The sequence below is a fragment of the Eublepharis macularius genome, chromosome 8 (genome assembly GCF_028583425.1).
Source record: "Eublepharis macularius isolate TG4126 chromosome 8, MPM_Emac_v1.0, whole genome shotgun sequence".
NCBI classification, from domain to species: domain Eukaryota; kingdom Metazoa; phylum Chordata; class Lepidosauria; order Squamata; family Eublepharidae; genus Eublepharis; species Eublepharis macularius.
Genome location: NC_072797.1, coordinates 22,392,802 through 22,681,159, shown reverse-complemented (window position 1 = coordinate 22,681,159; position 288,358 = coordinate 22,392,802). Strand labels below are relative to the sequence as shown.

Here is a 288,358-nt window from a genome sequence, read left to right as displayed (position 1 = left end):
TTTTGTTGAAACTATCTGGGAACTCTACCTATTACTATCATCATTTCCTGGCTAAAAAGCCATCAGACCTGAACGTCATCAACGCAAGGGAAGAAGGATGATTAGAGCATAATGATAAAAAGGGAAATGCAATGCAGATAAGTATATTTTCTCAGAACATGGCTACGTTAGGTGGATGAATAAGATAGTAGATAATGGCTGTACAAGACTACTTGATTCAAAACGGGTCTTTTTAAATAAATATGTTTAGAATAGATAATATTATGTTGCCTTCTTATGTTGTACAGATTAATTCAACAAATAAACTAGCTCGGGAAAAAGCAGTACATATGAGAAAGGCACACTGAATTCAAGGAATTTGTCTGTCTTTGCTGCAAAAATTGCCCCCGCCCCCACAACACACTGTAGCTTCAGCTTTGTCTGTACTTCAGTGTAGCCTAGCTTAATGATGTGTTTGTGGTTTGCATAGGCGCTCATATTCTGCCTCAAGTACTGAAAGTACAGGAACATGACACAGAGGATCCATTAGAGTCAAACAGGGTGATTTCAATAATCCATGTCCTGAAATTACATGTTTTAAAAATCCTGTTAAAGTGAGGCTTTAACGTTTGAATGGGTTATAATGATCTTCTTTTGGGGCTGCCATTGAAGACAACCCAGATCTATCGCTACTTCCCTTTATTTATTCATTATTTAATTCATTTATAGATAAAAGGTAGGTGCAAGCACTGAGTCATTACTGACCCGTGGGGGGATGTCGCATCACAACATTTTCTTGGCAGACTTTTTGTTATGGGGTGGTTTGCCATTGCCTTCTCCAGTCATTTACACTTTACCCCCAGGAAACTGAGTACTCATTTTACTGACCTCGGAAGGATGGAAGGCTGAGTCAACCTTGAGCCGGCTACCTGAACTCAAACTCAGGTCGTAGGCAGATCTTGGGCTGCAGTACTGCAGCTTACCACTCTGCACCACGGGGCCAGTATTTCATTTATACCCTGCCTTTTTCTCCAGTGGGAACCCTTTCTCTATTTTCTCCAATGGGAACCCATTCTCTATTCCTCCATTTTATTCTCAAAAGTGTCTCAGGTGAATTGAAGCTAATTTCTGTAGATATAGCAATAAATCAATGGAGAGAGGTTGATCTTTTGAAACACATGGTAAGTATTTACAACATGCAATTGTCATAGCGTCTTTCAAAAACTAATCATACTCAGAAATCTTATCTGTATATAATTGACTTTTAATTTTTTAAGGATTTCTTTTACTGCCTTCCATTTTTAGATCATGCCCACATCATACTTGGAAGGCAAGTATGTAGAAATTCTAGTTTACATTTACTTGCACATATGAATTTTGTAATCAGTGGAAAACATAGTACTCTATATTTTAGTATGTCCCCAGTATGTATCTTCTAAGAAAAGTTTTATTTCAGATGCTGTTGTTAGAAAAACAACCAGGAAATTATTTGAGAAACTCTGTTGTTTTCTACTGGATAATATTAAGGTTCTCACATGCTGTGTATGCATCTTCTGTGCAGAAAATTATTTATACAGTGAAATGTGATACCATGTGCTGGAATCTATTTATTTTCAGCTCCTGCTTTTTGTGCTGTTAAGATTTTAAAGTTGATGTGTTGGAATGTGATACATTTATACAGGGCTTTTTTCTGGGAAAAGAGGTGGTGTAATTCTCTGTTAACACACATGTGCGTGCAAAGTGCATGCGCTCCCAGAAATGTGTGATGACATCACTTCCAGAAGTTACATCATTCCTGAAAGTGACACTGCTTCCCAGAACCCAGCACAATGCATTATGACAAGATAAATGTTAGTAAGCCTAGAAAATTACACTATTATGAGAAAGCGTTTTTTTCCCTTTCTGTATCCTCTACAAAAAGTGAAATCTTCCATTCCCTTTCCCAAACATTTCATTTTTTTGGAATCATATTTTAAAATATGCAAGAAGGAGGGGGCCTCTAAAACTCCAAAACCCATCTCACAAATCTAAATTCTAACAGATTCCCTCTTGCCAGTGTAGAAAAAAAATCCAAAATTCTTTCTCAAAATTCCACAGAGTCTGAAATTCATAATCTAATGAATACTGAATTTTCAAATTTTCAAGGAGGGTTGCTTTACTGGAGCAATTCAAAATTAGATACTCAACTTTAGCTGCATTAGATTTATACTTAGTTTAAAATGGCTTTTTTTTGTTGCCTGCCAACTCTACCTTTCCAATGGCTAAGCCGTTGTGACATTGTGAAATGCTCACAAATATTCCAGTGTCCCAGACAAACAATATTCATAAAAACTTCCTTAACACTAATATGTCCACAGCAATTTCAGTGATGTTAATCAGCTGAGGGTGGGGAGAACCATTTGAGTTACAGCTATTAAGACATAAGAACACCTATATGCTGATGAATATATTGATGAAAGCCTTCTGTGACTTGGACACAGCTATCCATTCCTAGCATAAAACTGGAATAACCATATCTGATATTTTAACTAATACAAATAACTATAACTGATATATTTAACTAACACAGAACCAATCTGAATTCAAAAGCTTTGGGAACCATAACAATGTCAACTTCAGTCAACAAAAGAATGAAAACAACACACACACACACACACACATGTACAGCCCCACCCACTCCCATGAAAAGAAAGCAGAATGAACTCAAAGCAGCACATACACACAGCCCCCCATGAAAAGAAAGCAGAATGAACTCAAAGCAGCATACATACACCCACAGCCCCACCCACCCACTCCCCCAATGAAAATAAAACAGAATGAACTCAAAGCAGCACACACATACACAGAAAACCCTGAATGAAATGAAAGCAGAGTGAAAAAGCAGTTTAACCTCCTATGGAGAGCTGGCCCCAGCAGCTCTGCTTGCACTCTTTTCCTCTCTCTCTCTCTGACTCACAGAGGAATGGAAAAAAAGTATAATGAACTCAAAGCAGCTAAGACTCCTCTGGAGAGCCGGCCCCAGCAGCTCTGCTTGTTCTCTCTCTCTCTCTCCCTCTCTCTCACTCACGAATGAAAGAAAAGCAGAATGAACTCAAAGCAGTTAAACCTCCTCTGCAGAGCTCGTGTCGGGCCCCAGCTCTCTCTCTCTCTCTCTCTCTCTCTCTCTCTCTCTCTCTCTCTGTCTCTCTCACTCACTCACTCACTCACAGAGGAATGGGAAAAAAGCAGAATGAATTTAAAGCAGCTAAACCTCCTCTACAGAACCCATGTGGGGCCCCAGCTCGCTCGCTCTATCACTCACAGAGGAATGGAAATAAAAGCAGAATGAACTCAAAACAGCTAAGCCTCTTCTGGAGAGCTGGCCCCAGAAGCTCTGCTTGCATGCTCTCTCTCTCTCACACACACACACACACACAGAGGAATGGAAAAAAAGCAGAATGAATTCAAAGCAGTTAAACCTCCTCTGCAGAGCCCGTGCCAGGCCCCAGCTTTCTCTCTCACTCACTCACAGAGGAATGGAAAAAAAGCAGAATGAACGCAAAGTAGCTAAACCTGCTCTGCAGAGCTGGTGCCAAGCCACACCTTGCTCTCTCACTCACAGAGAAATGGGAAAAAAGCTGAATGAACTCAAAGCAGCTAAACGTGCTCTGCAGAGCTGATGCCAGGCCACAGCTCGCTTGCTCTCTCACTCACAGAGAAATGGAAAAAAGCAGAATGAACTCAAAGCAGCTAAACCTCTTCTGCAGAGCCCTCAGGGCTGAAGGAGGAAGGAATCACATGGGCAGATTCTAGAGCTGCTGGAACGGCGTTCCAGAGCGCTACCCCTCAAAAAAAGCCCTACATTTATATCTATTTGATTCTTAACCTGGCCTCAGGGTGTGGATCAAAATAAAATCCACACATACAGAAACAGGAGATGTTTACACAAATCTGGGAGGACATTTCCCCCCTCCCCAGGTGGGCAGAAAATCCTTAAATTTAAAAAAGAAAGAGATAAAATACCAAGTTTTAAGGCTTAATTTTTAATGCTTGAGGTAGCCATTTTTTGATCTTCCTTTTGATTTTCCTTCCTTTTGACCGTCATTCTTTTGTGATGTTACTTTAATGAAATGGTTGATACTTCCCTCACTGTTCAAAGTAACATGTGGAACCGAGAGACCATGTTGGAGACAGAGGTTTATGAAATAGTTACTTATCTGCACAAGACTTGCTGAATTTATGTAAGTCACCTTAAGCTTTTAAAGCAAAACAGCAAATTTCTCCTTTCCGTTAGAATTAATTGAAATGGCATCAAAACAAACATTTGGACCTAGTTTGTGAATGGAGGTATTCTTCCTCGAGGAAAAAGTTTGAGTGATTTCACGGAGTTTCAGTCGTTTCCCAGGCATTTATACCAGCTTGAGGGCATATAGAAACAACACAAGGTATTGTTGCTTGCTGCTTGAGTTCTGATCATGAGGTATTTCCTAAGGCATCAAATTAATGCGACCTTTGTGTTCTTAGCTGTGGAGCCAGACATTTAACTGCTTTAGCCCAGAATTTATATTAACCAAACTCATGTTGTTCAGATTTTATTATACGCTGCATGACTGTCTCTCCTTTCTGCACATAATGTCTGTAGCCATCTAGAGCACAAATGTAATGAATCTGACTAAACATGGTGTCATGTCTGTGTATAGCCATGCCAAGTTTGTTTGTTTGTTGTATCACTGATGCCACAGTATACTGAAGTTATAATGCATTAATGCCTTAACGCTAACCTGTTGTAATCTATCCTCTAGCCATATTAACCATGTTCTCTCCAGTGTATAATTATTGCTCTCCAGGCCCCAAGAAAGAGCCCCTCACCTTATCTCTCCAAAAGTATGTGTCTCCTAGTTAGACATGACCTTGAATGTCTAAATGCCAGTGTTGCTACTTTGCCAGATGCTGAGAATGTACTGATTGTTTATTCATAACCAGGGCCTTTTTTCAGCGGGAACGCGGTGGAACGGAGTTCCGGAACCTCTTGAAAATGGTCATATGGCTGGTGGCCCCGCCCCCCTGATCTCCAGACAGCGGTGCGGAGGGCAATCTAAACTCCCCTCTGTCTGGAGATCAGGGGGCAGGGCCACTAGCCATGTGACTATTTTCGCTGAGGGTGATTTATAATTTTAAAAACTCCCCCTTGTTCCAGCTGACCCAAAGTGACATCATTGTGCGGTCCTGAGTTCCACCACTGAGATCCACCACCCCTTTTCCTAGAAAAAAAGCCCTGTTCATAACTATAAGAGGTTCTCACAGAACACGTGTAATCTTGCATGTCAAAACCTAACCGTTCCTGGAGCGTGGGAGTTTTCAAGTATATCATAGCCAATATGTTTTGATTCCTCACTTCTACCAAGCTCTGTGATGGAGTGCAGACCTGAACTGTAAAATCCTCAATAAAGCCTGTTCTATTGGAACCAATGTGTGTTCACTGGAGAAGAACTAAGGGATCTACCTGCCAGGGACTGACACATGGTGTGGTCGTGACAATGATCATGACAAACCATTTACTCATCTTTGCTGGCATTGTGCCAGCACATAGCCATCTCTGGAGCCATTTCAATCAGGTTTCAGGTCTTGTTATGGGACAGGACCTGCATTGGTCATCCCAACTGAAAAGCTAAGAAATGCAGAGACAGTGACCCTACCAGTTTTTCTGCACATCTCAGAAGTTTTTGATACTTTTAACCACGATGTCATTCTGGGTCTGTTGGTAGGGATGGTATTGGGAAACTTTTAGGTGGGTGGCTCTGCTGGTCTGCAGTAGAACAGCAAGTTATGAGTCCAGTGGCACCTTAGAGACCAACAAGATTTTCAGGGTGAAAGCTTTCAGGGTGTATGCTTTTGAGACTCTTGAAAGCTTATACCCTGAAAATCTTGTTGGCTTCTAAGGTGCTACTGGACTCATATCCTATTGGGAAACTGTGGTTGATTGGTTCCAGAAGGCAATACTAGAGGATGAGTGCTTGACCCTTTAGTTTTGATGGCAGGTCCCATCTTGTCTGCCACACTGTTTAATGTCTACTTTAAACCATTGAAAATGGTCATCTGGAAGTCTGGGCTGAGGTGTTGTCAGCATGCAGAGGATAACCTGCTCTACTTCTGTTTTTGATCTGGGCTATCCTGAACTGATCTTTTGGCATGACATGGGCTGGATGAGGGCTAATGAACTGAAGCTCAGTCTAGAAAAGACTGAGATGCTGTCAGTTGTTATTAAGGTACAGAACTACAAACTGATGCTTAAGTTGTCGCATAAATACTGCAAGTCAGTTCTAAACATGCATTAAATATGTATTAAACTATTTATTATTAAACTATCAGCACAATCCTCAGCAGAATTACTCCAGTCTAAGCCCATTGATTTCAATGGGCTTAGACTGGAGTAATTCTGCTGAGGATTGCATCAAATGAATATTATTATTACTGTTGTTTATAGCCTGCCTTTCTCACTGATATCCAAGGAGGTTTGTGCAGGACAAATGAAAATACAATATAATCAACAGCTAGGACATTCATCAGCAAAGACTCTAGTGGTAGAGTTCCACTGGTAGAGTTCTGTCCTTTTCTCCTAATCTATGAGGTGAATAGGCTGTGAGTTCTGAGCTAAAATAGTGCCACTCTTCTCAGAGTTAGTTGAAGTCTTGCTCTGCTAGCCTTTGAAAGGAACAGAATTTAAAGTCTCCTGCAAAGAAGCTCCAAAGCTATGATTAAGCTGGTCAAGTTGAGCAGAGATACTATTCAGCCGTTGAAAGATTTCAATAACCATTTGTGCAGTCAGTAGACAGTGATCTCCAACAAACTTCAGCAGGTAGTCTTTTAAACTAGGACATTCACTGAGCAAAGTACAGTAATGAACAGCAGTTAGGACATTCAGTGAGAGAGATAAAAGAGGGTATGGTAGCAGAAATTTGGAAAGCAAGCATAAAGCCAAGTGCAGAGATGAAATCTTTCTGAAACAAAGCATAACTAATTTACATGGCATATTTAGCAATGTGGAAACTCCCAAGAAGACATACGTCTACATCAGCTGACAGTACTCAATAGTGTATAGTCCCTGTCCCTACCAAGTCATCTGAGCTACTTCTTAAAACACCCTATAACCTGAGTAGAAAGCCTTCCTGAATAATAAAAGAGGGTATGGTAGCAGAAATTTGGAAAGCAAGCATAAAGCCAAGTGCAGAGATGAAATCTTTCTGAAACAAAGCATAACTAATTTACATGGCATATTTAGCAATGTGGAAACTCCCAAGAAGACATACGTCTACATCAGCTGACAGTACTCAATAGTGTATAGTCCCTGTCCCTACCAAGTCATCTGAGCTACTTCTTAAAACACCCTATAACCTGAGTAGAAAGCCTTCCTGAATAATGGTTGTTGTGGATTTTCCAGGCTGTATAGCTGTGGTCTTGGCGTTGTAGTTCCTGACGTTTCGTCAGCAGCTGTGGCTGGCATCTTCAGAAGTGTAGCACCAAAAGACAGAGATCTCTCAGTGTCACAGTGTGGAAAAGAAGTTGGCAGGTAATTTATATCTACTCGAGAAGGTAGGGTTGGGCTGAGTCATCCTTCCTGAATAATTCAGTTTTGCTGAGAGCAGAACCACAAGTGACAAAAGGCACAGATTGGCCACTTGTCTGCTTCCCTCAAGTTTTGATGGGAAATGTAGGCAGCTTGGCGGAATGTTGGACAAGTGACAGTTGAAAAGTCCATTGGACAGCAATCAGAGAGCAAAGCTGCGAGACCAGGATGCCTACATTTCCCATCAAAACTTGAGGGAAGCAGACAAGTGTCCAATCTGCCTTTTGTCACTTGTGGTTCAGCTCATAGTTTGTGTAAAGCCAGGAGAATGGGAGCTGACCTCCTCCGTTCCATAAGGTGGAGGCTACCACAGAGAAAGCACGTGAGCGGGCAGCTGTTGATTTTGCCTAACTGCAGGGTGGTATATGCAGAAGGCCTTGAAGAGATGAGTGAAACTGCTGGGGCGAAATGTAGGGGGAAAGGGGGTTGCCCAGGTAGGAGGGGACAAGGCCATGAAGAGCTTTAAATGTGATTAGTTCTTGGATTGAGCCTGACAGCTGATGGGGAACCAATGGAGTGACTGCAGAATGGAAGTGATAGGCATGCGCCAACTAGCTACTGGGAGTAAACAAGCTGCAGCATTCTTCACCAGTGGGAGTCTCCAAGTCAGTTTTGAAGGGTGATCTACGTAGAGTGAATCACAGTAGTCCAGTTTCAGTGTTACTGTGCTGTGAATCCAGATGGCAGATCAGCTGTGTCAAGGTAGGGAGCCATCTTCTAGGCTAGTCTGAGTTGTAAAAAGGCTTTTCCCTGTATTTGCTTATTTCTCTAGCAGCAGTGCTGGATTCAGTGTAACCCTTAGGCTCTTTACTGAGTCAGCCAGAATCAACTGAACCCTATCAAAGGTCAGAGGCACAATGTCCTTCAAGATCTCACTTTTCCAATCAGCATCACTTCTACCTTGCCTGGGTTCAATTTCAATTTTTTTTGCTTTCAGCTAGGTGACAGCTGTCAAGCAGTGCCTCTTCTGCATCACCAGGAGATTTAGGTAACAAGATACAGAGCCGGGTGTCTCTGTGTATTGATGGCATCCAATTCCATATCTGTGAGTGAGTTCTCCAAGTTACACATAGGTTGAAACAACAACAGCAGCAACAACAATAAACTGTTTACTTTAGGTTTGCCTAGTTCCCCAGGAGCCAAATTAGGGGGCCTGAGGTCCAAAAAGGCAATTTTTAATGAATTGAGCTTTGGTGTGACCCACAGCTTCTGTGTCACACTGGAAAATGATGCCATTTTTTTCTGACATGACGGGAGAGCTGTGGATCACGCTGAAGCCAGCTCCTCTGTCATGATGAAAAATGACATCATTTTCTGGCATGACGGGAGCGTGGGAGCGTAGACACTGCATTCTCCCTTCCAAGTTTCCCCACCAGCCAGGTGAATGGGGCCAGGGAATGACAACCCTAGTTTACCACAAAATATCAAGAAACCAAGGTAATGAGTCTGCAATCCTAACATATCCGTATCTCAGAAGAGTCTTGTGAACACTCTTTGATACTTGTGTTGTAGACGGAATGGACTTAATGTAACTCAGTGTATTTATAAAGTATCCTACTCTGACCTCAAGAAGACAACTTTCTCTCAAGGCCAGCTGCAGCTCCAGAAGCAAAATGTTTGCCTTTCTTACAACGCATGGCTTATTTGGTAACATTAACTTGGATGTCAGCTTAGCTTTATTTGTCCTTCTATTTCTGGCTTTTTTAATATCTAAAGAGATCAGGTTTCATTTTTTTCTTTCTTTCTTTTTAACCAGTTTCTTGAGAGCTGCCATTCTTTAAATGAAGTCTTCAAAAGAATATGAGAAATGGGAGTTCCAAGGAGGTAAGTATGTTGTATTCTGTGGAGCTTTATGAAACTAGGGATGTTACACACACATGATCCTATAACATCCCTAGTTTCATGCATATCAATGAATCTTCCTCTGTCATAGGCATGAGCCAGCTGTGGTTCACAAGCCACATGTAGACCTCCTAATGTCAAAGTGCAGACTATGGAGAAATGGTGGGATTTGCAGCTCTTGAAGCGGTAGCTCTTCCTCACAGAGATGCCAGTGGACAGGCTGTGCCCACCAGCAGCCACTGAGAGCCAAGCTACAAGTGACGCCTGACACAGGTTGGACACGTGTCAGCTTCCCTCAAGTTTTGATGGGAAATGTAGGCCTCCTGGTCTTGCAGCTGTAATGGAGAGCCAAGCTGTAAAACCAGGATGCCTACATTTCCCATCAAAACTTGAGGGAAGCTGACAAGTGTCCAACCTGTGTCAGGCGTCACTTGTAGCTTGGCTCTGAGATAAGGGAAACTGAGGAGGGCAGGACTTCTACCAGGGTGGGATAGGGTCATGAGCTTTTTTGAACAGCCCACCACTTTTCTTCTTAGGGAGTTTAGGATTGAAAATAGTCCTCCTCAGCCACCCATTTTTCTCTCTCCCCTCACACACACCAGTAAGCTTCCTACAGACATTAATATCCACCTTACTACAGCTTATTTATCTCATCCCCTTTGTTATCTGTATGTTGATCTTGTGGTTCTCAAACTTCTGAAGATGATTATGTGTGTCCGAGTTTGGCCACTTTGCTGAGATCACCCTGGTAGACCAAGTTTGTCCTTAATGGACCCTTAGAAGGAAGTCAGGTTCTCTATTTGAGCTTTTGGTTGTAAACACACATTAAAGTCAGGATTGTGACAAGTCCAGTTCTTCCCCACCCTAGACAGATCTGTGTTGTTCCTAGAAGTTTCCTTCATACCCTTTTTCATTCTGGCACCTTTTAAGATTGCCAGTTAGGTAACCAGAAACTGTCGTTCATTGTGAAGGAGTAAGGAAGCAGAATAAGTTTGTTTTCTAGGCATTTCGAACAGTTTGATCAAAGAGTTCTTGAGGAAATAGTCTAGCTTTTATTTTATTTCCTCCCAGAATTTCTAAATTCTCAAAGTAAAGTGATCCTTATCTGTTCTTCAGAAGTAAACAGGTGATTAAAATGAAATTTTGTTAAGCCCAGTCTCCAAAGGGCTTTGGCTAATACAGCTCAGTTAAGCCCTTCAGCAAAAATAGTGAACATTGTACAATGGGTACATTATGATCCGAATTCTGTGAAATAAAAGTGCAAGGAAACCAGTTACATTTGGGGTTCACAAGGCTCTCCTCCTGACCCCCAGCACCGACGTTTCAACACTCAGGGTGCTGTGGGCAGAAGGAGAGGTAAGAAACATCTACCAATGCCTTCTGCTTGGGGTGCATTGGATTCACTGTATCTTTAGATATTATAGTTCACTTTTTTCTACCACTGAAACAATACTTCCCTCATAAGCCTATATTATACCATCATTGCATGGTGGTAGCAGTTGCCATTACATTGCCTAAAGTTGTGCTTTATATATTTTAAAGAAAGAGCCCAAATTGTAACTGTGCAGTACAAACTGAAACCAATTTTGAGTGCCGATGATTGCTGTCTTTTATGATGAACAATTAACTTAAGAGACGCTGGAAGGGATCTGGGATAGATTTTTGTATGACGCTATGATTTTATTTGGGGAACAAATCATGAGGTAGTGATGGCACCATTATAATAATGGTGCCATCACTACCTTCAAGAAAAGTGCCAGAATACTTTCCCTGCCTACCTATATACCAACCCTGCCTGTTTAATAAATCTGCTGTTTCCTTTTGAACTTTACGCAGCCTCTACTGCCATTTCTTTTAAAGAAGATATGGGCTGTTGCTTCTCTCCTACCAAATATTTGGGCTGGGATAAGCCAAAAATATATGTTTTAAAGTGTGGGACAAAAATACCTTTAAATTATACCCAGACACACACTACCAGTGGTTGCCCAGCCACAGCAAGCAATTTTGACCATTTTGGAGGGAAAATCTGCCTCACAGTGGGGGTATGAGTAGGGCTTACATCATAGCCATCAAGTCACAGCTGACTTATAGCAAATCCCTGGTGGGGTTTTCAAAGCAAGAGAATAACAGGGGTGGTTTGCCGTTGCCTGCCTCTCAACCCTGGTCTTCCTTGGAGGTCTCCCATCCCATTACTAATCAACGCCAACCCTGCTTAGCATCCAAGATCTGATGAGATCAGGCTTGCCTGTTGTTTATTATGTCATGCCAAATTGCTTATGTTTTGTTTCAAAACTGTTTCAGCTCTATATCAGATTTCTGCTTGTTTTAAAATTCTGCAATCTATACTTTATTGTGTTGTTTGGCTGCTTCCACACACGTTGGATAATCCACTTTCAATCTGCTTTAGTGAACATTTATAACTGATTTTCCATGTGTGGAACAAAAAATCCACTTCTAAAGGATAACTAAAGTGCATTGAAAGTGCATTATTCAACGTGTGTGGAAACGGCCCTTATCTCTTTCCCTCACAGGCAGATACGGGGGTATACCGTATAGGGATAGGCTGTGTGACTGTACTCTGAGGGAACCCGATTCAATCTCACATATTCTTTTTCGCTGCCCCAAATATTTCGCTGCAGTTTATTGATTCGTCCTCTTTTTCCTGTGCAGAGGGATTTTTTGGATAAGGATCTAAAATTTTTCTTAGCTGACAAGAGTCCAGCAATAACCCTATCCGTTGCTGAATTCCTGGCTTATGTGTGGAAGTCAAGGGTAACATTTTATAAATCCCCCTATGACTGTGCTGTATCCTGAGATAATTTTGCTGTCTGGGGACACGATTGTGCTGCCCTATGAATTTATTTCACAACATTTTTCCTGTTTTGTCGGTATTATTTATGCCAATAAAGGTTGCTGTGTGTGTGTGTTGTTTATTGGATATCCCAGTTATTGGTTGTATTGCTTTACACTGCGTAATCAGCCTTGAGTCTCAATGAGAAAGGTGGACTATAAATAAGCCAAATTAATTAATTAGTTAAAAATAGTAACCAAGAGTCTGCCAACCATCCAATGATTAGAAGAACTTACAGCGTGTAGTTGTGTCTTGGCATTCTATGCACCCCACCATTGCTTTCAATAGTTTAGTAGGAGATGATAAATAAATGCTATGACATCATATCACAGGGCTAGTTTGACTAGATGTTACAGAGGTAGTTGGGGGGACTAGGTGCACGGCTGCTGTTGTAGTGGAGCCCCTTGTGTATTACCCTAGGTTGGCCCTCAATCAGTATATCCTGTTTGCATCCCTATGCACACTTGTTTGAAAATAAAATACTTTGAAATAAACGAGCAGTCCTTTCTGAGCAATTGAGTGTACTGTTGGACAACCACCACTTTCTTACGTATGTGTTCTCTATTTACTAAGCTTGTAATGTATTGCACGTGCAAACGAGATACAAATAACTTCCAGAGTTGGAAAGAGCCTGCAGGAAATAAGCAAAGAGTAGTAGATTTGTTATGTTGACATCAAACCTTGACATCACAGGTGGCCGAGGATGCCGTAGCAACTGCAACTGCGTTGTCAAGGAAACAGCCTTAAGCTCAGCTGCGAGACCAATGAGGATTAAGTATTGCTAGATTCTGGCTAAGCCTCCCTGACCTTATCAGAGAGCAACAGTCTCCGTGATCTCTACTGTGCAGGTATCCCTCTACGGGAAGGAAGATATGGGCAGACTAAGCAAGCACCTTTTCGTTGTGAATCTGACCAAAATGTTGCAGGTGGATTATTCAAACAACTGACTGCTTTTCCCAAAGAGATGGATTACAGGGCACACTTTTGGTAAGTAAAACAGTACTATAAATATCTGGTTCTTTGGGGGAAAAATTAAAATGTGCAGCATGTTTTCATCAAATTGTATTAATGACTGGGGAAAACATCTTTGAGAAAACTGGAGATGGGGATGATGTTTTGAAATGGCAAATTTTAAAAATCACCTTCTTGCCAACTTCTTAGAACAAAAGTTGAATTAGTCATAGTAAGCTTGGGGATCTGCTGTGACATCATGCAAACTTGTAAAGGTGTTTTACTTAGAACAGAGTCAAGTATTGAGAACTCAGAAACGCAGCTGAGTAAGCTAGCTTTGATTTTTGTTCTTAAATATTCATTTCATCTTAAAATCTGAACTAGAGACTTAGACTGTGCGTGTGCCGTGCTGAAATAGACTTGAATAAGTTGACTTCATCATGATGCTGAGGTTTCTTGTAGGGTGAAAGACTGTAAGATTCTAATAACTACAAAAGAAATGTACATCTTTCTGAGCTGAGATACACTGAGAGTTGTTTAAAATGCTTCTGATATTGCTTGGTCTGCCTAGGCATTGATTTTCCCTGCTGTAATTATTTTTGTTTTCTTTTGTGTTTCAAGTGGAAATAAGCAGTTCTGTTTTGCTTAGACAAGCTCTCAGTATTTTTATTTGACTTACTTTGTTCGTAGCTTTGCATTGCGTGCTGGTGAGGGTTATGGAGCGTTGAAATTAATAGTGTGCCGCAGATATTCTGAGATTCCTACTCTGCAATCTAAAACAGCGTTACACTCTTCTTCAAGTCATAGATCTGGAGGAGTTAGCCGTGTTAGTCTGTAGTAGCAAAATAGTAAAGTCTCTTAAAAGTGCTACTGGACTCTTTACTACTCTTCTTCAATGAGTTTTAGAAGGGTGTAACTGTTTAAGATTGCACTGTTCATACAACAGAGAGATCTGTACCTGTTGAAATAATCCCTTTCCCCCAATATATTCAAGTTTTCTGTAAGCAAAACAAAGCAAAGCATACATTTCTGGGCTATTACTATCCCTTTGATAATTCTTTCTCTTTGTGAATGCTTAATATTGACGAGTATTAAGGACCGGCTGCAAGCCAATTAAAATCCCACTATTTATGATGTGGACATACTGATGTGATCTAGTCGGAGTTCAGCACTTTCATCCTATTGACTTCACTGGGAGAGTTAAGCCATGCTGAATTTGATGGGAGAGTAATTGGCAGGGCTTATAGCCATAGCGATCCCTCTGCCCAAATGCTTGTTACTCTCTGGTTAATACCAAAAGGAAACATATCCTCACTTCAATGATCATTGAGAAAAATAGGTTGTTAGAGTAGTTATGGCAAGTTACGTTCATGGACTTCCCCTCTTTAATTTGAAGATCACCTCTTGTATTAGAAAACCATTTGTATGACCCTCTGGTATCTCCGGGTTCTTTCCTTTCCTTTCAATGCTTAATACATATTAACTAGCCTCATGTCAGAAACGTGACCTGGAAATTTCCTTCCCAGCTATCCTGTAATCATCAGTAGTTCAGAACGTCATTTGAAGTTCCTAAGCTGGGTATATAAAAGTTCTCCTCCCTTCCAGAAAATATACCTTCACAACCTTTCCTGGACCACAGGGCCTCCCAGGCCTTCCACGGAACACTCCATCTTCACTTCTTACCAATAGCACTTAAGTTTTTCCTGTTTTCAGACAAAATCACCATGACTTGGGGGGGAAAGAAGGTCTATTTATCTTCTTTCTATTGTACCTTTCTGATAAAATGGTCATGGTTCCCTTCTGTTCTTGTAATTAAAAATATATTTTTCAAAAACTTTAAGAATACCTCTGATGTTACACAATAGGTGCCCATGACACTGGATTGACAGTTTTGCCTTTCATGAACTCCTGTGATGTGCTAAGTTCTGTACATAGAAATGACATAGCCTTGACATTACTCTTGTGACTATCAGCCTGTCTATTTTTTAATTCTGTTCATATTTGCATTTGGAGGAGGAAGGGGAAGAGAAGGAAGAAAGAGGAGAAGATCTTTGCTTTGTGGACTTGGATAGACTTTTTTTTACCAATAAAAAAACAAAGCCCTTAACCAAAAAGGGATTTTTAGATGCTTAGAACCTTCATTTTATGATAGTGGCAATGTTTTACTTGATATTGATTGATCTGGAAGGCTGTCTGTCCTGCCTTGTTTTTTTGCTAGTAAAGGATAAGTCATTTTCTATGCAGCGTAGAATGCATTTCGAATGCTGTGGTACAAGATCGAGTGGCTACGAATTGTCTAAAATTAGAACATGCAAAAAGCCTGTCTTCTTTTTGCAACTATATAGAATATTTGGCTTTCACAGAGGAAAACTGCATTTTAAAGACATCCACAAATACCAAGAACATTACGCTTGAGCTTTTCATTTAGTTTGGCACACATGCTTATTCTTCTACAGTATTCTGCCGCATTTGGGCTTAGATGACATTTAATTGACAGTGCTTACTTCAAAGTAAGTGTATTTAGGATCTGCATGCCAGACTCTACCTTTGAATCCTGTCTTAATATTGGTCCTGTTTTGTTGGGATAAGTAATATATTTTCATGAGATTCCCTTAGCGCAGCATTAGATTTCCATGCACAAACATTTCCAGGGAGAAAGGAGAGTTTTGCTGGGGCGACAGTCTTCACAAATGTTCTTGTTTACTATTTTTGCATCATTTGTCTCTGGCTCACACCTGCTTTGTTTCTTTATATGCAGCTTTCGTGCCCTTTAAAACAAAAACAGGGGCATCTTTCTGAGGCAATCCCAGCTAATTAGGAACTGGCTAGGCAATCTCATGTGGACATGTCATTACACAGCCAATCATACTTGGCTATGTGTCAACATCATGAAGCCCAATTACAGTAAGTAACAGAAAGCATTACTCTTATGCTTACTAGGCTTAGCTAGTGAGATATGACTACACAATGCCTTGCCAACAACAGTGAGGAAAAAGAGGGCTGCACAAGAAAGACCCAGCACAGCTAAGTGCAATAGGAGTAGGGTTGCCAGGTCCCGGTTGGGAAATTCCTGGAGATTTGGGGGGTGGAGCCTGGAGAGGGTGGGGTTTGGGAAGAGGAGAGGCCTCAGAGGTGTATAATGCCATAGAGTTCACTCTTCAAAACAACCATTTTCTCCAGGGGAACTGATCTCTTTTGCCTAGAGACCAGTTGTAATTCCAGGAGATCTCCAGCTACCACCTGGAGGCACAATTAAGGATTACGTGACACCGCTCCCTAGCACTGAGTGGGAATGAATTGCATTGTTATAAATTGAATGGAGTTAGGTTCCTTGCCCTTGAGGAAGTCGTCCGACGAAAACTGAGAGAAGCAAGCCAGCCCCGGTTTGGGCAGGGCACAGACGGGCTTGGACTGTCCCTCTTTGTTCATTCCATGTGGTTTTTCCTGCAGAAAGAAAACAGCATTTGAAATTGACATTTTTTTTCATGTGGAGCTTTCATGTGAAATTGACATTTGTTTCATGTTGAGCTTTTCTCCCTGAGTTGGTTATAAGGAATATTTTGGATCTTTTACTGGAAAAGATAGACATTTATGGTCAGGTTAATCTTTGTATGTTGCGTATCCTGCAGTTGAACTTGTATATGAACGTGTGTATTCATGAATTGATAAACTGTATATTTTTCTATGAAGTTGTATTTATTGTATTTATAAGTCCACAGAGCACTTTGTATTAGTCACTTTAAGAGTAAAGTTTACTGTATGGGCAAAGGCATATTCTCTGTACTCCTGACTGATCTTCTTTAGTAACCACCTGGAGGTTGGCAACCCTAAATAGAAGAGATGTCGATTAATCCATTTAGATCCCAACACGTTTTGCAAATGGCTTCATCAGGGAACCTTAACCAGAAACTTCTCCATCTGGTTAAGATCCCCTGATGAAGCCATTTGTGAAATGCATTGGGAACTAAATAGATTAATCAACATCTCTCCTATTGCACCTTGTTCTTTTTTCCCTCTTACTACACCAGGCCCTGACAAATTTTCTGTAGCTCTAGGAGCCAGTCCAAACATTCAGGAGCCAAATTCGTTTTTCAGGGTTTTGTATTTTAATGACCAATTCTACAACAGACTTAACCCTAATCTCTACTGTCTTTTGCTGATCGTAGCATCTGTTGTATTTTTCGGGTGGGTCTGAAAAACAGTCTCCTACAGGAAAAGTGTTTTTGCCATATATCAAAGGAATTACTGATCAGATGGGAAAGCTTATGAAAAAGCATAACCTTCAAGCAGTATTCAGACCCACCCGAAAAATACAACAGATGCTACAATCAGCAAAAGACAGTAGAGACCCCCTCACCTCTGCAGGAGTATACCGTATACCCTGCAGCTGTGGACAAGTTTACATCGGGACCACAAAGCATAGCATCCAGACAAGAATAAAAGAACATGAAAGACACTGCAGACTTGGACAACCTGAAAAATCAGCAGTGGCTGAACATAGCCTAATGCAAACAGGGCACAGTATCTTATTCCAGGACACGAAAATACTGGACAACACTTCCAACTACTTTGTCAGACTGCACAGGGAAGCCATTGAAATTCACAAGCATAAGCAAAACTTCAACAGGAAAGAAGAAACCTTAAGAATGAACAGAGCATGGTTTCCAGTTCTGAAAAACACCAGGCTAACAAAACATTCTATCCCCGACAATAGCCCTGCAGAGAAGATTAGCACATCAAGTACCAATCCATATGCAAAAGAACCTCCTCAGGACACAATGAAGCCTCCCGCCATTAGCATTCCACACCCTGGGAAACTCTTACAGGATGACTCAGCTCAACCCCACCCCTCCTGAGTAGATACAAATGACCTACATCTTTTCCACACTGTGACACTGAGAGATCTCTGTCTTTTGGTGCTACACCTCTGAAGATGCCAGCCACAGCTGCTGGCGAAACGTCAGGAACTACAATGCCAAGACCACGGCAATACAGCCCGGAAAACCCACAACAACCACCTATGCCACTTTGGATCGTCTTTGTGGGGAAAGGGCAGGATATAAATGAAGTTAATAAAATAAAAAATAAATAAATAAATAAAACAAAACTTACAGCCTATCAAACATTTTACTAATCAGTGCAATACTTCAATCACACAGCTCTGCTAGCTCCGGGTTGGGAAATGCCTGGAGATTCTGGGGGTGGAGCTTGGGGAGGAGAGAGACCTCAACAAGGTATAATGCCATAGAATCCACCCTCCAAAGCAACCATTTTCTCCAGGGGAAATTATCTCTATCATCTGGGGCTCAGGTGTAATTCTGGAATATCTCCTGCCACCACCTAGAGACCAGCAACCCCAGATCTGAGTGATTTATGGGCTTAAAAGAAAAATAAGAGCCACTGTGGGTAGAAAGAATCACCTACTCGTCATTAGACATGGGCACGAACAGGAAAAAAATTACAAACACCCTGTTCGTTGTTCATTGCCATCCATGAACAACGAACAGAAGTGAACATGTCCCCTTAATGAACATGTTCAATGTTTGTGTTAGTGGCCCTTTAAAGATCCCTTTAAACTATCAGCTGGCAGGTAGCAGGGGGGATTCCCCATTACTGCCTGCCAGCTGATAGTTTAAAGGGCCCTTTCCTGCCACCTGCAAGGGGCAGGGCCCTTTAAACACCCCACAACCCCCCCCTGCCCCACCCCAGTGCCGCCAGGCTGCTGCTGCCGGGTAAAAGAGGGAAGGAGAGATTCTCTTTGTCCCTCTGACAGCGGGCAGAGCCGGCACTGCGGGACCATTTCTGTCCGCTGTCAGAGGGACAAGGAGGCTCGCCTCGTCCCTCTGACAGTGGGTAGAGCCAGTGTCGCCATGGGGCCACTTCTGCCTGCTGTCAGAGGGACGAGGAGAATCTTCTCATCCCTCTGACAGCAGGCATAGCCGCCACCACCGCGGGGCCGCTTCTGCCTGCTGTCAGAAGGACGAGGAGAGACTCCCCTCATCCCTCTGACAGCGGGCGGAGCTGGCGCTGTCGTGGAGCTCCTTCTGCCCGCTGTCAGAGAGATGAGGAGAATCTTTGAGGGGTTACAAAACTGACCTTCCCAATGTCCAATACCCACCAAATTTGCAGGGGACATAGTCCTCACTGTCCTCTGAAGACCCCCCCCCCCAAGTTTCAGAGAGATTGCATCCTGGGAAAGGTGTGATCCATGCCCCCCCTTTGCTATCTATTTCTCTTCTGAGTGGCAAAACCTGGACAGTCTGCTGGAAGCTGAAGGGTTAAAGCCAGAAGGAAAGCCAGAAGGAGTTCAGACAGAGTTCAGTCCCTGCCATTGCCAGGGGAATTGACTGAATGGTGCCAGACTGTCTGGCTTGACGAATGGCTGCCGAACGCAACGAACAAGGCTTGCGGCGACCACCTGTTCATTTTGAATGGGGACTCACGAACGGCTTGTTCGCAAACAGACAAACGGGCTGTTCGTGGTTTTTTTTCATCCATATTGCTGTTCGTGCCCATGTCTACTCGTCATCTGGAGGAAATTATTTCTCACTACACACAATGCTGCTGTCAGAAGGACGAGGAGAGACTCCCCTCATCCCCTCAGTTTGCTATTTACATGCCTGGCCTACATTCAAATGCATAATTAACTAAAGTACCTCTAATCCCAGATATAGTTCAACGTGTTCTAGCTTTTTTTTTAAAAAAAAAAATCTGCAACCTCTGCCTTCCTTGTGTTCCAGTATACTCTCCATTTGCTAGTATGTCTTTGGTTTCTATGGCACTTGTAGCTGCCTGATCTCCGCACAAAAGCCTAAGCAGGTGATTCAATTACCACCCTTTTATTGCAAAGTTATTTTAAAGTCTGTAAGAGTATGCCATTTGAAGTGGTCTCCCACTGATTATAGATGAAAACCCACACAATGCAGTCGACCACTATGTAGCATCACCTTGCATGCCACAACATCACAAAGTGATGAAATAGATATTAATTTGCTGCATCCTGTTAATTTGTAAGAAAAAAAAACATTCTTGATGCTGGCAACATCACTGGGCTCTGTACAGAGATGGCAGCTTGACTTATGAAGAGAGAAAACTATGGCAGCACTGCAGGACCGAAATAGCACAAGTCGCTGAGGTGACTAAATGGGAGATAAAATTAGTGGCTGAACTACATGACAGGGTCTGTGGTTTCAGTTGCTGCTGCAAGATGGCACTACACTAACTGGTGCTGCTGTGAAGCGAATTCAGCAAGGCCTGGCTTTTGACATACCACAGCAAATTCTCAAAAACCTGTTTGCGTAATCTCAGGGCATTTTTTCTGGGAAAAGAGGTGGTGGAACTCAGTGGGTTGCCCTCAGAGAAAATGGTCACATGGCTGGTGGAGTGGCACGGAGGGCAATCTAAACTCCCCTCTGTCTGGAGATCAGGGGGCGGGGCCACCAGCCATGTGACCATTTTCAGGAGGTTCCGGAACTCTGTTCCACCGCGTTCCTGCGGAAAAAAAGCCCTGTGTAATCTACTGGGCAGTTCTCCTGCAAAGAGAATGGAAGCTGTGAAAGAGTGTCAGCTTGCTGTTCTTTATCTCCCTCTTTAGTACGATTGCCAGCTGCAGCTTGGGAAATACCTGGGTTTAGCGGGGAGGGCAGGGTTTGGGGAGGAGCTGGAGCTCAGCAGGTTATGATGTCACAGAGTCCAGACTCTAAAACAGCCATTTTCTCTGGGGAATTTATCTCTGTATTCTGGGAATCAGTTGTAATTACAGGATATCGCTAGGCCTTACCTAGGGTTACCAGGTCCCCCTTACCCTCCCAGTGGGAGGGGGGAACTTGGCACTTAGCTTCAGAGTGGTCCCATTGCAGGTGAGCACCCTCGCACCTGTCCAAAACTGAATTATTCAAAAAGGCTTTTGTATTGTAGGGAGGGGGTCTCAGATGCTCCGCTAATGAGTTAGAGACCATAGACTTCACCACTAAGTTGTCTTATATGTTGCTTTAAATATGGGCTCCTACGTCAGCCCTAGAATTGCTTATATTCTGTTTCAGCATTTCTTCAACTCTGTATTGGATCCTTGCTAATGTTGTGTCTTTGTAAACTTGCGTTTATTTACCCTATGACATTGTTTATGAAATTGTCCTTGATACTGACTGTACTACTCTCACACTGTGTAATCCGCCTTGAGTCTCAATGAGAAAGGCAGACCATGAATGACATAAATAAATAAAATCGGCCTGCTGCGAAGCAGGGGTGCTCTCTTGGGGTGATGTGTTGATATCACGCCCAGGAAGTGGCGTTGCGCCGCCCAGGGAGCATGCCTGTGAGGCCTGTTCCCGCACCTTTCCCCCCCAGCCAGTCAGATAAGGGGGGGTGAAGGGTGAAAGCAAGGGATCCCTTGCCCCCACTGGGGGAATGGGATCCCTAGCCCTTCCTGGATGTTGGCAAACTATTTGAGTATTAACTGTCTCAGAACAAATAGTCCAATTGAGTGGCTAGGCCAGAATCTAAGGTTTTAATGTACTATTAATTCTCATGCGTTGTTTGACAATTGCTGAGCTAAAAGCTGCCAGTACTGTTCTCTGAGTAAGTATCTTAGTAGTGCCTAATGCTGCGGAGAGTAGGCCAGTAACTCCCTCTTCCAATTAGCCTGCGTCTCTATTTGTCAGACTCCTTTGTCTGATTTCAGTGGAGCATACTGGGAAGTTTTTTGATGTGTTGAATTGTTCCCTAAGCTCACAGCAATGTCTAAGAGCAGATTTGACATGGCAGCAGCCTCCCCAAAACTTGCTTCTACACCAGGGGATGGAAATGAGCATGAAGCCAGTTGATAAATACAGTTGCTACTCGATGCCAATAAATCCTTTAAGTGTCAAACTGTCCCACTGGCAGTTCCAGTAGGGGGTATCAGACTGATGGCTGAGGTCAGTGCCAGGTTTTAGGGGGCCATGGGCAGAGAGTTCCCAGGGTCCCTCCCTATCTTCTACCCACTACTGGCCCCCCAACTCATGCTCTCCTTCCCTCTTATTCACCCACATGCTTCCCACCTGTCTGTGTGTTCATCCCTTACCTGCTCACAAGCCCTCCCACCACCCATGCTCATAGCTCTTTCTCCATTGTCACTGGGTAGTACATGCAGCAGGGAGCTGGTGGAACGCTAATAAATGGGTAGTGGACGGGGTGCAATGTAAAGTGGGGCAGATTTGGACTTGTCTCCAAAATCTGTGGTGCCTTTAAAGGACCTGATCCTCTTCTTCATGTAGTGAGGGGAGGCTTAATGAAAGCTTCAGGATTTCCTACGTGTTGCCCGCTGCTCCAGAAGCAGGCAAACTAGACTAGTTTGCATAAAGGCTTGCCAGCCGCTATTTTGTTTGGAGACATAAATTATTTGGGGGAAAAAACGTGTTTCATCTTATTCACTGTTCAGCAACAAGCCTAGCTATGGGATGGGGTTGCATACATAACAAAAGGCAAGACCCAGCTAAATTGCATAGAAACAAGAGAGGGGAAAAAAACCCGCCAAGTCTAAAGTGTATCCAAAATTTACTAGAACAATTTAAAGTGGCAAGTGCTCAATTTCTCATGTGCAACAACAATTCATAGTCAATACATATTGTGTAATAAACACAGGTAAAGACTCCAAGGTACAAGGTAAGTCAGTTCAGCAAACATCCTTGAAATATATCCAAGGTACAAGGTAAGTCAGTTCAGCAAAAAGCCTTGAGATATAAACTTTTCTTTCTTTCTTCTTTCATTTGCAATGTGACCAGTGGATTGATGGTGATTGAATCCAGACACCCAAAACCGGGGCCGGCTCTTTCTCACGCAGATTTTCGTCCCCACGGACTTCCTCAGGGGCGTGTCAGTATTGCACTATAACAGTCACACAAATCATAAGACATTGCACATTCCCATATACAATAAAAATATTGTTACATAACAACAACTTACCAGTGTCTTTTACCTGGAGAGTGACACCGGTAGTAGCTCCCTGGCGTGCTCCCTCACAGTTTGTGTGGCTTTTTTATGCTGACTCACTGCATACATTGTTCACAAATTAAAGGCACAGTCCCCCTTTCCTGGGTCATTAGCCCAAAAAACAATTTAGCATCAGTTCATTATTTTTTTATTTTTTTTATTTTTTAATTACTAGAACTACAAAAAGGAAAAAGTGGGAACAGGGAGAAGGGGAAGAAACAACACATAACAACACAAACACTACATCTACAAGTAATGCATTCCCTTAATACTGGAATTATTTAACATTAGAACTTTGTAAAATGCTGTTAGATTGGTAGATATTATAAAATACAAACTACAATCAGGATTAGGTCTTCTTCCCCCCTCTGGGTCTCGGTCGCAATTCTCTCTGAACAGCTACAGTCACTGTGCTTGTTCCCTCCTCCCCTCCCCCTTCAGGCTTGAAATCCTCTTCTTCTTGCTGAAAATCTTGGTGTTTACACACAAAGTCCCTTAGCTGATCTTCTGATGTTATCTTGTGAGCTTGATCTTTATAGATAAACCAAATACCTTCCGGAAATAACCATTTGTACTTTATTTCACGTTTCCTCAGAGGAGCTGCAAACCTTTTATATTTAAATCTTCTGTTCCGAGCTAAAAATGGAACGTCCTTCAATATCTTGACCTTATTGCCCAGAAAGTCCAAGTCCGCATTGTATGAATTATATAGGATGGTGTCCCGGATCTTCTTAGATGAAAAGTCAATAATAATCTCGCAAGGCAGCTGACGCTTTGTTGCATATTTTGAAGAAGCCCGACGGACTTCAAAAATGGCGCTTTTTAACTCTTCTTTAGTTGCCTTCGCGGGTATCGCCAAAAGTTCCGACACCAGATCCTTTAAATTCCCATTTTCCTCCTCCTTCACATTCTGGAGACGCAATATTGTCTGAGCACGATCCACTTGCAACCCGATCAGTTGGTTCTCCAACAGCTTTAGGTCTTTGTTTGTTGCCCTCATGAGTGCTGCGTTTTCCCGAGCAGACTTTTCCGCCCCCCCCCGCTGCTTCCTTAATGGTTTTCACTTCACTCTCAATTAAGCCAACCCTTTGATCAGTTTCATTTAACTTGTCAACAAAGGGCTTTATGGCTTCGACGACCGACCACTTTACTAGCTCCTCCAGAGACTCCTTTCCCCTGCAAAGCAGCCGAGATAGATTTGCCCATAGCAGGGCTCTGCTTTTTCGTCGCCATCTTAGGGGGGGGAATCCGCCAGCCAAGTTTCGATACTCAGTGAGGGGGAAGAAATCCGAGCCTTCTTAGCTTCAAATCCCACCAATCCTTCGCATACGCTTGTAGTAACAGAAGGGATTCGCTACTTACAGGTTTTCACCTTAGATCTGCTTTTTGCCGTTCTCCATGGCCCGGCAGCATGCGAAGTGCTGCGCAGGTCTGCCGGCCTCCATAGGAGCAAATGGACAATTTACCCCCCACATCGATTTTGGGGGGTTCTTCTCGTCGCGCTCCGGACCCTGACACCCTCACTGGAAGTCTTGGGGGCTAACCTTTGCAGGTCAGCTGCCCGGTCAGGCTGCTCGGGCGCTTCCTCCCGGACCTGTGGAGAGGAGCGTCCGACATGGCCGAGAAAACGAAACTGAATGCATCAGTTCATTATTAAGACCACGTGGCTTTAAACATTTTAATTCATGAATCCACCTCGCCTCCTTACGTAATAACACCTTCTGTATCTGTTGGTTGCTCCCTTTCAGTGCTACAAACAAACTGCCACTTTGAAATCAGTTTCCTAGTGCTTCTACTGCAGGAAATGCTGTGTGAGAGGAGCCTCTACTACCTTATTCCTGATACGAGAAATATGTTCTAGTACTCGTGTCCGAAGGGGTCTAATTGTGCTCCCAACATAGAGTTTCGGGCCTGAGCACATCAAAAGATAAACCACCCCTTTAGTCTGGCATGTGGCAAAATGATAACACCTCACATCTCTGTCGATGTTAGGGATGTTCAAACAATCCCCCTCCCAGATTAGGTGACATATAGAACGATGCCCACATTTGTAATTGCCACGGGGCATAGCCGACACAGAGATGCCAGTGCCCAAGTCTGAATGTACCAATAAATCTTTCACACTGCTAGTGCGCCTATATCCTGTAAGGGGAGGACGTTCACAGCCCTTTATGTCTGATATCAATGGCCAATGCTGATGGATAATGCGATTTAAAGGTCTGGCTAAAGGGGTGTAGTCTAACGCCCAATGTATTCTGTCCAGCGTTTGCCTCTCTCTTGATGCAAACAAATTTCTCTTGAGGTGTTTTCAGCTCTTATTAGTGCCTTCTGCACCACTCGTGTTGGGTAGCCCCTATCTAAAAATGCTCCACACATCTCCTGGCTCCCTAGCTGGTAATCACCTGTGTAGGAGGAGTTCTGTTTCAATCGCAGTAATTGCCCATATGGTATATTCTCCCTTAAGTGGACCGGATGGAACGGGTTAAACCTCAGATAAGAATTCCGATCAGTGACCTTTTTGTATGGGCGGATCAAGAGTGTATCATTCACATCTCTGAAAATGGTAACGTCCAAATAATTAATTTATTGTTTACTCCACTGCCACGTGAACTGGATGTTGTCATCCCTAGAATTAAGCCATTCGCAAAAGTTAATCGCCTGTGTGGATCCTTTAAATAAAAGGAATAAATCGTCAATATACCAACGAAATACACAGATATTATGGTAATAGGGGTTTGTCTCATTGGTGATATATTGTGCTTCCCATCGCGCCATAAAGAGATTAGCAATACTTGGTGTGGTTGCACACCCCATCGCCACCCCCTTTACTTGAAAATAAAAGGTATCCAAAAATCTAAAGTAATTTTTCTCAAGGATTAAGTCCACTAGTTGTAATAAGAACTCAGTAGAGGGTTCCTTGTTCTCTCTTCCTCGTAAAGCCTGTTCCACCACCTCCCTTGCTGACTCATGGGGGATAGAGGTGTATAGGGAACTGACATCCATGGTGATAAGGACGTGATCCTGCTCTACTTTGGTACCTTCAATGAGTTTTATGAAGTCCTGGGTGTCTTTCACATAGGATGGGACTGTGCCTTTAATTTGTGAACAATGTACGCAGTGAGTCAGCATACAAACTGTGAGGGGGCACGCCAGGTAGCTGCTACCGGCATCGCTCTCCAGGTACTATGAAAGAATTGTAAAAGACACTGGTAAGTTGTTGTTATGTAACAATATTTTTAATGTATATGGGAATGTGCAATGTCTTATGATTTGTGTGAATGTTATAGTGCAATACTGACATGCCCCTGAGGAAGTCCATGGGGATGAAAATCTGCGTGAGAAAGAGCCGGCCCCGGTTTTGGGCATCTGGATTCAATCACCATCAATCCACTGGTCACACTGCAAATGAAAGAAGAAAGAAAGAAAAGTTTATATCTCAAGGCTTTTTGCTGAACTGACTTACCTTGTACCTTGGAGTCTTTACCTGTGGAGTTTATTACATAATATGTATTGACTATGAATTGTTGTTGCACATGAGAAATTGAGCACTTGCCACTTTAAATTGTTCTAGTAAATTTTGGATACACTTTAGACATCGGATGGGGTTGAGCAACGGTGATCCATTAGCTGTCCGAGTCTGTTGCTCTTTCCTCCTCATCCCACTGCTTGTGCACATCTGTCTTGTTACATCTCCTCCCACCTGCGTCTTGCCAACCTCCTTTGGGCTGTTTCCTGCCTTCTTACATTATAGTCCTGCACAGTGTTATCCGTGACTCCCCTCGCCCCACATCATGAATATTTGGCAAGGCCTGCCTTCGTTTTGAGTAAGTCGCAGTAGGTGCCTGAAAATGTAAATATTCTGGGTTTTTCTCCCTGCTCTCCAGTATTTCACTTTCAACAGAGGTCTCTTGCTGAAGGTAAATTGATGTGCCAGAAGCAAGCAAACATGGTGTTTTGGTTTGATGTCACTTCCATTTAAAGGAAGCTCGCAGACGACGGCAGGCTGTGTTGTCACCTATGTGCTATGTCAGACTGTGTTCCGGCTAATTAATTCACACCAGACACCTTTTTGGGTTAGAAATGGCCACAACTTTATTGATTACAGCTGGATAGAGCATTGGCCTGGCATCTGGGCGCGGATCCCCGTTGGCATCGGAGGCCTGGTTGCCGACCGATGCATCTCCCGCCAGCCTCCTGCTGGCACACCTTGGCACAAATTATTCCATCACCGGCCCTGCCTGGTGACCCTTGCTTCCAGATCCGTCAAAGTGAGCAGTCCTGAAGGCCCACTCACCCTGTTGGAATCTGGCCCAATGCCTCAAAACTGCCAAACCCATAAAGTTGTGACAGTGCCCCCCATCAGTCCATAATCAGCAGAGGGTAGGAAGGGAACTTGCTGCTCCTGCAGATGCTCAGCTGGAATGGCGCTGACCGTGTGGCTGACTCAGAGTAGGATGAACGCTCCTCTTCTTCACGGCTGGCCTCACCTCCACTGCGACCTGCACCTGGTGCCAACCCAACCTGCCAGTGAGTCTTCAAGCTTCCCTTTGGCACCAAATGCCAGGCTGGAGTGCAGGCAGGGATCCAACAGGAAGAGGAGGGGTGGAGAGGCCCTCCTGCTGACCAGTAGCGTGGTCAGCGTCATTGCAGCAGAACCCTCGGCATCACTTCCATTAACATCAGAATGGCCTTGCCATTTGGGATGAAAGGTCCATCATCCCTAATATTTGCATTAAGCTACCTTATGCCAGACATGGTGGCTTTCCAGGGTTTCAGATGAGAGAGGTTTTTCCTAGTGCTTGCAACCCTGTAACTGAAGGTGCCAGCAACTGAATGTGGGACGTTTTGCATACAAATCACGTGCTCAGCCATTGAGCCGCTATTTCCAGCAGCAATCAAACCAATGCCTCTGGAGCAAGACATGCAAAGCTTGCCTTTCTCCTGTAGATGGTCCCCCCCCCCAGCAAGACAAATCAGAATTATACTGCCTCTGGACATAGCTAACAATCACTGATAGAAGTATCAATGCGTCAAATAAGTTTTTAAAAAATCGGAGCTAGTGATGATAAGTTGATTTGTGCATCGTGTGAAGAAAATACTTCCTTTCATCGTACCGGTGACCAACACGATTTAGAGTTCCAGAATTCTGAACAACTAAATGTTTCACTTGAATTCTCCAAATGAATCCTTTCAATGTACCCCCTGCACCCTCACCTTAGACATAATGTGATTGCTACCTAAGCTGGCTGGCTATTCTCACCTGCCATGATTATCAACCCCTTTTGTTTCAAATTATTCCAGTTCTCTTCTTTTCCCATCATGCACCTTTCCTTTTCACATATTTTTTTCCCTCTAACTGGCAGCTCCTACCCCCCAACTCTTCATGTTTTTCTGATATTTCCCAGAACAGTATTTTCCCCCAAGGGTGGGTGTGGGTGAGAGACCTTCCAAATTACTTTGAAAGTGCTTTATTTAAAAAATATATGTTTTATCACCTCTTGGTAGTTGGTGAGTCATACTTGGAGTGAGGATTCACATCTAATTATGTTTGTTCATGGCTATATTACTATCCCAGATAAAAATCTTGCAAGAAGCCTTGTTTGTTTTTCCCACTTACGATGCTCTGGTTGCTGTAAGGTTGCTAGGGCATTTTCTGGAGGGTGGGACCTAACAAGTAACTCGTTGGTTAATGTCACTGTAGCAAGTGTTGTGGGGGACGGGAATCCGTAACTAGAAATTTGAAGAAAGGGAGAAACTGAAAATGTTGTGGTTACCTGGGCTGCTCTATAATGCTCAGAGTAAATCCCTGTATTGTGATTCTCATAGAAACAAAGGGGCGTGGGACAAAGGAGGGGCTCATGTCCAAATGTATATTTGTTGTCACCTGTGTGCTATGTCAGACTACATGGAGGCTAAGAATCACACCAGACACTTGTTTGGGTTAAAAATGGCCACAACTTTATTGATTACAGCTGGATGGAGCATTGGCCTGGCATCTGGGAACGGATCTCGGTTGGCATCGTAGGCCTGGCTGCCGACCGATGCATCACCCGCCAGCCTCCCACTGGCACCACGGTGCACATTGTTCCGTCACCGGCCCTGCCTGGCGACCTTTGCTTCCAGATCCATCAGGGTGAGCAGTCCTGAAGGCCAACTCACCCTTTTGGGATCCAGCTCAATGCCTCAAAAACCGCCAACCCATAAAGTTGTGACAGTGTCCCCCCCCATAGTCCTTAGAGGGTGGGAGGGTGACAAGCTGCTCCTGCAGATGCTCAGGTATAATGGCACTGAGCATGCAGCTGGGCCAGCGCAGGATGGACGCTCCTCCCCCTTCAATTGATCCCTCCTCCACTCCGTCTTGCACCCGGCGCCAACTCAGCTTGCCGGTAAGTCATCAACTTCCTTTTATATCTGATGGCCTGGATCTACAGGCATTCCCAAGCCATGAATCTTCTCCCTTAAAGACATGTGCAACCATATTCAAAACAGGTCATCTATGTAATCTTCCATTGTTTCTGTTACTGACCAATAGTCCAGTCAGGGACGGCGGCAGAGGTTCTGGCGCCCGCGGCGGCATGTGCCAGACTGCGTGTTGATGTCATCGCAGACATCATTACATGCCGCAGGGGGGCTGGCCGGCGCGCAGAGGACCGCTGAGCACAGAAGCTGCGAGGTGCTGCTGGGGCGGCGCACGGAGGCTGCGCCTGGCTGGGGCGTGTGGCGGCGGCGGCAGAAGCACAGGGCTTCACTGTGCACTGTGCACAGCTCCACTGTGCGCTCCTCCACCCCAACACCCCCTCCTGCGCCCCCTAGTGCCCTTGCTCCCGAGGCCAGTGCCTACCTGGCCTCAATGGGCACATCAGCCCTGAGCCCAGTCCTGTCAGGGTTGAGCCTCAGTTTATTACTCCTCATTGGTCATCCTCATTATCATCTCAGATCTTGCCTTACCAAATTAAGAAGGAGAAATGTTGGAAAGAGAACATAACTTTACAATTATCAGGCTGTCCTCGTTTCATAAGTTTACATATCACAAGCGGAGATACAATCTGTCCTTGGAGTTTCTTCAATTGTTCTGAAGTAAATAAATAAGTATACTACTTTGGAGTCCTTGAAAGAACTGGGATAAAAATGTGACCTTCCAACATAGCTAGTTGGAAGTTTATATACCGCAGTCTTCCCTCTCAAAAGGGCTATATAAGTGACCCATTCTCATAACTCACAAGGCAAGAGTTATGAGAGTCTGCCCATCACACAAGATCTGAGTCCACCTTCCGCTTCAGTTGCTGGAGTGGGGTGCCGAATTCTTATTCTTCATTATGAAATCTTTCTTTTAAAACATTCTTCTGAACCACAAATGGAATTTTGTAAATATTGGAAAAGAAAGTTCAGGCTGAAAGGAAAACTTTAAAGGCTAAGTGATAAAATCTCGGCACTGCTTTTCATTAACAACATATGTCCAATTACAGCTTGAGAGCTCTTCTGAAGCGAAAGAACTGTGGAACGTGTAATTGCATGCACTGACTAAATAATGTATAATTGTTACCATAATGAAGACGCCATCATTTCTTTTCTACATCTATGGACGGTCCGTAATTAACCTGGCTAGACACTTACATTTCAAAGAAAATTCTATATGGAGCTCAATAAGGAAATTATGATTTTAAAACTACCTTTTGTGGATTTCTTAATAGACAACGGAAGTCATTTTTTTCTTGTTCAAAGGAACTGAAATCTATAAATGATTTCAGAAATCAAAACAAACTTTGGTCATTTATGTTGTATCCAATTACATGTATCTTATTTAGCATTTTAATTTTGCATTTTTCCAAACCATGTCTTTTTAAAAATAGGTATTTACATCATTTGATGCTACTTCTTCCACTCAGGCCGTAGGCTGTAAGAGTACTTAAAATTTAAAAAAAATCCTCCAAGACAGCCATCATTAAATGAAATATAATAATACTGTAAAATTACTGAATCGTGTGAAATTTTAGCTATTCTTTTGTATTGCACAAATATTTTTCAATTCAAAATATGTCCTTGCACACACATTTCTCACCTGGAATATCAAAGCCATGAACAAACTCCCAACAGAAAACAGAAGATACTGTATGCTGTAAGGTGTTAGGAGAACCTAGTGGAGAAGCAGTGAATGGCTTAGAGCCAAGCTACAAGTGATGCCTGACACAGATTGGACACTTGTCAGCTTCCCTCAAGTTTTGATGGGAAATGTAGGCATCTTGGTCTTTGCAGCTGTAAGGGAGAGCCAAGCTGTAAAACCAGGATGCCTACATTTCCCATCAAAACTTGAGGGAAGCTGACAAGTGTCCACCCTGTATCAGGCGTCACTTGTAGCTTGGCTCTTAGTTGCCTGGCTGTTACAAAGAAGCAGAGTCATTCAAGGGGCCAGAGGGGTCGGTAGGGGAGTTCTGATCCAAAGAGCCAAAATACACAATATTCCTGGCACATGCTGGTCATGACTCACTTCCTGGCTTGCAGTGAGGCATATAAACAGGGGAACTCACCTTAAAAAGCATTTGTTTATTCACCAGTGCAAAGGAACTCTGGGAGGGCAGATGAGTTGCTATTTTCTTTCCCATCCCCACTTTCACCAGCAGAAATGATGGGTGGGGGGGGGGACTTTTCACACCTTTCTCTGGCTCCACATGACCTTCCTAGGATGTTTTTTCACTGCTCAGTTGTTCGCTTTTCTTAATCAGCCATAAAAAACTGTGTTTCTCATTAAAAAATCTAGGAGAGCTAGGAAGGCCAGGCCCTCCTAGCATCTTGCTCCTTTGCCCGTTGTAGCCTGAAGCGCCAGAGGGAGTAAATGGACAGTAGGTACGGAGTGTGTGCGGGCATTGCGCCAGCATGCTAAGAGTGAAAACCAAAAGTGATGCCATGGATACTTTAAAATGTACAAAAACTCTTTGGTTGTACCAGAGTGTTTTTGTGAACCCTGGAGTGTCTAATGATGTCACTTCTGGTTTTTACTGGAAGTGACCCCTGTGCACTGGTGCAATGCCAGCACACCACGCCCCACTCCCAATTTCTCCTGGGTGTTGCTGGCTGTGGCCTGGCGAACTTAAGTGATGTCCATCCTTATAGGCAATGTATATGCTTAGTAGTTGTCCATGTTCTGTAAAGGTCCTGCTTTCCCCTGCAATTTTCCTTTTGTTAATTACTTCAGGTTGTCTCCCAGTCTGGCAATAGCCTTCAGGAATCAATGGGTGAGAAGAATTAAGAATGTTTTTCAATTTGTGGGCAGAACTACTCTCGTATTATAAAAAGTTCATAATAGCACTATAAATAATTAGTAGTTTTTTTAAAAGTAGCTTTGTCAATAGGTGAAAAGCTTGCAGAATCTCACCTTCCTGCCCACCAAAAACTGATAAATTAATTTATTTATGGCTAGCTAGCTGTTGGAACTGGAAGTAGATGCTTTAGTTAGATATCTTTTCCTTTTGCGTCTGTCTGTCTGTCCTGAAAAAATACAAGACAGTGGGAGAAACAGTGGAATCCAACAAGCTACTGCTGATATCTTTTGAGTATCCTTAAAACATGAATGAATGAATGAATGAATGAATGAATGAATGAATGAATGAATGAATGAATGAATGAATGTCATGGCAATTTCAGATCAACATCTTGGGAAGTATCTTCTCATTGCCATTGGCTGAGTTACTTTGGTCCTAGAGTGGGATGGTGCAGTAAAAAAGTGAAAGGAAAGGTTGGAATTCATAAGGAAGAGGAGAAAACCCGAAGGAGGGCTGAGAAGGGGAAGAAAAACTGGAGGCAAGAATGGGCAAAGAGAACTGCACATGCAGCAGTTCCCTGGTGGTTGTATTGCACTACATCTATTGGGTGGCCAAGAGGAGAAGGAAAAGCAGGCCACTTGGCAATCATTAGGAGGTGGTAGTAAAAGCAGGGGGTGGCTCACTCAAATATACGGCTGCCGGCTGCCTAGCAGCCTTGTGTGCAGATAGATGCAGGCTGCCAACATCAACAGGGTCTGCCAATATATTGCCTCTGCTGCTGCCATACCTTGACAAGGGCATGCTTTCCTCTGCCTCTTTGAATACCATACAGCCACCGCAGACGATACCTGTTGGTGATATACATAACTAGCCCCCAGTCCCCCTGTGGTCAAGAAAGGCATCTTCTCATAGTCATTCATACATTGGTCTGAAAATCAGCCATTTCTTTAGGCATATGCTAGTTTCATGGTATCTGTCTATAAAAGCAACATGGCAGGGGACACAACCACCAAAGAGAGGAACTGTCAAAGATATGAGACACAGCCATAGATGCTTCATCCTTGGGGCTCCTGCTTACCTGCTAATAACAATGAAAAAATGACCAGTTTCCATGTTTGTGACCTCGTTTGAAAGGGGAAAGGTGTCGTAGTTGCAAAAACAGATTTTGTTTGCCTGTGTTGTGATTGTATAGGGGGCTGAATCACACAGTATGGCTCCCATTATGCAGCAGGTGCACAGGAACATTGTGGATGGGGCGTGCACACCTGTGCCCTGTATCCACTGGCCATAGCAACCAGCCTTCTGAATAGGAGTTATTCATCATATATTTGTATGTTTGTTCTGTACTCCAGTGTTCTGACTCAGAGTTTACAACCTCAAGGGTTGTAACTCCCATAGTCATTCTGAACTGCAGGCACAACAGTGGGCTGCCATGTACTTGATTGTTCATTGCATTGTTCCTCAGCGTTTGAATGACTAATGGTGGGATATGTAAAACTGCTCCATTAAACGTGACAGGTGAGCTCTGTCTGCTGTGACTTTTTCACCCATGCAAAACACAATTTAACAAGGAATGAACTTGATGTCTGTTGTTAACCAGCCTTAAGGTTATGTTCTTTCCCTGTAAGTTGAGATTAAGAGTTTTGTAGCACATGGCCACACAAGACTCTGGTCTCCAAGTCACTGTGCCAGTATTGTTGTGTAGTGATACATAGGAACAGGGCTTTTTTCCTGGGAAAAGAGGTGGTGGAACTCAGTGGGTTGCCCTAGGAGAAAATGGTCACATGGCTGGTGGCCCCGCCCCCTGATTAGAAATGGGCACAAACCGCATTACAAACTTCAAAACCCCACGAAAATGGCGATCGCGCGATTGCGCGATCGCGATCCAGCGGTTCGTGATTGTCCATGGCCAACGAACCAGCATTCGGGAGATGCCTAGTTCAGTGCGTTCGGCTGCGGTTTGGGAAGCCAGACACTCAGGCGCCAGCAATCAATTCCCCTGGCAACGGAGCCAGGGGAATGCCTGAACTCTGTCTGCGCTCCTTCTGTTGCCCTGGAAACCCAAATGGAAGCCCAGCTTACCTTGATCGCCAGGTCTTCTTTCCAACCACGGAGCTGCAAAGTGGTTACAAGTTGGGAGAAGACACCCAGGGGAGGGAGGGGGAAGGGAGTGTTCTGTAGCCATGGGGACTCCAATCTCATCCCTGCAAACCCTGATAGGCAGCTCTGATGGCCAAACGCAGAAAGCCTGCGTTGCTCAATGGGACCTGTGCTTATAAATAGCTGTGGGCTGGGTTTCGCTTTCAGCGAGCAGTGGAGTGGGACAGAGCTCTTGCTTGCCACTTGCTAGCCTTTGGGGAGAGAGACTGAGAGTATAATTCAGCTTGGATTTTTGTGGCAGTTTCCTGGGGGGCTTGGATTGGAGAAGTTATAACTCCAAGATCCCTTTTGCAATCTTGTCCAAACTTGGGTGATGTATGCTTCAACTAACCAAATTGTCCAAAGAGTTATGTAATCAATATTTCACATACACAATTCTCACGCAAAATTCCACACAAGGATAATAATCAGAACATACAATCCATTACAAAACATTTTTCACAATTTACAAATTCCCACATGAATGGTCATATCCAGTCTGCAAAATCCATATATCACTCTTGTATAAGCAGTGCACTCTCTCCCCGCTGATATGCACTTCTGTATTTAATCATATGTGCTTCAAAGTCAAAAGGAGAACCTCCACTGGTAAGTCTCCCTGTTCAGTATCCGAGTTAATATCCACAATGGTAGACTAAATGAAGATATGTCCTCAATGAAAACAGATGTTTTAAATTCCTTTCAGGTGGTGCAGAAGACCCTGTCAGACGCCACGAGGGCGTCCCTCACCCAACAATCAGGGCCGGCGTCTCTAGCCTGTTGTTTCATCCTGCAACCTCTTCCGGGGCGATAATCACTTCAAAATAATACTGTCAATAAACACCACAATATTCAATGGTCATATATATTGCCCATACAATAAATAAATTTCTGAAACTCAGTCATCCAAACATACCTGTGTATTCTCTGCTAGTGTCTCAGTGAGCCATTCTCTAACCTGCCGTAATCAACAATGACAGCTGGGGATCATTACAACCCCCAATACACATGCTCTTAAGAGGCTGCCAGTTTGTCAAAGAGTCCCTCTTAAAGGGACCCTGCACTATTTTATGCACTCACGACAGAAAGCAAGATGAATTTATCGTGCTTTCTGTAGTGAGTGCATAAAATAGTGCAGGGTCCCTTTAAGAGGGACTCTGACAAACTGGAATATGGGCTCTCTAAGCGCCACAGGATCGTCGTCAGCACCGAACCGCAAACCACTGGTTCGTTAAATTTTTTTGGTTCGTGCCCATGTCTACCCCTGATCTCCAGACAGAGGGGAGGTTAGATTGCCCTCCGAGCCGCCATCTTAACTCCCCTCTGTCTGGAGATCAGGGGGTGGGGCCACCAGCCATGTGACCATTTTCAAGAGGTTCCGGAACTCCGTTCCACCACATTCCCGCTGAAAAAAAGCCCTGTGTAGGAAACAGGATGGATTGTGTGTGCTGAGCAGGCATGTGAAGGATTCCGACTTTAAGCTGAGAGTTGGATGTGGAGGTCTTCCATTAACTTCTGGTCACATCACTTCATGGGTCTTTGATTCGAAACAGCTAATGATGAGCTTCACCCCTACTCAGCAGCACATTTAGTTGTTCTTTGTGAATCACTCTAAAAATGGCTTCCGGGGCCTGATTGCTGTTCCTTCTTGGGAGCATTTGCAATACAGGCTTGTATCTGTTGACATTCCCACCCCCCACTTCTCTCCAACTTCTCCAAAGGCTTTCCTTCACTGCTGCTCTCACTTCCTCTGCTGCTAGCACTTCTGTATGCATAAGAGATCCTTGAAAAACATGGATCCTGCCCATGCCTAACTGCTAGTGACAGAGGAAGGAAATGCTGCCGCAGAGGAGCACATTTGCAGCATTGAAGAACTACAAGGGAGACAATATCATAGCTGTAGTATTTTGGAATGTGAACATCAACCATCTCCCCTAACTACTATTTTTTTTTACAACTTCTGTTTCCATTGGTATCTTTCTGTTTCCACCCTGCAGCCATTCAGTGGCTAGATACTGGAACATTGTGGTTATAAGCATGAGTTGAGAAGCACCCAAGCCCTTTTCTTAAGTATTAACCCTGTCCACTTGCTTGCTTACGCTGGTGATTGGCGAATCCAATTTTTTAAAGGGTTTTCTTCCCCTCCCAGGTGTCATTCCAGGTTTTTAAATTCTTCTTTTGTCGTCATTTCCAAAATGTTCTCCAAAACTGTAGCACTTTTTTTTTTAGGTCTGACCTGTTGCAAAGCTATCTACTCCTAAAGAAGGCTATCTCATGGGGGCACCATGCATAGTGATCAGAGCAAATGCCATTCTTCTTGGCAAAATAATCCAGCTCTCTCCATTCTGCCCTGTACTACATTACCAAGATAACAGATCCAGTGCTGGGCTTCTGATAGAAGCTGGCACAGTTCTCAGTTACACCCACTGGATTTAGTGGCATAAAGTATTGCTATATCTGAGCCACTGGTTTCAATATGGGTGGAGTAATGTCAAGGAATGGCAAATGTAATTAGGACATGGTATAGAAAACAGACTAGAATTCTCTATCCCAGCCACCTGTCATCGACGGGCTTCTAGCTAGTGAATGAGTTCAGAAGGTCCTAATTGGGAACTTGCTGGCTTAGTAAGTATTCTTGAAGGTCTAGAGTGAGTTTTGAAATTCCCAATTCCATTTGGAGTTTTACCTCAGGAGAGCCGTGGTCATAACCAACTCTCCTTTTATTCTCCACACACAGTTTCTCCACTCCCAATTCCATTGTAAGCAGTGTATGTTAACCAGTGGCTGTCTTCTCTGTTCCAAGAAACCACTTGACCAAAAAAGTCTCAAGTGTATCTAGTTCAAAGGCTGGTGAAGTTAGAAGCCACTTTCTTACTAGTATACCAGCCTGTACCAGCTTCATTTTGGCTGTTGTTTTCATGTCCTGCTTGTGGATTTCTTGAAAGCATCTGTCTCATTCTGGTTTGGGGGGGAAATAGAATGCTATGCTAGATGAACCTTTGGTCTGGTCCAAAGAATTCCTGTTTTGTGATTCTTACAGCATGTGATATACACCATGGCTTGGACCCCACAACCGCCAGTGGAAAGGGCTGGAAGCCTCATATCTTTCCCACCTTCTCTCTCCTGGAGCTATATCTGACCTCCCAAAAGTTTACCACTGGGGTTGAGGGATCCACACGTAGTACCTTGTAATGTTTTGCCATGCAAATAAGTGTGTGTATTTTATTCCTGTGTATTAATATGAGATTCAAAATATCTGTTACTGTTTAAATGCAAGTCTCTGATATGAAAAGGAGGGGGTGGATGGAGTGTGTGGTAATTGAACTGGGGACAGTTTTGTGAGAGTGCAGAGGGAAAGATTTTCTAGACAGTATGTATTTCAGAGAGAGGTGATTCTGTCTAGTTTAGTGATTCTGTCTAGTTCAGTCAATATGTGTGGAAGTCTAAGTGTTCTTCCTTGTGGATGAACACAGCCTAAGTGGCAACAAAGGGAAAGTCTAGTTCTGTCAGGTGGAAACCTGAGAGGGTCTGTTTTTGTACAGGTGAGAGGAGAGAATTATTCTGTGATGGAGAAACTGTGTGGAAAATTAGTCTTTGCAACTGGTTCTGTGAATATAGTGTTAAGAGCACATACCTATTTTGAAACCACCAAACTTATGAACCTATTCTGAAACCAATCCGCTTATGAATAGACTGCAACCATCATGCATATGTATTTATAAATAAATTTTATTTCCGGTTAAGCAAAACGCCTGTTTCTTCTGGAATATAGGATCTTTTTTTACCTCACAGTCCATCCTACATACTGACCATTCTGTCTTGCTCCTAGCTATAACTAAACCTTCCTTTAAACTGAAGAGATCTAAGGCAAAAGCCTTTGGTGGCAGCGAAAACCTTTTGGGAACACTGAGGAAGTCAGGGAAGCAGCTATATATAGGTCACACAGAGGCAGCCAAACAACACAGGTAGTGTTAATTCTGGGATCCAAACCCCAAAGGGAAACTGTTCTCGAAATTTAAAAAGCCTGGGTAAAGTAGAGAACACCTGAAGCTCTCTCTGTGTGGGGAATAAAAAGATTGTTGGTTATGACTATGGCTCTCCTGAGGTAAAGGTTTAAGGTAACATAAGGGGGAACTGTAATAGAGGTCCAAGGAAGCTTAAACAAAAATGCTACCTACCTTAAGGACTGCCTTCTCCCATATGAACTTATCTGTCCACTCCGATCATCTTTGGAAGGCTTTCTTTGGGCGCCCCTACCATCTGAAACTAGGTAGGTGACTACCCAAGAAAGCGCCTTCTTGCTCATGGCGCCAGAACTATGGAACTCCCTCCCCAGGGGCATTTGCCAGTCTCCTTCTGTCATTGTCTTCTGCCAGTTGGTTACGACTTTTCTGTTTCGTTTGGTATATCCCCAATAAACTTTTATTGGCCCTTCTCCCTTGTTGTGTTTGTTTGCATGTTTCTAAATATTGATAAATATTTATCTATACATTTCAAAGTTTGTTTTAATGTTTTAAGGCCTTGATGTTCACCACCTTGGAGACCCTGTTTGGATGGAGAGGCAGCATATGAGTCTTTTAAATAAATAAATGCTAAATAGCCATACTGGTGGGATGGCTGTGGCAGGGAGGGGGAAAGCAACAAGCTTGCTCTTTCTGCCTCTTCCATGAGCAGAGCTCCTCTCATGGAAGGGAAAGGATGGGGCGATTTTGCCCTATTTCTCCTCCCCATTGCAACCAACTGACTTGCTTGGCTTTTAGTGCATACAAGTCCCTCAACCCTGGCAATAAATTTTTCTGGGGTCAGAAAGGGCTGGGGGGGGGGCAGATGAGGAGGATCCACAATCCTTTCTCCCATGCAATGTAGAATCCAACCCCACAATATTATTTACCTTTCTGGCTACTGTAAAAACACAGTGGATCTGTTCAGAGGGCATGGTAAGCAGCTGGTATATTGAAATCAGGCATGAATTCATCTTGTTGTTGTACTCATGGATTTCTCCTGCTTCCCTTTGTGGTTACAGCTAGATTCAAAGCTGGGGTTAACCCAAAGTTTAAAAGTCCAGTTTGTTGGAAATAAATGAACTTCAGTTTGTTAGAAATTGCAATGCCTGGTGTACTGCAGCAGCCAGAAGGGAAGATGAGCCTTCTATGCAAGGGGCAGCAAGGATCACTGAGAGCCAAGCTACAAGTGACGCCTGACACAGGTTGGACACATGTCAGCTTCCCTCAAGTTTTGATGGGAAATGTAGGCATCCTGGTCTTGCAGCTGTAATGGAGAGCCAAGCTGTAAAACCAGGACATCTATATTTCCCATCAAAACTTGAGGTAAGCTGACAAGTGTCCAACCTGTGTAAGGCATCACTTGTAGCTTGGCTCTCAGTTAGGACAGTGAGAGCAGCATCTCTCTTGTTTCCTGGGGGTCATTTCTTTGTCTTGTCTCCTAGTGGGCTAAACAGGGAAATATCCTGCTTCTTCTCTCTCCTGCCTTATTCTCTTCTACAAGATGTAGTCAGATAGCAAGGACACTATCTCTATCTCTCCTCCTTCACTCTCAAGTATGTATTTCTTAAATAAACTTTTTGCCTCTTTAATCAGCACAGCGTAACTTCTCTGCTCTGTTTACACTCCACTAACACAACAGTTAGCTGAGGGACCTGCATTTGGGCATCATGGCAAATTGGAATTTGATTGAATCAAGCAAGTTTTGATTCAAATTGCATAGGCATACAAGAGGAGGAGTGAGGAGAGAGTAGAGCGCAAGCATAGGAAACAGCTCCGTTTGTTCCCAATCTCCGTTTGATTGCAGTGTCTGAATGCAGACATTCTCCCCACAAAAAAAAAATCTTCCATTTGCAAATACAGTATTACTGTCCCAAGCTAGGACTAGCGGGTGTGGATTATGGGCAGATTTCTGACCAGAGCTGTTACAAAGGCAATTTGTCACCTATGGTGAAGAGGAAAAAGTATGCCCCATGACACCAGGAGCATGATGTCATTTTTCTATGTGTTCCCAGCCTCTCAGGCTGGGGAAAAAAAAACCCAACACTGTGCCAGAAACTTTTGCAACCAGAAAAGTTGTCTGCTAAATACATTAGTGTCTCTTTTTTTAAGCAACCACAAGAGCTTAAAGTAAATCAATAAAATAAAGCAGAAAATACTGAATTGAAATCAATATGTAATTGCAAAAAACACTGTGGAAATTATGAGTAATTGTGAAACGGTTCATAGTGTGTCTTGCTCCTTGGAGAGCCTGGAGAAAAAGAGAGAGAACAATGGACACAGAAGGAGAAGGAGGGAAGCGTTCCCACTTTAGACGGAGAATCATCCTGCTCTCAGAAAGATTACACATACGCACAAAGAGAACATGTAGAGCTGCCCAAACCAATATCCATACATGCAGAGTTGCTTCTATTCCAACGTGCGGCAGGGCAGATGGGAGGAAAATATCCAAATACAAGGAGACTATGTACTATGTACTTACTGTGTCTACGGGACACAGTAAATTTGCCTTGGAAATGAGTTGCCCGTGAGCTTTGCTCAAAGGGAAATTCTCAGGTCCATTTGGATGTTTCACTTTAACAAAACATCTATGGAAGTTTGAGGAAAGTTTTTGAATTTCTGTAAAATTAGCGAAACTCCTCAGCATTCTTTGACATCTAACGAAATGCTACAGAAAGCGCACTTTGAGTTAAATATATAGCATCCTTCAGCAAATTGCCTGGGCCATTTTGAGGAAGACTAAAGAATTTTGTTTGCAGTATGTGTTGTGTGTGTCTAATACTGCATATCCTTACTGTGGAAAATGAACTGCAACTAGTTTAACCATCCTGGACACATTTGCCTTTGCTCAGGCTATTGGAAACCTAGAGCCCGAGGGAACACAGCAGCCAAGGTTGTTCCTCCCAAGCCTGATATAACAGATGAGGATGAAAAGTGAGTTTTGGTACAAAGCAGTTTGCTTCTGGAAAGTGGTGGGGTGGAAGAGAGTTTCAGGAGAACTTCACCCACAAATGATAGAGAGCAGGTTTTATGATTCAGCTTGAGAAAGTGGAAACAGAAGTAAGGGAGTAAGTGAGTAAGCAATGTCTTGGGTACAAAAAAGAAGAGAAAAAGATCCTGTAGGGGTTAGTAAGCTCTTGCTAGACAGGTATGTAGGGGAAGTATCTTCTTTCTAAAGGGGCTTTAGAATGCTATTTTTGGTTTTTTTCTTCTAGAACTCTGCAAACTCTCTCACATAGTAAGGCAGTTAATTTATCTCCCCTCTTTCCTATCCAGTTTGTTGGTTCTGTAAGTAAAGCTTTTGTTACTCTACTTAGGCACTCTGTCAACACTGAAAACCACCTTTTAAAAATAAGGTATATTGACACAAAATATCCTTAAAGCATAAACATGACTATAGTTAGAAAATTATTCCATGGAAAACTAACCACCCCAAACAATGGTAGCAGTAGAGAGAGATCATAGCTTGTAAGAACATATGTTTTGCCTCCACAAGTTCCCAGGTTCATACCCGTGTGCCTAAAAGACAAAGAAAGACATGGGACATCGTGCAAAACTCATGTGAGAAGATGTTATCTTCCGCGGTTTTTTCGCGACATTCCACAGTGTTCTGAATGAAGGTGAGTAGTGTGGAAACGGCCATGATCTTTTCTGTTACTGTTCATTCAACCCACTGGTCTCAAACAGCCAAGAAAGACATGATGACAGTCTCGGACCTCTGTAAAAGTCAGATTGTGTCCTTCTATTTGTTTGGTCACATCTCTTTGTGATTTGAGAGCAGAACTAGAAAATAAGAAACCCTGAGACCTTGCAGAGTGGCTGTCAGTTTGAGAAGGCAGGATGAGATGAAAATATGCTCCAATTCAGTGAACAGGCAGCTTCATGTGCTTAGATGTTCCACTTGTCATTTAACTGGATTCAGGAAGGATGGGAACAACAAAAACAATGTTCCTGGTTTACAGGATTGACTTTTGGAAACTGAATTCATTGCCTATAAAAAAATCCTACAGCTTAGTCAAAGACGGTTAATGGACCATTAACATCTGACAGATATGGAAATTGATGGTTGTTCTCTCTTTTTAAGTGCAACAGGGAGCAGAGTTTTGGAGACTATGTCAACAATAGAGTTCATCTGTTACTGGAAAAATAGATGATACAGACCGAAAGCCTCAGGAGCAAAATTCACAGGAAATTGATGTGCAAGTTTCCTTTCTTCCCCCTTTCCAGAAGGCAAAATTAGACATGAATGTATATATCCTGCAGCCAGTGAGGCATGCATAAATAAACTTGAAGAAAAGCAAATCAACTGAAATAATATAAAGCTGTTATCCGTTTTAGAAGGTGTTTTATATCGTATACCAGTTACTAACATCCACCACAGTGGTAGAGATCCTTGTGTGTGCATGTGTTGGTGGAAGAGGTATGGGCATAATATAAGCTTTTATTACTTACTGCATTTAAGACCACCTTTGTCCACATTTGGGATTAGGGGTGTGCAATTCAGTTCAGGATATATATTGGGAAAAAATAACTATTCAGAATTACTCAGGTATATCCAGATGTAAACAGCATATTCAGATACATTCAGATAAACCAGTATTTACATTACCAAATTATCTGGATATATTTGGGAATATCAGAGAATCACATTCTAAAGGTTGAAGCACCTTGATTCATCCCCTTTGCAGGCTTTCCTGGCAACAGGAGGAGGAGGGAGGCAGGCAGAATTGCTGTGTGTGTGTGTGTCTGTGTCAATGTTGCTTGCTTACCATATGCTACTGCCAAGTATGGTGCTGCCTTGGTATCACTGGCTTGCTAGGTTGGATTCTGGGATTCTCTGGTTTGACGTTGGTTCTGATGAGATTCTCTGGTTGACGTTTGTTCTGTTGGTCTTTGTTGGTTCTGGGTTTGGTTTTTTGCTGTTGTATATTTCCTGTGTCCTGGATAAAGCCTATGTCCCCCACCCACCCCCGCCCTGTGGGAAAAAATGGAGAGTGCCTGGGTCAGCTTGTTCAGCAGCCTATAGAATTCTCTTAAATTTCCCTTAAAACTTGGGGAGTCATTAGTGGACAGGTAGAACTAGGTTCTTTGCAATTTTGGTGTAGTTTGCATGATAAATGGCCCCTCCACTCCCCTAGAAAGATTTCTCCATAGGGAATAATGGCGCCAAATATATTCGGAATTCTGAATACAATAGTGGTATTTTTGGACCTGAATATCAGGAATACTGAATATTTTGCTGCATGCTCGTAATGGGAACCCAAAGTGGCTTACATTGTTCTCCTTTCTTCCATGTTATCATCACAACAGCTCTGTGGAGTAGGATAGGTCTAAGATAGTGTGACTGGCCCAAGGTCACCCAGCAAGCCTCTGTGGCAGAGTGGGGATTTGAACCTGGGTCTCCTAGATTCTACTCTGACACTCTAACCACTACACCATGCTGGCTATCAAATCTGGACTTCAAAGGAATACTTTGAAATAACTACTTCACAGGGTTGTTGTAAAGGCTGGGGTAGTGTATGTGACATGTTTTGAAGCCTGCAAAGTGCTATAAAACCACAAAGAGGCAACTTAGTTTATGCATGGTGGTGGCCCAGAGTAGTCATATTGGCAGCCACTGTGATTGACCAGCCAGCTTTCCATGGTATATAATTTGTATTGTCCCTTTGCACCAATTTCCTGTAATATGTGATTCTAGTTTGTGGGTGGGGTGGCCCTAAAACCATCTTGACATAATTGTATGGCTCTTCCCCTTATCCTGCTATAATACATTTTAGGACAGGTTCCATTTCCACCCTGCCTTGTTAATTAGCAATATAGCGTGAGAATGTTGGCAAATTGCAACTTCTATGTCACTCTTACATATCCAAAAATACAGATGGCTCTTTGTTCCTTACCATATGCAATATGCGAAGCATCTTTGGTTGTCCTAATTTCTATATACATATTTATGGAAACTTTTATAGACTTGAGAACATAGAAGAGAAAAATCAAACATTTGCAATATTATAAAGAACATTTTAGAGTCCTTCTTCCTACTTTATTCAAATTGGAATGTCATCCCGTTTAGTTGTTGTGGGTTTTCCGGGCTGTATTGCCGTGGTCTTGGCATTGTAGTTCCTGACGTTTCGCCAGCAGCTGTGGCTGGCATCTTCAGAGGTGTAGCACCAAAAGACAGAGATCTCTCAGTGTCACAGTGTGGAAAAGATGTTGGCAGGTCATTTGCCAACAGGTCATTTGCCATCTTTTCCACACTGTGACACTGAGAGATCTCTGTCTTTTGGTGCTACACCTCTGAAGATGCCAGCCACAGCTGCTGGCGAAACGTCAGGAACTACAATGCCAAGACCACGGCAATACAGCCCGGAAAACCCACAACAACCATCGTTCTCCGGCCGTGAAAGCCTTCGACAATACATCATCCTGTTTAGTTTTGTAAAATGGATAAATAAATATTAATGTGAATTCTCACTTGTTGAAACCTTTTGGTAAATATTTGCTGATTTTAATATTTGCTCATTTTAGTCATTGCCGTACTGGGCAATTGGAAATGTGTTTGTGTTCTTGTTTCTTTCTAGAATCTTGACACAGACAGTAGTATGGTTCAAATATAAATCAAAGGAGTCTGCTCACAAACACTAGATAAAAAGTGCTGGCAATATATATATGTGTGTGTGTGTGCATGTGTGCGTGCATATATGTGTGTGTGTGTGTGCATGTGCGTATATATGTGTGTGTATATATATTTGTGTGCGCGCGCGCGCGCGCGCGCATGCATGTGTGTTTGTAACTGCATCCAATGCACTTTACATGGTAGGAATGTTTAGCATACTTACTCCCAAGCAAGCATGCATAGGATTGAATGCAAACCTAGAAGCTACATGGAGAGTATGTGCAAGTTGTTTCCATAACCACCAGTGCTCCTTGTTGTCTAATGTTAGTTTTAGAATTGATTATGATCTGCTTCAGTATTTTTTCTCCTCTGTATTGGATTCGTGCTAATACTATGTCTTTTAAACTTGTATCTATTTACCCTATGGCATTGTTTATGGAAATGTCCTTGATATTGTATTGAAATGTACTTGTCATTGATTGTATTAATCTCATACTGTGTAATCCGCCTGGAGTCTCAGTGAGAAAGGCAGACTATAAATGACATAAATAAACAAACACACAAACAAATAAATAAATAAATAAATTACTAGTGCTTTCATGTTTTATAGTGAAAAAACAGGAAGCTTCGTGTGCATATGTATGGGTGGGGACTCCAAATGCATGCATTCAATATGAAAATGAGTGCTGTGCTCAATTTGTACTTATTGTACACCTGACCCTGGGTGAATCACAGCTTCTAAGAGCTCTCTCAGCCCACCCACCTCACAGGGTGATTATTGTTGTGAGGATAATAATAACATACGTTGTAAACCGCTCTGAGTGGGTGTTAAGTTGTCCTGAAGGGCGGTATATAAATCGAATGTTGTATTTATTTACTTGATTTATAGTCAGTCTTTCTTACTGAGGCTCAAGGAGGGTTACAAAATTTAGCAATGCTATAGGAACATTATAAAACATATAATAAACACTGAAGTAAGACTGAATCTTTGCTAACTTTCTCTATTCCTTGGTTAGCCTTATTCCATAGACCTCCAAGGTGGTTCTACATAGACACTTAGAATCGGGTTGCTCAGGTGCCTTTTGTCCAACATTTCAAAAATGAGCATTGTCATGTCACACAAGGTACTGGGGCACTTATTTTTTAAAATTTGTAACCCACTTTTCTCCTCAAGTGTGGACCCAAAGTGGGTCTTTCGCCTCTTTACTTCCATTTTATTCTTGAAACAAACACCTTGTAAGGTAGTTTAGGTTGAGAGAGTGTGACTGGCCCAAAGTCACCACTCACCAGCATGCTTCCATGGCAGAATACTTAAACTTGAGTTTCCCGAATTCTAGTGAGTCCCTCTAATCAATATACCACACTGGCTGTCTTACGAAGCATTTTTTTAATGCCTTCATTTTCCTATACACTTTTTAAATGTTTCCTTGAAAGTGTTGGTAGGACTCTTGTAATGTAATTAGATATCATTATAGAAGTACAGTTGTTAAATTGGCACAATCCACCAGGAAAATCTCTTGCACAAATCTCATTCCTCTGAAGATGCCCCAATCTGGAAATGACACTATTCTTCAACTACTATGGGCAAGCCCTGGATCTCATGAGGAGTCGATAGGGGCATGAACCAAAATACAAACCAAAATTCATGACGAACCAGGCCAGTTCGTGGTTCGTGAACCAGCGGTTCATCAGATCCCATTTCTGATGAACCGCCATGAACTTAAGGCTAGTTCGTTTGGTTCGTTTTTCAGTTCATCACTGGAGACAGCCTGGTGCTGATCAATCAGTTTCCTAGGCAAGAGGAGATGGACTTCCTGCAGACCTTCTGCTGACCCGGAAGTGACCTTCTGCTGACCCAGAAGTGGTGATTTGCTGGCCTGGAAGTGATATTTTCACGAACCAAAATGAACCAATTCGTGAACGAGGGCAGGTTCGTGAAAGTTCGTGGTTCGTGAAACATGACGAACCATGAACCACATGGTTCTTTTTTTTCTGATTTGTGCCCATCTCTAATGAGGACCTGTCATGACCAGGTATCTCCTACCTATGGTATTTCTTCTTTCTTTCCTCCCTGTCCATGCTGAGCCTTAGTTGAAGGAATGCTTTTGAATTTCTCCTCGGTTGCAATTCAATTTGTACCAAAGCTGAACAATCATAATGAAAACTATTTCCTTCCCCACACTTTGTATTCACTTGTGAATATTTTACATCAGCAAACACGTGTCTTATCAATAGCATTAACCATTTCTCACTGTCAATATCTATATTTATGCAAATGGGTATAACATAAAAGCAAACAGAGGATAAAAGGAAATACTAACAAATCAATGAATGAGTGAAAAACCATTTTATAATTTCATTTCAGTGAAATCCTAATTTCATTTCAGACACAACCCCATTTTACATTATAATTTCCCCATTTTACATTATAATTTCATTTCAATGAAATCCTAATTTCATTTCAATGAAATCCTAATTTCATTTCAGGCACAACCCCATCCTTTCTGTTTCCTCCTTGCTTTTGTCCATTAGAAGTTTGTACAGTCTAGAGCAGTTTTGGAGTAAACTGGCAATGCCAAAAACTTCAAATGATTGTTCAATCAGCTCATAAGCTCACAATCAGCTTTCGAACTCTCCACGGTATTCTCACTATGTTTTAGCAAATGTTCACTTTAGTATTTGCTGTGCATTGCAAGACATCAGGTATGTATACCTTGTGATTGAATACTGCCTACCCATCCTTGGTCACATCCTGATAGATGTTTGGCAAAGTCTCCTGGTATAGCAAGAGACCTCGCACCTCCTGCTAGGCAGCAGGAGGAAAATCCCTGATAAAATCCCTGACAGCCACTTTGGTGTAGTGGTTAAGAGTGCGGGACTCTAATCTGGAGAGCCAGGTTTGATTCCCCTCTCTTCCACTTGAAGCCAGCTGGGTTATCTTGGGTCAGTCACAGGCTCTTGGAGCTCTCTCAGCCCCACCCACCTCACAGGGTGTTTGCTGTTGGGGGGATAATGATAACATACTTTGTAAACCACTCTGAGTGGGTGTTAAGTCATCCTGGAGGGCAGTATATAAATCGAATGTTGTTGTTATAATAAAATGGAGGGGGACAATTGGAGTCCCCAGCATGATGATATCACTTCCAGCACAACCCGGAAGTGATGTCATAATGTCAGGTGATGCTCTAGCATCCACCAAAAACTCTCTGGTTAAACCAGAGAGGCGATAAAGTCTCACTTCTCTGTCAGGATGATGACGTCCAGGTCATGCTGGAAGTGAGGCCATTACATGGAATGCTGATCATCCCCCAAGTGTAAGTCCCTGTCTGCCTCATCTCCCACCAGTTGCCAGGACATACCTGGCTACCCTATTGACAATCCCCATTTTTGCAGTCATTGTCAGTACAGATGGGCACGATCTGCATTACGATCGAAAAACCCCCACGATAATGGCGATCGCATGATTGTGACCCGGCGGATCGTGATCGTCCACGGCCAATGATCCAGCGATCGGGAGGGGCCTGGATCAGGGCATCCGGGCTCAGATCGGGAAGCCAGACACTCAGGCGCCAGCAATCTATTCCCCTGGCAACGGAGCCAGGGGAATGCCTGAGCTCTGTTTGCCCTCCTTCTGTCGCCCTGGAAACCCGAATGGAAGCCCAGCTTTCCTTGATCAGCAGGGCTTCCTTCCAACCAAGGAGCAGCAAAGCAGTCACAAGTTGGGAGAAGACAGCTAGAGGAGGGAGGGGGAAGGGGGTGTTCTGTAGCCATGGGCACTCCAATCTCATCCCTGCAAACCCTGATAGGCAGCTCTGATGGCCAAACACAGACAGCCAAACACAAACACAGATGCCGCCGGCATCACCCACCATTCCTGTATCGCTGGAAACAGCGGGGCGCCCCTCCGCTTTTGCCTCCACGATCCACGATCCACGGATCGGGAACGGGAGATGCTCGGTGTGGGTCGTTAATTCGGGATTGTTGCTGGCGCTGATCCACGATCAGCTGGATCTTTAATTTTTTTGGATCATGCCCATCTCTAATTGTCAGGCAGCAAAAATAAGGAGGCATATTGATGCCTTTTGCAGGCTTCTGCCTCTGACACAAATGTTTATCTTGCCCTTTCCCAACAGAGTTCAGGGCCATATTCATGGCTGTCTCCTCTCCATTTTATTCTCCCAACAATCCTGTGAAGTAGGTTAGGGCACATGATCACCTACTGAGCTTCATGGCAGAGTTCATGAATAAGCTTGGACCAAGTTCAGGGTCCATCAGCACCAGAAATATCACTTATGATCTGTTTGTGAGTGGAGAACCATCTGAGATGTGGTCTGTTTGGCTTTAAGGACAGTAGTTAAGCCACTCCCTAATGAGCCTTGGGAAAGGTGACTCAAAGACTCATTTAGAAGTTCAGTTCCAAGTATTTTAATGGATAACAGGGAAGCCAAAGAGGGCAACATGACCTAGCATTCAAAGCAGTAAGATGCTGAATTAGGGGAGTTTACACTGAATTTGCATATTTCCCTTTAATACTTAAATGTGCAAGCCAAGAGCTATGGCCAAATCTTAAGAGTTTACGAGGTGGACATCTTATTATTTCTAATGGTAAGATCCTAGGCTGAATGACTTTAAGTACTTGAAAAAACTCAACAATGAGCTGATAAAAATCTAGAACTAGTTGTATAACAAATTTGGCCAGAAAGGTTGTTTTTGACATTTCTTTGTCAAGTGAGCCCATAGTAGTAGTAGGAGGAGACCTTGAAAAGAACATAAAAGCCAGGGTTGCAACTCGCTCTGAGCCTGCTTGCGGGGAGGGTGGGCTAGAAGCCTAATTAATAAAATAAATAAATAATAAAGGGTGGCATAGGTGGTAGAGTTTCAGACTAGAGACCCAGGTTTAAATCTGCCATTGCAGCTTGTTGGGTGACTTTGGACCCTCTTAGCCTAACCTACCTCACAGGGTTGTTGTAAGGACAAAATTGAGGAGAGAAGAACGATGTAAGCCACTTTGGGTTCCCACGGGAGAGAAAGGTAGGGTATAAATTAAGCAAATACATTTTTTAAAAAGGATTAGACCTCAGACCTCCCCCCAGTCCTAATTCCCCCCCCAAATATTTTCTCATTATTTGCATAAAAGCACCTTTCCCCCAGTATTTAGTCTCACAATTATTGGTAGCACAGAGAATTTTAATAGCTAAGGACGTACACTGCCAAGTCATGAGATACAGTTTGTGGTAATTATGGACAAAAATTCCATGTTAAAACACAATGATACAAGGAAGGAAAACACACAAAAGACTTTTGTTCAGTGATGGAGTCTATTTATTGAAAATTGGAACAAGCAGTTCCCCACAGAAACAGCAAAAAAGAGAATTATTGAATTTGGTGTGATTTCTATATTTTACTCCATAAGTATGAGAAGAATGGTAGCATAGTAACAATAAAATTATACTATCCAGTGAGATGTATTGTTGTATTTTATGAGCAATGTCTGTGTGTACTTTTGTAAATTTATAATTTTATATATTGTGAAAAGAGATGTTTGGAAATGGTGTTTACAGGACAAATTAGGAGAAGGGGCTCAGAACACAAACACAAAGTGCTGGCCTCCAAATACAAACAGGGACTGCATTTCACAACACTCTCTTCCCTCCTGGCATCCACATATTTGGACATTACCAGGGGTCATTTCGTAGAAAAAGAGCTGGAGGAACTCATTAGCATAACTCATTAGCATAACTCTTTAGCACATGCCATGCCCCCTGACATCGCCAGAAATGCGTCATTGGCATAACTGATTTGCATATGCACACCCCCTGACATCACCTATCCTGGCTGTTTTGGACCCAAGCCTGGCCATTCAGGACCGAAATTGGGCCCAAAATGGCAAAAAGGGGCCCAAAATGGTCAGGATCAGGCCACTGCTGAACAGGAGAGTGATCCATCACCCGTCAGGGGAGCAATCCAGGCTGTTTCAGCCCCAATCCAGGACAAAACAGGCCCAAAATGGCCAAGAGTCAGGTGGGCGGGGCCACCTGACATGTGACCTCTTTGGGGAACTGCCGGAACTGCATTCCTGTGCGTTCTCCCTCGAAATGAGCCCTGGACATTACAATGTCGTTGCACTATAGGAGCCATTTGTAACTGGATTGTCTTGTCCACACAGGAAAACCCAGCTTTGAATGATTGCTGTAGTACAGCGACAGCGTATTATCCAACGACGTATGGATGCAGCTGGATACCTTAAGATGGCACATCAGTCAGCTTGGTTTGCAAATCCCATGGCCCGCACAAACATCATGCTCTAGAGTAGCCAACCTCCAGGTGGAGCCTGGAGTTCTTAAGGAATTACAAACAATCTCCAGACTGGAGATCAGTTTCCCTAGAGCAAATGACAGCTTCCAAGGGTGGACTACACAGCTTTGGCTTCCTCTCCCTAAACTCTGCTTCTGCGTGAGAAGCATACAGATGTATGAACTTTATCCACATGTATAGTCTTTCTCACCTGCTTTTTCATGTCTTCAGTGGAGATTCATTCCTCGACTTGGTCTTGACAGATTTAAAGAGACAGCGTTTGTGAAGATTTATATGCTGCCAGTCGGGTGGACAAGTACTTGTTACGTGTTTTCATGGTTATTTATTATTGTATATGTATTTGTGAGTGGATGTTTTACAGTTTTGTATATAGGTCTATTTTTCTATGAATTTTCTATGAATTGATATTGTATTTATATTTTCTTGGCACTTTGCATGAGCACATAGTCACTTTACAAGTAAATATTTATTAACATTTTCATAGAGGTTAATTTACTCCTGATTGTTCTTTTTTTGGATTTTTGCATAGTCAGAGGGCTGGCTCAACAGAGTTTTTAAATTGTGCAACACCCACCTTTTTCCTTGTTAGAGAGAAGCCACTTCTTGTGAAAAATAATCTGGAAGTTCAAGGTAAAACCTCTGACATAATGTGATCAGCAAGGCTCATAGGAGTAACAACAGCAATAGAACTGGTGAACTTGTGAATGAATGATGGTTAAGCCTCTCTGCAAATAGGACAAAGAGTCATTCCTCTGTTTTTTCCCCATGTTGGCCAAAACGTCTTGTATATTCTAGCTTGGATGAGGCTGTTTGTTCTACTGCAATTCTAGCACAGTTATGCCCTTCTAAGTGAATTGGAGTCAACCTGCTTAGAAGGGTGTAACTATTTAGGACTAGAGATGAGCACGAATCGGAATATGAACCAAAATTGAGCACAAACCAGACCAGTACGTGGTTCGCGAACCAGTGATTCGTCAGATCCCATTTCTGGTGAACCACCATGAACTTTTGTTCATGGTTCGTTTGGTTCGTTTTTTGGTTCATCACTGCAGACAGCCTGGTGCCAATCAATCAATTTCCTAGGCAATAGGGGATAGACTTCCTGCAGACCTTCTGATGACCCGGAAATGAACTTCTGCTGACCCGGAGGTGATGATTTTCTGATCTGGATGTGACGTTTTCACGAACCAAATGAACCGGTTCACAAACCAGGGGCAGGTTCATGAAAGTTTGTGGTTTGTGAAATTTGATGAACCACGAACCACATGGTTCCATTTTTTCCTGGTTCGTGCCCATCTCTATTTAGGACTACTCTGTTACTTCCCTGGCACATTTTAAAATATTGTCATTGATTACTATGACACCAACCCCCAGATATGTTATTTGATTCCCCCCACCAAAAAAAGACTATTGTGGATTGTATTTTTTCCCTGAGTTCAATTGTAGGGCAGCCAGCCACAGCAGGAGGCCTCTTATTGGCAGCCCTATTTGTCTACAGCTGCTCCAAGTGGCAACAAAATAAAAAAGGTGACACCAGCTGTGTCACTCCATCACTTCCAAAGAAAACCCAGAAGTGATGTAGGGAAGCTCTAGGAATCACCAGGAGTTTCCTACAATTCCTAGAGCTACCTTATGTCAGTTCTGGGTTTCCCCAGAAGTCATATAGCAACATCGTGTCCCTCGTGTCCGTGCCCCCAGCCCTCCTGCTGGATTTGTGACATGGAAGTGGTCAGTGACAATACATACAATACATGCAATACAATACATTCTTTGTGGGGTGTTACTTGTTTTAAACAGATGGGAAACTGCAATGCTCTATCTTTTTTGCTTCTCAGAAAAGGTTTCATAAGGCTACATTTCCAAACAATATCTTCTGCTGCTGGAACCTGGAGTAAAAAAAACGTGCCAAGTAATTAGTGGTTGTGTCTCTGGACAAGCTGTGATAGAGGATATTGTCCATTACCTTCTCCGTTGTGGATGGTATAATCAACCAAGTATTAGATTCCTGTCTCTCACTTTGAATAATGATGTAGCTATGAATGGTAGGGAGGAAATGGTGCTATTAGCGACTGAGATAAATTCACAATTTACAGTGCAGTCCTCTTCATAAATACTCCAGTGTGAAATACACGGGCTTAGACTGGAGTAACTCTGCATAAGGTTGCACTGTTGTAGACTTAGCATTTGTAGTTGCAACTGAAAACAATTGCCCAAAAATTGTTCTAAAGATTGCACTATCTGAGCACCAGATGTGTAACCAGTGTGAGGAAGCACTGCATGCCGGCAAATGAGGGAAACGGGGAAGATTGGTGTCTGTATCTGCTATGAACTACATGCTCTCTAAACAGGGGGATGCACATTATGAAATTTCTTTTGCCCTTTTCTGACATTACATTTCTGGCACTCCAACCTTGTGTAGTCTTCTTGTTCCGTGCAATCCTCATTTTGTGTGACTAGGACAACACACACCTTTTTGAGCTTCAGCCCATGTAGTTGGGGACCTGGTTTTGTTGCGGGCATGCGTTTGCACATATGTGCAACACATTCTCCTGGTACACAAGGTCGGAGCACCAAAAACATTAATGTCAGAAAAGGAGGGCTTATGAACAATATTATTTCCATATGGCTACCATCCCTTCTGTACATGGGTAGGACTGGACTGAGCCAGATATGTACAAGTGTAAACCCCATGAGCTAGTTGGTTTAGCCCAGTAGGGTGGAGCCAGTGTCTGGAGCTGAACAGCCAAGGAGAATACTGGTTGCTGGGGAGCTGAATAAGGAAACCTTGAAAGGGTAACTGGAAAGATGTTGTATGTGAAAACTAATGAGTAAATGTGTGTGTGTGCATGTGGGTAAATTTTAATTAATTAAATAATCAATCAATCCATTAACCGATGTCATTTATAATCCTCCCTTTTCACTGAAACTCAAGGTGGATTACATAGTGTGAGATAAGTACAATATCAAGGACATTTCAATAAACAATGCTGTAGGGTATTTGTGATTTTGCAAAGACGTGACGTCAGCCAAAATCCAATACAGAGTTTAGGAAAGGCTGAAACAGAGCATAAGCAAGTCTAAGACTGACATTAAACAACATAGAACTACTCAGTAGGATCATACTTAAAGCAACAGATAGGACATAAGGCAATAGACAGGACATAGTAGTGAAGTCTAAGGATCCTATCTCTTTAGTGAAGCATCTTTTTGAGACCACCTCCCTACAGTACAGCCTTGCACAGCTGTAATTTCTAAACTGAATACTGAAGCCTGAGTTCCAATTTGTTGCCTTAATCAAGGGGACTGTATCAAAATACTCTGGCACTTGGTGAACCAGAAGAGTTGGACTTTACTTAGCCCAAAGTGGTATCAAGCAACAACCAGTCATTTAACTGAATTCAAAGACATTATTCGCTGTAAGTTTCTGTTCTCTGTTACACCTATGTGTTTAGTTATAAAAACTTATTGTTCTGTCTGTTGAAAGGCCTTGACTTAAAGAAATTTCTTAATTTATGCTTGTCTTGCAAATTTGGTTCCTAATTTAGCCCCAGAGAACCCATACAGAAAGAGGTTATACAAATGCCATTTTTTTCCTCCTGACATTTAACTGAGAGCGGGACCACAAGTGACAAAAGGCACAGGTTGGACACTAGTCAGCTTCCCTCAAGTTTTGATGGGAAATGTAGGCATCCTGGTCTTGCAGCTTGGCTCTCCGACTGCTGTCCAATGGGCTTTTCAACTGTCACTTGTCCAACATTCCGCCAAGCTGCCTACATTTCCCATCAAAACTTGAGGGAAGCTGGCAAGTGTCCAACCTGTGTCAGGCGTCACTTGTGGTCCCGCTCTAAGAGGATGCCTGCAGTTGCAGTCTTCCTTCCCATTTTTCAGAAATTTTCTGTGTTGCCAATACCATCTCACACAGCACATTCACCATGTTACATCTCATGCATGCTATGGCTGGCCACATGTCAAGGGACTAAATACATGCTCAGATCCAGTGCAATGCCAGTGACTTAACAGCGAGACTTTCCCCCATTGTATTGGTGTTTTGCTTAGTTTCAGTGGCAGCTGCCTTCTGCCAGCCAGCCAGTGGGAGGAATTTTAATGTCACTTTGCTCCATTTTGCATCCCAGCTGTTCCGATGCGCGTCCGCATACCTCCACACTGACCTTCCTTTCGTACAGTATAAGTGTGTTCCCAGCCTGTGATATTAGCCTTCACATCATCTTCTCTGCGACAAACCTTAGGGCTGAAAAATACACAGGAGTTCTATAGGAATGTGCTGCCATAGAGTCTGCCCTCTGAAATTACCATTTCCTTCAAGGGAACTGATTTCTGTGGTCTGGAGATCAATTTTAATGCCATGACATCTCCAGGCCCAGCCTAGAAGTGGGCAACTCTACATGCATGAAAGTTATCCCTGTGCGGCATATAGTACCCTCAGCACTATTTGAGGTCAGGTAAATGGTGGTAGGGAGTATTAAGCCCCCTCTCCTGATGAGCCATGGTCCTGTCTGAATTGGGCCTCCATGCTCTTGGGAGACATAGAACACATCGGCAGTGTGCCCTGCAAAAGCATCAGGGAAAACTGTATCATGTAGTGAGCCTCGTAGGCAGAAAAAGGGCCTGCTCACTGAGATCATCTTAACTGGAAATGTTGGAGATGGAAGCTCTCAGTGCATGGGAAATATGTGCTGTCTTGGGCATGATGCAAAGGTGTGGTGTTTCTAGCACGTGTTTCTAGAACCCAGCATGGTTGAAAGAAAATATAACCAGAGGGGAGGCTAAGATTAAGGTTCCCAGACAGCAACTTGGCATTTATCCCCTCTACCTTTCACAGTTCCAAGGCAGCTGAAGAGGTGGCAGCCAAAGGATTTCATGTGGTGATCCTTCAGCAATCTTGTAACCCTTGTAACACAATCTTGAAATTTGACGAACCACGAACCGCATGGTTAGGTTTTTTCCAGTTCGTGCTCATCTCTAATTGTATATGGAGGAGGAAATGGGAATGATGGAGACCATGCGCAGGAAATCCAGTGTTCGTCCTTTCTGGTATAATTAACATCCCCGTGTAGTGATCTCCCTGCATTCATGCGCTTACACTTATGCCCCATATCCAGCTTACCCATGTTCCTATTGTGCATGAATCCCCATTTAAATTAATGGAAACTGAGCATCAGCAATGACAATCTGTGTGTGTGTGTGTGTGTCTCTCTCTCTCTCATGTGTATATTCTTCTAAAAGTATATAATATATATAGAACTCCAGCAGCTCATTATAATTATAAATAAACATTACCATTCAGCATTTTTAAATGAGCTATTTAAAAAGATTAAAGCAACTGTCTTAGCTTTCGGGCATGAAAACAAAGAGTATCACCTTTTCCAGTGACTCCAGAACTTGTGTGTGTAATTACTAAAGGCACATTTTTTGATGGTTGCTTTATGCTTTCAGAACATGAGTAATTGGTGTTCTTCAGCACCCATATGGCACACTAGTGGAAAGCGCAAAAGGGCTTTTGCCATTCGATATACCACTGTGTCTAATCTGCCAAATTGTGCAGTCCCCAAAAAATCATATCCTGAACGTGCTTATTACTTTCCACAACAATTTTCCACAAGGGCACTTTTTAATTCTGTTCAATAAATGCCAGAAACTCTTTCTAGAGCTGAAGAACCACAAAGGATAGAAAACCTGCACTGTGTTGTACAATATAACAAAACTCTTACTTTTTTTTTCATCTGAAGTTCTTTATGCATAATTTAAATTATTAAGACGGGCATATTTGTCATTATATATTCAGTTATTAATATGAACAATGAAAATGGTTTAAAGATGATTTAAATGGTTTCACTCTTCAAAAGCTTGAGATGTTTTTCAGGGTAAGTCTATCTGATATGTTAAGTTTTTAGAATAGGAGAGCACATCACATCCAAATTTAAGACTAGTGAAGGAAGGTGAATAGAAAACACACTCTTTCATATAGAAATTTGATCTGTGGTAGGTTAAGGACAAACAGTTGGCAGGAGTTGTCCATCCCAATCTGATACAACATCTGTATGGCTATTCTCTGTTGGTTATCACTCATGGTTGGTAGTCAGAGGTATACTGTCTCCATTGAGGGCAGTTCCATTTTGCTGTCATAACTAACAGCTGTTGATTAGAGATGGGCATGAACAGCAATACGAACAAAAAAAAGCCATGAACAGCCCAATCTATTGTTCGCAAACAAGCTGTTCGTGAGGCCCCATTCTGAACAAACAAGTGGTCATTGCAAGCCTTGTCTGTTGCTGTTCATTGCTGTTCGTCAAGCCAGACAGTCTGGCACCTGCAATCAATTCCCTTGGCAACTTAGGCAGGGATTGTCTGAACTCTGTCTGAACTCCTGATGTTGCCCTGGAACCCCCAATCTAAGCCCAATCTAGCTTGATAGGCAGGTCTTCCTTTCAAGTGTGGAGCTCCAAATTTGTTACAAGGGAACAAAGAGCAGGGGGGAGGGGGCTCCCAGCTCTGACTTTGGAGAGGGAGAGACAGCTGCTGTTGGCATTTGGATAGAGAGAGTGTATTGGAGCTTGAATTTTCTTTGTGTGTAGTGGAATAAGGATCTACCCCTTCAAGTTCCAGGGCTGTTGCCAGGCTCTGGGGCCAAGCTATTATTTATTATTGGTACCTTTCCAGCTGCCTGCTCAGGTTGTTTCTGGGAGTGGTGTGGTAGGGATCTACCCCTTCAAGTTCCAGGGCTGCTGCCAGGCTCTGGAGCCAAGCTATTATTTATTATTGGTACCTTTCCTGGTGCCTGCTTAGGTCAGGTTTCTGAGAGTGGTGTAGTAGGGATCTTGACTTGGATGATGGCTGGAGGAGAGCCTGCTGGCCCCCACGAACAGCCAACCATGAACATATTCGTGAACAGGGCCATGTTCGTGGATGGCAATGAACAATGAACATCATATTCGGGTTTTTTTTTCTGTTCGTGCCCATCTCTACTGTTGATAGACTTATTCTTTATGCTGTAATCCTCTTAAAGCTGGTGGCCATCAGCACTGCTTAATTATAACTTTTATCCCTTGTCTTTGTTTGCAGTTCCTAAATTAAGGTACCTCCCCGACCTATAGGGCATGGATTTTTTTCTTTTAGGAGCTAGCTATATGGCAACTTTCTTGGCAAATCCATAATGGGAAATAGCTTTTAATTATAGCTGCCTTCGTAATAAACGTGTGCAACTACAAAGACTTGTACAGCCTTTTTAACAACCTGTGCCTGCTGTTGCGGATAAATGTTTTTAATACATTGGAGAAGGGAAGATAAATAGTTCCCCCACCCTGCCCTGGCGCAGACTCCACATCCTCAGAGCCAAGCTACAAATGATGAATGACACTTGAACGGCAAGTAACCAGACTCATGTGTATTCCTCCCTGTTCACTTGTGCTCCACTTGTGCGCCAGTGATCAAGTGGAGCACAAGTGGAGCACAAGTGAACAGGGAGGAATACAGGTGAGTCTGTTCACTTGCCGTTCAAGTGTCATTCGTCACTTGTAGCTTGGCCCTCAGTCGTACTGAGATACTTTATATCCTAATGTCATTTTTGGGGAAGTATTCTATGATAGTGAGGAAATTTTTAAAATATCTGTATTACAATTTGTTCGCATCTCCTGCTTAGCTTGCTGATAAAGGAACTAACAGTGCCATCCCATGCAGAGTTACATCTTTCCAAGTCCATTGAAGTCAATGGGCTCAGAAGTGTGTAACTTTGCAATGGATGGCACGCCATTGAGCAAGTGGCCATTGTGCATGGAAACTTTCGTGTGACTTGCCTTGATTGGTTTTTTTGTAACTGTCAGGAAGAAGGGGATACCAGAAACGAGATTCCTCGCTAGCAAACCCGTTGTGGTTACTACTCATTGGAATATGGGATAATTAAATCCTTGCAAGCTTGTAGCTGCTGTGAATATATTTTGGTCTGTCACTCATTAAGTCTAATGTTTATTGCAAGCTTGTAGCTGCCTTTGATACATTTTTTGGTTTACTACTTACTGAGATTGTACTCTCCATATTGTACTCTGTGGTATATGAGGGTACAGTTGTTTGTTGCGAGCATTTGCACTTCAAATTGTATACTGTGTAGCACTGTAGCACTTTGTAAATTTGTATATTGTATGACGTTGCTAGCTCGTCGTGACTGCACTGTACTTCCTATGAACTCTTTGTAGCCAGCATAACCACTTAGTCTTTGTTGAATTGCAATTAACTTTCTGATAAAAAAGTATTTTTGAATATATTAGATAGACTGTATCTTTAAATTGCTTTAGTTAGTAGGTCATGGTTTGATATCTGTATATTGGTTAGGACGGCAGTCTTGCAGGGGCAGCTGCAGAGTACTTTCAGTCTGGAGTTTGTTCTAATTCAGGCTCCTGCAAACTCAGCTTTGGCCTGCCAGTTTTTGCAGGGTTATTAATCTTCAGAGGCATTGTCTTGCCCGAGGTTTTCATGCTGGACAAATGTTCAGATTATGGAGACTTTAATTTAGGAACACTCAGCGAAACAAGACTAATTGCAGCACTTTGTACAAACCTGACTGCAACAAAAAAGAATAGCTGGTTATCACTTCATCAAAAGGGAGAGGGGAAGGGATTTTTTTCAGCAGGAACGCAGGGGAATGGAGTTCCGGAATCTCTTGAAAATGGTCACATGGCTGGTGGCCCCGCCCCCTGATCTCCAGACAGAGGGGAGTTTAGATTGCCCTCCACGCCACTGAGAGGCATGGAGGGCAATCTAAACTCCCCTCTGTCTGGAGATCAGGGGGCGGGGCCACCAGCCATGTGACCATTTTCTCTGAGGGCAACCCACTGAGTTCCACCACCTCTTTTCCCTGAAAAAAAGCCCTGAGGAGGGGGGAATTAAATTCAGTTTTAGAATCTTCCTTTGCAGTGGAGGGTTTTTCTCCAAAGGAGAAGAGGTACCGCATATTAAAGAAATGTTTGAGTTATTATCCCTTACATCACACACTGTGACCTAAAAGCCTAAAATCTTGTGCAATAGAGACCCCAGTACGTTGAAACAGTTGTACTTGTACAATGCAACATTGTTACATTTTCTGAGGACAGAAGGGAGATGGCAGAAATAGTGAGGTTAGCTGTGTTGTACTCAAATTGTGTGTGTCTGGTTATCTTAGCCTTAAGAGAAATGAATACACAAACAGAATGAAGTCTAATGAAGGCTGTTGTAAAGAAAAACCAGATATATTTGCAAATATAGGACACACACACAGCTACTAGGTGAGCTCTGAGTGTGCCACTGGAACAAAGGCACATTACATCACATTGGAAGTCACACTCAAGGCAAAGCATCTGACCTCTTTCACATCTTTGGATTGGCCGTTGTCCATTTCTCAAACTATGGCTAATTCCGCAAACGTTGGATAATGCACTTTCAATGCACTTTATCAATCGTTTGAGGTGGATTTTTTGTTCCGCACACAAAAAAATCTGTTCCAAATGATCTATAAAGAGGATTGGAAGTGCATTATCCAACGTGTGCGGAATCACTATTAGTCTGGTGACAACATCTGCAATTCTATCCCTGTTCATACCTTCTTCTTATCAGTTTCCTCTTATATGGTCATTTCACATTTCCTTCAGACTCCATAATCCTTTAATTGTGCTGCACGTATCCTATTCCAGGGGGAGGGAGACCCTCAGTCTTGTCTTATCTCTGTTTGTCCAGATGTGTCTAAGGAATGTCTATGTCTCCTATGTTTCCTAGGCAGTAGGAAGAGAATGGAGGCCAAGAGTTCTCCTTTCTGGCCTGCAACCTCAAGTTTTTAGCCTTCTCATACAAGGAGAGAAAGGCCAAGGCTGAACAGTTACTTTAAAATATGCACAAAGAACACATTTCATGTATTGTCTCTTTTTCTATACTAGCGAGATTACATTGTGATCTAAAAGTTACTACTAAAATTTGCTAATCCCACAGCTGCTTTTTTAGCATCTGCTAAAACTGGTGTTTAACACATTGAATATCTGTGGCCTTACGACAAGGTTCCTCAATATGGTGCTCATGGGCACCATGGCACCTGCTAACACCTTTCCTGGTGTCAAAGAGTTTTTTATAAAGTGGTTAGGGTCAGGTAGGGCTTCTGCTCAACAGGGTTTCCAACTAGAGCCCTGGTTGGGTGTGCAGAGTTTTAAAAAGTTGTGTTGGCAGCAGTTGCCACCACAGCACATGCATAATTGTAATAGTAACTCTTCCAGTTTCCGGAAGAAGCTTTGTTTAACAGGATGCCTTTAAAAATGAATATATTGTTTAAAAATAGTTTCTTGCATACACACAGCTTACCTTCTGTCATGCAGTAAAGATCCTTGTGCTGTTTTGGTAGCTGCTGCAGAAGCAAAGTTCTAAAAATCTGCAGGGCCAATCTGATCTCTAGTAGCCAATCAGAAGCCCTGCTGGGCAAAAGCCCCACATGGCCCCACCCACTTTCCAAAAACACTTGGAAGGCGCTAGGAAAGGTGTTGGTGGGCACTATGTTGGGGCCCCCTACCTTAGGCACATCCTCTTAACTATCCTGGGGGCCAGGATAATATGCAACAATGGACTTTTCATATAATCATGGACATAACCCATAGTGAAGTTGAAACAAAGGAGGCGATAATGTGAGGTTCCCTTGGCTCCCAGTGCTGACATGTTAGGGGCATTAAGGGGCTGGTGGGAAAGAGGAAGGTGTGGAAAGATCCACCTTCATGCCCCAACCACTCACAGTTTGTAGACTTCAACTCCATGCATTTTGGATGGCGATTGTATGCAAACTGCACATCTAAATGTACATTTGTTCTATCCGAGCCAGGGGCTGCAATCATGGAAACCTACTTCTTCCTAGACAGGGGTGCAGAAATCTAATACTAATGTAGATCTTTGGATAAAAGTACATAATTTGTGTCTGAAGCTGAGTTGCTATGTAACAACAAATGTGTTTGCTAAAATGTGACAGTACTGAACCTGTATGAATTGATAGAGAATAATAAACTGCATGTTCAAAAATAATGGTATAGTCAAAAATGCCTTTGCCAAAGTACTATACATTAAAAAACTGTAATGTATCCCAGTGTATGCCTGAGGCAGATGGTTGCGGCCGCACCATTTTTTAAAACAATTATTAAGGAACTATTTCTTCCTCTGGAATGTTTTTTTATCTTTATTGTTTCTTTTCTTATCTCTTTCTTTTTTAAAACTGTTCCATGGAAAATCTAAGAGCCTACATTAATCAAAGACAATTGTCATCTGGAAAGATGACCTCATTAAGAAATGGAGGCGTAGGTGCCCCAGCTAGGAGAGAATCAAGAAAATAATGTCTGTGTTGACTCATCTTACAGCAGCGCTACTTATAGTTTGAGAAAATGAACAAGGTCTGGCAGGTTGATCCCAAGCTTTGGTACTGCAATATAAAAGGCTAAGCTGGTTGCTGGCAAGAAGAATGGGAGTCCAAGTGTCATTCTTTCCCTTTTCTTTTTAAATAAAAGACTCAACTTAACTATTGACAGTAGATCACCCAGATATGTCACATAGATAGATAGCAAGTTATTAGCAGCAGCAAACTGTCTGGCAGAGTGCATCTGCAATTCTCAGGCTCCAAAACCAAGCACTAGAGAATAGGGGGAATGATAACCATCAAAATGATATCCAGCAAAAGACAAGGATGACTATAAAAGGTGCAGGTCTGAAAGGTAAATAACACTCCACCAACAAATGTTAACAAACTATCTCAACATTATGGATGTCCCACTTCAGATCTGGCCCCATTTGCCCCATTCTAGGTCTCTGTGTGCACTGACTATGGCATGTGGAGGCCCTGAGTGGCAAGCATCCCCTCCCACACAGCCGTGTGGGCTAGAGAATACAGTGCAGGGTGGATGATTGAAGCTCCTCCTCCTCCGGCCTGCACCGTGCTTGCAAGCAGAAACTGGCCCCACAGTGCTTGGAAACAATACTTCCAGGATGTTGCATGTACAGTTGGGTCAGGTCACCCATAACATTTAGCAGAGGCCTGATACAGTATTCTGTATTACATCTGCAAATAATAATGTAGAATAGACTGCTATCAATGGTAAAAAGCAACAGAATGTGCAAAGTATTATGTGAATATATATACATATATATGTATGCGCACACATATTAGCTAACATGCTACACTAGTACATTATAATGTACATTAAATTATAATATAGAAGGTATATTATAATATTGAAAGAGGCTGAAATACATCCACTTGGTGTTTCAGAAAGTGTCATAATTAGACATGGGCACGAACAGCATTACGAACGAAAAACCCCCGTGAACAGCCCATTCTTCTGTTCGTGAACAAGCCGTTCGTGAAGCCATTCTAAATGAACAAGCAGTCATTGCAAGCCTCCTTCGTTGCCTTCGTCAGCCGTTCATCAAGCCAGACAGCCTGGCACCTGCAATCAATTCCTTTGGCAACCAGAGGCAGGGACTGAACTCTGTCTGAAATCCTTCTGGCTTTCCTTCTGACTTTAACCCTTCAAAGTACTTCCAGCAGAAAGTCCCGTTTTTGCCACTGTGGAGAGAAAATGACAGCAAATGGGGGAACCCATGGATCATGCCTTTCCCAGGGTGCAATCTCTCTGAAACTTTGGGGTTCTTCGGAGGACAGTGAGGACTATGTCCCCTGCAAATTTGGTGGGTATTGGACATTGGGAAGGTCAGTTTGTGGGGTGTTTAAAGGGCCCTGCCCCTTGCACATGGCAGGAAAGGGCCCTTTAAAGTATCAGCTGGCCAGCTGCAGGGGGGAATTCCTCCTGCCACCTGCCAGCTGATAGTTTAAAGGAATCTTTAAAGGGCCACAAACAAAGAACATGTTTGTGAACAGGGTCATGTTCGTTACTGTTCATTGTTTGTGGATGGCAACGAACAACAAACAGCTTGTTCGGGGGGGGGTCTGTTCGTGCCCATGTCTAGTGATAATAAAAAGGGAGGAGGGACTTCTGGGAAGAAGCAGGAAGTAGCCTAAGAATACCAATCTGGAGACAGTCAAGAAGGACAGAAGAGAGAAAGAAAGAAGGATCCCACTCTGCCATCTATCTAACTGTCAGACCTGCTGCCCCTTGCAGGTATTCTCTGTCTTCTGCCTTCTCTGTACACAAGACATTGTATTTCCAACAATAATTCCATTATTCATCAGCTCCCAAAACATCATATGCTTATAAAAACATTTACTCAGTTGTGTACTTGCCAACTTTTCCACTCCAGTGGCAACCAACAGTGCCTGGTAAGTGGCAGGTTGAGTTATATGCAGTGCAGAGGGCTTGCATAAAGGACACAGAAGGTTGTGCAGGCATGAACCCATGACATAAGAACAGAAGAGCCCTTCTAGACCAAACAATTTGTCCATCTTGTCTAGAATCCTATATCACACATTTGCAAACCAGTTAGCCTGGAGGGTTTTTATTTATTTAATAGCAACAAAGCCCATTGTATGAAAAAATACAACAGGCTCTAGAAAACTCTTGTTGGTCATTTTTTTTATTATTCGTGAAACATAACAAGCAGTCATCAACTTTGCAAGATTTCTTTGTATACAATGTGTTTTGTAAAGATTTTGTTGAATTGGGAAGTAACTTGCCATGCTCTGGTCCATGGACAATTTGGACATGGCATTTGTTATGATTCCAAGTAAATGTGTGCATGTGTCTTTAAATGCTTGGTTTGAGCTAGGTGAAGAAGTAAACTAATGTGTCTCTCACTTATGTACATGTATGTTGAGAGCAAGAGAGAAGAAAAGAAAGCAGTGAAGTGAGAGGATCCCTAAGAAGGTCTCCTTGGACGTAAAGCCCATGCTATTCAATAGAGCTTACTCCAAGGAAACCACCTTCAGGATTGCAACCAGGCTTATTTATTGATTGATTGATTTGATTTATACCCCACCCTCCCCACAGATGGGCTCAGGGTGGCTAACAACATTCAAAAAATACATTAAAAGTCACAAAACCATAAAATCAATAATAATTTTTTTAAAGTCATGAAAATAGTCCAGGAGCAGGCTATTTAAACAAATATTGGGAGTCCGTGGTTGCAATTTCACCATGATGGCGCTATTTTGTTCGGATACTGGGGCTACTGAGTCCCATAGCCTACTAAAAAGACTATTACACTCTAAAATCCTTAGGATTTCTGAGGCTTGCTCTTCCTCCTCCCAAGCTTTAACATTCCCGCATAATGCTGTCCTCTGAAACCATTCTATAACTCCCCCTTGAATGACCTGATTGTTTATACACTTGAGTATTGGGTCTTTTGGTGGGATGGTTGTGGTAACGAGGACATGTACTCTTGCTTTACATGGGCTTTCCAGATTAAAGGTGGTTGTATTATACATGCCAATGTTGTCATAACAAACGTCTTGTTTGCATATACTCGGTCCTGATTTCTTTAGAGTTGGGATTGGAGTTCCAAAGTGTCCTGCATCTAAATCAATTATTTGGGCACATTTGTCTGGGTTTAGGTTCCCTACCTTCATTCCCCTAAAATTATTATTTCGAATACATAAGGGGTATACACAATTCTCAGGGGTAATACATGGTTCTGGTACTATATCTCGTTGCCATACCATAGCCCATCTTGGCCCTGGATTGTGCCAAGATACTTCAGGGGGTTTCTGAATCCTACCTACTTCTTCTTTGTCGTATGTATTGATTACCTTTACTAGATTCTGGGTTTCCCAAATTGCAAAATTTGCTGGTACTGCAAAGAGGGTGCTCTCTTGCTGAATTTTGAGAGCCCTTTCACAAATCCAACAATCCTTTAAACTTGTTACATCAGCTATTTTCTGTAAAACCTTATGGTATGGATGGTTTAGACAGTAAACAGTGGTTACAATACATGCAAAGCTTAGCAATATGCCCCCGCAGCAACCTCGGTTCGGATCCGAGTCACGGCACCAAGTTGTTGTGGAAATGGTCTCTCTGCAACCAGGGGTCAGTCCATTAGTTGCTGTCGGTTTGCTGCTTGGGTTTTGCCTCTTACCATAGGCATGTAAAGAGTGCAACCTCCCTTGATCTTTCCCTAGTACTAAGCTGATATTTCTGCTAAGAATAACGTGCCAGCAGCAAGAAGATCTTTAAGCAAAGCTGGAAGTTTTTATTTATAAAGGTAAAACAAAACAAGAAAAACAGTTGAGCAAGGCACCAGATATGGGCCCAGCTCACTGGCCGCGAGAGCACTATAGAGATAGATACAGAACACGTTAGCATGCAAGATACAATAATACTATAAGATGACTACAGAAAAACAACCTTCCCTCCTTCTCCCATTCCAGAGCTCTGGGACCACTCCGTTGCACAACCACAAGCTCAATCTGGCCTTTGCGTGTTGGCAAGTGAGGGGTACCGAGTTCTTGTTCCATCCCTCTTTTATAGGGAAATATCAAAGACTTGCCTCATTAATATCTTAATCAATCGCATTGTCTTTGTTCTTGAAAGACAGTTCCGTCGAAAGTCCTTCATGTAAACACAAGTCTACACATCCTTTACCTCTGTGATAGACTGCATCTTTGATATGTATTTGACTACATTGTAAATTACACATGAATGTTCACACTTCACTGGCTGAGGATTTTAGACACCTTGTTTTCCCAAAGATAAGCTGTTTGTTGTTTACCCTTTTGGTGATTTATATGTAGAAGGCCAGGGGACCCTTAAAGAGGTCTCAAACAATTAACTTTTATGGTCTTATCTGTTCCCTGTGCGGGGTCGAGACCTTCCCAGGAACTGCGACTTAATTCTGCAGTGAGGGAGGGAGAGTCTTCGGAAGATTTCTTTCTTTCTTCCCTTTTTTTTTTCTTTCAGACTGTAGCTGGCTCCCTATTTCTAACATGAGCCAAAAAAGGCCTGGTTCCGACCCACCAACAAATTCTGACAACAGGGCCCAGGGCAGAAAAAGCCCTTTAGGGAGGAGAGAATAAGCTCCACAGGATTCAGTGGAGACCCCTCCCAGGCAAGTGCAGGCAGCTGTCCAGCGCCATCGGATCTTCCGCCTTTTCCTCAGTGACCCTCAGATGAGGCATGAGGAGGAGTACTTAGGCTGTTGATTTGGCAGGCCCCCTCCTGGCAATGCGCCTGCACGGAGATTAATTTGTATCCTGCTCTTCTTCCCCTCAGTGCCCTCCCACTCTGGCCTGGGGGCTGCTGTGAAGTGCCTGCTTGCCACCGCAAGGGGGTGCTTCACAGTGATCTGGAGGCCAGAGCAGGACAGTGCTGAGAGCAAGTGTGGGGAGGAGTGTTTAGGCTGTCGATTTGATGAGCCCCCTCCTGGTGGCAAGTGGACCCTTCACAGAGTGTGCCTGTACGAGGATAAAAAGTGAGTCATCACCAATACGGCTTGCCTTTTTATATAGTAGGATTTATTGATTTATTGATTTATTTAACTTTATTAATACCCTGCCTTGCTTTCCAGTGGGGACTCAAAATGGCTTACATTGTTCTCTCCTCCATTTTATCCTCACAACAACTCTGGGAGGTAGGTAAGGCAATGGCTTCCCCTGATGTTGCATTCTACCACTGGCCTACATGGTTGAAGCACGGTTCACTTTATGGGATCCATTCGGAAGAAGTGGGTAGTTAATGCACAGATCTTCCCTCTCCTTTCCAGCCACTGTTTGATTGTGGCCTCTGGGAACAATGGGCAACTATTAGACAGGGCTTCTTGATTTGCGGTGTCCAGAATTTTAATTTCAAAATCCCACCCTGTCCTTAATGTCATCGTTACATCAAAACGTGATTCGTTCACAGTAACTGAAAATTTGGTTTAGAATTGTGCCCATGTGGAAGATGTGGTATGTATATGTGGTAGCGTATACAGGTTCTGCTTCTGATGAAGGAAGCAGATAATAAATTGGACACGATTTAGAAGCTGCCACAGTTGGCATAGAAAATAAACCACCACCTCTACCACAAGCAGTACATGTCTAGACCATGCGTCTTTAATCTTTATTGGGTGGTTGGCATGTCCTGGGAGATCACAGATTAAAAGAAAGCCAGGTCTGCCCCATCTGACCTACTTTGGTTGCCAGCAAGCTTAGCTTTAATAATCTTCCCATGCCTTTCCCGCAGAATTGTCTGAAATGGTGCCTCTTCTTGTTTCACTTACGTTGGTGTATTGAAAATGATCTGGAGAGGTCAGATACATTTCAGTTCTATCTATCTGCATCCATCCCAGAGATCCAGGTCATGTAACTTTGTGTTTTTATTGCTATTATTGCATCATGGATGAAAAATATTACACTCTATTTATCTATTTCTGAACCTGGCCACAAAGTGGGGATTTTAAAAACTGACTCAATTGGGGCCGGTCTAGAGGAGGAGCCATTATTACAGTTCTTGGGAAATCCCTAGGCTTGCAGGAAAATGTTACCTTTAAACAGGGCTTTTTTTCTGGGAAAAGAGATGGTGGAACTCAGTGGGTTGCCAGCACAAGGGGCGACTCCTGGCAGGAGGTGGTGCCCCTGGTACCGCATGCGCATGCGCAAAGTGCATGCACGTTCCCCAGACTGCACAATGACGTCACTTTGCGTCAGCTGGAACAAAGGGGGAGTTTTTAAAAGTTTAAATCACCCTCGGTGAAAATGGTCACATGGCCGGTGGCCCTGCCCCCTGATCTCAGACAGAGGAGAGTTTAGACCGCCCTCCGTGCCGCAAGCGGTGTGATCTAAACTACCCTCTGTCAGGAGTTCGGGGCAGGGCCACCAGCCATGTGACCATTTTCATGAGGTGCCAGAACTCTGTTCCACCGCGTTCCACCTGAAAAAAAAGCCCTGCCTTTAAATAAGGAGGGGAAGCATGAGAGGGGAAGCAAACAGCAAATGAATTAATGAACACAAAAGATTCGTGAAAAGGCAGGGCAAGGTGTATGTGTGAGTAGTGAGATAAATAGTAACCCGGGGGCATTTTGTTCCTTAAAAAGAAACCTATATTTATTATTTATGTATTTTACATTTTTATATCTTGCCCTCTCAACCCTTCCAGATTCCCAAGGTATCTCACAATCATAAAAACATAAAAATGCAATACTGTAACAAGACTGAAAATATATTTTTTAAAATTGTTAAAATAAAAGAACAGCTCCAACAACAGAAATCCCCCCCCCCCAAATCCCAGTTTATGGCCATAATTAAACTTACAAAAGAAAACAAACATCTTAGTGAAAAGGCTGGACGAAAAGGCAGGGTGCCTAACCACCGGTAAGGTTACTTGCCAATCCAGTCTCCACTGGGAGGAGTCCTTTAAGTGGGCCGCTTCTTTTCCATTCTGGTACCCCCTTTGATCAAGCAGGTGGGGTCACATGGAGAAGGGTCTGTCTAAAAGATTTTATTTGTAGGGTAGAAAATATGGGAAAAGGCCATCCTTTAATGCTCTTCTTTTAGGATTTGCTCAGTGATTGATTGATTGATTGGATTTTTAGCCCGCCTTCCCCACAAGCAGGCTCAGGGCAGGTTACAATCATAAATAAATTACAATAGATAAAACCAATAAAATACATCTCAGTGCAAACATAGATTTTGGCATTCCAGATGGGGCACCTGTCCCCTTCCCCTGCCCACTATACACAAGGGAAGAAAAGGGTGGAAGTGTGGGTTGATGAAACTCTGAGCCAAGCTACAAGTGATGCCTGACATGAGTTGGACACTTGTCAGCTTCCCTCAAGTTTTGACGGGAAATGAAGGCATCCTGGTCTTACAGCTTTGCTCTCCATTTAATTGAAGTTTACAGAACACCCCCCCACACACACACACCCAGTGGAGGGGAAGGGGGGGCACCCAGCGAGAGCCCGACGCCTACACTTCCCTCCCGACCGCATGTTCTCCCTCCCATAGACTTCTGCTGTGTAAACTTCAATTAAATGGAGAGCCAAGCTGCAAGACCAGGACGCCTACATTTCCCATCAAAACTTGAGGGAAGCTGACAACTGTCCAACTCATGTCAGGCATCACTTGTAGCTTGGCTCTCTAATTCCTCAAGCATGGGGGCAGATGGACCATAGTGAGAGACAGTTCAAACTCTGGGGTGGGGGGATAGCTAGTAAGTTTAGTAAACGTTCACAAAAGCAACAGTTGCATCACAGGAAATATCCCATACCCTTGACCTTTTCGTAGCCTCATTCCAGGTAGCAAAATCAACAGTAATGAATGTATTCTAGTAGGTGGTTAAGTAGAAGCTTAGTTTCAAACATGGGCAAAAGCTCGTTACATAGGGAGACGCAATGTTAGCTTGCATAGTTTTAAAAGACAGAGTCGAGATCACTCCTCAGGGGGTTTGTTAATTTCATCTTCACCTCCAAGCTCTGTCAATTTCACCTCTCCAGTCTAAACCTGCTTAGGATCACAACCAGAAGGCCAGGAGGAATGGAAAAGGGCTGGAGCTGCCTTCCAGAGCCGGGCTTGGACTTGGAAAGGTTATAATGGGCTGAAGTTTCCCTTCTGGCATTTCACAGCCCCTTCACACAACTCCAGTGTGTAGCAAAGACTTTGCCCTGTCACTGGCTCTGTCTTTTTAAACTACCCTTCCTGGCTAACATTGCCATCTCCAGACATGTGTTCTTCACATGTCAGATGTCTTGTGTAGAGAGACTCTTAGTGTGGCCTGCATTTGGCCAGATCTCTGTGGTGCTGCAGAGCTGAACCCCAACGCAAGATCCCTCTCCAGTTGAAGTCCTGCTACAACAGCCTCCAGAGTCACTAGAGCAAGTTAAGCAAGACAAGAGTTGGAAAGGCTGGGAAAAGGGGAGATGTGGAAGGAGTCTTTTTCTGAGAACATTTTAGGGAAATTTGGGGGAGCATTGAGAAAAGCTCCTATGAAACATTATACACAGGATTTTCAAGGATATATTTGTTGTTTAAATAGAATTGATTTTGTTCACAGTTCGCACGCTATAATATGTAAGATGGTAGTGTTTTTGAAGAGTTTAGTGTTACAAAGTTCAACTCGATATCCACATATGCCCTGCTGTGACTGTATGAGATTTTTTCCATCTAAATAATAAGCTTTCTTGTAACTTGAAAATTTGTTTTTCTATTTTCTATTTTCGATGTTTATTTGTTCCTACTGCTCTGATGCCAAAAACTATACATGTGCTAAGGTAATGTAGGGTACAGCAGTTTGTAACTCTGTTTACAGTTGCATGTTATTTACAGTTTTACTTGGACAAAATTAAGGAACTTATACTTTGAAATGCCGTAACTATGGGCCAAGCTACACATGACGAATGACACTTGAACGGCAAGTGTATTCCTCCCTGTTCACTTGCCCTCCACTTGCTCACCACTCAATCCACTTGCCATTCAAGTGTCATTTGTCACTTGTAGCTTGGCCCTACGTCAAACACTATAATTTCATGTTAACCATGGTATAAATTATGCATTTTATGTTAAAGCAGTAAAAGAAGTTTAGGCTAGACTTAATTTTATGTTAAAGCATTAAAAGAAGTTTAGGCTAGGCAATACATAACTATTGTCTTTTTTCAGTTTTTCTCAAAAATTCTGTTTTTCTGGGAAACATTTTTTCCCAGTGGCTTCAAATTTCCAGAAATGTTACCTCTCTAAGCAAGACTTCAGTGTGGGTAAGTGAAGTTTCTACACCTTAACCTGGTGTAAAGAAACTGGTCTGCTTGGCCAAGAAAAAGTTAGGCCTGCTGGCAAGAGTCTGGATGCATTATGGGTAAGCGTTGCTAGGGAGAGGGTGACTCCACAGTTTTTCAACATAGGTGCTGTTACCAAAGTCTTCAAACATAGAGGGAAGCAAGGCCGAAGCACCCCAGCCAGTTAAGCTTATCTAACCCAGTTGTGGTTCTCGAGGGATGGTGGTATGTGCTCCTAGCTGCATAGTGAGGAGGGCTTGATGTAATAACAACATCAACAACAACATCTGATTTATATACCACTCTTCAGGACAACTTAATGCCCACTCAAAGTATGTTACTATTATCCCCACAACAAAACACTCTGTGAGGTAGGTGGGGCTGAGAGAGCTCCAGAGAGCTGTGACTAGCCCAAGATAACCCAGCTGGCTTCAAGTGGAGGAGTGGGGAATCAAATCTGGCTCTCCAGATTAGAGTCCCGCGCTCTTAACCACTACATCAAACTGGCTCTCTGCAGAACGTCAAGTCTCACATGTCATTGCTTCTGGCTTAGCTTTTGACTGTGGCCCTTGGCTTTTGCCATTAGCCTTTGTATTCTCTGTTTTGTGGTTCTCTTTGTGAGCCCTTATGGATTACAGCTAGATTTGATGCCTTGGACGCTGAACTTGATTGCTGACGAAGAATGCTGTGTTATACCTGCAAGTTACCGTCATGACTTAGAATGGCTAAAGACACTGCTGGTATGTGCAGTTTAGGTTTTAATTAGCTTTATAGTTTTACATATCCTTTTTCATACTTTCTAAAATACAATCTTTTATGCACAACTTTAATGAAAAAAATGTGTCTTCATAACTGTGTAGTGTTCCTTTGATTCCTGGCTTCAAATTAAACCAGTGCCCAGCCTCTTTTTGTCAGCACAACTGACTACCACGTAATGTCCGGTCAGGCCAGAGGCTTGTTTTCCTTGGTCTTTGTGCTAGGATTATTTGGGGGAAATGGTGGCATCTCTGCCCCTGCTGCGTTCGAGGATGCTTTGCTAAGACTGGGGCTTTACCCTCCAGTTCTGCTGACCTCCCCTGACCAGCGCATCCCCTTTAGTGCTTGCCTGATTATTTCCTGATTATTTCTTTTTTTTTAAAATAGTTTATTTAATGCAAAGCTTGATAGAGAAAGCATAAAGTTTAAGTAACAAAACTATTGTTGTAAACTATATACAAAGGTTTGGCATCAATTATACAATACATTATTGCATCAAACTAGAGCATACCTCAAACAGCCATAGAAAGTAACAATTCTTTCTTTAGTCTTACAGTATACCATCAAAACCTGGTAAGAAGTGTGAAGTAATCTTTGGGAGGAATGTTCTTGATAATTGGGTCTTCTTCTAAAACAGGAAACCATTGTTCCACAAAGTTTAATTTAAAATTTGGTATTTCTGATTGTTTTATTTGGTCTGTGAGTTTTGCCATGATGAAGTGATCCCGTACACGAATTAGCCCGTTTGAGACTGTAGGAGGTCTCTTGTCTCCTGAAAGCTCCACTTAAAGGATTTAGCAAGAATAGGGAAAGACCTTTTTCTGCTTGAGAATGGGTGTTGGTGCAACAGTGAGCTGGCTTGGTATAAGGCATATGAGGCTCTCCCCTTTTTACTTCCATTGGTTGGCCTTTAGCTGCCTTGCTGGGTGCTAGAGTTGCCAACTTCCAGGGGGTGGCTGCAGATCTCCCAGAATTCCAACTGATCTCCAAGTGACAGAGCTCGGTTCCCCTGGAGAAAAAGGCGGCTTTGGAAGGTGGACTGTATGGAATTATATCAAGCTGAGGCCTCTCCCCTCTCTAAACCCCACCCTCCTTAAGCTCCACCCCCCCAAATCTCCAGGAATTTCCCAACTCAGAGCTGACAGCTCTACTAGACACTGCAGGCAGGTTTCCCCAGGCCTGTTTGGGGCCCAAATCAGCCTGGCACAAAACGCAGAAGCGCTCCCACAGCCTTTGTGATGACATCACTCTTGGAAGTGGCATTGTGGTGCTGCGCTGGGAGCGTGCTCTGGAAGGCCCATTCCCATGCCTCCCCCCCCCCCGCCAGCCAGATGAATTGGGGGGGCAGAACAGGGGATCTCTGCTTCCACTGGGGGGCCAAAAACCCTAATCAGTTCCTCTGGAGAAAATGAATGCTTTGGAGGGTGGGCTTTGTAGCATTATACTTCGCTGATGTCCTCCCCTCCCCAAGCCCCGCCCTCCCCCAAGCTCCACCCCCAAATCTCCAGGAATTTTCCAACCCAGAGCTAGTAACTCTACTGGACACTCCACATATCTAGGGGCCTGCTTTGTGAGCTGCCCATCATGGCAGTGTCTGCTCGTCTCATCGCCACATATTAGATAATGCCCCTGGGATCACTCCTGGGAGATTGTTCTTTTCTCCATTACTTTGAACATTTTGCCATTGAGAAAACCTCTACCCTTGTGGAGTCTGAGGGGAGGGTGAAGCTATGCACTCATCTACTCCAGTGAGGAGGCTGCAATTAAAAAAAACCCTGCTTCCTTCCAGCTCTCTATTCCTCTGTAGGATGGAGAAACTGAAGAATGGCTCATAAACCTGTTCTCTGCCTTGCATTTGTGAAAGGTATTGTTTTCCAAAACTGTTCCCTAAACTATTTCAGAAAATGCTTCTTGCACATTGGAAAAAGGGCCAATAAAACAAGTATGTCTTTTTTCTATTGCATTTGTAATAAATGAAAACAGAAAACGATATGCCCTTTATTATTATGTAAAGAATTGTCAAGCCCCATGAGAATACTGCTAGGATTATACAACTTGTTTTCTTCATGACAGGTTTTTGAAAAAAGATTTTTAGTGTGGAAACTGGGTAAAGAGCAGAAAGCAAAATATCACTGTAACTATTTCAACACTGAAGTTATATGTGGTATAGAGCCAGTGTGGTGCAGTGTGAACTAGGATCTAAGAGACCTAGGTTGGAATCCCTGCTCTGTCATGGAAGCTGACTGGGTGATCTTGGACAAGTCACACACTCTCAGCCTAACCTACCTCAGAGGGTTGTTGTGATGATAAAATGGAGGATGAGAATGATATAAGCCACTTTGGGTCCCCATTGGGAAGAAAGGCAGGATATGAGTGAGGTAAATAAACAAATAAAAATTTGATCACTAAGAAAAAAGAGCTTGCTTTCTTATGCTGCTCAGACAAAAGTAGGGACAGCCAGATCTGCCATGTTTTGCTCCAGGGAGATAGGAAGTTTTGCCAGATCCCACTCAGCCTTCCAAGTCACATTCTGGAATTCAGTGGATTCTTGACCAACTTCCTGTCCATAATTACAAGCGTGTAAATGTTACTGATATAGCATGCCATGACAGAGTGTGGTGATCTCATTCTGCCATGTGATATGCTGGCATCCTCTTCCACATGCATGCAAAGGCCTTTAGCATAGCCCAAGAACTTACCAGCATCTGTCAAAAGTCATACCCTGGAAATCTAGTTGGTCTTTAAGGTGCTACTGGACATGAATCTTGCTCAGGTACCCTTTTGGAAAATTCTATTGATGCCAGAATATGCATTCCAGAATGAATTGGCTGGAACAATGTTTGCCAAAATGTTTATCCCATACCTAAGCCACAAAATACAATATTGTAAACATTAGATTAAACATTCACACCGCATTACACACCTGTCTTTTTATTTATATGGCATATGCATGATTTATGCAAATGATGATTAATACAAAATAGATTTGCAATTTCCCAAGAAGACTAAACATTGAATTACTTTTCCTTCCTCCCTCCCTCCCTTCCTTCCGTCCACTTATTGCTTCTATTAGTTTGGTCCCCTGCTACGCTTTCTTAATGTAAAGATTCAGTACTGAATTCTTTACTATTTTGCAGCTATAGACTAACACGGCTAACTTCTCTGGATCTATTTCCTAAATATGAGTTACTTGGTTTCAGGTTAGCAACAAAATAGGATTTCATCCCTTCATTAGATACAATAAAGTTCTTACACAGAAACTTGAGATATTACCTTTCTCTTTGATTAAAAGGGGAAGTTTGTTTCAGAGCACCCCGTTTCCTCATCTTCTAGAAGTCCATGCTAGGCTACGAATTATCTTCACAGCAGTTTACGATAGCAGTTGCAATGCTGGTGTGTTGTTGTTCCATTAGAGTGCCTGTCACATACTGCAGGGTTCCTTCTAGCAATGAGAGGGGAACTGAGAGGTTTGGATCAAAACGGGAAATGAAGATTGCATTTTGAAAGCCAAAAACCACTGGAAGCAGGTGGGTATGCTGACGAGGAAAATAGGCAGTTGGGATTGAGACAAGCAGGGAAGCTCGAGAAGCTTGCAAGGCCAAGAAGAGGAGCAAGAACAGGAAAGACGGGCAGCTTGTATAAGCAGCATGCCCACAAATCGGTTTAGTGAACAGACAAGGAATTCACAGGAAGGGGGAACTGATGTAGCAATCAAATGAATGGGGCAACTGATTGGCAGAGGTCAAGAAATGAGAAGAACCAGGAAATCTTCTGGAGTCCAGAAAGTCCACCAAGGCTGCTTCCACACACGTTGGATATCCACTTTCAAAACGCTTTAGTGAACATTTATAACTGATTTTCCATGTGTGGAACAAAAAATCCACTTCTAAAGGATAACTAAAGTGCATTGAAAGTGCATTATTCAACGTGTGTGGAAACGGCCCAAGAGTGCTTTGCTGTGCTCTGTAGTCACTGCTGCCTTTTTTTCTTGAGGACTTCTCTCAAACTTAGGTTTAATGCTGAAGAATTGGGAGTAGTAACGGTACAGATGCATACCAAGTCTGCCCACTTTGTACTCTGATAAGTGGTACTATTAAACAACCTTAGGGATTGCTACAGGAGCTAGAATGGAGAAGGCAGATCTCACTCGAGCAGCATATAGTTCATTGTCAGTAGATATGGCAAAAATCAACAAAGGTGGTAATCCCCCCCCCCACCTCTTTTGACCATTTAGCTCCTTCATGGTGTTTTAATATGTGACTAACAGTGCCATAATACATAAATTGTTCTAAGCCCTTTGACTTTAACTGACTTAGTATGGGGAAATATTTGTTAGCTGTTATAGCAAAGTTGCACAGTTAGGAAAGTGTGGAATCATATGTGGTGAAACACTCTCCAAGGCAGTATGTTGCAATGAGATGAAACTTACTTTTATTGAATCTGATTCACATTAACTGGCACACTTGTAGTAGCAGAAGAAAACATAGAAACCTAAACAACACTATTCCCTATTACAAGTGGCCAGCTAATCTGGCTGCACATGAGTGGGGGTGTGCATCTTGGCATGTTTGCAAGACCAAGAGGAGAGAGAGAACAAAAGGCACAGAAAGAGAATGAGGAGTCAGATAGAAGTTTCCAGATCAGACAGAGGCATCAGAGAAATAATCTGCTTCTAATGTAAAGGAGAAATTAGCAATACCCCTCCCCAATGTCCAGACATGCTGAGTCGCTTCTATTCCAAAACTTAGAAAGCTGTAATTCTTCTTAGGACTGCACTTTCAGAGACCATGTAATTGGAATTATGTGTTTGGTAAACAAAAGAGCATGTTCTTTAGAAACTGCAGCTAAAGAAGAGAAATATTACTGTGGTGTGGGAAGTGTAGCTGTTGGCTGTATGTTTTGTCAGGAATAAGTGTTGTGAGACATGGTGAGCTGATTTTCCTGTCCCCTGTGATGTTCCTTCTATTGCAACTACTGCTAATCCCTTCTTCTGCACAGACAACATTGCAAGCGCTATTATTTGAAGTCACTGTTCAGAAGCAGATGCAGAGCTAATTGAAGTTGCTAGAAAAATGAGATTTGTTCTCCTTTCAAGAACAATAATCCATCATACGTATATATTCACTGCTGTGAATTATGGCTTGCCTGAAAAAATAAGTCCTCAGTGCCCCAGTGTATATGGATAGGGCTGCTTATAGCTTTGTGAGCTGCAGGTCATGGTGGTGTATGCTTGTCTCGTTGCCACATATTGGATGGTACTTCTGGGAAATCACACAACCTTTCTGCATCATTTTGAACATTCTGCCATTGGGAAAACCTCTCCCCTCTTAGGGTTTGAGGGGTGGGTGAGGCTGTGCACTCATCTATTCCAGTGATGGGGCGGCAATTAAAAATGAACCCAGCTTCCATCCAGCTGTCCTTCCATGGTAGAGCCCTACATAATTCTCTTGTTTTGGAATGGGATGTTAATACAAGTGGTTGGTGCTAGTACAGTCCCTATGTATTTAAGAGATGGCATGAAAATGAAATTTACATTGCTCTCATCTAAAGCGAAATTGTTCTCCCTTGTCCTGGTCTGGTGAAATAGGCAAGGACAATGAAGAAAGAGAATGGCTATGTGGAAACATGGTGAGTTTTAAGGTTTGTCTGGATGATGGCCATGCTGCCTAGGGTAACCAAGTTTAGGTTTCAAAAATACTGCCTCTCCCCCTTGCACATGACCAGGAAGACAGAGTAATAGTCCGTGAAGAGCAAAACACAATCTAGTACGCCACAGCCAGAATCTGAAGGAATCTGATGAGTATCTGACAGAATACCACTTTAGTGGCCAGACCAGTAGAAGACTGATAGTTGACAACTTGAATGATTCTTCCTCACCTAAACAAGTTCATGTGCTCTCTTTACCCTCCCAAGCGGGAGGAACCTGGCACTCATCTTGTGTTCACTCCTCATGCACGTTCTTTGCAGTTGGTGGATTTGGGCCCCAAACAGACCCAATTTGGCCCATGGTGAGTGGTGGCAGAGGGTGGAGGGTGAAAGGGGGGATCCGCCACCTCCACCAGGGGACCTGGGATTGCTATATCCTCCACAGTTGTCTTCTGGGAATTTCCCAGCTGGGACCTTAATTCCTAAGTGTGTGGGGAGCCATGGCATGCAAGAAGAACGGGCTTCAGCCTTCCACCTTCACCATTTTATGAGCATACATAGCTCAGGAAATCTGCTGTTTGCTTATTGGTTTTTTTAACAAAATTTTTTTTATTGGATGGGTTCACAAACATACACAAAAATCATTAACATTTTCTACCCCATAACAATTTCCCCATCCTTTCCCCCTCCTTTTCTAGTGACTCCCAGCAGTTTTCCATACCCAACTTAATCTAAAAAGTATATCATATAAATTCTTAAAGTCTATAATGTATATCTATATTATACATACTAATCAAATCTCTTTACTTATATTAACTATCTACACTTATTGTCGAATGCTTTCACGGCCGGAGAACGATGGTTGTTGTGGGTTTTCCGGGCTGTATTGCCATGGTCTTGGTATTGTAGTTCCTGACGTTTCGCCAGCAGCTGTGGCTGGCATCTTCAGAGGTGTAGCACCAAAAGAACTACAATACCAAGACCACGGCAATACAGCCCGGAAAACCCACAACAACTATCTACACTTATTATATTACTTATCTTAATTAAAAATATAAAAGTTATATAAGAATATAATAAGTACTACTAAGTATACTAACTTAAAAAAAGAAGAAAAAGATACATATATATGTGTAACATACTATTCCTTAAATACCTACTACTATAATACTATAACTCCATACTAATCCAATAAGATACAATAAAATATACCCCTTTTTGACCTTAAGTAAGTTTCTATCTCCCCTTTAATTCTCCAAAGACCACAATTTCCCCTTCATGTCCCACTTTTTCTCCACATATTTCTTGCATTTTTCCCAGCTTAATGTATAGTCCAATTCTTCTTGTTCTTTCAATTTCCTTGTTAATTTGTCCGTTTCTACCATATTTGCTGTTTGCTTATTGGGAGTCAAATTTGGCATGCAGGTTTTTAATGAGTTGGGTCTGGGGGCCAAGCTACAAGTGACAAATGACACTTGAACAGCAAGTGGATTGAGTGGAGGGCAAGTGAACAGGGAGAAATTCACTTGCTGTTCAAGTGTCATTTGTCACTTGTAGCTTGGCCCTGGGTTTCCTATACCCGACACGGGTTCCCCGCAGCCATACAGCAACTGTGGGGAATGGCTGTTAAAAAATAAAAAAGATCCCAAACAGCCTCAGAATGCTACCATGAGGGGAGGAAGGGCTCCTGCCTCCCTCCTCAAGCCATTTTGCAAAATAATGAGCGGCGGGGGGGGGGGGGGGTCCTTGGTTTCTGCTGCTCCAGATGGCGTATTCCGTGCACATGAAACAGCAAAAACAGCGAGATACATTCTTCCTGTGCTATTTTGACATGGGGAAACAGTTTGGAGGGGAAGGCAGGAACTTTTCCTTCCCCCGCGGTGGCATTCTGAGGCCATTATTTTATAACCGCCATTCTTCACAGCTGCTGTGTGGCTGTGGGGAACTTGAGTTGGGTATGGGACACCCATACCCAGCTCTTTAAAAACTTGCACTCGTAGTTTGACCCTAAGTATATAGCAGATTTCCTGAGCCATGCCTAGTCGTAAAATGGTGCAGGTGGGTCTGTGGAACCCTTGTGGGCTGAGGTCCTGATCACATTCACTTGCGAATTGAATTTCCAATATAGGACACCAGGAAGATGTTTGACTCAAAGTCTTTGTGGCAGGTACGTGGACTTTGGAACAGTTTCTTAAAATAGGGGGTGTAAGGGGCAGTCTGACACTCCATCTTCATGAACCACCAAAATGAACCGCATGTCTAGATGGTGATGGAGCAATGAAAGACCTCGTGCCTAACCTGATAACTTTCTGTGCCTCTCTAGAGAGGTGCATTACTTTGCCAATCTTCTACATTCCTTAGCTAGAGCAAACGATAGCCGAAACTCAAGTTTCCATCTCCTGCAAGGTGATGACTTTTGTAGCTAACAGCCCAATCCTGTGCATGTTTTCTTAGGAATATGTTACACTGAATTCAGTAATTAAGCTGCACAGCATTGTTGCCTGAAAAGTGAACACTTACAATAGCTTACCATAGTTCACAGAGACTTGGAGCTAAAATATACAGCCAGCATTTTCATGTCATATATCTCTCGCTGGATTGTACCAATGGAGGGGTGGAATTAAACATCAGATTTCTGTGTTCCTTTACATAGAAAAGTGGCATTCTATCTTAGCCTTTCCCCAGACAGGCTACCTTGCAGATCCAAGGAGGGCTTTTAAAAACTTCAAAATGTATGGCACATTCAAACGTTTGATAACCTGTTTGCAAACTGAAACAGTACAATCAACAACAGACGAGTCTGCTGTTTGTATCCCTCATCTCTTAGCTTGAGGGAATTTTATTTAAGCAGAAGCTGGCACCACAGCAAATTAGGCTTCTTCCATACTTTCAATGTTTTCCATTTCCCCCCCTGGCATTTTGCTCTTGGATCATTTTCCTTCTTGTGGGTGGTTTAAAAAAAACACTTACAACAAGCTACTGTGTTGGCAACTATGGTTTCTCTCCAGTTTGATGGGAGAGGCTCTTGGGGAGATAAATTGGGAGTGACAATGGACGTCTTGAATGAGGCTGAGAAAATCTCCAGCTGCTCTTCCGTCCAGCGTCTCAGCCATTTATGAAAGCGCCTGTCATTTTTCTTGCTGCTGCCTGCACTTGGAGGAAGCTAAATAAGGTGGTTCTCAAGTGCATCCTCCTACACATCTTGGTGGGTTCTGCTCTGTCAGTTTGGCAGTGGATCTGCAGAGTGGCTTTGCTTGGTGTAAATAGCAGATGGACAAGTAAAGCATTCTGCTTTCTGTTGCATATTGTAATGTGTAATTTTTTTAAAAAAAGAACGTCACTTTGCTCCTGTCGGGGCAATGCATGTGATGCAAAAGCATATGACAATGCAAGTATGAAGCTGCTTCATAGAGTCAGACCATTGGACCCTGTAACTTAATAGCATCTACGCTGACTAGCAACAACTCACCATAGTCTCAGAGAAGGGTGTTTCACAACAACTGCTAGCCAAGATCCTTCAGCTGCAGACACCAGGGATTCGAGCATTACTTCTGCATGCAAAGCAGATGCTCTCCTGTTAGTCAACGGCCCAACTTCCTAGGACAGAGGCCCTCCAAATGGGCATTGTTCCCACTGACACATTTTCTGACTCCCGCCAAGTATTGTTAGAAAGTGGGTAGGCGGCTATATGGAACTTTTTGTCCAGCAGAGCTTCTGACTGGCCATTGGAAATCTGACTGGATGGGCAGATCTTTTAAAATGTTGCTTTGGCAGCTGCTGCCCCCTCAGCACAAGGATCTTGATTGCATGATTGATGGTAAGCTGTGTGTATGCAAGAAAATGATTTTTAAAGGCATTCTGTTTAACAGAGCTTCTGCATGAAATGTTGAAGTTACTACGCTCCCTCTTGTGGCAGCCATTTTGTATTTGGCACCACCTCTTGTGGCAGCTGTTTTGTTGTTAGCTCCGCCTTTTGTGGCATACATTTTGTGGTGGGGCCCACCATCCTGTATCAGAATTCCAAAGGTGTTTGTAACCTTTAAAAGGTTGGAGATTTTGTCTCTGACGCTATTCACTCTTATTTATTTATACCCACCTTCTTCAAAAGAATTCATAATAAATATCTGGTAGCCTCTCATACAGGCAGTTTACAGGGCCAGATTTCCTGAGCTTTTGCAGCAGACCTGCTTCACTTACTTGCAGGCCATAAGTAGGGGTGCCAGACCCCCAGTGGGGATGGGGGATCCCCCGCCCTCACCCCCCACACTCCGCCCCCACTTACCTGGCCAGTGGGGGGGCGCACCCTCTGTGTGCACTCCCCAGCAGAGCTGCACAAGCACGCAGATTGGGCCCATTTTGAGGTGCTGCTGAGTGCAGGAGTGCTGCGGAGCGCAGGAGCGCTCCTGTGCTCCACAGCACCTCAAAATGGGCCCAATCCAGTCTAAAATGGGCCCATTTTGAGCCACTGTGGAGCGAGCGCTCCTACGTGCTGCAGCACCTCAAAATGGGCCTGATCTGTGCCAAAATGGCCGTGGATCGGGCCCGTTTTGGCATGGATCGGGCCTGTTTTGGGATGCTGCAGCATGCAGGAGCGCTCCCGCGCTCCACAGCAGCTCAAAATGGGCCCAATCCAGTCTAAAATGGGCCCATTTTGAGCCACTGTGGAGCGAGCGCTCCTACGTGCTGCAGCACCTCAAAATGGGCCTGATCTGTGCCAAAATGGCCGTGGATCGGGCCCGTTTTGGCATGGATCGGGCCTGTTTTGGGATGCTGCAGCATGCAGGAGCGCTCCCGCGCTCCACAGCAGCTCAAAATGGGCCCAATCCAGGCCAAAATGGGCCCGTTTTGAGGCACTGCAGAGTGCAGGAGCGCTCCTGCACTCTGCAGCACCTCAAAACGGGCCCGATCCGCGGGCACATTTTTGGCTGCTGTGGAGTGCAGGAGCATTCCTGTGCTCCATAGCAGCCCCCAATGCAAGCCCCCACGGAGCGTAGGCGCGCTGGGGGGTGGCGGTATGATGTCACTTCCCAGAAGTGGTATCATTGCGCTTTGCGGGACCGTGCATCTCCCATCAAAAAAGAGGTAAGAGCCAGGCCCCAATCCCCCGCTGGGAGATTGAGGGGGCCTGGCAACCCTAGCCATAAGGTTTCCCCAGTGCATTAATGTAACAAAAATGAAATGGAAGCTAGGGTCATTGTTGTCAAAGTCAGTGGCTGTTGTTAGCCAAGTGTTCATTTGGGCCCCTTGAGATGAAAATGGGCATTTGACTTCCCTTAATATGGACTGAAGAGTGAGGAATATCACACATGGTCAGTTTAAGCAAAGACTTTTAGGGTATACAGCTTTGAAATATGTCATAACTGGAGGGCACAATGCAATGGCCCATAAGCCACTTTGTTTGTTTGTTTGTTTACATGTTTTAACCTTGCTTTTCTCCCCAGTGCAGGGACTAAGAGCCAAGCTACAAGTGATGCCTGACACAGGTTGGACACTTGTCAGCTTCCCTCAAGTTTTGATGGGAAATATAGGCATCCTGGTCTTGCAGCTGTAATTGAGAGCCAAGCTGTAAAACCAGGATGCCTACATTTCCCATCAACACTTGAGGTAAACTGACAAGTGTCCAACCTGTATAAGGCATCACTTGTAGCTTGGCTCTAAGATTGCCAGCAAGCATGGAGAAAAATGTCTTGTGCCTTGAACAGAGGTTTAATGGGATGTTCTTTACCAAGTGATGCTATTTACCTCCATGACATAGAAGCTGCCCCTTTCCACACATTAATAGTGAAATCCTAAGCAGAGTTACTCCAGTCTAAGCCCAATGAAATCAATGGGCTTCGACTGGTGTAACTCTGCTTAGGATTTCACTGTAAGTCTCTGTTAAAGGGACAAGTATGCAAAAATCTAACATAAATAAACAAACGGGAAAAAGAATACATTCAGCTGCATCCTGGGCTGATCTTTAATCCACTTGACGTCTTCACTCAAGACTGTGAGCTGTTTCCAAAAGGCTTGTGATTCTGGCCACACCTGGGCATAAATACCTGCAAACCGGCAGGGAAACAGGAGATCAGCTAGTCAGCTTAGAGGTTATGCAGCTAGCAGAGATGTTCCCCAACTCCCTCCCCTGCTTCCTACCCATGCTACTTTTTTCTCTGGATTGTTGTTTATCTTGAGGAAATTATTCTTGAGTTAGCTGCCTACATCTGGCAGAACCATGTGAATGTAACTCTCCGGTGATTTCTCTGCAATTGAATACTGCTGCCTGCTGTAACTTTTCCCTTTGCTGTTTGGCAGAGATCTCTGCTGAGATAGAGACATATTTTCACAATAGATCTTCTGAGAGCACGTTCGCCAGCTGAGGCCAGGCTTCTAAATGCAACGTTGCTCATAGGAGGAAAACAAAAACAGAATTCCCACATATTCCCACATATTCCATCGGAGCTTTTGGGTGCACTTTTGAGGATATGTGGAGTTTTAAGTGCCTTTCTATTGCTTTGGAAGATCTCGTTTGTGTCTGTTCGCTACTGGTTCTTATTGTATGTGCATGCCATCCGCTTGCACAGATGTCCAAGTCTTTTTAACAAGTTTTTAAATGGAATGCCTGGATTAGATGGCTTCACTTCACTGCTGCACTGACCTCTCTTTTACCTAAATGTTTTCTTCTCTCCATAATAAATTTTGTGAGGCAGAGAAACATTTCTATATATTTTCCTTGATTAAAAGTGTAGTCAGCATGGTAACAAAACTTTTGTTCCACAAACATGTCTCAAGAGATTAAGATAGAATAGAGTGGTGAATATAAATGGACTCAGGGGAGGGGTGGTTCTAAGGACCACATGGCGTGAATCAGTACATTCAACATACACCAGCCGTGCAGTAAAACAGCCTTGTACACATTGCTACTCATCAAGTAACAAAGGGAATGGAAAATATGGAAAATATTCAAAATACATGCAAAACAAGGATTAGAGGTATATGTGAGACGGTATGCTCATAAGAACATACCCATTGTCCTATTGGGTCAGTTGAAGGTCAGCCTAGTCCAGCAGTCTGTTTCCAGCTGTGACCAGCTAAACGGATAGTTTCTAGTCCTCATAGAGCCAAAACATGGAGACATTGGCTGTAGAAACCTTAACTGTTATGGAAGACCCTGGAAGCATTTGTCCTAGCACAGTGAGCTTGAGATCTACTCATGACAAAATCCTGTTAAGAGACTGATTGGCTTCTAAATCTGTTTTTGGTCTTAAGGAAGAGGCTGTGGGTCTTACTTTCTCATGGGAAGAAGTACCTGAAGAAAATGAGTACAAGGGCCAAAACCAGGCTTGCCAATCTCCAGGTGGGGCTTGGATATCTTCTGGTATTACAACTGATCTCCACACTACAGAGATCAGTTCCTCTGGAGAATATGGCAGCTTTGGAGGATGGACTCTATGGCATTATACCCCACTGAGGTCCCTTCCCAAATTTTGCCCTCCCCAGACTTCACCCGCAAATCTCCATAGATTACCAGAGAATTGGCAATCCTACCCAAATCAGATGTGACCAAGATCATGGATTTCCACTTATCAATAAAAGTCAAGAACAGAAGGGATTTTATGGTTGGTAAAATGACTGCCCAGAGCCAAGCTACAAGTGAGGAATTACACTTGCCTGGCAAGTGAACAGATTCACGTATATTCCTCCCTGTTCACTTGCCATTCACTTGTTCTCCACTTGATCAAGTGGAGCACAAGTGAATGGCAAGTGAACAGGGAGGAATACACGTGAGTCTGTTTACTTGCCAGGAAAGTATAATTCCTCACTTGTAGCTTGGCTCCCAATTTCCTGGGGGTAAAGGGTAGATGACTGGGGAAGGCAATGGCAAACGACCCATAACAAAAGTCTGCCAAGAAAATGTTGTGATGTGACGTCTCCCCGTGGGTTAGTAATAACTCGGTGCTTGCATAGGAGACTACCTTTACCTACCTATCTCTGTGCTTAAATTTGCCAGTAGGCAGCACAGTTATTTTCCAATGTCAGTGCATACAAATGAATACCCTCAAAAATATGGGTTTCTGATAATGTATACCGTAGCTGGAAAATATCTGCACTACCCTATTCACACAAAATGGCGAGCATGTGGTAGAGAGAATCACACATAGTACGCTTCCCCAGTGCATAGAGCAGGCAACCGAAATCATAACAACTGGAAAAGGCTACAGACTAATTGAGATCTGTGATCTTCATCAAATCTTTTTTGGCCTAAAGTCTTATGAAAAGAAGCAATTCTGCTGCTAGGGGAAAAAAAAGAGTCCTCTGTATAGGAAGGAGGGGGAATTACATAAAACCGTAATTTATGTAATTATGGGAACTATCTGATCTGCCTTGATTGGCTACAAGCCCTTATACGATAAGCCAGACTTAGTCCTAGTGGTTCTGTCTGTGGTCTGCAGCCACCAAAGATCATACTTTCTTATTTGTTATAAATATTCTTCCCTTTCTTTAACAACAACAACAGCTGCATTTCTATATTCTTCTAGATAGACGAATGCCACACGCAGAGCGGTGAACAAAGTCGGTGTTAGTATACAGCTGGGGAGCTGGGGCTGAGAGGAGTGGCTTACCCAAGGCCACCTGCAGAGTTCATGACAGTAGTGGGATTCGAACTAGCAGAATGCTGATTCACAGTTCAACCAGTGAACCATTATGGTACAGCTTGGGTGTTGAGGAGCAGCATTGGGGTTGAGGAGCCATGTGTTTTCCCAAGCCACCCTGTGAATTTCATGTCTCAGCAGGGATTCGAACCTGGATTTCCTACAGTACCAGCTATTGCCATCTCCCCACACGCTAGTTCGCCTGACCTCCACATGAGTGCACTGCCTCATCCCCCTTTACCCTTCTCCAGAATGTTATTGTTTTACTATTGTCATCCCTGTCAAAAGGCCTATCAGACTTCATCAAGAAGCAATTCTAGACCTTGTCCAGCCCCTATCGTGGAGTTGCCAACCTCAAGTCGTGGCCTGGAGTTCTGGAATTAGAGATCAGTTCCCCTGGAAGAAGTGGCAGCTTCAGAGGCAAACTCTATGATGCACCATAGGGTCCAACAGAAAAGGAAGTCCCAGAGTGACATTACATCCCCGCAGAACTCCATCCCTTCAGATTCTGCCCTTCCCAGACATTACCCCCAAATATCCAGAAATGTCTCAAGCTGGAGTTAGCAACCCTGCGTAGGGTTCCTATATGCCCGTCGGTGGTGGGCAAACTCCTGGGGATTTGACCCCTTGCCTGGCAATCATCCAGCGATCAGCAGAAGGCGGCAAGCCCCCCAGAGGTTGCCTGCCACCGGCAGGCACCCAGGGAACGAGGGCCAAGTACACGCTCCCTGGGGGCATGATGATGTCATTTCTGGAAGTGACGTCGTCATGCTGGCTGCATTCTCGCACTTCATTTGGGGACAATTGGGGCTCCAAATGGGCTGAATTGGCCTTGTGCAGAGCGCAGGTGCACTTGTGTGGCCGGCACAGTGACGCCACTTCTGGAAGTGATGTCACCATGAAGAAGGTGCCTGACATAAGTTCCAGGTTCCTAACTCTCCTAGAAGGAGGGGAGAGGGACATGGCAACCCTACATGAATGCCCTACCTGAGCATGGGCTAGTCACCTGTTGCCATTCTTCAGTGTTCTTCACCTGTACCAATGCAATCTAGGGCTTATATGTGCATTATGCTTTTTGACTTACTTTGGTACATTTCGATCTGGAACCATCTCTGAATTTGGACAGCGCCGGCCTCGCTGTTGACTGCCGGGTCATGCTTCTGGAATGCTGCCTTTCTGCTTTAGCCACACTTACTTATCTACGAGAGTCATTGTGTTCATCAGTGAAGTGTTTGTGGAGGTGTCAGTTGTGGAAGGGGCAATGTGAAACTCCCCCTTCCCATGTGCTGTGGTCCCAATCTCGTCCTACAGGAGAGCTAATCACAGTTCTCTCTAGCCCTAATTTTTTTAGGAGAGGAGGAAGAGGAAAAAGTGACTAGGATAAATGTGAGACAAGGCACTCACGCTGACTTAGGTTTTACTGGTTTTGTCTTCCACAGAGGAGCTTTCCTGCACACTGACCTTGGCTTTTGCCTACATGGTCACAGAACTTATTTGACACCAACGACTGAGGGCCAAGCTACAAGTGACGAATGACACTTGAACGGCAAGTGTATTTCTCCCTGTTCACTTGCCCTCCACTCAATCCACTTGCCGTTCAAGTGTCATTCGTCACTTGTAGCTTGGCCCTGATTTAACTGTTTAATACTCTGCCGTCATGTTCTGCCCCCACCCCACCCCTGCCCAATCTCTGCCTCTGTCCTGTAAAACCGACATGTGCTGGGAGTTCTGAGCTTAGAACTTTATTCTTAGGCACACATAAATTCAATTCAGATCATGACCAGGAGGCACAAGGAGAAGTAGGCTTGCCAATCTCCAGGTGATGGCTGGAGATCTCCCTGGATTGCAACTAATCTCTAGGCCGCAGAGATCAGTTCTCCTGGAGAAAATGACTGCTTCAGTGAGTGACTCTGGCATGATACCCCACCCCTCCTAAAACCCACCCTCTCTAGGCTCCACCCTCAAAATCTACAGGAATTTAATAACCGAGAGCTGGCAACCTAGAGAGAAGAGCTTAGGCTTCCCTCTACCTCTGCCATTTTCCCAACCTGAAACTGTCCCCCGGAGCTGCTGAACTACTTAAGTGTACTGATGGGCTACATGTCAGCTTCCCCAGCGAGGCCAGTAGCAGCTTCTTGGGTCTCTTTCAGGTCAGGAAAAGAGCATGGGCAGAGCAAGGCGTAAGCCTTTTCCCCCTGTGCACCGTGATCCTGATCCAGATCAAGCTTGTATATGCCTGAGGCACACACAATGCCTTTGGCACATGGATAGTTGAGAAACTGGACTGGTTGCATCAAATGATTATTCTAGGAAATATTCAGTCCCTGTATCGACAACTGCGGCCATTCTCTCGCTGGCAGAGAGAAGTTTATCTTCTTTTGCATGAGTTTAACAGAAGACAAGGTTGCTGTCCCCTTTTTGACTTTAAAAATCCATGCCTTTTCTGCCTGCTTTGAAACAGAACGTATTTGACATTCGGCTGCGCCAAGGGAGGTCTTTAAGTCAATCCTTTTTTAATAGAAGTACAATGCGTTGACTTTAAAAGCGTGCACACAGCTCGCTTATCCACTTGAATGTAAACATGTGCATCTCAAGAATGTAAATCTGAGGCTTAAAAATACATCTTCATTGCTCCGTCCATATAATCTGTACCTTTTGCAACCTTGTAAAGCTGTCAGTCCCCGGACATTTTGCATGGTGAAGAAAAATCACTGTTTTGCCTGGAGCAAGGAACATGAATGTTGCAATCCTGGCTCCTCCTCCAATGAGAAGAGAGTAGGCATAGATAGAGCTCGATTCCCACACAGCTGAGAGGCTGAACGTCTGAGACTCCGAGCTCCATAAAGTACGGGTTTCCCTTTCTGCTTCTGGCTGTGTTCATTTCCCCCGGGGACTCATTTCCCCTCTGGATTTACTGAATTAATTGGAAACTGCCTTACCGACTCTGGGTTTTCATTTCCTTGACCAGGAAGCTCGCCTGAGCCGACATGGATCCAGCCAGACTTCTTCACTTCAGAAAAGTAAGTGCTTTGGTTCCACCTTATTCTTACAGCAGTTTGTCCTTCGGTTGCCTTCACACACGCACACACCTGTAACATAGCATTATATGGGCTTTTGTTTTACGCACAAAAGGGGACAAAGTCTTTGTGTTTATAAAATTAATATCAGAGCACAATTACTAATGGATTTGCTCTCCCAGAGAGGGCTAAAAATATCCCAAGTCGAGACCTGTCATTCGGATCGTTCACATAAAAATTTAAAAGCTGTGTGAACTCACAGAGGGAGTTGAAGATGTTTTTTTTTAAAGCACATGTCAAAGTGTACCTTGGTCGAATTTACTAAAGTTGCGTTCTTGTTATCAGACTGGTTGTGTGATGTAAAGAAGGTGGGTGTGAAAAAACCTATCTCTTCCAAAGGTAAACATCGGCATTAGCAATGCACTCCTGTGGAACCAAGTCAGAAGCCTTCTGTGGTGTGTCTTATTTTCAGACATTTGAATAGGTGCACAAAAGCACATAGATATGTGATGTATTTGTTTCCCCGCAATGTAAATGATTGATTGGGACTGCAAGCCAGGGTTGCTGTCTTCAGAACCTAACACGCTTCTGAAGAGGAGGTATGAATAAAGATAAATAAATAAGAGAAAGCAAAGAGGAGTGAAAATCAGGGACATTTAAAAGCTTTCTGTGATTGACACAATTCACTGTTCCCAGATCCAGCCCAGGACCTGTCAAGCAGGCATATGTTGGGACTCCGGAGTTCCTGGTTGAAACTTGATTCCCACCTGTGGGAATCAGTTCAGATGACGACTTGCAGCTCCTCCCCCCCCCCCCCATGCCATTTTCCTGACCAGAGCCAGAGCCAAGCGACTCTCTTTTGCCGATTGGCACTACAGGTGTACTTGATGGGCTCCCAATGTGCCACGGTCCCCATCAGAATTAGGCCTTGGGATCAAATTTCATGCAGTAGCTCCCAGCACAACCTGCTCAACAGAACCGAGGAACAATTTACTGTGTAGTTTCGCCCTTATTCTTCAGACCTCCTTCCACGTTCCAAGATGTTTCACCTGAGGAAGAACTCCCAAACTTGCTTGGAATTTTGCTTTCAGTGAAAACTAACACGAGTGGCAATTCTAAGCAGAACTATTGTGCCTTACAGATCTTTCAGTGCTAAGGTTGCTTTCACCTGTACAGGTATGCATGACTATACATGACTAAACCTTGCCATGAGGTGTATAGATGGCTTGCATGCCTGTTTCCACTCATGTACTTGTTCTGGAAGGGCACTAGCTGGCATGGAAGCCTTTTGCTATGTTTCACTGACCACAGGTCCACATTTAAGTTGTAGTCAGTGCTTCTTCTAAAGCATTTTATGAGCACATTATTAAAATGAGGTAAAGGTAGTCCCCCTGTGCAAGCACCAAGTCGTTACTGACCTATGGGGGGACGTTGCATCATGATGTTTTCTTTTGTTACGGGGTGGTTTGCCATTCCTTCCCCAGTCATCTGCACTTTACGTGGGGCGCAGAGTGGTAAGCTGCAGTACTGCAGCCCAAGCTCTGCTCACGATTCTGAGTTCGATCCTGGCGGAAGCCACATTCAGGTCGCCGGCTCAAGGTTGACTTGGCCTTCCATCCATCCGAGGTTGGTAAAACGAGTACCCAGTTTCCTGGGTTTGACTGGGGAAGGCAATGGCAAACCACCCTGTAAAAAGTCTGCCAAGAAAACGTCGTGATGTGACGTCCCTCCCCATGGGTCAGTAATGACTCGGGGCTTGCATCTTTACCTTTTACCTATTAAAATGGAAGCTAAACCATGCATAGCTCATCCCAAATAAGGCAAATGTTCCACATATTTTTATATGTGCTAGAAATCTTCAGACCTCAGTGACTTGTAGTTAAAATTTCAGACGGGAGATAATGACTCTGAAGGGAGATAATGAGTCAGCAGATCCCTTCCTTTGCTAACATTATTCCAGGTGGATGACTTTTTTTTATTTGGTGTTTTTGTGAGTTCATTTGGCAGGACAGTTTTTAAGCAGTAACTGTGTGTCTAAATGGATGGCAGTCCTAGCTATCTGGACGCTTAGAGCCAAACTACAAGTGACGTCTTACACAGGTTGGACACTAGTCGGCTTCCCTCAAGTTTTGATGGGAAATGTAGGCATCCTGGTCTTGCAGCTGTAATGGAGAGCCAAGCTGTAAAACCAGGACGCCTACATTTCCCATCAAAACTTGAGGGAAGCCGACTAGTGTCCAACCTGTGTAAGACGTCACTTGTAGTTTGGCTCTGAGTGGACACAAACTGAACACCTGGCATTCAAGCAGTGACTGGAAAAAACTGACATTGAGATTGGAAACCACTGAAAGAGTGAACATTGGAACTGTGAGATGTGAATGGAATTACATAGAAAAGGTAGAACCCAGAGGCATATTCCATAATGATTTTTGGGTTCTTACAAAACACCAGTCTTTCTGCACAACTTCTGAACAAAATCTTTCTTTTTCTTTGTGTGCTGTGATGCCTGGTTCTCAGTGTGCTGAAGTGGTATATGCCATCCGTGCATGAATAACACATGCATAAATAGCACATGCACCCCCCCTTCCACTTATAGATAGCCCCACTGATTCCAAAATTCACCAGCTGCCGTTGCTGGAGTTTTGAAAGAGTGACAGCGGCAGGAAAAAAACTCATATTAGCACAAGAGTCATTACATTGCTTTCCACCCTTTTTCGTGAGGATGGGATATCCCTTGTTTCCCTACTAGAGGAGTCTCCCTCTACATATAGAAGATTTTTTTTTAACTTATAGCCATGCATACCAGATGAAAGATGAGACGTTTCAGCTTGGAAATGGACACCCAGTTAGAAATTCTTTCAAAAATGCTGTAATGTGGGATGATTCTCCTGTGGTTAAAACCTTCCATGTTGAATGAACTTCTGCATCCAAGGATGGTTCCTTGCTTGTTAATTTATTATTCTATCAGAAACATTAAACAAGTTTGATTCTGTGAGCGTGTTTGTAATGCCATGTGGTTGCATTGATAGCAAATCTGTGATTCTGACAGTGGAATATATTACTAACGACGTGGTGTGATGAATCCATTTTCATCTGAGATTTAGAAGGCCATTCAGTTTTCTCTCGTATGACTTCCTGCCGTGTCTGAGAGCTGTTGTTGCTGGGCGGAATGTTTTAGACCAGTAAAATAAAATAAGATGCATGCTCTAGGCAATGTAGGCTTTATAATTAAATTAGAGACCAGTATGCACTGAAAGCAGTTTAAGGCTCACCTGCCAAAAATGCTCCAAAAGCACATCAGCAAAGTGTAACAAATCACTCCTTTCCCTCATCAGAGTTCCCAGGTGCAGGTTTCCCTCCTTGTGAGCAAGAGTGGCTGTTGGGGGGGCACGGCTAAGGCTGGGTTGAATCCCCCCCCCTCTCCTACCCACTGCTCTCCCTCTGCAAACAACTTTCTCAGCCGCACTTTGCAGCTGTCCTCAGACCAGCGCCTGCCAATGAATGGTCTAGTTTTGCCCTTGCGAAACTGGTGTTTGAACATACATGTCTCAAATACATGTATTTGACAGAGAGCTGGGATTGCCTGCAGCTCCCGTGGAAAAGGTGCTCTCAGTGGCAGATGTGGATCTGTGGCTGTGTAATGTGGCAACACCGTAACCCATGTGCTCTAATGGTTCTGTGCTTGTGCCAGTGCCTTGTTGTTCTCTGGGGATGACCTGGAAGCCCACAGAAGTTGGGTGGTCTGTGCAACCAGATTTTTATTTACTGTCTCTGCTGCAGTATTCCACAGGGAGAAAAAAATGCATTAGTTCTCCACATATGGGTGTGTGATGTGCCTTTGAGTCACCTCCAACCTATGGTGACCGTATGAATGAAAGACCTCCAAAACATCCAATCATTAACAGATTTGCTCAGATCTTGCAAACTGGAGGATGTGGCTTCTTTTATTGAATAAAGCCGTCATGTTTTAGGTCTTCCTCTTTACCTACTGCGTTCCATTTTTCTTAGCATTATTGACTTTTCAAGAGAGTCTTGATTCTCATGGTGTGACCAAAGTACAATAGCTTCAGTTTTGTCATTTTAGCTTCTAGGGAGAATTCAGACTTGATTTGATCTAGAACCCACTTATTTGTCTTTTTGGCTGTCCATGATATCCACAAAACTCTCCTCCAGCACCACATTTCAAAGGAATCGGTTTTCTTCCTGTCAGCTTTCTTCATTGTCAAACTTTCACATCCAGGCTAGACATGGGCACGAACGGGAAAAAAATTCCGAATACCCTGTTTATTGTTCGTTGCCATCCACGAACAATGAACAACGAACAGAACAGAACATGTCCCCTTAACGAACATGTTCGGTGTTCGTGTTCATGGCCCTTTAAAGATCCCTTTAAACTATCAGCTGGCAGGTGGCAGGCGGGATTCCCCCTTGCTGCCTGTCAGCTGATAAAGGGCCCTTTCCTGCCACGTGCAATGGGCAAGGCCTGTTAAACACCCCAAAAAACCCCGCCCCCGCCCCACTGCCCCACCCCAGCGCCGCCGGGCTGCTGCTGCCAGGTGCGACGGACAGAGAGAATCTCCTTGTCCCTCTGACAGCGGGCAGAACTGGTGCCACTGCGGGGCTGCTTCTGCCCGCTGTCAGAGAGACGAGGAGAATCTCCTCGTCCCTCTGACAGCGGGCAGAGCCAGTGCCATGCGGCTGCTCCTCCCCAGTGCGGGTGCCGTGCGGCTGCTCCTCCCCGTGCGGCTGCTCCTCCCCAGTGCCTCCCCTATCGCACTGGGAGAGCCAGCACCGCCCCCTTTGCTGTCATTTTCTCTTCACAGTGGCAAAAACTGTACTGCCTGTTGGAAGCTACTTTGAGGGGTTACAAAACTGACCTTCCCAATGTTCAATACCCACCAAATTTGCAGGGGACATAGTCCTCACTGTCCTCGGAAGACCCCCCACGTTTCAGAGAGATTGCAGCCTGGGAAAGGTATGATCCATGAGTCCCCCCTCCTTTGCTGTCAATTTCTCTTCTGAGTGGCAAAAACTGGACTGTCTGCTGGAAGCTGAAGGGTTAAAGCCAGAAGGAGTTCAGACAGAGTTCAGTCCTTGCCGTTGCCAGGGGAATTGATTGAAGGTACCTGAGTGTCTGGCTTCCCGAACAGTGACCAAACACAATGAACGAGGCTTTCGACGACCATCTGTTCGTTTGGAATGGGGACTCACGAATGGCCCGTTCGCAAACAGATGAACGGGCTGTTCGTGGGATTTTTTCGTTCGTATTGCTGTTCGTGCCCATGTCTAATCCATACCTAGTAATGGGGAATAATATTGTTTGGATTACCTTGAATTTGGTCCCCAGGGAGACATCTTTATATTTAAGGATATTTTCTATCCCCGTCATAACTGCTCTTCCATGTCTCAGTCTTCTTCTGATTCCTTCATTGTAGTCTCCCATTTGGTTGATGATTGAGCCAAAGAATAGAAAATCTTGAACAATTTCAATATCCTTGTTGTCAGCATTACAATTGTGTAATTCCTCAATAGTCATTACTTTTGTCTTCTTGACATTCAGCTGTAATCCTGCTTTGGTGCTTAACCTTCATCAGTTGTTGTTTCAAGTCTTCACTATTTTCTGTCAGTAACATGGTGTCATCTGCATATCTCAAATTGTTAATGCTTCTTCCACCAATTTTCACTCCACTTTCTTCTAGATCTAATCCAGCTTTCCTTATGATATACTCTGCATAGAGGTTGAACAGGTAGGGAGATAATATGCATCCTTGTCTGTCACCCTTGCCAACTGGAAACCATTCTTTCCTCCCATATTCTGTCCTTACAGTAGCTTCTTGTCCAGAGTATAGGTTGTGCATCAAAACAATCAGATGTTGTGGCACCCCCATTTCTTTTAACCCTATCCATAGCTTTCATAATTCGCATATGGGCAGACCTTTAATGTGAGATTCTGTACAGAAGGTTATTTTAAAAAACAACAACAATAAAAATGCTAGCTTCCCTTGTACTGCTGCTGTCACACTAATTTTGATCCTGTAGCCACAGAGTATCTACAAACATCAGGACTCCATTCTATTTCTACTTGTGCTTTTGAAAGTTATTTGATGTGACTAGTTAACACCAGAAGGTAGTTGGAGAAAGAGGTTTCCAGTGAAACTACCTAGCTACCTTTCAGTTGCTCTATGAGTACTGGATGACATGACTGAGGGAAAAGACTATGAATTTCCTACACTTAAAGATTGGGAAATTGTTGGGAAAGACCTTTTTCGGCTTGAGGCCCTGAAGAACAACCTGCTGCCAGTCAGAGTAGATCATACTGATCATACTGAATTGGATGGACCAAGAATCTGAGGGTCAGACTTAGAGAGAAATGTCTTGCCCCTTTAATGGATACTTAATGTGTAGAAAAGGGCATTCGCTTGATAAATAACATACGATTAAGTCTCTAGTAAAGGGACAGGACTAGAGATGGGCACATACCAAAATACGAACCAAAGTTCATATGAACCGGGCCAGTTTTTGGTTCACTAACAAGCAGTTTGTTGAAGCTCATTTCTGACAAACCGCTAAGATTTTTAGAGCAGTTCGTATGTTTCGTTTTTCAGTTTGTCACTGCAGACAGCCTCGTGCCGATCAATCTGTTATTTAGGCAACAGGGGAATGGGCTTTCTGCAGACCTTCTACAGCCCTGGAAGTGACGAACTAACGAACCAAATGAGCCAATTCGTGAACTGGGCAAGTTCATGGCAGTTGATGGTTCGTGGTTTGTGAAATGACAAACTATGAACGGCAACAAACCACCATTTTCCCAGTTCATGCCTGCCTCTAGACAGGATATTTTTCTCCAGGCCTGTTGTTAATTATAATGAGGACTCAACTACACATCTTTTTAAAATTTATTTTGTTTCCCCTCCATATTTATTTTGAATGTCAACTTTTTCCATTTGCAAATGAAATGAAAGCCACAGTTGTATAGTGGTTAGAATATTGGCCTGGGAAATGGGGCCCCAGGTTCAAATTCTCACTCTACTATGGAAGTTTACTGGAAGCTGAGCTCTACATCACTGGGTTGTTGTGGGGATAAAATAAAGGGGAGAGAACGATGTAAGCTGCTTTGATTCCCCTGTGGAGAGAAAGGTGAGGTATAAATATATAAGTTAAAATTAATGTGTTCTTCAGGAGAGTTTGAACAAGGAGGAAATCAGTGTGGAGGAGAGAGGGGCACTTCTCCACCTGCTGTTTTCTTGCTGGAAAGAGCCATTCCCAAGCATCTTTCATCCTTGCTATGGAAAACTTACAGGCATGTGAGTAAAAACAGTTCATAGAAGGCTTACCAACCTCCAGGTGGTGGCTGGAGATCTCCTGAAATTACAACTGATCTCCAGATAACAGAGATCATTTCCCTGGATAAAACGGCTGCTTTGGATGGCTGCCCTCTATGGCATTATACCCAGCTAAGGTCTCTCCCCTTCCCAAACCATGAAGGTGTCATGATGGTTTGACATGTGAAATTTTTCAAGTTTTTCTTGGTAAGTATTATGTTTTATGGGTATAGTGTGATTGATTAATGTTTATGGGCTTTCTATGTGGCTTCACATGCTATGCATTTTTATGGTGATACAGAGATTATTAACTACATTGCTACAACACTTGAAAAAGACTTTGGTGGAAATGGGTGCTTTTTAGCCGCCGTGCCCCTCCCCCCTCTGTCATGGGGGGAGCAGAGTACAACCACCTACAAATTGTTCTGTATATACATTGCATGCAGCCTATGGGATTTGTATAGCTTTTATGAACTGAATATTTAAGCTATGGTCTATTTATGAATATGTTAGTTGATGTTTCATGTAAATAATGCACACACAATGATATTTTTTGTAACACTTTGATTACTATTTGATTACATTTTGTTGCTTTTTGTATTTAGTTAGCTTATTGCAATGGATGATTTCCTGATTATATAGTTTCTTTCCATTATTCTTTCTTATTTATCCTCAACCCTAGCTCAGGCAACTTTTTTCACATGAGAAAATGGCTGGGGAGGAAATTGCTAAAATTCCATCCCCACACCATTTTCCTGCTTGATTAAACAAGCTTGGAGGCTGTATTTTCAGAAGAAAAACTTGCTGTTTTAAAATGAACACAAAGTAGGGGAGAATGAATACGTGGCTGAGTCCAGACTTAGCACTCAAGCAGAGGAGGCTAAGTTATAAAATCTTGGTCTGAGTATAAAATATACACTGCAGGCTAATGCTGCCTCAATTTGCCTTGTAGCAATGCAGAGAAAGGAAAAGGGTATATCTCTTCAGCTTCCACTCAGTTTTTGCTATTCCAAAACCAGCTTCCTTGCTCTACTATCTGGATTTTAAATGAAAATATGCAGCCCTGACCTGGATAGCCTGTACTAGCCTGATCTCATCAGATCTCAGATACTAAGCAGGGTTGGTTCGTTGGTCCTGGTTAGTAATCGGATGGGAGACCTCCAAAAAGGCAAGGTTTGCTATGTAGAGGCAGGCAATGGCAAACCACCTCTGAATATTTCTTGCCTTGAAAACCCTCTAGGGTTTCCATAAGTCTGTTGTGACTTGACACCACTTTCCACTACCATGCAGTATAGTAAAACTGAGTGCTGGCTTGAAGGATTAAACTCCCTCTCCATTCTCTGCACAGCTCTGAGGCAAATTGAGGCAGAATGAGCTTGCAAGTTTCATTTTATAGTCATGCCAGGATTCAGGATTTTTGTCTTGCCTGTTTAAGCCCATAGTATGGCAGCATCATATGCTCATTCGGAAGAATTATCAGTATACAGCCCTAAGCACTCTTGCTCTACAATGGCTGCAACACCAAGACTGCATTCAGACATCGTGGAGAATATAAGTTTAAAAGATGGTTTGTGGAAACCAGCAATAGACTGAAACTAGCCAGAATCTGCTTGAAAATCTTGGTTTGTCTACTCCTAGCAAGAATCAATAGGAGCAGTGGCATTTATTGTTGTTCTGAAGTTGTACTTCTGTGTCCTGGGGCAATCCTACCATAAGCCGATAGCAAGTCAGGATTCCTGCATTTAGATATAATCACTATCCAGAGCTTTGACAAACCAGAAGTCACAGGTTGGGATATGACTGTGGTTATGAATAGAAATGAGCACGAACAGCAATACAAACCAAAAAAAGGCACGAACAGCCCAATCTGCTGTTCGCGAACAAGCTGTTTGTGAGGCCCCATTCTAAACGAACAGGTGGTCGATGCAAGCCTCCTTCGTTGTTGTTCGCTGCTGTTCGTCAAGCCAGACAGTCTGGCACCTGCAATCAATTCCTTTGGCAGGGATTGTCTGAACTCTGTCTGAACTCCTGCTGTTGCCCTGGAAACTCCAATCTAAGCCCAATTTAGCTTGATAGGCAGGTCTCCCTTTCAAGTGTGAAGCTCCAAATTTGTTACAAAGGAGCAAAGGCCAGTGGGGACGGGGCTCCCAGCTCTGGCTTAGTTTGCAGACAGTGGAGAGGGAGAGAGTTGCTGTTGGCATTTTGATAGAGAGAGTGCATTGGAGCTTGAATTTTCTTTGTGTGTGGTGGGATAGGGATCTACCCCTTCAAATTCCAGGGCTGCTGCCAGGTTCTGGGCCAAGCTATTATTTATTATTGGTACCTTTCCTGTTGCTTGTTCAGGTAAGGTTTCTTGGAGTGGTGCAGTAGGGATCTACCTCTTCAACTTCCAGGGCTGCTGCCAGGCTCTGGAGCCAAGCTATTATTTATTATTGGTACCTTTCCTGGTGCCTGCTCAGGTCAGGTTTCTGGGATTGGTGCAGTAGGGATCTTCTTGACCAAAGTTGGATGATGGCTGGAGGAAAGCCTGCTGGCCCCCACGAACAGCCAACCATGAACATGTTTGTGAACAGGGCCATGTTCGTGGTTGTTCGTGAGTCCCTGTTTGTGCACAGCAATGAACAACGAACATCATGTTCAGGGTTTTTTTCTGTGCACCCTCCCTCTCCCCCGCAACTGCATCTTCTCTCTCCTCCCCTCCTCCCCCCTCCTCTTCTATATTTGACCAGTTTCTGTACCATGCATCTGACAAAGAGAACTTGATTCTTGAAAGCTTATGCTACAATAAAATTGGTTAGTCTTAAAGGTGCTACTGGACTCTTTTTGATTTTGCTACTACAGACTAACTCCTCTAGATCTACTTACGTTCTTATGTTCTCGTAATCAAAATGTGATAGCTAAATGTCACCTAAGTGATTATTTGTATATGTAAATAGGTCACCTTGCATCTTCTTTCTCAAAAAACGTCAAAGTGGGATAAAAATTAGTATTAGATGCATAAAACAACCCAAGGAGAGCTCTTGTATCTCGCTGTCCCCCAGACAAAAAATTCATCCATGGAGGCAGTTCGCATATTCTGCTGCAAGTCAACAAGTGAGAGAGTAACGGTGATAATTAGCATTTATACAGGCTCTAGAAAGTGCTTGGCAGAGAGCCAGTTTGGTGTAGAGGTTAAGAGAGCAGGACTGTAATCTGGAGAACCGGGTTTGATTCCCCACTCCTCCACTTGAAGCCAGCTGGGTGACCTTGGGCTAATCACGGCTCTCTGGAGCTCTCTCAGCCCCACCCACCTCACAGGGTGTTTTGTTGTGGGGATAATAATGGCATACTTCATAAACCACTCTGAGTGGGCATTAAGTTGTCCTGAAGGGCGGTATATAAATCGAATGTTGTTGTTGTTATAGTTATTCGCTCGGTAAGCAAGTCAATCTTATTATCTCCCTTTTGCAGATTTGAGGAAGGTGGGTAAGGCTGGCTGGGAGAGAATGACTTACTCTCACAGTGCAATTCAAAGCAGAGGTAGCCCCTTGAAACCCACTGGCATGAACGGATTTAGAAGGGTGTCTGTTTAGGATTGCATTGGAAATTACCTCTGCTGATTTCAATGGATTTAAGGAGGGTGTAACCACACTTAGGATGGCCCCACTAATGAGTTTGTGGCTGAGGCCAGATTTGCAGTGGGAATTTTCTGGCTTGCTGTTTAATCACTGACTCACCTTGCTGCACTTGACATTCTTGTATGAGCTTCCAAGCAGATGTGGGTGATTCAGCCCTTACTTTTTCAGCTCATGCATGTTCCCATGATGAAGCTCAAGCAACTCTTTTTCCTTGCCTAGTCTGCACACACAGGCTTCCCAGTTGCAGAATGCCACTAGCTTCTCTCTCTGCCTTATTTGAAGAGGCGGGGCCTTTAGTGTCTGAACAGGGTTAAGGCACACCTTTGCCCCAGGGCAGATGAGTGGCCTGCTACAAAACACAAACAAGTCTAAGCAGTAAGCAGTGTCTGGCATGTGTGCGTGTATATGAGTGCTGTGTGTCCTCTACCGTGTGTTTAGTGCTGGCACCAGTGCCTGATCAAACCGATACCTTGTTGCACCATGGGGCGTCCCAGCTCTGATGGAACACACCCTCTGAAAAGCTAGTTGCTATGAGTCTTAGCAGCAGCTGTTGCCTTATAGGTCCCAAAGCACAAAGGGAGCCAGAAAAGAAGAGCAGATTGAATGGACTAAAACCTGCACATAGAGAGAAGGGAAAATCAGGTTAAAAGTCTGTTTTGTCATATGAACTTAATGGGACTGGAAATGTCTGTTTTGATTTTCGATGGGTAGATGGGTAACCATGTTAGTCTGTCTGTAGCAGCAGAAAAGAGCAAGAGTCCAGTAGCACCTATAAGACTAACAAAATTTGTGGTAGGGTATGAGCTTTCATGATTTTGTTTTGATTTTGTAAGCATGATATCTTGACAAGACAGTCTTGTCTAGTGGGTGCAGAGCTGGTGCATGGAAGAAAAGTCCATTTCAGACTCCTGAGCGATAGTGGAATTCGGTATAACCTCAGTTTCCTAAGTACCAATGGAAATCAGACTGTAGTTGACTTGGGAGGTATCCCAAAGAGTAGATACATTTTTAAAAGTGATGCCTTCAGTATCTAACGTCTGTGGTTTATTCTAATGGAGACACTGCATAAAAACCATTAATGTCACTGCCTGAAGGAAAATCCTTGGCCAGCAACTAGTTTTGCCATATGGCTGTTTGGAGAAGGGAAACACAATTTACTCTAATTTGTCAACACAGCCCATTGTCACAGCTGCTGCTCCCATCCTCTGTATTCTTCCTATGCTTCTGTGCTGGCAACAGAGAACAGGAGACAGACTTGGCTTACAGCCTGCAATTACAGACTAATTCTCACAAAACCTAAAGCAGTAGGTGAATAAACTGAGGGAGCTGGCCCCATATGGCAGCCATTTTGTGACTGGTCCCCCCTAAGGCAGCAATTGTGTGGTGTCCACTCATTTTTCTCAAAATTCTAGATGTGCCCCCAGGTTCAAACAAGTCTGGGAACCTCTGTGTGAAAAGTAACAGGTTTTATGTTTCGTTATAAGGTTGGAATTTGTTTAAGGGCTTGAGAGACCACGAATGATACTTTTCCTAATTTTGAAAAAAAAAAAACCAACCAGCAATTATTTGAAATCCCTCCCACATTGCTGGAGAAATACATCCATCCCTGTACTGACCTCTCCAGCCTAGCCTAACCTGAGGCAGTTTTCATTTCAACCCCCTGAGTGGAAGAAAGTCTTGTCAATTTCACTAATTTTTAAAAATAAAATGGACAAAGCTGTTCTTTGTCAGTTTCATTGGAGAGGAGGTAATATGAAGAGGAGGTGTCTGCACATTGTCAGAATGTTTCTTTGGATCTGTATTGCAGGGCAACAACGTAAGATATAAACACACACACACACACAAGCTGTGGGGGATAATGGCGACATTTAAAGCAGGAAAAAACATACCTTGTTAAAGCTGGTAATGTGAAATAACTGAAGGGGGGAAGATTCCAAACTGATCATTAAAGTGCTTGAAAATGCATCTGTGGTTTTGGCTGTACTATTACTTAACATCAGTTTATCAGTGCAGCTGTAGTTTAGCAGCTCTTTAGAATGAGAAACTCTATAGGAGATGATAAGGGTCAAGGAGTGGGTGGGGGGGAATGACCTCTTCCCACTCCACCATTTCCCAGCTCCAAATAATCCCTCCCCCCACCCTCGCCAAGTGACTTTTTCTCCTATATAGTTTCAAGTGCTTGTTTGCACATCTGCTAAACTTAGCAGGTAGGGAGGACATTAGTTTAAACAGCAGTGTAGACAAGGCCAGAAACATAAAACTCAGCAGATAAGATTTCTGCCAAAATGCCATGGGGACAAATACCCAGCTATTGTCTAGTTCCATGATCACAAAAGTATCAATAAATGTTGAAATAATTTCCTATCAATTAATATACAGGAGTTTTCCAGGAAGAAATAAAAAACAAGGATAAATTATAACCCAGGTATGTTTCTTTCACACTCACTAGTCAGTTAGTTGGTATGCTATCACTACTCACCCACCCCCAAACGCTGGAAGCCAAGCAACTGCACGAGAAAGAAAATTGCTCTGTACATTTGCTACCCTGCTGGAAAGAGCAAATGATCTTCAACTGGGAGGGGAAAGGCACAGTGCACATTATACAAAGAGAGGAGAATTCATTTTACCCTCCAGAATCCTTTATATATAACATGTCAGTAAACATGTATTTCCCACTGTTTATAGATGTAGTGGGCAATAGAGATGGGCATGAACCAGAAAAAAACCGAACCACACAGTTCATGGCTCGTCAAATTTCACGAACCACGAACTTTCACGAACCTGCCCCTGGTTCACGAACTGGTTCGTTTGGTTCGTGAAACCATCACTTCCGGGTCAGAAAACCATCACTTCCAGGTCAGAAGGTTTTGGTTCGTATTTCGGTTCATGCCTATCCCTAGTGGGCAATCCCAAATCCATGGAAGGTGTATTTGTCTAATTTGCTCCATTTAAAAATGTGCATATGTTATGTGCACACATTACAGCTTTAAGATGTATTTCTAACATGTTTTATGGGGATGCCTTCAAAACTTAACATAGAGGGATGAGTGTGTGAATATGAGTGTTTGATGCTTCTTTAACATGAAGCTGGTCCCCTTGTAGATCCTGAATTATTCTTCTCTCAACCCTTCCTAATTTGATCATTTGTTATTGGATGGAATTTTCAAGTACTATTCTTTAAAAAATGCTGTCCCAGTTTTCTCTTCCTACTGAAATTTTTACTTGTTTGTCAGTGCAAGACTTTCATGTGCAGCTCTTTCAAATATATACAGAAAAATCTGGTACTGAAATGTATGAAATTCTAAGGGCCATGACTTGATTTTTTGTGTACTATCCCAGTGTCCCACATTTCTCTACACCTTTAATTTTTTTTTAAAAAAAATACACATTTGTATTCTTTACTAAAAGACCACATCAGAATTTATTTATTTAGAAGAATTTTATGCTGCCTTTCCAAGGAACCTGTTCAGAGCATCTTACAAAATAAAACATCATAAAAACAAAACATTAAAATCCAGATTAAAAACCCAGCTGTCGAATAAAAACACAGACCATAAAAATATAGAGCAGTGAGTGGCTTAAAATAACATTTTTTTTCCAGACTAAAATTACACACAAATGGTGTTAAAAGATCAGCCCCTTAATCTCTTGTCCAACTGTTTATTTAACAGGACTTTAATTCTTTGCAGCATGCAATTCCTCATTTTTATCAGGGCAATTTCTGTTCTGTGTTTGCAGATGGATAAATTTGCCTATATTACAGGGGTTTTGTTGGAATGAATCCAGCTGACAGAATGAGCCAGATTACTCTGGGTCTGACCAGCCTGTCTTCATCATTATTTACCAACCCTTGAGTTTGCGTATTATCTGTAAACACGGATCAGCAAAGGAATTACTGCAATCTTCCACCTGATTACTGATCGTATTGAGTTGGATTGGCAAAATAATAAGCTGAAGTTTTCCATAGCCAGAACTGTATATGCCTTTGGTTTTAAGGATAACAGGTATTCCATGGATTGGTTTCAGGATCCATACTATTCATTTCTGAGGGCTGGCCTGCCTGATCGTTCATCATGAATACATGAAGTTGGTCTATCAAGATCTGTTTGATTAACAGCAGCTTTCCAGGGTCTCAGGTGGAGGACTTTCATATCACTCATCACCTGATCATTTTAGCTGGAGATACTGGAACTGGGGACTTTCTGCTTGCCAAGTAGATTCTCTGCCATTCAGACCCTCCCAAAATACTCACATGAAGCTACCTTATGCACTGGGTACCATTGGTCTATGAAGGTCTACTCAGTCTACTCAGTCTACTCAGTCTACTCAGTCTGGCATTGTCTACTCAGTCTACTCAGACTGGCATTGGCTCTTCAAGGTTTCAGGCAGAGGTCTTTCACATCGCCCACCACCTGAACCTTTTAACTGCCATGGATTAAATTTGGGAACCTCTGCAGTCATTCCTCATTCGTTTATTTTTATTTATTTAAACCCACCTTTTAAATTTTTTTATTTGATTAAATTTATAGCCCACTCTCCGAACAATCAGGCTCAGAGCGGATTCTTCCCAAAGGGAACCCAAAGGAGTTTACCAACATTGGCCCTTTTCACACTGCTTACCTTCACTCGCAATGATGCGGAACATCGTGTAAAAAACACGTAAGATTGCGTTTTCTTGCACAAGATTTGCGCGACATCACGCAAATTTTGTGCGAGAAAACGCGCTCTTCTGCGTTTTTTGCGCGATGTTCCGCGTCGTTGCGAGTGAAGGCAAGCAGTGTGAAAAGGGCCATTGTTCTTTCCCCCTCCATTTTATCCTCACAACAACCCTGTGAGGTTGGTGAAGCCAAGATCACTCGGTGAGCTCCCCTGGCAGAGTGGGGAACAACAGAGTGGTAACTCTCTTCAGGAAGAGATGTTATTATTTTGTCACAAACTTTTTTCATTTGCCTGTGGCTATGTTTGGTACTGATCGTAATAGCTTTGAATTATAACTGCAGTGGAAACAAAAGGAGATCAGGAAGATTTTAACAGACACACCACACACAACCTAGCTTTTGACTGCACGGAGGCTAGAAGTCAGGAAGGGAAGGATGAACTGTACTGCAATGGAGGAACTGTGAGATTTGCACACATACATCACAAACATGAAACTTTCCCAAAGAACTGTTGGAATACAGGAAGACATTTTATTACAGAATCGTGCTACCTCACCAACTTGGCTGCTAATTTTTGGGCAGTCCAGACTGCTTAACCTGACCAAACAGTCTAAAAGTACATTCAAGCACTCTGGACCAAACTGGACAATATATGGGAGAGACACTAGTGGTGTCCTTACTTTTTATCAACACACTGGCAAACAATTACCGGAGGTTGTCACTTTAAGGTGGAAGAACAATTGGGGAGAGCCTACTGCCACTCTGAGTGGCAGCGGAAGAATTTTTTTAAAAACCCATGCTATGATGTCACTTCCAGGAAGACCTAGAAGTGATGTCACAGCACTTGCAACATGGTTCCCCCAAATCCCTGCCCCCCAAATTCCTGCCATTTGCCAGGCACATTTTTAAAAAAGTAATAAAAAGCAGCGTTCAATAAAAACATAGCATCAAAAAATGAAATCATAAAAACCCATTGCAGTTATATTGACAATAAAACCATAGCAGTAAAAAGAAATAATCACACCCAGTGATATTAATACCATCTGCGTGATATGAAGCAAACAGCTCTAGGATTGGAATTTCTAAGTCAATGTGCCATAACAAAAAAAAATATTTGACTGTTGTAATTACTCATCTATATGGGAAAAAAAAGATTTGGCTGTTGTAATTACTCATCTATATGGAAGGTGGGGGCTCACAGAACACGGCCTCTCTAGACAATCAACTGAGGGACATGTTTGTGTGGGTATGAATTGCCTTCTCCAAGATGCATTTTCTCCTGTATCTTTTCACTAGATGGGGAAGCAGCTAGGATCATGTGGTTACTGGAAAACAGCAGGGGCGGGGGGAGATTTAGTAGCTCCCCCTCCCCCTTTACCTTAACTTCCTATGCTGCTTTTCGGTACTAAAACACATTAGGAGATTGTTAGTGTATTTCCAGCATATTGAAAGAACTGGATTAAAACATACTGAAGTCCTAAACTATGTCAAATCTAAGCAGCCCCTTAGCATTACTTCAACAATAGACATTTATAATGTTTAGTAATTTATTTTAGTAATTTATTTAGAGGCTTCTCACAATCTGAAGCCCTAAACTGTCATTTGCTTTATTTCTTTGGTGTAGAGCCAGTTTGGTGTAGTGAGCAGCAAGACTAATCTGGAGAACCGAGTTTGATTCCCCACTCCTCCACTTGAAGCCAGTTGGGTGACCTTGGGTCAGTCACAGCTCTCTCAGAGCTCTCTCAGCCCCACCCACCTCACAGGGTGATTGTCATGAGGAGAATAATAACATACTTTGTAAACCACTCTGAGTGTGGCACTAAATTGTCCTGAAGGGTGGTATATAAATCGAATGTTGTTCTTGTTGTTGTTATTTGCAAAAATCCAGCTCTGCATAACTGTCTACCATGTCCATGGATTTATTTGCTTTGTGGATCCTGCATTCTGGAACCTGGTTTACAAATTTTGTTGCCCTGAAGCTTTGCTCCTTTCAATCTCTGATTTTTTACACCATAATGGGTTGATGTGAGAGTTTCCTCTTCAACACCTTTAAAAAATTTTTAATATACCTTTTCACAAATCACAAATGGAACCTTTGTATGAATTTATGTGCAAAAGTAAGAAGGAAACAAAAACCAAAATGCACGTGAAGCTGAGAGCCAAGCTACAAGTGACACCTGACACAGGTTGGACACTTGTGGTCTTGCAGCTTGGCTCTCCGACTGCTGTCCAATGAACTTTTCAACTGTCACTTGTCCAACATTCCGCCAAGCTACCTACATTTCCCATCAAAACTTCAGGGAAGCTGACAAGTGTCCAACTAGTGTCAGACATCACTTGTAGTTTGGCTCTGAGCTGCATCCAGAGATTTGCCTCACATACATGTTTCTCTATGCTTGATTAGTGATGGGTAAAATCCCCTTGTCTTGCTGCAAATTTACATTTGCAGACATACTTCAGTATTCCTGACCATATAAACAAGTCCTAGATATGAACAGTGATAGCCAATCATTGCCGCCTGGTGTGATGTTTATTGGCTAAATGAACTGGTACCTTTGGTGTAACTCATCCATATGGCATTCCATTGTTTCATAAATATAAGTACATCGAATGCTAAAATTTCAGAATCAGATTTTTTTACATATGTTCAGAAGAAACATCCTTTTCTATTGTGAAGAACTGAAGATCCTCTTTTGCATAACTCAGTAGAAACCTGACCTTGATTTCCCTGAAACAGACGAGCTCCTCTTAGCAGGAGAAACCTTGTGTGCACTTCCGAAAGTATGACACATGGTTGACAATTAAGTCTGGCTCTGTAAAGATAATCAGATGTGTGAATCAGAACTTTAACTTCCTGTTGCTTAAAAGGAATAAAAACACAACTGATAACATTCCCCTTGATTCTGGTAATAGGTTTTGAAGCATATTGGTTCAAAAACATGCTGAGTTCTTTGAACTTGAGGGAGTAAGCCGTTTAGTGGAAGGTTTAACCCCTGTCCATTTTTGTGAGTTTGAATATTTCGCTTGAATATTGTCAGTATGTTTTGTGGGAAAGAGCAAAGAGGGGCAGAGTATAGTTTTTAACATACACGCATATAGTTGGTTAAAATGACAGCCAGAATAAATTCAACCTTGTTCGCTGCCAGTTATAATAAAAAATCTGTGACACTCAGAACTTATTTTTGTCAAATTGTAGAGCTAAATACATTCACCTGTTTGGTATTGCTTTATACATAATCCTATAGTTTATCCAAGGATATCAGCATCCAAATTGCTCAATCAGTCTTCTGTTGCATATTTTCTATAGCAAGAAGTCCTTCAGTTCTCCAAATGTGAATGAAATATCCATGATTTTCAGTTCAGAAAGCAAAAATCATATGATCACATTAAAGGAAATATCCGTAATACAGCAATGATTTTTATCTATGAAAATGAATCCTATAATTTGTGCAAGACATTGCAGAATTAAGCCAGTTGCAAAGAAAAGCACTTTATTTAGCCTTTAATAGGATACAAATATATGAGATAGCAAGCTGATTAGCTTTCAGATGAGAAACAATATTAAACAACAGACTGCTGCCACGTCCACTGCATTCTATTGTAAGCATGTCAGCATTTGAATACTGTATAATACACACTTATGCTAGGCTGTAGAGTTTGTGCAAGTCAACTAAAAGATGTGATCATTTAACACCATTCCGAAAATCCTGCCCTGCATACATTTTCACCCTCAAGGTGGAAGTATCTCTAGATATTACTAGGAAATTTCTATAGCCATCCCTGAGAAGGTTTTCTACATCCCTACATCCTTAAACATAATTGAGAAAGTGTGTTCGAGACGACTCACAGCTTATTCCTGCGCGCACACATTACACGGGGATAAGTACTTAGTTACCAGCAATGGAGACCCAGCCTCACTCACCTGCCTCGCCCCCCCCAAACCACGATCATTGGAGGCAAGTAGGGGATGAGTGGCGGTGGGCAAGCCTTGCTTGCCTGCCCTGTCCTCCCCAAGCTGCAATCCTGGGGGCAAGGGTGGGGGACAAGTGGCAGTGGGCAAATGTTGCTCACCTGCCCTATCCTGTCCCCAAGCCACAATCCTGGTGGGCGAGCGACGGAGGACAAGCAGCAGTGGGCAAGCCTTGCCCACCTGCCCTGTCCCCCCCAAGCCATGATCCTGGGGGCATAACAATAGAAAGGGGACACCCCAACTGGGTCAGACCCAGTTGGGGTGTCCCCTTTTTATTGTTACAGTTTAACTACTGGGTTTGCCTTGTTTGTTATACCAATGATCCTGGGGGGCGAGCAGAGGGGGACGAGCAGTGGCAGGCAAGCTTTGCTCACCTGCCCTGTCCTCCCACCACAAGCTGCAATCATTGGAGGCAAGGAGGGGGTGAGTGGTGACGAGCAAGCCCCTTTTGCCTGTCCTCCCCAAGCCACAAAGGTTGGGATGAGGGGTGCGGAGGCCCTTCTCCCCCTGTCCCAGATCCGTGTGCTGGGGAGAGGGCAATGCCCAGCCCCACCACCCTGCCATTCTCCCCCCTGCCCCAGATCGGGGCACTGGGGAGGGGGCAATGCCTAGCACCACCTTCCTGCTCTCCTCCCCCAATCCAGATCAGGGTGCTGGGGAGGGGGCAATGGCCAGCCTGGTCCCTCTGCCCCTTTTCCTCCTGCCTCAGATGAGGTGCCATGGAGGGGGCAATGCCTGGCCCTGCTGCTGTGCCCTCCTCCCCCAACCCTGATTGGGGTGCTGCGGAGGAGGCAATAGCTGGCGTGGCCCCCCTGCCCTTTCTAGAGCCTGTTGTATTTTTTGCTACAATGGGCTTTGTTGCTAGTTTAAACAATAAACATACTGAGCGAAACACAGGTAGCTATCCATACCATCTGATCTAACCAAGCTTATTCAAAACTATTCAGTTTCCTTACAAGTTTGCTTAGATTTTTTCAATTTTAAAAGTTTTACTATTTATTTATTTTCAGCAAACAATGGATGGGGAAATTTCCTTCTTCTTTTTTTCAATATTCAAAATGCAACTGAGCATTGCTGAGAAAATGTAATTCTTTCTTCCATTGCTTTGGATCCAACCCCATACATCAATTCTTCCAAGACTGAGTAATCCACCATTACAAAAGCTCAGGATATGAAGCCAAAGGTTTCAAACTAGGAACTCTGTTAAGCAGGTCCAGGCACATTTCTCAATGTGCCCACATGGCAGCTTGCCTAAGAAGCGAGTCTGTGACTGAGTCTCTACTGCACTTAGGCATCACCAGTACTGCAGGCCAGGAAGTGCTGTAGTGTGACACTAGAAGCTCATTGGGTTCTACCTGGTCCAGTTGCTCCCCGTTTGGGTGTGACTCCTCAGAGGCTGACCAACTTGTTCCTTGACCCAAGGCCATGCCACTTTAAGACTGTGAATACCAGCCTGTCTATTTGCCAATTTACTTGTCTGTCTGCTGAGAGCTTGTTTTGCCTCCAGACTGCTGCCTTTGACACACAGGAGTGTTGCGGCTAAAAGAGATTTGGCACCTACCGGGAAGGTGGGATTCCAAAAAGGAATCAAGTTGATGTGTTTTCCTAGAACTTGTTCCTATGCTTTTCCGAAAAGAAAAGAAAAAAGAAAGATGAAAGCAAAGAATTTTTAAGGAAATAGAAAGTCTACCCTAAAGATTTTGATCAGATATGCAGACTCCCAAGCTTAATCATGGAAGTATATATGTAGAAAAGAATGTGGGCATAAACAGCTTGTGCAAGCAAGTTGATCTTCATCCCATAGAAGCCAAAAATTTAGCTCTGTTGGTGGTGTTTAATTGACGCCAGTCAAGAGAGCATCTATTTAAATTATGGTTTAAGTACACTGCATATTGGAGTTGGTGAAGGCTTCATCTCTGTGTGTTTCATCAAAATCCCCATGTTGTCCTTCTGATGTACACATTGCACTTAAAATGAATTGCTACTCACTTCATGTTGTTAATTCTATGGAACATTGACTTCGTTCAAATTAATATATGGCATCTCATGTACTAATTTGTACTAATTCCATGCTCCATAAACATAGTGAAAAGGCATGGCCATTGCTCAGTAGGAGAATACGTGCTTTGCATGCAAAAGGGCCCCAGATACAGCCTCTAGCTTCTCTAGTTAAAGAATCTCAAATAGCAGGTATTGCTGAGGACATGTCTCTGAAGAGCTACTGCCAGTCCAAGTAGACAGCAGTGAGCTGTGGTCTAACAGGGTGCATGGCAGTTTTGTAAGTTCAAAGTTCCTCCATTAACCTTTCAGCAACTGTCTTGGCCCTAACAGTTAGAAATAAATATATGTAAGCAGGGCTCATTTTGAGGGGGAACACACATGAACGCAGTTCCGGCAGTTCCCCATAGAGGTCACATGTCCGGTAGCCCCGCCCACCTGACTCTTGGCTATTTTGGCCCGTTTTGGCCTAGATTGGGGCCGAAATGGCCCAGATCGGGCCTCTGACGGATGGTGAATCACTCTCCTGCTCATCAGTGGCCTGATCCTGACCATATTGGGCCCCTTTTTGGCCATTTTCAGCCCCTTTTTGCCACTTTGGGCCCAATTTCGGCCCTGAATGGCCAGGATTGGGTCCAAAACAGCCAGAATAGGTGATGTCAGGGGGTGTGGCGTATGCAAATCAGTTATACTAATGATACACTTCCAGTGATGGCAAGAGGTGTGGTATATGCTAATGAGTTATGCTAATGAGTTATGCTAATGAGTTCCTCCAGCTCTTTTTCTACGAAATGACCCCCTGTATGGAAGCATATCAACAACTATTGCAACAAAGCCTCCATTTTTGGTCCCTATTCCCCTCCCCCCTCCATCTTGACATGGGACCAGTTTCCTTCTGTAAATAACAGGTAGACAAGGAAACCCGTCTCTGGCCACAAAAGGCAGAGAGCCAGCAATAGGAGTAAGAGTGCACCTAATATCATCACTTTGACTGGGGGAAAGCAACCATTCCCCAAAGAAACCTCATCTTGTTCATTATCAGTAATTCTGCTAAAAAAATAACTGTATCTACATTTTCATTCCTCACAGATAGATTGGACCATCCCAATAACATAATCAAAGATGTTTTGTCTGCCAAAATACATCTCCCTGATCAAACTAAGACTGCACACACACACATACCCTCCCTGCCTGAATATCTTCTCTCTTTTACCTTATTGAGAAGTTTCCCCAGGAATCTAAAACTCTACTCCTCCCATTTATTCAGATAATTCACCCGACGATCACCATTCTTTCCGTGCCTAGAAGGAAAAGAATATGTTGACCTATAACTGGGGTCAGAATCTGCTCCAAAGTGTGATATTTCCCCTCATGTCTATGTGCTGCTACAGATGCTTCCTAATTGACATGCATCACATGTCTCTTACTTTCTGCCTCCCTGTGGGCTGCTGCAAGATTTGGTCCCCACTTTTCTTCCCCTTTGGATTAAGTTTTGGGTTATCAAAACCCTGCCTTGGAATCCTAAGCCTCTGCATGAACTTGCGTGGGTTCTATCCTGTACCAGTTCTTTATCCTCTTGCCTCTTCTCTTGATTGGATTATGTTGTTCAATGTATAGTAGATGCTTGGAACATTTCAATGGTTGACGTTATTTTGACCACCTGAGTTTGCTTCAAAATAGCCCAGGAGATATCACCCTTGTATCTACAGAGAGTACATAGGCAGAAACAGCCGCTCAGCCATTCAACCTCGTGGCATCATTGCTTCAGAGCTTTGTAGGACCCTATCCTGTCCCCTATACTGTTTAACTTCTGCATCTGCCACTAGGTGAAATCGTCCAGAAATTTGGAGTGAAATGTCACCACCATGCTGATAACACCTAGCTCTGTTTGTCTTTAACAGCAGAAACGAGTTGGTTAGTGGATGCCCTATACTGGGGGCAGTAGTGGAGTTGCTAAGGACCGACAGACTAAAGTGCAATCCAGATACCATTGAGGTGCTGTTGTTCCATAATGGCATAGTCCAAGGGTTAAGGAATCAGCTATGGAGAGGTTACACTCTACCTACAGAAGCAGGTAACCTTTTACCAGCTTTGGTTGGTGCATCAGCTCCAGTCTTTCCTTGAGAAGTGTGACTTGGCTATGATTACTTGTGCTCTGATTACATCCAGTGCAGATTACTGGAATGTACTTTATGCAAAGTTTTCTGTGAAGGGCGTTCAGAAGTTTCACTTAGTACAAAACATAGCAGCCAGATGACAGCACATCATGTCAGTACTGAGAACTTTGCTGGTTGCCAGTTTGCTTCTGGATATGATTCAAAGTACTCATTCTTACTTTTTTTTTCTTTTCATTTACTGAATGTGTTTTATTTTAACAACCAAAAGTTCTAACAGACTAACAATGCACATAAGTTAAAATTTAATTATCACTTAGTGATAAGAAAGATCAAGTTGATTTACATGGGAAAAGAACATTTACAATATGTTAATCCTCATTCACATTGTTGATCCTGCAATAACACAATTTTTAAAAAAGTTTTCTCTTATTTCACAAAAAAGCGGAAATTGTGCTTTGTTAAGAGGCACTACAAGAAAAGATTCTTTTTCCAAATAGATATTATATGATGAATATTGAATAAATAGACATATATGCATTGTAATTCGCAAAGTTCTGGCAAGACCACAGGCGAAAATGCCCACAGATTTACTTAGAAGAACTGCTGCAAAACTGGCAGTGAAATTTAAAAATAATAATAATAATAAAGGCAAGACTCAGAATTGAAAAAAAAATCCCTACTCATTCTTACCTTGATGGTCCTACATTGGCTGGGACAAGGATACTTTAAGGACTGTGTTTTCTTGTATCAACCTGCCCTCCAATTACGATCATACTGTACTCTGTGCACTCCAATGTGTGAAACAATGTGGGTGGCAATTAGCATTTTTACTAGTAGCACTTTGTTAATAGAATGACCTGCGTGGGACTGATGCTGACCCTGATGCTTAGGTTAATATCTTTTAAGCACTAGGCAAAGACAATGTTATTTGCTCAGGTTTTCAGTTAGTTCTTACCTTATACAGGTTGCAAAACTGCTGTTAACGTCAGATTCTGGTCTTTTAAATGACTATAGTGTTATGACTATGCGTTGTTTTCGGTTTTATGCTTTCGCAGTGCTAAGGGAGGGTTGGTTTTATAACATTTTACATGTCTTCTCTGTTAGCCAGTTAACCAGGAATTGTCAGCACAAAGATGGAAGCTCAGATAACGAATTGTATCGCTGGGTGGCATCAACATATCAATGATCCCGAACTCCAAAGCTATGGATGATCTCTCATAAAGATTTTACATATATATTAAACAATATTGGAGATAGCTCATAGCCCTAAGGAACTCCCCAGGACAAGTTCCAGGATGTTGATTCGGAATCTTGTGCCACAACAACCTTTTGATGATGGCCGCAAAAGAGTTAAACCACTCCAAAGCACTCTCTTGAAGTTTGGGTTGGCTTTTGTCCTTTTTAGAATGTGTCATTTCTTTCATCATGCTGTTAAAGTGTCTTTTTTGACCAGTTTAATTATATTGTTATGATATTGGCATGACCTGTTTGGTTAAGCAATACATTGTTCATTGGAGCCCATGAAAGCACAATGTGTGAATATGAGAAACGCAGAGAACAATACACTTCTGATACTATCTTAATAGATTTCAGTTATATCCTAGGTATGTAGTTGGAGGGCTCACAATACAATGCACCAGCTTTGCTGAAGCTGAGAGTCAAACTAGACTTTTGCCGCGGGCGCCATTTTAGAGGGAAATTTAGCTGTTTAAAAATTGCAGCAGCAGCACTATGCAATCTTGTTTCCCCCCCCCCTCCACCATGCCTTTTCAAGTGCTAAAATAGTTGAGGGGGGCAGCTGTTCCAACACTTGAAAAGGTGTGGGGGAAATAAGATTGGATGGGGCCACTGCTCCACAGGTCTGCCTTTTTCATCGTGCAACTCAATGAAGCGTACATAGGCTTCCTATACAGACACTGATACAAATCAGACCAACTTAGGGCAAAACTAGATGTTACCGCGGGCACAGGTCCAAGTCATAGCTGCCAACACCGTTTTTAGAAGAGAATTTAGCCATTTTTCTTTCTATTTAGTGACAACTGATGATTAATTGTGACACTTTTGCAAATTTTTTTGCTGAGAAAATCTCTCATCTACACTTCAGTTTGGATGTTGGTTGTAATATAGTTAAGAAATATCCAGTTAGCCATCTAGTCCAGTAGCACCCTTAAGACTAACCAACTTTATTGTAGCATAAGCTTTCAAAAACCACAGCTCTCTTCGTCACTTGCATCTGACAAAGAGAGCTGTGGTTCTCGAAAGCTTATGCTACAATAAAGTTGGTTAGTCTTAAAGGTGCTATTGGACTCTTCACTGTTTTGCAACTACAGACTAACACGGCTAACTCCTCTGGACCTAGTCTACTTACGGATCACTTTCATCCAGTTACTGCAGTGGATGATGACAGGATCTGTGAAGCCTCTACTTATACATGAGATCTTTGTCCATGCTTAAAGGCGACTCAGAAACTCTATTAGGTACAGAATCCCATAGCTTGGTTACTGTTGGGAGCCTGGCGGAGCATGCGTATTGCACGCATTCTGCAGTCACTCCATTGATTACTGATCAGTTATCGGGCTCAGTTCAAGATGCTGCTTATTACTTTGACCAACGTACCTGCCGGACGGCCTCAGTTGCTACACTCCGTCATTCAAAGGAGAAGATTATGAATGAAAACCTGTAATCTTCCTCCTTGCAAATCTGTGAACGTTTTGCTTTAGCAGCAGCAGAGGCATACCCAGAGAGTTTGTAATGCTTGGGATTTGGAAAAAAAAAAACTGATGGAAATGGGCATGTTTAGATTAGCAAAACAGAAGTTGGAGAAGACACATTGTATCAGTCATTCTGTTATCTCTTATCACTTTGCTGCTTTGCTCCTGTTTGATGTGTTATTCCCCTGGAGTGGGAAGAAGCACTTGATCTGTGAGGATGACTCATCAGATAATGACCAGTTGCAGAAATTTGTTCAGACTTCTGTGCTATCAAATGATATGTGTGGTTATCGAGCAATCATGTAGCTGTGATGGGCAAGGATATATAAGAAACAACCGTATGCTGCATCAGACCAGGAGCCCATTTGTTCTGTTTATTGTGACTGGCTGCAATTCCCTAAGGTCTCAGAATTGAGCCACACCTTCAGAAGTCCTGCACATTTTACATCTCAGAATGCTTGGAAGAGCCAGTTTGGTGTAGTGGTTAAGAGTGCGGGACTCTAATCTGGAAGACTGGGTTTGATTCCTCACTCCTCCACTTGAAGCCAGCTGGGTGACCTTGGGTCAGTCACAGCTTCTAGCTCTCTCAGCCCCACCAACCTCACAGGGTGTTTTGTTGTGGGGATAATAATAACATATTTTGTAAACCGCTCTGAGTGGGTATTAAGTCATCCTGAAGGGCGGTATATAAATCGAATGTTGTTGTCACTACTACTACTACAAGAAAAAGGAAAAGAAGTGAAAAATCACATTCACAAATTATTTATGCTTGTCGTAATTCACATTAACAAGGTCCACACTGTCTACCAATTCCCAACATGCAATAATAAAGTTCACAATATATACTGTTTACAAAGTTTACAACATGTACAGTTTCCAAAGTCCTGAAAGGAATCGCTCATATATTGCAATATCCAAAAATTCAGTCAATAACAAAGTACAATCCAAAGCAGCAAGGCACCATTCCGTTTGCTAAGGATGGCAAAGTATAATCCAGAGCAGCAAGGCACCATTTGCAGTGAAGCAAAACTCCGTTTGCTAAGGATGGCAACGAGTATGAGCCGGCAATGTCTCTCCGCTCGTTTCAGACCGAATCGTCTTTTCTCAGGCCAAAATGTCTGAAATTAACAATATACAATGATACTGCAAGCCTCGCGTCAAGACCTAATAATTATACATACAAATATCCCGGTATTTTACTTACTAAGAAATCCTATGCGGTTGGGTAACCGTTTCACATTGATTGCTCCATAAATTTTCTGTGTGCGCTCCCAGTTCGTCCCTAACCTTTTAGCTAATCTAGGGGGACACGCCTTAGTTATTTTAAAGTCCCACCACACTTAGTCCCTACGCAGTTAGCATAAGTTTAGTAGCATAGGGAGGGAAACTGGGTCTACCAGGTATACCAGGTATACCTGGTAGACCCAGTTTCCCTCCCTATGCTACTAAACTTATGCTAACTGCGTAGGGACTAAGTGTGGTGGGACTTTAAAATAACTAAGGCGTGTCCCCCTAGATTAGCTAAAAGGTTAGGGACGAACTGGGAGCGCACACAGAAAATTTATGGAGCAATCAATGTGAAACGGTTACCCAACCGCATAGGATTTCTTAGTAAGTAAAATACCGGGATATTTGTATGTATAATTATTAGGTCTTGACGCGAGGCTTGCAGTATCATTGTATATTGTTAATTTCAGACATTTTGGCCTGAGGAAAGACGATTCGGTCTGAAACGAGCGGAGAGACATTGCCGGCTCATACTCGTTGCCATCCTTAGCAAACGGAGTTTTGCTTCACTGCAAATGGTGCCTTGCTGCTCTGGATTATACTTTGCCATCCTTAGCAAACGGAATGGTGCCTTGCTGCTTTGGATTGTACTTTGTTATTGACTGAATTTTTGGATATTGCAATATATGAGCGATTCCTTTCAGGACTTTGGAAACTGTACATGTTGTAAACTTTGTAAACAGTATATATTGTGAACTTTATTATTGCATGTTGGGAATTGGTAGACAGTGTGGACCTTGTTAATGTGAATTACGACAAGCATAAATAATTTGTGAATGTGATTTTTCACTTCTTTTCCTTTTTCTTGTGTACAAGTTTGGAAGTGAAATCCCTCCTTTTGTTTTTGTGACTACTACTACTACTACCAGGGCTTTTTTCCAGCAGGAATGCGGTGGAACGGAGTTCCGGAACCTCTTGAAAATGGTCACATGGGTGGTGGCCCCGCCCCCTGATCTCCAGACAGAGGAGAGTTTAGGCAATCTAAAAAGAGAGAGAATATGAATACATGATGAAGCTGCCTTATCTTGAATCAAACCATTGGACCCATCAAGGTCATTGTTCTGTATGCAGAATCACAGTTGCTCACCAGGGTTTCAGAACCTGCGACTTTCTGCATACCAGGTAGATGCTCTACCTCTAAGCCACAAACTAGGACATAACATGTGACATGCTAACCCCTTTTTAAAGCAATATCAAATTATGTAACTTTTTCCTTTCAGAAAGAATTACTTCAAGAGGGTGGATAACAAGCCAGATATTAACTTGATTAGAGGCTTAGGCCGTCGTCACACGGGCTTAAAATTAGCGCGAAAATTGTGCAATCTACCGCAAAATTCCCACCTTATTCTGGCACTGTTGCGAGTCTGAGATTTCTCCTCTGGTCTCAATTTTCGCGCTATAATCTGCTTCCGTGTGACCATCCGGCATCGATTTCTATCCCATAATGACGGAATTTTCCCTTTCTTATCTTGACCCGTTATCCCAGACGCCCTTTCGCGCTCTCCTGCAGCGAGCTCCTTTTTTTAAAAAAAAAAAACGTCCTTATATCGCTATAACGTCATAATATTATAAAAATACAAAGCAATGAAAGAGTGTTCTTTCTATGCTGCTCGAGCAGCATAGACCGAAAAAGTCTTTCCGCTGCCCTTTGCCTCCGACGGAGGGATCGCAGGTGTGCATGGCACAGAGTGAACGTGCTCTGAACCATCAAAACAACCAGTTGGGCCACCAGAACTACAAGTTCACTCGGTGGAGCCATGGTTGAGTCTTCGGCGATGGGGATCACGTCAGACAGGGGTTTTTCTCAGAACAAGAGTATATTTATGGATGTTCAAATTAGGAAGAAAAACAATCTTAGCCAATGTTCAAGCTGCTTCCAGGGCGGGAAAACTTGGCCAACCTATCCTGCTCTTTTGGGGTTGGGCTAACGTTTGGTTATAACGATGTAATGTCGTTATATCGCAATAAAGCGGAAAAAAATTTTTTTAAAAGGGGGGAGGAGTTTTTTCTGTGCCCGTTCAAAATGACGGCACAGAGCGCTACAGTGTGAACAACTCGAAGCGGGAGGAGACGGTATTTGACAAAAGATTGCGTCATGGCGCCGATAGGAACAATAGCGCCACATAATGGAAATTTGACGGAATAAACGCCCGTGTGACGACGGCCTTAGTGAGGGCAGGAGGGCAGGTACGGTGGCATCACAGCAACTTATGTGGCTGTGTGGTTGCACAATAATGCATATTCAGCCATCAGACCCTAATGCTGATTGAATGGGAGTGGCAGGGACTGGAGACCTGTAGCACTGTGGCCAGCATCAGTCAGCAGGTTTTTTCATACCATGGCATTTGAGCAACCGAAGTCTGAGTTGTGAAGTTGTGAACTATAAAGTTCAGCAACAGCATCAGGGTAAATTAACAACACTTCTGTGTCTTTAAGGATCTTTTAGTAATGCCAAGTTGGAATGAGGTGGGGCTGAGCAATGGAACTTTATCCATGTATAGAAACAACTTTGACACCTATTCTTGTTTAGATTCTTGCCATGTTCACTTTCCCTGTGAGAAGAATTTTGGGAGTAAACAAATGTTGAAGGGAGGGGTGGGAGAATCCCAAACATCTATGCCTTCATGAAATATCTATGAGAATGTTCTGATGGCAAGAGCCCCAGAGCCACAACGCTTTGTGATTGGTAATAGCTTTGCTTGGGAATCGGACTTCTTGTTAGGACAAGTCCTGGGAAAATAGACAGAGAACATGGTTACATATCTCCCTTGGCAAGTGCTGTGGTTGCGCCGCAGCTTCTGTAGATGCCATTACCAATTGAAAAGTTCTGTATACAATAACAGCTATAGGTGAAGCATCAGTGACATAGCCATTGAAACTGAATAACATTGACTAGCAATGACAACATAAACTGATTAGCATTAAGAACAGACTCAGGCTTTGAAAAGAATTATGGACCTTTTTTTGGTAATGTAATTAAGTAGATTCACAATGTTATATAAAGCTGTCATCTGAGTTTTATCTGAAGAAGTGAGGTGTGACTCACGAAAGCTCATACCCTACTACAAATGTTGTTAGTCTTACAGGTGCTACTGGACTCTTGCTGTTTTCTACTGCTACAGCCAGACCAACACGGCTACCCATCTTGATAAAACTCACATGGCCACGTTTTCTGATTTGCAGTAGCTCACTTTAACTACAAACCTTCTTTCAACATTTGCCTTGGAAACCTTTGCAGCGTTTAGATTATTTTAAAATGTCCTGTTAAATAAGACACTTTGCTGTTACAAACACATTGTAAATATTGTCACGGCTCAAAGTACAGACTTTTAAAGGTCATAAATATACTTGGAGACACAGTAGCTTAGCGTACAGTATTGTGCTCTGGTTTTTCAATTCTGCAAAGAAACCAAGGCTGCAGTCCTAGGGATTCCTTCCTGGGAGTAAGGCCCATTAAATAACACGAGACTTACTTCCAAGTAGCTATGCTTAGGATTGCTCCACAAACCATATGTACAAGGCATATTTTTCATAGACTATCAACATACATTTCAAATTATTCCAAGGACAAATTTAGGTTAGATCCTGTTTCCATTTTCAAAACACTGATGCCTGTTGGAAAGAGAAGTAGCTACTTGCAATGTGTACACTCTCTTCCCACTTTTGAACTAGTAAACAGGTATTGTAGAGTTTTATATAGTTTCAAAAACCTGCACAACCTGCTTGACCAGAATTGACAGTGGGCCAAAAGAAATATTTGTGTATGTATACTACAGAAAGCAATGACTCTCAAATCGCTTTCTGCTCTGTTAACATCTTTCGTTCATTTCCAGCTTTCAATGCCGGAAGACATGTATGTGTCAAAACTATGAATAGTTTCATGACGGAGCAAGACCTTCCCTGAGAAATATTATTCCCTGGATATCTTAAAATGCCAAGGAACAGAAAGGCAGAATTGCCTGGCCAGATAACTATAAGGATGAAGACAGACAGACATGCATTAAGACAGGTGGCAGTGGTTGGAACATGCACTCACTGTGTTGAAAACAAATGCAGTGAAATGCTGTGAATTTGGGTTCCTTCCCACCACAGTTTAGAATGGATGCTGGTTTTCTCCCAAAAGTCTGCTTTCAGCTCTAGCCACCAAGATACCTCAGGAAGCCCACAGGCAGGGCAGTCATACCATTCCCTGGTTATTATTCCTAGTATCTACTGAGAAGTATATTGCATCTGTGTATGGACATTCCACCAGAACTATTATAGCTAACAGCTGCCAATGGACCTATCCTCAAGCAGAACATTTGTTCCTAGCATCTGGTTCTCAGAGTTATGACAACTCTGAAATTTAACTATAATCAGGGATTTTTTTCTGGGAAAAGAGGTGGTGGAACTCAGCGGTGGAACTCAAGACCCCACAATGATGTCACTTTGGGTCAGCTGGAACAAGGGGGAGTTTTTTAAAGTTTAAATTGCCCTCGGTGAAAATGGTCACATGGGCGGTGGCCCCGCCCCCTGATCTCCAGACAGAGGGGAGTTTAGATTGCCCTCTGCGCTGCGCAGAGGGCAATCTAAACTCCCATCTGTCTGGAGATCAGGGGGTGGGGCCACCGCCCATGTGACCATTTTTAAGAGGTGCTGGAACTCCGTTCCACTGCGTTCCCGCTGAAAAAAAGCCCTGACTATAATGGAGTAATGGTAGTGGAGAATGCACCCAAGTCAGAGTTGACTTATAGCCCTTGATAAACCTCTCCTTCATAAATCTCTCAAATCCTTTTTTAAAAAGCTGTCTTAGATAGTGCACTGATGTAGATGGCCCAGGCTAACCCAATCTTGTCAGCTATCAGAAGCTAAGCAGGGTCAGTCCTGGTTAGTGCTTGGTTGGGAGACCACCAAGAAAGACCAGGATTGCTACACAGGGGAAGGTTTGTGGACCACCTCTGTTCATCCCTTGTCTTGAAATCTAATGGGGTTGCCATATGTCAGCTGTGACTTGATAGCACTTTTCACTCATAGATATATTGTGGCTGTGAATTACAGTACGTTATTTGCTATTCTTGACTTGACTCTACATTCTCTTTTGTCATCCTGGTCATATAATCCTGTGGATTTTAACTGCTTTTTCATCAGTTTTCATAAAATACACACAGACCCACACACATTAAGCGTAACTATTCTTCTTTATAGTATAGGAACCCTGAACATTATAAAGCCAAAGGATCAGAAGGTCAAATGTTTGGGTGACCTTTCCTGAATTATGAGTGAAATGTCCGCAAATACGTCCATCAGCTCACCTCTGTATTGATCAAAAAGGGATTGACTCACAAGAAATGTTATCTTGAAGTTATAAATAACCAAGGTCTATTGGCACAATCTAAACTGCAGGTAAGTCCTGTGACAGAGTAGTAAACAAGTAAAGGGTATCAAACAATGCTGTGCCCAGGTGTTGGAAAGGCACAGTATGTTCAAAGTCCAATGTACCGGAATATAAATACTGCCTTGGAGGCACACCAACTGTAACTGTTCAGTTTTTGCTTGAAGAATGGTTAACCAAAGAAAACTTCCTTTTGATCTCCATGACTAAATAGCATAACAAACCCAGCCAGAATAACTTGACAGAGGTCAACACAGATGAACTTAGTTCATTGTATCCCTCAAACATGCTTCAATAAAGCAGTTTTAAAATATCTCTTTTGCTTATGGAATCAGTGGCTCTCTTTTGTTTCAGTAAAAGATTCCTTAATAAAGAAATATTCAAGTCCAGTAACACTTTAAAGATCAAATAGATTTCCAGGGTATGAGGTTTCCAGAGTCAAAGCTCCCAATTCATTCTTGATGGAGTCACAAATTCAACCTGCTTTATTTTTCTAGCCCATTCTTTTTAAAAGAAGGGATATCGTTGTATGTCTCCCTTTGTTGGAAGAAGTTTGATGTAGTGTTTAAGAGCAGTGGAACTCTAATCTAGAGAGCTGGGTTTGATTCCCCACTCCTCCACTTGAAGCCAGCTGGGTGACCTTGGGTCAGTCACAGCTCTCTCAGAGCTCTCTCAGTCCTACCCACCTCACAGGGTGATTGTTTTGGGGATAATAATAACACGCTTTGTAAACTGCTCTGAATGAGTGTTAAGTTGTCCTGGAGGGTGGTATATAAATTGAATGTTGTTGTTTTTTGTTTGTTTGTTGTTGTTGTTGCTGCTGTTATTGTTAACTGGGAAGCCTCCATTGTGTTGAAGCATTGCAGCATTCCCAGAGCTCTAGAATGGGACTTGGCCTATATATGGAGCTTTCTCATAGTCACCTGAGAAGAAGGAAACTCTACCTGTGTGTGGGAGGGTGTTACATGAGTGGAGGTTCTTTCTTTCATTGCCAGTGGATGTGGTGATGGCCACAAACATGGAGGGCTTTTAAAGTCTATTAGACAGATTCATGGAAGGTTCGTTCATCAATGGCTACCAATCATTGTGACTAAAGGGAACTCCGATATTCAGAGGCAGCAAACCTCTGAACACTAGCATTAAGATGCAACATCAGGGAAAGAGGCACACCCTCTGTACCCTGTTTGTTGTTCCTCCTGGCTGGCTGCTGTATGAAGCAGGTTGCTGGACTAGATGGACAAGTGGTCTGGTTCTTATGTTCTTACATGATCGTCCTTCCTTCCGTCCTTCCGTCCTTCCTTCCTTCCTTCCTCTCTCTCTCTCTGTGTTGTGATAATCTTTAAAAAAAGGTTGGCATATGTTCACATGCTACATCCAATGCTTTGTGCAGCATCTGGTCACTCATTTGGGAGTGATTCATACATCCTCACAGTCAACAATTCTTGGAGCTGTACACATAGATCTCTTCCATCCACAAGACGGAATTTCCCAATTTACTCAAATGGAAGGGATAGTGTTGTGTGTACAAAGGATGCCCAGGCCTCACCAACACCTCCATAGAAAAGAATGGAGAAGCCTCTTTGCACTCAGAGCTCCATCTACACATCTGAGCAAAGAAGGGACTCTCTAGACTGGGCACAGCCAGGTTGGTGAGGCTTGTCAGTAGCCAAAGAGAGGGTCTCCCCCAGGGCTTTTTTTCAGTGGGAACGCGGTGGAACGGAGTTCTGGAACCTCTTGGAAATGGTCACATGGCTGGTGGCCCCGCCCCCTGATCTCCAGATAGAGAGGAGGGCAATCTAAACTCCCCTCTGTCTGGAGATCAGGGGGCGGGGCCACCAGCCATGTGACCATTTTCTCCGAGGGCAACCCACTGAGTTCCACCACCTCTTTTCCCAGAAAAAAAGCCCTGGTCTCCCCAAATAAAGTATAAATGACGATATATAAAGTAGTATCCACTAGCTACTGAATCAAACTTTCTGTAACATACATAAATCACTGCCACTTACAAAACAGAATATTTATCAACAATATTAAACACGTTACAAAATCTGAACAGTCAACCATAAACGAGTAAATGCTGAACTACTTGCAGAAAGCACAATCCAATCAATACATTACAATTCCTCTATTTCTATTTCCACATGTAGTCCATCAATAGTCCTAAACTCCAAAAGATGTGCCAATCTACTAATTGAACGTTCTCAGTAGTGGGAGATAAGTGCTCCTCTAAGTGGGAATGAAGTAATTCTGAGAAAGGGGAGCATGTTATATAGATAACTTTCCTGTAATCACCAATGAGAAAGGGTATACAATTTGTTTTAGTAAGGATAACAATGTCAAACCTATCTATGACTGTCACAAGACTGTGGGTGTTAATCTGATGTTTCAATCCCTGCTAGTGCTGTCAGGTCACCATAAAACAATTATTTATGCATAAACTGGCTTACTTTTTACTGTCAAAATAATTAGCTCCTTAAAGTAAAATATTACAATAGCTCAGTATATGACAGGAAGACATTTGTGGATTCAAACTGATACATCTCAGTTATTTGAAACCACGTCAAATGGACATCATCTCCTTCTCGGGAGGAATACTAATTGAAACCTAAATTTTAAAATCACACTGAATTTATTCCTTAACAGCTCATTTCTATGGATGTTGGAAGCACATCCATTTTGTTCAGCATGGTTTTAGTTCTAAAACTGTGCATTGGATTGCTGTATAAATCTTTTAGCCGTACAATATACCTACAATTCCTGCACGGAAGTACATTTGAAACGCTTGCAGAACATTAAGAGAGATTCGTAACTTGTCACTTTCTTAAGTAACAGTGGTTACTGTTACTAAGATGCCAATTGGTCTTTGTTTACTGATGTTCTGAATGGAAATTTTGACTGTGTACTCTTTGATAAAGAATGGAATTTGAAACAGGACTAAAAATGATCTAGACAACCCGTTAGAGGACAGATATCAACGTTTCTGGAATCTGTCACAGCCACTTGGAGTGGTCTCCGCTGGAGTAAATATTTCGTAGACTCTTCCCCTTTGGGATACATAGTCCTTATGACCTGTATATTATCTAATTGTGTTGTGCTAAGTTTGTTTTTGCGCTTTATAAGGAACGTGCAATAATATAATTAATAGGCACTTTAGCACTTTATATTTAAAGATCTGTAATAGTGTAGCACACGTATAAATTACTACTCCAACTGTGGGTCTGAGTTCTTATAAGGTTATTGTGGTGTATTACGATTAAATACCATATATTTGTACCTTGACTGATATATTAATTTTTATTAGTATGTTGACACGGGATTTTCTCTGCTTTTGTAACTTTCTTTAATAAAGGCTGAGGTTCAGATGACACTGAATTCCACACTTTGTGCTTTTAAATGCAGATTTGTGGATTATGCACCTCTGGCAGTTTGTATTCATTTAATAGGATTAATTTAAATGACCTCTTGTGTTCCTGAATAATCTTTTGACATTGGCACGTTCACTTCTCTGTAGGGTTGTTTATGTAGTTTAGTTAATCCTTAATTAGCTATGATTATATCTTCCAAGGATTATCAAGAGGAAGCAAAATACCACAAAGAGACCTTGTTTATATAGTGGCCTACAAATAAATTGCTGGATCTTGCACCTTTAGTTAGGTACTTTGCAAATGTGTTGCCTTCAGTGTCCTAAGTAAGAGGGCCTCCGTTTACAGCAATGAGCATCCAGTGCAGTACTACAGAATTACTCCAGGTTAAACCTGTTGAAATCACTAACATTAGACGGGAGTAAGTCTGTGTAGGTTTGAAGCGTGAGTTCACCACCATTAAACCAAAATAGAATGTAATGTTTTTTTTAAAAAAATTACGTATAAGCACAATGCAATGCAGAATTATGAAATATAATACAACACATATTAATGCAACCTATATCTCAGTGTGTCAAGTTTATTATAAATAAACGTACATATCATATCATATCTCACCATGACTCAGTGAGCCCATAAACTATTAGTTCGCAGAAAGATCATAGATACCTATATCTAGACAAAACTGCAATAGTGCAACTAAATTAAACCCATTTGATCTGCCAAAGTTTATGACACCTTGCATACATAAAAATTATTTTTATGTAAGATTGTTTTTCTTTTCCCCATCATCTGCTATCTCACAATCAATCCCGTATTTATTCAGTCATACAAAATTTGCTCAATTAAAACATCAAACTGAATACCTAGAATACTCTGTTCCAAAAATTGAAAAGGGCTTCCAAGAACCAGACAAGTAAGTGTGCTCCCATCTTTCAACTTCATCAACTCAGTCAATTTAAATAACTTAGCCAACTCCCACACTTTATTTATCCAAGGCTTACTATTTAAGCTAATTGCCTTTTTCCAGTTTTTAGCTAACAGTGTTTTGGCTTCCATTAATAGATTAAGAATAGAGATGGGCACGAACAGAAAAAAAAACTAACATGATGTTCGTTCGTTGCCATCCACAAACAGGGACTCATGAACAACCACGAACATGGCCCTGTTCATGAACATGTTCATGGTTGGCTGTTCGTGGGGGCCAGCAGGCTCTCCTCCAGCCATCATCCAAGTTTGGTCAAGATCCCTACTGCACCACTCCCAGAAACCTGACCTGAGCAGGCACCAGGAAAAGTACCAATAATAAATAATAGCTTGGCCCCAGAGCCTGGCAGCAGCCCTGGAACCTGAAGGGGCAGATCCATATCCCACCACACACAAAGAAAATTCAAGCTCCAATGCACTCTCCCTGTCTCTCTATCGAAATGCTGACAGCAGCTCTCTCTCTCCCTCTCCACTGTCTGCAAAGACTAGCCAGAGCTGGGAGCTCCCCCCCCCCGCCCATGGTCTTTGCTTTCTTGTGACAAATTTGGAGCTCCACACTTGAAAGGAAGACCTGCCTATCAAGCTAAATTGGGCTTAGATTGGAGTTTCCAGGGCAACAGCAGGAGTTCAGACAGAGTTCAGACAATCCCTGCCTAAGTTGCCAAGGGAACTGATTGCAGGTGCCAGACTGTCTGGCTTGATGAACAGGACACAGCAACGAACAAGGCTTGCAATGACCACCTGTTCGTTTAGAATGAGGCCTCACGAACAGCTTGTTCGCAAACAGCAGATTGGGCTGTTTGTGGCTTTTTTTTGTTCTTATTGCTGTTCGTGCCCATCTCTAATTAAGAATCATACTTTTGTGTATTACAGGTACATCTCTACGCAACATTCCCAGTAATAAACATTTAGGGCTATTTATTAAGGTAATGCCCTGATCTGGATAGCACAGTTGAGCGTGATCTCATCAGATCTCAGAAGCTAAGCAGGGTCAGCCTTGGTTAGTAATTGGATGGGAGACCAGGGTTGCAGAGGCAGGCAATGGCAAATCACCTCTGTTAGTCTCTTACCCTGAAAACCCCGCCAGGGATCGCCATAAGTCAGCTATGACTTGTCACTTTCCACCATGGCATTAAAGTAATAACTTTTGTTTAATTTTTCTAATTATGTTCTTCCAAAACTTTATAACTACTGGATATTTATAAAATATATGTCTTGCTGTCAACATTTCCAACAGGATGTGTTATTTACATGTAGAACATTATTTAATTTCTGAGGGGTCAGATGCCATTGATAAATAACTTTACAAAAGTTTGCTTTCATTCCTACATTGTTTGCTGAAGTGGCCAGTGAAGTAAAAATACTAAACCGTTCCTGCAGATAGAGGATCACTTATCTTTTGCTTTCTTTTAAAAACAGTACATTGCACCGTTGGGGTCAATCAGTTAACAATGATATATAACTAAGCCCTTTTAACAGGCTCCATATATATCGATTTTTCTAACTGAAACAGTTGCAAAGAAATTTGGTTATTAGTTTTTTTTATTAATAAAATTTTGCACCTGATAGGTCTGGAACCATTTCACCCTGTTATTTTTCTACAACAATTCTATATGGCATAAACAGTCACCATTATTTATTGTCCCTATAAACTTTACACAGTTATTGGCAACCAAACTTGTCAAAAGGCACGTGATCTTAAAGCTCTGATTATATATGAATGATTGTAATAGTGAAATGGGTCACTGTCTGCTAAAATGTATGTAAAGATCTTCTATATTCAGCAAAGATATTGGTCTATATGAGATCGGCTTTGTAGTGTCCTTATCTTTCTTATGAACCTTGCCTAGTTCCAGGTGGCTGGAATCTCACAGTTTCTTAAGTAGTCATCATGAAAAGTTTCAGCATAGGAAATATTGTCATTCATTACTTTATAATATTCAGCATAGGAGATATTATGTCATTCATTACTTTATAATAATCTGCATAGGAAATATTATGTCATTCATTACTTTATAATATTCAGCATAGGAGATATTATGTCATTCATTACTTTATAATAATCTGCATAGGAAATATTATGTCATTCATTACTTTATAATATTATCCAATCCAAGTCATCAGTTTATTTTTTTAATTGCTGCTTTTAACAGTAAAATACCCATTCAAACAAAGCCTATCTTGGGTTAGTCTGTCTGTAGCAGTAGAAAAGAGCAAAAGTCCAGTAGCACCTGTAAGACTAACAAAATTTGTGGTAGGGTATGAGCTGTGGCTCACAAAAGCTCATACCCTACCACAAATTTTGTTAGTCATAGGTGCTACTGGACTCTTGCTCTTTTCTACTGAAGCCTATCTTGTTTGCTTATGACTCTCAACCCAATTGGTGTAAGAACTCTTCTATTTCTTTCCCTCTGGGTATATCTGATTTATATAAGTCCTTGTAAAAGTCTATAAAGAACATAATTATCTCTGAATAGTGAGATCTGCTGATGCATAGCTACCTGTTAACTGTTATACAGGAGAAATATCAGAAGCAGGAGGGCAAATATTTGTTTACCTTGTTCTCTGAACAGATGATAAAGAGGAATGAAATTTTAATCAGTGACTTCTCACCTATATTGTGTCCTAAAAATCATTCCATGCAAGTCCTTTTTTGCAAGTCCATGCAAAGTCCTTTATGCAAGTCCTTTAAATGTCCCTTTTTGGCTGGAAAGATAGCATATAGATGTTTTAATGAAATAAAAATAAATATAAGAAATAAATACATTCTGGCCTTTTGGGATTTGACTTGCTCCTCATTCTGTAACTGCCTGTTCCAAGTGATGGATATATCATGCACGCTCTGGATCCGGGGTCGTTAATTTTTTCTAATTAAAGAGTCAAACTGCATCCAAATTCAGAGCAAGGGGTCAGCAAAGAGTCAGCGTAAGAAAACCTATTTGAATAACTGAAGCTACACAATTTAACTTTACTGATCATTGACATGTTGATCCTTAAAGTTTCTGCAGCCTAAATGCTGGTTGTTGGGAATGCTTTATTAGAAAGTGGCCCACAAAAGCTCTCACGATAAATAACAGAAACTCCCTGCGCTGTTGCTTTACTGTGCTGGCATAAATCTGCACAGAGTTTGCACTTGGATTACTGGCAACTATTCACTTCTGCAAAGCATCTCTAAGAAGTCCCATTCCAAAACTTTGCCTGCTGTTGCCTTCACTACCCATTCCAATACTCCTTAAAGTTTTGCTTTTCTTATCAAAACAGCTATATTTAGTTCCATATTGAGCCACATTTGGCTCTATAGCAATAGGTTCAAATGTAATTCAAGTGTATTTGGTCTTGTGTGGTTTGACCTTATAATGAGCAAAAATAAGCAGAGCTTTTCAAAGTTGTTTGGGCTTTCTTAACCGCTGAAATGGCCCCAAAGATTAAGGGGTATCTGTAGCCCACTGTTGTTTTCTTTGCTAGTAAAATCTCTTATCTATTTCCAACTTAGATGATAGTCAAAAGGTAGATTTAACCAAGAATGTTAAAAGTTTTTGCTTGTCAGATTTCTACGGATCATGTCGGATGTGTCACCTTGACTGATGTGGACAGGGTCCTTATGAATATGAAAGCCACCACCTGTAACCTTGATCCTTATCCCTTAAGACTTGTCAGGAAAAGAACTAGAACACTTTTGAGGAAAGGACTTCATTTTTCTTTGGTTCAAGGTCATTTTCCAACTGGGGGCAATTGTGCAGGCTCCATTTTAAAGGGGAACTGTGACGAATTATAGACCAATCTCTGTGGGGGTGGGTTGTGCTCAGCAATGGAGTAGGTGTGGCAGAGCAACTCAAGGTATACCTGAATGAAGCTTTTTACCTTGCCCCTTTCACTCTACCTCTGGCATTATAATACCTGATCTCCCCCCCCCCCTTTTTTTTCTTCAAAACTCCAAGTTTCCTTTTTTAAAAATAGGTGGAGTTTTATGGTGGTGGAGAGTGCCCTCAAGTCATGACTGACAAAGTGACTGCTGGTAAGGTTTTTGTGGCAAGGGACTAACAGAGATGGTTTGCCATTGTATTGTTGAAGGCTTTCACAGCCGGAGAATGATGGTAACCACCACCATGGTTTGCCATTGCCAATGCCTACCTCTGCAACCTGGATGTTCATTGGAGGTCTCCCATCCAATTATAAACCAGGCCCTACCTTGCTTAGCTTCTGAGATCTGATAAGAGCAGGCTCTCCTGGGCTATCCAGGTCAGAGCATAGAAAAAATGTTTACAGCATGCTTTTTTATTCCCTCTGTAGCTCTGCCTGTCCTCTATTCAGTCAAATTATAGCTATTCTCTTATAATTTTCTTGGTACTTTATTTATTTTTATATCCTGCCTTTTCTTCAAAAGAAGACCCAATGCAGCTAACAGTATGAAAACCCATTGTAAGACATCAAATAATTAACTATTAACTAACAAAGTCTTCCTGAACATAAGGCAGCACCTCCTGGCTGTCGCTCCTTTAAAAGGCATCAGCAGTCAAGGGGTGGGTCTGAGCAGGTGGAAAAGCTCAGCCTAGATGGCAAAATTTCCCCAGGCAAAAGGCAAAGCAATCAGTGTGTTAATACCCATTGTAGCACTGCACCTAGGGTTTCCAGGTCTCCCCTGGCAACCACCAAGAGGTAGGGGGTTTTACTGGTCACAGGAGAATTTGCTGGGGGGGGGGATTAACTATAGAGTTTTGCCCAAATACCAGAGCATCCCTGGCGTCCACCAGCAACATTCTGATGTCACTTCTGGATGCATGGGAAGTGCCATTGGTGTGATGGTATGCAGCTGACTGGAGACATGTGGAGTGAAGGGGAAAAGCCAGCAGCGTTCAGTGAGTGGGCCATCCATTTAAAAACGTGGAAATGGCCGCACTCTGCACCTGCATAGAGGTCCTTTAATACGTTCTTCATGTGTTTCAGGGACAAGCCTTGGCATTTTCAATCATTTCCTTTGGCTGAGCGCAGACACACATTAAGCACCGCGCCTTGTATCTACCCCTGCTTTTGCTTGCCTCAGTTTAACAGGGTGCATGCTAATCCATGTAAGCAGGGCTTTTTTTCTGGGAAAAGAGGTGGTGGAACTCAGTGGGTTGCCCTAAGAGAAAATGGTCACATGGCTGCTCGGCAGTGCAGAGGGCAATCTAAACTCCCCTCTGTCTGGAGATCAGGGGGCGGGGCCACCAGCCATGTGGCCATTTTCAAGAGGTTCTGGAACTCCGCTCCACCGCGTTCCCGCTGAAAAAAAGCCCTGCATGTAAGCATCTCCACTGATTTCACTGTCTGATCCTTGTTTCCTTCCCCCACCCCCATGCATGCTCCTTTGAACGCATACACGATCTCATGGAAATGATTGGAGGATCTCTTTTGGCCAGCTCAATATGCACACAAATGCTCCCTTCTCCAAAGCATCTTCTGGATTGAGCAGGCTGAATGCAAACATCTAGGGCACTGAAGCATTTTGGACTCCTCCTGCTCTGTCCTCATTTGTTTTCAACTCTTGCCTGCATTGTTCCTCTCTTATCTCAGGCGGCGATTAAGTTGTAGGTATAAAGCAGGTAGATAATGTAATAGTTTAGGTGTGGTGCAGCCCGTTTTGGTCAAAGTCGTTGGGGATTTTTTATTTGTTTCTTCCCCTCCCCCCCCACATCATTCCATGATTACTGATTATGAACCACAAACACCCACACTGACATTTCACTGAAACCCAGTTATAGTGGAAGCTCCTGATCCATAACAACAACAACAACATTATTCAATTTATATACTACCCTTCAGGATGACTTAACACCCACTCAGAGCGGTTTACAAAGTATGCTATTATTATCCCCACAACAAAACACCCTGTGAGGTGGGTGGGGCTGAGAGAACTCTGAGAGAGCTGCGACTGACCCAAGGTCACCCTGCTGGCTTCAAGTGGAGAAGTTAGGAATCAAACCCGGTTCTCCAGATTAGAGTCCTGCGTTCTTAACCACTACGCCAAACTGGCTCTCCATGTTGCTTTAGCATTGCTAAACTGGTACTGCAAAATAAAGTTTATTTTCAATAGTGTTATTAAAAATCCTGATCAGATATCTTTAACCACACAGTGTCTCATATGGCCCTGTCAGTGTTATAACAGAGACCTCAATCATCCTTTTCTTTGCAAAATGCCTGGAGGGGAAGGGATATGTGCTACTATTTTGGCTGTTGCATAATCTTTATCAAGGGAGGGGACGGACAAGGCTTGAAGAGTTGGTCAGCTCTCCCTCTACTGCAAGATTGTGATAACTGGAGAAGTGGTAATGCTATCAAAAATTTTTACTCAGTGTTGCCAATGTCCAGGTGGGGCCTGGAGAGCTCCCAGAATCACAACTGATTTCCAGGATTTGAGTCCAATAGCACTTTAAAAAAAAATAGGGTATACACTTTTGAGATATCTGAAGAAGGGAACTATGACTCTTAAAAGCTTACACCCTGAAGATCTTGTTGGTCTCTAAGGTGCCAGTGGACTCAAATCCTGCTGTTAAAAAAAAACCCAAGAATGTATATCCTTAGTTTAAATATTTTTATTTATATCCCATTTGAATTTATAAGCCACCTTGAGTCATGGCATGGGGAAACGTTTTATTTGTTTGTTAGTTTATAGTCCACCTTTATCATTGAGATTCAAGGCAAAGTACACAGTATAGATCAGTAAAATCAATGTCTTGTCTTTGTTTTAAATATTATTTTATTAAAACAGAAAATAACATTGGACTGTAGAGAAAGTATCAGAAGTAGAATATATAACAGAAAGTAACATTAGACAGTAAAGAAATATCAACAACAGAATATATATCAGAGTATTAAAACTACAGAATATGTCTCCTCTCCATCCCCCTACTTATTTATGTTAAAATACAATATACTCGGGCTGGGTGGAGGCAGTTTTTCTCTTTGCTCCCATTAATGGTGGCCCCCTAGATTTTGTACACTTGTACAAAGACCCACAGGAGACTGCTCCCTGGCCATTTCCACACACGTTGAATAATGCACTTTCAATGCACTTTCGCAATCCTTTGGAAGTGGATTTTTTGTTCCACACATGGAAAATAATTACATTTACAATAATGCTATATAACCTTTCTATGTGGGAGGGGGGTAGAGGGAGATAATTTTTTCTCTTCTTTTTCTTTTTTAGGTTTATGCATAAGCATAGAATCCATATTATATTATTTTGATAATCTTATAGTCGGTGACGGCGTACCAATCTATAAATGATAGTTATATTGTTTATAAGCATTTCAAGATGTAGTAAATCTCAAAATGCACAACCTGATCTACATATTACACCTTTCTGTATTTAACCACTCTGGGATAAGACCGATCTACTAATCACAACAGATCACATTGACTCTCTAAAGCTTACCAGAAACTAAATGTGCAATTGTTAAATATCAGACTGGAACTTTAATCAACCCTTGGTACACGATTAGAATTATCAAGTCAATATAAAAGGAACTGATCGCCCACCTTGTTTCATCACAAGAAAAGTAATCTGTTTTACTCATTATACTTATTGTTAAATACTGTTATGTTTGTTTAATAAAATGAAAATTAATTTTTTAAAAAATACAGTATACTCGACATGTACAATCAGTTTCAAAGATATTTCAATACATATCTAATAGGGTATATACGTGCAAATTTGCAAAGATTTAAAACCCACAGAAATCCAATACAGAGTTGAAATGCATAAGTAATTCAAAGATTAACATATTAAACAATGTAGGCTCTACCCAGTAGGATCGTTCTTAGAGCAAAAGTAATAAAGTCTATAGTCACTCCATATCCCTTTGCTGATGCATCTCTTTGAGACTGCTTCCTTTATGGTACAGCCCTCTTATCTGGGTAAAAAAGTTTTCTTGAATAATTCAGTTTTGCTTAGTGTGCAAAAAGCCAGGAGAGTGAGATCTTTCACAGTACCCTAATTGTTAATGGGGCTGAAGCTTGATTATTGGAAACTGAATTCTAATAATAAGTTCATAAGACCTACTTCAAGTAAGCTGGGATCATAGCATTGATCAATAGATTGCAAGTTAGCTTATCAGAGGAATTAATAACCCTGCCTTGCTAATCCTGGGTGTGTCTTTATCTTCAACCACTTAGAGATGATGTTTTCCCAACTCTCATCTCAAGGAAGCATTCAAACATAAATGCAAACCAGAATTCATTGTGGGATTCCCCCTGAACCTTGTGCTCAGTTTATCCCAGTCTTCTCAATGTGTTTAATTAATATTCTGGCCAACTAAGTTAAGCACCTATCCATAATCTGTCTCGTTTTCACTCTCCACCCTACCCTGTGCTTCAGGTGGGATAGTCACTTTTTGTTTTTAATCTTTCAACAAAACCTCTTAAATAAAAGTCATCCCAGTTACACTTTTTTGGCAGAATGGATAAAAAAGTTGATGAACAACTTTAAGCCAAACTACACAATACCTTTGGCTGCGAGTCAGGTCAAGGATATTTTGACCTGATTCCCTTTCCCTGCAACAGCATATCAACTGCCGAGAACTTCTTTCTCCAAGTATTGCAGGCCCCAGCTTGGATCAGGACTAGATCGGATCTTGGCACTATAGAGTGTTTTTTACCCCATTGCAGGGTACCCCTTTTTCTGCCACGCCAGACTCGCAATCCAAATCAGGCCTAGCATTCTTGGTAACATAGAACGGGACCACAAGTGACACCTGACACAGGTTGGACACTAGTCAGCTTCCCTCAAGTTTTGATGGGAAATGTAGGCATCCTAGTCTTGCAGCTTGACTCTCTGACTGCTGTCCAATGGACTTTTCAACTGTCACTTGTCCAACATTCCGCCAAGCTGCCTACATTTCCCATCAAAACTTGAGGGAAGCTGGCAAGTGTCCAACCTGTGTCAGGCGTCACTTGTGGTCCCACTCTTAGTTCCCAGCTGCTGCCATGTGCCTGTGACAGAATCCATGTTGGGCTCGTGTTTTCCTGACCCTGACTCGTGGCAGATGTCTAGTTCAGCCCTACCAAAGATTTGCAAGGATTTGTACTGCTTTGAAAACCTGCTTTCGGGAATGACGGTATTACAAATGAAGTATGTGTATACATGCTTTCTCCACATTTCACAGTGTTTGCCTGACTAATCTCTTAAAGTTGGTACTTGTTTTATTGGGTATGGGCTTTCAGAGTTAGAAAGTCCATTGGAGTAGCAAGCAACTGGACTACCCAACTGAATGCCAGACTGAAGCTTACTAGCAGTAAGGAATTAGGCTGGGATCCAAGAGATATTACAGAGTTTCCTGATATTAGTAGTAGTAGTAGTAGTAGTAGTAGTAGTAGTAGTAGTAACAACAACAACAACAACACTCAATTTATATACTACCGTTCAGGGCAACTTAATACCCAATCAAAGCAGTTTGCAAAGTGTGTTATTATTATCCTCAGACCAATCACCTTGTGAGGTGGGTGGGGCTGAGAGAGCTCCAAGAAGCTGTGACTAACCCAAGGTCACCCAACTGGCTTCAAGCGGAGGAGTGGGGAATCAAACCCAGCTCTCCAGATTAGAGTCCTGCAGCTCTTAACTGCTACACGAAAGTGGCTCCGATTGTGATAGGGGAAGGGGCAGAGCTATGACTGCACATAGAAAAGATGTTTGTTGAGTTGATCAAGGCTGAAAAGAGTGCATCAATCAAAAGCTTTATAGGGTGATAGATCCAGTGGAGTGGGTGGCATGCCCTCTGCTCGCTCTTTCTTTTGTTTTTTGGCCAGGTTTAGTTTGCAAAGTCTCAACCTCTCACAACGCCACCCCCAGCACAACAGCATAAAAAAGAAGATACTGACTGGTTGTTGTGGGTTTTCCGGGCTGTATTGCCGTGGTCTTGGCATTGTAGTTCCTGACGTTTCGCCAGCAGCTGTGGCTGGCATCTTCAGAGGTGTAGCACCAAAAGACAGAGATCTCTCAGTGTCACAGTGTGGAAAAGATGTAGGTTATTTGTATCTACTCAGGAGGAGTGGGGTTGAACTGAGTCATCCTGTAAGAGTTTCCCAGGGTGTGGAATGCTAATGGCGGGAGGCTTCACTGTATCCTGAGGAGGTTCTTTTGCATATGGATTGGTACTTGATGTGCTAATCTTCTCTGCAGGACTATTGTCGGGTGTAGAGTGTTTTGTTAGCCTGGTGTTTTTCAGAACTGGCAACCATGCTCGGTTCATTCTTAAGGTTTCTTCTTTCCTGTTGAAGTTTTGCTTATGCTTGTGAATTTCAATGGCTTCCCTGTGCAGTCTGACAAAGTAGTTGGAAGTGTTGTCCAGTATTTTGGTGTCCTGGAATAAGATACTGTGCCCTGTTTGAGTTAGGCTATGTTCAGCCACTGCTGATTTTTCAGGTTGTCCAAGTCTGCAGTGTCTTTCATGTTCTTTTATTCTTGTCTGGATGCTACGCTTTGTGGTCCCGATGTAAACTTGTCCACAGCTGCAGGGTATACGGTATACTCCTGCAGAGGTGAGGGGGTCTCTGCTGTCTTTTGCTGATCGTAGCATCTGTTGTATTTTTCGGGTGGGTCTGAATACTGCTTGAAGGTTATGCTTTTTCATAAGCTTTCCCATCTGATCAGTAATTCCTTTGATATATGGCAAAAACACTTTTCCTGTGGGAGACTGTTTTTCTTTGGAATGAACCGAGCATGGTTGCCAGTTCTGAAAAACACCAGGCTAACAAAACACTCTACACCCGACAATAGTCCTGCAGAGAAGATTAGCACATCAAGTACCAATCCATATGCAAAAGAACCTCCTCAGGATACAGTGAAGCCTCCCGCCATTAGCATTCCACACCCTGGGAAACTCTTACAGGATGACTCAGCTCAACCCCACCCCTCCTGAGTAGATACAAATAACCTACATCTTTTCCACACTGTGACACTGAGAGATCTCTGTCTTTTGGTGCTACACCTCTGAAGATGCCAGCCACAGCTGCTGGCGAAACGTCAGGAACTACAATGCCAAGACCACGGCAATACAGCCCGGAAAACCCACAACAACCATCGTTCTCCGGCCGTGAAAGCCTTCGACAATACATCGAACACCTCTACGGGGAGGAAACATTCCAACAGACCCGGAGATTGGAAACACTTCGGAACAAGAAAGCACATCTACTCTGTTCTTTAACCTTTCTTCTACGCTGCAGGGACACAAGAACTATTCCATCTTTTCTCACAACTAAAAGAATCTTCAAAACCACACAGGCAAACCGCATTTATGACCGTCTAGAACAGGCCCTCTTACGTGAGAGAATCCACACTACCCGCAGAGAACTTGCTGCCACAGACAAGGAGCTATTTTGCTTGCATATCAACACCAGCCATAAAATGAGAAGTCAGGATTGGGACAAGGTCGATAATCTCACCTACAGGAAGATGGAACAAGTTTTTACCAACCACACATCCAGACAGAAGCAGAAGTTTAACAAACTACAGGAAAAAAGACAGACAAGCCCCATGCTCGACAATGCACGCATTGTCATCAATCTGACAGACCGTCAACTCTCACCAGAAGAAACCTCCATCTTGGCTAAAGGAGGAAACTTTGCAGTCACCCCCACCAGAATTCCTGTGGAAGACATCATTGCAAATGTAGAAGCTGCCATTCGTCATCTACCTGAAGAGGAAGCTGAGGAAATAAGAGGAGAGACAGCCAGGATTCTACGAAAGGCAAAGCTTCCCACCAGCAATATAACACGCAAAGAGAAAAATGCCATCAAGACCCTCAATGCAGATCCAGACATCATCATTCTACCAGCTGATAAAGGCAATGCTACAGTGATCATGAAAACAGAGGAATACAAAAAGAAGATTAAGGAACTCCTGGACCCCTCCACCTACAAAAAACTAAAACGAGATCCCACTTGCAAAATCACCAGGCTAACAAATGCGCTGATCAAGAATTCCTCACTACATCCCGACACGCACAGAAAACTATGCAAGACTGAAGCACAGCCACCTAGACTATATGGACTCCCCAAAATACATAAGGATTCAGTCCCACTCCGACCCATTGTGAGTGCCATTGGTTCACCGACATATGAATTAGCTAGACATCTGGCAGATCTCCTGCAGGACCACATCGGGAAAACCTCATCTTACATCAAAGATTCAGCAGATTTCATCAACAAAATCAGTTCTCTGAAACTCAATCCACAAGACATACTTGTCAGTTTTGATGTTGTATCCCTGTTTACCAAGGTTCCAGTAAAAGACACTATTGCACTTATTAATCAGATTTTCCCAGAGGATGTAACAGCCTTATTCCACCATTGCCTGACAACCAGTTACTTCCAATGGGACAACGAATTCTATGAACAGATGGATGGGGTGGCCATGGGGAGTCCACTCAGCCCAATTATAGCAAACTTCTACATGGAACATTTTGAAAAAACAGCTCTAGAATCAGCACCCCACAAACCTAGTGTATGGTTCCGGTTTGTGGATGATACATTTATCATTTGGAGCCATGGGGAGGAAGAATTGATGGGGTTTTTGAATCATCTCAACAACATCCACCTGAACATACAATTCACCATGGAGAAAGAAATCGAGGGAAAACTCCCATTCCTGGATACCTGGGTCATCCGCAAAGCAAACTTTCAGTTAGGTCACAAGGTCTACAGGAAACCAACTCACACTGATCGGTACCTACACAAAAACTCCAATCACCATCCCCGACAGAAAAGAGGCATAATGAAAACCTTAGTGGATCGTGCAAGACGGATATGTGAGCCGCACTTTCTCAATGAGGAAATTAATCATCTAAACCACGCACTTCAGGCAAATGGCTACTCCAGAAATGAAATCCGAAGAGCAATCAAACCCAGGATGAATCAAACAACCAAAGAAAAACAGTCTCCCACAGGAAAAGTGTTTTTGCCATATATCAAAGGAATTACTGATCAGATGGGAAAGCTTATGAAAAAGCATAACCTTCAAGCAGTATTCAGACCCACCCGAAAAATACAACAGATGCTACGATCAGCAAAAGACAGTAGAGACCCCCTAACCTCTGCAGGAGTATACCGTATACCCTGCAGCTGTGGACAAGTTTACATCGGGACCACAAAGCGTAGCATCCAGACAAGAATAAAAGAACATGAAAGACACTGCAGACTTGGACAACCTGAAAAATCAGCAGTGGCTGAACATAGCCTAACTCAAACAGGGCACAGTATCTTATTCCAGGACACCAAAATACTGGACAACACTTCCAACTACTTTGTCAGACTGCACAGGGAAGCCATTGAAATTCACAAGCATAAGCAAAACTTCAACAGGAAAAAAGAAACCTTAAGAATGAACCGAGCATGGTTGCCAGTTCTGAAAAACACCAGGCTAACAAAACACTCTACACCCGACAATAGTCCTGCAGAGAAGATTAGCACATCAAGTACCAATCCATATGCAAAAGAACCTCCTCAGGATACAGTGAAGCCTCCCGCCATTAGCATTCCACACCCTGGGAAACTCTTACAGGATGACTCAGCTCAACCCCACCCCTCCTGAGTAGATACAAATAACCTACATCTTTTCCACACTGTGACACTGAGAGATCTCTGTCTTTTGGTGCTACACCTCTGAAGATGCCAGCCACAGCTGCTGGCGAAACGTCAGGAACTACAATGCCAAGACCACGGCAATACAGCCCGGAAAACCCACAACAACCATCGTTCTCCGGCCGTGAAAGCCTTCGACAATACAAGATACTGACTACTTGAATAAAATGCAACCTCCCTTCTCTCTTATGTTAACCTAAGAAGCTGCCTGAGTTTGGCGTTATTTACTGTGCAGTAAATCAGGGGGCTTAGACTGGAGTAGGTCTGTTCAGGATTACTCTGTTAGCCGCTTACTTATATCTTAAAAATAACTGTGCCGTACATCATCACAATACACTCAGGACAGAGGGCTGCTGCTTAACTGCAACTTCAGTGCAGTTTAATTATTGCCTTGTTAATCCGTCTACCAACTGCCTGGCTGTAGCAGTGGCTTGCTGTACCCATTGCTATAGCAACAGTTTGACAAATGCATGATATTCAGTACATAGACACACAACCTTTTTTTTGCTAAACTCTTTGCTCGTAGAACACATTTATCTGTCTGTCTGTGTGTGAAGGAAGCAGCAGCATGATGGTTTGGAAATAGAGGAACATTTCTCTGAAACCCATGATAATTGCTATGAGATGTTCCAGTTTGTGACCCGCCTCTGCAAAGGGGAGAGATACCGGCTGGCTCAGCCCTTCAAAGCCTGTCAGGAGCAGGAGAAGAAGAGGACTAGGCCTGAGGCAAATGTTGTCCTTCCTGCTGTCTTTCAGGGACGCATTTATGAAGGTTGGCTGTCATGTTGACTTCTCCAATGTGTCAATTTACATACAGATTAAGATGCTAGTCCTGTTATTAGGAAGCCAGGCCCCTTGACCTCACAGGGAGTTACCTCTTAATTAGGGTTGGGATGCATATTTTTACATTTATTTAAAAATGCCACTTTTTTGTTGTGGAATAGACCATGGACCAGCTCTCCAGAACAGCAGAAAGGTTTCACAAACTGTGAGCAAATGATACATAATATGTAGCTGGATTGTCCGTTTTTTAAATCTTTAAAACTTTAATGACCACTTCTCCATTGTTCTGATCAAATTTACCTCCCCCCCCCCCAAACTCCTCTGAGGTAAAAACAAAATGTTGGCAGAGCCAGTCGTGGATCTTTCATATTATAGAAATGTTTGTCCAGTTTCTCTTTCCAAACACCACACCTGTGTTTGACTTTGAGCTAAGCTACAAGTGATGCCACACACACATTTTTTAATGCATCGGGGGCGCAATTCTACCTGGGAAATGTAGTTGAAAACAGTGGACATCGTCACACGGGCTCCTATTTAGCGCGAAAATGGCGCAATTTCCTGGCAAACACCCACCTTATTCCAACACTGATGCGATTTTCTCTCTTCTGCTTTGTGCTTGATAGTCACAATATTTTGTGCCTCAGTGTGAATGCCTCACATTGATGTTTTTCGCCTCGCTACGCCATAGACCCACCCTTTTTTTCCTCTCCTCAATCCCAGAATCCATTTCTCCCGCGACTCCCCCCCTTTTTTTTTGTAATAATGTCCTTATATCGGTATAACGACATCACACAATGAAAATTTTCTGCTGAAGAAAACAAGTAAAAATGACTGAATTGCCATTAGAGAAAGGGCTATTTATATAATTTCAAAATTGGAAAAGTAAAAGGGTCAACCAATGTTCTGGCCACTCCATGGGCAGGAAAAAAGGGCAACCTATCAGTGTCGTTCTGGGTTGGGCTACCGGCATGTTTATCTAATGTTATTCCGTTATAGCGGAATTAAACGCCAAAAAAATTTTTAAAAGGGGGGGAGGAGCTGCTTCTGCGCCCATTAGAGAGAACGGAACAGAGCGCTTAGGTGTGGACAGCTGGGAGCACGAAGAAACGAGAGGTGACCCAAAGAAATGTTACTGTGCCGATATCAGCGATGACGCTATGAGCTGTAAATTTAACGGAACAGATGCCCGTGTGACGATGGCCAGTGTTATGTCCCTAATGCGGGGAGGCAGGGGAAGGGCTTTTCAAAGACAGCCGCGCGGGATCGCTGGGGGAGACAAACTTCACAAGTGTTTTCTTCCAATCTCAATGGAAAGAGGAATACATGACCCTGTCCCTAGCGGGGGGAGGGAGGGGAGGGGAAAAACTGGTAGTTCGTCTCTCCATTGAAAATGCAAAAAAAACAAACTCCAAACAATTGCAAAGTTCCTCTCCCCCAGCAATCCTGCATGGCTGTCTCTACAGAACCAAGGTTGTGTGGAGTCAAAATGAGTTGGAGTTTCTATTTCACAAGACCCCTGAGCTTGGTACTCTTATTTAAGAAAAAACTTGGGAGCTGGCTTGATTTTGGCAGCTGCTGTATATTTTAGATACTGCTTTACTGTTGTCTTAGCCCTTTGGCTCCATTAGGGCAACATTTAACTGGAACACAACAGCAACCTAACCCATCTCTCAAGCTTGAACTCACCCACCTGTTCCTTGGTATGAGCGTTCATCTCAGTCTGAACGTTCAGTCTGTCTGCTCAAGTTTTTATGAAGTCATGTAACCTTTTCAGAACTCAGTTCTGCTTCATCTGGTATGTCTCAGGTGAAAATTGGTAACACTCTCCACTTGCTTGCCATCCCTATTTTCATCGCCTGCATTTCAGACTGTCTGAATCACAACATAATTTGTTGGAAATGGAAGTGTGTGGGGCAGAGCAAACTAAGCAGGATTCCTTCCAGTGCCTGGTCCCTGGGGATAATGAGTCAGTTGTGTGGCAATTAAATGATCTTGAAGCACACATGTGATAGAAGGAATTATTGCCTTAACAGATATTTTTTTAAATTATGCTTGTGAATGTGTTAAGAGTCCTACTTTTTTGTGCATGAGAGAAGGCAACTGAAAACTCAGGAACTAAGGCTCTTTTCGTACTTACAGTTTAAACCACAATTTATAAGCATTTGCCGCAATCACAATGGCTTCAGCATGGCACCCCACTGTCTGAGGCAGTTTCAATTTGGCGTCTTGTTTTTCATTTTAGATGGGCTTTGATGCCTCGGTGCAGTTTCGGGCTTTCGGAGCTTTGCAGTTCACATCACACTTTTTAAAACTTTGAGCAGGTATAGTAATGTTGCAGTGTTGCTGTCCCATGCCCACTGGAGAGGCAATGGGTGGTGAAGTTCTGGGGCGAAACGTGTACTTTTCATGCTTGTTTTACTCTCATTTTTTTTAAAGCCAAGCCAGGAAAGGGTTAAAATGCTGCTGCTTCATCCCCTACAGGCAGCTTCCCTACCGCTTTGTTTTGCAAATGGCTGTGCAAAAACGCTTGCGGGGGGTGGGGGTTGGCATTAGCAGAAGACACCAGAAGAGAGGAAAAAACAGACATTTAACCCTTTCCTGGCTTTTAAAGTCAGGAGAAAGGAGCAGTAACGTTACAACACAGCAAGGTGTTAGGTTCCTGCCTTCACCACGATGGGAACTATGCAAGGGAAGTGTTTCTTCTTGCTGTTATCTGTATACTCCTTGAAACCTTTCTCCCCCAGTCTGGGAGACACTGATACAATCTTGAAAACCCCATCCATCACTTTTGCTATGTTCTCACCTAGCTGCTTTCTCACTGACTGCTAGATGATGTTAGACTGCGGAGAGGGGGCTTGGAAATTACCCACGCTTCAGAACCTTTAACTGCTTGATGTTTACATGTAACCATTATTCCTAGCAAGGATGGAGTAAGTGTATGATACTGGTGGCTTATCAATAAAATGCTTTTACTGCTTGCAGTGAAGTGTTTGAGAGTTACTTGGCACCCTTACACAAGGTTACAACTCATTCCTGGCTTTGGGGAAAAAAAGAGAAAGTGTGTGCATAACCTCGAGGGAGGGAGGAAGGAAAAGCAGCCATTTAACCCTTTCCTGGCTTTTAAAGCCAGCAAGGAATAAGCAGCAATGTTAGGAATTGTTCCTGGCTTTGAAAAGAAATAAGAGAGTGCTTGCATACCTGGGAGGAAGAAAGCTAACGGAGAAGCAGCCTTATGACCCTCACCTCATGGTAAAGGAATTCAGAGAGCTGAGGAAAGTGGGAGTGGCTAATTCCACACAGACCAATCAACTCCCATGGAAAATGAGAGGTGGGGGAGAAGAGAAGCAGAAAGGGAGTATAGCATTCATACTGACATTAATCGGGCCAGATGTGACTCAGCAGCGGTTTCAAAATAAAATCACAGTATGTCTGCAGGGAGAAAAATCGGGGATACCGCAGACAAACATCAGTACTGCATCCCATGACTACCTTGCAAGTGTGAAACTCCTGCAAACATGGGAAGCAGAACAGATACTGAAACGCTTTAAAGTCCCAGTGCAAAAAAGACCTAAAAATTGTAAGGGTGTTGCCAAATCGACATGGTAGAAGGGAGATAGGATAATACAGAAGGGGTTGTGCAAACTGGGCCTCCAGTAACTGAAGCACAGATGTTCCTCTGGGAAGCAGTATCACCTTAATGAATAATTTGAGAAATGGTGGTGACCTCTCAATTTGCCCATCTCTGCCGCTGGGAAGGTAAATGTAGGTGCACACATGCTCTTTATATGGGATAATTACCAGAGGCAACTTTAGGTCATGTAGTAGCCTAAGGACTTGGTGGCCTTGCTTTTTCCCACCTCAAAAGGCTACAGCGCCCCCCCCCTAGAGACTGCTCTTGAATATGTACCACAGCAACATGCTGCTGCTAATCTTTGCAGTGAATTCCATTGTTGGGTCATATGACGGTGAACATAGCCTCTGCCACAAACAAAATATCCTTCTGTGCTCTTGGGTGGTTAATCTGGAATAGTAAAAGCATGCATTGATACTGTTCAAGTTGTGATAAATTCCCACTTTACCATCTTTTACTCAATAGCAAAATCTGTATATTGCTGTAACTGTTAGAGGCGGGGGAGGGGAGTCACAGCATTTTCACCATGCTGATGGTAGCTAGCTTTGGACAAGGCTTGGTGTGTAGATAGAACAAGATTGTCCATGCCGTTTGTAGAAAAAAATGAACCATGAGAGTATCCTCTTCAATATGTTATCCATGTATTGCGCATTACTGATGAAGCAACCTTATGCTAAGTCAGTACTTACCCTCAAGCCTTATATTCTGATGGGCCTGCAAAGCATATGTGGCTTATGGGCCCTCACTCTTTTTGTTTTTAAATGAAAAGGACAAGTAGAGAAATTTTCTTGCTGATGGTTCCCATGCCATCTCTGGGCGAGCAATGTACTCTCAGTTTGTACCCATTATTTTTAAAGGTCTTGAGGGAGATTACATCAAGAATAGTTACAGTACACATCAGGGATCCTCAAGATTCATGGGAGGGGAATCTAAAGATACCAAGCCTCTGGTGGGGCAGGGGATCCCTTGCCTCAAACTCATTACCCACCACCACTCCAAGTGTTGGGGGAGGATAATTTTTTTCAAAGGCAGCATTATGAGGGAGACAACTCAGAAGAGATGTCAGGTAGCTCTAGGAATCATGGAAATGCCATTATTCTACCATAGAGTTTCCAGCATTTCCTAGAGCTACCCAACATCATTTCCAGATTTTCCCAGGCAGAAACACAATCATGTTCATGGCACCACCCCACAATGTCCATACCTCCAACCCTCCCACCAGTTGTAAGACTTGGCTTGATAACCCTAGAGGGGGTCCCTTCCCCTGTGTGGTGCTGGTGTCTCCCCCTTTCCCACCTACCTACATGCTTGTTTGCCCTGCTGCTACCTGCCTGGCTTATGTGGTGGTGGCAGTGAGAGGCAGCAACTCCTGCTGCTCCTCCCTCTGCCCCCTCCTCTTCCTCCTCTCTAACTCTAACAGTAAATCTTCAGCATTTCAGGCAGAAGCTCTATTTAACAGGATGCCTTTTAAAATGAACACATTGTTAAAAATATTTTCTTGCATACACACACTAAAATGCAGTGAGGATCCTTGTGCTGTGCTGGCAGCTGTTGCTGAGACAACTTTTTAAAAATAAGCACAGCCAATTAGAAGCCCTTCTGGACAAAAGCCTCTCAAGATTAATACTAGAAAAGAGCAAGAAACCAGTAGCATCTACAAGACCAACAAAATTTATTGTAGGGTATGAGCTTTCATGAGACACAGCTCACTTCTTTGGGTAATCAATCTTGGATCTCCCAGAACATGTCTATTTGGTCTTTATCTTGCATTATCTTCGGCGGGATCATACTCTTTTATGAAGTGTATTGCTCAGCTTGTGCCCAGCAGATAATGAAATCTGACTAAATAAAGAAACACATCTTGACCAAAGATCCTTCCGCAAGCAAATCCATTTCTGAGAAAAGCCTAGATTATGAGACTGAGGTTGTAGAAGCAACTGTGGACTTTGGGGTGGTGGTGGTGGTGATAATTTGGGTTTCCAGTTTAACTGTCCCACTTCAATCCTGGTCAAGCCATTTTTATTGGAATTCTTTTCCCTTAACTTAGGGCCAAGCTACAAGTGACGAATGACACTTGAACGGCAAGTGGATCGAGTGAAGGGCAAGTGAACAGGGAGAAATACACTTGCTGTTTAGGTGTCGTTTGTCACTTGTAGCTTGGCCCTTACAAAGTATTCTGATGCTAGGTTATATCATTCATCACCAGAACCTCCAGATTCCAATGCTGCCATGTCAGCAAAGGGGATTCCAGCTCTCTCATCATCCCTATCCGATAAGCATCAGTCCTTGCAACGCAACAGGCTCCATTCAGACAGCAGAATACTAAAAAAGTTACCAAAAAGAACAACACAATGGTATACCCTCCCTTCAAGTAGGGTTGCCAATCTCCAGGTAGGGCCTGGTGATCTCCCAGAATTACAACTGATCTCCACAATACAGAAATCAGTTCCCCTGGAGAAAAATGGCAGCTTTGGCGAGTGGACTCTTGAGCCTCCCATCCCTACTGATGGGAGCCTCCCCAAACCTTGTCCTCACCAGGCTCCATCCCCATTCCAAAAGTCGAGATAACAGCCCTACCTACAAGGCAAGACTGAAACATTCAGGGCTGTTTTAGTTTATTTTAAATGATTGGGGTGGGGACATAGTAGACATTTCTAAAACAATTAATGTTATAAAAAGGGTGCATATATATATCCTTTTCATAACATTGTTATATATATATTTCTCCTTTTCTAGAATTTGATCTACACCGTGAAGATGATCAGCAATAGCTGATCAGAATCAGCAGGTGGAGGAAACAGTATGCATAATTACATTATGGGATGCACTGTCACATGATGACCTCTGTTTTTATGTAGACAGATTTTATGGAGGATAAAGGTGTCCTTCTAAGTTGAGTTTCACCATTCTAAGAGTTACACCCTGAGTTACACCCTTCAAACAATGGGAAAGGGCTGTTGCTATCAAGGGCTACCAAGAATTGCTATCAAAGGCTGTTGTAGGTTTCCAGAAACATCTGGATGTCAACAGTAGGAAACAGGGTCTGGACGAATCTTCAGTCTCATCCAGCAGGGTGTTTCATACATTTAAATTTCTTGTCTGATTGGGCAAACGGAATTATGGGTAGTAAGGTTATCGGTGTTAAAGCTGATAACAAAATAGTGCAAACCATAATCCTTATTTCCTTTTTCTGCTCTTCCTGACTTTTCCTCTTTGAGACAAGCAGAGTGATTTAAAAAAACCTGAGGAAAGGCCCTTTCATTATTTATTTACATAAGAAATTTTCTGTCCTGTCTTTCTACTCACCAAAGTGCTCAAGTCAACTTACAATACGTAAAACCAAGAACAACCAGAGCAACATAGCTGTGGTTAGCATATCAGGTTGGGATCCACACTCCTCCCTGAAGCTCACTGGCTGACCTTTGGCCAGTTACACGTTCTCCATGTAATCTACTTCACAGGTTTGTTCTGAGGTTAAAATGGGGAAGGATAATGTAGGCCATTTCCAGGTGACGGAGATCAGTTCCCCTGGAGAAAAATGGCTGCCTTGGAAGATGAAATCTATGGCATTATACTCAGCTGAGGCTAGGGTTTGCCAGATCCTCTTACCCTCCCGGTGGGAGGTGGGGACCTGGTTCTCACCTTAATTGTCCTCTTTGTGTGCACGCTTTGCAGTGGGCCGATTTGGACTCCAAAAGTCGTTACGCCACCCCACCTTTCTTCCTTGCTGGCCAGGTGAGTGGCAGCAGGGAGGCGGAGGTTGGGAGCAGGGGATCTCCTGCCCCAACTGAGGGAACAGCAACCCTAGCTGAGACCCCTCCCTTATGCAAACCGTCCCCTCCCCAGGCTCCACCTCCCCCAATCTCCAGGATTTTCCCAACCCAGAGCAAACAACGCAAGTTCTAGATCAATGCACAGCATAGTAAAATACCATTAATTCAAAGGCTCTTTAAATTACAACAATAAACTGCAAGAGACTGGGTCAACCTGTGGCAGCTGAAAAAGCCTTGTAACAAGTAATTGCTACCTTTTTATCTGATAATGTGCCCGCCTTCAATAAAGCACTCCCTGCCATCTGAACTGAAATAACTAGCAGGTTGAACATGTAACATCGGTTCATTGGTAATGAAGCAAGAGAACCTCCACTTCTCTTTATTTCCTTTCCATAATGTATTGTTCTTCTGATTATCCTGTGCTTTTACATTTCCTCTGTTTTTTGCCTCAAAGCTATTTGTGCCTGCAAATCCCTTGAAAACGTCTGTATGCTGGTTTTATATATTCAGGATAAGTAAAATGCTGTTTTCATTGTTAATCATTCCTGTGAGGTATGAGCTACTAGCCATGTTCACAAGTTACAGAGAACGCACATACAACCTATGAACAGTCAGGGTTGCAAGCCCTCTATGAGGCGGGTGATCCTCCAGCTCCAGTTTCCAACCACTGCTCTCAGCAGCAGTGGGAGAAAAATATTTTTTAAATGGTCATCATGCCTCTCTAGGAATCACTGGAAACTCTGTGGTTTTACCATAGAGGTCCTGTTGATTCCTAGAGTGGAGTGATTTCACTTCCTGGTTTCTCTGAAAGTGGCACCATGCTGTCACTGAAGACCATCTCCTGATGTCTCTGGCCCTCCTGTTGGTTGCCAGGCCATAACTTGCAACTGTATGTACAGAATACACTTGTCCTTTATACATTAAGTAATTTTCACATTATGTTCAACACATGTACACCCCACATTTATCCAGGTATTAGTCCTTGGTTTCACAAGTAGAGTGAACGTGTGTTGGCTGTTTCTTTCAAACAGGTGAAAGCACACACATGCAGTGTGTATGTGTGTTCACTGTAACATGAGAACAGGTCTACTGTGGCATAGTGGTTAGCGTATCAGACTAATCCCCACCCTGCCATGAAGCTTGGGTTGCCAGTTTCTCTATCTCTCTGCCCTCTTTCTGCCTGACTGACTGCTCGTGCCTAGCAGCAGAGAAGTAGCAGATTTATCTTTTATTTATCAAAATATTTATTCCCCACCTTCCCCTTGTGGCTCAAAGTGGCTTCTTATTCCAAATTTAAGTATAATTATTTATTTATGTATGCATTTACTTACTTCATTTCAGCCCCCCTCCCCCTTTCTCCCCAGCAGGGACCCAAAGCAGCTTACATCTTTCTCCTCTCTTCCATTGTAACCCTGTGAGGTAGACCATGTGACTGGCCCAAAGTCACTCAGCAAGCTTCCCTGGCAAGTAGAAATTCAAATCTGGTTCTCCCAGATCCTAGTGTGACACTACAGTTAACACTACAGCACCTCTTGCACTCCCCTCAAAGGTGCTACATTAAGTGCTGTTTGGGATGGGGGAGTGTGGGTCCTTAGGTCAGCGGATAGGAAAGCCTACCCTGATCGAAAGGGCACTCTGCTCCCCTCTCCTCGTAAATGCTTAACAAGGCAACGTGCCGTTCCAGCCGTCCAGGTCAGTAACTGGTTAACTGGATGCCAGCACAGATAAACATTATTTCCTTGGTCATCAGTCCTTGTGTATGCATGCTGTGCTTAAATAAAGGAGCCACTGCCTGGCTAGGGGAGACTAGCCTTCGCAGACTGATGCTCAGAATCGCAACCCTGTGTCGTGTCATTCCTACAAGTGGCGCCCGAACAGGGACACCCGCTCACCAACGCCTGGCATAGGCCCCTTTGAGTGCACTCCTTCGTCGCTGTCTCAGTGACCCCTTCATTGGTGAGTATGGGAGGACAATTTTCACATGCCCAGCGCAGGCATATTGAGGAACTCCAGTTCCTGGTTCAGAAGTCCGGCGGGTCCGTGACTTCTAGTCAACTTCGCTCCTTGGTTCAGGAGCTTACTAAGCTCTGCCCCTGGTATCCTGAGGAGGGGTCTCTCCGCCTCAAGGACTGGGAGAAAATCGGCCGGGTTCTCCATGCCCCGCCACGAGCTCATGTAGAATTGTTGCATACCTGGTATCAATGCAGGAATGCAGTGGAGAAGTTTACACCCGTTCCAATTGCTCAGTTGTCTAAGGAATGTCCACCAGAGTATGCTGAGGTGCAATTGCTTCCTCCAGCACCGCTCAGCTCTCCCTCCCCTCCAAAACCCTCTGCACCTCCCGGTAAGGATTTTAATCCTCCACCTTCCGCGGGAGGGGTCCCAGGGCGGCTGGTGAGGGAGGTACTGGAACAAGAACTCAGGCAGGCGAAATCTGAGGATGTGGCAGAATTAACTGAAATGCTTGCTATCTGCCCAGTTCACGTTACTGACCAGGTTGATGCTCAGGGTCGCCAGATTGTGGAGTATAAGCCTCTCTCTTATCCTGTTCTTACTGAGTTAAGGAAAGCGATTCGAGATATGGGATTGCAGAGCAGTTATGTACAGGGTATGCTTGAGGCTGTCATGCGTAATCATACTCTAGTCCCAGAGGATTGGAAAACCACGATTCGCATGCTTTTAACTCCTGCACAATATGTGGTTTGGGAAAGTGAGTTCCGCCAGCAGTGTTTACTAAGAGGCGCCAATTCTGGTGGCGCTTACACTGCTGAGCAACTCTATGGGGCAGGAAATTTTAGTGACACCAATCATCAGATAGTCTTGCCTGCTGCCACTCTGGAGGTTTCTTCAAATTGTGCCTTTCGCGCTTTTCAGCGTGTCCCCTCCTCTGGCAAACCCTCGCAAACCTTTTCCAGCGTTCGCCAAAAAGCCACAGAGCCTTACACAGACTTTGTTAATCGCCTGCAGGAAGCCCTCAGGCGTCAAGTTGATAACGCTGACGCTCAAGAGGAGCTGTTACTTAAGTTAGCTAAAGAAAATGCTACCTCTGAGTGCCGAAGGGTTATCACCGGTCTGGGGAACAACCCGGAGTTGGCAGACATGATTAGAGCTTGCCAAGATATAGGAAGTTCCTCTCATCAAGCCTTTTTGCTTGTTGCCGCTCTACGTCAGGGTGTACAACCAACACCTACCAGCCCAACTTGAACAGGACAGCCCCTCACACTTGTAGCTTTGCAGCAGCTCCTCGGCACCCTTAATTGGGTGGAACCTTATTTTTCTTTCCATACCAGTCTTTTGAGCCTATCGTTTTTCAGAGTGAAGGTCGCTGGATTACTAAATATTCTGCCAACCAGGCCTCTCCCCAGCGAGCGGAGTTTGCTGCTGCTATCCTTGCATTTCACACCTTTGCCCAGCAGCCATTTAATCTCATCTCTGACTCCCACTATGTTTGTAAGCTAATCAGCTGTCTTCCTGGTGCTTATCTGGCTCCCCGCATCGATTCTAATCTTATGGCTCTGTTCCTCACTCTAAAATCTCTCCTTGAACAGCGTTCTTGTCCTTTTCATGTTGCTCATATTCGAAGTCATACCTCCTTGCCTGGACCTTTATCGGAAGGCAATGCTCGTGCTGATACTGCTGTCCATTCTCTGTTTTCTGATCCCATCTCCAGTCATCAATTTTTTCACCAGAATGCCAAAGGCCTCGCTCAGTTATTTAATATTCCTCTATCAGAAGCCCAAGCCATTGTATCAGCGTGCCCGCACTGTGCTAGCTTTTCTCACGTCCCTGAAGGGGGGGTCAACCCTCGTGGCCTAGGGCCCAATGCGCTTTGGCAAATGGATGTGACTCATGTTCCTGACCTCTCCCCATGGAAGTTTGTTCATGTATCTATCGATACCTTTTCTGGGGCGCTTTGGGCCACTCCTCAGCGGGGAGAAACTGCTTCTCATGTTATTTCCCATCTCCTCGCTGCCATCACTGTTTTAGGCCGTCCACAGCGGTTAACAACTGATAATGCCCCTGCTTACTGTTCTTCTACCCTTCAGCAGTTCTGTGATCACTGGAATATTTGTCTTTCTCATGGCATCCCATATAACTCCACGGGTCAAGCTATTGTTGAACGGGCTAATCGTTCCTTCAAAACCCTGCTGCAAAAACAATTAAAACAGGGGAAATATAGAACCCCCAATTTGGCAAACATTACACAGCAAGTCCATAAGGTTCTTTTTACTTTGAATCAATTAAATGCCTCTCAAACCCCAGGAACCATGCCTATAATAACCTGGGGTCGAGGTTTTGCTTCTTTTCTTATCCTACAGGTCCTACAGGCCAACAATCAACCGGAGACGCCCGAGAATCTGTGTGCTGCCATCTTTGCGGTTATAACTGCCAATTCACTTCTCATTCTGCGTGTGCTGTTTTGTTTTCTGACCCTTGTCCAGGCAACTTCGTTGCCTGACCGCCTGCAATATAATCTTTGGGAACGTCTCGCAAAGCAGGTTAACGTTTCCTCCTTTTGTCTGAAAGAATCCACTGATATGCACATGCTTTTAGCTTCTTGTTTAATCCCAGTATGTACCCCTTTGTCCTATCTGTTGAATGATACTAACCTTAAGATGTTTATAGACCAAACACAAATTGGGTACCAGCACATGTATGATTGGGGAACTACTTCCTATCAATTACCCTCTGACGCTGTGTCATTGTATACTCCTTTTATAGCTTCTAATAACACTGCCAACCAGACTACATGCGCACGCATTGTGAATTGCTCAACCAACCCCAAAAAGCCTCACTGTCTGTCAGTTGGCCCGAATGTTATTAATTGTTCCACTGTTGAAAATGTAACTTTTGCCTTTGCTTACACTCGTTTGCCCCCTGGGTGGTTTTTTTCTTGTGGCTCCCGCACCTTTAACTATCTTCCTGCCAATTTGTCTGATACTGTTTGTTGCTTAAGTCGTCTTACTGTTGTACTCCCTGCCAAAGAAGATTTGTTAATCCCCACTCGAAGACGCAGGGCAGCCCTGCTAGATTCCAGCTGTGACTCTACAGTGAATCTCCTCAGCGATGCTGAGGCTGTGGCTCTCGCGGCCTCTCTAGTTGGCGTTCCAGCACTCACCATTGTGAATCATCGAACTCTTAGCAAAATAGCTTGCAGCCTGACAAAGACAATGAATGCAACTTCTATCGCAATTGCTGCCCTGAATGCTGAGCTTATCGAGGTCAGACGTGCTGCTTTGGACAATCGCGCTGCTATTGATTATTTGCTGTTATTGCATAATCTAGGGTGCGAATCTGTTAAAAATATGTGTTGTTTTAATGTGTCTGATAATTCACAAAAAATATCTGTGCAATTGAACAATTTACATAACCTAGCTTCTGGTATTAAGCAAGATCTGTTACCCTCTTGGTGGGCCTCAGTCTGGTCCTGGCTGCCTACTGGGTGGTTCGGTCTTCTTGTCCAATATGGAATTGGATTTATAGTATGTTTAATTCTACTTTGTTGCCTGTTACAGTGTCTCCCTGCTCTTGTATCTATGGGGTCGAGGGTGCTTGCAAAACAACCTCACGTGTATCCGCTAATGGCCTCACAGTCCAAAACTTTAGCCAAACAACTGCATTATTACCAACTGCATGCATCTGATGTTGGATCCAATCTAGAGTCAGATACTGAACAGGACTGCTTATTGTAACTTGATTCCTGCTCCTAATAAATAAAAAGAAAAAGAGTGGAGTGTGGGTCCTTAGGTCAGCGGATAGGAAAGCCTACCCTGATCGAAAGGGCACTCTGCTCCCCTCTCCTCGTAAATGCTTAACAAGGCAACGTGCCGTTCCAGCCGTCCAGGTCAGTAACTGGTTAACTGGATGCCAGCACAGATAAACATTATTTCCTTGGTCATCAGTCCTTGTGTATGCATGCTGTGCTTAAATAAAGGAGCCACTGCCTGGCTAGGGGAGACTAGCCTTCGCAGACTGATGCTCAGAATCGCAACCCTGTGTCGTGTCATTCCTACAGGGGAGAAGAGGAAAAGAGGGGATTCATTTTCTCTGGTTCAAAAACAAAATCATGGGTGCTGGAATGCTGTTCTTGAGATACAAGTTCAGGCAGCATGACTAGTTTCACCTCTTCTTTCCATTGCTGTTCCCAGTGTTGCTTTGTAGAGTTGGCAACCTTCAGGTGGGGCCTGAAGTAGATCTCCCAGAATTACAACTGATCTCCAGACTTCAGAGATCAGTTCCCTTCAAAAAAATGGCAGCTCTGGGGGTGGACTCTATGGCATTATACCCCTCTGAAGTCCCTCCCCTTCCAGAGCCTCACACTTCTTACCCTCCACCTCCCAATCTCCAGTAATTTCTCCAGTCCAAATTTAGGAACCTTATTTCTGTAGGCCTGACAGTCTCTTCTTATCTCCTAACTGGAACCAACAGCCACTTCTTGTCAACCTATGAGGCAATCTGAAATCTTTTTCGCACCTAACTTGGCCTAAGAACTAATACACTTTCCATAACATCTTCTTTAACATCTGCAAAACTAGAGTTCTAGTCCACAAAAGTTTATGTTGGAATTCAATTTTGTTCATCTTTATGAAGCCTCTGGGCTCTTGTTCATTTTTGCTTCAACAGACCTATATGGTTACCCCCACACACACATTATGACAATATTTACTCAATGCAAGACTAGTTTTTTCCACAAGCATGCTATCAAAAAGAAAGTGAGAGAGAAAGAGAGAGGAGGGATGAGCTTACATTCACCGGCAAATTACAGTTAAAGGTAAAGGTAGTCCCCTGAGCAAGCACCGGGTCATTACTGACCCATGGGGGGACATCGCATCACAATGTTTTCTTGGCAGACTTTTTATGGGATGGTTTGCCACTGCCTTCCCCAGTCATCTACACTTTACCCCCAGGAAACTGGGTACTCATTTTACCGACCTCGGAAGGATGGAAGACTGAGTCAACCTTGAGCTGGCTACCTGAATCCGGCTTCCGCCAGGATCGAACTCACGTCATGAGCAGAGCTTGGGCTGCAGTACTGCATCTTACCACTCTGTGCCACGGGGCTCTTACCTTTACCTAAGTTACAGTTATGTTCTGTAATAATTTTTTATATAACATTTTAAGGGGCTGTGTAACATTCAGGGTCGTCTTCTTTTGTGTGTAAATATGGTAGTTACAAAAGTTTTGAAAGAACTGAAAGAATTTGAAGTGAACTGTGCTCAACTGAGTTTTATATAAACCTAAGGCTGAAGTGCAAGGTTAGATTTGCTTCCTCCCCCACTCCCATAGTGATTCATCCCAATTCAGAAGGAACATCTGCGTACGTAAGTGAGACAAAGGCACATCATGATAGTCACCTTTGCTGAACGTAGCATGTTCATATGATGGGACAGAAGGATGTGCAGCTTCATCCGGGGCTGCTAGTTGCATGCCTAAATATGCAGTTATAGCTGGATTGGGACTGGTGATTTCAGACTGTGTTCCTGTAATATTGAATTTCAACCTAATTTGACAGTTGAGCGCTGTCTTAGGTAACATCCGAAAAACACAAGCACTGCTATGATGCAAAGCAACATCTGGCGAAGCTTGCGTTACGGGCCACCTTCTGTGTTTTTCCACTTTGTCAGCCAAATAAGGCCAGAATGTGCCTTGCACCATTGCACCTGGTTGGGGGACAGAAACTGACAAAGGACTAGGAAAAGCAGAAGTTGGGGTGGTGCCTTTTCTCCTTCTTTGACTCGTAATTAAAATGTTCTGTGTGTATACTTGCCATTTTTCAGTATTGCAGTATTGCAGTTCTGTGCATGCGCTGTTGGTATTGCTCGTAATTAGGAAGGGGGCATACATTCCTCTTTGGAATTCTTCTCTCTCTGGTAGTGCTTCCCGCTTTGAAAAGAGTGCCTTGTTCTTCTTTTAACAATCAAATTTCTTTTACAGCACCAGTGAAAAGCAGTTGTGTGTACACCTTTCACCAATGATATAAGCATATTTCATAAAAAGCTGAGCTGGAGGAATCAAATCTTCTTTTTCTTATCTTACTGGAGTTAAAACCTAGCAATGGTGTGAGGTTCAGTAGTTTCAGTACATTTCCCCATACTCAGCTGAATTCTTCTGCCATCATACATCGCATGCACAAATCCTAACAACATATGAAAAATGGATTTCCATATTAACAAGCTATGTGCAGGTTTTCTTGTCCCTGGGCCCAACAGCGCATGAATGAAGGAAATGTGCCAACCAAAATCAAGTACTGCTGATTTTCACAAGCTTCCTGTCTTAATGCTTATCTCTTATCTTTTAACAATATTTGTCATTATGATGTTGTCACAGCACTTAAGCACTGCCATCTAATTCATTCGTGATAGGGCTGTATTAATGGAATAACCATTTTATGAAAGGCTGGCACCAGGGCAGTGTAGTTGAGCAACTGCCCACATCTGTAAGGATGTCATTTCCCAATGGAAGAAGTGCCCAGAGGAAGATGAGGGTTCTATACAAGTTCCCAACCCCAGTTTCACAGCCTGTCTGGCCTCTGACCTCCAGTGGGAGCAAGGAATTGGTGGGGGGGGGGGAAGGAATGTCATGTGACAATGCAGAATACCATGGCATCATGTCCGGTTTGTACCTGGAAAGACGGCATGATGTTCTAAGGATCCCAGATCTCTATGGGAAAAAACCCATAAGCATTATGACATCACTTTGGGTACAAACCGGAAGTGATGTAACTACATCGTGCAGCATTGCACAAAGTCGCTCCCTGCCCATTGGTTGTCAGCATTCAGATAGCAACTCTAGTTCTTTAACCCACCTTGCCTCCAGGGAGCTCAGTGTGACATACATGGTTCTCCTCTCCTCCTTGTTATCCTCACAACGGCCAGTGAGAGTGACAACACTCTTGGAATATCTGGCCCAAGGTCACCCAGTGAACTTCATGCCTAAGTAGGGATTTGAACTCAGGTCTCCCAAGCCAAACACTCTAACCACTATACAACACTGGTTTGCTGAATAGAAGAAATTTGAGCTTTGCCGCCTTCTCCAGGTTTGCAATTAGGGCTACCAGGTCTCCAAGAGATGTCCCGCTGGCAGCCCATGACCCCACCCCCACCCCAGCTGCCACTAAGTAGGGCAGCAGGGGGGAAATGCTGGGGAAATTGCTGTTACTTCAACAGCATGATGTCATTTCCAGTGCAACCCTAGAAGTGATGTCATGCCATCAGCAACAGTGATTTGAATTTCCCTGACCCTCCTCCCAAGCCTCCTATTGGTTGTGCTCAGCTGCCAATGCTACCTGCAATTAGCTTAGAGACCAGTCTAATATTGTATAACTCTTGGTCCTTCTAGAATTGTCAGCATCAGTGGGACTAAAAAGAGTGTAAGAAAGTTGTACTCTGCTCCTTCCCTTGAAGCCTCATTAGGGAAGCAGGAGGTGGCTGATTTGCTGGGGGAAAATAAGGGAGCTACAATAGTGCTGGCTGCCCTTTGCCCAAGGGCCTGTGAAAACCTAGGGAACGTAGCTACTATGCAAAAACTGTGTGGCAAGAACTTTGATGGCCTTGCATGCAGGAGTCACTTCCACTCAATTTTGTATCTTTGAAAACAGAAGCACAATAAAAAGTACATGACAATGCAAGAATGACAAGTATGAAGACCAGATCCTCAGTCAAGCAAGGGTTGTGGGGCAGGATGTACATAACCTTTTTAGGGATTCTTACCCCCATATCTTCTTTTTCAATGTTTTTTTCCGACAAACCTGGGACTTCCCCAGGTTTTACACAACTATCAGTTGTAGCCGGTGCTGGTCTTTTGTGGATTCTTCAATCTGCATGGTGGCTGGCTCTTGGCTATTAGATATATTTCTATCTTGGTTCTTTCTCTAAAGAACTCCAAGTAGCTTATATAGGGTTACTAGGAAATTTCCCATCCAGGAAGTCTGTAAGTTTGGTTATGCTTCAGTGGTAGAACTGTTATGTACCATCAATCCATTTCCTAGGCCACACATTAAACACCTACGGCACAATCCATTCTCCTGTCTAAACTTCACTGAAAGGAATGGCAATTCCGGGGCAGCACAACCCTAAATGTTTAAACTACATCATTAAGGAAGTGCGATGACTTACCGGTGGGCTTGGTTCGAGCCATGGTGCAAGACGCAGTGGAGGTGTGGTCAACCGAGGAGGAACACCCATCCTTCTCCTTGCCAGCCGCGTGGACAACACCATTCTCTCTGGAGCACAGGGAGCAGCATGTTTCCCTCCCACCTTATGGACTGCAGGAAGGACTGTCACAACTTTATGCGTTTGGTGGGTTTGAGGCATTGGGCTGGATCCCAATAGGGTGAGTAGGCCTTCAGGCTGCTCACCCTGATGGATCTGGAGGCAACGGTGACCTGGTGTGGCCAGTGACGGAACAACTTGTGCTGAGGTGTGCCAGCAGGGGGCTGGCAGGAGATGCATCGGTTGGCAGACTGGCCCTCCGATGCCAACGGGGATCCATGCCCAGATGCCAGGCCAATGCTCCATTCTGCTGTAATCAATAATGTTGTGGCCATTTCTAACCTAATAAGGTGTCTGGTGTAAGTCATTCACCTGGAACGCAGTCTGACATAGCACATAGGCGACAACTACATCATTCAGGGCTCATCAGATACTGCTGCTGGAATTCTTTTCTGTGCAGACTCAGCCTTCTCTTTCAGGCATAGATGTGTGTTAAAAGCATGTTATATAGCTTCTTAATCATTAATACAATCTTCAAAGCTCATCAGAAATTGTAATTGGATTCAAATGATCCCTCTTCTTCTTGTAAGGCATAGGATGACTTGAATCACATTTTATACATCTCTCTTTAACATCATTTATTATAAATGGTGTGATGGGATTAGGAGGAGGATGGATATTCAGATTTTCACTCTGAAACATATTACTGGTACTTTAAAGGAGTATCGTTGTGTGAGAAATATTTAATCTCTTGTTGATCCTGTTTGACAAGTATGTGTATCTTGGAATATGCTAGGGCTGCACCTAATATTTTTCATTTTTAATTATATCCCCTGATTACTGTTTCTTTCACTTTCTTGGATTAGCCAGATGGAGAACCCTTTCAATCAGGGATTGCATAATGAATGTAATGATGTGATCATGTTGTGTAGCCAATCAGATTGCTGTACATGACGATGTGACCGAGGCTAACAAAGTCTGTTGATTGAGGGTGATGCTTCATGGAGTAGTCACATTAGTGGATTGGTCCATCCACTTAGGAGTCACTTGAATAACATGATGATATCATTACACTATGTATAACCGGGATCAACTCTAATAATGCACCAGGAAGAGTTGAAGATGCAAATCCAGCCCCTCAGAAGTTGCCTGGCCTCTTCTGTTGCAGCATCTTCCCAACAACACTTCTCATTGTGTCTAGCTACCTTGCTAGGCAGGTGCTCTGCTGCTTCAGCAGGCTTGTCTTGAATACTGTTCCTTGCCCTGATAAAGTAACCTGTCTTGCCTAGTAAGATGAAGAATCCAAGCCTCTTGGTCCCACTGTCAGAGTGAACGGAGCACCTACCCAAACACTGCCTTCCTTCACTTTTAAACAAAGTTTTGGTAAGAAGGAACCAGGAATAGGCTATACAACCATTGTTCCAAAAATATCTGTGTTATTAAACTGACATGGGAAGAAGCCCATGGAATGATTCCCATACAACCCAAATGTGAAATGGGTCTGTCATGCCTCAGGTGGGGTGAGCCACCTTACGCTGCCACCACTCTGGGATTTAGGGTCCCTTGGGAAGGCGCAGAGTACCCTCCCAACCCTTCTGACCTCCGTAGCTTGGCCAATAAACAAGCGTGAGGACCCAGCAGAGTAACAACAAACAAAATAGTTTATTTACAAGGAGGTCGGTTAATATCAAGCAAACAAGAAGCAAGGTGCATTAGCAACAATAGATGGGTGAAAGCAAAATAAACAAAAGGCCCTAACACAAATGAACTCACTGTCCCTCTGTCTGCCAGGCCTGTCTTCTCACCCTACCTGGATGAGGGCCTCTCCCCCTAGCACAAACGTCTGGCCTGCTCCCTAGGAGAAAGAACACAGGCTTTCCCCCCTACCAGACTTATATAGCACTAGCCCCCTGTGTTCTGATTGGCCAAAAAGGGTGCCAAAACGGCCCAGGGGCTCCTGGGAATCATAGGCAGGCCTACTTCCACTGCTAACAGGCTTCTGAAGCCTTGCCAGGCCTTCCTAGCACAGCCAGATCATGACAGCGTCTGTTGTGAGCTTCCAAAGACATCTGACTGACTACTATTGAGAATGCGAAATTAGAGGTTCTTTGGTCTGGTCTAGCAAAGCAGTTCTTTCGTTAGTGGGGTTTTTAAAAGCTAAAATAATAAGCATTTCAGAAATCTATATCAGGTCAGTGAAAAAAATTTGTGAGATCATGACGATGGGGCTGCACATCATGTGCTGGCTGTTGATGAGATTTGCTTCTGTTACACATTGGGCATGCCAATCTGGCACAGTATGGAAGAAGCAGCCAATAATAACAAGCAGCCCATAATAATTCACATGGTATGGTAATTGGAAATTGCTTTCTTCGTTTCTTGGAAATAAAGGACTGTTTCTCCTTCCCAGAATGATTACCTTCACGGTCTCTTCTTTCAATTTAGAAATGGAAAGCCCTCTATGTGTACACAACAGCAAGGAAAATGTGAAATGATGTTATCTTTGTTACTTCCGAGTGCTGCAAGTACCCTTGTTTGATGGTTAAATCCATTTTTTGCATGATTCTTTGCTATTAGCTTTCATAGTTTGTTTGGGAGGGTATTTTCACATTAGTCTCAGAGAATTAGTACTTATTAGGTTTAGTTGTTTACCTCAGTACTTATGTGACCCCGTGTTCTTGAGGCTTTAGAAACAATAAGCTAAAGCTTGTTGTTTCAAAGCCTAAATGATAGGAAGATTTAACTTTTCATGTATAACTTCTCATGTGTTTAACTTCTCAACTATACAACTGACCTGTTTTTCTTTGCTGGTTTGTACACATGGTGTTTTTTCCTGATGATTGAGAGTAATAAGAGTCTTTGATGCACATGATACACATATTCATTTTTTTGTCCTCCTCTAGGCATGTACATAAATTAACCTGTATCTCAAGGGAGGTGATTTGTAGATAACTCCCAAACCAGCTTGATGAGAAACACGGTGGGGCAGAAAATCCAACATGTATAACAGTAGAGCACTCTATTATATTACCTTTAGACCACTGAGAAATCTTTATTCATACACAGCTGTAATGTCTCGTTTCTCACAGCCTTCAATTGCACATTGTGCCCTGGAACACTGGCTAGGAAAACAAAATGAATCCATCATAAATACTATATGCATCGTTTATTGAGATGTGCAATTTGGGCCGGATATATATGATTTCTGCTGAACTGATACTGACATCAGAGAATTGGTGATGACATAGTATTATTCTATTGAAAACTGTGCCAGTGTGTGGTGGAGCAATATAATAGTCCAGGTTATTGCTCTAAAAGCATGTCCATGGAAGGGAATGAATCAAATATCTCATATGTTATCTGTTGGCAGAACCGTACATACATTTGGGTTTGACTTTGCCCAGTTTATAGTTTTTTCCTGTCCCTGACTTGTATTCTAGCTATATTTTTCTACCACAGCATGTGAGAGAACCAGTAGAGGATACAGGAGTTCCGTCTTTCAAGCACTTTTTAAAACAACCTTTGTGGACCTTCATAAACAACTGTTTAGTTTGGTGAGAAGCTGTGTGGGTCTTTTTTAGCACAAAGAGATAGAGGGAAAGCAAGTTATTTACAGGAGCATGGGGTGGAATAGAGAATGAAGACAATTTGGCCATCAGAAATGGAAACAAAATCCCGTAATATAGAACCAGTTCAGGACATCCTGTCCATATATCCATTCCAAGATAGCTTAAGCTCTAGGCACCTCTAGCACTGAACCATGTTAATAATTCCCAGTCCTTGCTTGGTAGAATACTTTGATCTGATTGATCAAAGGGACTTTCTTTTCCCTTTAAGGATTAATTTAATAAAAATGTGTGGTGCACTGGGTCTGGCGGTCGAGGAGTCGGATTAAATAACTTTTAATCTTGGTTGTTGCTGTATAAGACTGTGGCCTTTGTTAAGATAGCCTTCCTTAGGCATAGTGATTGTGGTGACTATTAGGATAGCAGCAGTGATCCATGAAAATAGTCCACGTTCATCTGGAGAAGTTAGTGCACAATAGAAACAGCTGCTTGTCTTTGCCTTTGAAGATTCATCAACTTATTGCCAATCCGTTGTGTAATTTGAGGTCACTGAGTAGATCACTGAGTAGATCCCTCTCCTGAATAGCATTTGCACCTCCCATTTCCAGGGAAAATATTATGAGGATACATGTTACCTAGGGAAAATCCATTGCCAGAAGCTGAGACTTTGCTTCCGGACTGGAGTTAAGAAGCAATCAAAGGGCTGACAGAGTGATCAGAATCAGAGCACTAGATGAGCAACCAAAATCAGAATGATTTTTGTAGCCATATGATTGGCAACAAAAAAGATGTCAGAAACTGAGGAAGACGTGCATTCAGTAAAGTATACTGCCATGACATTTCAGAATGCACTTCTGATATGCAATGTGTTCATTTTTTGTCCAGTACAACTACTGCATATGCTTAAAATGTCTTACTCGTGTGCCTAAAAATGCCATGAATATTTATATTTCACATAAACCCACACATACATATTGCACTTAGATGCAATAAATGTGTGTGTGCAATAAATGTATTTGCAAACAAGTGTTTTGCAGGTATACTTATCAGGAAGCCATTATTGGTTTCTGTTCCCTACTGAATGTACTTTTAGATTTGCTGCTATGTAGTGTGTGAAAGGACCCTACTAAGAGCATTATCTGTTTGATGCTGGCAACATCACCAACATTATCCCTGTAGAAGCTCCCCGTGACTAGCCTCATCTTTAACCCATCCACGAAGCATCAGTATGCCAGCTTGAAGCATCAGTATGCGATGTAATACATGTCAGCACATTCTTTGTATGTGTGTAATGCTTAAAATATTCAATTAAAACAATAAAAATATATAGAAGTGTACCCAAACAGAGAGAAAGAAAAGCTTTAAGTGCCAATCCTACTGGAAATGGGGCCAGCCAAAAGATCTTTGGAATGGGGCAAAGGGAGTGTAACATGAGGGCTGGTTTTAAACCTGTTGCTTTGCAGCAGCGTCACAAAATGATCTGGAATGTTGCAATCAACCCCACTGCATCAAGAATAGCCATGTGCTGTACCTAGTGGAGAGTGCAGTCAAGTCATAGCTGACTCTTGGCAAGAGACTAGCAGAGGTGGTTTGCCTTTGCCTGCCTCTGCAACCCTGGTCTTCATTGGAGGTCTCCCATCCAATTACTAACCAAGGTTGGCCCTGCTTAGCTTCTGAGATATGAGCTGTCATGTGGCAAAGAAGTGGAGGAAGGGATTGGTGATTGGCTTATGGTGATATATGGTAGCTGTCTTTGTGTAGCAGCAGAAAGGCATTCTGTGCATGTCTTGCAGAGCGTGCTTCTGAATTTACTCATAAAAAGTACAGCACTGTATGTTGTCACATCACTTTCTTGTCACTTGGTTACTTAACCTCATGACTTGCAATTGAATGTACTCCATTGAAAAGTACTGTATTTAGAAATTATACTGGTTTTCAGTTAGCTGATCCTGGAACTACTGGGCATAACATTATGTGAACAGCTCAAACTGCTGTGCTAGGTTCCACCACCATACAAAGATTTTAAAGTATATTAATAAGCTGTTCTAGGCCTGTCAATAATACTCTTCTTGAACGCAGCCTCCTTGCATGTGTGAAATAGGGAAAAGCAACCCAATCCCATCCCCTTTTCCTCCTTTATTTGGCAGCGTGTGTATGAGTGTCAGGTTCATGAGTCCCTAAGAAGCAATGAACTTAAAAAAAAAAAGTGTTATCCTATGCAAATGCCAATCAGCTAATGGGGAAATTTGTGAGGTAAAAAATACAGAATACTTTTTCATTTTTTGGCACTATCAGAGTTTGTTCTCACAAATTAGCAACCTGAGGAAAAATCCAGGGCATTCACAGAAACACGTGCTTACTCTGGCATGAATTATTATGGTAATCCTTCAATTAGAGGGAATTATCCTGAATAATGGCAATTGTTTCTATCTAACACCTCTTGAAAGCTGTTTGAGTTTGTCCTTTTTTTAAAGTGAGAATTCACAATATACTTTTATAATTATTCAGTGTGGTTTAGGATTTTAGAGAAGACAATTTGGTAGATAGTGAAAGAAACACAGAGCCCCGTGCCGCAGAGTGGTAAGCTGCAGTACTGCAGCCCAAGCTCTGCTCACGACCTGAGTTCGATCCTGGCGGAAGCTGGGTTCAAGTAGCCGGCTCAAGGTTGATTCAGCTTTCCATCCTTCCGAGGTCGGTAAAATGAGTACCCAGTATGGGAAAAGAGGTGGTAGAACTCTCTATTATCACATGTGCGTGAGCAAAGCATGCATGCACTCCCAGAAATGCGTGATTACATCACTTCCAGAAGTGATTATGAGATAAATTAGTAAGCTTGGAAAATTACACTATTATGAGAAAGGGTTTTTTCCTTTCTATTTCCTCTACAAAAAGATTTGGGATTCCTGAATTGGTCCCAGCATTGCTGACCCAGTTCGGGAATCCTGAAGCAAAGCTTTCTGAAGCAATTCGTATTGCAAAGCGGCGGCAGCTGCATCTGCAGCACTTCCCACTGCCACCCCTACTGACACGTCAGAACCCCTGTAGACTGTGAAGCTCGCCTCCTCTTCACTAGGCAGCGGGGTTAAGTCCCGGAGGAGGAGGGGGCTGCCTCTGACTTCCGGACCGCCAGACAGCCCTGGTTCCATATCTGTAATATAGATTCGCAGTGTTGTAAAATTTGCGCTTGTTAAACTTGTAGAAATACATCTATTAGCAGTTGTAGAAAAGATGGAAGCTTTCTCTCCATATTCCCCGTCTCTCTAGCTCAGTGAAGAGAAGAAAGAATTTATGTTTATTAAATTCTCACATCCTCTCTTCCTTTTTAAACTCATTTGTTTCAACCTTAGATTAAAGCCTTTTTGTGGTCTGTACCTAGCTGAAGAGGCACTATACTTTCTCTTCTCAGTACACAGTTTGCTGAAACCAGCTCATGATTGGTTTCTCTCTTGTTAAAATCCGTCATCCAGAAGATCCCCAGAGGTGTCTTATGTCCATATGAATTACTCCTGAGAGTTCATTAATCAACAAGCCTGTTTGTGTTCCTTGCTGAACTTTGCTGTGTCTTTTAAGATGCCCCCTGAGACCAGCTTCCTTGTTTACAAGAAATCACTGGCAAAAGTATTCCTCAATCAAAAGCATGGAATTATGCAATATTTCCAAGCAAAGGTGGAAATATTATGGAAATAATTACTAGGGGTACATTCTATTTTTCATTACGGGATTACTTCCGAGGATGGACCACCATGTCAGATTTGAATATGTGTAACAAAATACCGATCACCACTTCTAGGGAAACATATTTGTTTGTTTATTTAACTTCTTTTATTTTCTGCCTTTCTCAATAAGATCCAAGGTGAATTATAAAAAATGTCATAAAGACTAGAATTATACATATACAATAAGCAATGCAGTAAAACTGTGTCACACAGAGAACGGTGAAATAAAAACACACAAAATGCAGAAGGGCCAGACTACACAATACCTTTGGCCATGAGTGAGTTCCTAACCCAACTTGCTTTTGGGAACTTTAATTCCCAAAACGAGGATTGTGGCACCAGGGAGGGGGGGGGGTGAGATCAGCCTCGCTCCATAGTTTTCATGAGGTGCCAGCCTCCAGGTGGTAGCTGGAGGTCTCCTGGAATCACAACCAATCTCCAGGTGACAGAGATCCATTCCCCTGGAGAAAATGGTTGTTTTGAAGGATTGACTCTATGGCATTATACCCTGCTAAGGCCCCTCCCCTTTGCAAATCCCACCCTTTCCAGACTTCATCCCCAAAATCTCCAGGAATTTCCCAACTTGAACTTGGCAACGTTACAGTTTCCCCAAGACCAATGGCCCAAGGGGGACACTTTTGTCCCATTGTGGTGCTGTACATACATGCAGTATTCATTGTGCAGGCAGTCCAACAATGGGGCAAAAAGCATATTTCAACTTGGGAAAGGGGGAAACTTCTCTGGCTAAATTCTTTCCTCACTCTTTTCTCCCTGTCAACCGTGTAGCTCTCAAGCTTAGAACTTCTCTCTCTAGCAAAATAACTTTCTAAATAAATAGTTTATTCTCGTTAAGTAGTGCACCTCACAGCACAGTTCTTTATGAACAGAAGCTCATTCCACCAACACAATCTACTCTGATTGGAAACCTTTCTTGAAGTCATCAGATAGAGAACTTCCCTGCTGTATGAGAGTTTGGCAATGGAAATATAGGGGCATTGACCTTGGAATTATTGGTGTGCCAGTTTGAAAAAATGAGACATTTTCTGAATTTAGGACACAAGGCAAGAAGTTTACATCATAATACAGAGTAACATTCCAGGACAAAACAAGTCAAATTACACATGGGACACATTGGATTGTGGGCATTCTATGGCTTACTCAAACACTGAAATTAGGGTTAGGAGAGGAGACCGCCCATTAGCAGTTCACAACATGCAGCTGTGGTTGCAGAAGACAGATTTGATTTACCTCTGTATCTAAAACAAATTGGAACCTTTTAGTACTGGGCAATGAGTATGATTAGATCAGGACATATCTAAGCCTTCTGTACTGAAATCCAGAATCAAAATCAGAGTGTTTCATCAATTTCAAAATCAGATCTCAGCCAGTCTGACCTATGCGAGACTACAGATTATTTAATCAAGAACGTGACCCAAATAAAAGTTCGCCTGTTGTTATAGCATTGGGAACAGTTTCGTAATGCCATTTTCTTCTTATAACTTAAGTGCGATGCAAGATAGGATCTGCACTTGAATTCTTTCTTGTGCTGCTTATTTAAAAAAGAAAGATAAAAAACAATGCAAAGGGAGTAATGTTTATTGTTGAATCTTCCATATATGCTTGTAGAGTTTCAGAGCTAGGATTGCTACCTGTGTAGATGAGTCCTATAAGTATAGAATATTTCACTGTGCCTTCTCTACACCAACACTAACCAAGAACCTTCCAACATTACCATGAAATGGGAGCTACTGCTACTGTGTGGCACCTTCCCGTACCACTTTATAATATTTGCAGTCATGTTGGAGAAGCCCTCCTGTGCTTCTTTCCAGTGACAGCATCTCACATTCATAAAAATTGGAGCAATGCTAGCTTGAAATAATTATTTAGTACTCATTGCCCAGTACTCAAAGGTTCCAATTTGTTTGTTCAGTAACTTTTTATGCTGCCTCTCCAGGGACCTGCCCTAGGCAGCTTACAAAATAATAAAAGCAAAGCATTAAAAGATATTAATTAAAAATCAGCATTAAAAACCCAGCATAAAACCCAGCATAAAAACAGCATAAAAACATAGCTCATACAAACAATAGTATACCAATACAATAGTCCATTGTTATACAAACAATGGTATACCAATATAATGGTATTTTACAAAAAATAAAAAGCCCTGGTGACAATGGGAGGGAATGGCTGCCACAGGGATCGGGTTAGGGGAAATGGCTGTTATATGAGCTGGAAAATTCAAGTTTTCCCACCCACACAGCTGCCATCCCAACTGTACTGGGATCTTTCCCAAGACTTCAGAGCAAAGCAGGGCCCTTTTCACACATCTTAACCACCGTGCAAAATCGCACATAACTCATGGAACAATGGCATCTTCATGGCACGATTTCCCATCATGATTCCATTTCATGGAACGATTTCTGACTTTATCACGCCATGAAACGGAGTCATGATGGGAAATCACATCATGAAGATGCCATCATTCCGTGAGTTTTGCGCAATTTTTCACGGTGGTTAAGAAATGTGAAAATGGCCCAGGTTTGAGAAATATCAGAGAAAATGTTCAGATGGCTACACTACAATGCTGTGGAGAAGCAGGGGAAAAAACCTGCTTCCCCAAAGCATTGAATTAGAGCAGAAAACCTGTGAGGAAGACATCTGACAGAGCTGTGCCCACCTAGCTCCTACTTTCCCCATACATTTATACAGTGTAGTCGTGCAAAACCAGGACGGACTTGTTCCCAAGGCACAGGGCAGCAGTCTGGGCCTTTATGGGACACTCTCTTTTGTCTTCTTCCAGGCCCAGGTACCTCCCCACCCCGCCAAGGAAGACAGAAGCAAAATCTTTGGCAAGTATATTTGGTGGATAAACAATGCCTAAGTGTACATTCAGAATAAACATTGAGGGCACCGATTAAGACGGATAGCCGTGTAAGTCTGTCTGTAGCAGTAGAAAAGAGCAAGGCCATTTTCACATGTCTCAGCATAGCACTAAACTCACAGAATGAGGGCATCTTCATGACGTGATTTCTGACATCATCGCACCACAAAAATGGAATTGTGGCGCGATAACGTCAGAAACCATGCTATAAAGATGCCCTCGTTCTGTGAGTTCAGCGCTATGGTGTGAAAACGGCTCAAGAGTCCAGTAGTACCTATAAAACTAATAACATTTGTGGTGGAGTGGTCGTGAGTCACAGCTGAAGAATCTAAAGCTGTGACTCGCGAAAGCTCATACCCTACTATAAATTTTGTTAGTCATAGGTGCTACTGGACTCTAGCTCTTTTCTATTGCTTGATGGCATATGAGAGGAGGTCAAGGGGCTTAATAGTCTTTTTTCTCTTGAAGGAAGCTAAGGGGAGGTGTTTTTGTACTAAGATTCCCAAATTATGATGACCATTTCTGCATGACAGGAAGGAATAGTGAATAGTAGTTCCTGTGTCTCTAATACAAACTTCAGAAGGGAGTTCAATTGAACTTCGGAATGCAAGGTTTGATTTAGCATAAAATGCCTGAAATGAACATTTATGAGATGATATGCAGTTTGAAAGCCCAGGTTTTTAAAAAAAATCTTGAGGAAAGGTGTGATAGTTGATAACAAGCACAGAACTGAAATTAAACCTATATTGGATCAGGTATACAGGAATCTCAGGTAGTGGGACTTTTCATTGTGAAATAATAAAGAGTTTCATGTATTATGGAGGGGATAAATTATACCCTGGGATAGCAATGCAAAACTAAGTGGATTCAACCCAAAAAGTCTCGTTATGGGTCAAGCATATGAACAGGACACATCTCTGAGGTATGCAAAGGAGATTTCATTAGAATTTAAATAGAAATTATAGATACAGAAATACAGCTTTGTCTTTCATAATCATTGCTTAAGCCTAGGATCAAAGGCTAGGATCAAATAGGATTAAGGTGAAATTAGGCATACGCTTGCAAACACCAGAAACTTATTTTTCAGTTGTATAAGACCTTAAAATGTTATAGTTTGTCCTTTATTTTTGTTTACTCATTTGCTTTTAAAATATATTTATATCCTGAGGCAGCTAACTTCAGACATTTCCATAAAATACAATAGCGCAACAATACAGAGTTAAAACATGGAAGCAGACAGTTAAGATCCAATAAAAACTAAGTAGCAGCATGAAACACAATGGTAGCCACCCATCTGACTTCAGAAGGTGGGGACACTTCACTCTTGAGAATTATTTCAGTTTGCAGGCAGCCTCATATGGAAGCTGGAGGGGTCCCAGCGGGTGATACCCCTAGTTTAATCCCCCAAAGAAATCCTTCGCAGTCCAAAATTTCAGTTGGATCAAAAATTATATTTTACTAAATAATAGAGGGTATATGGTGTGGCAGGGCAGGTAGTTTGAGGACAGAATACAGGCTTTCTAACCATGGTTTATTGAAACGGCTGACCTTTACACTTGAGATAAAAATCATGTGTATTGTAAAAAATTGAATCCACACCTCCAATCTACTCACCTGGCTGCCTCCTCCATAGTTTTAATTTAATGACTTTGCAGTGTTGCCTTTCATGGCAACATGTTCTTGTACCTGCCGGGATCTGTGCCCCAATTGGACCCATATTATGCAGGGGGGGAATGGTTTGTTTTAGAAGACTGTATTGTTTTGATACCCTCTGCCCTTTATGCTTCTGGAGGAAACCATGATGCTAAGTTAATATGCCCTGGTATACAGGAGCCAGCCCAAAATATAGTGCTACATGAGCTGGAAGAACCACTCTCAAATCCCACATGATCATGGGGCTATGGGAGGGAGGGGTCTGAATTTCCTTTACACGCAGTCCTCCACCCCCCCACCCGCATTGAGCCCTGAACGCTTGGTTTGATAGACCTTCCATGCCTTGATGACTTCTTCAGCAGTAAAATGCAACAGGAGAGTCTGTGATTCAATGTGAAGGATCACCATGGAGAGAAAGGTGGAAATAGACTTTTTTTTAACCCTTTCATAGAGGCAATTTTTTTTCTCTAAAACACACCCACTCCCACCTCTTTCCCGTACAAGGGCAAGATGTAAACACCAGCAGCTGGGTTGGGGGGGGGGGACTATTTTTATATATTTTTTAAAAACTGTCCAAAGGACAAGGGTTAAAACCCTCTTAACAGACACCCATCTTTTACTGTGGGAGTGATTAGCACAAGAAAAAAAAATGGTTAGGGATGAATTGTGCATGACTCGTTGTCACGTGTACTTTAACTCTCCAATGAAATGCTAATGTTGTCAACAATTCAAATATTTAATGCCCGATTAAACTGGCTCTGTGTTTATTGTGACCTTTGGGTACATTCTTGAGTTTTACTTGCACTTGTAACTCGACCAGAAAACCTTTCCTCGAGGTTCTGTCAGCTTTAGGCTTGCTTGCCTTTATGGCAAAGCTTACATAACTTTGCTAAACATTGGCTTGACCAAAGTTCATCTAATATATTCTCCGGGTTGAATGTTGAGTTCAAAGCCCCAGTAAATGAGTCCTGGGCAGTAAATGGAACAAGTCAAGAACACTTAGTACCACAAAAGCTGTGCAGCAGGATTTAATTGTTAGTTCCTACAGCTGTCAGAGGCAAACATCTAAACCTGCTTAAACAAGCTGGCTTTCTGATACATGTCTCTGTTTGCAAAGCAATGGGTTGGATACAGACTAAATGGCCAGTTTCTACTGATTCCCCTTTACCTCCAGGTTGTTCCTCAGGGTCCCCTATCCCCCAGGAGCAGCATTTAATAGAAATCAGTGGGCTGCAGCAAGAGTGGGGCGGCAGGAAAGTTTCATTTTCCAAATGGAAAATTTGGTCTGGATCCAACCCAATCAAATTCAGTGGCTTCAGTGAATCTATCATGATGTACATGTTTGTCTGAAGCAGGGGATTGTTCAAATGTTAACAACCCCAGAAGATGGCTAAGGTGTCTCTCTGGAAGGATGTGGACCCAAGGCAAAAAGTCAACTGTAGATTCCTGGGGTTTCCATATCTATAAAGCCACCATAGCCATCTTACTGTCCTGTTAGCATTTGAATAGCTGCCTGAATGAGCAAGTGCAGGGCTTTTTTTCATCTGGAACGCTGTTGAACAGAGTTCTGGAACCTCTTGAAAATGGTCACATGGCTGGTGGCCCCGCCCCCTGATCTCCAGACAGAGGGGAGTTTAGACTGCCCTCTGCGCCACTGGCATGGAGGGCAATCTCAACTCCCCTCTGTCTGGAGATCAGGGGGCGGGGCCACCAGCCATGTGACCATTTTCTCCGAGGGCAACCCACTGAGTTCCACCACCTCTTTTCCCAGAAAAAAGCCCTGAGCAAATGTAACCCTTGTCCAATAGAGGGAGATAAAGAGTTGGGGTATTCCTTATAAGGAAAAAAGGTGCAATTTCCCCTGAGAGACTGGAGGGCCTGAAACCCCAGGGAGAAGCCCTCTCACCTCAGAAGCACTCCTTTCTATGAATTTTCTAATAATGTCATCGACTCCTGTGAAGAACAGACATCCCAACGCAGAGCACAGTTACAAGTTGCTGCATTTCAAGGGACTGGCTAGAAGGTGTTAGAAAGACTGACACCTGGGTCTGCTTGAGCCAAACAGGCCTGTTTTGTTACATGATTGTTGCATATGCTATATTGTTGTATTGTTCCAAATAAGATGTTTTCTTTTTCCAAGTTTGTCCATTGTTATTTTTATAAATGCAAGTGTCACAAGGTGGGATCACACTGTCATAGACATGAACTCTCCTAGTTCTCAAATTAGATTTATTTGATGTTGTTCCATGAACAAACAGGTTATACAAGGAAGATGCAAGCACACACACTCGCACACACTCGCAATGCAGTCTCTGCTGAATCGGATAGATTCTGGTGCAGGTAGGGATGCCCATCCCCACCTAGAGATTTTAATTATGTGCAACAAAGTGCAGCTAGAATAGAATTGGTGCCATTACCTACATCTTTGTAGTACATTTTGAAAAGCAGTGAAGAACGTGATCCCCGATTCACATTTGCTGAAGTTAATGGGAAAAGGCAGAGTTTCCAGGGGAGAATCGGTAAGCAGAGAGAATGGGTCCTGCTATGATCCCCTGTGATGGGCTGGGCTAGCACAAATGGGCACTCATGTTTTTGGCAGGAAAAGCCCCTATTCACTACAGTGTCACTATTCCATTGATGGTAGCATGTATTGATTTTGGCTGAAGAACGGTATACTCCTATCTGGGATGGTTGTCCTCTTCCCCTGAGTGCACAGCTTCAGGAGGGACACACGTGGAACAGTGAGGACGGGGACACCCGACTAGCCAGCCAGATCAGCCGAATTAACCCTGGCGATCAATGGGGTGACATGTCACAAGCATACTTCCCCATCACATCACCAAGCACATGCTGAAAAAGAGGCCAAAGAAACATTTGTTTACTGATTTGCAAGTGCTTACAGCTAGCCACCCTTAAGGGAAAATTGAGATGGAGTTTCTGAGGCACGCACTATACTTTTCCTTAACAAAACTACTGGTTACACCTAGGGCTTTTCCGCACACTCGATTTATTCTGATTTTCTTAGCAGTCAATTCCCAAGCATTCACATCCATTTGAGTACAGTTCTTCCGCAAGTCTGCCCTCCCTTTGCAGTTTTACAGTTGGAGAGCTGGTTTATTTTGTTCTGCTTCTGCCTTAAATAATCAGGATTTTTCAAGTCAAGGCGGTATTGTCATTGGTGGCAGCACCCTCCCTTTTTGTACACGCACCCCCCCTTTTGTACATGGTTATATCAATAGAATGATATAAACAGCTGCATTTTTAAAAGATTGAGAATGAGCATATGGGGGAAGTCTTTACATGGGGAAGTCTAAAAGGGGAGCAGCTCCAAAATGCTGTATTTTGAGCTAGTTCTTAAGGAATTGGCCCTGGCACAAAGCGTGCGTGTGCCCCCCCCTCACATGATGATGTCACTTCCAGTAGTGTCATCATTGCAGCAGAGTGCAGAGGCATGTGCACTTGTTTGTATGGGATGCCTATTGGTGGCGGGTGATCACCGGGCAGAGGGGCAAACTGCTGATAGTTTGCCCGTCACCAATTATTGGCCCTGGACGGCCAATAATTTCAGGATCTAACCATTTAGAGCCATTTCTCCAACCATTTGTTAAGAAAACCAAATCATACATTCAGGACACTAGGGACTTCATTAACGCTGTAGAGGGCTTAGTTCTGCCCCGAGAAGCTATTTTTGTCACCTTAGATGTAAGCTCCTTATACACAAGCATACCACATGAAGAGGCTTCTCAGACCGTTCAATTGTTTCTGGATCAGCGAGATAGTCGGGATCCACCTACACAGTTTTTGTTAGACCTATTGGACTTAGTACTTACCAAGAATTATTTTCGTTTTCAGGACACTTTTTATTTACAGACGTGCGGAGTAGCCATGGGCTGCTCCGCAGCACCGAGTATAGCAAATTTATTTATGTCACGGTTAGAAGACAATTATTTTTTGAATTTGGACCAAAATCCTTTTTTCACTGATATTTTGTTTTATTGTCGTTTTATTGATGATTTATTCCTTATTTTGTCTAATAGGTCACATACGGTTGATCTCTGTAATTGGATGAATACGATACACAGTAATATAAAGTTCACATGGTTAGCAGATGGCAAAGAGATCAGTTACCTCGATGTGTCAGTGTTTAGAGCAAAAGGGGATGTAGTACATGTGCGCCCATATAGGAAGCCAACAGATAGGAACGCTTTATTACATTACCAGTCCTTCCACCCCCCCCACCTACGTTGTAATTTACCCTTCAGCCAGTTTCTACGCCTCCGCCAAAATTCAACCACGGTGGAAGAATTTTTAATTAATGCAGAACAAATGGGTGACCAGTTTGCAACTAAGGGATACCCTGATAAAGTGATTGCAAGGGGCAAAGAACGAGCACTTCGAAGAAATAGGCAGGAAATCCTTAGGGTACGTAGGTCGGAGAGGGAGGCAAGGATCTGCTTCGCTCTTGATTACACACCTTTAGCGAAGCAGATTCAGCGGATAATCTTCAAACACTGGCATTTAATTGAGGATATTCCGGGGTGCAAAGATAAACCGTTAGTAGCCCATCGGAGAACTAGGAACCTCAGAGATCAGCTCATTCATACAGACATGACATATAAAAAACATCTTAGGACGCTTCCAGAAGGACATTACAGGTGTGGAAGTTGTAATAGCTGTGATTTGGTAATGCCTGTACATAGCTTTAAAGCGCTGGGACTCTATTGGAAGGACTTTTCGAATTGTAACACCAAGAACGTAGTATACCTCATTGTATGTAATTGTAACAAAATGTATGTAGGTTGCACCACTAGAACAATTAAAACACGTATACAGGAACATCGGTCAAGAATCCGTCGGGGAGTGGAGGAAGCACCGTTGGTGCCCCATTTCTCGACTATGAAACATCGGGAGAATGACTTTGTATATACAGTGTTACATGTGAGCCGACTTAAAGAAGACACGTTGGCACAACAAGATTTATTAAGGCGAGAGGCATGGTGGATTTACAAACTACATACAGAGGAGCCACATGGATTGAACATCACTTGTGATTTAACGCCCTATCTATGAGGACTATCGTGGGACTGTGTTCCTTTAAATAATTTCAAGAAACATGTGAACACAATTAAGTAATGACTTCTTAAGGAGTAGATGGGATTTGATACTCTGCACACGCCAGTGAGCGAGCCGTAAGTGAGATAGAAACATTATTTGAATCATCATATGTAAGTATGCATTTGCAGAACCATTGTATGAAGGATTATTGCACGTTAGTTTCATTTATATTGATTTGTACCTTTATATATCTTTCACAGTTGTAACTGCTCTGAAGAAGGGGATACCGGAAACGGGACCTCTTGCTGGCTGACCCGTTCAGTTACAATTTAGAATATGCTGACTTTACCATAAGTGTTTTGAAAAATTGTTTGGAGCAACATATATGTGCCTTGTATATACCGAAATCTGTATCCATTTATGTGGAGGCTTTTCTTAGCCCTATTTGAAGTGATTGTGTTTCTGCAAAGAAAACATTGGGGTTTGGCTTGAAAACTTTTTTCCTCCCCATGTTAATTTCTTTTGGAGTACACGTGCCTTAATACGGCTGTTCTATTTGAATTGGATGCTTAATGAGTAAATTTTGTATTTTGCATATAACAGTATTGAATATTCTTTTGAGTAGTATTAGTTAGTTGGTGACGGTTATATTTGTTGTTTTCCCGTCACCAGTGGGCACCTGGCAACCCTACCCTGAAGTGAAGAGAGATATAGCCAAAATCCCCCCACTTCTATCTCAGAAAGTTCTGAGCACTAGGGTTGTCAGGCATGAGACTGAGCTGTCGGCGACAGCATGATGTCATTTTTGAGAAAACCCACAAGTAACTTCATGCCTCTCTAGGAATGACCAGGAACACTATGGAAAAAAACCATAGCATTTCCAGTGAATCCTAGAGATGACTGACAACACATTCAGGGTTTCCTCAGAAGTGATGTCATGCTGTCGGTCTGATGGCCATTTTTTAATTTTTCTCCCACTGATGCTCCAAGTCGTTTCTCTACCAGACCACCAAGGTACAAAAGGGAATGGCAAATATGAAAAGGGGGACAGACATGGCTCTGTCTGAGTGTCTGTCTCACCTCCAAGGCCATTTCCCCATCGGCCATGCTTTTGAATCCCCAGCAGGAACAAAAAACCCTTTAAAATGACCATTAGGGGCATTTACAGAGCAGAGTTGGCTGGTCTATCCACTAATTCTGCCGTGCAGGTCCCCCTCCCCAGCCTTTGCATTAGTGTTACAAGATACAGAGGAGTTAGCCGTGTTAGTCTGTAGTAGCAAAATCAAAAAGAGTCCAGTAGCACCTTTAAGACCAACCAACTTTATTGTAGCATAAGCTTTTGAGAATCACAGTTCTCTTCATCAGATGCAAGTGAAAGATAGGGTCAGGACTCTTGCTTATTCTTTTAATACCTCATCTGGCTCAGAGGCTCATATCAAAATGCTGCTACCGGAAGAGAAACTGTTAGACTTGACAAAAAAAGAGAGAGAAGCCTTTTCAAGGCCTGAGTTTGGCATCCCTAGGGGTAATTATGTGTTTTTTAAAAAAATTAAAAATGGGTCTAACTTCTTGATGTTAACTTGAATGTGATTTGGGTTCATTCAGTACCTTTAATGACCAGCTCCTCTGGCTTTCTAGAATTGCAAGCCTGGGACTGCTGACTGCGTACTTGGAATCAGAAAATAAGTCATACCGCAAAGCGAGTCTTTCATACAGAGATCCTCTTAAGGGAGAGAATGCTGGAATAAAAAGCAATATGCTTGGCCTGTAATTAGTTCTTCCTTGTGGCTGTTGCTAATTGCTGAGCATGTTTGTGCTTATGTAAGACAACCCCCCCATTCCGGTCCTCCACGGCCTTGCTGTGTTCTTTTTCCTTCCAACATTTTCAAAGACTTATTTCGGTGTTTATGAGACTGGTGTGGCAAACAGCCATTGTGTACAAATGACTTTTCATATTCAAAAGTAATAGCTGGCCATCTATGGAACTGTTGGGTGCAGCAAGTCAAACTCAAACAACTACATTATGCAAATTTTTGCTTCCAAGCGTAACAAAGAGCAAAGGCCACGCACTGGAAAATGTTTAATACTCCAATTGAACTTGTGATGTTGCTGTGAAGTTGGGAATGCTTTACTGCAAAATAATGCAACTGCAGAAGGAAGGAGAGATGGAATTTGTGGAATATTGCTTGGGGCATGGGAAGGAATGAGCAGAGAGGATCTAGTATATTCAGAGCCCATCTAGACTTATATACATTTAGGGAAAGCCATTCTATTAATATGGAAGAAGGTCCTGATTAGGGAGGAAAATGGGATATAAATAAATAACAACTCAATCCTAAACCATGAGGCAGCGTCATCACTTGTGCGTTGACATAAATGGGGCGCTGCTCCATGGGTCCCTATGGACTTTTGCAGGAGAGTCCCACCAGCGCCCGAGCGTGGCAAGGTGAGGAGCGGCCGTGACCAGGAGCACTTGTCCGCCATTCCCCTGACAACCCCACTCACACTAACCAATGGCCACACTGCTCCTGACAGGCAGGCAAGGTGCAAGCAGCGGCGCAGCCAATGCGGAGGCCGTGATCCCCGCGGCTGCCAATAGCCCCCCCCCCTTGGAGAGCAGGCATCCCTGCCAGGAAGGAGGGCAGAGATGACAGTGAAGGTCCAGATTGAACACCCACCCTCTTGCCCATCCAGCCCCCATTTCTGATGAGGGCTAGGCCGGTGGCCGCAGTTCAGTGCGCCTGCAAATCCCCGCCACTGCCGCCACTACTGCCAGAAACAGGTTACCCCTCCCTGAAAAGTGGGACCAGAAATCCTGCAGCGCTTGGGAGCAGCCCCTAGGATCCAGAGAGGCAGGTGGGGGAGCAGGTTCTACAATGAGTGACAGGAATGCCCATTGGAAACCATGTGAGAGGCCAGAAGGGAGTGTAAAGTGCCCACAGACTTGTGGTGGTGCCATTTGAACAATCACTGCATCACAACAATGCAAGAATGCGGGTTGTACCTTGAGAGCCACACCCCAGTCCAGGGGTGACGCCCCCCCCATGGACTGCCAGCCCGCGGGAGCAGAGAAAATGCTTTGGTGGCCACCATTCACCCCCTCCCCGTGCCAGATTTCACAAGTCCATCCCTGCTTCCGCAAACAGTGAAATGGAGGGTGGTCCATCCTCCTGGAGGAGAAGGAGATCTGAAGTTATTGGCTGTGTCAAGAGTAGTTTTCTGAGCAACTGCCTCTGGGCAGGCAGGGTCTGCTGCCACCACCCCCTACCCTGCTGAGCATCACCTGAAGGGTCTAGCGGTCAGGCGAGTTCAAGCGAGGGGGCAGCTGGCACAAATCAGCGAGCCAGGTTAGCTGCCACCCCATCTCCTTCTTACCTGTCAGTGCTCCCTCATTTCTTACCGAGCTGGAACTTCAGAGTCAGATAACCTGCAAGGAGACATAGGTGGTTATTGTTAGCCAGACATTCTGAGCTTTGTCCTTCTTCCCTTGAGTGAATGCAAAGTTCTCCCAGTTTCCCCGCTAAGTTCCCCCAGTGCACTCAGGGCCCACCACCATGAGTACCCACTCTCCCGCCTCGTGCACAAAGTCCCCACGGCAGGAGGCTGACATGCAGAGCCTTTGGCCACGTGCTCATCTACCTGAGGTCATGAGCAGCGCGGCTGGAGGTTTTGTAGGGTGCGTGGGCAGGAGATTGGGTGCAGGGAGGTGGGCTTGCCCACCCTAGAAGTGCACATGAATTGGCCCCATAGTAGTTCCCATCCTATGCTCCTTCGGGCCGTGGGAGTGGTGCTGGGTGCCGGGAGAGGGGCCCGAGTTTTCCCTGTTCAATGGGTGCCTATGGGCTATGCCTCCTGTTTTTGTGGTGTAACTTTTCTGCCACTGCAGGAGGCGTTCCCGGGCCTGGAGTGGCTTTGGAAGTGGACTAACTCACGGCCCGCCCCTGCCCCCCCTTGCGCTGGCACGGGAACTTGCACCGCACTTGCACCTCCGCCTGGCCACCAAGCGTGCCCACTGGCAGCTGTCAGACTGCGGCTTGCTAAAAGTCACAACTCAACCCACCTCTTGCAATAAGACAAAAGTCCTTTGATTTCAAAAGGCTTTACTGGAGATAAACAACCATTAGAGTACACATTCCAAGATACACGGATCTTAGCTGAACTAGGAAATTATTACAAATGCCAAGCAAAGGATGAGGTACAGAATAAGCAGTTCCCTGCAGGCCCCATCCTCCCCCTCAGTTCTCAAAACAAACGACCCGAGGGTGAGAAAATGAAAGTTTCTCAAGGGTGTCAGGAAGGCAGATGTATGTAGACACAACAATCCTCTTTCCTCTGTAAAGCTTCCATCTGTAGTCTTCCCACCTGCAAAAGACACACTTAATACACTGACAAGATTAAAATGGAGTCTCTTTGGCTTAAACACAATTAGAACCTGACAGCGGCAACCCATCTGCGGTAGTGTGCCTCGGGTGGGTGCCGGCGGAGAGGGGTTTACATCGACATAAGAGCCAGTTCTGCCAGTGTAAGCCTTAGTTGGCTCCCTATGCACTTTCCACCCTGCTATTTAGGATTGCACTGTTAAAATATATAAAATAAGGAAATAAATTCTCACTTTTTTAACAGTCGGATTTGAGTCCAGTGGCACCTTAGAGACCAACAAGATTTTCAGGGTATAAGTTACCTTGAAAATCTTCTTGGTCTCTCAAATCTTGCTGTTTGACTTATAGACCAACACCGCTACCTACCTTAAACTATCTTTTTTTAAAAAATCTGCCTTGGGAATTTAGCAGATTTAAATGTGCCTACCCATTTGTTGCTGGGGAGCTGTGCATTGTGAGATTGTTCATGTTTCAAAACTGAAATAGAGCATAGGGTCTTTTGCTTTTCTCCTTTAGACTAAAGCAAGAATAAAATGTAGTTATAGGTGTTAAAAGGCTTGTACAAGTTTTTGTTCTAAACTAACAAGAAAAGTCTGCATTGTGGAACACCTTCTTGATGTTAACTTCAATGTGATTTGGGTTTATGCACTCTCTTTCCCCCCCAAGTATATTCTTTTTTAAAAACATCATTCTTTCTTGGTCCTAAGTTATCTTTAGTGCAACTCTGCTGAACTCTTGGAAGACTGGAGGCCCAGTGATTTAGTGATTTCATAATGTAATAAAGACTGAATCTCTTATTGTTCTTACTGACTTGACTGCAGTGCTTGCTAAACACATCAATACACAGAAATCCATTACTTATGCTCTGCATTCTCTGGCTTACACGGTCTGTCCTGGGAGCTCATAAAAACTTCCTTTGATTTTAAGGAGTTTCTGACATAAATAGATGTCACATAGAACAGTTGGTTTCCTGTGTCCTTTTTATCCTGTTCTCTAACCATTGATCATTATACTGGCTAGTCATTCACAAGGAATGTGAAATCAAAGGGTTCTGCCTGAATAGGAGTGAGACAGAAAGAGTCAGACGGAAGGCTTTTATGTCAAGCAGTCAGGGTTGTGATAGAAAACATCAACTCAAGGTGCAGAGGCAATTGAAAAAAGGTAAACTCTGTGCTAGAGATCATCAATAAAACTTCTGTTAAAGGATACAAGTCCCTGGTATAGCCTTATCTGTGTATTTCATACAAGTCTGATTGCTGCATCTAAAAATTTTAACTCCATTACTTCATTTATACCCCATCTTTCTCTCCAATGGGAATCCCAAGTGGTTTACATTGTTCTCCATTTTAATCCTCACACAACAGCACTGTGAGGTAGGATAGGCTGAGAGAGTGTTGACCACCCCAAAGTTACCCAACGAGCTTCCCTGGCAGAGCGGGGATTGAACCTGAGGTCTCACAGTTCCTAGTCCAACACTCTAATCACAGCTCCATACTGGCTCATAAAAAGGATATTGAAGAGCTAGAAAAAGTGTGGAATTGGGCAACCCAAATGATCATGGGCCTGAAGTACCTGTCATACAATGGAAGGCCAAAGCATCCAGGGCTGTTTAACTTAGAAAAAAAGGTGAATGAGGGAGAACTTAGTAGAAATCAATGGAATTATACAGGGTATTAAGAAAGTGGATACAGAAAAACTTTTCTCCCTCATCCATAATTAGAACTTGGGGTACCCTGTGAAAATGATTGACAGAAGATTCAAGAAGACGAAAGGAAAGTAGTACTATACATAATGAGGTAGTTGACTTGCAGAACTCACTGCCATGAGATAACCCGATGAATTTTAAAAGGATTTGAACTAGGGTTGCCAAGTCCCCTTACCCTCCTGGTGGGAGAGGGAGGACCCAGCATTTACCTTCTTGGTGCTCAGGGACCCTCCTTCACATACACATGGCCCCACACCAGTGCAATGACATCACTTCTGGGAAGTGATGTTATTGGGATGTCATCGCGCAAGGCTGGGGAGCATGTGTGTGCTTTGCTGCAGGCCGATTTAGGCCCCAATGGGCCTGATTTCGCCTATTGGGGCCCAAATCAGCCCACTGCAAAGCACAGGAGCGCTCTCGGGGTGGCACGATGACGTCAATGACGTTACACCGGCCCTGAGAGTGCATCCAGGAGGCCTGTTCCCCGCTTTCCCCCCTGCTGGTGGCGGGAAGTGAAAGGCAGGAGCAGGGGATCCTCTGCCTCCCACTGGGGGGATGGGGAAATGGGATCCCCAGGATGACCAGATCTATGGAGGACATGTTTGTCATTGGCCGTTAACTGTGACAACTGAATGAGGCCTCTGGGTTCAGAGGAGGAATGCCTCGGACTGTCAGATGCTTGGGATCAGTCAGGAGGTGAGGGTTGTTTCCTGTGGGCCCCACTTCTGGGCCTTCTGACTGGCCACTTTTGGAAGCAGGACACTGGACTAGATGGACTGTTAGCCTAATCCAAAATGGCTGCTCTTGTTTTCTTAAGTTCAATGTGAGAAACAGAAATTGCCATTCGCTGTTATTTACTAGCAAAGTGTCATAAGAGCAAGGTGGTTGAGGAGCAGCGCTTGCCAGGAAATGCTGCCACTGCCACAGAATGAGCAGAGCTGGAGTTGGTTGGTTGGTTGGTTGGTGAACTAGGTTGCTTCCTTTACCTATAAAATCTAGGGTTGGGTTCACGTTTGGTATAAACCAGTGTCGCTCTTTGGAAGCTGGTGAAGTTTCCTTTCTATCTCTGCTCCACTTTTGAAAAGAAAGTAAAATTCATTGAAAGCATATCTGTCTTCTTCCTAGGCGGCTATATGATTGGCAAGTCTCCGTGAAAAGGAAGAACATGATCTTGTACATGAATCCTGTAGGTAGGTCATATTTATTTGTATTGGGGTAATCTAATAGACACTTCTTAGAGAGTTGCATGATGATACTGTATATGAGGGGTTTTTTTTCTGATGGGCTTCGATTTGTTTTTATCATTTTAGTGTTTTGTGTTTTATTGATTTTATATCATTGTATTGTTTTGACTGAACCATTTTATAGTTTTGTGCTAATTTTGGTTATGTTTTTGATGGTTTTATCTCTCCACTGTTCTTCTGATCATCTTCATTTATTGTTGCTGGTCTGGATTGCTTTTATCATTTTATTGTTTTTTATTATTTTAATTGTCAATCAATGTACTTATTTTGCCATTATTGTGAGCTGTTTGAAAGAAAATTAGACTATAAATATATTTGCAGAGTTGGGATCTTATACAAGAAGGCACCAGCAGTAGAACAGGAAAAAGGCTCTCCATACCCCTGCACATTTAATACCACCACCACCACCACCACCACCACCACAACAACAACATTTGATTTATATACCGCCCTTCAGGACAACTTAATGCCACACTGAGAGCAGTTTACAAGTGTGCTATTATTATGCTCATGACAATCACCCTGTGAAGTGGATGGGCTGAGAGAGCTAAGAGAGACCTGTGACTGACCCAAGATCACCCAGCTGGCTTCAAGCGGAGGAGTGGGGAATCAAACCTATTTCTCCAGATTAGAGTCCTGCCGCTCTTAACCACTGCACCAAACTGGCTCCTCATGCTTTCCCTGGCTATACTACTGGGAACATGCTGCCCAAGTTAATGGTGTACGGTGTAAAAATTAATTCTTATATACAAGAGTGTAGACAATCTTGGATCTGGTACAGAGGCCCTTGATTCTCATGAAATTAAGAATTATTGGACACCTGGCAATTCTGAGCTATGCAATGAGCAGGTTCATCCAACGTAGCTGTTGCCAGGGCCGGCGCCACCATTGAGGAGGTGAGGCAGCTGCTGTGGGCGCTGGGGTGCCGGAGGGGCTGCCGGAGGGGCTGCCGGGAGCGGAGGTGCGCACCACGGAGCTGGCATGCCTGCCCCGCAGCTGCTTCAAGCTGGCCAGTCCTGTGCCACTGCCGCCACATGCCCCTGGCCAGGCACAGCAGCCGCGGGCCAGGCACGGCAGGTGGCCGGAGCACGGGCAGCCTCCGTGTGCCGCCCCAGCCACCCGCCGGCCAATGGGCCTGGCTTTGCCGCGTGATGACATCATAACATGATGGCATCATCATGCAGTCCGGGGTGCGCATGCGCGCTGTGTGCATGCGCACGTGGAGCTGGCCGCGGGCGCCAGAAATCCTGGCGCCCGCGGTGGCTGTTGCTATACTGTCACTGCATGTGAGATACATATGCATGACATGTATGTATATGTATATATTCCTGAGCCCTGAACTGGATGACCGAGACTAGCCTGCTCTCATCAGAACTCAAAAACGAAGCAAGGTCAGCCCTGGTTAGTACTTGGATGGGAGACTACCAAGGAGATCCAGGGTTGCTACCCAGAGACAGGCTATAGCAAATCACCTCTGAACGTCTGTTGCCTTGAAAACTCTACAGGGTCGCTATTTATGTTAACTTCTGACGGTGTTTCATTTGGAACAGCAAGCAAGGGTGTTTTAATCGGAGTGAGCATTTTGGCCAATCTAGATGGCATACAGGTTGAAACAAGAAATGCTTTAAGGCTCATCTGTAAAACACATTGCAAGTCTGCTTTGTTATGAGCTGAACTCACGGATTAGAAACCCTCTGCCTTCTTGGTGTAGGCCTTTTATCTACTATGATCCTTAATTAATTTTGTTATCCTTAAGCTTTTCTACTGTGCCAAGTATGTCAATCCCATAATCATCTCCATTCCTCTTTCCTGAATCCCCCTTTTCTTTTTATGAGTCGAAGCCTCATCTCCAGTTTTTTAAAAAACAAAACAAGGATTGGTTTTATAACACTTCAGCTGCCATGGCATCCTTCCAAAGGATCCTGGAAATTGACTTTTGATGACATACTGAGAATTCAGTTAGATCCCTACCACAGATGCCTGTGTACACAACACACAAACACGCACACATGCACACAGACACACAACTACAGTTCCCAAGGTTGTTTAGGAAGAGGGAATGACAGTTAAGCCATTTTTGTCTTTTGATGCGGCTGTGCAGGAGTGCCTTCAAACATGAGCCTATTGAAACGAACGGCTCTTACAACAGGGCAAAACAGCCAGCTGTCTCCTTGCACAACTTCCAATCCTTTCATTGTCAGTTAGGCAGGAAACATCCATGCCCACAAATTCTTATCTTTCCAGTGCAGCATCCACAAAGGTGAAATCTGGCCGTTTCTTTAGTACTGTACTCTGCAAAACTACAGTTACAAGATAGGAAGTTTAAATAAAACAGTGCCAATTTCAGGATGAAATGACGAGAGGGGCATCAAATAGCTAGAGACTGAAAGCAAATTTTAAAAGATATTTAAAAATCCACCCGCAAGATCTTCTTTCATTATCGCTGGAGATGACTTCCTATTGCATATGCCAGAGAAAAGCCATTCTTGGCTTTCTGAAAATTAATAGCATCCTTCCCTGCCAACTTGCCCACAAACACTTCCTTTCTGGTTGTTTTTTTTTAAGGCTGTCATGGGGTGGCAGAGACCAGGTCTCTGGCTAGACTACTGACAGAGGAGGAAAGCAGGCTACATGAATGAGAGGGCAGACAGCCAAGCTACAAGTGACGAATGACACTTGCCTGGCAAGTGAACAGACTCACATGTATTCCTCCCTGTTCGTTTGCCATTCACTTGCTCTCCACTCGACAGGCACGTGTAATTCATCACTTGTAGCTTGGCTCAGAGTGAAGCAGGGAGGCTTGTGTTTGGACTTTGTCTCTTGCTAGAATACCAAGAAGGCATTTTTTAAAAGAAAGGCCTCTCTCATTTTTTTGGGCTAAGCAACCTTGAAGATTGCTTGACATGAATGTTTAGCCTTTCAAAGACAACTTTCCCAGTTGTTTCAGGAAAATTGGATGGAACTTGGAGAAAAAGTGCCAGTTTGCTCTGGTAAAAGGACCCCACAGAGAGGGGGACCTCTGGATGGTCTACTTATAGACTCCCCGGACCCAGAGAGTGCAGGAGGAACTCTGTGCAACTTGGGTAAAGGAGGAGGTTGTGAAGACCCAGACAGTCACTTGCCCACTTTCTCCAAGGATACAAAGCATTCAGCTTTTAGAGGCTTCTGTTTTAAACACTTTTACTATGAATAATTCCTGCCGCAGTTTTTACATAGCATGTTTTTTTGGTATGTTTTTTGCCTAATTTGCTGCTAAGAGTCATACTCTAAGGGTGTGAAGCGTGAACTGCGTCTCATGGGTTTGGCTGCTCTCCCATTTCCTGATTTTTCATGCAATAGCATGTATCTCATGCATAAAGTACAACGCTATGCTGCAAGGGGCCTGGAACATAGACTGTTCCTACACAGCAGTGTTTCCTCTCATGCAACACAGGAAGCCCCTGAATTCAGTGGGAATGCACATTCAACGTGATGCTGGTTTTGAACATGAGTTTGGTGCTTCCCAAGATTTCCTCTTTAAAAGACGCTCTTTAAAGGGTATTTTTCACTTTCAGAGGTGGGTCATGCTGTAGCATTACAGTGTATTAGCAGGGAAAGGAAAAGTGGGTAGAAATGGAGGGTGGGCTACGAAGGTGCCCACCATGATCTGTATCATTTCTGTAATTTTGCATAGACACAACGGAGAAAAAAGGGAGAGGGGAGGCAGGTGCGGTTGCACCAGCGCTCCCTGCCCCACTGGTACTGATTGGGGACAGTTGGAGAGATAATTGGGGGGGGGGGCGGTAACTAATGTCATGCAGTGGCACAACATCATTTCAGGGTGAAAAAACAGAAGTGATGTCAGCACAATGCACTAGGGCCGTTTCCACACACGTTAAATAATCCACTTTCAATACGCTTTAGTGCACATTTGTAACTGATTTTCCATGTGTGGAACAAAAAATCCACTTCTAAAGGATAACTAAAGTGCATTGAAAGTGCATTATTCAATGTGTGTGGAAACGGCCCTAGGAGTCTCCCTGATCTCTATGGTGAAGTCATTTCCAGTTTTTTTACTGGAAATGATCTTGTGGAGTCAAAAAAATGCCATTTTCACCCGTTGCCAGGCCTAAGGGATAGCAGCATGGAGTGGTGCAGGGATGTGTAAGAACTCGGCCTCAGCCTCCACCATATTTGATACAGGCCTGTGATATAAAGATCATAGGGACCTTGGATTAAATGCAGCTTGATCTGTAGCAGGGGAATTCCAGCGAGAGTTGTTGAGTCCCACCGGGGAGACTAAAGCATGACAAGAACATTCACGATAATGCAGAGTTGACTAGTAGTGATTGTATTTACTGCCTTCCAACTACGGGCATGAGCTGTGATAAGGCAGGGTCTCATGTCACCTCACTTAGCATATTCTGATACCCTCCATCTGTGATGAAGTCCCCACTCTAAGATTGAGGATCAATCAACCGGCACTGATAAGTTTGATTTGGCTCTGGGAACACGCATCTTCATATCTAAAATTCATCAACTCAGCTCCGGGGAGATTCATTGTTTGTCCTCATCCTACTTCCAGTAAAAATATAAAATAGATACCTAAAGATGAGCTACGAAATGATTAGGAAAGCAACTATTAAAATGTTCAGGAACATGCAAGCGAATCGGAAAGCAAAGAGATAATTAACAAACGAAAGTAGAAGACACTAAGTGCCCAAATAAAAGAAAGATAATACGGGAAGTGCTATCTAAAAGAACAGTAATTGCATGGTGTGGCTGTTAATATAGTTGGAGACTAATATATTTGTGATTCAGTGTACCATCCTGCAAAACCATTTATCTCATGATTGCATTACATTTTCGGTTCTTAGGTTGACCTGATTGACATTAAAAGGGATGAAATCAGAAAGTGAGAGTTCCCTGCCGAGATGGAAGTTTTCCAGAGTTTCAGAGTTCTTAATTAAGCAGAAGAGGCAAGGCTTTGCACAGCTGAAGCAGTTGTGTACAAAGAAACCTGTAGTCTGATACATTACCCAGAAGGCTGTGTCAGTTCAGTGAGTGCTCTCTCACAATGCACTGCTTCTGTGCTTGGGTTGTCAACCCTCAGGTGGTGGCTGGAGATCTCCTGGAATTACAACCGATCTCCAAGCCACAAAGATCAGTTCGCCTGGAGAAAATGGCTGCTTTGGAGAGTGGATTGTACGGCCTTATACCCTGCTGAGGTCCCTCCCCAAACCCCACCCTTTACAAGCTCCACCCCCTCAAACATCCAGAAATTCCCCAACCTGGATCAGGCAACCCTATTCTGTACTAATGAAGCCACTGAAATTCCCACCCACGTGCGTGGAGGGGCAGTGCCCACTGCATCAACTTACATGTGCCTCATGGGCTCCTATCTCTCCAGCCTGTGTCTCATTGCTACTTACCAAGTCAGCTGCCCACAGGTGAAAATGTACAGTGCTCTCCACCCTCTCTTGCAGGTGTTGCTCACAAACACTTGCACCAGTTTTCTGTGCTATTTATGTTGGTGCACTTCACTCACTAAAAGGAGGTAACAGTGAAAGGGAAAGGAGTAGAAGCTGGGGAAGAGCATATATCATGCCAAATCTCCTGGCTGTCTTTTCCAGGGCCTTGCCTTTCCAAACCATCTATTTTTTTTCCATGCAATGAATGCACAGCTGTTTCTCTCTCTCTCTGCAGGCATGTTTGCTCAGTTGTTTCTTTTGCAAAGATACCACTCCCTGCCCCCGTCCCCAGCATTCAAATCACAATAAACTTTGTCTCTTAGAGAATGTAGCGCCTCTTAGAACATCTAATGCTCTTGTAAATAGTGTGCTGAATGTGGTTCCCGAATATCAGGATACCTCTGTCAGACTGTGGAGGAGCCAACAGGAGCTAGGGGTCCTCCAGTTTGGGATGATGGGGTAAAGATTCAAGGTAGTGTTTGTGGAAGCAAGCTAGAATTTGACAATGAGTGTCGGTCAGTAGCCGATGGCCATTTGAGAAGACCAAAGGGCTTTGGGGGGGGCAAGGATTATTGGAGCAGGAACAAAGCACAGTGGTTTATATGCCAAGAGATGGCAGCTGGAATGTTTGGTACTAAATGACAACATAGAAAGAGCAAGCAATTCAGAAACCTGGTGTAAAGGGGGAAACTGACAAGATACAGGATATAAATTCCTGGATATAAACTCTATATACAGGTCAGGAAAAAAAGTGTTGTGAATGGTTTTGCTCTCTGTATCAAAGAAGGCAAAGAGGTAAATAAACTAGAAAATATCAGGGGAATAAATCCCTACACAAAATCACTATGAGTGGAGATTCTGAGCCCTGATGGGGCAAACATATGCTCAAGTCATGCCATAGAAATGAGGTTTCTAGATGATAAAAGTGACCATGCATTGGAACTGATGTTCATGGAGCTGGACTTGGTTCCATGTGAAGCTCAAGACCAGGTGTGAGACATAGATGTCATTGCACTTATTGGAAACAGTGACCACAAATTTGACTCTGTCAAGCTGGGACTGAATAGGGACTATGAATGGTTATCACATTATCACAGGTAACAGATTTCCTTTACAGAGGCGGGGTCTGGGGGAGCTCAGTGGCACCTGGCGTGGGCTTTCGGGGACCACAGATCTCTTTGTCAGATGCATCTGGCAGGGAGAGCTGTGGTTGTCGAAGGCTCATACTGCATTGGAATTGGATGGTCTAGCTGTTTGGCTGCTACAAACTAACAGGGAAACTCCTTTGAAGCCAACTGATCCACACACCAAAAGGAGATGTTTCATATACTAGCAAAGGAATGTTTTGGTTGCACCCTCCCCCCCAATTGCCTCTTCTCTCTCCTCCTCTTCTCCTCCCTCCTCTTCTATATTTGACCAGTCTCTGTATCATGCATCTGACGAAGAGAACGTGATTCTCAAAAGCTTATACTACAATAAAATTGGTTAGTCTTAAAGGTGCTACTGGACTCTTTTTGATTTTGCTACCACAGACTAACACGGCTAACTCCTCTGCATATTAGAGATCAAGATGTTAAATATCTATTTAATAAGAAGTTAGGAAAACAATTTGTTTCGGCAACAAAACAAAAGAAGAGGGGAATTGTTATATATATTAAGGAATAATTGCAACCCAAATTAATAGTTTCTGATAAAAATGGAGATACCTGGCTGTGGAATTTTTATGTAATGCTAAAAAAATGTTGATACTTGGAGTATATGCACCGAATGGCTCTAAGGATTTATTTTTTAAAGACTTAAGAGAACAAATGGAACAATGGACATATGATCATATAATTATAGCTGGAGATATGAATGGAGTGGTGGATGTACAGTTGGATAAAAGCTCATCATCGAGTAAAGTAAGGGCGGGGAAATTACCAAAGTCATTTTTGAAATTCAGGAACAAGAAAACTTAGAGGATATTTGGAGAAAATACAACCCTAAATCGAAGCAATATACTTTTTTCTCAACTAGTCATCAATCCTTTTCTAGAATAGATATGATCTGGGCGTCTAAAGAGCTGGCAGTATTTACTAAAGAGATTGATATTTTACCAAAAATTAGCTCAGACCATAATCCTGTGATGTGGAGATTTGGAATGAGAAACAAGAAAAGGAGATGGAGAATTAATGAGGACTTTTTGGGAGACCCAGAGTGTGTGGAGGTGCTTAAAAAATAAACAAAGTTTTTTATTCAATGTAATGTGGATAAAGGAGTGTCAACACACAAGGTTTGGGATACATATAAAGCAGTAATTAGAGGTGTGTTGATGGACTTAAATGGTAGAGACAAACAGAAAAAAGAAATGAAGTTAAAAGAGATTCAGGAAAAAATTATGCAAATAGAATAGCAATTGAAAAAGAGGCCAGGTAAAAAGAAACTGTTGTATGAAATAAAGTTATTGCAAGAACAAATCAGGGTTATGGAAAATAAGGAAGTGGAGTGGGAACTGAAGAAAATGAAGCAAAAATCATTTGAAGGAGCTAACAAACCAGGGAGATATTTGGCTTGGCAATTGAAGAAAAAGAGAGAAAAAAGAACAATAAGTAAAATTACGGAAGAGGGGAAGGATTTATATGATCAAGGACTGATTGAGAGAGCATTCTATAAATATTATGCAAAATTATACCAGAAAAAGACAGTGGACTATGAAAAGATAAGAGACTATTTTGACATGATGGATTTACCTAAGGTGCCGGAGATGCTGAAAGAGAAGCTTGGTGCTGAAATAACAACAATGGAAGTGGTGCAAGCAATACAAGCTACTACAGTTGGTAAAGCTCCGGGACCGGATGGAATTACAGCAAAATTTTATAAAGTGATGGTAGAGGATTTAAAACAATTGATGCAAAAAGTGATGAATGAGATATTGGAGGGGGCAGAGATGCCAGATACATGGAATGAGGCTAATATTACATTGATACCGAAGGAGACATTAGATTTAAGTAATGTTAAGAATTACAGACCAATATTTCTAACTAATAATGACTATAAAATATTTGCTAAGATATTAGCGGAAAGGCTTAAAGTGTGGTTAGTGGAATTTATAGATAAAGATCAAGCTGGTTTCTTACTGGAAAGGCAAATAAAAAATAACCTACGAGTATTGCTGAATGCCATTGAGTATTATGACAAAAACCCAGGGAAGCAGGTTGGGGGTTTTTTTCGTGGATGCGGAGAAAGCTTTTGACAATTTGAACTGGGATTTTATGTTTGCAACAATGGAGAAGATGCACTTGGGAGAGAAATTTATACAAGCAATAAAGGCAATATATAAAAACCAATCTGCAAATATATTTGTAAATTCGGATGTAACAAAAAAGCTGGAAATAAGAAAAGGAACAAGACAAGGGTGTCCGCTTTCCCCACTTCTGTTTGTAATGGTATTGGAGATTTTACTTAGGCAAATAAGAGAGGACAATTTAATAAGAGGACTGAAGACAAAAGGATTTGTATATAAAGTTAGAGCTTTTGCCGATGATATAATGGTGATAGTGGAGGATCCAGTAGAGTGCATGCCAAAATTGATGAAGAAAATGAAAGACTTTGGAGATTTAGCTGGATTTGTTATAAATAAGGTGAAGTCCAAAATACTGTGCAAAAATATGACTAAACAACAACAAAAGAAGTTGATGGAGATGGTAGAATGTGAAGTAGTGAACAAAGTTAAATATCTAGGAGTGGAAGTGACAGCGAAAAATATTGATCTATATAAGAATAATTATGACAAGCTATGGCAACAAATAGATAAAGATATGATTAAATGGAATAAAATGAATTTGTCATGGCTAGGTCGTATTGCAGTAATTAAGATGAATGTTCTTCCAAGAATGATGTTTTTACTACAGACAATACCTATTGTTAAAGATAGCAAACAATTTGAAAAGTGGCAGAGAATGATATTGAACTTTGTTTGGGCTGGAAAGAAACCCAGAGTTAAAATGAAGGTACTGTATGATGCAAAAGAAAGAGGAGGTCTACAACTACCAAACTTTAAATTATATCATGAAGCAGTATGTTTGGACTGGATAAAGGAATGGTTGACATTGAAGCATTTGAAGTTGTTAGCATTGGAAGGATATAATAAACTATTTGGATGGCATGCATATCTATGGTACGACAAAGTAAAAGCAGACTCTATGTTTTTACATCATTATGTGAGAAGAAGCTTGTTTGCTGTATGGACCAAATATAAGAAATATATGGAAGAGACTATACCAATGTGGATTATCCCTGCGGAAGTAGTAAATCCAAGAACAGAATATGCAGGGGAAGAGTGGTTGACATATAAAGAAATTCTTGAGATAAAACTGAACAATTATTTGCTTAAAGACAATGATGAATTGCCATTCCAATATGGATGGTTTTAATATATGCAGATAAAAGATTTGTATGAAAAGGACAAAAGGAAAAATGGTTTTAGGCTACAAAATTCTGAGATTGAGAACTGCTTGCTTCAGGGGGGGGAAGAAAATGATTTCTAAAATATCTAAGATATTATTGAAATGGTTTACAGAGGAGGAGGTTGTTAAAGTTCAGATGGTTAAATGGGCAATAAATTGCAATAGGGAAATTTCAATGGAAGCTTGGGAAAAGGTATGGAAAAATACAGTTAAAATTTCAGCATGTACCACGATGCGAGAAAATGTTTATAAAATGATGTATAGATGGTATTTAACACCGAAGAAGTTGGCCGATGGTAATAGTCAGATGTCTGATAAATGCTGGAAATGTAAACAACATGAAGGTTCATTTTATCATATGTGGTGGTCTTGTGACAAGGCAAAACAGTTCTGGGGGGATATAGTAAGGGTAATGTCAGATATTTTACAAAGAAATATAAGTAAAGCCCCGGAATTGTTGTTATTATGCATGAACTTAGAAGACTTTGATAAAACGGACAGAGTTATGGTATTTTATATGATTACGGCGGCCAGAATGTTATGCACAGTTGTGGAAGACTCAGGAGATACCATCTATGGAAGACTGGATTTTGAAAGTTCTGAATATGGCAGAAATGGACAAATTAACAAGGAAATTGAAAGAGCAAGAAGTATTGGAATATACATTAAGCTGGGAAAAATTCAAGAAATATGTGGAGAAAAAGTGGGACATGAAGGGGAAATTGTGGTCTTTGGATAGTTGTTAAGGGGGAGATAGAAACTTACTTAAGGTTAAAAGGGGGTATATTTTATTATAGTTTATGGGATTAGTATAGAGTTATGGTATTATGGTATTATAAAGTTAAGAGTAAGATAGTGTATTTATATGGGAAGTAATAACGTTGAACAATAAGAATGTATAGGTAATAGGGACTATATATGATATTTTAGTGATGTAACAGAAGTAATAGATTTATAATATAGATAATAGGTATCTAAGGATTAGTATATTACACACATATATATATATTTCTTTTTTTCTCTTTTAGTTAATATATGTACTTATTATATACTTATATATATTTTTATACTCTTAATTTAAATAAATATTATATTAAGATAGTTAATACAACTAACAGATTAGATTAATATGTATTATATAGATATATATTATATATATTATTATTATAGATTTTAAGAATTTATAGTATATATTCTTTAGGTTAAGTTGGGTATGGAAAACTGTTGGGAGTCACTAGATAAGGGAGGGGGGAAAGGATGGGGAAAATGTAATGGGGTGGAAAATGATAATGATTATCATGTTTATGTTTGTCAACCCATCCAATAAAAATTTTTGGAAAAAAAAAAAGCAGTGCCCCTTTCCGTGCCACTGCAAAGCCATTTAAACTGCAGGTGGGACTCGGCTGGCTGGCCGGGAGTTCCTGGGAAGGGGGACCTCAGCGGCATGACAATCTTCATGTGCATACTCTCCAGGGGCCGACATGACGAAGTCACCTCCAGAAGTGATATCATTGCTCTTTCCATGGGAATGCTCCCATGCAACTAGCTTGTTTAGGGCCAAAATCACCCCCCGTGGAGTGTAGGTGCGCTTGAGCGCAAAGCACAATCACATCATTTCAGGAAGTGATGTTCTTGCATCCCACTGGGAGCGCACCTTCCAAGTGCTTCCTTGGGTTGCCTGCCAGTGGCATGTGATTGCTGGGTGGCTTGCAACCTCCAGCAAATTGGCAAATGACTGGAAATTTGCCTGCCACCAGCAGGCACCTGGAAACCCTAGCTATTGCACACTTTGCCTTTCATAACTTAGTACAGCAATTGTTGAAAGAGCACATGTGATCTACAGTCTCCTTGGGTAGTCTCTTTTGAGGACCTTTCATAAAAGTGGCATATGATACAGTGTGCTGGGACTTGGGTCAACAGCCTGTTGCATTTTTACACCCATGACCAAGCATGTTCCACACATGAAAATTATGTTGCCGTCTTTTACTCAACACATTCCAGCTTCACCAATAACACTTGGCAACCACCTTAACACTCTGGCTTCTATGCAAAGCCAAGTTGGGCTGTGCAATTCCTCTCTCCTGTGTACAGCCACAGCCACAAAACAGAAAACGGTTATTCCCCACCTACCTTTTATTGCAAGCTTTGTTCTCCCTTTGTTGTGTAGGCAAGATGACGTTGCTTCATTGCAGTTGAATTGGGGCCAGAATGCGTGTAGCAATAAAAATGTTTTAAAAGTATTGAAAAAGACTTCTTAGGTCGAATGTTGCAGCCATTTTATCCGGAAGAACTGAGCTCTGTATTTCAGAGATCAGTTGTACCTCCAGGAGATCTTCTGTTTGTTTATCTCTGCATCTGTCAGTGAGTGAAACTGTGCCAGTCAGGTTGGCAGGGGGCTATTATTATGCTAGCTATCAAAGTATTCAACCTGGTTTTCACCTGGGTATGGGCTGTGCCCCTTCATTATTTATTTGTTTGGAAAATGAATTTGACGCCTCTCCAGAGACTTGCTTGAAGGAGCTCTAAGACTGAAGATGGGAACACTTGTGACACATATGTTCCACCATATTGTCAAAATATTATCCCCTGGACCATTTCAGTTTGGGATAACAGCACCGGGAGGGGGGGGGAGACTTAAGCATCTTCTCTTCAGGCACTGCAGTCCTGATCCTAACCAACCCTCGCTTGTGTAGAAATTGAGGGTAACCTAGGGTTGTCAGGTCCACTTACCCTCCTGGCGAGAGGGGGGGGGACCTGGCACTCACATTTTTTGCTCCTTGCCCATGTGCCCTTTGCAGCAGGCTGATTTGGGCCCCCCAATGGGCGTGTTTGGGGCCCAAATCAACCCACTGTGAATGGCAGAAGCACTCTCAGGGCAGCACAATGATGCAATTCCTGGGGAGTGATGTCATCACACTGCCCCAGGAGTGCGCCCAAGAGACCAGTTCTCCCACCTTTCCCCCTCACTGTCCAGGTGAGTGGTGGCAGGGGGTGGGAGCGAGTGATCCCCTACCAGGGGACCTGGGATCCCTAGGATAAGCTACAACTCATTTCTGACTAGGGACCCCAAACCCAACCTGTGTACTCATAATGTGTGTCTTCCCTTCCTCCCCCAGTCTATAATTTTCAGCCCACAGTCTATTATTTTCAGCCCACAGTGGTCCTCTGAAGGAATGAAAGGGGGCAACATAGGGTTGTCAACCTCCAGGAGGTGGCTGGAGATCTCCCAGAATTACAACCTATCTCCAGACCACAGAGATCAGTTTCCCTTGAGAAAATGGCTGCTTTGGAGGGTAGATTCTATGGTGTTATAGCCTGCTAAAGCCCCTCCCTAACCCTCCCTTCTCCAGCCCCCCCCTCCCAAATCTCCGGGAATTTCCCAACCTGGAGCTGGCAAACCTACATCAAAGTAATTTAGCAAGTGTTGTTGACACAGAGGTTTTTCCTCCACTATGCCACACTGTTTGTGCTATTAGAAGAATGTTTCTCATGCACTGCGGTGTAATGGGTAGTGTCAGATTGGAGAGATTTGGATTCAGCTCTCGGTTCAGCCATAAAGCTCACTCAGCGATGCTGGGCCAGTCATTCTGTCTAAGGTGAACCTACCTCATAGGATTGTTGCTGGGAGGATAAAGTGGAATCACACCCACATACACCATCCAGAGTTTCTTGGAGGAAGGACAGGATATCAGTGGTATCATCTCTCTGTGCACACACATTATTTTGCAATGTTCTGTCACAATCTAGAATGCCAAAGGAACAGAACTGAGAGCAAAGCTTGACAGAGAGGCGCTAGAGGACCTCAGTAGCTACCACTAAGTTTTATGGTGTAAAAGAAAGGGGCTGTCTTTGGGGGTAGAGCTGGGGGTGGGAACAGAGACATCAGCAGTGGTAATTTTGAGCCACCAGTAAAAAATCCCCCAATACTTTTCTTCCATATGAATGGCTGCCACACCGAGAGAATGTACAGGGACTGTAAATCTTCCCCAGCAGGAGTAAAAGCAACATGGGCAGTTTTTCCAACAAAGAAATGACAGGCTGAAGAAGGGTTAAAGTTTCTCGCTCTCCCCTCACCATTTTCCTCATTGGGCAAATAATGGCAAAGGCTACATTTTCAAAATTAAAACAATAACAGCACTGCAACAAATTAAAAAAAAACCTAACATGTGCTTCAGCCCAGCTGTACCCACACTTGAGTCTCCAAGTATCATCCAAAATAGATCAGTGATGCTCCCACTGTTAAAAAGCACAGGGGTCTCCGCTTTGGACAGAGAACTGTTCTCTGTTGTTGCACCTAAAGTTGCCAGTTCCAGACTGGGTACTTCCTGGAGATTTGGAGGTGGAGCCTGGAGATGGTGAGGTTTGGGGAGGGGAGGGGCCTCAGCAGGGTATAGTGCCATATAGTCCACCCTCCCGTCTTTTTCTCCAAGGGAGCTGATTTATGTGATCCGGAGATCAGTTATAATTCTGGGAGATCTCCAGCCACCACCTGGAGGTTTGCATGCTTAGTAGCACCTCATCTCTGGCATTCCTTCCCCACAGTTCACCTTTCACTTGTTCTATTGGTTTTCTTCAGTCTTGAGTTTAACTGCTGTGTCATTCCACATAAGATTTCTGCTAACAGAAATTCCCCTCCCACTGCAGACCTCTGAATTCCTCCTCATGTTGTCCTAGAGGCCCCTGAAGCAGCATTTGGGGACACTGGGGCTGCAGCAGAAGGCGAGTGGGGAAACAGAGAAATCCATTCTGTCAGCGAAGATTTGCTGTGAGATCCAAGCCCTGGTTTTACTGGTTTCAAATTAAATTAATATAAACTAAAATTGAATAAATATAAGGAAAGGGTGATGTGAATCCATCCTGGGATTATGACAAACCCTCTTTTCAAGTTAAATATGCATGCCCTATATTTTACAGCGCATTGGATCTCTGCCTAGTATCGGAACAAATTAAGCACAACGAAAGCAAACAAACGGGAAACTGTGGTTTGAAAACCACAGGCATTATTGAGGCACCAAAGAGGAGATACCAATCTTGAAAATACTTGTAGCCTATTTTCTTAAAAGTTCTGTATAGTTTGGGGGTGGGGGCAGGGTAGTCTCCTTTAATCTCTCAGTTGTATGCAAGGTATATGGATATGTTTAGTATGGCAATAGTACCCAACCAATATGTAACTTACAAAACTGTGATATAATGCGATGGGATGGTTGTCTTGACGGTTCAGCCCATATCAACTACACAGAGAGAAACCTATATGCTTTTCTTTTATTCCAGAATATTAAATTATTTGGGAATCAGAAGAAATGCTGTCTCCCATGGAACTGGAACCTTGACATAGGGAGAAAATAGGATGGTGGGACAGAACGTGCTGTTCAGCTTCTTAGCAGCAGGAGACAGACTAAGTGATAAGAAATTCATGATAATAAAGAAGGAAGTGTATGTGGCCACAGAGGAGGAAGGAACAATATTGCCTCGAAGCACAATAGGGAAGGGGTGCATGACTCCCAGAAGGACAGCTCTGAGCACAGTTAATCCGGCGCTAGCTGTGGCTTGCGAGACCCCAAAAATGTAAGAAATCCCCCATTATGCACATATGCATCCTTATCTAAGTAGTCGGTTGCAGAGGGCTGCGGTTTGTTGACAGCATTACTTCTCGTGCATTTCTGAGATACTACCTATTCGTCAGGACAGAGGTACATGCCCATTGTACCACACAATTCAAGTAGAGAGTGTTGGAAATGCAAAAAAAAGTTTTGAGTTTGGAAAAGGCTGGAGATGTTCTGTGTTCATTCTTAAATGAAAGTTGTGTTGCTTTTACTGCCAACAGCATTTGTGGACGTTCATGGTTTAAAAACACATACTTTGCAATGTTCTGTTTAGGTGTCTGATGCAGGGTCCACCCTTTCGGAATTTTAAGCTACTGAGGACAGAATGAGTTCAATAGTTATGGGAGAGGGGGTGGCCTAGACAACCACTTTGGTAGTAACGGGTTCTCTAGAAATCAAATGCATGGTCTGCAAGTATAAATCCGATTGTGGGTTGAGGGAGGCAAAATACAGGTTTTTAATCTGCACATGTGCAAATAGGTTATTTCAAAGATACTCCTCCAAAACTCTTCTTATTGCTAGCGCTAAAATAGTGCTTTCCTTCGTACAGCATTAATGGCAGGAAATCTCTCACCCAGCTTTATTACGGCCATTTCCACACATGCTATTTGCCCAGGGTTTGTTGCTGCTGGAAAGTAAGTCTTTTATTCCTGCTTGGCACATCTGCGCATCACCCAGGATTTCCCCAGCTTTTCTTATCTTTCCCAAACCTGCTTTGCCGAAAAGTTTTGCAAAAGATCTCAGCGAAACCTGGGTGACTGCCATGTGCGTGAGGAAGTTCAGATTTTCCCAGTCCCACCCACATAGTAGCCATTTTCTTCCCCAGTCACCAGGGGCTTTAAGAAAATTGATTATTGAATATCGTTATATAACCATCTGTTTGTCAAGTTCTCTGGATTCTAAGGTTGCTTGGCAACTGGTAGGAGTTTGGGGGACAGGGAAATGGGGGGACAAACAACGTTGACTGTGTTGTAATGTCACTTCTGTGTAAAACCTGGAAGTGATGTAGGGTAGCTCTAGGAATCGCCAGAAACTCTAGCTGTCCGACATCATTTCCAGGTTTTACTCAGAAGTGACAGAGATGACATTGTTTTGAAGTGGCAGCAGACAAACAAGACTGTTGTCGAAAGGCTTCCCACCATCGCTGAAGACCTGGTAGTCCTACTGAATTCCCAGCTTTTTAAAAATAGTCTCTAGCCCCTTTCTTTGTGGAGATATAAGGGGGAAAGGAGCTAGAGATTTACTTCTTTCATGAAAGCTGAGAATTCTAAACACATGATACACAGATTGATATAGTGTTATATAACAATGTTCAAATGCAGATTTAAAAGAAACTGAAAAAAAATCCTGGTAATGTGCGAGGGTGGAGGCAGACCACTCAGTCTCCAAAGCAATGGCCGCTGCAGGGCACATCATTTGAAAAGTCTACAGGGACCCAATTCAGATCAGGACTGTAGTATGGGAGTGGAGGAAGGATGCCTATCTTCTTCATGTTGTTTTCTTGAGGCAAAATAGCTATGGGGGTATTTGCCCGTAGGGCTGCCAACTCTGGGTTGGAAAATTCCTGGAGATTTGGGAGTGGTGCCTATGGGCAAGAGGGTTTGGGAAGGGAAGGGAACTTAGTGGGCTAAAATATCATAGAGGCCCCTCTCCAAAGCAGCTGTTTTCTCCAGGGGAACTGATCTCTGTAGCCTGAAAATCAGTTGTAATCGCAGGAGATTTCTAGGCCCCTGCTGAAGGTCAGCAGCCCTGTTTGCCCCATTTCAGAGCTCACATGCATAGAATACACGTGCAACTCCAAAATGAGGCAGAAACATCCCCCTCCTCCCTTGGGCTGTTTCAGATTGCATGGGGGAAGGATCCCGGTGGGATCTGAAGATCTTCTGGAATTGCAACTGATCTCCAGGTGACAGAGATCAGTTCCCCCGAAGAAAATGGCTTCTTTGGAGGGTGGGCTCTATGGCAGGGTTGTCGGGTCCACTTGCTCTCCCAGTGTGGAGGGGAGTACCTGGCACTTACCTTGAGTATCTTCTTGTGTGTGCTCTTTGCGTGCAGGTGCTCCTGGCGGGGCATGATGACATCACTCCAAGAAGTGACATCATCATGTCCGGTGGCAGGTATGCTCTCACGCTTCACAGGGGCCCATTGCTGGGCGTAATGATGTCATTTCCAAAAGCGACATTGTCACAGCCAGTAGGAGCCCACCCCCTGCACACTGGCCTGGGAGGTTTTTTGCCCTGTGAGAGGCAATAGAGGAAGATTCTGGAAGCGAGGGATCTCTCGCCCCCACGAAGGGGCCTGGCAGCCCTACTGTATGGCATTATACCCAGCTGAATTCCCCTCTCTCATGAAATCACTCACTCTTAAGGCTTTAACCCCCCCAGATCCAGGAATGTCCCAATCCAGAGCTGGCAAGTGGCAATCCTAGGAGGGAATTAGGAGCCCATCTTCGCCCCTCTCCGAAGTCCTGAGCTGAATTGGACCCTCACAGACAGACTTAAAATGACATTTCCTGCAACTGCTATGCAGCAGCTGCAGGTAAACAAGAGCTGGGTCTGAGGAACTTGTTTAAAAAGTTATCATGTAGTCTGACCCTAAAATGACAGAAAATGGCATAAGGGTTTATTATTTAATTAATATTTAATATTTAATTGTTTAATATTTATTTATTTGCTACATTTTTATCCCATCTTTCTTCCATGGAGCTCAAAGGAGCACACATTGGTCTCCCCTCCTTCATTTAGACCTCACAACAACCTTGCGCGGTAGGTTAGGCTGAGAGTATGTGGTAGGGTTACCAGGTCCCTAACCCTAAAAGTAACTCTATATTCTCCTGGTGGAAGGGGAGAGAACTCAGTACTCACTGAGACGATTGTCCTTGCGATCATTCTGGAAGAGACATAATCACGCTAGCTGCGAGAATGTTCTCATGAGTCATGATTCGCATGGGGCCGATTATTTGAGAATCAGCCCCTTTGGGGCCAAAATCAACCCTGGTTGGTCTGGAAGAGACATTGTCGCATCTGCTGGGAGCACGCAACATCACCAAGCAAACTTCATGACAGGCTGGGGTTTTGAACCTGCATCTTCCAGGTCCTAGGCTAACTCTTGAACCACTACCCCAAGCTACACCCTCTGCCCAACATGGCCTGAGGGCACTGCAAAGCTGCAATTAAATAATTTTAAAAGCAGGGAATCCATTTATGATTCTCCTACTGTCACATCTAGTTTACCTTCAGTCTGAACTAGCCGAAGCTTGGCGTTGAAGAGCTTCAGTGATGGAGCATTTTGCAGGGACATTTCATAATTTCCTGATCATAAAGGTTGGAAACTACTTACATGTAAGGGATGAGAACAGATTATTGTTCTTCCGAAACCTGAAAGCAATCAAATTCTCACTGACCACACCACACCCATTCGTTTTTTTGCCTGCCCTACAATGACCTTTTGTCAAACCAGATTTTGCAGTTCTCGGTCAATGATAGCTCTACTGTAGGTTCTCGGACGCTGAAAAGCTATTATCTGTACACAGAACTTGATAGGATCTTTTAAGAAGTTTGAGAACCCTGTAATAAGGTTTCCAGTGTTTTCTGTTTAGTCTCCGGTGCCTTGTTAAAGCTAATTACTGTGTCAGGAGAGAGGCTACTCAGTTAATTAGTATTTTAGAAAAAAGAGAACGAGACAAGGAAATGTGGGGTCCGTCTTTCTCTGGCTGCAGTGAGGGAAAGTGTGAGTCAATTCATAGATTAACTTTGGACAGCCAATGAGGGTTAGGATCCTTGTATGTATATATGTATGTAGTGTTAAGTTGCAACCGGCTTATGGCAACCCCAATAAGAAGCTTTCAAGGCAAGTGAGAAAGTAGTTTGCCATTGCCTTCCTCTGCAGAGCAACCCTAGTCTTGCTGCTGGTCCCCCGCCCAAGTACCAACAGTGCTTAGCTTCTGAGATAAGACAAGATTGGGCTATACCAGACCACTCTCTTTCCCATGGGACCCTTATGGACAAGGCAAATTATATCTATCATTTTATCAATAACATGGGGGGGGGCGCTTATTTGATAAATGCAAAGTAAAAAGTCAGTTCAGGTAAAATTCAGAGATACTAGCTATCTCATCCAACTTCTGTTTCAGAAAACAGATTCCATGTAGAATTCCATATAGGTTTAAACAGCCATGGGTCTGTATTTCCGTTTTTGCAAATCTTATATCAGTTTCATGTTAATGGCTGCCGTGGAGTTGCTCCCAATTTCCATTCACGTAAATGAAATCTAATTAAACATTAAATCATTCTGCATTTTGTGATCTTGTTTTTCCTTCTGTCTTCCTAAAAGAAAACTGATTATATATTAATATTATTGATATTATTATATTAATGTGATTCTATTAATATAATATTATATATTTATACAATAGTTATATGTGAATATATATACTCTCTGACTGTGTGTGCGAGTAACGCTGAGGATTATAAATCCTATGGCACCACCTGGTGTGTGTGAAAGGCTTTGAAAACATGACACACATTGTATACACATCATGGAAGTTCATTAAATGCTGCTTGTTACCTTCTTTCCCAGTGAACCTTTGAGCTTTGGTTCCTTACTGGAGGTGGTGGGCAAGGAGCGGAAGGAGAGCGACATGAAGTCAGATGTGTTGCCCTCAGTATTTATTCTGCTGCTTTCTCTAAACACCTGGTTGATTAATGGTGAGTACCCAGATTTATTGCCCGATCCTGATGAAAATTCAGAACTCTGTAAAACAGTCCCTAAACAAGTAGCACTAAGACCTACAGAGAGATTTGGAATGTGGCTGCTTGACTGTCTTCATGCCCTTCTTCACTTTATTGGTGATTTTAGGTAGGAATGGCTCACATATGATAGATCTCGGGAATGAATGACTCCAGTGCATCGGGGCTGATTTTATACTGAGCTTCTCCCTTAGTAGCTCATGTACAGAACATATCAGACCCTATTGATCCTGTGCATCTGACCCACTGAACCTTAGCCCCTTCCTTTACGGTACGGAACTTGGTGATGGGATTGGAGTGTTGGTGGCCAGCGGGTTCATGTGAGGAGTGATGATTTTAATGCTACCAGGGGACCAGACAGTGCTTGTCCTCCACCTTCCAACACCCCTTAACTCTCATCGTTCTACAAAAAAACCCACAGCATTGTTATGCATCTGGCTGCCATCTTGAAACATGTTTGCTATGTCACATTCTGCACTTGGGCTCCCCTCTGCTAGCCGAGCGCCCTGCCAGGTGGGTCCCTTGCCTGCTGTTTTAAGGCCTCTGAAAAGAGAAGGAGGTTTGTGTTTTACCCTGTCCTTTTCCTCTCCTGCTGCTTGTTCTTCTGCTGCCCTGAACATCAACTGGACCAAGCCATGGCTTTGTTTTCTGTATGCGCTTGTAAGGGACTACGTCAGGACTTTATTGTGCAAAACTTCTGTTGTTTCTTAGCCCTTGGAAACTCATGAGCAAGGAATAAGCATCAAATGGGATCATTGTTAACTGATAAACCAATAGTGAAGTGAAATCACTTGTCTGCTCCAGATCCCAGTCATCCCATGTTTTCTGACACCACATGTGCAGTGGTTCGGTCTACAGCAGCAATCTTGTAAAGTTGGTTAGGCTGAAATATACTGACCTACTCACGGCCATCCAGTGAGCTTTTGGCAGAACAAGGATCGTTAATATGGATCTGTCTAGGTCCAGCAGTCCCTGGTGCGAGGCCACCACAGCACACTAAAGAGATGGCATCTCTGGACTTTGCTAACAAACAGAGATTCAAACCCTCCCTTAGCGGCAAGTCAGTCCCTTAACCACACAACTGAAGTGCTTCACTTCACCCAAAGAGTGATTAACACGTGGAATTCACTGCCACAGGAGGTGGTGGCAGCTTCAAGCATGAACAACTTGAAGTGGGGACTGGATAAACATATGGAGCAGAGGTCCATCAGTGGCTATTAGCCACAAGGTATAGATGGAGCTCTCTGTCTAGGGCAGTGATGCTCTGTATTCTTGGTGTTTGGGGGGGGGCAATCAGTGGGAGGGCTTCTAGTGTCCCTTCCCCACTGGCAGACCTCCTGATGACACCTGGTTTTTTGGCCACTGTGTGACACACAGTGTTGGACTGGATGGGCCATTGGCCTGATCCAACAGGGCTTCTTTTATGTTCTTACTGCCGCAAAAGTTAAATTTGTTTTTGCAATTCCAGGTAAATCGCCTCCTGGAAAGCCCATGATAATAAACTGCCAGTCTTCAGGAAATGAAACTTTTACTTGCTGGTGGAAGCCGGGCTCAGATGGGGGTCTTCCTACAAGTTACACCCTACTGTACAAGACAGCCAGGTGAGAAAATTTTCTGTGCTTTTTTTCTTTGTTTCCTGTTACAGATTGGATTTACACAGATTCAGGAGAAGAGGACAGTACTTTGCTGAAGACATGCATGATTACAAAGGAAGACAATGAGCAATGCTTTTACATTCTCCTTTCATAGACACCCCCCGAGAAGGCTGAGATTTCAGCCTCAGGAATAATGTTTAGTCACACAGAACTGTAAGACCCACACTAAAAGTTGTTTTCATATCACCTTTTTCCAGGATAGCTCCCCAACACCACCCTATACACCATCATATACAATCATAGGAGACTTTCATTGAAAGCCCATCTTTTCCATTTTGTGTCCATATTGCTCTTAGCTAAGGTTGCCAGCAGGAAATTTAGGGGTGGGGACATGGGGAGCTGCAACATTGCATGCATCATTATATCACTTCCAGGAAAAACCCAGAAATGACAGGGTAGCGCTAGGAATTGCCAAAATATCTATGGTAAAACCATAGATTTTCTGAGAATTTCTAGAGCTACCCCCTGTCCCTTCTAGTTTATCCTGGAAATTTTATTTATGTATTTGTTTGTTTATGTTATTTATAGTCCATTATTCTCACTGAGACTCAAGGCTGATTACTTGGTATTAGCCAATCGCTGGACATTTAATAAGGGTAAGGATAGCAGAAATTCGAAAACTAGCAGAAATCTGATACAGAGTTGAAAAACAATGTTGAAACAAAGCTTAAGCAGACATATATTAAACAGCAAGAAACTATCCAGTAGGAGCATACTTAAGCAACAGACAGTACACAGTATCATAGTCTATAGTCCATCTCTTTGTTACCAATACATCTCTCTGAACCATTTCCTTACAGCACAGCCCAATTACTGGTGTAAGGAAGCCCTCCTGAGTAATTTGGTTTTGCACAGTGTATGGAAAGCTAGGAGAGTGGGAGCTTTCCTGACTTCTTCAGGCAGGCTATTCCATAAGGTAGGGTCCACTACAGAGAACATGCATGTATGGGCATCTGCTGATTTTGCCTATGTGCAGGGTGGCACCTGCAGAAGACTGTGTTCAAATGAATGAAGCTGCCGTGGTGGAACATAGAAAGAGAGGTGGCCTTCCAGTTATGAGGAACCAAAGACATGAAAGGCTTTGTATGTGATACCCAAAACCTTGAGCTGAGTCTGGTAACTGATGGGTAGCCAATAGGGTGAGCAGTAATATGCCTGCTCTGCCTAGCTCCTGAAAATAATCAAGCAGTGGCATTCTGTAACAACTGGTGTCTCCAAGCTGACTTCGAGGGAGACCTATAGAGAGAGCATTACAGTAGTCTAATCTCAGTGTTACCATACTGTGGATCCAGTTCACCAGATTGGCCATGTTAAGGTAGGAGGCCATCTTCCTGGTTAGACTAAGTTTGCAGAAGGCATCTTTTGCAGCTGCATTCACTTGCTGTTCTTGTAGTAGCACTAGAAATGAATAGAACAACACTGCTTGGTTTTTTGGTATTTTTCCCCCACCACCACTCCAAGTGGGACTTGGGAGTGGGGGTAGGAGATCCTATACCCCTACCAAGGGATTGGCAAGTCTACTTCCAGCTGTCTAAAAATTTGTATATTTTCTCCTGGGTAACATAGCTCATCTCCACCATTGCATGGTACCAAACATGGATTTGCCTTTCCCACAACAGTTTCCTGAGTAACATGGATATTACAAAATGGTTTAAACTCATATACAGCTATTTGGTTTGTTAAGCATGGACAGACCCAGCGCCGGATCTAGGGTTGCCCGTGCCCGGCTGCCCCCTGTCCTGCGGGGCAGGCGATTGGCACAGGTGACCCCGCAGCCCCCCACGCTGCCTTTTGCCTGCCCTGCAGGACAGGGGGTGTGCGGCAAGCCGGCCGCCCCCTGTCCTGCGGGGCAGGCAAAAGGCAGCGCGCGGGGCTGCAAGGCGTGGTGGGGCTGCTGCCTGTGCCCTCTGGCAGCTGGCAGCTGCTCCCGGCGCCCCCTCCCTGGGGGCACCGGGGGCAGACTACCCCCATGCCCCCCCTCGATTTGGCCCTGGACAGACCTTTATTAATTTCTGTTTTATATTATTATATTTTAGAGAAGAACACCCTTATGAATGTCCTGACTACATATCTGCTGGCCCAAATTCCTGTTATTTTGATAAAAAGCCACTCAGTCTTTCAACATCGTATAATATCACAGTAAAGGCTACCAATGACCTGGGAAGTAATGTCTCTGATCCTCATTATATAGATGCAGCATCTGTAGGTAAGTTTTCTCTCAGGCAACCCCACAATTCATAGCCCCCAAGAAGCACAGGAGGTGGCAGCCATACAATGACCAACTATTGGCTCCGGCATTTGTCAGTATCTGATTCGCTGATATGCTCCTGGTGTACACATGAGCTCAGAAGTGCATTCTTCTTTTCAATGTACATATCTCCAGGGCTCATTTCGAGGGGGAACGCACAGGAACGCAGTTCCGGCAGTTCCCCAAAGAGGAACCCCTGCATATCTCTAGCCATAGTCAGAAGTATATTAGGACTTGATGATTTCCTAAGGACAAAGAGGCCCTGCCCACCTGACTCTTGGCCATTTTGGGCCTGTTTCAGCTTGGATTGGTGCCAAAACGGCCTGGATTTGGCCTCTGATGGGTGGTGGGTCGCTCTCCCATTTATCAGCAGCCCAATCCTGACCATTTTGGGCCCCTTTTCAGCCATTTTCAGCCCCTTTTTGCCATTTTGGGCCCACTTTCGTTCCTGAATGGCCAGGATTGGGTCCAAAACAGCCAGAATAGGTGATGCCAGGAGGCGTGTGATACGCAAATCAGTTATACTAATGACACACGGCAATGGCAAGAGGTGTGGCATATGCTAATGAGTTATGCTAATGAGTTCCTCCAGCTCTTTTTCTACACAATGACCCCTGCATATCTCTAGCCTTAGTCAGAAGTATATTAGGGCTTGATTTCCTAAGGACAAGCCATAGCTCAGTGGCAGAGTCCACGTTTTGTATGTTTAAGATTCCAAGTTTGGTCCCTGTCATCTTCAGCAAACAAAGCACAGCTAGGTGGACCTTGGGCCACCCTTCCTTTTGATCTAGAGCCATCAAAGAAAGGATTCCTAGTTGGAGGAAAAAAATACTGACTTCTAAACTTCCATTTTATTCAGGCAAGCCAGACTCTCCCACGGATCTGTCTCTGGAAGTCAAGCAGTTGAATGGGATAACGTGTGTGTGGGCAAAATGGTTGCCACCTCCATTAGTCACCGGTGCAATGAGCTTGCAAAAACGGAATTATGAATTGCGGCTAAAGTCCGCAGGAGAAAAAGAATGGGAGGTGAGTGAGTCTGCTAATAAATGCTCTTAAGAAGCACTTTAAAACATGAGATTGATGGGTCAGTGTTATTATCATATCCCTACCAAAAGAGGGGACAAAGCTAGTACAAGCCCAGGCTAGGGCCATCATTGCCAAACAAACCTGAATCTCTAAGAATCAGTGAGGCACTAAGATCACATGCGTTCGCTGTAGGGATTCAAGGGTAGCAAAGATCAAAAGCCTGCAAAACAAGTGGTCACATCCACTTGCCATAGGGCTTGAAGGGTAATGAAATGCTGTCCTTGAAGCCATATGGCAAATGGAGATAACCTTGCTGCAGCCCATGTTGTTCTTGAGATTCAAGTTCTACTTCTGACACCAATCCTTTTACGCTCTAATATGTTTGGTGCTTGCTTGCTTTTTTCCATGTTCATTTAAACTTTAAAAATTGCCTCCGATAGCAGAGAGGATGTATGTTTGGACTAACACAAGGTATATACCATATTAGAAATGTAGATTCTACTTGAAGCAAAATGAAACTGGCTTGTAAGGAATTTTGTGTCTTGGAATCAAAGAAAATAAATAAATTAGGTATTCCTGCTAGCCCAGGGAAATGACTCAAGCACAGGAATAAAAGGTTTGCTTCGAAGTAGTCATAATTAATGTGTCCTCTCTCTTATTTTTCCAAAAAGAGACCACCTTCATGCATACTTTTTATCATTATGACGCTTTCTTGAGAGACCTTTTAATGGACACCACAGGTTGCATTTAACATGTTAATAATAAGGAAAAGGTTATTTGTGCTGGGAACAGGTGAAACATTTAAGTGTTTCCAAGAAATCTAAGTGAATAAGAACTCTCACTCCAGAAGCAAGTAATATGTCATGAAGGTCACCAAAGTAAGTTAAGAGATTTTATTATATGATACAGTCATCATCAGTTGCAGAAGAGAGACAGATATTCATCTGGGAAATCAGAAAAGTATGAAAAAATATTTGCTACTTTTAATGCCCACTATTGCAGACAAAAGAAAGGCTAGTAAAGTAACTGAGACCCAGTATAGCTCTAAGACTGGGGAGATATAGGTTCAAATTACAGTTGCCAGGCTTGGCAACCATTAAGACACTGAGGGGAAAGGGGGCAGGGACATAGAGTGGTGGCCATGGGCAATGGCATAACATCGCTTTTTGGGAAATTCTGAAGTGACATCATACCTCTCTAGGAATTACTGGAAACACAGAGGTAATGTCAGTCCTCTCTAGGAATCACCAGAAAATCTATGGTTTTACCATAGATTTCCAGCAGTTCCTAGACAGGTATGATGTCACTTCTGGAATTTTTCCAAAGATGACATCAAACCATAAGCCTGATGTCCATTTTTTATTTTGTCTCCTGCCACCACTCTGTGCAGCAACATAAACCAGAGGGGGATTGGCAACCCTAGTTCAAATCCTTGTTCAGCCCTGAAGCTCACTGAGTTATTTTGAGTCCATCATGTTCTCTCAGCTTAACTTACCTCACACAGTTGTTTTTAGCTTCAATGAAGGAAGGAAGAACCACATATACTGCCCTGAGTTCCTTGAGGGAAAGATGAGATAAAATGTAATTGAGTTGTTGTTCTTAAGTTGGACCGGTAGCACTTGGGAACCTAAGCCAAACAAACGTGTCATCCATGATAAAGATCTTGTTTCCAATGCCTTCCAAAGGCCGAATAGAAGGGGACCATTATGGATTGTTCCAGCTGAAGTAATCAATCCGAACTTAGAATATAAGGGGAAAGAATGGCTTACTTTTAAAGAGCTTATAGAAATAGAAAATAATGAGTTAAAACTTAGATTAAATGAGGAACTACCATTCAAATATGGCTGGCTACAGTATCGACTTTTATCAAAGACTTATTTGAGTCAGATCAAAGGAGAACAGGTTTTAGAATTAAAAAATCAGAGTTAGAAGAACTTTTGCTGGGGGATAATAACAAAGCAATTTCTAAAATGTATAAATTGTTATTAAAATGGTATACAGAAGATGAGACAGTGAAAGTACAAATGATAAAGTGGGCGATAAATTGTAATAATGAAATTATGATGGAAGCTTGGGAGCAATTGTGGAAAAATACATTAAAAATTTCAACTTGTACCAGTATTAGAGAAAATGGCTATAAAATGATATATAGATGGTATTTAACACCGAAGAAGTTAGCCATTGTTAACAAACAGCTATCTAACAAGTGTTGGAAATGTAAGGAGCATGAAGGTTCTCTATTTCATATGTGGTGGACTTGTGGCAAGGCTAGAGACTTTTGGTCTGAAATATGTGCTGAAATGTCTTCAATACTCCAATATAATGTTGTTAAGAACCCAGAAATGTTATTATTATCCTTGCATTTAGAGGATGTTAATAGAAAAGATAGAGTACTATTGTATTATATGATAACAGCGGCAAGAACGTTATATGCACAATATTGGAAGAGAGAAGAATTACCAGAAATTGAAGAATGGACACAAAAACTGTTGTACATGGCAGAAATGGACAAATTAACAAGAAAATTGAGGGATCAAGATCCAAAGGGATACTTTGAAGACTGGGGGAAGCTGAGAAAATATTTAGAGAAAAAATGGGATGTTAAAGGACAATTACGGTCTTTTGAAAGTTATTAAATAAGATAAGAGTTAGTTTAGATCTTTACCAGTAACAAAAAAGTGACAACTAGGATTTAGAAATAAGACTAGAAAACGGGGGGTTGGAGTGCTGTTGGAAGTCAACGTAGAAAAGGGGGAGGGGAGGGGGTGGGAAGCATATAACTATGGGAAGCGAAGGAAAATGTAACTTTTATAATCCTAAATGTATGTTAACCCATCCAATAAAAATTATATTTAAAAAAAAAAGGCTGAATAGAAGGGATGCAGGGTAACCGGCAGGCCATAGTACAAGGCTGGTAGCCTTCTGTTTTGTGGATCCTAAGTTGTGTGAGGCATTTCTTTGACTAATAGAGGGCCATATCAGCTAAAGATTCCTACTTTTATGAGATGTTCTTACAAGCTTTTAAAACCCAGATTTTCTGAAATTCTTATTTCCATTGTCTTACTACTTCTCAGATTCATTTTGTTGGAGAACAAACACAATATAAAATCTTTCAGTTACACCCGGGAGCGAAATACACTGTTCAGGTTCGCTGTATAACAAGCTATGGTGAAAAGAGCGAATGGAGCCCTGAGGCCTATATCCAGCTCCCCAATGGTGAGTTAATTCCTGTTTGTTTGTTTGTTTGTTTGTTTTGAATAGGTGGGCAACCGACAGATCTGATTAATATGTCTATGTAATACATGCCTAATGGCACCTCCACCTAGGCTGAGGAGCATCCAGGCAAGGGGACTGGCAGTGGAGAAGCAGTTGGGAGGGGGGGTACTTAATCTTCCCCCCACTTGTTACTAGGGTAGCCGCAGAGTTATTGCGTTCATGTGCAGCTGCAAAAACGGGGAAACTCTCCGCTTGAGGGAAATGCAAGAGCTCTCCTTCTCCCAGCGGCAGCTTTCCAAGACCATTTCCACTCCCCTATTTTAATAGAAGCCATTCCTTGGAACTGCTGTATGATTCCATGGAACACGGGATGGCATTGTGGTGAACTTGTTAAAAATGTAACATCTACTTTGGCTGCCACCTATGATTAAAAGCACATCTTGTTTAGGTGTATAATCCATTTCTTCCTTAAAACTTTCAGTTTCGTCTTCTTCAGCATCTGTAGCTGGGGCAAAAACTTGAATGATGGTTATGTTGATAGTCTTTCCATGAAGTCTGAAAGTAAATAACATCCCATTAAGCCTCTTTTAAAGAGAAAGGACATTTTTTTAATCTCCAGATTTTTTAAATCTCCAGTTGGCAACCAGTTTCTACTGCAACTCTTCCCAAGCTACTCCCCTCTCCTTCCAAGGTTCCATTTGTCTTATTAAAAGGAAGTTTAAAAGAGAGTCAGAAGTATCAAAATCCTTCATGATGCTTGGAAGTTACAAGAGAAATGCATACCATGACGAAGAAAAATATAGACAAGTCCAAGAGAATGGCAGCGTGCTTAACAAGCAGAATCAAGAAAGCTATAAGAGGCAGGAAGATAGCCTTTAAAAAGTGGAAATCTTACCCAAATTAGGTCAATTAAAAGGTGCACAAACCCTGGCCCAAAAGTTGACAGAGCAAATGAAGTTGACAAGCAAATTAAAAATAAGTCCAGAAGCTAAGGACATGATATTCACTGACAAAAGATGTGGTGGGTGATAGATGGCTTTAAAGAGAAATGAGAGAAGTTCATGGAAAAGTCCATCAACGGTTACTGACAACCATAACTTAAGTACGGCTCCATGTTCAGCTCTTCTTAAGTTCTTATGGCTGGAGCCTTCCTGTGGGGGGGTGGAGAAGCAACTGTGATGGAATGGGGAGAAAGTAGCAACCAGAAACAGTGCAGATTCTCCATATGTACTACATTGAAAATTGCCCCGCACCAAGCTCCTGAGTCCTGAAGAATTAGGCATTTGTATTTTCTTACAAGCTTTTACATGTCAGGTGCAGTTCAGCCTTTGTGTATCTACCCTTCGGTAAGTAAAAAATTTGGGGAAATTGTGAAAGTCTGCTAAGAAATGTTCTTTGGTTTTCCTTTGAAATGCAGAAATAGGAACCTTCAAATTTGTTTCAAATTTCATCTCTGGCAAAATCCACTGACAACCTAAACATGAATAAAAGCTCTGTGAGAATTTTTGCTACTTATCAGAGCTCTTTTGGCTGGAAAAATGGCTTGCCTGAGGAGAGGAACTGTACAAAATCAGTAACGGCCAAAGAGTTTTGGGTTTCCAAGGCAAACAATAACTTTGGTGCCCTTCCATGCTCAGTATCAAGAAAAATGAGGACAACAATATTTGATACTTTCAGAGAGAAAAAATTGACTTCTGTCTAATTTTGACCCACTTAAAACTCAGCAGCACCCTAAGCAGCTGCCTGGTTTACCCGTATGATCAGGCTGGCCCGGAACAAAATTAACTTCCAATACTGGTGACATCATATTAACTTCCTGCCGCGTTATGAAGAGTTAGCGATCGAACTGGATCGACCAACTCAAGCCTAGCGATATCTCTGCCTACCACTTTTGCCTATCAAGCCTACCACCCTAGTTATCTCTTTGGATCATACATAAGAGGAGTGGAAGGAGTGGAAGGGCTGCTCATTAAATTTGCTGATGATACCAAATTGGGAGGAGTAGCAAACACCCAAGAATTAGAATTAAAATTCAACAAGACCTGAATACTCTGGAGAAGTGGGCAGCTGTGAATAGGATGCAATTCAACAAAGACAAGTGCACAGTATTACATCTGGGCCACAAAAATGGGAAGCACAAATACTGGATGGGGGATACACTTCTGGGCAGTAGTATATGTGAAAGAGATCTTGGGGTAAGAGTGGACTGTAAACTGAATATGAGCAGTCAGTGTGATGCAGTGGCAAAAAAGGCTAATTCAATCTTGGGTTGTATCAAAGGGGCCATAGCATCGAAATCGCAGGAGGTCATAGCCCCTCTCTATACTGCCTTGGTCGGGCCACACCTGGAGTATTGGGTACAGTTCTGCAGGCCTCACTTCAAAAAGGATGTGGACAAAATCGAGAGGGTGCAGAGGAGAGCGATGGGGATGATCAGGAGCCCTACGAGGAAAGGCTGAGGGCCTTGGGAATGTTTAGTTTGGAGAAGAGGAGATTGAGGGGGGACATGATTGCTCTCTTTAAGTATTTGAAAGGCTGTCATTTGGAGGAGGGGCAGGGAGCTGTTCCGGTTGGCAGCAGAGGGTAGGGCGCGAAGCAATGGGCTTAAATTACATTCACAAAGGTACCGGCTAGATATTAGGAAGAACTTTTTCATGGTCAGAGTAGTTCAAAAGTGGAATCAGCTTCCTAGGGAAGTGGTGAGCTCCCCTTCACTGGCAGTTTTCAAGAAGAGGCTGGATGAATATTTGTCAGAGATGCTTTAGGCTGATCCTGCACTGGGCAGGGGGTTGGACTAGATGGTCCCCTTCCAACTCTATTATTCTATGATTCTATGATAAGAGCACAATACAGTTCTTCTCCAGATTCATCTCTTCTCGTGTGTGTGGAGCTGTATCCATGAAAGAATTTCCCATCTGTACTAGAAACACGCTTTTAAAAAAGAAAGCTGGATTCTCAGAAACATACATTCTGCAGCCAGTATCTAATTCTATAGCTGTTCTATGCTTTGACAAATTCATAGCATGGATACATCCCTGGCCAGATGTTCATCAGTTCTTGTCCGTTTGAATATATGAAGTTTCCCTATACTGGGTCTGACCAATAATTCGTCTAGCTCTGCATTGTGAGCTCTGCAAGATCTGAGACCTAACTCTTGGTATCAGAGATGCCAAGGATTGAATCTGCCAGGCTTGACCTATCACCCTTGCTCTGTAAGGAACTTAAAGATATGAAAGTGCTCTATACGGAGTCAGACCGCTGATCCCTCTAGCCCGGTATTTTTGTCCAACTGGCAGTGGCTTTGCAAGCGACTGGGCAGAGGTCTTTCCAGCCCTTCTACCCATTGTTCTTTTGTTGTGGAAACTTGGCATTGAACATGGGGCATGTGCATAGCTATGGCCCCAAACCACCTCATGTTGACTTCAGACTCCCAAGTTAACATGCTACAACCTAGCAGTCTGTATTCAGAAAGGAATTTACCTTGTATATTTAGGAATTGGCTCCAGACCAAGTTGCATTGATACATCTAGATTGTGACTTCAGAACCCTGTAGTTGCCCTGGTTAGACAAGAGGGAACCTAAGAATGTGCCAAAATAGACTTCTGAGTATGTAACCAGGCAATCTGCGGATCAGCAAGAATGCAGTCTAACAGCCGTATCCGTCTCTTTTTGTTTAGGCCAACCTCCTGGGAAGCCAGAGATAATAAGATGTCGTTCTCCTGAAAAAGAAACCTTTACTTGCTGGTGGAAGCCAAGTTCTGATGGAGGTCTCCCCACTAATTACACTCTGTTTTATAAAAAAGAAAGGTACAGGCTTACACATAATGTTACGGCTTAACAGGTGTACAATTTTGCATCTCTTTGAATAGGTTTATCTTCGGGATGCTAACAGCATTCACAAATAATGGGCTCATCATAATACCAGTGATCACTGCCCATGATATTTCTTTTTTCCTTTGAGCTGGGAATCCTTACCTTGAAATACTTACACTGTTCATGATTAATAACGTGATATATTTAAGTTAATATTGCTCTTTTATGCATATGTGATCACCTTTTATCAGACCAGACAGCCAAGGCTCATGAGTTGGATTCAAGCAGCTTTTCCACTAGAGTTGTCAAGTTCCTACTTCAAGCAAGGGATCTCCCCTAGTGGCCGGCCCTTCACACCACTGCTCAGCTGAGCAATGGGAGAAAAATGGGAGTGGGCGGGTAACTGGTGGTATCCTGGTGCAATGACCTCACTTCCACTACATCTGGAAGTGATGTCACTGCATCATGAGTAATGCTCTAACATTCAGTCAGAATGCTTTGGTTAAACCATATAGGGTTTTTACTGAACGCTGGAGCATCTCTGGTGACATAATGATGGCAGGTGCATCTCCTGCAGGTTGCTAGCCTCATGCTGGCAATCCTATTTTTCCACTGGTAAGAAAGGGAGGAGGGGACCCCTTTGACCACCCAAAATGGCTGTTCTGGGGAACATGGTGTTACCTGAATTGGTGTCTTTGTGAGTAAGAGAGTTTGGGGGGAATTAGCAGCAAGGAGTAAGACTATGCAAGAGGGGTAACGGTGGGAAAATCTTCACCAATGTTTACGGGGTCCTTTCCCCAAGATATCAGACAAGACTGGTGCTTTAAGTTCAAAGAGAAATATTTTATTAAATGAGAAAAATGCACATGCACATAGGAGTAAATAATAAAATGGTTGCACACACACAGAGTCCTAGGAAGCTAGGCAGAAGGTGGGAGGGGAAGTATATTTACCGATCCTGAAGAATAGAGTAGTCTGCGGAGGAAGAGAGCTTCAAACGTCCAGCGTGTCAGAACTGTGGCTAGATAATGTCCTTACTCCAGAGTACCTTCTGCAATCAGACAAAAGCCCGTTGTTTTCAAAAGTTTACTGAAGAAAGAATGCATTATAGTCCACGAGCCTGAATACAATATTCAGGATGGTACATGTGAATTGTTACCAATGACAGGCAAAGCATGAGGTACAAAGTAACAGATCCCAGCAGGCCCAACCTCCCCCCATAGTTCTCATAACAATCCCTTTGAAGCTCGGAAAGTGAAAGTCCTTCGAGGCTGGAACAGCGATAGCCAAAACATTCCTCCTCTGGGAGATAGCTGCCTGGGAACATCCTGGCACCTGTGAAGAAAGCACTCATAACACTGAAAGGATTAAAATGGAGTCTCTTTAGCACTATCATATCTGAAAGTATTCTGAACCTGACACAGCGTTCTAGGCCAGGAGAGAGAGAGAAGCTTAGGGAAGTGACCCCAGGGGTACAATGTTCAGATCTGGAGATGCAGCTTGCACACTTTGGGACAAAGACTGTAAAGGTCAGGCTCCGGGAATTACAAAGTTTTGATTACCTTGATTACTTGCTGCCGGGTTGTGTGAAAGGAAATGCAAAGTCTCTCCTGGAACTGCACAAAAGGGCCAGTTTGTTAATAGGTTCTACCAGAGCTGAGTTGATAAATTTAGATATGAGAAGACATAGGTTCCCAGAAATAGAAATTAACTTAGGGATGCTGATTGATTGCTCACGAGTTTGAGGTAGGAAATGTAATCACGGGAAGAGGGCATTGAAATGTGCTAATGGGGTGACAGAGCACAGCCCGCTATTATCGTGGTTTAAAGCCAGTTGCTGGGAAGATAGTAAATCCAATCACTCTAGTTCTTTGCATTTACATGCACATTCCAGGCATACCTGAATCTCTTGGGCTGGGTCCAGCAACGTTCTGCCTAGCCAGCTTGGAATTTCCACTGATGCAGACCAAGCTGCATTAATTCAGGGGCCCTGTGACCTTTTATATCACGGGTCTGTATTAAAGGTATATCAAATATGGTGACGGCCAGGGCTGACTGCTTACAATGGGACCTGCACAACAAACGCCGTGTGGAAGAGGAGGAGAATTGGTTGAGACTGAGTGAAAAAGTAGACTGGATCCAACCCACTGTCTGTACATGTTCTGAACATGAGTACTTTAACCCTATATTTACTCAGGTCCAAACTAGATGATATAAGTAGTATGAGTCAGGCTGGGGTTCCTGTGAAGCCTCACAGCATGGCAATCAGGGCCCATTGCACTTGTTCCAGCTCAGGAGAAGGGCATGGCAGGAAGGCTGAAAACCCTCCCCACTATACACCCACACCCCTGCGCCAAATCAGGCCCTGGCAAGCCTGGGAACATCAGTTCCCTGTCCAAATGAATGGCTGAAACTCAGATCAGGGGAACCCCGATGTATCAAACCGCAGTGTGTCAAATGTATTGTTTGATTTGACTCTCATTGTCAATATTTTTTCTGGGTACTGAAATTGTCTTGAGGTATTTGTTTTAAATGACATTGTAATTGATAGAACAATGCCCTGATTCCATCTGCAATCCAGCATCTAATCATCATCAGGGAAATCATACAGAGTTCCTTAGGCAAAATGCTTCCACCTGATCCCGACTCTCTTGCAGTTCCCAAGCAGCATGGTAATAATAATAATAATAATAATAATAATAATAATAATATATGTATATATATAATGTTATTATATATATATAATAACATTCGGTTTATATACCACCCTTCAGGACAACTTAATGCCCACTCAGAGTGGTTTACAAAGTATGTCATTATTATCCCCACAACAAAACACCCTGTGAGGTGGGTGGGGCTGAGAGAGCTCCAGAGAGCTGTGACTAGCCCAAGGTCACCCAGCTGGCTTCAAGTGAAGGAGTGGGGAATCAAACCCAGCTCTCCAGATTAGAGTCCTGCACTCTTAACCACCAAACTGGCTCTCACTACACCACTACACCAAACTGGTAAGAATGTACATGCGCCAAAATATTACAAGCTAACTCAGAACTCTAGGGTAAAAGGGGGATTCTTTTTAAACATACTAAAGAACCTTTGTAATTCGCAGACCAGATATGATTCAAGCTAAGGAGTGACTCACTCTTTTCTAGCAACACTAGCATACTACACAGTTTCTTCTATATTTTCTTCACATCCTATTTTTTTATATTCCAGAGAGAAATCCTACAATGAATGCCCAGATTACAAATCAGGAGGACCCAATTCCTGTTATTTTGATCAGAAGCATACTTCAATTTGGACAATATATAATGTGACTGTAAAGGCAACAAATGACCTGGGCAGCAACACCTCCGCACCTTACTATGTGGATGTGGCTTATATAGGTAAGCGGTGCAAGTAATAAAACCGAGATGGAATAATCAAATGTTCCTGAGAGTATTCTGTGAAGCTTTCGTACCATTGGCTGTTGTCGTATATGGTGGCCCAGGGGTTCTGTGACATTCCTATGTACGATTGGCTTGTCTAGAACTCCCCAAAAGGGGTGGGAGGAGTCAAACACCTGACATTCAGCTTTGAGGATCACTTTGTGCAGGCATGGCCTCTGTTCGGTTGCACGCACAGTCATTCACACAATTGCCTTAATTTGTTGCAGCTGTAGAATGAGTTAAAGCTGCAGTTAGCATGCACAGAGAGATTTGTAAGAAGTCCTGATTTTATACATAATCAGGTAAAAAAAAGTCTACATATGATCCAACAGGTTTTATGTACCAGCCCCAGTTCTTTGGTGCCCGGACCTGTTAAACTTTTTATCCTTATTTAATCTCTGCTTTGAAGGACAGTTTAAAATGTTGTTAGTTGCATGAGCTCAACAGGTTTCTGTTTCTTAACCTGAGACTCAAATTATGTATCATCTGGCAGGAGGTAGATGTGTCTCTGGACTCTAATTCACATTCATGTTCATGCGTGCACATGAATATAAAATGCCAGTGCGTGATGCTTTCCTCTCTTTCATTTTTCCTTCCTCCTGGCTGCTATTTCCCCCACCACCAGAGGTCTTTTTTAAAAAATGTACATTGCTACAGCAGTGTAACAATCTGTTTCAATACTGTACTAGTTCCCAGGTTTCATTTTGAAAATGCAAGTCTCTAGTCCTTTTCATTAGGAACTTAAGGAGAACTTAAGGAACTTAAGGCTTCACATTTCTCCATAGAACTATATAAGAAAAAGGGCTAGAGATGATAAAAAGTAATCTGGGAGTTGCAATACATTGTTAATAAAGCTATAGCACTCATAGAATCACAGAGTTGGAAGGTACCTCTAGGGTCATCTAGTCCAACCCCCTGCACAATGCAGGAAATTTACAACTACCCCCCCTGACTGCCCCAGTGACCCCCCTGCTTCATGCCCCTGCTCCATGCCCAGAAGATGGCAAAACACCTCCAGGATCCCTAGCTACCAATTTTTTTTAAACTGTAGTGGCAGGAGGGGGAAATGGTAGCCAGGGAGGGCAGTAGCAAGGAAAGTTCTCTGTGAATGGTGCATTTCTGCTGTGGAAGCAGCCTTGCTTTTAGAAGCCAGTGCAATACAAGCTGTTACATGCAAGTTAAGACAACATGCAACAGGCAGAGAAGACCCATCAATCTTATGCAGTCAGATTGGGGAGGGGAAGTCTCATACAGAATAAAATAAACCGACTCGCCCTGCTTTCACGTGTGAAATGTTGAAAAGAGTGAATCTTTGACCCTTCTCTTTCAGTTGAGCCGGACCCTCCAGTAAACCTGACTCTGGAATGGGTGGATCAGGCCTATGCAAAATATCTCTTGCTGAACTGGGCTTCACCGCCACTGGCAGATGTCAGATCTGGTTGGCTGACACTCGAGTACGAGCTGCGCATAAAGCCAGAAGAAGGACAGGAGTGGGAAGTAAGAAAAATGCAAGCACTTGGTAGACAGATGTTCTGTGTGTCTGACAGAGACTGAATTGCAAAACATGGCCATTGTAAAAATGACCATTTTAAGCCTTTTAAAAAGATATTTTAGATCCTGCTTCTGCGTGGGCTGTCCAGTAGTCTCTTTGTGCAGAATTCTGATTGGGCCCACTGCAATGTTAGCTTCAGCAACTCTCGGCGCATCACAAAATGATATAACTTCTAGAGTTCAGAGGCAAATGTGTAGGCTAATTTTTGAACTCTTAGAACACGTTGCGTGATACATAGAGAGACATTTCATAGACTTCTTTAATGTTTAAGATCATAATCTGTTGCTATGAAATGGTTTAAAACTACAGGAAGTGAACGTTGTATCAGTAATTCCCAAACTGTGTGCCACAGGAGGAGTGCCTGTTGCATCTCTGGGTGATTTGCTGCTCTGGTCTTACTGTCTTTAAGTCAGCTTCTCTGGGGCTCAGTAATTGCACCATGTTTCTGCAGCAGGTGTGATAGCATCATCTAACCATAACCAGTGCAGAAGCTCAACAGAATTGTTCACCTTCACAGTAAATGCGCCCAGAGACAGAGATTCTCACAGCAGCTTGGGGGGCAGGTGAGGTGTGGGCAGGAAACAAAGAGGATCCTCTTCGATTTTTTCTCCTTCATTATACAAATCACAAGTATTGGTATTGGCTGTTGTTTTGTTGTTGTTAAAAAGTACTCCACATTTTTATAACTTCTCCATTCTTGATATCTTTCCAGATTATATTTGTTGGGCTGGGAACCAAATATCAGTTGTTTAGTTTAAATTCAGGCGTAAAGTACGTAGTGCAAGTTCGCTGCCGAACAGACAATGGAGAATGGAGCCAGTGGAGTTCTGAAAGTTACATTCAACTCCCCAAAGGTGAGTGGTGATAGATCGGCTCTTTATGAATGGGCACCAGTCACATGGGACCACCACAAGTTCCCGAGGGCTTTTAACTCAGGCACTGTTTGTGAGCTCCCCCTCCTGCTCTGTCAACCCGTTGCAATCGGGTGAATTACTGAGTCAAGGTTTGGTCATTAACTGTACTTGAAAAGAGTTAATAGAAAACATCAAGTAGGAACAGGAGAAAGGCACAGAGGTAATAAAATGGTTAGAATGTATTATTTTCCTGGAAAAAGTACAGATTCATGTGATGTTGGGGACCCATGATAAGAGTCATTTATACACACTTATGCACACTTATGAGACTTAGAAGAGCAGCTTTGAGGGAGCTAGAGAAGATCCTTAAAGATAAAGATGTCTCTTGCAACCAAGATCAAGATAATCCAAACTATGGTATTTCCCATTGCCATGTATGGATGTGAAAGTTGGACGGTAAAGAAAGCTGACAGGGAAAAAAATTGATTCATTTGAAATGTGGTGCTGGAGGAGAGTTTTGCAGATACCATGGACAGCCAAAAAGACAAATAAGTGGGTACTAGATCAAATCAATCCGGAATTCTCCTTAGAAGCTAAAATGACAAGACTAAAGCTATCATACTTTGGTCACATTATGAGTAGGCAAGATTCTCTGGAAAAGTCAATCATGCTAGGAAAAGTAGAAGGCAGCAGGAAAAGAGGAAGACCTAAAACGAGGTGGCTTGACTCAATAAAAGAAGCCACATCCTCCAGTTTGCAGGATCTGAGTAGGTCTGTTAGAGACAGAACGTTTTGGAGGTCTTTCATTCATAGGGTCGCCATAGGTCGGAAACGACTTGACAGCACATAACACACACATGCACAGGTTGTTTGCCCTGGATTGGGTGCTATTGGGAAACGGGTTTTTCTCCCAATGTCCTCATAACATTGTGGCACCTCCCAGGATTTCCCTATGTTTCCTGCAGTCTTTCCCAAAACTGCTTTGCTGTAATGTTTTGGGAAAGGTCCAAGCATAGGTGGTCTAGCAACCATATAGGCACGAAAGTCCAGGTCTTCCCAGCCGCACCTGCACCGACACCACTTTCTCCACCCCAGTTCCCTGCAGTGGCCATTCTCCCTCCCTGCCACTGAAAGGCAATCGACGTAGTGTTATAAGATTAGAATAACCTATTTCCAAGTTCTCTGAATTCCCAGCTTTCATTTTAACATCTCATTTAGCCCATTTTGTTGTGGAGATCTGCTTTTTCTCTTACATTTTTACAGCAAAAGAGTCTAGAGATTTTTTTATAACAGAGGATGGAAATTCATAGAAACGAGTAGATAGATCATTATAATGTTATAATGACATTTGCTGATTTTTTTAAAAAAAACTTTACCGCCCTCTAGTGGTATGCAGGGGGGTGGCTGCCACAGGAAACGGGTTAGGAAAACGCAGGGAAACCTGGGGAAGCCCTGTATTTTATTATTTATTTATGTCATTTATAGTCCACCTTTCTCACTGAGACTCAAGGCAGATTACACATTATGAGATTAGTACAATCAGTAACAAGTACATTTCAATACATTATCAAGGACATTTCCATAAACAATGCTATAGGGTAAATAGATATAAGTTTAAAAGACATAGGTTGCTTCCACACACATTGGATAATGCACTTTCAATGCTCTTTAGTGATCATTTGGAACTGAGTTTTCATGTGTGAAACAAAAAATCCACTTCTGAAGCATTTCTAAAGTGTATTGAAAGTGCATTATTCAACGTGTGTGGAAATGGCCATACTGGTTGATTCCACACACGTTGGATAATGCACTTTCAATGCACTTTATCAATCGTTTGAGTTGGATTTTTTGTTCCACACAAAAAAAAATCCGTTCCAAATGATCTATAAAGAGGATTAGAAGTGCATTATCCAACATGTGTGGAATCAGCCAGTATTAGCAAGAAGCCAATACAGAGTAGAAAAAATATTGAAGCAGAACATCATCAATTCTAGGGTTGACATTAGACAACATGGAGCACTGGTGGTACATAGGAGTACATATGTAAAGCAGCAGATAATAGGTAAGGCAATATAGTGATGGTCCCTAACTCATTAGTGAAGCATCTGAGACCCTGTCCCTACAATACAGCCCTTCCATTTGAGTAAAAAGCCTTTTTGAATAGTTTGGTTTTGCATCGTTTACAAAAAGCCAGGAAAGTGGGGACTTTTCTGACTTCCTTGGGCAGGTCATTCCACAGGATAGGGGCCACCACAGAGAAAGCCCGTGTATGGGCTGCTGGGCCTGTAGCCACTGCACTGTACCAGCAACCACAGTGACAATGGAGAAGCCACATTAACCCATCCCTGTGTGGAAAATACCCAGATCTCCCAACAGGGGGCGCAATATGGATCGGATCTGGAAAGGGAGAGTTAACTCCATGTTCCCTCACACCATTTCACTTCTTTAAGCCCAAGTAAAGGGGGGAAACAGAAAAAAGACAGGCACAGTACAGGTGCCTGTCTTTTTTTTTCTTCCAGGACTAAATATAGCCTGGCATTGTTTGGGGAGAAGTACTATTTTTAATCAAGTAAATAGTGCAAGGATAATAATTAACCTCCCTCCCTACAACTCTGATTCATATTCTTCTACCCTCCCATATTACATTTTGGGAGAGCCATTACATTAACTGTGGCTTGTTAGCAGGGTTGCCAGCTCTGGGTCAGGAAATTCCTGGAGATTTGGGGGCAGATCCTCAAGCCAGGCTCTTAAGTTGGTTTATGAATCAACTGCTGTGGGATACATCTGCAACTACTATCACTGCCGTTCTTGGATGCCAGCAAGGAAAGTTTTTTGGCCATCTGAAGCAGAGGTGGTGGTCTTTGACACGCTGTTGCACATTGAGATAGATGTGGTAGCAGATGTGTTCCAGGCCTGTTCGTTCATGAATGACCAAAAATGGGGGCACCGATCTGTGGCCACTTCCTGTACCAAAAGTGGCCAAAGATTTATGAAGAGGTGGGTGTTTGGCTTCCTTGGCCTTCGAACATTGCTGGCCAAGAGTAAGGGGTGTTTGCGGATGTCACAGTCTTGTCTGTAGCTGGGCCTCTAGAGTGAGGGCTAGGGGAATGTGTGAGGGTGCTGAAACCAGGCTTGGTCAAGACAAACACGGAAAGAATGCCTGTGACATGGTTACTGGTTTCCCAAACCATCCACCATTAAAATAAAACATGGTTTCGTGTGATGTTTGAACTAACCCAATAGAGGCTTCAGGTCAAATCTCCATTAAGTCATGTAGCTGACTAGATGAGCACCTGTCATTTATTGCACCTCGACCTGCCCTGCATCACAGAAACTACAAGTGAGGTGGGCACAGAACCTGAGTATGTTGTCCTGAGTTAATTCATATGAAATAAATGGGATTCAAGTCTTCCTTGTTTTCTCTTGTAGAATTCAGGCTGAAGGACATAATTGTTTGGATCTTTGTGGCCTTTTTATCATTTATTATATGTTTGATCATGATCTGGACAATGGCCTTGAAAGGATTTAGGTAAGTGGCTAATTTTGACATTGCACTGAATGTAAACAAGTAGCTTGGCTATCTCTAAAAGAATAAGAGTCCTATCTTGTTTCTTTGTCAAATATATCACGGAATGGCAGGAAGGGAATATGTTTGGAATGTACAGGGCTGTTCCCTTTCTCTAATGGGCCATAGCTTGCCTGAAATTCTTACCCCCATTCTAATTTACCCTCCTACCTACTCAAAATACAACAGGAAACCTCCCAGCTGGCCAAGGCCAGAGAACAGCCTTGCCTGGTGTCTGATTATGGCAGGCAAACTCCTGGCAATTTTTGCCTCTGTCCACGATCAGCAGTTAATCAGAAGGAGGAAGCAGGCCAAAGAAATGGGTGCTGACATGCTCATGTCCCCAGCCAATGACATCACTTCCAAGCATGAACCAGAAGCGATGGCTCCAATCCAGGGCTGATTCTTTAACATTTGGCCCAAAACACAACAAAAATGCATGTGGTAAGACTGATAAGTTCCCACTAGAGATGGGCACAAATAGCAATATGAAAAAAACCGCCACTAACAGCTCAATCTGCTGTTCACGAGCAAGGTGTTCGTGAGGCCCCATTCCGGGCGAACTTGTGTTCTTTCCAAGCCCTCTTTGTGGCGTTGCCTCCTGCAAATTTGGTGGGTATTGGACATTGGGAAGGTCAGTTTGTAACTCCTCAATTAGCTTCCAGCAGACAGTCCATTTTTTGCCACTGTGAAGAGAAAATGACATGAAAGGGGAAGACCCATGGACTCTCCTTTCCCCAGCTCAAGTTCAGCTAAGTCCCAAGGGGGCCATTCTGGCTCCCACGAACCTCCAACTACGAACATGTTCGTGAACATGTCATGTCTGTCGATGTTCGTGAATCCCTGTTCATGGATGGCAACAAACAACGAACATCGTGTTCAGTTTTTTTCCTGTTCATGCCCATCTCTAGTTCCCACCACCTCAACTCCCTCCAGTTGCGAGGAGACCCAAAAAGAACTAGTCTGCCTCATTTGTTTTATTTTTTGCATTTGGGTGAATAAATAAGCAAGCAAAAGGCAAGGTTGCTTTTCCAGCCTCAGTCAGTGTTTTCAGTTCTGTTTCTTTTTTCAGCATGGTTGCCTGTATCTTGCCACCAGTTCCAGGACCAAAGATACCCGGTTTTGACATCCATCTCTTAAAGGTAAGTGTTTGGATGCTCGTTGGGGGTGGGGAAGCATGAAAATTTGCTGCCTTGCTTTTTGTACATCACAACGTTTTAATTAACACCTGATTGGTAACTCTAAAATTATTTCTAACCTCATACAACTTTGACACTGACAAATTTTGCCCGAGTTGAATCCGCTATATCACCTAGCAAAGGGTCCATCTAGACCAGTACCCTCTAGCAACAGCTCTCCAAAGTCTGAGGAGGAAAAAGAGTTTCCCCAGCCCTGAGTGCCAAACTGCACATGACTGAGGAGCTGGATACGGATCCCCAAGTGTGTAATTAAGCAGCTAAAACAGTTGTGGGGTGTGTGTCTCCATATGACTCAGGGCCACAGTGCTGCAGGGGAGGGGAGAATAATCCTTCTCCTTCTCCTGCTTTCATAATTGGAAATCCCCCACCCCAGCTGCTTTAATCCGAGGAGGGAGGGGAAATAGGCACCTTGGTTTCCGCTTCCAGAACATAAAATATAAACCAGCTTGGCTGTTTCCAGTCTGGTGAACAGTGCACTCCACTCTGTGGCACCATCACCCTCATCCACACTGCAGCCTCAGGAAGCTGCTTTCTGCGGTTCAAGTGCACGTTTGGAGTATCCATAAACAGCACCCTGGCATCACATGTGGTTCTGCCCTGAGATGAGTGAAAATGAAGGCCAAACTTCATGATACATTTTTTAACAAGTCAGGCCCTGGACCCCCCTGGGGTGGGGGATTTCCAATTTCCCTGTTGGCTACACAGCAACTGCAGGGAATGTGGTATTAAAAGTCTGTGGGGGCCCGATTTGGCTTGGGACCATAGCATTGGGGAGGAGGGGCTCCCCCCCCCCGCATTGTTTTCCTGAGTGGGAATGTTCCCAAAGAGGAGTTATCTGTATTCTGCCGTTTGGCCCTGATAGGCCATGGCTAATTGGAAGAGCATCTGCTTGGAACACAAAAGGTGCCAGGGTCAACCCTATTCTGTGTGCCTCTCCCATCTAAGCAGCTTTATGACTATGAGGACCAGGGCCTTTTTAGTTGTGGCTCCTTCTTTGGGGACTTCCCCTAGCCATCTGCCCTGGAGACTCGCCAAGCATGTAGTCCTTAAAGTTTTGGAAGAGTAGTTAAGAATATTGTGTTTCACAAGGTTTGTTTGCTGGGAAGCTCTAACACATTTCTAAGCAGAGTTATACCTTTCTAAGCCCATTGCCTTAACAGTGGTTAGATCAAGATGGTTAGCCATGTTAAAAGAGCAAGAGTCCAGTAGCACCTTTAAGACTAACAACATTTGTGGTAGGGTATGAGCTTTCATGAGTCACAGCTCACTTCTTCAGATAAAGCTAGAATGTGAGTCCATCCAGGGCTTTTTTTCTGGGGAAAGAGGTGGTGGAACTCAGTGGGTTGCCCTCAGAGAAAATGGTCACATGGCTGGTGGCCCTGCCCCCTGATCTCCAGACAGAGGGGAGTTTAGATTGCCCTCTGCGCCGCTAAGCGGCGCGTAGGGCAATCTAAACTCCCTTCTGTCTGGAGATCAGGAGGCGGGGCCACCAGCCATGTGACCATTTTCAAGAGGTTCCGGAACTCTGTTCCCCCGCGTTCCCCCTGAAAAAAAGCCCTGAGTCCATCTGTCCTATATCTTGGTGAGTGGAGTAATTTCAGATGCTGACTGAGAGTTGCCAGTGAATGACAACAGCAGGTATAATTGGATAGGGTGGGGTACGCAGAGGGGTAGTGGGTTCAGCATTGGTAATGAGACAAGAAGCCTAGGGCTCTATTCAGTCCAGGTGGATGCATTGTCTTGAGCTTTGTTATCAGTTGCAATTCAGAAATCTCTCTTTTTAGCCTCCCTTTGAAATTGTTGCTGGATAACTGCTCTTTTTAGGTCAGTAACTGAATATACTGGAATGTTCACCCGGTGGTTTTTGAATGTTGTGTTTTTTGATGTCAGACTTATGTCCATTAATTCTACCACAATTTTTTTTTAGTCTTATAGGTGCAACTGGACTCTTAACAGGGGTAACTCACAATTGCACTGCTAGGCTCCGTCCTAACTACTGTTTTTATGTGTTCTGTCTCTTTTATACATTATCTGTTTTGCTGTGACATTACATTTAATTCTGTATTTTAAACGTTTATTGCGAGCTAGCTACCTTTGGGTCCTTGATTAAATTATAAACACAATCTAAATGTGCGGGCATGCACATATTCAGTAGTACACTGCACCTCTCTGTTCATGGTTACATCTACCTCTTCTGCACTTTCAAATGCCAAGGGGAATATCATACAAACATGGTAGAGTGTCCTTTGCATCATTCCAACGTATGTGTTTGCTTTGTCACGTCATCAGGCAGGGAGAATGGACGAAGTCATAAGCACACTCGGTTGCCCGGTTTTCCCTCTGACGTCAGCCTCTGGTGACGAGTTGGAAAAATGGCTGGTGATAGACAATGAAGACCAGCAACTGATGCCAGATCATGAGAAGAGTCATCCCAATAAAAATGCAAAGTTGGTACACCAAGAAACAGACAATGACTCGGGGAGAGGAAGCTGCGAAAGCCCGTCCCTGTTGTTGGAGAAGTGCAAGGAAGCTGGAAATCCACTCGTGGAACTGACAACATCCAATACCAATGAACAGAAAGGAGGTGTCGCTAAGAAGTGCATTGGGGAAGCTCTGAGCATGGATCTTGAAGGGCAGTTCCCCATTTTGAGCAGTGGTGGTCCCAAGTCATCCACATGGCCTGGATCTCAGCTAGCTAATAGCCAGTTTCCCAAATGTTCCTATCATGACATTGCGGATGCATGCAAAATAGCCAGTGTCAGGTCGCCCATTTGGATGGGGAACATAGTACAATGTCATTCAAAATGTCCTAAAACCATCAGTGAAGGAAAAAACACCAAGTTGCAGGAGGCAGAAAAATTACCTTTAAATGTTCTGTGCGACCAAAGGCCATTGTGGCCCCTTCCGACAGAGAGCTTGCCTTTTTTGCCTACAAAGGCAATGGATTATGTGGAAGTCCACAAAGTCAATCATGATGGAGCTTTGGCTGTACTACCAAAACAGAAAAAAAATCCTGACAAAACTGAAATGTGTCCAGTCCCTAAAGAACCCAAGGAATACACCAGGGTCTCCACAGTTGTTGCCAACCATATTCTAGTCTTAATGCCTGATTCCAAAGTGGAGGCCTTGCCTTCTTTTCAGGAACCACCGAAGGAACCCAACCGGAGCTGTCAGTCACATTTAGCAGAGGAAAATATGAGCTATTGTCTCCCGGCTCCCCATGCTTGCAAAATGCAGACTGGTGGGTTAGACTACATGGATCCAAACAATTTTATGTGCTCCTTTAATTAATTGGAAGGTGGAGTAGCCTTCTTCAGGTAACAACACTACAAATAAAATACTCTTGTTGACACACAATTGCTCAGATATCTGAATTTAGCTCAGTTGTAGCTCTCACACCTTGTATGCTTTATATTCAGTCAGTTAGAGCCATGCTGATAGCTGATTGCAGATCAAATTATTATTATTTTTTTAGCTGTGATTTTGTAGAGGGTTTTTTTTTGTGGGGGAAGAGTAACTTTACAGCAAACCAAAAGCACACGGTATAGTTTTCTAAAAGAAAAAAAAAACCTTTCTGATAGATTTATTATTAACAAGGAGTTGTACATTGTGAACCCCATATAAATTGTTGCTAGTTAGGAGGTGGGAGATGGGTCTTAGAAATGCCAACTCAAGGTTGAAAAATTCCAGGAGAGTTGGGGGTGGAGCCTGGGGAGAGCAAGGTATGGGAATGGGAGGGTCCTTAGTAAGGTATCGTGCCATAGAATCCCACCCCCCCAAACCAGCCATTTTCTCCTGGGGAACTGATCTCTGTCATCATCGGTTGTAATTCCAGGAGATCTCCAGGCCTAGGTGGAAGCTGGTATTGCAACCACATTGTAATCAGATTCTGGAACTAACGTGGTTTTGGCAAGTGTATCACAATGCAAAAGTTAAATATGTGAAAGTGGCCACTTCAATGTGGACTACCATACATGCGCAACTAAACCATCATGCAGAGGGAGCTACTGGGAGCCGTAAAGCTGTGACGCAGAGGGGTAAGATGCAGTACTGCAGCCCAAACTCTGCTCATGATCTGAGTTCGAGCCTGGCAGAAGGTGGGTTCAGGTAGCCAGCTCAAGGTTGACTCAGCCTTCCATCCTTCCGAGGTCGGTAAAATGAGTGCCCAGTTTCCTGGGGGTAAAGTGTAGATGACTGGGGAAGGCAATGGCAAACCACCCCGTAAAAAGTCTGCCAAAAAAACGTCGTTATGCGACGTCCCCCCATGGGTCAGTAAGGACTCGGTGCTTGCACAGGGGACTACCTTTACCTTTAGCAGGCAGGAACACAGACCTTCCTCCTCAGCTGAACAACATCACAACCCCTGTAGCTCAACTTGTGACAGCTTTGCTGCACATTGGCCAGGCATGAACTACACATCTCTGTTGCTGCTTCAATCAAATTAGCCAAATAGAATGTGCAAGAAACACTTGTCAGGAAAACACAGTGGCGATGGATTGCATGAGTTCACCACTTCTTTGACATGCCTCTGGTGGAAAATGGCAAATTTCTTTCCTGGTCTGCAGTGTATTTTTAAAAACACTTTAAAAGCTAGTACAGCTTTTTTTTCTATTATATTTTTTGGGGAGGGGGAAGATTTCATCAAAAAAGCCTAGTTTTATGGATGTTGAAAGATTTGAGATATATATAGATATAGATATATAAAGATTAATATATTGAGAGTATTCCTTACCAGGAAGTAAATCTTCTATATATGTTTTCCTGTTTTCATTACAGTGTGATAAATTTTTGCATATTCATTTTGCTGTATGGGTTCCTTCAACTACAAATTTCAAACGAGTCTCATTGGTATCAGTGGGATTGCTTAGAAGTAGGGTTGCCAGGCCCCCTCGATCTCCCAGCGGGAGATTGAGACCTGGCTCTTACCTGGAGGGGGGGGAGTGCACACGCTCCTGCAAGCGTGATGACATCACTGCTGGGAAGTGACGTCACCACACAGCCTGTTGGGGCATGGATCGGGCCCATTGTGGGCCCCTGTGGAGCACAGGAGCGTTCCTGCGCTCCGCAGGGGCCCACAACGGGCCCAATCCGTGCCCATTTTGGCACGGATCGGGTCCATTTCGGTGCGGATTGGACCCGTTTTAGGCCCCTGTGGAGCGCGGGAGCGTTCCTGCGCTCCGCAGGGGCCCACAACGGGCCCAATCCGCGCCAGAACGGGCCCAATCCGCACCAAAATGAGTGCGGATCGGGCCCGTTTTGGCACGGATTGGGCCCGTTGTGGGCCCTGTGGAGCACAGGAATGCTCCCGCGCTCCACAGGGGCCCCAATCCAGGCTAAAACAGGCCTGATCCTGGCGGTTGCTGTGCGCGGGGGTGCGCAGCACCGCAGGGGGGCACGTATGGAAGGTGTGCGCCCCCCCGCTGGCCAGGTAGGGAGGGGCGGGAGTGGCAGGGTGGGGGCGGGAGATCCCCCGCCCCCACCGGGGGTCTGGCAGCCCTACTTAGAAGTAAGTGGTTTTAGGATTCCAGTGTGTGGAGGAGAGGGAATCTAGCGTGTTTCTACTGATACAAATAGCCCGATAGCACGATTCAATTACATATATGGCCTTATTGTACATAATATAAAAGTCTACTTTAATACAAGCTTAGTGTATTTTTGCAGACTATTTTTTCTATTAATAAAAAATGAACTATTTTCTAATTTCCCAGAGCTGTTTACTTAACTGAAAGCTTTACTGCAAGAGCAGATAACAGAAGAGGAAGGTGTGATTTCTGTAATGAAACTGCATTTCTATAGGCGTAATAATGAATTTGGGCCAAAGTGTGTTTCTGAGGTCCTCAACCCTTAGGGCCAGATCAGAAGGCATATTAGTGGAAGGGGAAGCCATGTGATTAGCTCCCTGTGCGACTGCCTCTGTGACAGGCAGGGAACATGCCAGCTAATGAGTGGGGGCCACCATGACCCCCTGGCGAGCCTGAACCACAAAGGCTGGCATTGGGGGGGCCACAGGTGAATGAGCAAGTCAGGGAAGCCGCCTCCCCAGCTCCTTCTCACCTATTGATGCACCCTCTCCCCTCCCCGAGCTGGGACTCAGGAGACGGGTAAGTTGCAAGGGGGATCAGGTGGTAGTTAGTCAGACATTCTGGACATGGCTCTCCCGCTATATGTGAGTGTGAGGCATGCCCTAGATTTTGCAAAGTTCCCCCTGTGCACTCTTGCCATACCACCATGAGCACCCTCTCCTGCCTCTTGCTCCTGCCCTGCAGAGGGTTTTCAGGCAAACCCTCCAGCTGCCTCCCCACTTACCTGGGGTCATAGGTGCCCCACAACAACATTCAATTTATATACTGCCCTTCAGGACAACTTAATGCCCACTCAGAGCGATTTACAAAGTACGTTATTATCCCCACAACAATAATCACTCTGTGAGGTGGGTGGAGCTGAGAGAGCTCCGATAAGCTGTGACTTACCCAAGGTCACCCAGCTGGCTTCAAGCAGAGGTGTGGGGAATAAAACCTGGTTCTCTAGATTAGAGTCCCATGCTCTTAACCACTACACCAAGCTGGCCTGGGCTGGAGGTTATGTAGGGTGACGGGGGGGGGGGGCTGATTGGGCGCACAGGAGGGGGCTCGGCTGCCACGGGGATGCGAGCGGATTGCTGCATGTGGTAGTCAGCATCCTATGCTCCGCCAGGCTGTTTGGGCAGGGCCAAGTGTGGGGTGGGACTTTTCCTGTACAATGGGTGCCTATGAGCTACGCTATCGTTTTTTGTAGCATAACTTCCAATTGCTGTGGGGGGCATTCCCTTGCCTGAAACAGCTTAGGGAGCTCTTTCAGTCATGCCTAAGTCATGCCTTGCCCCTCCAGCCCTCCCCCCGGCCTGCCAGCACAGAGACTTATGCCCTGCTTACACCTCACCCAGTTGCCATGGCTGGGCACCGGTGGAAAACCTGGGCGGAGTGGCGCCAGGCCACTGTGCTGATGTGTGTGGGGGTTACACTGGTGTAAGTCCATGATGTGCCAGTGTAACTCCTAGTAAGGTCCCAGGGCACTTTCACCCCGATTGCTATGTAAGAGCCAAGCTACAAGTGACGCCTGACACAGGTTGGACACTTGTCAGCTTCCCTCAAGTTTTGATGGGAAATGTAGGCATCTTGGTCTTGCAGCTGTAATGGAGAGCCAAGCTGTAAAACCAGGACGCCTACATTTCCCATCAACACTTGAGGGAAGCTGACAAGTGTCCAACCTGTGTAAGGCGTCACTTGTAGCTTGGCTCTGAATGTCTGTCTGTCACAAAGCCATAATGCTTTCCCCCCCTTCAGACACATCTGACTACCTCATATTTTCTTACCCCTCTAAAAGCAGAGAGAGCAGAGAGAGAGAGAGAGAGAGAGAGAGAGAGAGAGAGAGAGAGAGAGAGAGAGAGAGAACGTCCAATTGCCAATTATTTCAAAAGCAGCCATGTTAACGCTTCGAATGTTACAGTTGCTTTGTAACAGAGCTGAATGACAGAGGCTGTATATAAACTGCTAGGAAGGTTTCCCCCCCACAAATAGCGCGTTGTAGATATGTGATGAGATGTATGACAGTGTGATGTGTATTTTAAAAAACGAGTGATTGCTTTTACCTCCATAATAGGCCTGTTTGCCAAGTGACTGCCACCATAGGTAGGGGCTGGCAGAGATGCCATAGACAAATGTTTCCACACAGGTTATTTGCCCCAGGTATGATGCTCTTGGGAAATGGGATTTATCCCTGCTTCCTCACAGCATCATGATACATTCATGGACCTCCTGGAGTTTTGCAATTTTTTCTCTGGTTTTCCCACACATGCTTTGTTGCGACATTTTGGGAAAGATCACAGCAAAGCCTGGGTGGGTGGGAAAGTTCAGAAAGTTCATGGCAACCATTTTCCCTGCCCCTGCCCCCTGCAGTAGCCAGACACTTCTTTTTTAAATTGGCAATTCAGTATCGTTATAACAATCACTGCGTCAGGTTCTCTGGATACATACCCAGCTTTCATGTTTAAAAATCTCTAGCCTCTTTTGTTGTGGAGGCATGCTTTTCTTCACAAAGAAGGGGCTGGATACTCCCTTTTCAAATATAAACTCAGAGAATTCATAGAACCTGATACACAGTTTGGCATAGCATTATAACGATACAGCGATATTCAATTGCTGATTTTTTAAAAACTAAAAAGGCTGTGGTGGCACAGGGGGAGCTGCTACTGCTGGGGGACTGGCAGGGAAAGAACAGAGAAGCCTGCTGTGTGGAAGCTCCATTGCTGCTACACTGAACTGGAAGATACAGCAGCATCAGGGAAACTTCACAAGCCTGCCCCTATGCAGAAAACACCAAAGCCGGTGATGTTGAGCAGAGACTGTGAGCAAAAGAACGACTCCAGGGTCGCCGACCAGCTAGTATGTTACTGGTCCGACCAATGAAATTGTGTTCTACCAGTATTAAGGTCCCGAGAGTCAGCAAAATTTACACCGTTCCTTTTTGGTTCTGCCTCTGACTTGCCAGATCCCATTACTCGACCTGCCTTAGTCAGTCAAATTCCACCATAACGCTGCTTCTGATTCTCTCGATTCTGCCGTGGTTCTGTGTGCCCTGGCTTTTGCCCCTGAAAGGGGATCCAGATCTTTGAAATAAAAAATCAGCAGTCCGCGTACAGGGTATTTAGAGCAAGCACAAAAGCAAAAATGAATCCATCTTCTTTTTTGCATGCAAAAAGAGTCTCATAGAAAATAATTCTATTGCCTCCTATTGTATAATTCCTTGAAGAAGGAATCTTTCTTCTCCTTCTGTTGTCCGATGCTGCTAATCCGATAGTTCTCAAAGGATGTTTTCAGAGGTGAGGTTTAATCGGTTTAAAATGTGAATGTGGTAAGGTTGGATATAGCTAGCTTTTTTGCTCAGTGTCTGGATTCTGTGTCTTTAACCTCATTTAACTGTTAGCACAAGCAGTGTGGAAGGCCCAAGACGCAGCTAGCGCATGTGAAAATGCTCAGACATCTGGAGGCTCTTTCCATAATCGTGATCATTACTGTATGTTAAAAAGATATTCAACCATCATTCTAGGCTGGTGCAATGTGGGACCAACGATGCTGGAGACCACTCACAAGCCTATCCGGTTCTTGACGACCATCTTGGGGAATTTTGGTGTGTGTGTGTGTGTGTGGGTGGGTGGGTCATTCTATGGCATAGCAAAGTCAGAAGTGCTTGGAAGGCTGCCTTTACATGACTGAGGAGCCAGCTTGGTGGGTCATTGGTTACGCAAGCTGCATTCCTGGGTTCTTCTTGCCAGGGAACCAAATGGCCTTCTCATCCCCAAAGAAGTGCAATAGTTGCTCCAAAAGAAACAGATGCCTTTCATAAGGCAGTGCTTTCATCACAGGGAAACTGCTTTTCACCCAGCACTATTTTCTCACTTGTGTGGCTTTGAATTCAAATTATTTAGCAGGAAAATGACAGCCATGATTTCTCGTTACCTATTCTTGGACTCAGGTAGGTAGCTATCTTGGTCTGCAGTAGAACTGCAGGATTTGAGTACAGCGGCACCTTAGAGACCAACAAGATTTTTCAGGGTATAAGCTTTTAAGAGTCAAAGCTCCCTTCTTCAGATATGAGGCTCGTATCTGAAGAAGGGAGCTTCAGCTCTTGATATTGGATTAAGTTTTTTTTGTATTGATCTTTGGTTACCATTTCTCCTTTCATCGTCTTGAAAAACGTATTTTCCGCCAGCATTGCAAAAGTTGTGTACCCTTGTATACCCATAAACCTATAAAGCTCATTTAATATTCTAGATTGCTCCAAAAAAAATGCACAGCTGGAATCTAAACTCATGCTTTACACCTTCTTGCATTTAAATAGCAGCTATATTATATTTACTTCCAGACATAATGAATGATAAACGTTATGGGTAAGATCTACATGTTCTTTGTGATTCTTGAAACTTGGTTAAATACAACAATCTCCATACAGTTTCTTGTCAGCTTATTTCTTAATGAACTTATCTTTTAAAAGACACTTTATGCACTCTTCAATGATGCATTTCAATCAAAGAAAGAGGTGGAGTTTAAAGCAGGATTTTGGCAATCTATCCGACTGATATATCACTAGCGTACTCATTTTACAAAGGGGGGTTAATGTGAAGCATTTTTTAAAAAGAAACCAATTGAGTATTTGCTTGTTCTTTCACAAATATGCCATGTCAGGGTTAAGCAACTTGCTGCCAAATGAATCTAAATAAATATTCCAGATGTATGGATTTTGTCTTCTGTATGCCGGATGACTTGGATCCCATTGTTTTATGGTCCAAAGAAGACAGGACAGAGGTTAAAAATTAATCTGCATTTAATATATTGTTTGGAGAACACTGGTATCAATGCTCAGGAATCTGTAATTATTTGTTGTGTGTTTAGGGGAAAGATTGTTTAGAATGTTAGCAGGGAAAAGTTTTCTCTGATTGTAAATTATTGTTACTTTAAATGACGTCTATCACTGGTTTCATGTTCAGGATCAGTATTGTTACTGTCATGTACTTTTCAATGACTTGTCCATCTTTTTGGCTGTCACTTTTTTGGTTTGTTTTTTGAAGGGGGGCGGAGTGGCATCCAATGGAATAAACTTTCTTGAGCCAACTGTGAAACAAGATTTGTTCTTTCATAGTAGAACAGGGATGCATAAGGTCTGTTTGCATACAAGCTCCCTTTTTACCTATCCAATCAACCAACAAAAACAAGTATTAGAGAACTGGTTCTTCACTTCCTGGAGAGGACACTTATTGTAGAGGAAGGGAATACCAAAGCGGGAGTTATTAAAGCCACACGTGCCCTCACCATTTGGACAGAGCTCCACCTCAAATCCACACCCAGATTACAAAGGGAGCATTCCTCCCAGCAAATTGAAGTGTGACTGCGAGTTGAGTGCATGGAAAATTGGAGGGGGGACACGTGAAATGAGGTTCCTTCGGTACTTAGTAACGTGCATTACCGTCCCACTCATTCTGGGGCTGCCCTCGGCCATCTGCTATGCCCCTATACGGATTCCCAATATTTGTTTAAATAGCCTGCTCCTGGACTATTTTAATGATTTTTAAAACATTATTATTTATTTTATGTTTTTGTGATTTTAATGTATTTTTAATGTTGTTAGCCGCCCTGAGCCCATCTGTGGGGAGGGCGGGGTATAAATTGAATAAAATAAATAAATAAATAATAAAGACCAAGGTGTGTGGTAGGAACTCCTGATGGGACAGGGCCAAAGTGCCTTTTTCCTTTCCCCATCTTGTTCCATTCGTAAGTGGTGGAACCAAGGGGAGAGCCAGTTTGGTGTAGTGGGTAAGAGCGCGGGACTCTAATCTGGAGAGCCGGGTTTGGTTCCCCGCTCCTCCACTTGAAGCCAGCTGGGTGACCTTGGGCTAGTCACAGTTCTCTGGAGCTCTCTCAGCCCCACCCACCTGACAGGGTGTTTTGTTGTGGGGATAATAATGACATACTTTGTAAACCGCTCTGAGTGGGCATTAAGTTGTCCTGAAGGGCGGTATATAAATCAAATGTTGTTGTTATTAACCTTATCATCCGTGCTTACCTTTCTGATACTTCTCTATAAAGCAAGGAGGGAGCTCAGGTTAGGACTCACAGTGCCTGCAAGTTCAACAAACATTTGCATAGACACACACACACACACACACACAAACACACACACACACTAGGAGGGGGCTTTCTCTGAGGTTAGTTTGATTGTTTTTAAACGACTAATTGACATACCAATTTACCAATTTACCATTATATGATATGCTAATTATTAATTTTTAAAAAGTGAGCCCCCCCTGCCCAGTGGCAGGGGAGGAAATTGCAACCACAGGAGAAATCGCTGGGATGGGGAAAATTCAGGCCTTCCCACCCACATATTAGCCAGTACAGCTTTGCTGCAATCCTTCCCAAAACACAACAGGTTTGGAAAAATGTGCACAAAAGTCATGGAGAATCCGGGTGGCACAAAGAAGCACCACGACGCCGTGGAGAAGTGGAGAAAACAGCCTGTTTCCCCAAAGCATCCGACCTGAGGCAAGTCACCAGTGTGGAAACAGTCCAAGCCCCATAGTACCCGCTTTTCTCAGCACTGCTGCTCACATCAGATTTATGCAAAATGCCAAAGCAGCCATGCTGTCATTTTATTAAATGCCTGTGAACACACCTTCCATTTCCAGAAAATACAAGCCTTCCCGGAGACCTGCTGCCAGTAAGAATAGACAGTTCTGACCCTGGTAGATCATAATGATCTCAGTTGTGCACGTGATTTTGAACACACAGCAGGAAACGAGAAGATGGTAATAAGAGAAGGCGGCTGTGGGCATGGCAAGGCCAGGCACAACAAAAGACGGGGGCAGGAGAGTTCTAAAAACTGCTGTGTGAGTCCCCAAGTAATGTATCCCGGTGGCCTCTTTGGAAATCCCATGTATTCCAATAAGCATTTGAAAAGAACTCAGCTAATGCGATCCAATGACCATTTGGCATCAATTGTGTGGGAGCATCCCCTGTAGGTGGCGATGAGAGCAGACAGAGCAAGTCAGCTCCCAGTTTAAGGTTTAGCATTGTAATGGATGCACTTCCATTTTTTTTTTTAATGTAAGACACTCAAAGGAAGTGTGAACTGGCCTTTAGTTTCCAAACAAAGAGCCTCGTAGGGAAGCTTCATCCCGAACTTTGGAAGAAAGCAGAACTGCTTAATTCTAAGTGTGCAGGGGACAGACTGTAGTTGCTCAGTGAAAACACTGGTACATTCCCAGTGGCACGCGTGTGCACACAGGAGACTTGAGACAACTACTTTTAGGTATTTATGCAGCTTTAGGTTAGACAGCCAGGATTGGTGCTGGAGACCTAGCAGGTCACCCTTGAGCTCTCTAGCATTTTCTTTTTTTAAAAAAAAAACCCCAAAAAACAGGGTGAGCAGGTGGGGGCTTTGCACATGCTCAGAGTCCTGGGGCCAAAGTATGGCAGAGATTTAAAACAAACAAACAAACAAAAACAAGTCGGGTCTGGGTCCCCCCCACCCATCCTTTCCTAATAAGTCACACCGCAGCGACAAGAAACTTCCAATGAAAATTCTGTGGGGAGTTTTCAGTGTTTCCTTGCAAGGGAAGTCGGATTGCCAATCTCCAGGCGGTACCCCGAGATCTCCTGATCTTACAGCTGGATTGGAGTCCAGCGGCACCTTTAGAGTCCAACAAGGTTTTCAGAGTGGACGCTCTGGGGAGTCTGAGCTCCATTCTTCAGATACCTGGCAGGGCTTCCTGAATGAGCTCTGACTCTCGAAAGCTTCCACTTTGAAAAGTGCAACAGGCCTCAAATCCTGCTGCAGACCAACGCGGCTACCCACCTAAAATTATATGACGGCTGATCTCCAGGCCACGGAGATCTGTTCCCGGAGGAAATGGCTGCTTCGAAGGGTGAACTTTAGGGACCCTTCGAAGGGTCCCTCTCCTCCCCAGACCCGCGCTCTCTAGCCTCCCCGCAAGTAGACTCCAACCCGGAGTTGGCAACCGCAGGAAAGGGGGGGGGGGGTCGCTGGTTGGGAGCGTACCCGACTCGTTGCAAAGCGTCTCATTTGGCCCCCGTCTGCCATTCCCCGCCCGGCGCCAGAACCAGCGGGCCCGCCTTCCACCCTGGAGCCACAGCCCTGCTGCCGAGGGAGGACCGGCGAAGGCGGAGCCCGGCTCCGGGCGGCCCTCTGCCAGGGGGCGTCGGCCTCTCCGCGCGGGCTGCCATAGGTCAGGCACGAGAGCCAGAGTCCAGCTCGAGTTCAAGCCGCTCGGCTGGGGAAGATGAGCCTGGCCCGGGAGGCAGCGGGGCTCCTCCGCCGGGGCTCCCGGCTCGGGGCGAGGCTCCCCTGGAGGAGAGGTGAGCGTGGCGCAGAGAGAGAGAGAAAGGGGGCCTCTCGGCTCCTCGGGCCCCCGCGCTAGGGCGCTCGGGTCGCGCCTGGACGGCTCCGGCCCGGACCCTGATTCCGGCCGCATCCCCTGGGCAGCACCCGGGAACCTGCGTCCTTCTCCTCTCCCAAGAGGCGTGAGGCGCCTCTGAGGACGTGCAGAGCGCGTTTCCTGAAGACTCGCAATTCAGAGCTCCCGCGATGAGGCTCCCAGGAAAGAGGTTGTAAACAGGGTTGCTGACTCCGGGCTGGGAAATGCATGGAGATTTATTGGGGGGGGGGGGTTGAGGGGGGAGACCTCAGCTAGGACTACCGTCCTCTAGGTGGGGCCTGGAGAGCGCCTGGAATTACAATGTCTCCAGAATACAGAGTTACATTACTTGGAGAAAATGGCAGCTTTGGGGGGTGGGGGTGGAATTTATGGCATTATACCCTACTGAGGTCTCTCCCCAAACGCCGCCCTCTTTAGGCTCCACCCTCAAATCTCCAGGATTTCCCAAGGCAGAGCTGGCAACCCTGCACCCAGCCCCCTTCCTTGTCCCCTCCCACCACGTTCCCCCACCAAGGGCACAGAGGAATGTGGCCCCTCTCACACAGGGCAAGAAAATCACTCTAGCCACACAAGGAAACTTTATGTTTAGCTAACTGGGAATTTCAAGCATCTTTTATGTAAAGATCATGATGGCCTTTGGCCATGAGCAAAAATAAATGAGTGGGAAATTTGGGGATTTTAATCAGGATGTGCATATGCATGTGTTTGGAGTAAGGAAGCCAGAATAGCTACTGTCCATTTTTATTGTTGCTGAATACAGTGCCCACAGTGTTCTTGTCTTTTACTGTATATTGAATAATCCAGTACAATTACCTGACCGTACTTGCATAGTGTGTTCTATATGTGGATCTGTTATAGATACACTTTTATTTAACAAAATTTATACCCTGCCTTTCTGCCCTCATAAGGTTCACCAAGGGAGCTAACAAATTAAGACACAATAAAACATCTTAAAAACCATTAAAACCAACAAAAATGCATCATTAAAACATACTGAAAACCAACAATTAAAATATTGGGCAGGAAGGAGGGGTCATTGAAGGAATACCAAACCAAACAGGAAAGTCTTCACCTATGGGCAGAAGATGACAATAGAAGGAGACAGATGTGTCTTCCTGGGGAGGGAATTCCACTTCTGAGAAGGCCCTCCCCTGGGCTGCCATTCTGTCAGAGTTTGTGACAGGTGTGTGGGAGGCAGCGGCAGACAAATTGATACGGAAAGCATTCTCTGACTATAGAAATACCTCCAGAACTTCTCCGCTGTTTACCATTAGGGTCTCCCAGGGGTGGTTTCTCATCTATAGTCTAAGCATGGGGCTTAACTTCGTCCCATTAGATTTTCAGAGTTGCATTCCTCACACAATTCACCTTCCCACCCCTGCTCATAGGGGTAGCTAGTCTAAATTCACATGGCACAAATTGTATTTTGTAAATTATTGGATCCCAAGTTAGATCTCGGCAGTTAAACATGACGATGGTCAGCCATATCAAAGCAGCTTTTAAATGAAAATTTATTTCATTGCTTAATGAATATTAAAAATTCTAATCGGTTGCATTTTTATTAGAGTTACGTAGGCAGCAGGAGCTGAAAAACTCTGCTTGCCTGCATTCAACAATGCCGCCTTGTGACTTTGTACCTGAAAAATATGAGGTAAGCATGTAATGTACTTATTCCTGTTCTTCGTGGACAAGAGCAGTTCTTGGCGTTGTACAGTGCAGCTTTCAACAGACTTACACCCTCCTATGTGCGTTGACTTTAATGGGTTTCAGAAAGGCCTTGCTGTGTGTTGGATGATACTGGTATCCTGCCACTAGTCCTTGGCAAAGCTCTGTACTAATACTACATATTCCTGTAGTGTATGCAGGTACTGGGCAAAGACAATAGATGGTTCAGAAGCATCAGATTTCAAGATGGTTTTAGTTCAAGCGGTTTCTGAAATTTTGTGGTGAAGTTATTGATACAATGGGGATCTCAGCTTTAGAATGAGAGAACTTTTTTAAAAAAAATTATTCACGTAAAAAAAGTACACAAATAGAAACACAATTAGCCCCCCTGGAAAGTGTAAAAGAACATACTAGCGTTGGACATAAGGACAGTCAAAGAGAAAACCAAAGTCTATGGTCTTTTGCCTGTGCTAGGATCCCTCTGAGTTACAAATAATCAAAGACGGGATTCCAGATTTCTTCATAACTGCTCCGTTGTGCACTATGCTGCGAGCTACAGAAAAAGGGATTGTGCACAATTTTCTCCAAAACACAAATCTCCCAACGTTTCTCATGCCATCTATCCAAGGAGGCTCCAGCTAGATCTGACCAAAAGGCAGCGATCACCAAACGACCCGCTGCTAATGATTTGGAGATAAGATTTCTTGTCTTTTTGGGAATTTGGATAGCATTCCAGATATCAAATATAAACAACTTCGGAGAGAAGGGTAGATTAACTTTAGTAATTTGGAAAATTGCCTTAGAAACAGCCAACCAGAAAAGATAAATTTGAGGGCATTTCCACCATATGTGAATCGGAGAGCCTTTTTGCCCGCAAAGCAAAGAATGAGAAAACTTATACCGGTTTGTTTTTCTGCCTGCAGTCCTATCCCTATGAGCGCATGCTGAATATCCGCAAAGGGAATGTTTCCCCATCTCATAAAACCTATTACAATAAACCATTGCTGCTACATCAGGGGCACATGCAGTGGCTGTTTGACTATGAAGGTCGTAGGTACCTCGATCTCTTTGCTGGGGTCGCCACTGTTGGTGTCGGTCATTGCCACCCGTAAGTATGTGATTAGGCCAGCGGGCGAGTATGTGGTCTTTAGCTTGATCATAGTCCCTGGACTGTAAGTGCCATCTGGCAGGGAGTGAGAAAGCTGCTGTGATTTCATAGTAGGCCCAGGCCAGTGGAGAGGATGTAGCTGACATTGGCTTAGCTACTGTAATATCACTGATGGCCATCTTGCAGTCGGCAGAAGGACTTGGGAAGATGCTAACATTTGAAATCTAAAGACAATGCATATATATACATATTGCCTGTACACAATGGACTTTCAAATTACACCTCATTTTCACAAGTCAGCTGAACATTTGGAGCCTTTCTGTTAAAACACAGAAACCAAAGGCAGTGTAAGATATTGATACAGGTTTTCAGTTTGTGGAGAACCCCTTTTTTCGCCCCTAGACAATCTGCTATAGAATACTGTGGCTCAGATCTTTTGGCTTGCTTGTTTGGCAAATGTGAGAAGTTACAATGGATGTAAGGGACTTTTATTTCTTTGGTTTTCTTCCCTATGCCATGGGCTTAATTGCAAGAATCTGAATTGACAGTCAGTGATTTCACAAAATATTTTTAAAATTGCAGCAGAACCCAAAAAAAGTGTGTTGCCATAAATTATTCCTTAAGCTATTATCTTTCCAAATGCTTACAGAAAAGTTACAGCAGCTGCCCAGAAACAGCTTGGTCGCTTGTGGCACATATCCAGCATCTACATGCACCCAGCAATTCAGGAATATACGGAGAAATTGGCTTCACTGCTTCCGGATCCATTAAAGGTATTTAGATCTGAATACCGAGAAACTTCATCTTACGATTGGGAGGTTGAGTTATACCTTAGTTCTGGAACTGTAAATCAGAGATGGAAGTCTTTTTTAAAATTTAAGTCAAGTGATACACTGAAAGTTTCAGAAAGTATAGGTGAATCAAATGTCTAACCAGTGTTCTTTGTTCTAGGTGATTTACCTAACCAATAGTGGTTCTGAAGCCAATGACCTGGCAATGCTTATGGCAAGGGCTTATACACGCAACTTTGACATAATTTGTTTCAGGTAGGTATGTGTTGGGTGGGAGGGGCTGTGGCTCAGTGGAAGGGCCTCTGCTTTGCAGGCAGAAGGTCCCAGGTTCAGTTCCTGACACCTCCAGTTAAAAAGACCAGGCAGCAGGTGATATGAAAGACACTGTAGAGCTGTGGCCACTGGGAACCTTAATAAATAATAACTGCGCTTATATACCGCTCTTCTAGATAGATGAATGCAGTTAACATAGTCAGTGTTATCATTATCCCACAATATGGCTGGGGAGCTGGGCCTGAGAGGGGTAGCTCACCCAAGACCACCTGCTGAGCTCATGGCAATCGTGGGAGTTGAACCAACAGAGTGCTGATTTGGAGTCCAACCACTTAACCACTATGCTACAGCAGCTCCCAGGTGTATGGGGGCCTGATTTGGATTAGAGACCCTAAACTTTCCCATGTGCCATTTTCCACTCTTCTGTCATTCCACAGAATATGTAAAAATAAACTTAATCAGAGACATATTTTTATAAAGAGAAAAAGCATAAAATTGGAATTGTTTGGAATGGTGCCTTAATAAAGGAATAAGGCTGTAGTTTATGGCTCGGTTTGTTGTAAGCATATCTTGTTTTTACAGTGTTGTTTTCTAATTTCTGTAATCCGGTTTTTGCATTTCTTATGTCACATCTTACACTGTTGCATTCCTAAATGTTATAATCTGCCTTGAGCGTGAGGAAGGTGGACTATAAAAGTAAATAAAGAAATAAACAAGCAGCCTGAAGAGTCACTATTCACCCCACTCGGGAAACATGTGTGTAGCCTATTAGTACATGCTATTTATCCAAATGGGGCAAATAGTTGCTCCTCAGTTCTGTTTCAGGTGGTGCAAATGTCTTGGGGTGATGAGAAGCTTAAGTCCTCGAGTGCTCCAGTACTGATCGGAATTGCGCTACCATGCACCTGGGAATGAGATCTCAGCATGGAATTACCAGTGCATGTCTGTCATAAGGATCTATAGTGGACCTATGAGATACACAAGGACTTCCTAACATGTGATTAGACCTTTGAGGTTGCATCAGGCAAAGAATATATTATATGGATGCTTCTTTGTTCAAGCAGATGGGGAAAACTGTCATTTGGAAAGCCTCTGCTCTTTTCTGAGAGTGGATCTCCTTGTGGCAGGGAAATTCCACCTCTTGATGTCTTGGTCCCTTTCACTTGCTTGTTTCTCCTTTCATCTCATTGCTAATGATTCCCAGGTTTTTCCTGTTGCTTCCCCTGATCTCACATTTCAAGTAATCTTGAATGTGTAATCTGCCTTGAGTCTAGTGGAAAAGGCGGATTATAAATAAATAAATAAAACAAGTCTTCTTCTCTTTCTAACTCCAATATTTGTTTAAATCCAGTATCGCCCATTTAAAGCATTTATAGCGTGCCTTAAATATCCTGATTATGGCTTTTTGCTCGCAAACTGGAACAGCAATCTTTTTGGTACCAGTAAGAATAAATACATTCTTGTCAGTATACGTTTTAAACTAGCCTTCAAATATGTTGCTATTTATGCATCCCAATGCTCCTTTCAAAAGTATTGTAAGCAGGGGCCATTTCGTAGAAAAAGAGCTGGAGGAACTCATTAGAATAACTCCTTAGCATATGACACACCTCTTGCCATCACGGGAAGTGTGTCATTAGTATAACTGATTTGCATATGCCACACCCCCTGATATCACCTATTCTGGCTGTTTTGGACCGAATCCTGGCCATTCAGGGCTGAAATTGGGCCCAAAATGGCAAAAAGGGGCTGAAAATGGCTGAAAAGAGGCCCCAAATGGTTAGGAATGGGCCGCTGATGAGCGGGAGAGTGATCCACCACCCATCAGAGGCCCAATCTGGGCCGTGTTGGCCCCAATCCAGGCTGAAATGGGCCCAAAATGGCCGAGAGTCAGGTGGGCAGGGCCACCTGGCATGTGACCTCTTTGGGGAACTGCCAGAACTAAGTTCCTGTGCGTTCCCACTTGAAATGAGCCCTGATTGTAAGTAATGTATATCTAATGTATACCTGCCCTATGAGCACAGCTTTGTGCCAAGTATCTTGCTGTTCCTCTCCCTGTTGAGGGCAGATGTTTTAGAGAGGAAACCAGTGGGCTTAGACTGGAGTAACTCTGCTTAGGATTGCACTGTGTATACTCTACATCTGTCAGTCTTAATATCTGTTTAGTCAAATGCCGCTATGTCGATCTGTTCTAACTCATTTGGCTTTTAGAAAATGCTTGACTAGGAGCTTCCAAAGGACAACACAAGTCCTGATCTGATAGCGTTTCTATAAAACATGAAAATCCAATTAATATTCGGAATCGTGGAAGCATACTTTTAGATTGTATAGCATTCTTTTTTTTAGGTATAATTTGACCAACTTCTGTCCAAGTTGCTGGATACAAGCTTTTGAGTTCACAGAACTCTTCCACAAAATTGGCATTCAAAGCAAACAAAAGAAAAAAAATCAGGATAGAGGATGTTTGCACAAGCAAGCTGATGTTAGTTTGGTAAAGACGAGTAAAGTTAAATATTTCAATTTATTTTCTGGTTTATTATCCATTATTTATGACCTGATTTCTTTTTTTTTTTTTGCTTTGAACATGAAGAGGATTTCTGTGAGATTCAGAAGCTCTCTGTGCATTAAGATTTCCTATCACTTTCTCAGGGACATTTTTGCATTTCCTACCAAGGTTCTAGTTTTTAAAAAATTACCAAAGTCACTTGAATGGACTTGAAGACGGTTTATTGCTTCTTTTCCACAGAGGAGGATACCATGGGGGCAGTCCATCCACGTTGGGTTTGACATCCATTGGAAGTTACAAGCACTGTGTTCCTACTGGCTTTGGCTGCCAAACAGTGAGGATTTTACTGCTTTGGAGGGGATACCTGTTGCGCATGAAGATTTGGTTTAGGTGTCCTAGTTAAAATGTTTAGTACTATACCGGATAACACTTTTGCACCAGTGATACAAAATAGATTTGTACCTCCAGCTTAATACCAGTTCACTAAAGAGATGAGTTACTCTAAGCTCTTTGGTACACAATTTAAAAGGCAGATTGAATTTTTTAAAGCAAATACCTAACACTGGCTTGCTATCAAAATGCAGATATATTTGATCATTTCCAGCAGTTCACACAGTTTGGCTTTGAACTGTCTCTCGGCAGCTTGGCAAGTGTTTCTTATTAAAAATAAAATTTGTGCCAAAATTTGGATCAAAACTTCAGATCGAAGACAGAAATTTTAATTTTAAAACTTTTTGTTTTAGTGGGCTCTTCACCCACTTTTGCTGGAATAGTAGCATCTCTTTGGTGTGTTCTTCTTTATTTCTGTCCTTCATTATGTCTCTGTAACTGCAGTTGCTTACTGTTTCCTCCCTTGGTTCTGCCTCTGTGTGTGTGGGGAGTGTTGTGTGTGTGTCACGTCGCATCTGATTTATGGCAACCCTGTAGGGTTTTCAAGGCAAGAGAAGAACAAAGATAGTTTGCTGTTACCTGCCTGTACATAGTGACCCTGGACTTCCTTGGTACTTCTCATCGGAGTACTACCAGGGCCAACCCTGCTTAGCTTCCAAGATCTGTTGAGATTGGGCTAGCCAGGGCCAACCAGGTCAGGGCCCTTTCCCCTGACCTGGGCTTTGTCTTGAATTTCTGCTACGATTGTCTGGCTCAAGATCCCTTTCTTTTTTGGAACCCTGACTAGTTCTTCAGATTGGCCACTTGTATTCAATGCACACTATACTATGATGTGACCCCCGTCTGTGCAGGACCCAGTCACATAGTGATGGAGACGTAAAAGGCAAAATTTTAAACAGAGGACTTTAGAGTGTCTTGGCACAGCTTTGGCATGCAGGCGAGGACAAGCGAGGAGCAGCTGGGCTATCATTCTGTGCTTGGAAGCAGGTTGGGATGGCGCATATGCTGACAAACCTGTTGGGTGCCTTCTTAAGGTGGCTGCACTAACTGGGGTGCTAAAGATTTTGCCAGTTGCTGTTCAGTTATTAAATACAAAAATATGCTTTGATGTAGGTATATATTCTATTTGAAACTATTTTAAAAAATGAATCTAAAGTAGATTTGAAAATCTGCAACAGCAGGGGTGCTGTCCAAAGGGGAACTGAGAATTTTTGTTTTGTGAATAAACTGCTGCTTACCGTGTTATGCCGTGTCATCCACCTCTCTCAATTAAAAAAAGACTAAGGTTAGCAACCTTCAGTCATTAAAGAATGAAGACATCAGAAAAGTATAATTTATTTTTAATTTAAAAAATTCAAATATTGTCAAATATTCCATGAAGCACGCTGCTATGTAGGCATCATTAAAAATTTCATTATGGGCTGCTTCCACATGGAGGTGCTCAATTTTTTCTCTGCTGGCATTTGCAATTCAGCGTCCGATCACCCATTTGGTTTCAACAATCTTCCATGTCTATGTTTATGTTGCTGCAACCTTTGAAGTAAACCTCCAGATTCCTTTTTGTGCTTTTCAGACAATGCTGCCGGATGTTTTTAATGGCCCCTGGGGTGGAAGCCAATGTCGAGATTCACCAGTGCAAACAATTCGGAAATGTAGCTGTTCTCCAGGTTGGTTTGGTGTGGGCAAGGTATTGATTTCCCACATGGAATCTTCCTTAGGTCTCCTCAGATGGATTAGGGCACACAAGTTGTTATCATCTCAACATTTAATGTTATGCTTTCAGCTGAGTGGTAGTAGTGGTGATGTCTCTAAGGTGGGGCCCCATGCGCCCAGTTGCATTGCCGCACGCATCCTAAATATCAGGGCTTTTTTTCTGGAAAAAGAGGTGGTAGAACGCAGGACCACACAATGATGTCACTTTGGGTCAGCTGGAACAAGGGGGGAGTTTTTTAAAGTTTAAATCGCCCTTGGCAAAAATGGTCACATGGCCAGTAGCCCCGCCCCCTGATCTCCAGACAGAGGGGAGTTGAGATTGCCCTCCGCAGCACAGAGCAGCAGCACGGAAGGCAATCTAAACTCCCCTCTGTCTGGAGATCAGGGGGCGGGGCCACCGGCCATGTGATCATTTTCAGGAGGTGCCGGAACTCTGTTCCACTGCGTTCCTGCGGAAAAAAAGCCCTGCTAAATATGTTGTTGATGATCATATGGTGCTGTCTGGATCCCTTGTTGTTCTGCTACTATCCAGTCAATTTTTCAGTGGAAAGGTGGGGCTTCTGATTACGCTTGTTTCGTTTCACCTGTACCATGTTTCCTATATAAGAAATAATATTTTCTCATAACATTTGAGAGCTTTGCTGGGAAAACGGGCAGCAGCTCAAATTTTTTAAAAAATAGCACTTGGAATACTTACTTAGTTGCTTCCACAAGGAATGTGTAAGGGGAACATGGAATGGCTGCTTGGGTTTTGGTATCAAGATAATTTGTGTGTGTGTGATATCTTCTGATGAATAATACAAACTATTGTTAGTTCTAGAGTTCTGTAGATCGCTTTCTCTGTCTTGTTGTGTCTTAAATATGCAAGTAGAAATGGAAGAGGGGGTGGAAAACAATGCATGTCACTTGTAGCGTTGGGAGGAACTTCCAAATCTAAACAAAAATCTCACCAACCTTGTATTATGTGCTGGGCAAAATATATAGTTGGATCCCACCAGCCTTTTTGCTCGGTCTAGTTTGATTCCCCTTCTTATTACAGCCCCTGGCCAACAGAGCTTTTGTCCATGCACGCTCCATGATCCCCAGAATAGCCTCTTTTAGTGATCACGGAGATCCCTCTCCCTTTTTCACCAATGGAAAAGCTGGTAGGATCCAACCCATGTATAGATTCTTCAGATGTTAGCCAGATGCGCAAAAGATACTTTTTCCTCTAAAAGTAGTGTTTAGAAGTATTTACTGGTCTTCATCACACTGAAGAGACGTCGTTTGTTTTTCCAATACAGGATCTTGCGATGCAAAGGAGCGTTACATCGAACAGCTCAAAGACACGCTCGCCACTTGTGTGCCAAAGAAGATAGCGGGATTTATTGCTGAGCCAATTCAAGTATGTGATATTCCCCCCCCCCCCGCCCCCGAGGAACAAAATTCTTCAGTGCTCTTTCACAGTGTTGACTGGCTCTCATAACTCACCTTCTTTCAAAACCATCTTCGCCTTGGTGAGCTGTTTGGAAAGCTCTTCCGAAGTTACTCCATTTTCTTCACAGGAGAAGTATTGCCAGCAACCCTACATGCTGCGTTTGGTTTTAAACTGAGAGCAGGTTTCTTGATAGCATCAGTGTTCTTGTTCAGGCGAATATTCCCAACTGAATAGTCATCTGGAGATTTCAAAGGCACCCAAACCCGCACCTGTTTAAAATAAAATGCAAAGCAAAGAAAGCCGCTGAGGAGATTATATTTAATGGGTTGGATCGAACTGATTTTGCTACTGCTGGAAAACAGAGAGGACCAGACTTCCTTGACTACCCAAAACAGCTGAGATGGAGATTAAAGGACCTGCGTGGATAAAAGCCATGTGGGACAGGGCTGTAGTAAGGAGGAGAACTGGGGAAGATGGAGCAGAGAAGCTGGCTGTGTTACCGGAAGTGGTCTCCTTGCAATAAATATAATTTATGGGGGAATTAGCAAGCAAGGAAGATGACTATACGAGAGGCGGTAACTGGGATCTATCACCTGTGTATACCAGGTCCCTTCCGAAATTAGAACAGCGAGTCTGGTGCTTAATATCAAACAATAACTTTTATTGAACACAAGAACTTAATGCACATACATACAGGTTACTGGGGAAAATAATTACACACACACACAGAGCCCTAGGAAGTGTAGCCAGAGATTGGGAATAGAGAGAGAGGGAGTCAGTATATCTACCTATCCTGGAGAGTAGTCCAGTCTGTGGTGAGGAGAGAGAGCGAAGCTTCAAACATCCAGCGTCCTCAGCCAAGAGAACAAGAGGCTCAGAGCAAACCTCAAGGGAACAGCGCTTGTGGATCCGGAAACGCGTTCAGTTTGAATGGGGCTAAGGCTCTGCTTTTATAGGTAAAATGTGCCCCGAGCTGGAGGAGAGTCCTCCTAGCATTTAGGAAAAAGGCTCCAGTGGTCAGTTCCTGGGTTAGACAAAAGGCTTGATTGCCTTGATGGATAGCTGCCGGGGTGTGTGAATGCAGATGCAAAACTAGTTCTAGCACTGCACAAAACGGACAGTGTTCTGATGAAGTCCACTGGAGCTAGGTTAAGTACTTTTAGGGAGGGAACGCATTGTGCCAGGAACGACTGTCTATACTTATGAATGTCATTTGATTAGCTCCTCAATCAAGGACAGGAGATCTCATCACGGAAGGAGGGAAGGGAATGTGCTAAGTGGGGATGACTCTGCAAGACGTTCGTTGCACTGGACCCTTCCGGGGCTGGGATGGCAGTAAATCCAATCAAGCCTCAATCACTCCGTATTCCAGGGCAGCATTCCTTGCATGCCTGGTTCTCCCAGGCGGGATGTAGCAACGGCAGAGGCTCTCTGGTGGCTATACGGTAGCCGTTTTAAACTCCAGAGGCTTGTACACTTTTAATATTACACGCAGCTATGTGAAAACTGCTGTACAACTGGCGAAGGCCGGGCTGACTGCTTACAGCTGGATCCAGCCCAATATTAAGAAGGATTACACAGCAATTAAAGAACTGCTTAAGGAAGAAAGGGAGAAACTGAATGGATTCTTTGTGGCTGTTTACACTGTGGAAAATGTTGGGTCCTTACCCATGCCAGAGTCTGCAGTCAAATTGAAGAGATGAGAGATGAAGTTCTAGGTCTACTGGTCAAATTTAAAACTATTAAGTCTTCAGTTTTGGATGGCATACACTCGAGGATTCTTAAGGAACTCAGGTATGAAATTGTTGACCTACTAGCTGGTATATGTAACTTGCCACTAAAATGCTCCTCTGTGCCAGAGGACTGGAGAGTGGCAAATATTATACCAATTTTTGAAAAGAGGTCTAGAGGGGATTCAGGAAATGACAGGCCAGCTAGCCTAATCTTTGTTCCAGGCAAATGAGTAGAAAATGTTCTTACAAATAGAATCACTGAGCATATCGAAGAACAATGTTGGCTAGGGGAAAATCAGCATGGCTTGTACAAAGGAAAATCTTGCTTCACAAACTTTGGAGTTCTTTGAGAAGGTTAACAAACATGGATGAGGGCAATCCTAAGGGACCGTCTCTCCCTGTATGTGCCCCAGAGAGTACTTCATTCAACCGGAAAACATCTACTGGTGGTCCCTGGCCCTAGGGAGGCTCGGCTGGCCTCTACCACGGCCAGGGCCTTTTCGATCCTGGCCCCAACCTGGTGGAAGCCTCTGTCTGAGGACACTCAGGCCCTCCAGGATCTTGTGTCATGTAGGCGGGCCTGTAAGACAGAGATGTTTCGCCAAGTATATGGTGGAGGCTAATTTTAGCCTATCATTGCCGAGCCTTCCACCAGTCTCCCTCTACAAGGGTTATGGAGAGTCCACTGACGCTGGTTGCCCAAAAAGGGGTACAGTATTTTATCTGTTGCTGTTTTTATGATAGATTTTAAGTTGTATTTTAATCAATGTTGTACCCTGCCCTGAGCCTGCTTGCAGGGAGGGTGGGTTAAAAATGAAATAAGTAAATAGATGTTCTGTACTTAGACTTCCAAAAGTCTTTCGACAAGGTACCTCATCAAAGACTCCTGAGTAAACTTAACAATCATGGGGTAAGAGGGTGAGTCTTCTTAATGGATTAGAATTTAATTGAGTAACAGGAAGTAGAAAGGAAGGATAAATGGACTCACAGTGGAAGGGAGTGAACAGCAGGGCCCCATAAGGGCCGATTCCAGATGACTAACCTTAAGGCGTTTCATGCCGCCCTCTTCCGGATCGCGACGGGGAAAATGCGAAATCGCGACATGCAAAACTCGCACGAGGAAACACGATATTTTGCATTTTCCCCGTCGCGATCCGGAAGAGGGCGGCATGAAACGCCTTAAGGTTAGTCATCTGGAATCGGCCAAGGACTGGTATCAAGACTGGTGCCATTTAATTTGTTTATAAATGATCTGAAATTGAGGCGAGCAGTGTAGTGGCCAAGTTTATGAATGATACTAAAATATTCAGGATGGTGAAAACCATGACAGATTGCAACTGCTCCAGGAGGATGTCTGTAAATTAGGTGAGCAGGTGACAGTGTGGCATATGAGGTTCAGTGTATGTAAGTGGAAAGTGATGCTTACTGGAATGAAAAATCTTGACTTTAAATTTGTGCGGATGGAGTCTGAGCAGACTGACACAAATGGAGAGATCTTGGGGTTGTGGTAGAAAGTACAAAAAAAATTATGACTCCGTGTGGGGCAGCAATGAAAAAGGCAAACCCTGTGCTGGGGATCATTTAGGAAAGTGATTGAAAATTAAACACCCAATATTGTAATGCCCCTGTATAGATCTGAGATGCGGCCTTGTTTGGAATATTATGTGCAGCTCCGGTCACTGTGTCTCGAAAAGGACATAGTAGAGCTGGAAAAAGTACAGAAGGCCACGAAGATAATTGGGACTTTGAGCACCTTTCCTATGAGGAATGACTGAAGTGTCTGGGACTTTTTAGTTTAGAAAAAAAGACCACTGAAGGGGGGCATGCTGGAGATTTATAAAAATGCATGGGGGAAGAAAGTGGATAGAGAGAATTTCCCCCCTCTCCTATAATACTTGAATTCAGGGGCACCCAATTAAATGGATGGGCAACAAATAATTAAAACTGTGGAATTCACTGCCAGTGATATTTTGATGGCCATGAACATAGATATAGCTTTATGAGGAAATCAGACAAGTTCATGAAGGACAGATTCATCTGTGTCTACAAGCTATAGTGACTAAAGGGAATTTCTGTGTACATTCAGAGGTGGTAACCTTTTAAATACTAATGTTTGTAGGTAGCATCAGCAGAAGCCCTTGGCCTCAAAATCCTCTTTGTTGGCCTTGGGAGAAACAAGATTCTGGCCTAGAGGATCCACTGATCTGATTCAGCAAGGTTCTTCTATTATATAAAAAAGTTTGAAATCCATCTTTTTGCCAATAGTATCTCTGTCTGCTTTTAACAGGGTGTCAATGGTGCAGTTCAGTATCCCATGGGATTCCTTAAGGAGGCTTATGAACTCGTGCGTGAAAGGGGAGGTGTATGTATTGCAGATGAAGTAAGTATTGGAGCAGAGTTCCCCTGTCCAGAGGGATGTCTATATTGCAGTGTGCACACTTGGCTCCTATATACGGGATGTTTTCTATTCTTTTGACACAGATTAGAGTGGCAGGACTCTAATCTGGAGAGCCGAGTTTGCTTCCCCACTCCTCTGCTTGAAGCCAGCTGGGTGACCTTGGGTTGGTCACAGCTTCTAGGAGCTCTCTCAGCCCCACCCACCTCACAGGGTGATTATAGTGAGGATAATAACAACACACTTTGTAAACCGCTCTGAGTGAGCATTAAATTGTCCCAATGGGCGATATATAAATTGAATGTTGTTACTATTCTAGGAAGTTGTCTTGAAAACAATAAGCAACTTTGTTTGAATTTGTTCTTTGAAGGTTCAGACAGGATTTGGTCGCACCGGTAGCCATTTCTGGGGATTCGAAGGCCACGGTGTGATGCCTGACATTGTTACCATGGCAAAAGGAATTGGTAATGGCTTCCCTATGGCAGCAGTCGTCACTAAAGCAGGTATGGGGTGTGTGGAGGGGATCTTGTTTCTGAAAAAGCTGTTTTAAATCCAGTTTGGTATAGTGGTTAAGAGCACGGGAACTCTTAATTTGGAGAGCTGGGTTTGATTCCTCACTCCTCTACTTGAAACCAGCTGGGAGACTTTGGGTCAGTCACAGCTTCTAGGAGCTCTCTCAGCCCCACCCACCTCACAGGGAGGATATGAGGATAATAATAACATACTTTGTAAACCGCTCTGAGTGTGGCATTAAGTTGTCCTGAAGGGTGATATATAAATCGAATGTTATTGTTGTCATCATCATCGTCTTCATAACTGTACTTTAGGGTTTGGATTCTGCCTCCTCTAGATACATCATTTGTCTCAACAGCTTGGGAGATGCTTGGTCTAATTATGAATGTGGCCATTTGGTTCACTGTGAGTGGTTCACTCCTTTACACGGAAAGCGTGGCTGCCTTGATGTTTGCACGGCTTTATGCATTAAACATTTTTGCAGCTGGCACTGGATAGCAGCTCCCCAGTTAATCTGTACAGTTTATATAGCAACCGAAGCAGCCTGCTCATTTTAAAACAAGTAACATTGAACGCACGAAGCTGCCTTATGCCGAATCAGACCATCAGTTGATCAAAGTCAGCCTTGCCTGCTCAAGCAGTGGCTTGAGCAGGCAGTGGCTTTCCATGGCCTCGGGCAGCAGACTTTCTCGTCAGCTATTATCTGGTCCTTTCAGATGGCAATGCTGAGGATTGAACCCGGGGCTTTCTACATGCCAGGCAGAGGCTGTACCACCTGTCAGGCTATGAATGACAGGATATGGTAGACAGGTCTCTGTACCATTGCAACAAGAAGTCCAAGCTCTTGGTTAAATGGTTTTATTCAGAAATCCAATCATTTCCATATATATGTCCATAGAATTACTCAGAGGCAGGAAAGCATCTAAGCGGTACACGTTTCCTTGATAGGAATAGGAACTTGAAAGCGCATAGGAACTCTAAATACGCAATCATTTCCCCCCCTCCCACTTAGACCACTGGTTTGCACGGGAAAGGGTCTGGGAACTACTTCTGGAGTTTATACATCAACCTAGACAGGACAAAGAGACATAAGAGTCAATGGCAACATTGCATTGCAAGGTCACTTCTGTGAACTTCAAAGGAAAAAAAAAGATAAGACAGCTGCGTTCTCAGGCTGCTAGAGGGAGAAACGAAAGTGATAGAGCATTTGCAAAATGAAATCAAGGCACAGCATTAGCAGTGGTTCAACACACAGAACAATGGCATGTATGGGGTACAGACATGACACCACCGAGCCATGGCCCCTCCCCATTTTAGCCACAGTCCAACAGAAACTTTTCTGTACAACTAGATAATGGCTTTTGTTTGTATTTTTTGCCCAGCAAATTTGCGGTCCAAATTCAGACTTAAGCCTATTGAAATGAATGGGTTGTACTGGAGTGTGATTTTGTTGTACAAAAACACACATGCACATATGTGCTGACAAGCAGTGGAATCAGCTGCCTAGGGATATGGTGGGTTCCTCCTCATTGGCAGTCTTCAGAGAGCAGCTGGACGAATACTTGTCGGGGATGTTTAGGCAAGAGGCTTTCAGGGCAAGTGATAAGCAGAGGTGGTTTTGTCATTGCCTTCCTCTGCCAAGTCTTCCTCTGTGGTTTCCCATCAAAGTACCAAACCTGCTTAACTTTGGAAATCTGACAAGATCGGGCTACACTGTGCTGCCTTCCCTCCCAAAACACACACAGAAAAAAAACCCCAATAACATAGAAAGCAGATTCACTTTGGAATAATCCCCAATGAATACTGTGGGAGGGTCTTCTGAGCAACATGCCTAGGATGGGGTCCACAGCCTCTAGTATTTCATCCTTTGGGTCACAGTGATGTGGCCATGAGTGGGTCACTGGATTTGGTATCGGGGCTCTAAGGCAGACATGGGGCGCTGGCATCTCTTTCTGAGTTTCCTCCAGGATCCAGCTGTGGAGCAGGGAACAAACTAAGGCACCTCTAAACCCCTTCGCCTGGAGCTGAACGCAGCCACCAAAGGCGCCCCCCTTAAGGCAGCAGAAAGGTAATAATAATAACAACAACAACAACAACATTCGATATATTGTTGAAGGCTTTCACAGCCGGAGAACGATGGTTGTTGTGGATTTTCTGGGCTGTATAGCCGTGGTCTTGGCATTGTGGTTCCTGACATTTCGCCAGCAGCTGTGGCTGGCATCTTCAGAGGTGTAGCACTGAAAGACAGAGATCTCTCAGTGTCAAACAACAACATTCGATTTATATACCGCCCTTCAGGATGACTTAACACCCACTCAGAGCAGTTTACAAAGTATGTTACTATTACCCCACAACAAAACACCCTGTGAGGTGGGTGGGGCTCCAAAGAGCTGTGACTAGCCCAAGGTCACCCAGCTGGCTTCACGCAGAGGAGTGGGGAATCAAAACCGGTTCTCCAGATTAGAGTCCCATGCCCTTAACCACTACACCAAACTGATACCTGGTTTTTTTTAATTTGTGAGACTTTACAGTTTCAGAGTTCCTCTCAGGTTGTATCTATGAGCAACCAGTGAGCCCAGACACAGGCTAAAATAAAATATCAGTTGATTGAATACAAGTCACAGAGAGTGTTGATAAGCATAAAGCATAATAGACAAGAAAAAACAAACAAACCTTTTCTATTGCTAGCTAACAGCTGCCTGTCTAAAAACACTTTAAAGCTTGCTACCTAAGCTTCTCTGATGGAGCTTCTTAGCTGGTAGGTTCTCACCGTTAGGTTCAGAAAAGGAGTCTGTTTCCATGACATCCAGCTCAAGGGATATTGATGACAAGAGGCATAGAAGCAATCTTCTCTCTCACTTGATGGTAAAGGAATAATGCCTAGACAAGGAACAGTGTGTAGCAGGCAGTCATCTTTTCAGGCCTGCCAACGCCCCCCTAGCAGCCAAGAGCCAGTCAGGACTCGCTTGTTTAATTGGCCTTGCTAGCCATGTGAAACTGGGGAGTGAAGACGGGAATGGTGGGAACCAGTCTCCCAAGGCCAAATCTCTTGAGAACTGGCAGAGGCCTGCTGATGTTGGAAATTTACAAGCCAGCACATTTTTTCTCGGCCCGGCGGCCAGGCCGGAGTCAGGCCTACAACAGCTTACAGCCTGAACCAAAGTTCAGTCACTTTGGCCAAAAGCTTAAGGCTTAAATAGGCCCGTTCATTACATGCAGCACCAGTTTTTAATTCCTTGAAGGATTACAGTTTGATTTTTAATGCTGAAATGTTGTTGTTGTTGTTTTAGAGATTGCAGATTCCTTGGCTCAAAACTTGCACTTCAACACATTTGGAGGAAACCCCGTGGCCTGTGTTGTTGGCTCTGCGGTTCTGGATGTAAGAAAAGTCCTGAGGCCTGTTTCTGTTCTCTAATGAGTTCTGTCTGGGGGGAAATCCTATCTGCATGTTCCTTTGCCATTGCTGAACTCTCTCTTAAGTCCCCGTGTTGAGGGATGTTTAGGCAGCAAGCAGAAAGATGGGGCAATGAACACACAACTCAAGATCAGGGTTCTTAGCTACAATTGTGCTGAACTGAGTGTAAGATTTCCTGCCTGGAATGAAAATGGACATTCGCCTGGAAATAAGACAGGCGTGCTTGCTCCAAGTCACGTGTTTGCTTTTACCCACAGTTCTTGCTTTCAGTTTATAGTGTCTGTCTGTTTATCTGGATATTTATCCTGTTTTTCTCCTCAATGGGGATCCAAAGCGGCTTGTGACATTGTTCGCCCTTCTTCTGTTTTACCCTCACAGCAAAAACACTGTGAGATAGATTAGGCTGGCCTAAGTTCAATCAGAGCTTCCGTGGCAGAGACGAGATTTGAACCTGGGTCTCCCAGATCCTTCAGTGGCTCTAAGAAATTTTCCCAGCAGGACAAATAGCAGCTCCCCATGGTTGTTTCAGAGTGGGGGAAAGCACTGGGCGAGGGCAGAACTTAGGCTCCCTTTTCTTGTGTGCCACTGTCCCAATCTGAATCAAGGCCCCTGTATGTTCCTGGGCATGTGTTCTGAGCATGGAAAATCTCTGGGTCTGGGGCAGACATGAGGACTTCGTAGCAAACCCATGAATGGGTCCTAGCAATTGGCTTCAGGCCTGCTGCTTTAGTGGAACCTTTCCTAACTCTTCCGTGCCACCGCTCCAATCCCCATTGGCTGTGCTGTGCCCATTCCTCATTACTGCCCCTAGACCTTTCCCACTAAATTTGTATTGTAGATTTCAGTTTTCTGGGCAGGGACCTCATATTGCTTCTATTCTGTACTGCACAAGCAATCTATATTGATGGTTGTTGTGGATTTTCCGGGCTGTATCGCATGGTCTTGGCATTGTAGTTCCTGACGTTTCGCCAGCAGCTGTGACTGGCATCTTCAGAGGTGTAGCACTGAAAGACAGAGATCTCTCAGTGTCTGTCTTTCAGTGCTACACCTCTGAAGATGCCAGTCACAGCTGCTGGCGAAGCATCAGGAACTACAATGCCAAGACCATGCGATACAGCCCGGAAAATCCACAACAACCATCGTTCTCCAGCCGTGAAAGCCTTCGACAATAAATCTATATTGAGCTTGTAAGTGCCACAGTCTTGTCCACATACTACGCTTGTGTGTTACGGCTGCCCAATCAATGCCACTTCACCATGTTTGATGCTTTCTTTCCTACCCATGTTTATGTGGTCAGGCAATAGCAGAAGACGGCTTGCAGAAAAACAGTGAGGCTGTTGGGACTCACCTACTGCGGGAGTTTGCTAAGCTCCGGGATAAGTTTGAAATCATTGGAGATGTCCGTGGAAAAGGGCTTATGATCGGGATCCAGATGGTCAAAGATAAGGTCAGGAACAAACTGCTTAGGAGTTGAGTGTGTGTGTGTTGAGATGTTTTCCTGTACCACCTGCCTGAGCATTTGCAATGTTGCATCTAAGGGCTGGTTCGAATGTTCTAGTCCTTCTGCAGAGGCCCCCGTAAGCTACCTCGGTCTCGTGGACAATCTCAGTGCTGGGACCAAACATTTTTGGGGTGGTTGGTGCTGGCACAGACGCTCACCAATCAGGTCCAGTCCTTTCGATAATTGCAAATGGTATATAAGCTAGAAAACCACATGGAGCACCCATGTGCCAGTATTAATTCTAGAAGCTTCCAGATTAAGGGACAAGCACATTTGAATCGGAGTTAATACAGCGCCTGCATGTGGTGACCACCAGTAGTGCAGTCTGCATCCTCAAAGCAATGGCTTCCTGGGAATTTGTGAATAAATGAGATTGGAAAAACTTATCCCTGCAGTGATGTTGTTGCCAGGATGTTCGCTAGCCAGGCATTTTTGTACCGAGGTGGGGAGCTGGTGCCAAGGCTTCACGTGGTTGCTGGTTTGAGAACATCAGATACGTTTTTTACTCACTGACTCCATGCAAAAGTCCAGATACTTATGCTCCAGTCTATGAAGTTTTTTTAACCAACACATCAAACTATAGGGCTGGGTACAAAAAAGCCATTGCACTGATTTTTGCAGACGATTTGCCAGTCTCAGGTTAGAGGGCTAGGACTAGTAACTTTGCTTGTGTCTCTTTTGTCATTAACTGCTTTCATAAGGAATTGTGACGAAAGGAGCCACATGAAGCTTGTCTTTTGTTCACAGGAGAGTCGCCAGCCCCTTCCAGCTGAGGAGATGAGCCAGATCTTTGAAGACTGCAAAGACCTGGGGGTGCTACTTGGGAAGGGAGGAATCCATTCTCAGGTACTCAAGTTTCAGGGAGACATATTTAGCTGCAGAATCCCTCTTGGTGATGAGCACAGGAAAATGGCTCCAGTGCTATAAATGATCAAAAGGGAGTGCAAAACTGAGCAATTCCTGCACCTTAAGATACTTGGGTGCCTCCTCTCCACCAATGTACATTAGGCGAAGTGCAATACAAGGGAACAGTCTTAAGAACAGACCAAGTTTAGGGCCCAGTACCAGGGTGTACCAGGGCAAGTGGGAAGCCCTTCCTGGGCAACAAGAGAGGAAGTAATAAAAGAGACGCCAGTTGACAAGTAAAGGGATGCTGGACTGCTTGAAACAGGGAAACCGAGGCATCTTTTTTTTTTAATTTGAGGAGCAGTGTAAGGGATTGATAAACTCTTCAAAATCACAATTATGATGTCCAAGGAAAGAATGCCTTCCCAGACCACCATATTTTGACCCATTCAGGTCCCCATGATATTGGAGGCAAGAACTGCTAGAATCTAGCTGCTAGATCGTGCTTTTAGTATGTGTCGAGTGGAGCATTCAGAATAGGACCTGCCTTGCTGCAGGCTGTTAAGAGCCCATAAACTGGGCATGAAAGCGTAAGAACATTGGAAGACCTTGCTGGGTCAGGCCACTGGTCTCTCTAGCACACACAGCAACTGAAGGGCCAAACGCAGAAGCTACGTGGCCCCCTGCTGCCTCCCAGTACTGGTATTCCGAGGTTTGTTTCCTCTGTAGACAGTCATTCCCTCCATTCACCATGGCTATTAGCCATTGATGGATTCTCTATGACTCTCTCTACCTCCCCCTTTAAAGTTATCCATGCTCATGGCCATTGCTATCTTCACTGGCAATGAATTCCCGTTTAATTAATGAAGACCTTGTATTCCAGCAATTTCACTGGGTGCCTCGAAGGTCTAGTATTATGGGAGATGGAGAAAAAAAACCTCCCTTTATCCACATTCCCACTCCATGTAAAATTTTATTAACCTCTATCATGTCATCTCTTTTCTACTCTGAAAACTCCCAGGCTCACCAACCTTTTCGAATAGGAACAGTGCTCCAAACCCTAACCATCTTGGGTGCTCTCCTTTGTACTTCTTCCAGCTCTTCAATAACCTTTTTGAGATATAGGGATCAGAACTGCGTATTTCAAATGAGGCTGCACTATACCTTTATACAAGTGCATTACAACACTGGCCCTTTTATTCTCAGTCCCCTTCCTAATAATACCCAGCATGGATTTTTGCCTTTTTTGGTGTTACCACACATTGGGTTGACATTAGAGATGGACACAAACCGGAAAAAACAACAACCATGCGGTTCGTGGTTCGTCACATTTCACAAATCATGAACTTTCACGAACCTGCCCCAGTTCATGAACCAGTTCGTTTTGGTTTGTGAAAACGGCGCTTCTTGGCCACCAAATCACCACTTCTGGGTCAGCAGGAGGTCACTTCCGGGTCAGCAGGTCTGCAGAAAGCCCAACCTCTGTTGCCTAGGAAACTGATTGATTGGCACCAGGGTGTCTGCAGTGATAAACCAAAAAACGAACCGCCCTAAAGTTCATGGTGGTTTGTCAGAAATGGGCTCTGATGAACCGCTGGTTCACAAACTGGCCTGGTTTGTGATGAACTTTGGTTCGTATTTCGGTTCATGCCCATCTCTAAGTTGAAATTTTCATTAAACTTTCTACTACAGCACTTAATATCTCACCCTGTCTCAGTCAGTTGAGACTACTTCAGTATATATTTAAAATTAGAATTTTTGTTCCAATATTATCACTTTACTCTTACCTACTCTGAAGTTCATTTGCCACATGGTTGCCCACTCACCCAATTTAGAGGTATCCCCCTGTAGCTCTTCCACAATTTGCCTTGGGTTTTCACCATCCTGAATGATTTGGTACCATCTGTAAACTTGCTCATACCCAATTCCTAATCATTTTTGAACAAATTACTATCACTTCTGCACTGGGGGGCGGGGCTACTACAGCCAAAGGAAGTGTTATGTTTAGGGCTGTGTCTACAGAAATACAGAAAGAACACACACTTTGGTTCTAGGTGGGTACCTATGTTGGCCTGCAGCAGATGAGCAAGATACAAGTTCAGCAGCATCTTCCAAAGTATAAACTTTCAAGAATCAAAGCTCCCTTTGTCAGATACCATCAAGTATCTGACAAAGGATGCTTAACTCTCAAAAGTGTATACCTTGGAAATCTCAGTGGTCTTTAAAGCGCTACTAGACTTGAATCTTACACTTTGGTTCCAAGCACACAAGTTTCTAACTTTTATCATGCACTGATACACACTAGCTGTTCCTCCCACCTAACTTTACTTTTCTCTCTCCGTTCAAAGACATTTAGAATTAAGCCTCCAATGTGTATCACCAAGGACGATGCAGACTTTGCAGTGGAAGTTTTCCATGCGGCTTTAACCAGACATAAGGAGAAAACGGCGACTGCAAAATAGTATTCCCTCGAATGTGAGCTACGCCGGCTGCTGCTGCTGAAATGTTGCAGCTGCCTCTTCACAGGTTCTGTAGTAAGAAACGATCCAATTGCCAGGGGATGTGAGAGACAGAGACGCACAGAGAGAGACGCATTTAAGTGGCATGTGTTTATATCTGTATAAAAGCCAGATCCTCTGAGCAGGAATTGCCTGTCTGCAGAGGGCTTTTAAAAATACTATATCCTGTCAATGCATGATTTGGATGGGGGGAGTGACGTTCCCCTTACCCCCTTCAAGCAGCTGATCAGTGGAATTTCAGCTCTCTCAAAAGGACGCCCCCATTCCAGCAGCCTGTGTGTTTGAGCCTGAGTGCAAGATGAACACTCATTGCATCTTCTCCAGTGTTTACCGTAATGGGAAAATGGGTGGAATAGGAGGTGAACATGTCAGATGTGAAGAACTATTGTTCCTGAGACTGCTGTCAAGCAAGGTTCCTTTTTAAAAAAAAAATTAAAAACAAATAGGGTTGGGCTTTTTGATGCTGGCATGTAGCCTTATGCTGTAGCCATTTTCTGGCATTTGCCTGTGGCCTTGTTTTGAGCTCTTTAAGATGCCTTAAGCTTGCCTAAGGGCAGAACTTAAAGGATGCCGTCTCTTTCCTCACCGCATTCACTTCCAAATAATGAGGCACAAGAGCAGGTTGCACATTGTAGCAGTCTCTCTCTTAGATAAAATAACTAGGGCTCCAGTGTTCGAAGGGAAGGAAATGTAAAACGTAATCAAGTTCGCCCTCTAAAGTATTTACCTGTAGGTGTATGGGGATCCCCCAGTTCCTTCCCTGAAGTTAGGATAACTTCAGACAGAAGATCCTCGTTGAGCCTGGCAAAGAGCCTGAGAGACAGGCAGAGAAATTACAGCCACAGAAGCACATGAATCTGTAACTTCAGTGTCTTCATTCCAGAAGGCCAGCCACACAATACAAGAATCCATCAGCTCTTGTATGTCTGTCCCAAGCAGATGTTCTCTAAACATAGAAAACATTGAGCTGGAAGGAACCTCAAGGGTCATCTAGTCCAACCCCCTGGACAATGCAGGAAAATCACAGCTATTCTGCCTCCTGCCCGCCCGGGTGTTTATGCTCTATGCCCAGAGTAAAGGTGGGAATTAAAAGCTTTTGCACTGTCATACCAGCCTTTCTCAGCCCACATATATGATGTCTACTGGATTGCCTCAGTGCCTCAATAAGCAAATATATGGTTGGCACAGTTTTGTGTAATGGTTAAGAGCGCAGGACTCTAATCTGGAGAGCCGGGTTTGATTCCCCACTCCTCCACTTGAAGCCAGCTGGGTGACCTTGGGTCATTCACAGCTCTCTGGAGCTCTCTCAGCCCCACCCACCTCACAGGGTGTTTTGTTGTGGGGATAATAATGGCATACTTTGTAAACCGCTCTGAGTGGGCATTAAGTTGTCCTGAAGGGCGGTATATAAATTGACTATTATTATTATTATTCATTATCCTTAAGCCTCCTGAAAGCACAGGCAAGAAGGTAAAATTTAATCCTTTTCAGCTCTTTTACAAGAGCACAGTTGTTTTTGTCCCTCTCCCCTAGAGATTTGTATGAGCATGAGGGGACTGTACAGCCAGTGAAAGAAGACTACTGGCTTTCTGTAGCTGAATGAGTCGGCAATTCTAAGCGATGATGATGATGTATGCTAGAATAACATAGATCAGAAGGGAGATGGGTGAATCAGCGGTCCAGAAGGAGGCAGGCAGAGAGAAATTTAACCCAACGGCTACAAGGTGGGTGGAGAATTTTTTTAAATAAAGAAATAAGTGCACAAATAATTACATGGAATTATCTTATAATAAAACTGCAATGTACACTAAAATAATTTATTTCTTCATTCCTGTACATGTTTATCTTTACAAGTCTGTATAGGTATGAGGAAGAACCTCTTGATGAGTACCTGGGCTTGGGGCGGGGGCAAGGATGGGTTTCAGAAGCTTAGAATTAGTGAAGTGACCATGTACAACACAGCCATTAATGGTCAATTTAAAAAAAAAACCCACAAAGTGAATAAGAGGCACAATCCATGTTTAAAGCCTCTGCTGCAGTCCTTGTTGCTGAGGAAAACCAACGAATTTTTCCATCCCAGCGAATGCAGCTGGGACCAATCTCGTCTCTCTTGGGGCTATCAAGGTTCCTCTGAGGGTCGTGCCAATCGGACCAATCGGCTCTCCCACCAACTCCTTCAGGGGGCCCTATCTGTTTTTACGTTTTTCTTTCTTGCCACGGCTGCTCACGGCTCCGTTAGCAGTTGGCGGCTGCACTGCCTTGGCGTGACCCGTCACTTTCAAGTGGTCAAACAGCTTATTCCGCGACTGGAACTCGCAGTGGCAGGTGACACACCGGATAGACGCTTCACTCTGGTAGCAGGGAAAAAGCAGCAAGCTGTTTGGTTAATACTTACACAACCTTGCTTGCACTGAGTAAAAAATGTAGCTGCCGCCAGCATCGATTTGCAGTAACAAACGAAGGGCTTTCCACCGATGCAGCGACTTGTGCCAACTGAGCGGCTGTCTATCAGAATCATCTAAGCTAGGCAAATGTAGTGTCATACAGATGAGTGTTTTTTTCAGCCTCACCAACATCACAATTTATTCAGGCCAAAGTTGCTCATCAGGTCCAGAATCTTTGCCATTAGCCACCAGCTAGGGGACCAGAAATTCACAAAAAACCTCCCACAATGCTAGCAGCCCACCCCACTTTGGCACGATAAGCCAAAGACCGGCTGCCTTTGAACAAGAAGATTCCAGCTAGCTGGAAGAGGCCACGAACGTGGCTTGTAGTTTAACACACACGCTCCTTTAAAGGAGACTATCATTACCACATTTTGTGAGGCAAGCTCCATGTTATTTACGTGTGGCATGAAGAAATACTTCCATTTGTCTGCTCTGAATCTGCTGCCCAATGGGGTTGGCAATAGCTTCCTAGTCAAATCCTGACAGGCTGACCTTGTAGCTGAATATGGTTAAATATTCCATGAATGTAGCTGGCAGCTCTCCTTTCTCATTACGGAGATATTTGTTAGCAAGAAATCAAATGAAGGCTACTTATCCACTATGATAGTCAGGTCCTGACCGAAGAGTACTGTCAGGTTTCTCCTTCTGGCCACCTCCTGTAGCACAAGAGTCAGCGTGGCACTCTAGTAGCACATTGGACTAGAACTTGGGTTCGCGTCCCCGCTCGCTGTAAAACTCATTGGGTGACTTTGGGCCAGCCATTCAGCCTCATCTACTTCATAGGGGCAAATGAAGTACACTACCCTGAGTTCACTGGAAGAAGGGCAAGGTAAAATAATGTAGTAAGCTTCTCCAAAGAGGAAGGACTGGCCTGTGGGTTACTTAACACAAGGGATCTATACGTTTCTGAGCAATCTGGAACAGAGTTTGTAAAAAAAATACTATGAAAGTGGATGCCAAATGCATTCTGCTATTGAGAATGCTCATCAAAGTTGCCTAAACCCTTTCTACGTACCACGGTTTGATGTTCTGAACAACTTCTTGCAGAGGTTTTTTTCGTATCTTTCGCTTTCTTTCCTTTAGGTTTTGGATTGCTAAAAGGGAAAGAAAAAAAAAAGGTTCTTGTTCATCTGCCCTTCTGACACTGCGCACAATTTGGCCAACAAGGGAAGCCCTTTTAAATGCTGATTGTTTCAAAGGGAGAGACTTAAGCAAGTAAAATCAAAGTAGTTAACGGTTGAATTGTGTTCTTCCTGCGCTTTCATGATTCAGGAGGTTCATTTTTCTTGAAACGAATGTTCGTAAATTCACAGACTGCAATCAAAGAAATATTTTACATGCTTGACCAGTGAAGGAGGTGACCTGCCTATCCCTGCCAGAGGCCCCAGCCTATGCACTCATGTTCACCAATGTGCATGTGCAGTTCTGTCTGGGAACACAGAAGTTAGCACTGAATCATTGCCAGCAGAGGAAGAAACAGTCCTAGGACTAGGCAGAAGAGACTAAATATAAGAAGGGGGGGAATCTGGGCCACTACTTGGAGGTAAGTCTGCATTGGCTTAAACACTGTAGGTGGATGAGATGAGCCACAAGCCAGCAAAGTACAAAGTAATCGAAACGTAATCCAGACAAGACAGCAAATGACAAATCTGCCCAAGGAGCCTGGGACGGCATGAGCTTTCGGCGGTAGGGCTCTTGGTAAACCACCTGTGGCCCTGTGTGAGCCGTGCTGACAGAACCAGCACCAGACCAGGATATCTTCGTTGCTGTTAAATTCAACGGTGGCAGTATATTGTTGTAACCCCCACTGGGAGAGGAGGGCAGGATAATATCTAACACACACAGATTTTGAAGAGTATTATATCTACATTTGTAGCCCTGAGGCCAGTTTGGGAAAGGGGTTCGTAGCTCGGTGGTAGAGCATTGGCTTAGCATGTAAGAAGTCCCAAATGGGTGGGGCTAATGCAAGTGCCTGGGAGGTGCTATTGACCCCGTTTTAGCAGTGTGCAAATGGCTTCTAAGGCCAAGAAATCCTTAGTAGGGGGAATGCCCCAGAAACGAAGGACCGGCCCCAAGCTTGAACTCACTGCGGACCAAAAGCAGCAAATGCGAGGGGCTTTTGACCTGCTGGATGTGGATGGCACAGGAACCATTGAGGTGAAAGACCTGAAGGTGTCCATACGAGCTCTGGGGTTTGAACCCACAAAGGAAGAGCTCAAAAGAATTGTGCTGGAAGTGGATAAAGAAGGAACAGGAGAGATCGGCTTCGATGCTTTTTATTCTGTGATGACTCAAAAAATGTCACAAACAGGTCCCAAAGAAGAAATCCTGAAATCCTTCAAGTTATTTGAGGACAGCAATAGTGGCAAAATTTCTTTCAAGAACCTCAAGCAGATTGCCAGTGAGACAGGGGAGAAACTAACAGAGGAAGAGTTGCAGGAAACGGTTGATGAAGCTGATCTGGATGGAGACGGGGAGATAAAGGAACAGGCATTTCTGAAGAAAGCTGGCAACTGACGTTGAATTTCTCTGCCCTTTGCTGTGAGGGAGCATGATGGGTGGGAGGAAGAAAAGCCTGTCGCTTTTAGTTTTTGAGCTTCTAGTATGTATGCAATTCACATTAAATACTTTATGCAATTTCAAAAAAAAAAAAAGTAGTTCCAAATTCAATCCCTGGTTTCTCCAGGTAAATGATTATCAGATAGGAGGTGTCAGGAAAGGCCTTTCTATGCTTGACACCTTGGAGAGTCATTGCCAGTGACAGCAGACAGCCCTGAAGAATCAATGGCCTCACACAGCACAAGGCAGCTTCCCACGTACAGTTCAACAGGACCATGTCCCAGCGATGCTGCTTTTGGCTTAAGCGCGGTAGCTGGCAGGGAGAGCCACAAGCTCCTACAGCAAAAAAATAACTAGGCAGATTGGTGAATTTAAGATTACTCAACTAGTATAATAGTTACTCAAATAGTACAATTTTTAAAATCTCCTTTCCATTGGCCAGATGGATTAAGAGAAAAACATACAGATTAACCTTCAACTGATGGCCATCTAGACCTCTATTGTAAAAGATGGAATGGAAGTTACAGCAATCCCAAACCACACTTAGTACATTGTGGCTACATTAAAGGGTACAATAGACTCAAGTTCTCAACCTCTCTTATGAGACGGCGCCTACCAAAATCGTTCCACCCCAACTACAGATGTGATGGCCAGGGGTGAGGTGTGGGAAAAGAAGGTATTTTTCCTGCCTCCACCCAGGACTGTTCTCAATTTTTCTAACAGAAAAAATGTAAAATTTGAGGGAGCACTAAAAAAAAAACCCTATGAAATATTAGCTTTTTTAGATCTAGTGAAAAGACTTTTTAAGGCAAGGTTTTTAACATTCAAAGCATAGAGCTTGAAAAAAAGATAAGGACTTTTCAATTTTTCTAATAGAAATACTGATTTGGGGGGACACTGAAAAACTGGGGATGTGAATATGTCAAATAAGGGAAAAAAAAACCTTAAAAAGAGGAGCCAAACTGGGCTGGGTCAATTCGGTTTCATGGAATATTGTGGGCTGAACATTATGACACCATGCATATGTGTACATTTAGGTATGTTTTGTTAGTATTCCTGATCAAACAGAGGACTGGCCAGCCCCACCTACACCTCCAGAAATACGTCAGCAGATTACAGTAATGATGGACCATTCTGCAGCTGTGATATCATGAAGATAATGAAGCCCCTGATTCATTTCAGAGGTACACAAAGAATGATCGATTTGAAGATACATTTTGCCAAGTGAAAAGACAAAAAAGAGCATTATCAGAAAAGATTTAAGTTTGCGTCAACAGTTGCTGCAATCGCTCTCTTTGCAAAATTATATACTCACGTTTTCGTCTCCGTTTTTGGCTCGTCGGCAGGAGCTTTATTTTCTCCAGCATTTGCGTCATCTGGGCTGTGGCTTTTGCTGGCATCCTCTGATTCTTCAGCTATACTATCCTGGTTGGCACCGCCGGCCTCACTCGCCCCATCAGCTTGATCCCCTGTGCTCTGAGCATCAAAGGGTACTTCCTGGGCCTATTTGAAGAAATGTGAATTTACAAAAAAGAGCACTAGTAATAGGTCAAATGCACTTTGTTACACAGAAGTTTACAAAACCACGGTGAGCAAGATCAAGGCCATTTCCACATGTCCTTAAAAGGACGGCCCGCTCACCAAACGCTGGCGGCTTTCCCCCTTCACTCCAGACATCTCCGTTTTCAAAATGGTTGCAGGCTGTTTGGCTTCTGTTTTTCAGCGCCTTTTGGGGGATTGAAGGAAAGTGCATGCAAAGAAAAGGCGCAGAAAAAAACAGAAACCTGCAACCATTTTGAAAATGGAGATGTCTGGAGTGAAGGGGGAAAGCCACCAGTGTTCGGTGGGTGGGCCATCCCTTTAAGTGGAAACAGCCCAAGAGTGGCTCCTGGCAGCCTTCTGACATATGCATAAATGCTCCCTCACAGGCACAGTTCACCATGTCCAAAGCCTATTGGACCCCCATCAGGACCTACCAGATTCTGGTAAATCCAGGTTCAGTTGCAGCTAAGTTACAAGAACAGTCCCTGAATTTAGTCTTGAACTTTCACCCATCAGTCTAGCAGTGTATGTACAGGCCATATAATGTGCCAAGATCTCTGCTGTGGCACATAGCCATGACATCGCTAGTGCTTATCCGGGACCAGAAGTATCAAGAGTGGCTTAAGTGACGGCGCATCTTGTCCAGTTCCAACCAAGAACTGCAGTGAGAAGTGCTGAGATTTATGTTGAGGTCTGCCTGGATGGGGGGGGGGGGGAAGGTGGAGGAAAAATCTTTATGGGAGATGAATGATGTCTAGACCAAGATCCCAGTTTCAAGTACACATGGAACTGCCTTATATTGAATCAGATTGTTGGTCCATCAAGGTCAGTATTGCCTACTCAGACCGGCAGCAGCTCTCCAGGGCCTCAGGCAGAGATCTTTCACGTCATCTGATCCTTTTAGCTGGGGATGTCGGACTCTGAATCTGAGATCTTCTGCATGCAAAGAAGATGCTCTACCACTGAGCTGCGGCTCCTCCCCAGGTGTGGACAGAGATGCAAGCCAAAGAGCTCTTGGTCCTTTGCCTGTGGCTTGGTGCCGGGGCTAAGGAATCAAGGACTCATCCAGGATTTGGTATAATGCACTGTGTTTTTCCCCTCTTTTTTGTTTAAATTGTATTTCATGTTCCGCTTGGGGACACAAACGAGAAGAATAGAGGGGTAAAATACTTAAATAACTCCAATCTTGTTCAAACTGCAAATATGATTCATGAGACCTACATCAGCAATCTCCGAGTTAAAACAGACGCATAAGCATGACGTGAATGCAGTCTTCACCTGCACCTGAAAGTTAGCATACAAAAAAAATAAATTGGCATAAAGACCTACCATCATGGGTTTTTGTTTCTTTCTCTGCTTCTTTGAGAGCCTGTAAAAAGTGGACATTAAGAGGTCAATACTACTCGTTTTATTATTTTTGAAAATCTAACACTTCTTTTAAGCAACCTCTCCAGAGTCCTACCTGAGGTGAATTACAACTAAAAACACCATAAAAACATCATATATGAATAGATAAAACAAAACACTAAAAAAAATCAGCCAGGAACATAAAAGCAATATAAAGATATCAATAAAACAGATCTCCAACTAGAAGAAGCCTCTGACAGCTAAAAAGATAAAACCCCTGAGTTAAAAGCCTGCCTAAAATGAAATGTTTTGACTTTATGCCTGAAAGACATTATAGTAGGTGCCAGCTGAGCCTGGGGGGGCGGCATTCCAAAGGCAAGGTGCCACCACTGAAAATGTCCTGTGTCTAGTTGCCACCCATCTCACCTCTGAAGACAGAGGCACAGAGAGCAGGTCTTGGGAGGCAGATCTTAATGGGTGGGCTGGAAAGTTCAGAAGGAGATGGTCCTTCAGGGCTTTAAAGGTAAGTCGGCATCTGGAATTGTGCCGGGAAACAGATAGGGAGTCAGTGCAGACCTTTGGGAACTAAGGGCCAAGCTACACATGACGAATGACACTTGAACGGCAAGTGTATTTCTCCCTGTTCACTTGCCCTCCACTCAATCCACTTGCCGTTCAAGTGTCATTCGTCATGTGTAGCTTTGCCCTAAGTCTTTCCAAAGAACTTTCTAAAGCAGTCCAACACAGAGTGCTTTACAGTAATCTAACCTGGATGTGATCAGCACATGGATCTCCAGGGCTACGTTTCTACATTAGCCTGACGTTGATTCACACTTGACACAAAGCTGTGTGTTTGCTGCTCATTCACTCTCATGTCCCTTAGCAGGCACCTTTTATTCAAAAGTTCATGCGTCTGTAAACACATATGACACCTCTCAGGAAGCCTCAATGGCAACAGTTTCCTGGCTTGTTTCCACTGTGTCTTTATAGACTCACAACCACCCTTCAGAATGTTGTGTGTGTTTGCCAAGTGAAGCACAATGGAAACAAGGAACAAGTGAACCTCTGAGTGAAGCGTTACGCCATAAACACACAAGGCACTTTCAAAAAGACAATCACACTTCCCAAATCAATCAGAGAACAGAACGGCAGGAATCATCTAATAGAGGTTTTATAAAATTATGCACATGGAGGAAGAGAATAGGGCGACCTACTTCTTCCCTCCCTATTCGTTTCCTCTTGTTTGTCCTGAGTCTATTGACGGACAATAAACCCAGGACAAACGAAAGGAAGGACTTCTTTACTCATGTAATTAAAATATGGGATTCCCTGCCTGTGATGGCTGCTATAGAGGGAATCAGACAGATTCATGGAAGAGAGGTCCATCAATGGTCACTTACCAAGATAACTAAAAAAAAAAAAGGCCTCCATATCCAGAGGAGCAAACTACGAGTCTAGTAGCATTGTAAAGACCAACAAAATTTCCAGGGTATAAGCTCTGGCACTTGAAAACACTGGAAATCTTGATGGTCTTTAAGTTTCTACTGGACTTGCTCTTCTACTGTGGACCAACATGACTATCCATCTGAAACTCTCTCCATATCCAGAGGTTGCTATCTGTTGAGTATCAGTGCTAAGAGGCAACAACATCAATCACAAACAAAGCTCACCCCTTATACCACATATGGCATGGCTCTCCCAGATGCTCAATTACACATCTATCCTGCCTCTCATCAACCACGCAACCCAAGACGACCAGCAGGTCACAGACCAGGAACAGACCAGACTCATAGCTGCTTAGCATCATCCAGATTGCTGAACTGCACACCTTCAGGTGCCCTCTGTTTTTACCCTTCCATAAGCTCTCATGGACAACAGTCCACCAGAACACCATTGGACCCAATGAGCTCTAGTCCACAAAAACTTATGCTGGAATAAAAGATCCTTAGTCTTTGGCTAGCGTGTCAGACTAATTTGGTTCGAATCCCCACTCTGCCATGAAGCTTGCTGGGTGACCTTCGGCCAGTCACACCCTCTCAGCCTAACCTACCTCACAGGGTTGTTGTGGGGACAAAATGGCGGAGAGGAGAATTATGGAAGCCACCTTGGGTCTCCTTTGGAGAGAGAGGTGGGGTATAAATACAGTAAATAAAGAAATAAATGTAAGGAGTCCTGTTTATTTGTGATGCAATAGACCAATGCTGCAATACTATGCAGGGTTTCTCCAGTCTAAGCCCACTAAAATCAATGGCCTGTATCCTCCACGCTCACTAAGCAGTTTGACCCCTCTCTCTAACCTGTGAAACCTTCTGCCAAATGTTTTCTCTTCCATCAATTGCTTAAATAGGAGTAACTCTGCATAGCTTTCACAATGCAGTTTGGTTTCCCCCTAGAACAGAATGAACAAAATTCCAGGTCGATGTATTGTCGAAGGCTTTCACAGCCGGAGAACGATGGTTGTTGTGGGTTTTCCGGGCTGTATTGCCGTGGTCCTGGCATTGTCATTTCTGATGTTTCGCCAGCAGCTGTGGCTGGCATCTTCAAAGGTGTAGCACCAAAAGACAGAGATCTCTCAGTGTCACAGTGTGGAAAAGATGTTGGCAGGTCATTTATATCTACTCAGGAGGGGTGGGGTTGAGTTGAGTCATCCTGTAAGAGTTTCCCAGGGTGTGGAATGCTAATGGCGGGAGGCTTCACTGTATCCTGAGGAGGTTCTTTTGCATATGGAGTGGTGCTTGATGTGCTAATCTTCTCTGCAGGGCTATTGTCGGGTATAGAGTGTTTTGTTAGCCTGGTGTTTTTCAGAACTGGAAACCATGCTCTGTTCATTCTTAAGGTTTCTTCTTTCCTGTTGAAGTTTTGCTTATGCTTGTGAATTTCAATGGCTTGAAATAACAAAACACTCTACACCTCCTCAGGATACAGTGAAGCCTCCGGCCATTAGCATTCCACACCCTGGGAAACTCTTACAGGATGACTCAGCTCAACCCCACCCCTCCTGAGTACATATAAATGACCTGCCAACATCTTTTCCACACTGTGACACTGAGAGATCTCTGTCTTTTCGTGCTACACCTCTGAAGATGCCAGCCACAGCTGCTGGCGAAACGTCAGAAACTACAATGCCAAGACCACGGCAATACAGCCCAGAAAACCCACAACAACCAAAATTCCAGGTCCTTTTGTAACTATTTCTCGTCATACACACTTTTGCTTGGGCATTTCTTCCTCTTCCTCCTCCTCTTTAGTGTCCAATCCATTCTCATCAGCTGCAGTGAGAGAAAATTCTTCCTCCTCTTCCTCCAGCTGCTGCCGTAACAAGGCGACCATCTCTCGGTGCTTTTTGGATTTTTCATGGTTCTTCATGCTGCAAAGAGTTGTCAAGATATTCAATGAGCATGAACACTGGAATAATTGCACCAATTTATGCAACACAGGCTGCAATCTTGCATACACCTAATGGAATCAATGGAGCTTAGTCCCAAGCAAGTGTGTACAGAAATGCATGCAAAATGTCTGATCATACCAGTTTTCTTTTCTGGCTAAGAAAAAACTCACGCTTTTTCAGTCTTAAAGGATTTATCACAAGCAGCGCAGTAGAGATCATCGTAATATTCAGCATCATCAGCCTCGTCACTTAATTTGTCTGGAAAACAAAAAAAAGAGACATCTGATGTGACACAGGAAAGATTCATGTTCATTCAGAAGAAATCTCCACCATGGATGGCAGCCAACGTGATGTACTGGTTAGAGTGTCAGACTAGGACATGGGACACCCATGTTCAAATCCTGCTTCTGTCATGAGTCTCACTGGATAACCTTGGGCTAGTTATTCCCTCTCAGCTAAACCTCCCTCAAAGGGTTATTATGAAGATAAAATGGAAGCCACTGAGCTGTTCAATAGAAGAGAGGGATGAAAATGTAAAGCCTAGAAAGGGTTTACTCACAAGCAACTTAGCTTGCACTCTTACACAGCTACTTAGGACTACATTGTACTGAATTCAGAAGAACCAGCCTAAAATTCATTTGGGGTTAGAAAAACACAAATAATAGAAATGAATCCCCTCAGTGGCACCAGAAATTAATCCCCTCAGTGGCTGTTGCTAGGCAACCACAGACAGTACTGCCAGCCTTCAATGCCTTGGTTTCTTTAGTAAAAGACAGGGAGGGCCCTTTTTCAGGACTGTTTTAGCTTTTGAGGGAGGACTCACTGGGGCCAGCTCTGCTGGCAACCACTGGGTGACTTAATACCACATGACTTGCATGGCTCACCCATGCCTAGCTGCTTGCTGCTGTTCAACAACAGCCACCCCATGAAAGCCAGTGTTGTGTAGAGGTTAGAGTTTCATATTAGGATTTGGAAGACTCAGGTCTGAATCCCATTTTGTTGTGCAAGTTCACCAGGTGACCTTAGCCAGTCACACAAGCTCATACTAACCTACCTCACAGGGTTCTGGTGAGGATAAAAAGGGAACGAGAATGATGTAAACTGATTTGGGTCCCTACTGGGGACAAAGATGGGGTATAAATGACATAAATTAACAAAATAGCTGAAGATGGGCAGTTAAAAAGTAGGTTTCTTGGTGGGTGGGAAGGATAGAAGGAAACAGGGACAGCTGAGAATATGAGGACTGCCAGAAGGAGAGAAATAGCGTGGGGAGAGAGATATAAGGAAAAGTAGGTGCTCTATACAAGTCCTTGCAGGTTTCCCCTTGAGCTACTATGTCTAGACTGGCTGGCACACTGAAAAAAATCAAATTTTTCAATAGTGTATTATAACTGTATACAGGGCTTTTTTTCTGGGAAAAGAGGTGGTGGAACTAAGTGGTGGAACTCAGGACCGCACAATGACATCACTTTGGGTCAGCTGGAACAAAGGGGGAGGTTTTTAAAGTTTAAATCGCCCTCAGTGAAAATGGTCACATGGCCGGTGGCCCCGCCCCCTGATCTCCAGACAGAGGGGAGTTTAGATTGCTCTCTGCGCCTCTGGTGCGGAGAGCAATCTAAACTCCCCTCTGTCTGGAGATCAGGGGGCGGGGCCACTGGCCATGTGACCATTTTCAAGAGATGCCAGAACTCCGTTCCACCGCGTTCCAGCTGAAAAAAAGCCCTGACTGTATACACAATGGGTTGGAGTCAACCAGCATTCTGGTCAGTCTTAGCCAATTCTTCTTGACCATGTAAATTCCATAATCCCCAATATAGCCTTTTTGTCAGTCACTTTTTCTTTTTTCTCCAATGGAAAAGCTGCTTGTCTCCAACCCATCACATCAAGAGTGGACAAAGCTGAACACATGAATCTGCCATATTGAAACAGATCATCGGCCCATCCATGTCAGTATTGTCTGCTCAGACAGGCAGCAACACCTCCCTTCCTTGTTAGTCCACATCTAAACAACATAGCCTAGAAAATCCTGTCAAAATCAACTCAATATATATCGCTGTAGATTATCCTACATAGAAATCCTTATACGACTCATTTTTGAGTGAGCAAAACCTTGTCTTAAAAGACATTTCACACATTCCAAAAGAGAAAATATTTTGTAGGAGATTCCCCCCCCCCCCAATATTCTCCAAGGCTCTAATTTTTCCATAGGGAAGAATGTAAAATAATTCTTGGGAAAAAACATAGGAAAAAAAATGGTTCCACTCCAAATTCTTCTAGACTTTCATTTCTCTAACTGGAAGGCTGTCCTCACTACCTTCTTGCCCCTCTTTCTGCTCTTGGGACTCTCTTTCCTCTTCACTGTCTGACCCGTCGCCAAACTCCTTTTCGTACTGGGCTTCCATCTGCTGCAGCTCTCGCTCGAGATCCGACATTCTGATCCAGCTCTGTTCTTTGTATTGCTCAGCCAGCCTTTAAAGAGCAGAGAAAATGGAAAGGTTGAATCTTCAGAACACTTTTTACTTAGTAAATAGAGGACCCAGTTCCCATACATAGCTAACGAAGTGGTAAAACTGTTCCTGGATTGTACCACTTCAGACAGGCAAGTGAGGGAACTGCATGATTGACAGCTTCTCCATACTCCATGCATGTAGAAGGCTAGAAGGGTGTACATCCTAGCCTTTGCCTTTACCTTGGTATGAAAGTTTCATACATGGAGAGTATTGTTTTTCCCTTCCATGGAGGAAGACCCCAGAAGGGGACCAAGTTTCTTCACTTCACTTTCATGAACTAGACCAAGGATGTGTTTGGTTTCATGTACATCAAAGCAAACAAAAAGCTTTCACACGGGATTTTGCACCAAGGAGGAGTCAAGTCTGCTAGAGAACTGCAGATAAGTAACATATTCAGATGGCTGGCAGCCCCAACACAATCTTCTAGCCACCAAAGAGGCTCACACACCCGTGTGCTGTTTTGATGCACAAGCCCAAAAATCACAACCTGACACAGATCTCTTGACTTCTGGGCAACAAGACTTCCAAGCACACAGCTCTTGTGCTTAAGAGCCTAAACTTCCCTCAAACGTCAACAGGATGCTACAACCTTAGCAAGCAACTATACCCTTTCAGCACTGCAACATACATAGAAATGCAACTATTAGCTCTCAGAAAGCAAAAGTCCTGAATCATATATGGATCATTTAATTCTCATGTTACATTCAATGCACATACTGCTAAAAACCCCATATTTATCCAGGTACTGTTACCCAGTTTTATTTTTAAAGTGATCACGGGCTGGCTTTCTCTTACCAAGAGATGTCTGTGCATTCACTGCAACATGTGAACAGGGCTTGTGTGTGTGTGCTGCCCCTGAACAAAATGTCTGCCGCTTAGTTTTTCATACTTGGCTTGCTTGAGTTTCTGCTGCCTGCGGAGCTCCTCCGCCTTCTTGGCCTTCGCCGCATTCTGTTCTTCCACAAACTTTCGGTGGGCCTGAACCCGCTTGTCTCGCTTCCGGATAAAGGCCACCAGTTCACGGACCAGCTCGTTCCTTTCCTTCCTGGCTCTGTCCCGGGTTTTCTTGTTCTCTTTCTCCATCGCTCGTTTCTCCCAGCGGTTGGATGCCTGCCGCGTGTCATACTCTTCCTTCCATGCAAAATTCTTCTGAGTACAAAAACTCTGCCAGTGAGCGTAAAAGCAGTGGACTACCTAATCAGAAATTTTAAGAAAAATATGAAAACAATCCAATACAAGGCAGCTGATACGGCGTAGCAATTAATTCCAGATTACAATGTAAGAGACCAAAGTTCAAATCCCCACTATGCTATGGAAGCCCATTGGGGGAAATTGGGCCAGTCATACACTCTCTGCTTAAGCCTTCCTCACAAGATGGCTGTTGTAAGGATAAAATGGAGGAAGGGAAAATAATGTTGTAAGCCACTTTGGGTGTCCAATTGTAAACAGTCGGCCCGGCCTCCGCCATTTTAACAGCAGTTTTTATATGGCTGCTTGTGATATTAACAGTGTACAGGCCTCTGGCGTTTAAAATGGCTACTGTATTGCCACCAGAAAGCCTCTAACAGTTGCTATGTCCCGCCCGGGAGAATACGGCATGCATGGAACGCTGCACAGGAATGTGGAGTGATTGAGAAGCGATTGGATTTACTATCTCTCCGGCCCTGCCAGTGCCCAGTGCAACAAAGGTCTCGCAGAGTCATCCCCACCTAGCACATTCCTTTCCCTTCTTCCGTGATGAGATCTCCTGACCTTGACTGAGGAGCTAATCAAATGACATTCATAAGGATAGACAGTCGTTCCTGGGAGAGAACAGTCCCTCCCTAAAAGTACTTAACCTAGCTCTGGTGGACTTCATCAGCAAACTGTCCTTTTTGTGCAGTGCTAGAACTAGTTTTAAATTTGTATTCACACACCTCAGCAGCTGCCAATCAAGGTACTCAAGCCTTTTATCAAACCCAGGAACTAACTGTTGGAGACTTTGTTCTAATGGCTAGGTGGGCTCTTCCACCTCAGGGCACATTTTACCTATAAAGGTAGAGCTCTGGCCCCATTCAAATCGAACACATTTCTGGATCCACAAGCACTGTTCCCTTGAGGTTTGCTCTAAGCCTCTTGCTCTCTTGGCCAAGGACGCTGGATGTTTGAAGCTTCTCTCTCTCTCCTCACCACGGACTGGACTACTCTCCAGGGTAAGTATATATACTTACTCCCTCTCTATTCCCAATTTCTGGCTACATTTCGTAGGACTCTGTGTGTGTGCGTTATTTTCCCCAGTAATTTGTGTGTATGTGCATGAAGTTCGTGTGTTCAATAGAAGTCATTGTTTGATATTAAACACCAGACTCGCTTGTTCTATTTTGGAAGGGACCTGGTATACACCGGTGATAGATCCCAGGTACCGCCTCTCGTATAGTCATCTTCCTTGCTTGCTAATTCCCCCCCCCCCCCCACACACACACAAATCATAGTTGTTGCAAGGAGACCGCTTCCGGTAACACAGTGGGGAGAAAAGCAGGTTATAGATATATAAATAAATATGGATATGACTGCTAAGTACCAGGCTACATTTTCAGCAGACCACATGGAGATCAGTTGGCAGCCGTTAGTAAGTACCAATTAGTTCAGAAAGGATGGGACAGCCTGCCACATAAGGAAATTTTCTTCATACCAACATAATTTCTCAAAATAAGTATCTACATTGGTGTAGAGAATGAGCCACTCCACACTACACCACGCAATTACAGTTGAGATGGATTCATGCCAGAGACTCTCAGGTCAAAGTCCATCCAATAACCACACTTGCTCTCAGACGTCCAGCCTAACCTTCCACCGCAGGGTGGATAATTCCTATAGTAACTTTCCCCCTATGCTGTAGTGTTTACAATCCTTGACTCATTTAGGCTGTTGTCCTATGGAAACGTACTTGGGAGTAAAGCCCTGCCGCGTGTGGACCCGCATGAATATAATTGTATCACACTATTTACATAACAAGGATGATGTAAGTGGAACGGGGCCCTAAGGAACAACTTGATAGAAGCGGCTGCTAGAGAAGAAGGACTCTGTTGCCAGAGCTTCAGTGGCTGCCAGGTGACAAAAACATGCTGCATCTACAGCTAGCCACGATTTGCACATCCATTCTAGGCAATGTGGGTCTCCTGGCACAATATACTCATTTTGACACCAATCCTGCATATAGGAGGAAGCACAATGACCTTTTTAAGCATAGACACTAGAGATGGGCATGATCCAGGAAAATGGCAGTTCATGGTTTGTCGCATTTCACGAACTACAACGGTTCGTTTGGTTCATGAATACGTCACTTCTGGAGCAGCAGATGTGCAAAAAGTCCATCCCCCCTTCCGTTGCCTAGGAAATGGATTGATCGGCACCAGGCTGTCTTCAGTGACGAACTGAAAAACGAACCAAACACACCGCCCTAAAAATCATCGTGGCCTGGTTCGTGATGAACTTTGGTTCGTATTTCAGTCCGTGCCCACCTGTAATAGACACCCCTGTGACAGAGGCTTTGAAAAAGAACAAGCTTTGACAGGTATAAAGACCGAGTTTGTGACTGAATCCTCTTTACATATCAACTCGCTCAATGGGCCGCTGTACTTTATGCCCTTCAGCTCAACTTCAACGAACTCTCTCGTCTTCCTATATTTGCACACTCCTTCCCGCTCTTTCAATGGATGTCTCCTTGAAGATTCACTCTCTAAAGAGGTTTGGGATCAGGAGTCCCGACCTTATACATTTCTTCCACTTACAATACTATTGGACTTTACAGAGATTAGTTCTGGGTGAACGTGCAGAGCAGCAGGTCGTGTCTCACAATGATACATGCAGTCTTATAGTTTTAATTAAACTCGTAACATGGGTGAATTCCAGATGTAACTGAGTATGTTCTAATAAGCCCTGCTGGAAAAGGAGTTCTGTGGCGGACTTCACTGGGAAACGGAACTTTGCTCCAATCCTTGACAACTGTCCCACAAATCGATTCCTAACTTACCGTGTCATAGTCACTCTGAGAGTCTCCAAAACTTGGAAATTCTTCAGAGTCTTCCTCAGACACATACTCCATTTCTTCTTTTGCAATCATTTCAAAGGCATGACGATACACTGCATAGAAACCCTAAAAAGAAAACAGTTGTGTTTATCCACAGAGAAAACAATTCGTTGTACACAAAGAGAGCTAGTGCTGTGCAGAGGTCACAAGGGCCAGTCTAGGATTTGGGAGACCAGGAGCAAACCCTGCTGTGGAACCTCACTGGGCCAGTGACGTGCTCTCGGCCTAACCTACCTCACAGGGTTGTTGTGGTGAGTAAAGCGGAGGAGAGGGCAATGATGCTGTATGCCACTTTGAGTCCACATTGAAAAGAAAAAATGGGCCACATATTATAATAATAACAGCAGCAACAACAACAACATTTGTTTTATATAGCACCCTTCAGGGCAACTTAACACCCACTCAGAGTGGTTTACAAAGTGTGTCATTATTATCCTCATGACAATCAACCTGTGAGGTGGGTGCGGTTGAGAGAGCTCCGAGAAGCTGTGACTGACCCAAGCAGAGGAGTGAGGAATCAAACCTGGTTCTCCAGATTAGAGTCCTGCTGCTCTTAACCACTGTACCAAACTGGCTCTCGAGTGAGGCCATCTCTGTGAAGCGACCACTGGAAGAACTATTTGAGCACCATCAAACTTCTTTTGACAGATCAAAAAAGGCAGTCAGTTGTGGTGAGTTAATATTCCCCCTAGGCAACCCGATATGCCGCATGAGCTTTCATACTTCTTATCCAACTTTAAAAACATTCCTGTTTATTTCCACTTGCACAAGGGCAACCAGTTTTTCGAGTTTTATACCATGCAGATTTTGTGACTCTGTGGTACATCCGCACATACATCTGCTACAAATACTAATTTATGTTCTTTACTGCATTCAAACTCTCCCTCTCTTTTACAGCTAATCCCAAGGGGGCTTATGGGGGATTCTCAGATCTCCCGTCCAGACAGTGACCAGTTTCCAACCCACGGTCTGCTGCTCCGCAAAGAGAGAAATAAGTGCACTTGTCCAAACTGAAAGAACAACAATTGAATTCTGCTCATGTCTAGGCAAAGCAAGCGGCAAATGTGGATTTAGGAACAAGCCTTCCCACAGATCTGTCTTGAGATCCTGAAGGTCTTCCCTTGACCTGTAAGATACAGCTTGGCTCACTTTTTGAAAGACCTACAGTGCCTTTGCTCAGTAGTTGCAACCTGCTTTAGAAAAACTGCATGGGGCGATCCGTGAAGTGTGTGGATGAACCTATGCAAGTCACTATCCCAGAATACTTTCCCACTAGCCTTCCTGCCCATACATACAGCCTTCTGTGACATACTCATGGCTTACACTCTTCTTATCCCCATCCAGTCCTGCTTGGTCTCCTGGAGGTGATTTTTATATGCCCTAGGCGAGCAACTCCAAAAACATTGCTCTTGATTTTTCTAGGGTTCTTCCCCTTTCCCATTCTACCACTGTAACTCCTGCTCCTCCTTCCTCTTCTGGTGGGGGAGGGACTCTGAGTTACCTTTTCATCATCTCCATAGCCAGAGTAACAGGTCACAGTAAAGAAGCGCAGGATATCCACACTGTCATCTTGATACTCTCCATCAACCCCACCTTTCAACAGAGCTTCTCTGTGATTGTCATACCTAAGGAGGATGGAAAAAAAACCCAGCCTTGGATTAATGAAGCTTTTCAGTATACAAGGAAAGACAGTTACAGAAGTCTCTGAATCCTCAGGCACCTGCAAAGCAGCCATTGAAATTAATGGGCTTAGAAAGGTGTAACTGTGCTAGGATTGCACTGTAGATCACGTTCATCGGCCTCTGGGTCGCTGCCACAATGGTTTGAGCTACGACTCACCGTCATGATGCAATCCGCATTCAAGTCAATGGGATTATTTCAGTGTAACTGGTCAGAAATGGCAATCACACACGATGATGAATCTTGAAGAGAAAACTCACGGCCAGCACTCTGACGCTGGCTCTTACCATGTTTGTCCATCCCTGGTATGCTTAGGAAGAGGAGGGAAAGGAAGCAAAAGATTCTAATTGGTCACCTGAATTTTATGGGCTTTGTATTTTAATGCTGGAGACCACCTTGGGATTTTTTAAAAATGAAGAATGTGGTACGTAAATATATTATGTTAATAGCATACATAGAGGCTTGGAGATCAAGCTATGAACCAGGAAGCCTTGTGATCTGCTGCCCCAGAAGGTCGGGCCAGAACCAACGGGTTGAAATTAAATCAAAAGAGTTTTTGGCTAAACATTAGGAAGAACTTCCTGACAGTTAGAGCGGTCCCTCAGTGGAACAGGCTTTCTTGGGAGGTGGTGGGCTCTCCTTCTTTGGAGGTTTTGAAGCAGAGGCTAGATGGCCATCTGACAGCAATGCTGATTCTGTGAACTTGGGCAGAGCATGAGGGAGAGGGCAGGACGGGTTACATCAGTGCTTAGTTCTCATAGCCCTTCTTACATGCCCAGGGTAATTCCAATCTCCACCTTGGGGTCAGGTAGCAGTTTTCCACAGGCCAGTTTGGCTAGGGATCCTGGAGGTGCTTTGCCATCTTCAGGGCATGGAGCAGGGGTCACTGGGGCAGTCGGGGGGGGGGTAGTTCTGAATGTTCTGCATTGCACAGAGGTTAGACTAGATGACCCTAGAGGTCCCTTCCAACCCTATGATTCTGTCATCACTTTTCCATTCTGTAGGGGATCTCCCCAGATGGGAAATCACTTTCCCTCAGCCCTCCTTCTCCAAAATGGGAACAGCAGTGCCCTGCCTTCATACAAAACATGGCTTGCTTTCCATGATACGTGAGCACTGCAACATTGGCAGAAGGGAAGGAACATCCCTAGCTTCCTTTTCCCTCTGCAACCTGCCATGTGCCCAGAAACCTTTCCCACGTGGCCAGTAAGAACAGTGGACCTCCATTTGCAGAAAAAGCAATCAAGAGCTAAGCCTGTGACTTTGCTAACACGCCACACAAGTTTTTGGAGGAAGGGCATCTGGATTAACATATACAGCAAGGGACTCTGTCAACTGGCAACCAGCTAGAGGGGAAATTAAAGGCCTCCCTGACTTACCAGGCCCTTTCTTGAGGATCACTTAGCACATCGTATGCCGCTTGGATCAGTTTGAACTGTTCTGCAGCCTCTTCGGCATTTTCTAGGTTCTTGTCTGCAAAGACACAGCAGCGGAATTTAAGCAACAGGTACAAGTCAGACACACAACATGCACACAAGGTTCATTGTGACGCCATGCCTCTCCGCACCAAGTAGAATCAGGTGGACAATGGGATACATTTGCCAGCATAGCCTGAAGAGCTACAAAACTGGCAGATTTCATGGAACATATTAAGAGTTATTAGAACAGAGAGGGCCCGTAAACTCCTCAAAGGAAAAGGTGGAAGAAAATATAATAAATAACACTTCATTACAATGATTCAATTGTCTTGGTGAAACAGAGTTGCAAACAAGCACCATTCCAACACAATTTTTTTTTAAAAAATAGGACTGAATAACACACAAATAGATTCACACATGACCAACTACACCTAAGTTCTAGCCGCAAGAGACTACCAGTTAGAATGGAAACCAAGTGTTAACAAGTGCAGTATCTGGTGATGTTTAATTGCAGTATTGTTCCAGAAGCTTGATTTTGTGGGGTTCTTCTTTTGAAAACAACATCAGCTTTAAACTTTTGATGATGATTTTTAAGGCAACTTGAATATTGTTTTCTTTCATAGTGTTTTTCAAAATAAGCATGAGAGTTTCAGAGAAGACTGTGACCAAGCACTGTCCCAGCCATTACTATTAATAGTTTTAGGAAGATGTCGAAGGTGCTCACCAAAACCACATCCCACAGGCTCCACATCATCACAATACACACCTTACAGTCAACAGCAGCTACTATGACCTCATCTGAAACAATTCATTCCTCAACTATGTAGACACCCTTCCTGACTCTTGATGAAGCAAAGACTAGCTTTTAGTACACAGCCATCACATGCTCCATTAAGAATGTTTACAACTTTTTAAAAACCCACCGCTTGCAGCTGCTAAACCAGGAGTCCTCAAATTTTCCAGAAAACACCTGCTTCCATACTTCTCTAGACAGATCCAAAGTTTTGAAGGACTGAAATGAGTAGGATGCCCTGATCTTTATGCATTCTCAATCAGTTCAAGCCAGATAAACAGCTGTACTTGGGATTTCAAAACAAGTGGATTAAATGTAAATCCCAAATCACAAAAATCTACCTGTTCTATGGATCAGCAAACAATTCCCATGATCCTTATTGTTAGGGAAACTGGGGTGTGTGTGTGTGTGAAATCATCTAATTCGCTACTCCCATTGTCTTGCCACAAAGAGATAGAGGGAAGAGGTCAGGGCCATATTGTTCATACGCCTAGGGGCCCCACAGGGACTAGGGACCCGTCAATTTTTTTTGCTGAGGCACCCCCCCCATAAATTATAATTAATTGATTCTCTTATATAACCTCCATTAATAGGATAATTAACTGCTTCCGTACTGAAGTGAAACAAATTGTCTCTTATATTAAAACAATTATCCATACATTATACATTTTAATAAATAACAATTTTATCTACTTCAAAATACTACAGTATTGAACAGAACAATTATCCCCTCAAAATGTGCTTTCCCGAAGAGTTCTACTTGCACAATAAAAATATTTTTAAAATTGTGAATAGAATTCTTCAAGAGGCCTTCAAAATGGATACAGGGCTATGTACTGCAGTCTAGTCCCTACTGTACTAGCGTCAGGCTGTTAGCTGTAGTGGGGCGAAAGACTGAAGTGCTGGAAGGGGCCTGAAACACCTGAGAAACTAGCGGCCCAGCCATGGGTGAATAAAGCCCTGGAAGAGAGGCATTTTAAAAAACGGGGAGAAAATAAGGGATCTAATATTGTTAACCTCCAGGGGTCAGCTGGAGATTTCCCCGCAGTACAACTGATCTCCAGGCCACACAGATCGGTTCCCCTGTAGAAAAGGGCTGCTTTGGAGAGTGGACTGTGTGGCATTATATCCCAAACTTTGCCCTCTCCAGCCTCCACCCCCCAAATCTCCAGGAATTGCCCCACCTGGAGCTGGTAACCCGAGCCTCAAATCACAGAATAAAAAGAGACCGCAAAGCAACGCCAGAGGAGGAAATAAGGAAAGCAGCCGCCCGCCTTCTCTCTTCGCCCCACAGAACTCGGCCAGGGCAGAAGGAAGTCCACCAAGGCCCGGCTCCTACCTGGGTGCCAACGCAGTGCCAGCCTCCGGTAGGTTCGCTTCAGCTCTTCCTCGCCCGCGTCGCGCTTCACGCCCAGCACTTCGTAGTGACACTTCATCCTCGCCTAAGAGCTCTTCGCCGGTAAGGCGGCAGGCGGCTTGGAGCCGGCTCTGCCCTCCTCAACCAGCACCCGCGTGCGGAAGGCAGCCGCAGCCGGCAAGGGGAGGGAGGGAGGCCGGAAGGAGCCATGCAGGCCTCAAAGCCACTTCCCACTCCTGGAGTTGGGAGGCGGAGCTGGAGGAATCGCGGGCCGTGGGGCCACAGGGAATCCCTCCGACGTCATAGAAGGCCGGGACGCCAACGTTCTGAAGCGCCGCCTCGGCCTTTGATGGGGTGGAACGCGGGGGGCGCGAACGTTCGGCGCGCTCATTCCAAGGCCGCAGTCAAACTGAGCTCGAGAAAGGAGGCTCGGCTCCGAACGCGCTACAGGCCTCGGGCAGTGAAATGCAGAGGCAACGCGCATAGATCTAAAATGAAAAGTTTTAAGTTGTTGCAGGTGGGTGTAGTAACAGACCAAACTTCGGATCCAGTAGCCCCTTAAAGACCAAATATATTTTTAGTCTATGAGCTAACGAAGGGAGCTTTGACTCTCCAAAAGTCGTACCCTGGAAATCTAGTTGGGCTTTAAGGGGGCACTGGACCTAAGTCTGAAGTAGAACAGCAAGATTTGAGTCTAGTGGTCTCTTAGAGACCAGTAAGATTTTCAGGGTGTAAGCTTTCCAGAGTCACAGCTCTCTTCGTCAGATACGAGTGAAAATCCCTGAGCCTTTATATCCCAGCCAGAAGCTGGGAAGTACAATGCATTGTACCGTTGCATCCTAATATGTCTCCCTGCTTTCTGGTTGGGATATAAAAGGTCAGGGATCTCCATCCTCTTCATATCTGAAGGCAGCCCTGACTCTTGAAAGCTGACACCCTGAAACTCTTGTTAATCTCTTTAAGGTGCCACTGGACTTGAATTCTGCTGGAATGCAACAAGGGACAGATGAGAAAGAAGTCAGCCAAGTGTAGCATAGACTGGAGGCAGGCTGTATAGGATTGCACTGCTAGCTTTCTACGTTGCACGCCATGCTGTCGGATAAAAGAGAATGCAAATAGTTGCCAGCAAGTTGAGGTGGTTTGTATAATGTTGGGCTGTCAACCAGCTTTTTAAATATTTTTTTGCAATGCCAGCCTCCCCCCCCCCACAACAAAATTGAGCCAGGGAGTGTAGCAGGGACCAAGAGATACCTCCTTTCAAGCAGCTGCTGAAATACAAAATAAGCTCAGAAAAATTGGGCCAGTAGTTTTCTCATACTTTAGCCTGCCCCTCAAGCGTAATCTGGTATTGATCACACTAACCCCTGTATGCCAAAATAGATACTGAGTCAAGTCCCTGCAACCACCATTCCCCTGCACGCACATACGGGGATGAACCTAGATTAATCAGTCCCTAAGTAGGAGCTCCATTAAGAACCAGCAAGGCACGTCTGCAAAGATCCTGCATTTAAAAAGTAACTGCGGTCAAGCAGCATAGAGGAATATCACATACTACGGTTGCAGTGGCAGGCTCTGCAGGATAAGGATGCATGAGGGAACCTAACATGGCATTGACAATGAAGATGACTCTGCCGAAAAAGCTTAAGAACAACTTCCACCTGCCCCACTTGGATCCCATTGGGAACACTTAGAGCAGCGTTTCCCAACCTGTGGATTGGGACCCAAAAGCCTCTGCAAGTGGGTCTCAGGCCAGCCATCCCTAATGGCAGCTCCTCCCCTTTGCACCCTTCTCTCTCCTTCCTTGCTAGTTTCTCCCAGTCTCACCTCACACTTCTGTGCCCCTGTGACAATTATGAGGGGGGAAGA

The 288,358-nt window shown here is 43.5% G+C and overlaps 4 protein-coding genes across 6 annotated transcripts; 3 read left to right on the top strand and 1 right to left on the bottom strand.

Annotated features, from left to right (window-relative positions):
• The first annotated feature begins 89,991 nt into the window (after positions 1–89,991).
• On the top strand, positions 89,992–231,710 carry PRLR (prolactin receptor). Of its 2 annotated transcripts, XM_054986713.1 has the most exons (15): positions 89,992–90,034; positions 90,158–90,209; positions 183,696–183,760; positions 203,891–204,018; positions 205,529–205,661; positions 207,752–207,921; positions 208,823–208,989; positions 212,064–212,205; positions 215,883–216,012; positions 219,232–219,401; positions 220,774–220,940; positions 221,708–221,849; positions 225,279–225,378; positions 226,487–226,556; positions 228,903–231,710. In XM_054986713.1, the coding sequence occupies exons 4-15, from the start codon at positions 203,952–203,954 to the stop codon at positions 229,902–229,904; spliced, it is 2,460 nt and encodes an 819-aa protein (XP_054842688.1). In that variant the 5' UTR covers positions 89,992–90,034; positions 90,158–90,209; positions 183,696–183,760; positions 203,891–203,951; the 3' UTR covers positions 229,905–231,710. The 2 variants fall into 2 exon arrangements, with proteins under 2 accessions (XP_054842688.1, XP_054842687.1); XM_054986712.1 differs by having other exon boundaries at positions 90,009–90,209; positions 183,696–183,756.
• Positions 231,711–240,399: 8,689 nt separating this feature from the next.
• On the top strand, positions 240,400–265,187 carry AGXT2 (alanine--glyoxylate aminotransferase 2). 2 transcript variants are annotated; one of them, XM_054986561.1, is made up of 14 exons: positions 240,400–240,520; positions 242,166–242,251; positions 243,189–243,373; positions 244,023–244,146; positions 244,325–244,419; positions 247,181–247,274; positions 248,904–248,997; positions 250,327–250,427; positions 254,481–254,573; positions 254,959–255,091; positions 258,392–258,480; positions 259,814–259,963; positions 260,765–260,863; positions 263,212–265,187. In XM_054986561.1, the coding sequence occupies exons 1-14, from the start codon at positions 240,445–240,447 to the stop codon at positions 263,323–263,325; spliced, it is 1,533 nt and encodes a 510-aa protein (XP_054842536.1). In that variant the 5' UTR covers positions 240,400–240,444; the 3' UTR covers positions 263,326–265,187. The 2 variants fall into 2 exon arrangements, with proteins under 2 accessions (XP_054842536.1, XP_054842537.1); XM_054986562.1 differs by lacking the exons at positions 240,400–240,520; positions 243,189–243,373 and having other exon boundaries at positions 242,180–242,251; positions 263,212–265,185.
• Positions 265,188–265,253: 66 nt separating this feature from the next.
• On the bottom strand, positions 265,254–286,690 carry DNAJC21 (DnaJ heat shock protein family (Hsp40) member C21). The gene is made up of 12 exons (XM_054986559.1): positions 286,475–286,690; positions 284,304–284,397; positions 282,746–282,869; positions 281,188–281,310; positions 278,065–278,369; positions 276,980–277,134; positions 274,836–274,923; positions 274,486–274,644; positions 271,260–271,299; positions 269,704–269,891; positions 266,845–266,923; positions 265,254–265,733 (listed from the first exon to the last, which is right to left on the bottom strand). Exons 1-12 carry the CDS (start codon positions 286,569–286,571, stop codon positions 265,569–265,571), a joined length of 1,617 nt encoding a protein of 538 aa, XP_054842534.1. The 5' UTR covers positions 286,572–286,690; the 3' UTR covers positions 265,254–265,568.
• LOC129334441 (centrin-2-like) lies at positions 267,840–268,346 on the top strand. The gene has a single exon (XM_054986563.1). It carries the CDS (start codon positions 267,840–267,842, stop codon positions 268,344–268,346), a length of 507 nt encoding a protein of 168 aa, XP_054842538.1.
• Positions 286,691–288,358: the final 1,668 nt, after the last annotated feature.

What these genes read in the sequence shown, in the direction of transcription:
- PRLR (XM_054986713.1), top strand. Translation starts at nt 203,952, where the DNA reads ATGAAGTCAGATGTGTTGCCCTCAGTATTTATTCTGCTGCTTTCTCTA. An exon ending in CTGTTTTATAAAAAAGAAAG is followed by an intron (nt 216,013 to 219,231) that starts GTACAGGCTTAC and finishes TTTATATTCCAG; the next exon opens with AGAGAAATCCTACAATGAAT. An exon ending in TTGACATCCATCTCTTAAAG is followed by an intron (nt 226,557 to 228,902) that starts GTAAGTGTTTGG and finishes TCACGTCATCAG; the next exon opens with GCAGGGAGAATGGACGAAGT.
- AGXT2 (XM_054986561.1), top strand. Translation starts at nt 240,445, where the DNA reads ATGAGCCTGGCCCGGGAGGCAGCGGGGCTCCTCCGCCGGGGCTCCCGG. An exon ending in GAGGCTCCCCTGGAGGAGAG is followed by an intron (nt 240,521 to 242,165) that starts GTGAGCGTGGCG and finishes CATTTTTATTAG; the next exon opens with AGTTACGTAGGCAGCAGGAG. An exon ending in GTGTATGTATTGCAGATGAA is followed by an intron (nt 254,574 to 254,958) that starts GTAAGTATTGGA and finishes TGTTCTTTGAAG; the next exon opens with GTTCAGACAGGATTTGGTCG.
- LOC129334441 (XM_054986563.1), top strand. Translation starts at nt 267,840, where the DNA reads ATGGCTTCTAAGGCCAAGAAATCCTTAGTAGGGGGAATGCCCCAGAAA.
- DNAJC21 (XM_054986559.1), bottom strand. Translation starts at nt 286,571, where the DNA reads ATGAAGTGTCACTACGAAGTGCTGGGCGTGAAGCGCGACGCGGGCGAG. An exon ending in CTCAGAGTGACTATGACACG is followed by an intron (nt 278,370 to 281,187) that starts GTAAGTTAGGAA and finishes ATTTCTGATTAG; the next exon opens with GTAGTCCACTGCTTTTACGC. An exon ending in TCCTTTAAGACTGAAAAAGC is followed by an intron (nt 274,645 to 274,835) that starts GTGAGTTTTTTC and finishes AACTCTTTGCAG; the next exon opens with CATGAAGAACCATGAAAAAT.